This window comes from Euleptes europaea, chromosome 18 (genome assembly GCF_029931775.1).
Source record: "Euleptes europaea isolate rEulEur1 chromosome 18, rEulEur1.hap1, whole genome shotgun sequence".
NCBI lineage: Eukaryota > Metazoa > Chordata > Lepidosauria > Squamata > Sphaerodactylidae > Euleptes > Euleptes europaea.
In genome coordinates this window covers 1,544,659-1,819,229 of record NC_079329.1, presented here as the reverse complement: position 1 = coordinate 1,819,229, position 274,571 = coordinate 1,544,659, and the positions used below count along the sequence as shown (strand labels likewise).

Sequence of the window (274,571 nt, the reverse complement as noted above, 5' to 3'; positions counted from 1 at the left end):
GCACTTCCATCCCTCTCATCTGGAACACGCAAGCTGGTGACGCGGGTTTCCTCCCTCAAGCAGGCCGGGGCCTTTTCTCCTGGGTTCCCCCCACTTGAGAGCAGGAAGCTGGCTCGATGGGCCCCTCAGCTGCGTGGATCGGGCAGGCTGAAAGACGCCTGGCCTGCTCCCCAAATCTTTATAGTCACACCCACTTTTGAGGGCTCTGAACGCAGGGTGGCTCTCCAAATCTTTACAGTTTTCTGCACCGGAGGGCCAGCGTGGCTTCCAGCAAGCCGCACCAGCTTATCTTGGAAAGGTTGTCTTTTGAGAGGAGGCTGGATAAACCTGCCTTGGGGTGAGGCTGCCTGGCTCAGCCTCCTCTCCCAACGGTGCTGGGGCGTAGCAGCCCCTCCTTCTCTTGGCATCCACCAGAACCCCTTTCCCTTATTTCCTTGGGGCCAAGAGAGGACCTCCTTGACCCTCTCTGCTCGACACCAGCACGTCAGAAGAATGGTTCCTCTAAAGGCATGGGTCTTCCCGGGTGGAGGTGGGCAGATGTTTCAGGCTGAGGCCCACATCTGGGTCTCCATCTGCTTTTTAGGGCTCTGGGTTGGATGAAACCCAGATGTGGCCCTCTCTGAATGGTGCTTGCTGCCCCTTGACCTGTTCCACACATTTGTGGGAGCTTCTCCCCACTGGCCCATGCTGTAGTCTGGGAGACTGGTGCGCCAAGAAATCAAGCAGCTTGAAGGCTGGCTGGCTGTGGCCCCACAGGCTGTGAACGGCCCTCCTCTCTGGGCCAGAATCTGTGCCTTTTCCCCTGCTGGCCTGGAGGGATGCTTCAGACCTTGCCCTTTTGGGTAAGGTTGTTTTCTGCCTTCCAAGAACGGCAGAAGTCAGCAGGAGCTGAGCTGAGTAGGGGTCAAACTGGTCTTGTGAACGCTCCAACCGGCCCGTTTCATGATTCAGTGTGGCTTGAAAAATCCTTGAACAAGATCACGGGGGGGTGGGGTTGTCCTGGTACGGACCCCCTGGAGTTACACAAGCCCGGCCCAGCAGATGTCCAGATTGGCAGGAAAGAAAATCATGGTGCCGTTGCGTCTTTCCGCTGTGCAAAAACCTCTTGCGACTGGGTTCCTTTTGCTCTGTCGTCAGCGCGGGAGGATCCAGATCCTGCAATCGACTCGCAGGCCACTTCATGCACTGATTTAGGAATCGCAGCCTGCATTTCGGCCACCACCCCTCCCCTTCACGCGTTGGGGGATCCATTTCCTAACGTTCTAGGGAGAGTTTTCTCTGATGCCTGGCATCTGCTGCTACTAGAAGCCGGGTTTGGCTTAAGGAGGAGCGGGTGATGAATTGGCTCTGAAATGCTGAAGGTTTTTAATTTTTTTATTTGTATAACATTAAAAAAAAAAGTTTTCAAGCAGTTTTTAAGCCTCTGAGTTCTTTGAACATGTCTGTTACTCCTTTTTCTAATTTAGTAGACATTTAACATTATGAAATAAATTGACAAATGATCAACAGTAAAAATGTGCTGGGCTGAGTTTTGGGGCCTGGATTCCCAAATTCTCTCCTTAATCTTGAGAGGAAGATCAGGTATATCGGGGTACAAGAATGGGGAGAAGCCTCTGCTGCCAGGAAGAGGGTCTGCTTTGTGAAGGAGGGGGGGAAATGCTCTCTGCTGGGACTGGGGGTTCTGGTGTCGTTCCGATCACTTGAAAGAGCCAAAACTACACCTTGATCTATTGTTGATGGGGATCTACAAATTTCCGGGTTTCCCAGAACTCTTCCTTGGGCACTGTCATTGCAGATGCTTCAACTCAGGGGTCCCCAATATTTTGGAGCCTGTGGGCTTCTTTAGCATTCTGACACAGCGTGGTGGCGTCCGCCACAAAATGGCTGCCACAGGAGGTGGAACCAGCCACTAAATGGCTAGGGTTGCCAGATCCCCCTTCGACATTGATGGGAGGTTTTGGGGGCAGAGCCTGAGAAGGGCAGGGTTAGGGGAGGGGCTTCAATGCCATAGAGTCCAATGGCCAAAGTGGCCATTTTCTCCAGGTGAACTGATCTCTATAGGATGGAGATCAGCTGTAATAGCAGGAGATCTCCAGCTAGTACCTGGAGGTTGGCAACCCTATAAATGGCGGCCACAGCTTACCTGCAATCGCTCAGTGAAAATTCTTGTGTTGTGGTGGCAGCTGCTGGCAAAGCAGCATTTTAAAAAAATCTGCACAGCCAATCAGAAGCCTTGCTGGGCAAAAGCCCCGCCTGGCCTTATATCACTTTCTAAAAACACTTGGTGGGCACCAGGGACCCCCGGGCTTTGAAAACTGGATGTTTGTAAAACACGCGCTTTATTAACCTCACTTTTGGTCAAAACTCCTTAAGCAACAGTGTAAATATTGTGAGTTTGAAACAATGTGTTATTTTACTGTTTTCCCAGCCTGTTTGTAAAGTGTCGGTTCTATAAAAAACGTATCACTCCGTTACACAACAAAGACACACAACTGCTTTAAGAAAACATAACAAGGGGGGGAACCCCAAGAGAACAAATGCAAAACAAGCACAATGAAGAAGAGAAATGAAAGACATAATAAAATCTTTACAATTATTGCTCTATAGTTTGTTTTACAGTTTTAGCAAGAGGGTTTTGCAGCTTTATGGCCAAAGGGCACCTTAATATCTGGCTCTGCTGCTCTTGCGTGTTGCTGGGCCCAGCCCTACAAGCAGCGGCATTCTGCCTGGGCTCACATCAAATCCTGCTGTCCTATCCTGGGTATAATTAATTTAATGAGGCTCCTGGATTTACGTGGGGGGCAGTGAAGCCTTTTGTGTGTTTCTGGCCCCAAAGAGTACCCCGAAGCTTGCCAAATGCAGCAATGGAGGTTGGCGCTGCCCTCGCAGAAGGCCTGGCATGGTTGGTAAACAGCAGAGCTGGCGGTTGTGGGGTGGACTTTGCTCCCGAGGCCCCGGGTGCCACCTGCCTGGCCCCTCTCCCCATTTGGCCTGCCAGAGGTACCCTTTGGAACCTCTTTTCTCTGTAGTACAGAATTAACCGTCAGAAGGAAAGTCTGGGGCGAAGAGCTGAAAAGGTTTTACGTGCAAGGGGCCAAGTCAGAAAGAGGTCTTAAAGATGGCCATTAAACAAAACAACAACCCTGCTTTCAGGCACATGCCAAAGGCTTTAAGGCTGATATTCTACTCAGACTTGCTGCTGGCAGGGATGCCGGCTCTTGAGCTGGGAAATTCCTGGAGATTTGGGGGTGGAGCTTGGAGAGGGGAGGGAGCTGGGCAGAGGTGGGATGCCATAAAGTCCACACACCAAAGCAGTCATTTGTCTTCAGGGGAACTGTTCTTTGTAGTCTGGAGATCAGTTGTAATTGGGGTTGCCAATTCTCGGTTGGGAGATTCCTGGAGATTCGGGAGTGGCACGTGCCTTCCAAGCCACAGAGATCAGTGCCCCTGGAGAAAATGGCTGCTTAGGAGGGTGGAGCTCTATGGCACCACATCCCCTCTGAACTCCCTCCCCTCCCCAAACCCTGCCCTCCTCAGGCTCCGCCCCAAAAACATCCCGCCAGTGGCGAAGAGGGACCTGGCAACCCAAGTGGCATGCAAAAACATTTCCAGGCAGGTCTGAGCCCTTGCTGACCTGGAGGCAGGACCCAGATCGTTCCCCCAAATAATTCGCTCTGCCACAGACAAAGGCCTGCCCAAACCCTGCCCTCCCCAGGGGCCACCCCCAAATCTACAGGAATTTCCCAGCCTAGAGTTTGCAGCCCTAAACACCACCACCACACCACTACCACTACTGTTCTGGTAGCTGGCAAAATAAGTGAATTGTGCTGCTAGACAGCAGCGAGAAGAGTTCAGGGCACAGAGAGAGACTTTGGCCCTGGGCAGATTCCCTCCCTGTGCCGGATACAGCCTGAACCGCCGCTGGGAATTCTTAGCAACCTGAGGACACAACTCCGTCTGTCCAATTTCAGGTCCCAGTTAAGTGGTGTGGTGGTGGTGATTAGGGTTGCCAACTATAGGCTGGGAAATTCCTGGAGATTTGGGGGTAGCCCCTGGGGAGGGCAGGGTTTGGGGAGCCAGGAGACTTTAGTAGGGTCTAATGCCACAGGGGCCCCCCTTTCCAAGCAGCCCTTTTCTCCAGGGGAACTGATCTCTGTACTGTGGAGGTCAGTTGTCATTCTGGGAGATCTCCAGGCCCCACCTGGAGGTGGGCAACCCTATTTTGGTATCCCACCATTTTATCCTCACAGCAACCTGTTGAGGTGGGGTGGGCTGAGCTGAGAGGGACTGGCCGCAAGTCACCCAGGGAGCTTCATGGTGACCTCATATCTTTCTTATCTAGTCGGACAGATGGGTGTTTGGCAGGTGGGTGTATTCTGATGGGTGTTTTTCTGCTTTTCCCCAAAGGTCAGAGGGTCCCATGCCCCGCCACGTGCATGCCGTGGCCCCAGACGGTGGCTGGGGATGGATGGTTGTTCTGGCAGGCTTTGTGCAGACAGCCCTGGTCTTTGGGATGATCCGCTCTTTCGGGGTCTTCTTTGTGGAGTTTGTAGAATATTTCAGGGCGCCCTCTAGCACCGTCTCCTGGATCATGTCCCTTGGGGTCGCCGTCCTTCAGTTTGCAAGTAAGGAGGGGGGGGACTTTTAAACTGGGAGTTGTTTCATACCTGAAGGTCCCCCTGCTCCCTTAGGATCCTGCTTGACCACTCTGGTCATCTTTGAAGGCCCAGATTCAGGGCACCCCACCTTCTGTGGTTATGCAACCCAGGAGAGGGCCTTCTCAGTCATGGCTAGGGTTGCCAGGTACAGGTTGGGAAATAACTGGAGATTTTTGGGGCGGAGCCTGAGGAAGGTGGGGTTTGGAGAGGGGGGACTTCAATGCCATAGAGTCCAATTGCCAAACCGGCTATTTTCTCCAGGAGAACTGATCTTGGTCACCTGGAGATCTCCAGCCACCACCTGGAGGTTGGCAACCCTAGTTGTGGCACCGAAGCTCTGGAACTCTCTCCCAGGGAGATTCGTCTGTCCCCTTTTGTTGCTGTTTTCCTCCAGTGGGTGAAGACTTTTTTTTGTTTCTTTTGGTATTCCCTCAGTGATCCCTCCTCCCTAACCAATGTTTTCATTGCAGTTTTTACGTTTTCTGTATATTTCACTCTGTTTTTTAATTGTTTTACTGAAGTGTGTTTTGGGGAGTCTGATTTTAAGGGTTTTAAAATGTGATTTTATCACGTATGCTTAGCCACCTTGGTGGCCCTTGTAAGGGCAGAAAGGAAGGATACAAATCTTTTAAATACATAAAATACCTGCCAACACTAGAATAACTGAAGGATAAAGATTTGGTGCCAGCCTAAAAATCCTGTCTTCTGGCTCCATACACACCGATTCACGCAGAGAGTCAGTAAAACAGGACCTGGTTATTTCAAACAGAACTTTTAATGCACTGCAAGCTTAATAAAAATTAGGTAGTCATTCCTTTTTGTTTAGTTATACTGGAAAAAAGCATCTCTGATGACATTTCCTTCTGCCACATTTCAAAGTTAGCAGTTGATTCTGCAGGAAAACTAAAGGAACTTCTTTTTTGTTTCATCATGGTGCTAACCTGTATGAAAAGTCTCTTCCAATTAATGAGTGTTAATTGAGTGGCGGCGTTAAGATTGCAGAGCTACTGAGCTCTTCCAGGACAGCCGGTGTTAACCTAGCATCTCACCTCTTGCCACATGGACTGTGTGTTCCAGAAATTATGTAATTTCATAATTACACAGCATGATTTTACTTGTCAGGAGCGTTCCCTGCTCAGTTCCTCACAGCATGCTTATTCTAACACAGGGATGCCCAACGAGGTACCCATGGGCACCATAGCGCCCACCAACACCTTTCCTGATGCCTGGTGTTTTCAGGAAGTGGGCAGGGCCAAGTGGGGCTTTTGCCCAGCAAGGCTTCTGATTGGCCACTGGAGATTTGATTGGCTGTGCAGATTTTTTTTTGGCACAATGATTGTCACTGTGTGATTGACAGTAAGCTTCGGCAGGCATTTTGTGACTGGCTCCGCCTCCAGTGGCAGCCATTTTGGCAGAACTCCAAAGCTGCCCGCAGGCTCAAAAAGGTCAGGGACCCCATTCTAGCAGGCAAGTTATTGGAAGAATGCTTTGCATGTCAGACTGACCAGTCCCTCTTTGGTGTTCCCCACAGGTCCAGTGGGAAGTGCTCTCAGTACCTGCTATGGGGCACGGCCAGTAGTCATGATCGGTGGGCTCCTCTCCGGGCTGGGTTTGCTGCTGGCCTCCTTCTCCGTCCACCTGACTCACCTTTACCTGACCATCGGCCTGCTTGCAGGTGCCTGCCTTTCCCAGCCTTCTTCCAGCAGCACAAAGAGCCTAGGGTTGCCAACCTCCAGGTACTAGCTGGAGAGCTCCTGCTATTACAACTGATCTCCAGCTGATAGAGATCAGTTCACTTGGAGAAAATGGCCACTGTGGCAATTGGGCTCTATGGCATTGAAGTCCCTCCCCTCCCCAAACCCTGCCCTCCTCAGGCTCCGCCCCAAAAACCTCCCACCGGTGGCAAAGAGGGACCTGGCAACCCTAGACAGAGCCGGGCTCAGGCCTGCTACAAGGAGACCCTGAAACAAGGAGGTCATAAATGGGGGGAATCTGATCAAACCTGCCTTGACATGTAGACACACTTGCCAGGGAATTGCTTCCTAGATATTATTTTTAATATGCTAAAGCACCTCTGTTTTTGACAAGCCTCCCCAAACGTGTTTCAAATCCATGACCTCTCTGGCAATCTTGGGTGACACTGGAAGGCTATGGAGGTGTGTTAAAGGACCTTCCAAGCATCTAGCAAGGGCAGGACTTAAACTGAAATAGTGCTGAGCCCCATAGTCCATATTTGTCAACACCAGGACACTAAAAGTAGTGATGTCATGGCATTTCTGAGCATGCGCAGAGTACCTTTCCCTCGCCACGCCTTCCGGAAATTGGTTTTTCAGGGGAAATATATCTTGGCTTATTTGCAAAGTTGACCCCCCCCCCACACACACACACACACTAATTTTGAACTGCCAGGCAAGGGACAGGGACTGTGGCTCAGTGGTAGAGCATCTGCTTGGTATGCAGAAGGTCCGAGGTTCAATCCTTGGCACCTCTAGTTAAAGGACCAGGTAGAAGGGGATGTGAAAGACCTTTCTCTGCCTGAGACCCTGGGGAGCCACTGCCTTTCAGAGTACACAATACTGACCTTGATGGACCAAGGGGGGCCTGATTCAGTAGAAGGCAGCTTCATGTGCTCAACACGAGCCTTTAGCAAAATTGTGCTCCTTTCCAAATCTCAGCGCCTGCTTTTCTCCCCGCAGGGTTCGGCTGGGCCCTCGTCTTCACCCCTTCCATGGCCACCGTGTCTCATTATTTTGAGAAGCGCCGAACGCTGGCCATGGGCTTGACTGTTTCAGGGGCTGGTGTCTCGTCCCTGGCCTTTTCCCCACTCTTCCAGTTCCTGCTGGACTCATATGGCTGGCGAGGCGCGCTCATGGTGGTGGCAGGAATGTCTCTGAACTTGGTAGCATCCGGGGCTCTCCTGCGGCCCTTGGTCTTGGAAGGAGACCAAGTGCGCAAAGGCCAGGCGGCAGCTTCAAAATGGCCCGCGACTCTCGCCACGCTCTTCAGCCTGGAGCTCCTGTACCACGGACCTTTCATGTGTTACGTCTTGGCTTTCGTCCTGGTAGATGCGGGGTACTTCATCCCCTACGCGCATTTGGTGGCCCACGCAAGAGAGGTGGGATGTGACGAGTACCAAGCCGCCCTCATTATGTCGGTGGCTGCCGTCGCGGACATGTGTGGCCGAATCTTTGCTGGTTGGCTTGCTGATTCTGGGGTCTTTGGCCGCCCCCTCCACAACCTGACTCTTTGGACCATCTTAACTGGGGTGTCTCTTGCTCTGTTGCCCCTGGGGCACAGTTACATCTCACTCGTGTTTCTGGGCATCTGCTACGGGTTCTTTGCTGGGGCCCTTGTGCCTCTCCAGTTCTCTAGCCTGATAGAAATTGTGGGCACTGGACGCATGCTTGGGGCTATCGGGCTCATGCACATGCTGGAGAGCATGGGGGCTTTGCTGGGGACCCCGCTTTCAGGTACAGGGTTCCGTTGACTTCTCTCGCTAGAAGGTCCCATGGGGTTGGAAGATTATGAGTAGTGGGTGTCCTGGTTCAGAACAAATGTGGGTACTATCAGAGGAGGTGATGAAAGCCACAAAATATGGCAGATAGTTTCGGTGGGTGGCCGTGTTGGTCTGCATGCAGTGGGAGAGCTGGTTTCAGGTCCAGGAGCACCAACAAGAGACCAACAAGATTTGGGGGGGGGGAGGGTATGAGCTTTTGAGAGTCAACTGTGGTCTCTATGATGCTACAGGATTTGAATCTAACAAAACGTGGTGGCCATTTTAAAGGGAGGATAATTGACCCTACAAAGAGTGGCATACAAAAATCTCCCCTTTGTTGAGTAACATCAGCAGACACCTTTGGGATGCAAAATGCAAACACATGTGGTTACAGGCCATATATTATGACATACATCCATTGTTACAAATAGCACCATCAATAATAGTTCAAATTAGCTGATATAAAATTCTTATCCAGTTAGGGTTGCCAGGTCCCTCTTTGCCACCGGTGGGAGGTTTTTGGGGCTGTGCCTAAGGAGGGTGGGGTTTGGAGAGGGGAGAGACTTCAATACCATAGAGTCCAATTGCCAAAGTGGCCATTTTCTCCAGGTGAACTGATCTCTATTGGCTGGAGATCAGTTGTAATAGCAGGAGATCTCCAGCTAGTACCTAGAGGCTGGCAACCCTATATCCAGTGCTTGTTCTCTTATTTTAAACAGCAATCACTTTAAATGGCTCTGAGCCCAACCTTTGGGTTGGTTGGGGAGAGTGGGGTAGAAATGTAATAAATAAATAAATAAATGAAAGTCCAGGATGAAGTTGTGACTCTTGATTGAAAATGTAGCTGGAAGGAGTTCATGAGACCATGTATTAGTCTTGTAAGAAGGTTTTACGTATATTTGTGGAAGCTCTGGTGAAGGTTTGCACGAAACGGGACCAGGAGCCAGCAGCCCATCTGATTTACTGATTTACAGCGTCATTGTCTTCAATTAACAGTCACAGCTTCATTCTGGACCTTCACGTGGTTGCACTTTAAAAAAGAGAATAAGCACTGCATAATAAATTTATATTAACTATCTTGTAGGATCGATTGAATTATCGCTAGTTTGCCTGGCACTCCAGAGGAGAGGGGGAGTTCCCGAGAGGTCCTCTCCCAGCCCCGATTGATTCGGGGTCCCAGCGGGGGGGGGGCAATTTTGTGAGATAGCTTGGAAGGCCCTCCTTTCGGCTTGCCAGGTTCCACTGGAAGTCCCCAGTACTTTTAATCTTCAAGAACTTGAAGAGCTGTCATATAGAGGAGGGTGCCGAGTTGTTATCTGTTGTCCCAGAAGGTCGGACCAGAACCAACGGGTGGAAATTAAATCAAAAGAGTTTCCGTCTAGACATTAGGAAGAATTTTCTAACAGTTAGAGCGGTTCCTCAGTGGAACAGGCTTCCTCGGGAGGTGGTGAGCTCTCCTTCCCTGGAGGTTTTTAAGTAGAGGCTAGATGGCCATCTGTCAGCAATGCTGATTCTGTGACCTTAGGCAGCTCGTGAGAGGGAGGGCATCTTGGCCATCTTCTGGGCATGGAGTAGGGGTCACTGGGGGTGTGGGGGGGGAAAGGTAGTTTGGAATTTCCTGCATTGTGTAGGGGGTTGGACTAGATGACCCTGGTGGTCCCTTCCAACTTGTTGATTCTGTGTGTTTACAGCTTCATTATTTTCAACCAAGGGTCATATATTATATATGTCATAATATACGGCCTGTAGCCGCATGCTTTTGTAACCCTATAGACAACCCATCAATTGCTACCCTATGTTCTAGGTTTCTCTTGGTAGAAGAGTAGCCAGGTAGTAACTGCAGGTGGTGTTGCCAATGTGCTGAAAGCTAACCAGGGCCTTTTGTGTTCTAGGGTGGCTGAGGGACCTCACGGGGAACTATGCTGCCTCCTTCATCACGGCTGGCGCCTTCCTCTTGGCCAGTAGCTTGATCCTGGCCACGCTCCCAAACTATTTCTCCTGCTCTAGGCCGTCGGAAGCCAAGGAGGAGGGTGCACTAAGGCCTCAAGACCAGGATGCCTTGGAGTTAGGGGAGTTACCACAACAGGACAGAGAACTTTCACAGCTGGAGGCAAAGAGAGAGAAGTAACCGAGTGGCTGCCCAGTGCAGCGTCAATGGGGTTTGGGGAACACGGCCAGGTCTCCGTCCCGGTTTCTGGGAAACCGTTTTGTTCTTTGTCTGTACTTGTCAGAAAGAATCTGCTGGTGATCTTGCAAGCCAGGAGGAGGGAAAGTTGTGAAAAATCGGAGAGGTTTCCTCTTCCTTGGCAGGCTAAACCATTGGTAACCCACAAATATAGTCCATAATTTCTGCAGAAGTTTCAACAGACCTGATCCGGCACTGGTGTCTTAAGCATAGTGGAGAAGGAGCTACATTTGGGGTGGAAGGGGCCTGGTAATTCCATTCCTAGTTTGTGACGCTTCTCATAAACATCATTGGTGGAGAAATTTAATTTATGCCAAGGGTCTACTCCATTTCACTTCTAAAGGGAAAAAAATATGTTTGAGGTATGGGGGCACTGTTGAGTGAGGAAGGGTATGATGTCTTTCTTTATAAAAGAAAAGCTGAAATGTGCATATAGTGGGACAATCCCTTGTTCTTTCACGCACTCCGAAGTGACAGCTTTTTAAAAGTTCCAGGATTTCTCTGGTTCTGAGGCAGGTGGAAGTCAAATGTTATTAATCACAGGCACTGGGTAAGAGGTACTTCTGCCAGCTACACTGAAATACAAGCTCTTCTGTTGCTGGGCATATCAATGGAACCCGTTTCAGTATTTTCAAAGCGCTTGTAAAAAGAGGCAACGTGCTGTTAGGGTCACAGGATCAGGCTTGCCCGGGGGAGATCTGTGTTTAAGTCACCGGGACTCTGCCCTGAAGTTAACCGGGTGACCCCAGGATGCTCACGATCTTACCATCGAAGCTACCACAAGGTTCTCATGTGGATAAAGGAATAAAGGGAGCATGAAACAATGCATACCATACTTCCCCCTAAAAAAGATGGGATGAGAATCAAATAAATTAAAAATAAGTTAGAAAAGAATCAAAGAAGGAGAAGGAGAAGAGCTGGTTTTTATATGCTGACTTTCTCTACCACTTAAGGAAGAATCAAACCGGCTTACAATCGCTTTCCCTTCCCCTCCCCACAACTATCCCCCTGTGATGTAGGTGGGGCTGAGAGCTGCTAATAGAACTGTGACTAGCTCAAGGTCACCCAGCTGGCTTCAGGTGGAGGAATGGGGAAAACAACCTGGTTTTCCAGATCAGAGTCCACCACTCCAAACCACCGCTCTTAACCACTATACCATGTTGGCAAAAGGATGCAGATCTGTACAGCCAGGCCAGAGACTGGTGGTAGAGGGGTCTCTGGGCTGTGTTCTCATGAGCAAAACTGGTCTTCGGGTTGCCCCTGCTCCCTGCAAAGGTGTCATCTGGGTATAGCTCAGTGGGAAGTCCCCAAACCACACCCTCCCAAGGCTCCATCCCCAAATCTCCAGGAATTTACCAACCCAGAGTTGGCAACCCTAGTCAGAGCAGGCTGTGGGGAGCAACCTTGGAGGTTCTGCTCATTGACCTGGAAAATGTGACACACCTGTAGACTTTGCGCCAAGATTTTATGATAAGAGGCATTGGGAAGGTGGGCCAGCAAAGGACTGAACCTGTTTTCGCCTCTCTGGGGAAGAAAAAGCAGTTGGAAAGGGGGAGAATTTCTGGCCATTTGTGCATTTCTTGCTGTTCCTGCGGCCACTCCTTAAGTCTCCGTCTGTCTTCCGACGATGAGGAGGCAGCTGTGTCTGAGGCAGAGTCCAGCAGGCGCGTAAGCAACCCCACAGGACGGGGGGCTGCCCACTACCCAGAGGGGCTCTTTCATTGCACCGACATGAACCCCCCTGTACGCTCTGAGCCTCCTGATGGGGGCTGGGGGTGGATGATCGCCTTGGCAGCTTTCCTGCAGACGGCCCTGGTCTTCGGGGTGATCCGATCTTTCGGGGTCTTCTTTGTGGAGTTCACGGTTCATTTCGAGCAGCCGTCTACTGCCGTCTCCTGGATCTCCTCTGTCACGGTGGCCGTGTTGATGTTCACCAGTGAGTATCTGATTCAACAGCCTTTGGGTGCACAAATCCAAACTCTAATATGATAAATTTAACAATGCTCGAGAAATTACTGGATTGGGGGCTGAAACACACTCTGCACGTGCTTGAGACATTCTCGCTTTATTCTTATTTTGCATATTCCAGCAATGAGCTGGGTGGGGACTGAATAGTGGATATCAAACCAGGTCCCCTATAACCCTCTCCTCCGCACAGGTCTGAAAGGGGGAATAGCCCCCTGCACTCCTGATTGTGCCTCTGACTACCCTCCTGTGGCTCAGTGGTAGAGGCTCTGCTTGGCATGCAGAAGGTCCCAGGTTCAATCCCTGGCATCTCCAGTTAAAGGGAGTGGGCAAGTTGGTGATGTGAAAGGCCCCTGCCTGAGACCCTGGAGAGCCATGGAGTAGGGCTGTGCCTCAGTGGCAAAGCATCTGCTTGGCATGCAGAAGGTCCCAGGTTCAATCCTCGGCATCTCCAGTTAAAGGGTCTAGGCAAGTAGGTGATGTGAAAGACCCTGAGACCCTGGAGAGCCGCTGCCAGTCTGAGTAGACAAAACTGACTTTGATGGACCCAGGGGCTGATTCAGTAGAAGGCAGCTTCATGTGTTCTACACCATTCCACTTAATACAATACATCACACCATCAATGATAAACTGCCAAGTTCAACATTTTACACCTTATTCTTTTAAAAACACCTCTAAATCCAACTGTATTGCATGACTGAGATTGTTCCAAAACATTTCCAGTTTGCTTGTTTCCCAAGGCGTAATTTTGCTGAGATCGAGCTGCATTTTGTCAGGGGTGGGGGCATGTCTTTCTAGGGCAAGGGTCCCCAACCTTTTTAAGACTGTGGGACTGAAGGTGTTCGAAGGTTACCTAGAACCCTGTCCCATCAAGTTGATGTGTGGTCTAGAATATTGTTTAGGGCAGGGGTCCACAAACTTTAGGCTGTAGGCACAGTTGGAATTTAGGGTTGCCAACCTCCAGGGGAGGCCTTGGGATCTCCTGGAATTGTAACTGGTCTTCAGACATCAGAGATCAGTACCCCTGGAAAAAATGGCTGCGTTGAGAGGTGGACTCTATGGTATTATATCCTGCTGAGGTCTCTCTCCTGCCCAAACCCTGCCCTTCCCAGGCTCCACCCCCAAAACCTCCAGGAATTTCCCAACCCAGAGCTGCCAACCCTAGAATTCTGACTCTGTATGGGGGCAGCAGCCAAAAAATAGCCACTGTGGCTTACTAAAGCAACCTTATTACAAACTCTGCATAATCAATCCAATCTTCAACAGCCAAAGCCCCACCCAGCCTCGCTCACTTTCTAAAAACACTAGGTGGGCACCAGGAAAGATGCTGGCAGGCACCATGTTGCCCATGGGCATCACGTATGGGACCCCTGTTCTTGGGGGTTCTCCTTCCCTCCTAGTTCTCCTCTAGCCCCAGCCTGTGTCCACCGGAGGGGGGAAAGATTTTGATCGGCCCCTCTTTGGCGCTCCCTACAGGTCCTTTGTCCAGTGCCCTGGGCGCACAGTATGGTGAGCGGCCGGTGGGCGTCGTTGGCGGGCTCCTCTCGGGGCTGGGGCTCTTCCTGGCCTCCTTTGCCACGAGCCTGGCTCAGCTGTACCTCTTCATTGGCCTCTTCACAGGTAAGCCCAGTTCTGTTTCAGTAACCCCCCCCCCCCTTGTTTCCCCTCCTGGGACTCCTCTGACTTTCTGAGCAGCAAAACAAGGGCCTGTGCCCAAAGGCTGTAACTGGGCAATGGTGGCACCTTCTACTTGCCCGTAGGATTCAGAAGTGCCAGGGAAGAGAATCCGTTCCATGTAAACCCCCCCCCCCCCGTTTTTCTTTTGTGTCCTTCAGGCGTCGGTGGTGCCCTCATCTTCTCCCCTTCCTTGGCTTTGGTAGCTCAGTATTTCCAGCGCCGTCGTGCCCTGGCCAATGCTTTGGTCTTCTCCGGCACTGGCATTTCTGCGTTGGCTTTCTCCCCACTCTTCCAGTTTTTGGTGGATTCCTACGGTTGGCGTGGAGCCCTCCTGATCGTGTCCGGCATGGCCTTCCACCTGGTGGCCTGCGGGGCTCTCCTGCGGCCGCTGCCCTCGGCCAAAAACAATTCTTCGGTGGCTCCAGAGTGGGAGAGCCAGTGGAGCAGGCTGGCATCTCTCTTTGGGCTGAGTTTGCTCCACCACCGAGCCTTCATGACCTTCTGTGGGTCTGGAGTGCTGATTACAGCGGGGTACTTCATGCCTTTTGTCCACCTGGTGCCCTATGCCAGGGAGACGGGCTTCGATGAATACCAAGCGGCCTTCCTTCTGTCGGCAGTGGGCATCGCCGATATAGCCGGACGCCTGATAGCCGGCTGGCTGGCTGATTGCGCTCCTCTGCGTCTTGTCTACCACCTCACCCTCTGGACCCTCCTGACGGGCATCGTCTTGCTCATGATGCCCCTGGGACACACTTATACCCTGATGGTGGCCCTCAGCATCGGCTATGGGTTCCTGGCCAGTGCCATCATCCCACTGAAGTTCTCCACTCTGATGGACATTGTGGGCACAGAGCAAATAATGGGCGCTATTGGACTGATCCACCTGATGGAAAGCTTTGGAGCGCTGGCTGGGCCTCCGTTGTCAGGTAAGGAAGAGAAACAACTTGGAACCTGGGAAGGACGTGGTCTAGGCAGGCCTAACAAGGAGTCCAGCTCCGTGGCAGTCGGGGGGAGGCCATGGCACCCATTAGGGTTGCCAACCTCCGGGTGGTGGCTGGAGATCTCCCGCTATGACAACTGATCTCCAGCTGATAGAGACCAGTTCCCCTGGAGAAAATGGCCACTTTGGCAATTGGACTCTATAGCATTGAAGAAGAGGAGGAGTTGGTTTTTATACTCCGACTTTCTCTACCACTTAAGGGAGACTCAAACTGGCTTACAATCACTTTCCTTCCCCTTCCCCACAACAGACATCCTATGAGGTAGGTGGGGCTCAGAGAGCTCTTAATGGAACTGTAACTTGCCCAAGGTCACCCAGCTGGCTCCATGTGGAGGAGTGGGGAAACCAACCCGGTTCTCCAGATCAGAGTCCACCGCTTCCCTTTCCAAACCCTGCCCTCCTCAGGCTCCGCCCCCCAAAACCCAGGTATTTCCCAACCCTAGCACCCATAGAAGAGGGGAGGGCCCGGGGAAGAACCAGAGGGTCATCGTCCAGAATGGGCCACCTCAGTTTACTGCCATGGATGAAACCTTGATGTCATCCGTAGTCAAGCTTCATCTTAAACCGCCCTTTGCAGTCCAGCCTGGTCATTAAGGAGCTGATCCTGGTTACTTGATCTTGTGCCTACGATGGGAAGGACAAACTAGGCAGTGCTGGGGTGGTCCTGGGTAGGGTTGCCAGGTCCCTCTTTGCCACTGGTGGGAGGTTTTTGGGGCAGAGCCTGAGGAGGGCGGGGTTTGGGGAGGGGAAGGACTTCAATGCCATAGAATCCAATTGCCAAAGTGGCCATTTTCTCCAGGGGAACTGATCTCTATCGCTTGGAGATCAGCTGTAATAGTGGGAGATCTCCATTTAGTGGAGGTTGGCAACCCTAGTCCTGTGTGTGTGTGTGTGTGGGGGGGGGGTTCTGTAGACACAATGGGGACCTGGGGGGGGCTTTCAATGAAACGGAGAGGCCTGCGCTTGGCACATGCCTAAAGACTCCTCTGTCAGAAGCCCAAGGCTCAAAGGGTGGGTTGTGTCATCATTTTATGGCCAGGAATGGGGGAAGGATTTCCATCTTTCCAATTCAGGCCCCTTCCAACCTGGGCTCACCGTGGAGATGGAGCGATCACTCACACACAAGGTTTTCTTGTCTTCTCTCCCGCAGGCTGGATCCGGGATGCCACCGGCAGCTACAGAGCTTCGTTCCTGGCAGCTGGCGCCATCCTCATTGCGGGCGCCTTGGCACTTGTGGCCTTACCCAACTACCTGCCCTCCCTCCCCACAGCGTCTCTCAAACAATCCAAAGAACCCAATCCCTCTCCCACTGAAGACAGAGGCTGCAGGGCTGAGCAGAGTTGAGCTGCCCCACATTTAGTTTCTGAAATAGGCCACGGCCCCCAGAGCAGAGGCTTGGTTCCATGTTTACATTTGCAGGTCATACATTCAAAAAGTGAGGCAGGGGGAGGAAGGAGATGTAACAACCATAGGAGAGGCCTGACTCAGTGGTAGAGCCTCTGCTTGGCATGCAGAAGGTCCCAGGTTCAGTCCCCGGCATCTCCAGTTAAAGGGACCAGGCAGCAGGTGACGTGAAAGATTCTGGAGACCTGCTGCCAGTCTGTGTAGATGATACTGACCTTGATGGATCAAGGGTCTGGACTCAGGATACGGCAGCTTCACATCTTCGTGTAACTGTGCTGCTGCACAGATCGAGACACAGGGCCAAAAATACAAAGTTGATTGTGAGAAGCACCCTGGCGTGGGGCCCTCGTTTGGGGTCAGGATTGATAGTAAGTGACTCAAGATCAGAAGGGCAGAATTACTGTTACAGGAAGGATATTACAAAGAAAGACAGGTGCACACGCGTACACACACACACACATTGGAAATTAAACTTCTGGAAGACTTGCTGGGTTGTTCTTTATCACTTTATTGCGTCTCTCCCTTTCACACTCATGGCAGTCACCCCTCCCAGCGCAGGCCTGCTTGGCTTCAGCCAGACATTCAAGCCTAGCTGATAGAAAGTTGTAAGGTACAAGTCCTGGGTTCCTGGCTGAAGAAGTCCCATCGCCACCGCAGACCTGTGTTGGCACAAAACCCCATCACTGCCGTGATCACATCCTGGGGCGGGCGCAGGACATTTTCATATCTCAGGGCATTGGCTGGTGAGAGGAACCGATGCCGAAGGAGGTGCCAGCAGGGCGTGGGGTGCGCCTTGGGCCCTGGGAGGGGCCCCATCACCCCCACAGGCCCTGCAGCCGGCAAAGAACGACGGGAGGCCCAGGAAGACGAGGCTGGCCGAGAGGACAAAGGTTCCGCCCGCCAGGAACGAGACCGTGAAGGCGCCCGTTACGTCTCGCAGGAAGCCTAGGGAGAATCCATGGGGAGGAGAAGAAAATGTTAGGGGGTTGAGCGGCCAGCACCAGGGTGGCTTTAAAAGGGGAGACTGGGACAGCTTCGGGGAAGAGGAAAGGCCCATTGACAGCCGTGACGGCTAAATGGAACCTCCAGGATCAGAGGCAGTTGAGGTCTTGTAAGTACCTGGAAGTAAGTAGAGGGCCCTTACCGGACAGGGGGGGTCCCAGCAACCCCCCAACACTCATCACCATCAGGCACAGTCCAGTGGCGTTCATGACACGGGTGACACCAACAATCTCTGGCAAGACTCCAAAGGCCACTGTGGCAAAACTCCCTGCGCTGACGCCGTACAGCAGTGCCAGGATGAGGGCGTCTACGTAGGAGGAGGCAAGCGGGAGGAGGAGGAGGCTGCAGCCAGTGAGGGAGTTCAGCAGTACCAGCAGACGGGCCGGCACGATGAGGCGACGGTCAGCAAAGCAACCGGCCAGCAGGCGGGCCAGGGCATCAGACAGAGCCGCGACGGACACCAGCGTGGCAGCTTTGTAGGGGTCTAGGCCCAGTGCCCGCCCAAAAGGCTCCAGGTGCACGTAAGGGGTGAAGTACCCGGCCGCCAGCAGGGCAGTCCCGAAAGAAAAGGCCCCAAACCCTCGCTGGGTAAAAAGAGCCCAGTCAAACAAGGATCCCGATTCCAGCCGGTCCCCCTGCAAGACCAGGGGCCGGAGGAGGGCCCCGCAGACCACCAGGTGCAGGGACAAAGCGGAGGTCACCAGCAAGGCCCCGCGCCAGGCGAGGGACTCCGCCAAGAGCCGCAGGAGTGGGGAAAGGGCGAAGGAGGAAAGCCCGTTGCCCGTCAGGGCAAGGCCCATGGCCACGGAGCGCCTGGAGGAGAAATAGCGGGCGAGGGTGCCCATCACCGGGGCAAAGGCCAAGGCCCAGCCAAAACCTGCAGGGAGACAGAAGAGGGAGAGAGCTAGACCAGGGCTGCACGGGGAAGGGGGGACACAAAAGCCAAACCGGCACCAAAGAGGCTCCAGCGTTGTCTGGCATGAAGGAAGCTGCGGATATTTGAGCCTCGCTCAGACGAATAGCAACAGTCTTCGTGTGGAACCCCAGGATTTGGTAGATTTATCCCCCAAGGTGTTTGTGCATCTCCCGCTGGGCCTCCCTCCAATGGCACAAAAGCCTCCCAAGCCAGAGCAATGGAAAGTCGACCCCTCCCCCTACTGTGCCCTGGCCTGGATAGCCCAGGCTGGCTGACCTCATCGGATCTCAGAAACTCTTTCCCTGGAGGTTTTAAAGCAGAGGCGAGATGGCCATCACTTTGCCCCAAAGTGGCGCAGTGGTAAGCTGCAGTACTGCAGTCCAAGCTCTGCTCACGACCTGAGTTCGATCCCGACGGAAGTCGGTTTCAGGTAGCCGGCTCAAGGTCGACTCAGCCTTCCATCCTTTCGAGGTGGGTAAAATGAGTACCCAGCTTGCTGGGGGTAAAAGGAAGATGACTGGGGAAGGCACTGGCAAGCCACCCCGTAAACAAAGTCTGCGTAGGAAACATCGGGATGTGACATCACCCCATGGGTCAGGAATGACCCGGTGCTTGCGCAGAGGACCTTTACCTTAGATGGCCATCTGTCAGCAATGTTGATTCTATGACCTCAAGCAGATGATGAGAGGGAGGGCATCTTGGCCATCTTCTGGGCATGGAGTAGGGGTCACTGGGGGTGTTGGGGGGAGGTAGTTGTGAATTTCCTGCATTGTGCAGGGGGTTGGACTAGATGACCCTGGTGGTCCCTTCCAACTCTATGATTCTATTATTCTAAGCTAAGCAGGGTCAGCCCTAGTTACTACTTGGCTGGGAGACCCCCAAGGAAAACTAGGGTCACTACACAGAGGCAGGCATTCTGTTCAATATTTCAGCATTTTCTGGGAGCTGGCATCTAAACTCACCTGTCAGAAGCCCCAAGGTGAGGTATAACTGCAGCAAGCTGGTGCTAAAGGAGGCCCACAGAATGCCCAGAGAGGACAGCAAGCCGCCAGCCACCACCACCGGCTGGGCTCCATAGCGCATGCTGGCAGCCGTGCCAATGGGACCTGGGACAGACCAGGATGGAAGATAGTTGAGTAAGGGTTAACAGCACAGGCAAGCAGCAGTGGGACTAATTCCCGGGAAATAGGGGTAAAACCAGCAGCAGTGAAGACACAAAGGTGACCCCTGTCTTCATCCACAGAGATAGTCCACTGGATTCCAGCAGGTGGGCAAATGACAGCCCCCCCACCGGGCAGCCTCGGTGGTGCCCTCTGCAACACTCACTGGCAAACTGCTCCGTCGCCAGGGCAATGGCCGTTACCCAGGAAATCTGGGCAGCACTCGCGTCAAAGGCTTCCACGAGGTCTTCGAAGAGGATGCCGAGGGACCGCAAGACCCCGTAGGTGAGGGAATTGGCCAGGAAGCCAGACAGGACTATCAGCCAGCCCCAGCCGCCATCGGGGGGCTCTTCGAGGGGTAATGACATCACCAGGTGGGGAGGGGGGATTCCTGGACAAACTAGTGCACAGAAGAAGCAAGAGTTACAAAGGCGGATGCCAGAACCAAATCTGCTTTTATTACCATGTGGGACTTTTTGGATGCTTTCACACATACTGAATAATGCACTTTGAATCCACTTTCAATGCTCTTTAATGATAGTTTGCAAGGGGATTTTGCCATTTCACACAATAAAATCCAGCTGCAAAGTGCATTGAAAGTGGATTGAAAGTGCATTGTTAAGCTTGTGTGAAAGCGCCTTTTGAGTTCGTTGTACTCCCTTTTGGACTTGGGGAATTCATCCAAAGGTGAGCCAAAACAGCTTCTCGATGGCATACCTGGATGACGCCGCCATCTACAGTCTGACTGGGGAACAGCATCTGGAACATGTGAGCAGTGTATCGCAAGACCTCCTCAAGGCCGGGCTCCTGGCCAAAGCCCCCAAATGCCAGTTTGGACTGGGGGAGGCGCATTAAGCCTAACCTTCCAAAAGTAGAAGCTATTTCAAAAATGGCTCAGATTCACCACACAGAAGCCTGACACCCAGTCCTCGCGTGCCCAAGCTGGATTGGCCGTTCCAGACCTGCCCTGCAGGGAGCAGAAATGCATTGTGGATCACAAATGGATGCCCCCAAGCTGGAGGAAAGTAGGAAGGCAGGCAGATGCCCCCCAGGTGAACCATGAGCCCCCTTTCAAGGTTACCCCCCAAGGCACTCGTGCCCACCATTACCCTGCGAAACCCTGACCTTGATCGGGCTCCCTCCCCCCATCATGATGCACATTCTTTACCCAGCCCCCACCCAGGAATGCTGCTCAACACAGAAATTACTTAACTTAATCCTGAGTCAAAGGGGACAATTCAGAACCGGTTGGAGCAGTAGGTCCTCAGTCCTTGCAACCCAACCCACCTGGGAAATCTCAATTTTCTGGTGGTGGGGAGGAGAGGTAGGGAAATCCTGAGAAAATAGCAACCTTGAAGGCTAAAGAAATGGGGGGCAGAGGACAGGGGCTTCAGCATCCCACATCTGCAGCAAATGACAGTTTTTCAGGAGGGGGCAGAATTATAGTGAGAGCCAGCCAGGATCCGTGGCTTCACTGACTGGCAGGGAAGTCAGGTCCCATAGAGGAGCAGAGAGATGATGCAGAATTCAGGGATGGAGCAGGTGAAGAAGAAAGCAGGCCTCTGGGATCTCCCACCCCCACTTACATCAAGCCAAGACTCCTACTCTTTTAGGGCAGGGGGAATACAAGGAACCCCTTTGGCATGGGATGAGAGGCTACAAGGGGCTTCACATGTAAGCCATGCCATCTTCAAACAGTGTCCTCCCCATCATATCACAGACTGGGTATCAGATCTACTTGATTGCCCCCCCAGCACAGAGAACACAGAACTCCTGCAAACACCCCCCCGAGTCCCCTTTACCTGCCCCTTCAACCACGCAGGCCTTCAGGGATGCCGCTGGAGAGGGCTCTCAAATGCCAATGCTCCCCAGGGAAGAGCAGAACGGCACTTAAGGTGGCAGCAAATGGGCACGAGAGAAACCAGACCCGATCCCCGCCCAACTGGAAGGGCTGCCACCTTTTGTACCCAGGAGGAGGCTCTTTCCACACCAGGCAGAAATTCAGAAGGTGCCTCTCAGCCACCTGCACAACTGCATGCCAAAGGATGAACGCCGCCTCGGTCAGATCAGCACCTGCTTTACTATGAAAAGACCATTAAAAAATGTAGCAATGCTATAAGAAATTGTGTCTGCTTGGGGGGGGGATGCTGTTTCCTGAGCTGTGCTGTGTGTGGGGCAGCCACTGCCATCTGGGAAACAAGATATCAGCTCTCTTGGGCATGTGCAGAGTGACCACTTATCAGTAAGGCAACAGGAACAGGCGTAACTGATGAAAAATGTGAGATGTGACCAGCGAAGAGCTGCATTCGACTCCTGACTCAGTCATGGAGTTCACTAGGGCCCTCTGACCCAGTCACTCCCTATTTACTGCACTTATGCCCTGCCTCCCCCCCCCCTAAATTCTATTGTCCTGCTCTCCTCCGTTTTATCCTCACAAGAACCCTGTGAGGTAGGTTAGGCTAAGACAGCATTACTAGCCCGAGGTAAGCAAGGAAGCCTTCCATCTCAAAGTGGGGATTCGAACCTGGGTCTCCCAGATCCATCACAGTAACCGCTACTCCAAACTGATCTACAGTATCCAATCGTCTAACCTACCTCACAGGGGTGGTGTGACGATAATACAAGGAAAAGCATCCCATGTCCACCACTGTTAAGCTACTTGAAAAAAAGAGGCAGGGGTACCACCGCAATGGATAAATCTGAGCAAGCAGCCCCCCTCCACGTGGGTGTGGGGGCTTCCGCCCTAGAGGGAAGAACCTGGGCAATATCTGAATACAAGCAAACTTCTTTTAATAAAAGAAAATGCAATACTGGAGCTGACAGCAGCAGCCAGAAAGGACTTCAATTCATGGTCGGCTTCCTGTCTTTGAGGCAGCCATTTTGCTGGGGCTCCTCTGCGCTGGCCCCTCTGGGCTGCCGTGACCAGAGTGGGCTTGAAATCCAAAAGAACAAAAAGTGTGGAAAACTTTATTTATATCGCCTCAAAGATGAGAAATCCCTGCTGCTGCCCTTTGCGACGTCGGCCTCACATCTCTTCCAGGCCCTGTTTCTCCACATTTGTGCAGCCTCCTTTGGGTCGCAATCTGCACCCTGTTGCCACAGGACTGAAGTGTGCCCAGAGAGGATTATGGGCAGGAGAAGATGCACCGGTCAAGAAGTTCATCCGGGGATCGATCTCTCCACAGCCAGGCCAGAGCAGAGAGCAATAAATAAAACATGGGCAAAGGGGGGTAGGGGGACACAGAGTCCAAAGTGAGGTATTGGGAAAGGGCGGCCCTTCATTGGCACGTACCCCCCCCCCCAGTTCCTTCTTCACACTCCACAAAGTCACCAAGATGACGGCAAGGACAGAGTCATCCTTCGGGGAGTCTGGAGTCATGGACTCCTTTCCCCAGGACCGTACAGAGGATGGAGGCCGGTGGTTCCCAAACGGCCCTCCCTTCCGGAAGCCTGACGAGGGGTGTCTTCTCCCGTCACAACGTGGTGAGCTTCAGGTCGTAGCTACGGCGGGTCAGCTTGTCGGGGTCATTGGAGGCCATGAGGGAGAAGTCTTGGAAGATGTCGAGGTATGTTTCGTCACCTGGAGGAGAAGGAGCCCCAAAGAAGGTTACCGTCTCCATCCCAGTCCATTGATGCCCCCCCCAGAGTGTGAAGAGGGCCACGCAGCTCCAACCTGATCAACCACTGAAGGTCTTTGCACCCCCAAGCTGTCTGTCCCACTATTTCCAAATCATTTATATTAGAATTTATCTACACTACAGCCTTAAAAAGGTAAAGGTCCCCTGTGCAAGCACTGGGTCATTCCTGACCCATGGGGTGACGTCACATCCTGACGTTTACTAGGCAGACTTTGTTTGCGGGGTGGTTTGCCAGTGCCTTCCCCAGTCATCTTCCCTGTACCCCCAGCAAGCTGGGCACTCATTTGACTGACCTCGGAAGAGGGGGAGGCTGAGTCAACCTTGAGCCGGCTACCTGAAACCAACGTCCATCGGGATCGAACTCAGGTCATGAGCAGAGCTTGGACTGCAGTACTGCAGCTTACCACTCTGCGCCACGGGGCAGCCTTAAACTAGCTTCTCAATCACCCCACCCAGGGAACCAGAGCTCTGCATGGTGGGGTGGGGGGCTAGGAATTTCTAATTCTCAGTGCCAAGGCATAAAAACATTTTCAATAAAACAAACAGAACAAATCCCTCACAGAAAAGTACATTTTCACTGTTCCCATTTTATTGAAGGGGAAAACTGAGGCCCAGAGCTTTTCCAGGTTATGTCCCCCCTCACTCTGATAGCCCCCCTCCCCAAAGCAGGTAACACTCACCTGATTGGCCATGGGCCAGCTCAACCTCACGCATCTTGGCCAAACGGAGTCTTTGAGACACAGATACAGAATTGGGGGGGGGGGAGGAGAGAAAAGGAAACAGCCATGGGACAGAAGTTATGAACACCAAACTCCCACTTCCTATCCAACCACTTCTCTTCCCCCTCCCCAAAACCTCCTTCTTACCCACCCACCCATTCAGCCTCTTTTGCAGAAGAGGATTCAAGTCATGAGGGGCACAGATGTTTAGTAGTTCCTGCACTAGGGTCGGGGTAGACTGGATGACCTTTTCTCCTCCCCCCCCTCCAGTTTTATGATCCCATGCTCTTTATCATCTCCCCACCCTAAACTGGAGTCCAGCAGCACTGTAGAGACCAAACAGATTTTCAGGGTGTAAGCTTTTGAGATTCAAAGCTCCCTTCGTCAGATACAAGTAGGAATGGAGATCCCGGAGTCCTTATATCCCAGTCAGAAGGTGGGGGGGGTGTTGCAAAGAAAGGAGTCAGGATGCAGGGGGACAAGCCAGAATGCAGCCAGACTGATTTGAGTAGGGAAGAAATGCTCAGGGGCAGGACGTTAGCATCTGTCGTGAGATAAGAATCCTATGTCAAGTTGATTACATTCGGCGTGGAAGCTCTGCATCCCGAGTTCCTTCTTTGCAACACCCCTCCCTCATTCAGATTGGGACATAAGGACTCAATAAGGAGCCAGCGTGGCATAGTGGTTAAGCGCAGTGGTTTGGAGTGGTGGACTCTGATCTGGAGAACCGGGTTTGATTCCCCCACTCCTCCACATGAGCGGACTCTAATCTGGGGAACTGGATTTGTTTCCCCACTCCTCCACACGAAACCAGCTGGGTGACCTTGGGCTAGTCACAGCTCTCTTAGAGCTCTCTCACCCCCACCTGCCTCACAGGGTGTCCGTTGTGGGAGGGGAAGGTGACTGTAAGCCGGTTTGATTCTTCCTTACGGGGTAGAGAAAGTCGGCATATTAAAACCAGCTCCTCTTCCTCCTCTTCTTCTCAGGGTCTCCATTTCTGATTGCATCTGACAAAGGGAGCTCTGACTCTCAAAAGCTCATATTCCAAAAATCTGGTTGTTCTCTAAGGTGCTCCTGGACTCGAATCTGGCTCTCCTACTGCAGACCAACTCCCCTCAGGGCTGTCCAGCAGAGCCACGTAGATCTTTAGGTACCAGGATTGGATAGCAGGAATTGGGGGGGGGGGAGAGAAGGGAAATCTCTCTTACAAAGTCACAATGTCCGCATCGGCCAAATCTATGGCAATGGAGAGCGGATCTTTTCCTTCCTCGTCCACCGCATTCATATTGGCGCCCCGCTTGAGGAACAGGCAGGCCAGCCTAGCCAAGGGGAGAGAAACAGGCACTTGTTGGCTGCTTTCACAAAAACACACAACTGGCACCTGGAAAGCGCCTTGGCATTCCTTATTTGCGCAATGCTTCTAACAGTCCTGCAAGGTAGGATCAGTACTGCTGCCCTCGTATCGTCAATGAGGGGAGGGGGCTCGCAGAGGTGAGGTTCCTGGCACACAGCTCCATCCTGGGTGCTCTCAGGCCAAGTGGTAGATCTTGGCCTTGCCTGCCTCACAGGACTGTCATGAGGATAACACAGAGAAGGAGAGAGGCCAGTGGGAGCTTCTTCATTTTATTTTTCCATTTTCCTGGCTTTCCAGAAAGTGGCAACCCCATTCTCGCAAGAAGTGCAGGACAGGAAATTGAATTAAACCAGCTGTACTTGTAGATGAGTCACACCAATTTAAAATCTAACTCCAGAGTGAAATTTGCTTTCCACTCCTCCTAAAGCACAAAAGAAACCCCAGCTTTCTACCAGCCAGCTTGTTTAGGATACAGAAGAGCTCAGGTCTTCCTTCACTCTGGCAACTCAGGTTTTCCAAGGCTGCATCAAGGGCAGGCTATCTGTGAGCTGACCCAGCAAGGGAAAAGAAGCCCAGGCCAACAAACCAGAACCCAGCTCGACCGAGCCTTTATGCCATGATGCCCATCTGCACGTGCCCTGGCCTGGACGGTCCTGGCTAGCCTGATCTCATCAGATCTGGGAAGCTAAGCAGGATCGGCCCTGGTTGGTACTTGGATGGGGAGATGGCCAAGGAAGTCCAGAGGCAGGAAATGGCAAACCCCCTCTGTTCGTCTCTTGCCTTGAAAAGCCTACGGGGTCCCCATAAGCCTGCTGCAACTTGACAGCACTTCACTCCACCAGTTTTATCTGCCTCAACATAGAAACGTAGAGCTGGAACAATGAGAGCTAAAAATGTATCTACACCCAAGGACGTACGTACCCCGTGTGACCCAAGATGGTGGTGTGGTGGAGGGGCCCCCGGCCCCTGCTGTCCGCCTGGTTGACGCTGGCTCCATTCTGCAGCAAGAACTCACAGGCCAAAAGGGAATTCTGTGGGGAGGAGGAGGTTAAAAAAGCTGATGGATGTCTGAGAGAGTTCGAAGCAGCTGGTGGGTTCTGTCCCCCCCCCACAACGCCTGTCCCCTGCCCCCCGGTCACGTTAGAGCAACAGGCTCACCGCAGCCACTGCCTGGAGCAGAGGAGTGCGGCTCTCGTGAGCCATGTTGACCCAGTTGACGTCGGCGCCATGGGCCAGGGCATCTGCCATCGTGGGCAAGCTGGGGGGTGCGGCGGCTGCGCGGTACAGCAGGGGTCCTGGGTGCAAATGGTGGAGGTCTTCTCCAGGTGCTGCACTCTCTCGTAGCCCTTAAAGACAAGCAAGAGTCAAACCAGGTGGACTAAAGCCACAAAATAACTGCTACATTTTGGGCGACCAAGAACAGGTTCTGGGGCTCGCCCGTCCTACCAAGAAATCCGGCCTCTGATGAGGCAGCCCAGCCTCCACACACATCCCTGCACTCCAGGAGGAAAGGTACCCCAGCAAAATGCCATACCTGCTGAAGGAGATGCATTTCCTGGACCGGTGCCTGCAGGGAAGGGGCAAAGAAGAACGTAAGGAGAGCTCTGAAGGAGTGGGGAGGGGCCGCGGCACAAGAGAGCATCCACTCGGTACGCAGAAAGCTTGAACACATGAAGCTGCCTTCTACTGAATCAGCCCCTCAGTCCATCAAAGTCAGTATTGTCTACTCAGACCTGCAGCGGCTCTCCAGGGTCTCAGGCAGAGGTCTTTCCCATCACCTACTTGCTTAGTCCCTCAACTGGAGATGCTCCTGGGGATTGAACCTGGGACCTTCTGCATGCCAAGCAGATGCTCTGCCACTGAGCCAATGCCCCAAGCTCCAGGTTCAATCCCCGCCATCTCCAGTTAATAAGGACCAGGCAGTAGGTGATGTGAAAGACCTTTCCCTCCCTGAGACCCTGGAGAGCAGCTGCCTGTCTGAATAGGCAATACTGACCGTGCCGGACCAAAGACCTGACTCAGTATAAGGCAGCTTCATCTGTGCATCAGACTGAAGGTCTGCCTGCCTCCAGGAAGCCCACAGCCCTCTCCCACCTTGTTCTGTCCCTAGTATTTCGCATTCTGTGGTATACTGTCTCTGAACAGGGAGGCTCCATTCAGTTTTCACAGCTAATAGGCCAGTTACGGGATAGGGCTCTCCAACCCCATCGTCAAAACCACACGGTAGCAATTTCCTCCCTTTCTTCTGCTTCCCACTAATTCATCCCTCTACCCTCTCTGCCTTGAGAAAGAAGGAGGGGTTCTCACCATACCTGCTCTCCCCCGAGCCAGATGTGGAGGTTTCGGTTTGGGGAACGGTCTGGGGGGCTTCTCAGGCCCACGCCCGTCTCCACCCTGGCTCAGCCGCCCCCGAACTTCAGGGAACTTGGTGATGAACTTCTTTTCCACATACTTGGCACGGATCCAGGCCTCCTTCTCAGAACTGGGGGGGGGGGGCACAAAAGCAGCATAACTTTTAAAGAGATGAATTCTGCACATGCTCAGAGGCATTCTGCTGCAAGTTCATATGAATCAGGACTGAAGAAGAAGAAGAGTTGGTTTTTATATGCCGACTTTCTCTACCACTTAAGGGAGACTCAAACCGGCTTACAGTCACCTTCCCTTCCCCTCCCCACAACAGACACCCAGTGAGGTAGGTGGGGCTGAGAGAGCTGTGATTAGCCCAAGGTCACCCAGCTGGCTTCGTGTGTAGGAGTGAGGAAACAAATCCGGTTCACCAGATTAGCCTCCGCCACTCATGTGGAGGAGTGGGGAATCAAACCCAGTTCTCCAGATCAGAGTCCACCGCTCCAAACCACCGCTCTTAACCACTACACCACGTTGGCTCTCTACACCACGCTGAGCTCTGGCACTGGTAAAGAGAGGAGTGCTACTTGCAGAGACGCTCACCCCCCTGCAGAATAGCAGCACCTAACATTTCCTGGTGCATCCTGGGAGTGGCTGTTCCCTTGAAGGTAGCTAGATGGGGGGGGGTGCACAGGTGAAGTGGGTATGTCTCACAGAGGCCATCTAGAGGCTAGGACAGGCAACTGCAGCACAGCACCATCTACTGGACAGGTGTGAGAACTGCACCTACCTCATACATCTTAACAGAAGGAGAAGAAGAGTTGGTTTTTATATGCCGACTTTCTCTGCCTCTTAAGGGAGACTCAAACCGGCTTACAATCCCCTTCCCTTCCCCTCCCCACAACAGACACCCTGTGAGGTAGGTGGGGCCAAGAGAGCTCTAAGAGAACTGTGACTAACCCAAGGTCGCCCAGCTGGCTTCATGTGGAGGAGTGGGGAAACCAACCCGGTTCACCACATTAGTGTCTGCCGTTCATGTGGAGGAGTGGGGGAATCGAACCCGGTTCTCCAGATTAGACTCCACCGCTCTTAACTACTAAACTACGCTGGCGGCCTGCCAGGTGTGCAGGCACACAGAATTCTATTTCACTGGAAGGTGTGCAAAAGTTTCAGGTGCTTTCAGGGAAAGAGCTTCTCACCGGGAACAGCCAGAGTGGGGACGTTTCATGTTCATCTCTTCCACCCGCGCTTCATAGATTTGGTTGATGACGCGATTTCCCAATTCACACATCAGCTACAGTGGAGAAGATGAGGGAGAGAGTTTTGGCATTAACTTCCTCAAACTTCCACCCCTCCACACACAGCTGCATGAATCCAGAATTCCATGGGGGGGGGGGCTTATGAATCATAAGAGTTGAAAGGGATCACCAGGGTCATCTAGTCCAACCCCCTGCACAATGCAAGAAATGCACTACTACCTCCCCCCCACACCCCCAGTGACCCCTTCTCCATGCCCAGAAGATACCCAAGGTGCCCTCCCTCTCATGATCTGCCTAAGTTCACAGAACCAGCATTGCTGACAGGTGGCCATCTAGCCTCTGCTTAAAAACCTCCAGGGAAGGAGAGCTCACCACCTCCCGAAAAAGCCTGATCCGATGAGGAACCGCTCTAACTGTTAGAAATTTCTTCGTAATTCTTCCTCATTAAAGCATCTCTGGCCACCAGTGTTGGGAAGGATCTTTCTCTGCCCAGGTCCCTGGAAAGCTGCTGCTGCTGGGCAGAGGAGGAAGTTCTGGGCCATAGGTCTACTCCTTTCTATGCTCAGCTGGAGAACACCAATTTCATGCATGCCCACCCTATTGCAGAGAGTGTGCCGCCACCCTTCCATCTGCCTAGGTTACCTTCACAAGCTCAGGTTCCCAAGAGTCCAGTGTCAGCGATCGCACCTTGGAGAAATGCACACCGAGACTCCTGTGGAGAAAAGGGAAGGTGAGACAGGAGGAGGAGGAAGAAGAGGAAGAAGGAGAAGAAGAAGAGTTGGTTTTTATACGCCAACTTTCTCTACCACTTAAGGAAGAATCAAACTGGCTTACAATCCCCTTCCCTTCCCCTCCCCTCAACAGACACCCTGTGAGGTAGGTGGGGCTGAGAGAGCTCTAAGAGAGCTGTGACTAGCCCAAGGTCACCCAGCTGGCTTCATGTGGAGGAGTGGGGAAACCAACCTGGTTCACCAGATCAGAGTCCACCGCTCCAAACCACTGCTCTTAACCACTACACCACGTTGGTGTAGCAGGGAGAAAGAGAGGGAGGCCAGTAAGCCATGGAGGGAGGCATCCCACACCCCAGCTGACCTCACCCCAAACCCAGGTGCCAGCTCACCTGTGGATGCCTGAGCATTCGATGCAAAGGGTGATGCCCAGGTTGATGCTGGCCCATTCGGGCGCAGGCTCACGGCAGTCACAGCACTGGGCATTGCCCTCCAGCCGCTGTACCCGATCCACAACGTGCTTGTCCGAGCCCCCCCGCAGCCGCCGGCCCATGGGGGACTGCAGCTTGGCCGCAGAGAGAGATGCGGCTCGCTCCAGGGGCTGCCAGGGAGGGAGACAAGAGAGGCCTTGGTGGATTCTGCCATTGTAACAAACGTGCAAATGCCAAAATCTAGAGGAAGGCCCTGCAATTCCAGATCTGAGAATCCCTGTTTTCATTTTTTTACAATGACGTTCCTAGTCCTTTTGAGCCTTGGAAGACAGGTTCAGAAATTCTCACATGGACAGATGAAGCTGCCTTCTACTGACTCAGACCAATCAGCCATCAAGGTCGGTATTGTCTACTCTGACCGGCTGCGGCTCTCTGGGGTCCCAGGCTGGGGTTTTTCACATCACCTACTGCCTGGTCCTTTTAACTGGGGATGCTGCCAGGGATTGAACCTGGGACCTTCTGTGTGCAAAGCAGATGACAACCTCAGGATGAACAGCTTGCAGTTAGGCGCGAGGAGGACAGGTCTATCAGTGGCTACTAGCCACGGTGACTAAAGGGAACCTCCACATTCAGAGGCAGTCAACCTGTGGATCCAAGTGCCGGGAGACAGCATCAGGGGAAGGCCTCGGCCTCTATCCCCTGTTATTGGTCCTCCAGAGGAACTGGTTGGCCACTGTGTGAGAAGACAGGATGCTGGACTAGATGGACCGTCACTGGTCTGACCCAGCAGGGCTCTTCTGAGGTTCTCATGATCGCTCCCACAATATAAGCTCAAGGTGGGTCGATTCTGAAGAAGCAGATTTAACTCACAGAGGACGAGTCTATGCCAAGCGCCAACCGGCCCCACAACCTTATACCAGTCCAGACCTCCCCCACCCGCTTACCTGCCCTGGGGGCTCTGGGTGTTCCTCACTGTAAGCTGAGGCGATGCTGTTTTGAACGGCGCACACCCAGGCTTGCAGGTGGCGCTCCGAATCCGCTTGGAGGAGGCAGCTCCTGCCGGAGAGGGAGAGAGAGAGCGAAGGACCATTAAGTAAAGGTCCCCCTGCACAAGCACCGGGTCACTCCTGACCCACGGGGTGACGTCACATCCCAACGTTTACTAGGCAGACTTTGTTTACGGGGTGGTTTGCCAGTGCCTTCCCCAGTCATCTTCCCTTTATCCCCATTTTACCGACCTCGGAAAGATGGAAAGCTGAGTCAACCTTGAGCCGGCTACCTGAAACCAACTTCCATCGGGATCGAACTCAGGTTGTGAGCAGAGCTTGGACTACAGTATTGCAGCTTACCACTCTGCGCCATGGGGGTCTTTTGAAGCACCATTAGGAAGGTGGGAATGGGGTGCTGGGCTCGGACTGGGGAGACCCCTGGTTCAGATCTGCACTTGGCCTTGCACTTGGGCCGGTCGCTTGTGTCCTCAGCCTGACCTGATTCACAGGGCTGTTGTGAGCATAAAGGGAGAAGACGGGAGGAGCCATCCTTGACTCCTTGGAGGAGGAAGCAGACCCTCCCTAGAGATGGACCCAAATTCCCAGAATCCTCTATTTATTTATTGACCTCCCCTATACCCCACCTTTCTCCCCAATGGAGACCCAAGGTGGCTCACATAATTCTCCTCTTCTCCACTTTACCCTCACAACAACCCTGTGAGGTAGGTTAGGCTGAGAGTGTGTGACTGGCCCAAGGTTATCCAGCCAGCTTCCATGGAGCAAGTGGGGATTCGAACCTGGTTCTCCCAGATCCTGGTCTGGCACTCTATGGTCACATTTGGGCTCCCTGAGCCCTGGCGAGCCCAGGAGAAGACTCACTTGGAGGGCGAAACCACTTCGAAGCAGAAGCGGCGTTCGTGGTCCGGGCACGGTTTGACGGTACATAGCCGCAGATCCTCAACCACCACCGTCAAGGCATCCTGGGGGGGACGGGGACAGAAAGAGAGGGGGGGAGGCTAGTGTCAGAATACTGCCCCACCCACCCCAAATTGCAGCCTCATCTTTAATAACAACCCAGGGGAACTGCCACAAACACACATACACTCACAGGCCAGTGGCTCTATTGCCTCGGTCCATCAAAGTCAGTATTGTCTGCTCAGTCCGGCAGTGGCTCTCCAGGTCTCAGGCAAAGGTCTTTCCCATCACCTACTTGCCCAGTCCCTTTAACTGGAGGTGCTGAGGGTTGAACCTGGGACCTTCTGCATGCCAAGCAGATGCTCTACCACTGAGCCACGGCCCCTCCCCAGACCAGGGGTTCCGATGGATACGAAGCAAGGGACTTCTTGCCCCTTTCGAAAGTAATGTCCCCACCCCTTTCTCCACCCTTTCTTTCTCCTCCCCACCCAGTCTTCTCACCTTTGCCTTTTTCTGATATACCAGCTGGTTGCTTTGTATGGAAAACCAGCGCCTGCAAGAGAAAGAGAGAGACGGGTTGGAACGACAAGAGTCGAAACTGGGAGCTTGGGGAGGGGGCAAGAGGACAAGGAGTGCAGCAGATGGGGGGGGGTCACAGATTTTTTTTGGGTATGTATTTAGGAGATTTCCAGGCTGCCTCCCCAGAGATCTGCTTGAGGGGCTAAGAAAGACTAAAACATCAGATCGTAACAACCAGCAGACAGAGCCCTCGATGAAAGGGATCCCAAACCAGGCAGAGAAACATCCAGGTATGTGTGGGGGACATAATGAAAATCTAGACTCCGTCATAAAGAAGAGGTCTAGCAAGGCAATTAGCCAGAATAGCTAAATGGAGCTTCCACATCTAAAGGCAGTCTACCTTCAAGTATCAGAAACTGGGAACAAACAGGGCACATGCAGGCATTGGCTGGTAAGAGTGGGGGGCTGGATTGAGCCGGGCAGATTTTGGGTGCCGGACAGAATCGTAGTGCTATCTTGCTACTCCCAGCTGGAGAGAAAGAGCGCGTGGGGGGAGGGCAGCACCTCTCACCTGCTCCATGTCTTGAAGGCGTTGCTGGCCCTTTTATAGAGGTAGCCTTCCATCACCACCACCCCTGGCTCTGTACGGAGCTCGGGAACCGCATCTTCTTGCAACAGGTCCTAAAGGGGGGCAGAGGGGCGGTCCCTCGTTACAAGACAGAAAACTTCCCCACGCCAAGAACCAGGCCTGCCTCTTCTCACCCTCCAAAAGGCAAACATAGTAGCTGGCCCCTCCAATTCTGCCTAAACTCCGCCCCCTTGTGTGCTGTCTCCTCCCATCCTGCTTAAGCAACTCCCCATAATGCTTCCTCAACTTTTCTGGGTCCCGCAGGCACTCTAAGCCACGCCTCTGTGTTCACAAGCTCCTCCCACCAAGCGCCAGGCCCCCACCTCCTCCAACACTCATGTCCTAAGCTCGCTGTTATCCGATCTGCTTCTGTCTCTAAGACTCCTCCCACTTGCCTCAAGCTCCTCCTCTTTCTCAGAAATGGTCAGACTGTAAGCTCTGCCCCCAAACTCCAAGGGCACTTTCACACATGCCGAATACTGCACTTTCAACCCACTTTCAATGCACTTTAACGACCGTTTGCAAGTGGATTTTGCCATTTCACACAATAAAATCCAGTTGCAAAGTGGATTGAAAGTGGATTGAAAGTGCATTATTTGGCATGTGCGAAAGCGCACCAAGTCTCCTCCCAACTTGCTCAAGTGCCTCCCCTTCTTGGCTCCCCCATCTAAAATGTACCCCCTCTGACCCCTCCCACCCCACCCCTGCCCCCTTGAGCCCCCCTCACCTTCTGCTTGATGACGGTGTGCCGCTGCTCCATGTCCCGCTTTTCTCGGGCCGACTCCAAAACCAGCTGATGGAGCTGAAAAAGGGGAGAGAGGAAGGTCTGGGGCTGCTTTGCCAAAAGGGCGGCAGAATAGGGCAGCCCATGTCGGAAGCTGCCTGTGAGCCCAAACTCCTGCTAAATCCCCTCCCACCCAAAACATCTGCTTTGGTTTCTTCCAGCATCTGGGCTGAAGAGGCCAATTCCCTCCTCTTCCCCCAAGCCAAAACTCAAGGTCAGGGGTCATTTTGCAGGGAAGGACGTGGCTAGAAGCAGGAAGCAGCCGAGCGGGATTTGAAGCAGGCAGCTTCTGCAGAGACAACTCACAAACCCGGCATTAGCATGAGACACTGGGAAATTTCGGCTTCAAAAGAGTTTAAACACCAGTCTGGCTTCAACCAATTTGTTCAGATTCCTTTCATCTTTTGCAAAAGACAAGTCAAGAAAGTTCTTGTTTAAACGATCAACATTTGGAGAATAAGCGACCTTCTCTAACACAGAGCTAAAACGGTTTTTAAAAACAGGTGAACAAATACAAGACCCATCAGTATTACATAAGATCCAAGTTTTAAACAGCTCCTGATACGGATTTCAACTGCACACCCAGCAGCTTTTGTGGATGAGAGGAATTCACGGTGGCTAAAGCGTTGCTTTATTTATTTATCTGACGTGTCTGTATTCTAGAGGCAGCGTGGTATAGAGGTTAGAGCGTCAGACTAGGTTTCGGGAGACCCCACTTTGGAAGAGGTGAAAACAACGTAAACCGCCCTGGGGAGAAAGGTGGTTTGTGGAAACAAATGGGATGAAAAGGCCACCTCTGGCTGCTTCTCTTCCAATCTGGGTTTTTTCTTTCCCAAAGCAAACACTGAATAAATACTTTACAGGGATCTCCTCCAATCTGGGGCAGGAAGTGGGGAGGCGACGTAGCCCATTGACTGTGGGGGTCTAACGGCAGGACAGGGAGGGTTTTCTCAGCCATTCCAGCTCCGGCTTAATGCAGAACATGAGCCGAAGCCCTTAAAGCTCCCTGCCCTGATGAGAGGGGCCCGTCTCAACAGCATCTTTTCGGGGACTTCTCACAGTCTGCTGTCAGTTCCCTCGTACAAAAAAGTCCCCAGGGAAAAAATCCTCCTGGGTGCAGAATATCTTTAAGCCTGACAGACTGCCACTTCCCCATTGGGGCCACGATGCTCCAGCCTGCCTTACAGACACCATTGACATCCGTGGTGGTGGAAAATGCTGTCCAATTGCCACTGACCCCGTGGTTTTCCAGGCAAGAGACATTCTGAGGTGGTTTGCCATTGCCTGCCTCTGTGTAGCTGTCCTGGCCTTCCTTACTGGTCTCCCATCCCAGGACGAACCGGGACCAACTCTGCTTAGCTCCTCAGATCTGATGAGATGGGGCTAGCCTGGGCCATCCAGGTCAGGGCACCATTGACATTAGGGGCCCATAGCTTGTCCTCAAAACCCTCCCTTCTGAGATGAATGGGGATATCCAGGGACCAGAAGGGCAGCCTGGCTCCCACAGCCCCTCTGCCCCCCTCCCCAACACCTATATATGATTTCCCCAGACCAGACCCCTACCTGGGGAAGCCAGACGCAGGACCCGGGAGCGTAAGCGGTCTGGTGCGGCTGCATGCCCGCAGTCCATGCAGTGGAGAAGCTGCGCTCCTACATCCTGTTTGTCAAGCCCAACTCTTTCCTGACAGGCGCTGCTCTTCCTCTGCCTTCCACTCGCTTCCTCCCTCTTTCTCGGTTTTGCCAAGAGGAGAGGAGAGCTCAGTCCCACCCCTCTCCTCCCCCGGGGTGGGGGTCCTCTCACCTGCGCGGCCAAATCCTTGCGATACTGTGCCAGCTCTTTCGCCATATAAAACCCCTGCTCCAGGTAGGAGGACTGGGCTTCCATAGAGGTCAACATCTGGAAAGACAAGAAGTCCCGTCAACCTGGAAGTGCTGATGGGGACTTTTGCTTCCGAAGAGAGAGGATCCAGGTGTTCAAGCCTGTCCAGAAACCACAGATCCTGAGTGTAACGTCTAACCCCAGATAAACACTTTACTCTGCTCTGGTTAGACCCCACCTAGAGTACCGTGTTCAGTTTTGGGCACCGCAGTTTAAGAAAGATGTAGAGAAGCTGGATCGTGTCCAGAGGAGGGCAACAAAGATGGTGAGGGGTCTGGAGACCAAGTCCTATGAGGAAAGGTTGAAGGAGCTGGGTATGTTTAGCCTGAAGAGGAGAAGACTGAGAGGGGACATGATAACCATCTTCAAGTACTTGAGGGGCAGTCATATAGAGGATGGTGCCGAGTTGTTTTCTGTTGCCCCAGAAGGTCGGACCAGAACCAAAGGGTTGAAATTAAATCAAAAGAGTTTCCATCTAGACATTAAGAAGAACTTTCTAACAGTGAGAGCGGTTCCTCCTTCCCTGGAGGTTTTAAAAAAGAGGCTAGATGGCCATCTGTCAGCAATGCTGATTCTATGACCTTAGGCAGATCATGAGAGGGAGGGCATCTTGGCCATCTTCTGGGCATGGAGTAGGGGTCACAAGGGGTGTGTGGGGGGGAGGTAGTTGAGAATTTCCTGCATTCTGCAGGGGGTTGATCTAGATGACCCTGATGGTCCCTTCCAACTCTATGATTCTATGATTCTAAAGGAGGGTGGGCTGACCTCAGAGTGTCATTATTATACTAGGCTGCTGGGTTTGCGGACAGACTCTGGGCCTGGAGCTTCCATGCTCTGCAACAGAGGTTTTCTGCACCCTCTCCCCAGAATGTAAAATGAGAGCTAGTCAAAATGTTAATGGGACACTCCAAAACGAATCCCCTGATTTCCTACGGCAGTTCCAGAGATTCCAAATCTGGTGTTTATCACAAAAACAACAACAGTCGGGCATACGAATCCTGCACATACACATGTGAACCTTGTGAAGGGGAGGGGCCGTGGCTCAGTGGTAGAGCATCTGCTTGGCCTGCAGAAGGTCCCAGGTTCATTCCCCGGCATCTCCAGTTAAAGGAACTAGGCGAGTAGGGGATGTGAAAGACCTCTGCCTGAGACCCTGGAGAGCTGCTGCTGGTCTGAGTAGACAGACTTTGATGGACCGAGAGTCTGATTCAGTATAAGGCAGCTTCATGAATTCATGAGTACACCCTTTCAGTGATCCAAAGAGGTGGGGGCGCATAGCTATGCACAGAGAAGCAATGATAAGAAGAGCTCGATTCAAGTCCAGGAGTGCCTTAGAGACCGACCAGATTTTCGGGGTATGAACTTTTGAGAGATAAAGCTCCCTTTGTCAAATACATTAGTATCTGATGCCGGGAGCTTCAACTCTCAAAAGCCCCCACCCCCCAATATCTGGTTGGTCTCTAAGGTGCTCCTGGACTTGAATCAAGCTCTTCAACTGCAGACCAACATGGCTACTCTCTGAAACTACCAAGAATGTTACCAAGGAGACAATGACAGAAACAAAACAAGACAAAGTTACTCACAAACTTCAGGATCTCAGATTTCTTCTTCGACTGGATCACATTGATCTGGGAAGGCAGGGAAACTCGTTTGCCCCTGGAGGGATTCCGCTCCTTTCCACCCCGACTCTCAGCTGCCAGCCGCGGGGTCTCTCTAAGCTCCCTCCCGGATCAGAAGCAGGGGTCCCTGTGGCTCCCCTTCCCAGAGCCAGAAGAGGGCCTGGGGGTCGCGGCTGCCAGTCAGGTCCACCCCTACCTTGAGGATGTAGTCGAGGGCTCGAGCACGGAAGGCAGTGCGGGCAGCCGTCAGCGCGGACACGGCCTCTTCGGCCTCGTGGTGGCGCCGCCGGGGCACCTCGGCGTTATGGTGGAGGGCGCTGGAGAGGGTTTCGCTGTTGCGTTCAAAGTCCTTACGGGTCTCCTTGAACTGCTTAATGTCTCTATGGCATGGAAGTTACCAGGTAAGTGGGGGCGGGTGGGGGGACAGATGCAGCATCCTATAACCCCCAGCTGTTCCCACTGCAGCCATCCCACTCCCTCCTGGTCATGCTCTCCCCTCTCAGTCTCCCCCGACGCCACCACGCTAATCATAGGGTTGCCAACCTCCAGCTGGGGGCAGAAGATCTCCCTGAATTACAGCTGATCTCCAAAGGTCAGTTCCCCTGGAGAAAATGGTAGCTCTGGAGGGTGGACTCTATGACATTACACCCCACTGAGGTCCCTTCCCAAACCCCGCCGTGCCCAAATTGGCAACTCTAACTAATCACCACATTGGGGTATCTGGAAAACTCAGGGGGGGGGCATAGCCTCAAACAAATCCCTCAAGCCCCTGACAGAGCGCCCCCCCCCCACTCCATGGTGTGCTGTTAACCAAATCCCTCGGCCTCCATCAAGTCCAACCACCTGCTCAATGCAGGATCAGCCTAGAGCATCCCGGACAAGTGCTTGTCCAGCCACTGCTTGAAGATGGCCAGTGAGGGGAAGGCTCACCCACCTCCCTAGGCAGCCGATTCCACTGCTGAACAACTCTTACTGTAAAAACATTTTTACTAATATCCAGCCGGTACTTCTCCGCCTGCGATTTAAACCCACTGTTTCAATGCCTCTCCCCTGCTGCCAACAGGAACAGCTCCCTGCCCTACTCTAAGTGACAGCCCTTCAAATAAAGAGAGCAATCATGCCCCCTCTCAACCTCCTCTTCTCCAGACTGAACATTCCCATCTCCCTCAGCCTTTCCTCGCAGGGCTCGGTCTCCAGGCCCTGGATCATCCTCGTCGCTCTCCTCTGCAGCCGCTCGATTCTGTCCTCATCCCCAGTCCCTCTTCCCAAATTATCCTCTTCCTTTGCCAGACTCTCTGGGTGGCTTACTCTTTCACCAGGCTCTGCAGCTGTTGCTTGAAAGACTGTTGCGTCACATCCAGAAGTTCCTGCCACACAGAGAGGAAGCAAAGAGGGTTGGGGGGGGGTGTTTCCAAGACTGATTTTCTCACCCAGGCAAGATTAGGAACCGTACAAGAGTCTGGCAGCTCTGGCGATCATGTGGGAGATGGGACGCCCTTCCCTCTGGAGAAACACACAAGCCTTTGGGGGGATTTGGGGCGCAGTAGGAGAAAAGATGCACTTGGGGGAAGGAGAGGCAGAGACACCCAACCTGCCACGAACCCAACCCCTTGGGACAATCTCCCGCAGAAGCCCGCTTGATAGATCAGCTCTTGCGTAACACTCATTCAATTAAAGAAGGCTTGAGCGGGAGAATATCCTGCTGGACTGCGGCCACCCCCAGACAGGGAGCGGGAAGAAGGCTGGGCATGGGGGTATCAGAAGGATTCCCTTCTCCTGGCATCCTGCCCGTTCCGTCTGACCATCATCCAAGCCGAGCCCCTGCCTCGGAGGAGGCAACTGGCATTCAATGGGCTGCTCCAGGGTGGGGGCTGATCTGCAGCGTTCCCTCCCCAAGCCCCCGCCTGGAACCAGCTCTTTTCTCAGCAGAGCCCAGTTGAACTACAGCTGGCCGGCCGTTTCTGCTGCCCGAGGCAACCTCTGCACTTGCAAAGGGGTCAATTCTTTCGTCCCACCACCTCCAAGGCTTAAGGATGGAGGAGGGAGACATCTTTTCTTTAAAAACAAAAGCAGAACCAATTTAGATTTTTCTGCCTTGTTGGTGGCGGTCAGGTCCTCTCGTCACATCATCCAGAAAGCCCTGCAAGGTCACACTGGGGGCCCAGCGCCTGGTTTCCAGAGGGCCTTGGGGATGGCTCACAAGGAGGCCACTAAGGCAGGGCATTTGCCAGCATCTGGAAGCTGGAAGGGCCACCTCTGTTCATGGACGTTGTATGTAATAGCCAACAGCCACTGGTAGACCCCTCTCCCCCTCCACGAATTCCTCCAGCCCCTTTCTAAAGCCATCAGCGTATCTTGTAGCAGGGAGTTCCATTGGCTAAGTTACACACTGCGAGGAAGAACATTTTCTTTGGGCTGCACAGAACCGAGTGCCTTTCAAATTCATTGAGTGCTTATGAGCTCTAGCACCGTGGGGGAGAGGAAACTTTTCTCTCCTCCCCACGCTAATAAGCCTCTCTCATGTCTACACCCTCCACCCAGCTGTCCATTCTTTCTAAACTAAAAATGCTTCAGCCATTCCTCATACGGCAGGTGTCCTGTCCTCCATCCCCCCGGCTTTGACTGACTGACAATCTCCGATTCGATCTCCCAAGAGATGATACAGCCCCTGACCACCTCTGGAGAAAGGTGGGGGTGACAGTTGGGGGGGTGACCCAAGGAAAGGAGCTCTTTCTCACCTCGTGCCTGGTGATCATTTGGTTGAGGCTCTCCGAAAATTTTTCGAGGCATTCCTGGAAGGCGGCGCCCATAAAGACAGAGGGGGGGGGGGAAACCACTGTGAGGGGCTTGGGTGCAATTTAAACAAATGAAAAGCACACAGGCCTGTCCTGGTGGGGAAACCCCCTTTGCCATTCATCCAGCACAAGGGACGAGGATACATAGGTCACCCTCCCTAACCAGTTGGGATCTGCAAACATCTGGACTTCCTGCCCTCCAGCCCTGACACAAACCAGTCTTTCCAGCGCAGCCACCAGGGCTGGCCAGACCAGCTGAGGCACAGCAGGGGGCCAGAAGCTCTACCTGCTCCCCGCCCCCCCCCCCATGTCTGGCCTGCTCGTTCTTCCCCGCAATGCCGTGCAGGTAGCTCTTCCCCAGCACACTTACGTTCATCATGGGGTCCCCCTGGGAATTATGCGACAGCTCCTGGACACCGGACACAAAATTCTTGCTGTGGGCACAATACTGCCGCCCTGACTCGAGCATGGTGGTGCAGAGTTTCAGCAACTTGGGGGGGGGGGGAGGAGAGAGGGCAGAAGACTCAGAAGACCCACAAACCGCAGCCATACTGTCGTTCCCCCCCCCCCCGAAACCTCATCTCCTGATGCACCCCAGCTGCACCTTCCTGGAGTCCCCTCAAGCAAACCAGGGCTGAGCTTGCTGGATCAAAGCGACAAAGCTCAGGTTCCAGGCAAGACCCACCAGCCGCATGGCCAAGAGACTCTCGGCATGCTGGTTCACCCTGGGCGGCCGGCTTTTCTGGTCACCAGGTGACCGGTCCCCTCACCTTCTCCAGCTGGGTCTCCAGCACAGACACTTCCGTTTCCACCGTCTCGATGGCGGCCCTGAGGTTGGTGGAAGAGACGAGGGAGGGGAAACCGCATTAGAAGAAGAAGAGCTGGTTTTTATATGCTGACTTTCTCTACCATTTAAGGGAGACTCAAACTGGCTTCCAATCACCTTCCCTTTCCCTCCCTACAACAGACCCTGTGAGGTAGGTGGGGCTGAGAGAGCTGTGACTAGCCCAAGGTCACCCAGCTGGCCTTATGTGTAGTAGTGGGGAAACCAACCCAGTTCACCAGATTAACATATGTCGCTCATGTGGAGGAGTGGGGAATCGAACCCGGTTCCCCACTCCAGATCAGACTCCACCGCTCCAAACCACCACTCTTAACCACTATACCACTCTGGCGAGAGTGCAGATAGATCCAGTTAACCCACCAGGGGGCACCTGCAGGGCCTTGGAGAGGTCACTCGCTCTGCCTCAGTTCTTGACTTGCCAAAGGGAGGCGGTAGCGGCTAACCTCACAAGGCTGTTGTGCATGTCAGCCCTTTTGCAAAATGGCTTAAAAACGTTCTGTACATGATTAACAGCAGCAGGATCTGAGGAGAATTCCCTGGGGTCCCTGGCCAAAGCCAATCTACCGCCCCCAAATGGAAGGGTGTGTGTGCTCGGAGCTGTCTGTTTCACCAGCCGGCTCAATGAGAATGAGGGGCAGGCGTGGGTCTGATTGCCGGGGAAGGGGACCTGGAAGGAAGAAGGGGAGCCTTCAACAACAAGTGGGAAATGGAGCAGAGGAGGGAGAAGCGGCCAGTTCAGGGTCTCCGGAAGGGCCCCATGACCTCCGCATAGGGGCTGAATCTCCCTTGCTCTTCCCCTGTTCTCTTGCGGTCACCTCGCAAGTTTCCTGCCTCCGTCAGGTCTGTAACCACTTCCTATCCGTTGCCTGGAAACCTCCCCACGGTTTGGCTTGCTCTACTCTGCGCAGCAGCCAGTTTTTGCGATTCGCACAAACCCCAGGAGGGACACTGGGAAAACTGCAAGGGGCAGGCAGGTACCCCCCCTCACCCTCGCCCCCAGGTGCAAGACGAGACAGTCAGGAAGAGCCCCCGAAAGGGACAAGTCTTTCCTCTCCAGTTCTACCACCCTTACGCCAGCAACTGAGACTAAAGACAATTACAGGGGTAACTACCCCTGCTTGGGCGGAGGCGCAATATGCAGATGGAAGAAGGTCTATCTCCTGCCAGGTGCCCGGCCTCACTCTCCAGCGAGGCAATGCCGTCTTCTCTTGAGTTGCCCAAGATGGCTGCCACGCACACGTTCCCCACGATGCATTAGGGCTGTGGCTCGAGAGAGAAATAAGTTATTGAGGCAAGTGCTAAATGTGGCCAAACCGGAGGGTGGAAAGAAAAAGGGGCACGGGAGAAGAAGCCGGCCAAATATCGGGTTTAATAATACCAGGCCATGCAAAAAAGGGGAACTGTCCCACCCGCAGGGGAGAAGATGGTGCTGTTAACCCCTCCTCTGCTGGAGCCCCATTCTGAAATGAAGATCCTGGCTACCCCCCTTCAATGCTCCCCCGGAAAGACGCGGCCGAAACGTGGCAAGTGGAAATCGATGACTCTTGGAAACGGTTTGTCACACACATGAAGTGCACAGAGTGGAAAATACGTGTGACTTCTTTCTAGACCTCAAACCAAGAGGCTGTATATAATCAAAAGCATTTCTGCCTCACAACGTTTCAGCTAGAAGACAATTACATCTCTCTCAAAAAAGAGAGGTTTGGGGTTTGAGCCCTGCCGCAAGCCATCTGACCAGGACAGTTTGCCCCTCATGCCAGCTAGGGAGGCCTGGCACAGGTGTGGGTCTCCCGGAGGACTCAGCATTCGCACGGGGTTGAGGGAGACTGCTGGGTATGGGCTGAACTTGTGGGAATCCCTAATCCTGGCTGGGCCGACTAGAAGCGCCTCTCTAGACTCCTGTGGGCCCCTCATGCTCCAGGGCATTCCCCCTGCTCCAAAGCAGCAGGGACGCATGACCCAAGAGGCCCAGTGGCATGGAAATCAGAATTCAAACACAGCACCCTCTTTCATTTGGGAGACTGCATGCCCCAGGGGATTCGCTGGTAGGCGTAAAGCGCTCAGGGCCCGTCCTGACCACAACGCCCCCATGATTCATTTCCCGGAAGGTTGCCCCAGACTTGCGAAAGCAGGTACAAATCCATCCAAACACACCACAGTGATGCCCAGCGTGTGCCAGGCTGCCCAGAGCGCTTCCTCAGCTCTACCTGCTTTCTGAACACCTCCCAGCCCCTGGCCCCTCACCACTTCCTGCCCTCCCAGCTGGGCAACGTGAAAAAGCAACAGGGAGAGCTGCGTTCATCAGCACCAGAGTGGAAAAACCCCATTCCGGAAGCAACTTCAGAAAGGCTGGGTGTGCAGGGGGGGCACATGCCAGTGAAACAGGGTGCCTGGGCAGAAACTGGAGGGAAGGGCTCCCCACAGACCCCCTTCCTGGCCAGGTACCCCAGAAACCAGAGCCTGGCTTCCACTATGGAGCATGGGCACCCTAGTGCTTCTCCTTGCTAAGGGCCCTCCCTTGGAGACTGGCCAAGTGTCCAGAAAGCAGCCCTGGCCCTGGAACAAGGAGGAAGACCCCCCCCCCCGACTGCAGGGGGCAGCAGAGAGGGCAGAAGCAGCTGCTGTTCGAAGCACAAGAGCAGGGGCTGGGGAAGCCCTTGGCAACCTTCTCCACCCCCCCACCTGTGGGGTGATGCGATGAGCTCGAACATGGGAGCACCAAGGCGCCCTGCCAGGCCGGTCCCCATATCTGGGGCCTTCCCCATGGCTGTTCCCTGCAAGGAGGGCCAAGATAGCGGGCTGGGCGCCCCTTCCCTCCCCCGTCGCAGCGCTTCCTTCCCTCCGGAGGGGTCTCAGCTTTGACCACTAGCAGCCACTGCCCGTGGCTGGCAAAGCCCCCCCCCCCCGCCATCCATCCAAGAAGCGCCCGGCTTCCCTGGACGGCGCGGAGGGAAGGCTGCGCCGCGCGCGAGCGGGGAGTTGCGCGTCCGGAGAGCTCCCGCCGCCGCTCCGGACACGCCGCACGTCTGAACGCCGCCCGGGCAGTCCAGTGCAGAGCCAGCTGGCGGGGGCGGGCGGGCAGGCGGCACCAGCCCGGGCGAGCCGCCGCCTGCCGCCGCCTGGCACCGGCCGCGCGACCAGCCCGCCAGGCGAGGAGGGGCGGGCAGGCGGGGGAGCCCACCTGAAGCGGGGCGAGTCCTTCAGGCACTCCTCGAAGTCCAGCTTGACGGTCATGGCGGCGGGGGGGCGGCGGGGGGGCGTCGGGGCCCGGGACGAGCAGCAGCGGCGGCGGCGGCGGCGGCGGCGCAGGGAGAGGAGCCGCCAGGGCCGGCGGCGGCCGGGGGGAGGCGCCGCCGGCAGCCGCCCCCGCTCCGCCCCGGGGAGGAGGGCCGGCCAAGCGGCGCCGCCCGTCGGAGGAGCCATGCTCCCGCTGACCTGCAGGGGGCAGCCCCTTCCGACGGGCCGCCTCTCCCGGCACCGGCGGAACTCCCGGCGGCCGCTCCGGATTAGACGCGGCAGGCCGGGCTCGTTCCCCCCAAAGGGAGGAAGACACGAGGAAGCATTTTCTAACCGTGAGAGCGCTTCCTCGGCGGAACAGGCTTCCTCGGCAGGTGGGGAGCTCTCCTTCCCTGGAGGTTTTGAAGCAGAGGCTAGACGGCCATCTGTCAGCAATGCGGATTCTAGGACCTTAGGCAGGGCATCTTGGCCATCTGGCCATGGAGTAGGGGTCACTGGGGGTGTGTGGGAGAGGCAGTTGTGAAATTCCTGCATTGTGCAGGGGGTTGGACTAGATGACCCTGGTGGTCCCTTCCAACTCTATGGGCCTATGATTCTAAGACCTCGCGGGCGCTTCGGACGGCGGTGCGGGAGGGCCGGAGCAGATGGCCGGCAGGCAGGGACCGAGCACTGGCGGGCCGCGGACGCACCACCGAGGGAGGCTGCTTCGGAACAGATACAGGCAGCCTGCGCCTCGGCAGAGAGGCCACGGTCACACGTGCCACCCGCAACAACGCGTAAAACCTTGCTTGCGGGGATGAGCCGTCCATCGCGGATCGCACTTTTGCAATGTTTGGCAGCATCGCCTCGCGCACATGATCCCCCTTCCCCAGCCCGTCGGTTTGCACGTTAACCTGAGAAGGCGGAGCGACCCATAGATGAATCTCGGTGAGAAAGACGGACTACAAACATCGTAAATGCAGATAAAGTTGGGCCTGGCCTTTGTGGGGCAGCATTCATATGAACACATGAAGCTGCCCTATACTGAATCAGACCCTTGGCCCATCAAAGTCTGTATTGTCTACTCAGACCGGCAGCGGCTCTCCAGGGTCTCAGGCAGAGGACTTTCACATCACCTACCTGCCTAGTCCCTTTTTTAACTGGAGATGCCAGGGATTGAACCTGGGACCTTCTGCATGCCAAGCAGATGCTCTGCCACTGAGCCACAGCCCCTCCTGCTGCATTCGTGCTGCAACAGTGTGCACAATAGCCCTATATTAATTATTCATTTAGCTGTGGGCCACAGAATAAATGCTTCCTTCTACAAGAAGCGCCCAGAAGTAGCCAAGTTTGCAGATGACACCAAATTATTTAGGGTGGTTAAAACAAAATTGGACTGTGAAGAGCTCCAAAAGGATCTCTACAAACTGGAAGAATGGGCATTAAAATGGCAAATGAGATTCAATGTGAGCAAGTGTAAAGTGATGCATATTGGGGCAAAAAATCCCAACTTCACATATACACTGATGGGATCTGTGCTGGCAGCAAGAGACCAAGAAAGGGATCTTGGGGTGGTAGTGGATCGCTCGATGAAGATGTCGACCCAGTGTGCGGCTGCTGTAAAAAAGGCAAATTCCATGCTGACCATAATTAGACGAGGAATTGAGAATAAAACTGCTGCTATCATACTGCCCTTGTCCAAATCTATGGTGAAAACACACTTGGAACACTGTGTACCGTTCTGGTCACCACACCTAAAAAAGGATATTGCAGAGCTTGAGAACGTGCAAAAAAGAGCAACCAAAATGATTAGGGGACTAGAGCAACTGTCTTATGAGGAGCAGCTAAAACGCTTAGGGCTGTTTAGCTTGGAAAGAAGGCAGCTGAGGGGAGACATGATAGAGGTCTATAAAATGATGCATGGTTTGGAGAGAGTGGACAGGGAGAAGCTTTTCTCCCTCTCCCATAATACTAGAACGCGGGGTCATCTGCAGAAGCTGGAAAGTGAGAGATTCAAAACAGATAAAAGGAAGTATTTCTTCACACAACACAGTTAAATTGTGGAACTCCCTGCCCCAGGATGTGGTGATGGCTGCCAACTTGGAAGGCTTTAAGAGAGGAGTGGACATGTTCATGGAGGAGAGGGCTATCCATGGCTACTAGTTAAAATGGATACTAGTCATGATACATACTGATTCTCTCCAGGATCAGAGCAGCATGCCTTTTATATGAGGTGCTGTGAAACACGGGCAGGACGGTGCTGCTGCAGCCGTCTTGTTTGTGGGCTTCCTAGAGGCACCTGGTTGGCCACTGTGTGGACAGACTGCTGGACTTGATGGGCCTGAGTCTGATCCAGCAGGGCTTTTCTTATGTGCTTATGATTGTTTTCAGACACGTTAGAACTCTGTACAGGTGGAAACACCATGTGCTTCCTTGACTGGGCGCCAGGTGGTGCCGTTATTCCAGCAGGGCAAAGACCTGCGTTGGCGAATCTGGACATTGGACGGCACTGCGATTCTCTAGATTCTCTGGTCGCCATTTTACTGAGGACTACTAATGAAAAATATCCTGAGCGAACCTCCTCCCTTTTCTTCAGACCTAGAAACAGAACAGGATTAGGAAGAGTGGGAGAAATGAAGCTGTTAGCGAAGAAGCACAGAGGAAAATGTTATGAAATAAACTTTTTTAAAAAGCCTTAGCCAAGAGCAGATTTTTTTTTTTGGCAGTCTTTTCCAAAGCCTTCACACCATGCTCGGCTAGAATACACTTGGAAAGATATTGACCAGAAGCCCAGCAGGGGGCCCAAATGATTTCCAGGCTATAGCCATCAGTTCCCCCCTGGGAGAAAAATGGATGGTGGACTCTGTGTAATTGTGGAAGTAGGTTTGTAATTCTGGGAGGTTTCCAGGCCCCACCTGGAAGTAGAGTTCCCTGCCTCTAGGTGGAACCCAGAGATCTCCCAGAATTACCACTGATCTCCGGATGGTAGGGATCATTTCCCCTGAAGAAAATGATTGCTTAGGGGGGGTTGGCTGTATGCCATTATACCCTACTGAGGTCCCTCCCCAGGCTCTACCCCAAATCCCCAGGAATTTCCCAAACTGGAATTGATAACCCTACCCCAAGTCTGTGACCCCAGTGCCTCTTCCCTCCCTCCCAGCCAGCCCCACACAGCTAGAAAATATCCACCCTCTGTATATTCACACACAAAGCAGAGGGGCAACAGACAATGACAACGTTCTCAAAAACGGTCTATTTATTATGTACAAAAAATCAGTTGCTAGCATCACAGAGACAATAACAGACACACACACACACAGCCCTAATGAGCCACAGCGCTTTAAAATAAGGCAACATTTTTGCTTTACGTGCACAGCTCTTCTCGGCCCTACCTGCAAAGGTGAACTATTAACCCTTTCCTACCTCCTCTTCCCTAAGCAACGAAAAAGGTACTTAAATTCAGGAAGGCAGATATTTCGGAACATAGAGAAAGGTCTCAGAACACCTTGGCAGAGGCTTGGGTGTTTGTAGTCTACATTCAGAGATAAAGCAAGGAGATTGTCTGTTCTATTAAAAAATCTGTTTTTGAATTAATGGTCAATTGGAGGAAGATTTTAAGTAGAACCTCTGCGAGCCCCTCTCCATAACAATCTCTTTTGACCATGCAAACCCTCAACATCGGTGCTCAAACAAGGTATCTAATGCCACAGAAAATTTAACTGCGTGTAAGCTCTTCTCCTGCTCCCCTCAAATGGTATGGATTTCCGCCCAAAATGAATGTAAGCGTCCCTTCATTGATACCAAACTTTTATCTGCCCCCCTCCTCTCTCAGATTAATGCCCCATGGGGAAACATGTCATTTTCGGATTCTACAGTAGGGCTATATGCATTTCCCCCCAAATAAATGCCCTGCGATGGATCATTCTGTAAACATTCAGGGGGCCCTAACTCCTCGCTTTGGGGTTCGGCTTGCTGGTAGTAAATGGCCCTTTGCCATTTGCAAATGCCACATTCTCCAGTATGCCCACCCCTCAAGATTTGTATCCATTAAAACCCCTGCCAAAAGAAATTGATCCGTTATCCTTTCTTAATCCAGTCTTTCGTGATTCCACATACTCCTGAGTAAATTATTTGAATCTCACATCAATTCTACTTTCTTGCATGGGGATACCTCCTAAACTGAAAACAGCACACTATAACACAGAACATCTCCCCCCTTAACAAAATTAAGCCCCCTCCCCAATATCAGCAGACCCCACACATTGCTGAACAGCGATTTGCTCCGTAGAGGCACAACCCCTTGGTAAAAATTACATTGGTATCTTCTAAAAAAATTACAGAAGGTTTAAAAAAAGTTGCTAGGTAAAAACTGGGTGTAAAATGAAGGCTATTAAAAATGTCTCTGGTGGGGCCAAAGCCGCTGCCGAGTCCAGAACTCCTTGGACAGGAAGGAGGGTCGGGGGAGACCAGTAGCATCCCAGCGTGGGCAGGGGGTGATTTGCAGGACTGGTGCCCGCAGCTGCTCCAGAGCAGGGTTAGACATATTCTCGGTTGCTGGGAGGCTTGGAGATTGGCTTGCCCTGAGGATACGAACGGCCATAGCTCGAGCCCGCCGACTTTCTGGGACAGGAGCATGAGAGGAGAGCGCCTCCAAATATGACCAGTGCCGCGCCAGCCCAGCCGATGAAAATCCCGGCTCCAAACTCATACCTGAAAGAGAAAAAAGGGAGAAACTGAGATGCTGCTGCACCGTCAAAAAGTTCTGGTTGGCCACTGTGGGAACAGACAGCTGGACTTGATGGGCCTTGGTCTGATCCAGCAGGGCTTTTCTGATGTTCTTAGGTCAACATGTACATAAAAAATGTACCTAAATTTATTCTGCGGCCTGCTTTCGGGTACCAAGTGCAATCATGGTGGATTTGGTGTTGGAAAATCTGCCCTCAGATATTCTAACATTTGGTACAGACTGTGGCCTCTAGGCTGGCAAAGTGGGTAGATTAAGGTCTCCTAGGGTGGAGGAAAAATGGCCCCTCCACCCCCGACGAAGGAAGAATTTGGGCTCTAGCGTGAAGGCGGAACCCTGAACACGGTCAGACGCCACTCTCTATCTCCAAAGAGATAACAAAATAAGGCTAAGGCCAATTGTGAAAGTAACATAAAATAAAAACATAGTTTTGTTTACAGAATGTTAATTAAATAAGCATAACTATATAAGTATGACAACTCGGTATTATGTTTGCCTGTCATATTATAGATTGCCCTGAAGAAGCCTGTTGGCGAAACCTGTAGGGAATTTTTAGCTCTCTCTTTTTTTTTTTTTTACTTTACTTACATCATCGGCTTTAACCTTTTTTTAAAAAAAAATCTCTTGGTGACTGGCGGGGGCCCTTTTGTTTTCTCCACTCTTCCAAAGAAACACAAAATCTATGAGGCGACTGAGAAAACAGATAATCTTTGCCAAAGACGCGCCCACGTCCAGCCCTGGATTGGTATTCCAAGTGTAAACCAGTTGCTAAAGAATTAGCTATGTCATCTTACTCCTGTGCCTCAAAATCAGATTCTCAGGGATCGGCCATCCATCACAACAAATAACACAATTAGGCAATCTTGAAAAATCGCAGACAAAACAGTGGTTGATGCTTAAAATTAAAGCCATAAAAATCAGAGCAGAGGTTTTTTTTTTAAAAATACCAACAGATAAAAGTTTAAGAACAGCAACGAATAAAATCACACCACGGGCATAAAACCTGGGAGAGGATCAGACACATAAAACAAAACACTCAACGCCTGGCAGCTAAAATTCATTTTTAGCTGCCCTGCTGAAGAACCCAGGATAATTTGGTGTGAGAGATCTGGCACAGACCAAGAACGCGGCAACAGAACTATCATTGCCAAGAGTTACGAGGGCTTAGCTATGCTGAAACTGTTTCTGCTTTGCAGCATCGGTGGGCCCCAGAATAATAATTATTATTTCAACTGTGCCAGCAGCACCCACAGTGCCTTAAAAAACTATCTTCCAAGCGAGCTTCGATTGATGGGACAGTCAAGAAGAGAACCTCGTTCCTGGGATCTTATTTCCTGGGCAGGAACATAGGCCCTGACCTGGATGGCCCGGGCTAACTTGATCTCAGAAGCTAAGCAGGGCCAGCCCTGGTTGGTACTTGGACGAGAGACACCAAGGAAGTCCAGGGTCAGTATACAGTGCCAGGCAATGACAACCCACTTCTGTTCGTCTCTTGCCTTGAAGACCCAACGGGGTCGCCATAAGTTGGCTGCGATGCTTTCGTCCACCACCACCACTGGGAACATATGGGGAAAGACGGTCCTTCCAGCACAGGGCATTATTTTTCCAGGCCTGTTGGCAACTCTAGGAGCAATGCTCCTGCAAAGTCACCAGGCCAGTAGACTGCAGTTCAAAGGAAGGAGTGAGAGGGAGAGCCCAGGAAGAACTGCAAAGTGACACAGACACTGGGTATGGCCAGGGAAAGGGCTTCCCCAGTGGAAAGACCCCCACCCTGAGTCATCTGGAGTCCTGGCAAAGAGCAGGCAGGAGGCAGCCGGGCACAGCTGGAGCAGGAAGAAGCGGAGCCAGGCATGGAGGGACGCAGCACAGACCTGAACACTGGGGAAGGGTGAGGGGCAGGAGCCAGCAGCAGGCCAGGGGGTGGGAGGAGAAGCCTGAGCATGGGGGGGCAGCGGCAGGCAAAGTTCCAGAGCAGATCACCAGGTTGCAGAGAAGGCAAGGAGGGGGTTGTGCAGAAGAGGGAGGGAGGGCATGCGGAGCCAGGCTGCTTCTGGATGGGGGAGCAAAGGGGGAGGGGCTCAGAAAGAGAGCAGGTGATGCCCACTGGTGGAAGCGAGCCCCAAAAGACAGACGAAGGGGCCGGAGGGTGGGTTGGCTGGGAAACAGGTACAGAAACTGGACAGAAGGGATGACGTTTGGCCAGATTCACTGCAGGAAAGGGATTCCGAAGGTGTCTCAAGCGAATAGGATTTGGCTCCCACCAGGGGTAGAAAGAGAGTCATCGTCCCCCGTTCACTCCTCCTCCACTCCACAACTCTCCTCATGTCCCTCCGCCTCCCCTTGGGAAACTCACTTGGAATTGACAGGTGTGTAGGGGTTGTAGAAGTCCGTCACGATCTGGTGTCCGTACCACGAGCACGCAATGAGAGACGCCAGCCCTGCAAAGAGAGAGAGGGAGACTTGTGTCTGCTCCACACCCCCATTTTACTGCACCTCCTTCACTGCAGTGAGATTCTGGGTTCTCTCCTCCCTGGGATCAAAGGCAGAACTGATTCACGGGTGCCGTGAATTTAACTGTCAGTCTTCAGTTTAGAACTCAGGGTCCCCAAAAGGGAGCGCTTTTGTTTTGCGATATATAAATTGTGAAATATGTGCCCTGACCCGGATGGCCCAGGCTAGCCTGATATGGCCAGATCTCGGAAGCTAAGCAGAGTCGGCCCTGGTTAGGACTTAGAAGGGAGACCACCGAGGAATCCAGGATTGCTATGCAGAGCCAGGCTATGGCAAACCGCCTCTGTTTGTCTCTGCCCTGGCCTGGATAGCCCAGACTAGCCCGATGCAGTGAGATCTTAGAAGTTAAGCAGGGTCGGCCCTGGTTAGTCCTTGGATGGGAGACCACCAAGGAAGTCCAAGGCTGCTACGCAGAGGCTGGGATGTGAAGTCACTCTAGGACTCCCATTTCTCCAAGACTCTATAGTATACCATAGATTCCACCCTCCAAAGCTGCCATTTCCTCCAGAGGAACCGACCTGTGTAGTCTGGAGATCAGTAGTAATCCCAGGAGAACCCCAGGAGTCACCTGGAGGTCGGCAACCCTACGGTTCCCAGGCTGCCCAACTGAAGCGGACTTCCCCTCCCCACAACAGACACCCTGTGAGGTAGGTGAGGCTGAGAGAGCTCTAAGAGAGCTGTGACTAGCCCAAGGTCACCCAGCTGGCTTCATGTGGAGGAGCGGGGAAACCAAGGCTTCTCCCAGCCAACCCTTGCTGCTCACCTGCAACGAGAAAGACGATGCCCCCTGTCATGGCAATCCGGGCCTTTGTAACCATGTTTTCGCCCCCACAGCGGGTGCACTTCATGCCCATGATGGCTACCCCCATGGCGACCACACCCAGGACAATGGAGAGCACCATGAGAGCCCGGGTGGCTTGCAGGGCGGCTGGAAGAGAAGAGGAGAAGGAAGGTCAGGCAAAACAGAGGCCGTGGAACAGTGGCGGACTGGGTCTAAAAATATTGGTTGCCTGGAGACAAAGGGGGGCCCACCCACAACTATAAGGCTATCATTTAATTTTTATAAGAAATAAACAAAAAAAATTAAAAATACATAAGTGGGGGAAAGGTACAATTAAAATTTTTGCGAAATAAATGTATTTTTTTAGTAATTACAGTGTCCATATATTGTACATATTACTGGCAGTATACAGTAGATATTAAGTGTAAATACAGATTGTTATAATTGAATCTTTAATTTTTTTAAAATGTTTAAATAAACAATTTTAAATAAATCTATTATATTTTCAAGCTACTAAAAGGTCAATAACATTTTAAACATACTGTCCAATGTTTAAGGGGGGCCACTTGCCATCAGGCAAGCTGACCCCCTGGCCAGTCCGCCACTGACGTGGAACATCGCCAGTCCTGGCCCCCAGCATGCCCTGCGTCACACACCACAGCCACCCCCCTTCAAGAGAACCCAGGAGTCCTGGATCCCAGCCCACTGGTGGCAAAAGCCTCTTCCAAGTCTATTTTACTGGTGGTGGTGGGAAGTGCCGACTTCTAGTGACCCCGTAGGGTTTCCAAGGCAAGAGACCTACGGCGTTGGTTTGCTGTTGCCCACCTCTGTGTGGTTGTTGTGTGGATAAAATGGGGCAGGGCACATAAGGGGCAGGATAATGCCCACGGTGGAGCCCATACCAGAATCAGAGATGGGGCCCAAACATGCTCCAGACTGGCAACCGAACACCCCCTCCAGGGGGAGAGGGGAAATTTGCCTCACTCGAATCCTTCTCAGCATCAGTAACGTCGCTGCCTTCTCTTCCTCCTCCACCCCAAGCCCCTTCCAGCACCAGCCAGCACACAGCAGGATATGTGCCCCCCCATATGTGCCCCCCATGGCCTAGCCCTTTCAGTCAGTAGGCGAGCCAGTGTGGTGCAGAGGTTTGGGTGTCGGACTAGGAACTGGGAGACCTGGGTTAAAATCCCCGCTCTGCCAGGGAAGCTTGCTGGGTGACCGTGGGCTAGCAGCACCCTCTCAGTCTAGTCTGCCTCACAGGATTATTTTTGTGAGGATAAAAGAAGAAGAAAGAGTTGGTTTTTACATGCCGACTTTCTCTCCCACTTAAGGGAGAATCATCACCTTCTCCTCCCCGCAACAGATGCCCTATGAGGTAGGTGGGGCTGCAAGAGCTCTAAGTGAGCTGTGACTAGCCCAAGGTCACCCAGCTGGCTTCATGTGGAGGAGTGGGGAAACAAATCCAGCTCTCCTGATCAGAGTCCAAAACAGGAGGACAATGTAAACCAATTTGGGTTCCCAACTGGAGAGAAAAGCGGGGTGAAAATAAATGAAGTAAATAAATAATGTGGGGCCTTGTGGGTCATGCCTCTGTCACCCCCCATCCAAACACTAGATTATGTTTCCTGTCAAGATACTGATGACTACTGGGGGGGGAGAAGATATAGTCACCAGGACTCCTGGGTTCTCTTGATCCTTTAGGAAAAGGACGGCACCTTGCATAAGTGGGGCAGGGTGGGAGGGCACCTTATTTGAGGGGGGGGGGAAGCAATGCTTCGCGTGTTTCCGTGGCCAAGCTGCAGCACTCTGGGGACTGACGTTGCTGGAGATCATCGGTCAATTACCTCCTTTGGCTCCCTGCCAAGGACAACCTGGCCAAGTAGGGGAGGATGCAAAGTCTACAGGGAGCCATAAAGCCACACCCCAGTTCACTCTTCACAGAGTGGGGGGGGGGAAGGCTCCAGAGGTCACTCCTGGGAAGAGGAGGGTGGGGATCGGGGCATGTAAAAGCGGCAGCGGGTGCTGGGAGGCAGGACTCCTGGGTTCTGCGGGGACCACAGCCCGTGAGCCATTCGGGAGTCTATCCTGCCCCCATTTTTGCCTCTCACCATTTGGCCTACAGTCCTGTCCAATTCTGTGACTCTGGGGCAAGTCGCCTCTCGCAGTGGCAAAATTTTATCTATGGTTTTTAATGATACTTCCTTTGAACTGTACTCAGATATTGTATTTCTGAATGTTTGGTTATTTCTGTATTATTGGATTTACTGAATTTGTTTTGCTCATGACCTGTTGGTCCACAAGCATAAAAAACAGAATAAAGGAATACCTGCTCCCACACCTGTCATTCTCCAAACTCTGTAAAACAGAATTATTCAGGAGGGTATATTTATAAAGGTAACAGGCTATAGTTCAACAGGGTGGTTCAGGAAGGAGCACCCAAAGGTCATGTGCCTCAGTTGGGGGGTGCACCGAAAGCCAAAGCAAGATTGGGTTTCAACTGTGCCCCCAAATCCCCCCCCCAAAAAAACAGGGGAGGGTTTTCCCATCAGCAGCTCTTCATCTGACGCAAGAGGGAGGACAGAGGCTGCGTTTTGTGCCAGCTAGTACCCTCCGCAGAATTTCCTGGGGAGAAACGGAAGACTTGGCAACCTCAGGGTTTGGAAAGGGAGGCTCTCAGCCTGGGTGGATCCGGTGACTGATCAGGACTGAATCCTGCTTGGCCCCTCCCTTTCCCCTCCCTCCCCATAGAAACAGAGGTGACATCACCCCTCCCCACGGACAGGTGTATGCCCCAAGTGTGTGTGTCGAAGCACAACAGACACCGCCAAAGCCAAAGCAGCGGAACAAAGAGCCACTGAGCTGGTTTCGCTGAAACCAGTACTGGGTGGACAGAGGGAGGGAGGGAGGGAGGGAGGGGAAGCGGAATCTAGTGGCTAGAACAGGAAGAGGAGGTTGGGAGCTGGAGTCTATGCAGGAGAAATGCAGATGGCTCGGACCGACAACTCCTGGGGGCTCTTGGAAGAGGAAGAAGTTGGTTTCTATATGCCAACTTTCTCTACCACTTAAGGAAGAATCAAACCAGCTTACAATCGCTTTCCCTTTCCCTCCCCACAACAGACATCCTGTGAGGCAGGTGGGGCTGAGAGAGCTCTAAGAGAGCTGTGACTAGCCCACAGTCACCCAGCAGGCTTCATGTGGAGGAGAGGGGAAACCAACCCAGTTCACCAGGATTAGCCTCTGCTGCTTGTGTGGAGGAGTGGGGAATTAAACCCAGTTCTTCAGATCAGAGTCCCCAGCTCCAAACCACCACTTTTAACCACTACACCATGCCCATTGTCTGCCCACAGGTGACAGCTGCAAGCACCCCAATCGAACGCCTCAGAGTTCCCTTCCTTCAGAGGGCATCCTGGCCTACAAGGTGATATTCTGTGCAATGGGTACCAAAAAAATCACCCCCACATTGGAATTAAAAGACACCCAATGGCCAAGGTTATTAACCCTACATGCTCCTCCGCCACCCTTCCAGAGGCCCTGTGACCCCTGCGGTTGCTCTCCCGCCTCTGGCAAACCAAGTTTGTTTTCTCACATAATGAAAACGCGATAGGCTATCAGGGACTGCACCTCGGCTTTATAAACAGAGCTGGGTGCCGTTCCGGAGAGAGGCACCGGCTCACAGCTCGCTCTTCCCCGCAGCCCACAGGCCCCAGCCACCAGGGACTCTGCTCCCCGCCCCTCCAATTCGCCAGCTCAGGCCCCTTTTCCAAAGATGGCTCTCAGCGGCCCTGGGTGCTCACTTCCTCCCACGGTGTCAAGCCCTGGATCCCATCCTTGAAGAACCCAGGAGTCCTGATTTGCAGACTTTCTTCCTCTAAGTCTCTGGACTTCCCTCCGGGCCTCGTCCCTCTCCCTCTTCCCCACTTCCTCCTCAGGGAGACGTGGTGCTTCGGCAACCACTTCTCCAATGCAGGGAGACTCCAATCTTCAGGTGTGGCGCTGTGTGCATTTTCTTGCCTTTTAAAAAAAATGCAAAGCCCAAAGTCGGCGTGGGCTGTTTCCCCCCCCTTTTTTTCAGGCTGCAGCCATTCTGGGCAAGGCCTCCCTTTCAAAGCAAAGAGGGGCCCCACCCAGCTATTTCAAGTGACAAGCTTTCAGCCTTAGAAAAATAACACAAGGCAACTCACACCCTGGTCTCAAGCAACAGAGCAGCCACCTCGCGCCCCCGCAATCAGCACTCAGGGGGAAGGCATCCTGAACGACCAGCGTGGGTTCTGTGCCCCACTGAAAGGAAAATAGGGCTGGGTATGCATGGGGAGCCCTGCACCTGTTGTGAGCTGGACTCCTGGGTTCTCTGGCCAGAACAAAGTGTGTAAGAGAAGCCTTATCTCAGAGAGGAGGAGGAGGAGAATTGGTTTTTAGATGCTGACTTTCTCTATCACTTAAGGAAGAATCAAACCAGCTTACAATCACTTTCCCTTCCCCTCCCCACAACAGACACCCTGTGAGGTAGGTGGGGCTGAGAGAGCTGTGACTAGCCCAAGGTCACCCAGCTGGCCTTATGTGTAGGAGCGGGAAAACCAGTTCACTAGATTAACTGAGGTGCTGTGGGCTCAGTCCTGTGCTCCGGCTTCCTTAGGGACAAAACTCAGCTCGGAGAAGTTTTCCAGGCCGGCACCTGCTCCTGACTCGTAGGGCCGAGGAGCGCCGGATCACTTCACCCACTCAGTGAGGGCACAACCAAGCCTCTTGCACACCTGGCACGTGGGCACAGCGGCTTCACATCACAAGATGCAAGCCCCAGGCAGGCCTGAACCCCAAAACCGCTCATTTGAGGCATTGAGCCCTGGAGGAAGCATTTTGCTCCCTCATCCAAGGGGCGGAGGGAGCAGGCTATTGTGCTAAGGGTGGCGCACTAAAGTGCTGAGCAGCACACAGCCTGAACATGAATGCCTGTGGTTCTCAAACTGAGCAGGGACCCCAAAGTGGACGAGGATTCTCATGGGTGGGCTGTGTGGCCAGGAAGTAGGAGGGGGAAGAGGGTGAGCTGGAGAAAGGCTTTGCCTCTGGGCAAGGGGAGACAGGGCCAAGAAATCCAGTACGTTACTCAGCAAGGCTAGATATTTATAAATACTAAACCAGAAAAATAAATTATGCACTTGTTTGGCGTTAACTGATGTGAGGTGTCTGTGTTTTTGACTGGGGAGGGGGTGGAGCCTGGGGAGGGACCTCAGCAGGGCATAATGCCGTAGAGTCCACCCTCCTGAGCAGCCATTTTCTCCAGCAGATCTCTCATCTGGAGATCAATTTCAATAGAAGGGGATCTCCAGGCCCCATCGGGAGGCTGGCCACCCTTGTCATACGTTCAGAACCCCCTGTAAAAGCCCAGTTTGCAAAGGGCTTCTTCATCCTGGTCAATTGGACTTTCCCACACTCTCCCTTCCCTGCTGTGTCTTCCTGGGATCTAGCGAAATCTTTTATTTGTTATTTCCTTCTTTCACCTCTCCCCCATGGGAACCTGAAGAGGCTTCCATCCCTCTCCTTTGTTTTATCTTCACAACAACCCTGTGAGGTGGGCTAGGCCGAAAGTGTGTGACTGGCCCAAGGGCAGGCAGGAAGCCGCGGTGGGATTCTAGCTTGGTTCTCCCAGATCCTAGGCCCGCCCTCTAACCACTACACCACACTGCCTCTCATGCATACAGCACAGACGGTGGGAATCTCCCGGGGGGATGGCTTTCCCCTGCCGCAGGGGAGGTTTTCGCCTTGGATTTGCCGCTCTTTAGATGCACATTTCCCCCAGCCAAATTCTCAAAACTCTGCATGGGGGCTTATCGTTGAGTTTTGAGAACCTGGATGGGAAAAATGGGCATCGAGAGAGCGGCAAATCCAAGGCCAAAGCCTCCCCTGCATACATGGCCCCAGCCCCTTGCAAGCTTCGCGGGAGCAGAGACCACCCCCCCCGGGAGGGCGCCGGAGGCATCCATGAGTCAGTCAGTTTCCCTCTCGCTCCGGACCAGCGCCCCCCCCCCCTGCAAGGCCGGCCTTCGTCAGGCTTCGCCTGCAGGTGTGGCGGGGGGGGGGGAGGAAGAGCCGGCGGCGAGTGACCCAACCGGCCCAGGCGGTTGCTGCTGCGAGGGGGCGAAAGGCAGCGGTGGGGGGGGGAGGAGGCGGAAGAGGCGAGGGGAGGGTTTGTTGGCTTTGGGGGGGTGGGGGCGAGCGGGCTCCGGCTCTTTGCAAGCCCGGGCGGCTTTTTTGCAAAACAGCGGGGGGGAGGGGGGGGAGATTTATGGCCGCCTCTGTTTGGCGAAGGAGGGGCTGGCCGTTGTCTCAACAGAGCCGAGGGCCAAGCCCCGCGGGCTCCACCGGGCTCCGGGCCGCCTTGCCAGCCGCCCTGGCCCGAGGGGAGCGGGGGAGCGGCTCCCGGGCGCGCTGCAGGAAGCCCAAGGCGCTCGGCGCGGGAGCTTCAGACGTGCGCGGGCGGTTCCGTGTCCGCAGGGGATCTGCGCGCTTTTGCAAAGCCCCCAACCCAGAAGTCGCGGCGCACGTCTGCCCCGATGCCGTTACGGAACCAGGAAACGGGCGTGGGCGGGTTTTGCCGTCGAACAGCCGCCGCCGGGCTTCGTCCGACCCGGAGCGCGCCTCTCCGCCCTTTCCCTTCCCGCCCCCGGGCCCGCCACGAAGGCCTGGCGAAGGACACGGGAAGCCGCGGGGAAAAGCCGGGCGTCGTGGGGCCGGAGCAAGATTCTCCGCCCCCCGCCCCAGGACGGAATTCCTGCGTGGGGCCGCGGCCGGGGATCGCAAGCCGGGAAGCCGGGCCGGGGAGGGGGCTCCGGCCAGGGTCCTGGAAAGACCCCCCCCCATGCTAGGGAAAGGGGGGTCCCGCAGGGGCGCTTCCGGGGCGCCTGCTGCCGGCCCGGGGCAGGTGCGGCGGGCGGGGCTGGCCCCAGCGCGGGTCGGAGTGAATCAGTCCCCCGGGGGCCAAGGGGCAGCCCGCCGCCCTCCCGGCGCCTGGGCCGCGGCTCCTGCCCTCCAAGCGCCGCCGGGGGGGGCGGGGCTGAAAAGGGACTGTCCCCCCCACCCCCAGCCCAGCTCGCGTCCTGCGCCAGCCGGCCCCCTTTCCCGCTGAGGTCTCCTCCAAACCTACCCGGGACCGAACCCTAGAGACCCCCCCCCTACGTCCGCCTTCCGATCCTCCGGTGGTCCAGAACAGTGGCGGACCCCCACAACTATAAGGCCATCCTTTAACTTTTTTTATAAGAAATAAATAAACGTTTCAAAAAATACATAAGTGGGAAAAAGGTACAAAATTTTAGTTGCACACAGTTCATGGTCTCGCAATATATTTTCGAGCTACTAAAAGGCCATATTCACATTTTAACCCTATCGTCTAATGTTGAAGGGGGGGGTCCTTCGTCAGGGGCCCACAGGGCAAGATGACCCGCTGGCCGGTCCGCCCCTGCCCCCAAACGTCTCCCGGTGGCTCATGCCCCCCTCCCTTAAGACACCCCCCTCCCCCCCAGGCGGCGCGGGACTCACGCTTGAGGCTGAGCACCGAGTCGTAGACTTTGCACTGGATCTGGCCGGTGCTCTGCGAGGCGCACGACATCCAGAGGCCCTGGTAGATGGCCACCGCCGTGATGATGTTTTCCCCGGCGTAGGAAGACATCTGCCACTGGGGCATGACGGTGGCGGCCAGGGTGGCGATCCAGCCCAGCAGGGCCAGCGCGAAGCCCAGCAGCTGCAAGCCCGAGTTGGCCATGGGGGCACAGGGGGAGGCGGGCGGGCGAACGGGAGGAGCGTCCTTCGAACAGAGCCGGCCGGCGGCGGTTACCTGCGCGCCAGGTGAGCGCACCTGTATTTATGGCCTAGCCCGCAGGGAGGCAGGGCGGGCGGGAGCGTGACATCAGGGCCCCGGGGAGGGGGCGGGGAGGGAAGGGAAAGCGACACCCCCGGCCTGGGCTCCTTCCTGCCGCGCCTGGGCAGCCCCAGGTCGTACTGGGAGGGTATGCGCGGGGGGGGGGGGGGCTCGGGCTCCGCTCGCTGAAGACCTGAAAGGCTCAGGGGCGCCCCCAAAGAGGGCTGGACCCAAAGTCGTGCCAGACCGGAACAGACTGAACCGGCCCTGATTTGCTTATCGGTTTATCTGCTTACTTCCTTTCCAGACCCCCTTTCTCTCAAGGAGGGGGGGGAGGTCACGCAATTAAAAGCAATCCAAGAAGATGCTGATTCTGTGACCTTAGGCAGATGATGAGAGGGAGGGCACCTGGGCCATCTTCTGGGCAAAGAGTAGGGGTCACTGGGGGTGTGGAGGGAAAGGTAGTGTGAAATTCCTGCATTGTGCAGGGGGTTGGACTAGATGACCCTGGTGGTCCCTTCCAACTCTATGATTCGATGATTCTAAGAGCCATTTCAAACGCCCCAGCAACAAGTGCACGACAAACTTAGTAATGCGCAAAAGCAGGGTATCCATGCAAATAGTGCAACAGGGGTTGGTTGTCTACTTATGTATTTATGACAACATTGGTACTGGCTGTCACAGAGGAAGTCCCTCCTCTCTGCAGGGCCACCTCTCCCCCTATGCAACCCCCTCCCTCAGGTCGATCATCTGAACGAGGTCTTCTGCAGGTGCCAACATGAGAAACTGCTCCCACACCTGCTCTCCCCATTGTGCTCCCCACCTTGTGGAATAGCCTGCGATGGGGTGGCGCTGTGCTAAATGTTTTGCAAAGTTCCTTGGATAAATTATTAGGGACCATGGTCTGTGCTACTGTGTTTAGCTTGCTGGAACTCGGACCCCTCTGTGGAATTTTTGCATCATTTAATGTGTCAAGTTAAGACTTAACACTTTGTTTCACTTCTGTTTTTAGATTTCTGGTTGGTTCTACAACCCTAATTCTGTTGTGTTGTTTATTGGCTACCCCATCCTGTCAATTGTATCGATTTGCTCTGTGTAATCTGCCTTGAGTCCAAGTGAGAAAGGCGAACTATCAATAACGTCACATTATATCTTAAACATAGATCAATCAATCAGCATACCCCAAATCTCCCCCCCTTAAAAAATGCCCACCATTCAACCCCCCTCAAATGCCCCCCCCACAGCGCCTCCTGAAGATCTCCAAGGAGGGGTCCCCCACCTCTCCAGGGAGCCCATTCCACAGAGCTGGAGCCACGATGGAAAAGGCCCCATCGATGCCAGACCGGCCACTGTAAGTGGTGGGAGAGTCAACAGAGGTCCTGCAGTTGTCCTACAGGGTCCTTCAAATTGAGCTGCAACATTGGAGATCAATACAATGCAAGTCACAGTTCTCTCCGAACTCTCTCAGCCCACGCAGAGGCAGGCCATGGCAAAGCACCTCTGAAGGTCTCTTGCCTTGAAAATCCTACAAGGTCACCATAAATCAGGTGCGACTTGACGGCACTTTACACACAACATATATATATGAGGAGTTTGTGAAGCTCAGTTTCTGCTTGTGGGTGGCTTTCTGGAACACTGGAGCAAAAGGGGGAAAGAAGCATCGGAACATGGGCAGAGTGTTTTTCTGCCTCCCCTGAGAAGCATCCTTGAAGCCTAGCTGGCTCCTCACTGTTTACATCTTAAGCTCTACTCAGAATTGTTCTTCGGCACCAGGTTTCGATACTGGAATACATAAAACAGTGGTAACAGATTAGAATATCTGAGCATGCTCAGAAAGCCTTTCCCCACAGCTACTTCCTTTGGAGTTTTGCTTAGGAACATTCAGAGTCAACATCTGGGACATCCCCCACTTCACGAGAAGGCTGTGAGTAATTTATACAGGTTTCACACAAGACAGTGAGTCACTTGCTCTGAGGTACCGTGTCCCCATGATAGGCAGGATCTGAACTCGGCTGTCCCCAAGCCAGGCCAGCTTCTCAGTTCTTTGTTACTTTATGTGTTCCAGGTTTGAGTGCAGACACTGAGAAACAGTCCTGGAACTGGGTGCTCCTGAATCCTACCTGAAACCTCCACCCTTGGCCCCCACAAGGCACTCAGAGAGCCAGCGTGATGTAGTGGTTAAGAGCGGTGGTTTGGAGTGGTGGACTCTTGATCTGGACGGGAGAACCGGGTTTGATTCCCCTCTCCTCCACATGAGTGGCAGAGGCTAATCTGGTGAACTAATCTGGTAATCCCCACTCCTACACACAAAGCCAGCTGGGTGACCTTGGGCTAGTCACAGCTCTGTTAGAACTCTCTCAGCCCCACCTACCTCACAGGGTGTCTGTTGTGGGGAGGGGAAGGGAAGGTGATTGTAAGCCGGTTTGATTCTGCCTTAAGTGGTAGAGAAAGTCGGCATATAAAAACCAACTCTTCTTCTTCCTCTCAACTCAGGCATGTTGGTACTGAACAGTGGTGAGCGAGCAAAGCACTCAGCACATGCTCAGGGTTACTCTCTTTGACTGTTTACATGAACACACAAACCTGCCTTATACTGAATCAGACCCTCGGTCCATCAAAGTCAGTATTGTCCACTCAGACTGGCAGCAGCTCTCCAGGGACTCAGGCTGAGGTCTTTCACATCACCTACTGCCTGGTCCTTTTAACTGGAGATGCTGCCAGGGATTGAACCTGGGACAATAAGCACGCTGAGCAGATGCTCTGCCCCTGAGCCATTTTTTCCAGTAAGATTGGAAAGGAGGTTGAACAAGGTGAAGCTGTACCTCAGATTACCTCCAGTGTGCCAGACACCACAATGCCTTCTGTCAAAAGAAAGCATTGGGACGCACACCTGTGCACTCACAAACCCTCCATAACCACACCCCAATATCTGCATAGCCTCAACAGGGACACTGGAGTTCCAGGAAATCTCTGCCTCTGAGCCAGGCATAAGGAAGGCCCTGCTAGTGCAGTGCCCAGCTGTGCCCGTATATGGGTAAAAGGTTCCTGCCCCGCCCTGTGGCATGCATCCAGTCAGGAGAGATGCTGGGAGCGTCACTTTCTGTCCTGAGCAGCCTGCACAGCAAAGACTCTTCCTCCCAGTCATCAAAACTCAGGGTCCAGGTTTTTATGGGTTTACTCCACAGGTGAAACTGACCGAGGGCATGCAGGGAGTGTGCCACCTTGGCTGGTTTTATGGGGGAAGGTGGCAGGAAAAGGCCATCAATGAAAAACCAGCCAACCAACCACGACCTTCCTGGGGGTGAATTTCAGCCGCCGTCCTCATCAAGCATGTTTTCCCGTGCCCTGTGAGAGATGCTTCCGTATAGATTTTAATCTCGCCCAAGAGTTTCAGGTAGCATGCGTGGCTGTCTCCTCTTCTGTTTTATTATCACAACAACCCTGTGAGGTGGGGCTAGGCAGAGAGAGGGTGGCCGGCCCAGTGGTACTTGGCCAAGTGAGGCTGTTCCTCTGGGCCCTGGCCACGTTACCACACTGGCTCTCACGGTGTCTAATATTTTTGCATTTAGAAACATGCAATTCCTACCACCGATAATCCGTCTATTGCTAAAACAACAGTTTTCCAGTATGGTGGACTGGTCAGAGTGTCCAGCCACAATCAGGACTGGCTGGACTGGTTCACATCCTTACTCTACCATGACCTCACTGGGTAGAGTTCACCTGTCACTCTTAGGGTTGCCAACAGGCCTGGAGAAAATTGTCCTTTCACTTTAATAGATGTTTAATTTGTGAAAAGGGTGAGCTGGATTTTTTTCCTGGCCTGGAGACAATCAGCCCCACCTGGTAAATAACATGCCGTTGAGCTTCTATTAAAGGGGAAGGATATATTTTTCCCTCCAGGCAGTTGGCATCCCTACTCACTCTGTCTGACAGTACCCTCCCACACAGAGTTGTTGTGAGGATAAAGCTGGGGGAAGGGCATATATGTTGTTCTGAGCTCCTTGCAGAAAAGGAAGTGATTAAAAAATAAAATAAACCTATGGATAAATATCTTCTCCCCCACCTTACTAAACTCCCCAACTAATTTCAGTGGTCTATTCCAAATATAGGAGGAGAGAGTGAATCCAGTCCAGGATTTCTTGCTGATCCATTCACCTGTGCTTGGGGCTTTCTTTATGCACAGGTGTAGGAGCATCAGAAGAAACCCGGCATGGATTTCCCTTGTCTCGTTGTTGCAGTGGGTTCTGTCCCAAGGGTGCCTGCGGAGTGCAATTCCCCAACTGGCCTCAGGATGCCGCTCTTGCCACAGTCAAGCCCAGAGTTGGAGAAACAGGCCGAGTTTATATGGCCTTTAACCATCCTATTTAGCATTTAGGGTTGTGCATTAGATACATTCAATTATATTTTCATGTTGTTGTGCTAGAATGGTTTTCACCAGCCTAAGGGACCGGACAAGGAAAAATAAAAATATATTCACACTGTGTGTGTGTGTGTGTGTTAAGTGCTGTCAAGTCGCTTCCGACTCATGGCGACCCTATGAATCAATGTCCTCCAAAACGTCCTATCTTTAACAGCCTTGCTCAGGCCTTGCAAACTGAAGTGTCACAGTAGCAATGATTTCATCCTCGGTCCAAGGAGACACCTGTTAGTTAAGTCATCCTTTGCTTGCAGTTTTAGTTTTTAGCTGATGTAATCGAGGAAAGTTTGAAAAGGTTATTTTGATGAGATAGCTTCTGGTCTTCTATCTAGCTATTTCAGATATGTATTGATCATGTGATAAAGTGAACAGATGTGTTTATGCTGACTTGCTGAACACACGAAGCTGCCTTATACTGAATCAGACCCTCGGTCCATCAAAGTTAGTATTGTCTACTCAGACTGGCAGCGGCTCTCCGGAGTCTCAGGCAGAAGTCTTTCACATCACCTACCTGCCTAGGCCCTTGAACTGGAGATGCCGGGGATTTAACCTGGGACCTTTTGCATGCCAAGCAGAGGCTCTACCACTGAGCCCCAGCCAGAACCAACTACCAAAGACGTTTTCAGTTCCCGATTTGCCCTTCTGGATCAGCGCTCCGGACAAAAGCCTCGATTCCTTTCCCTGCCAAAATAAATAAATAAACGCAGTATGGACGTGAGAACAGCTGCTCTTCTGAGAGCTCCTCTGAGTCCAGATTCAGAGAGAGAAAGAGAGATAGAGATCACACAGGAGCAAATCAAGCGATGGTTTTAATCAGCCCGCCGCCAAACCTTCAAATTAGCAGCGCTCACTTTGAGCGCCACATCCCTGGGCGTCTCTTAAACCCTTCATCCCATCAAACGGCTACCTGCAGCTTCCCGAGGGCAGCAGACCTCCCCGCCTTTCCCCCCACCAAAGTGGCATGCACGCCAACCGGCAGCTGTTCGACAGCTGAAGGCGCAGATCCGCCGCCCGCCTGCCCAGCAGCCGCCCCGCTTCAACTTGACTCATGGATGGCGGCGAAAAGAGAAAAGGAAAAGGATTGCTTATTATGATAGCCAGCCAGGTACTTAGCAATAGTCACATGATTGTGATGACTTCAGAGATTGATCAGATAGATAAGTTTACTCTATAACTACGCATGAGTCTGACCAAATCAGATTTCCTTGGACTGAAGCTCAGAGATTGAAGGACCCTTGCTTGGTAATGTATTAGGATACTTCTGGCTTAATTGATATTCCTTAAGAGCAATGAATAAGAGACTGAATTCTGATTTATTCTAACAGACAACTAGTTTTAATATGCATTAAAATAATGTTGCCCTGACCTGGATGGCCCAGGCTAGCCTGATCTTGTCAGATCTCAGAAGCTAAGCAGGGTCAGCTCTGGTTAGTATTTGGAGACCACCAAGGAATACCAGGGTTGCTGTGCAGAGGAAGGCACTGGCAAACCACCTCTGTTAGTCTCTTGCCATGAAAACCCCCCAAAAGGGGCCGCTATAAGTCAGCTGTGACTTGACGGCACTTTACACACACAAAAAATAATGTTAGGAGAATTGATTAAACTTGCCTGCTTAATTACATTCTGTATAAGTTCAATAATATTAGTACTATATTTTATACTGTCTTGTTTATTAAAAAGAACTTTTCCTTTTATCAATAAAAGTTAGAAAGATTCAAACAGGTGTCAATTCATTTGCTGGTTACCTGAATAGAGAACCAAGGACCTATGTCCTGAGAAAAATATTGTATTATCGAAAAGGTTGGATGAGGTGTAAGCCTTTTCTAATTTGATAAAACAGGGAGAATTGTGATACTGTGAATAGCAGCCAAGAGCAAAGCCTTGAGTTATTTTCAGTTCACAGCTCTCTGAAGTTGCGAGCAAAAACCTTGATCGCTACAGAAGGCTGCGGCTTCCTTTATAGAGTCAACCCATCTCTTGTTGGGTCTTCCTCTTTTTCTTGCAGCCTTCAGTTTTTCCTAGCATGATTGTCTTTTCCAGTGACTCTTGTCTTCTCTTAATGTGACCAAAGTACAATAGCCTCAGTTTAGTCATTTTAGCTTCTAGGGTCAGTTCAGGCTTGATTTGATCTAGAACCCACTGATTTTGGGGGGGCAGTCCACGGTCTTCGTAACACTCTCCTCCAAAACTATTCACACTAGGGTTGGAAAAATCCAAGCTTTTTTGAAAGCAAGGGGGTGGAAATTTAGAGGGAAACTTAAGCTTGTTTCCTTGACTGTCAACAACTGAGGCCTGAACCAAGATTTGTGTGTGCAAGCCCCCTTTTAATTGGCTGAAGCTTACTCATGCGCACATCTCACTTATTTCAGTGGGGTCAAGAAGGAGACTTTCTCACTGGATTGGGTCCCTGAAGGGTCAGTCTGGCTTGCCTCTGTCCCTCCCCCCCCCACTCTTTTCACCTAAGAGTTAGTGGACCAGATCAAGCCCTTGGTATTCTCCTCTATCCCTTTAACAGAGGCTTAATGTGTGCAAATGGGCAGCTGAAGCTTTTGGGGGGCATGGGGGAAAGTCACATCACCTGGCAAATAACAACCCATGAAGTCTCTGTTAAAGAGAGACTGCATTGATTCTCCAGGCTTGTTGGCGACCCTCGGTTAGTTGTTAGGAGGGAAACTAATTGCACATGCTCAGAGGCATGAACACTGGTGATTGATCTTAAATTATTTTTGTAATGTGTTTCTAGGCATCTCTGAGTGGAATGACGGGAGGAAAAAGATCCTCTGGGGAGGCCCTCTTGAGATAGGGATGCTGTTTGAGGTTTGACAGGTGGCAATCTACCATAGGGTCTTCCTGGTAGTGGCTCCATCAGAACGGTGGAATTTCCCATAAGGTCGTGCAGGCTCTATCCCTCCTACAGTTTAGAAGGATGATAGGAAAGAAACAGTTATTCTCCAGAGGGATTTTGATTTAGATTAATTGTGAATTTAGCAAGGTTGATTGTTGTGTTTTAGATTCTGGGGTTTTTTGGCATATGGATCGACTTTTATGTGGGGTTGATGTTCCTTTTTGCTCTAACGGGGTGTTGGGTTCCCTCTTTGGAATTTCCTCTATTGGTTTGTGATTCCCCTCTGTGCAGAGCTTTAGTCATATATACTGAACACGTGAACATGTGAAGCTGCCTTCTACTGAATCAGACCCATGGTCCATCAAAGTCAGTATTGTCTACTCAGACCGGCAGCGGCTCTCCAGGGTCTCAGGCAGGGGTCTTTCACATCACCTATTTGCCTAACCCTTTAACTGGAGCTGCCGGGGATTGACCCTGGGACCTTCGGCATGCTGAGCAGATGCTCTACCACTGAGCCATGGCTGCTACTATTTGCAGGTTCTATTTATTTTAATGGTTCAAGCATACTTTGCCATTAAATATCTGGTTTAACACAAACTGCCTGCTGAGATTCCTCATACTGCAAAAAGCAGAATAGAAATATTTTAATGAAATAAATTAAACAGGCCATCAGAATAAGGAATGCTAGCATCTTCCTCTGTTGAGATTTTTTTGGGGGTGCAGTCTGGGTCACCTGGGAGCTGGAGGTTTCACCTCACCCCCATCCCACATGGATTGCTGTGGTCATCTGTTGTAAGGGAGAAAGCACTCTGCACATGCTTGGGGGCTTTATATTGCTTAGTACCTTTCCTGGCTGTGAAGTGGCATTTTAAATAGGGCCATCTTTGTGTCCCAGAATGACCCTCCCAGTGTGTACAGTCATGCTTTCACAAGAGGTTGTTTGCCAGGTCTCATCACTGGATGCTGAAAGATTTGGAACAGGTGCTTCTCTCATCACACACACACAGTGCCAGAAGGATGTGGGCATGATGCCCTCCCAAGGGGATGGGATACCACAACACTCCTGTGGCCTCTATGGCACACTCTTCGCTCAAGCGCCTTCCACAAAGCCCCTGTCATATGGAAGAGGTTTCAAAATCCACCTCCCTGGTTTGATTCCTGTACCATTCAAAGGGTGCGTAAAAGCATGACTGATGATGCCCAAATCAGTCCACCCCCCTGCCAGGTAGGGCTGCCAACAGACCTGGAGAAAAAAGTCCTGCCCCTTTAACAGAGGCCGATTGTGTGGAAATGGGCAGATGAAGTTTTAAATGACATGGAGATAAATTGCATCACCTGGTTAACAATGTCCCATTAAGCCTCTATGAAAGGGACCAAACATAGGGTTGCCAGCCTCCAGGTACTAGCTGGAGATCTTCTGCTATTACAACTGATAGAGATCAGTTCCCCTGGAGAAAATGTCCGCTTTGGCAATTGGACTCTATGGCATTTAAGTCCCTCCCCTCCCCAAACCCCGACCTCCCCAGTCTCTGCCCCAAAAACCTCCCGCTGGTGGCAAAGAGGGACCTGGCAACCCTAGTTCCACTTGGTACGCAAGGCCACAGTCTAGGCAAGGAGGGTAGAAAGGTGGGAAGCAACTTGGATTGTGTGATCTTGAATCTCTGCCCCTTTTGCAAAAACCCTGCAGCCCTTCCTCACAACTTTAGAAATCTCCTCCCCCCTTTCCCCATCTTGTAGGAACTGCCCTGTCTTCGGGACTCTGGCTCTGAAACCTGAGCCTCTGACTTTCCAGCCTCCACAGTTCTGTCTCCCCTTTTAGAAAAGGTGAGAGTCATATGAGCAGAGGCCGTTGTCCTCTGCTCAGTCCAGCTCAGCTCCGCCTCCTCTCCACTATTGGGTCCCAGGCAGAGAAAGACAGCATGGTGCAGTGGGCAGATTTGGACCAGGAGGAATGTGGGACCCTTTATCAGGAGCTACCAGGGATCTTCTGCATGGAAATGCAAGTTCTCTGCCTAGGGTTGCCAACCTCCAGGTGGTGGCTGGAGATTTCCTGCTATTGCAACTGATCTCCAGCCGGATAAAATGGCCGCTTTGGCAATAGGACTCTATGGCATTGAAGTCCCTCCCCTCTCCAAACCCTGCCCTCCTCAGGCCCCAAAAACCTCCTGCCGGTGGTGAGGAGGGTCCTGGCAACCCCAGCTCTGCCCCTGGAAACAGGCTTCTGCGGATAGGGACCCTTAGCCTCTATCACCCAGAATTGCCTGCTTTGCATTGACTGGCTGAGGGGTCTCCCATGGAGAAGGGCTTTCCCCAGCCCTTGCTGACAGAGATGCTGCTAAGGGCAGAACTTAGAACCCCTGAGTACTGATCTTCAGCCTCTCCTGGCCATTTTCTTTGCCCTTGCCCACAAGAGTCAACCATGATGGGCCTTCCCAGCAGGGAGGGTGTTGGGGCTAATCCCTGCCTTGACATCATTGCTTCTGTGCAGTGCAAGAAAGCTCTTTTCTCTAAACCCAGGTCTGTGCAGAAATCTCTCTCTACACATGCTCAGAGTCACACTGTCCTCCTTCCATAGTTCCAGTGCTGACACTGGCGAAAACCAATATTCTGCGTCTCCAGTGAAACCTCCGTCTCCCCCGGCACCCTATTTTCCCACCCATTAGGGATAGGACCCAGGCATCCGAGTTGCCAAGACTGGACCAGCCGATTCCGCAGCCGGCCTTTCTCAGGGGCTTGGTCCAAGGGAAGGATCGGCGTGTTCCCAGAGGAAGGGAATGACAGGCGTACCCTTTAAAGACACTCCAAGACCAGGAGAGCCCAAATGTCTCGCTCTAAGCCCCTGACATTTGACGGCTTGGGTGAAGGATCATGTTCTAAAAATATGGCCCTGGGCAGCTGGGCAGCCCCATGCCACTAGGATCCCCCCCTGCTCTCTCCAATGACCCCCTCTCTTTGCTCCAGAGACCCAGAGACACTGCCGGGGCTCCTCGACTCAGACCTAGCCTGCAACACCCAAAAAAGCAGTGGTCTCATCCGTTGCCCCCTCCCACACCACTCCCAACCAGCAGTGAGGCAGGAGGCGGCCATGAGGGGCTGGCATCCTTCCCGGCCCCCGTTGGCCTGGGGTCTGAGCTGAATGGCCCAGGTGGTGGCAGTTCCAGGGCTCAGCTCGGCTTCCACCTGACCACCAGCGGTCATCCCGGGCTGCGGGCTGCCAACAACTTTCTTTGTGTCTTACATGGCCGGTCCACCTGACATGGTTCGTGCTGTTGAAATGACTAGACTCTTAGAAAGGACCACTTCCTGAGAAATGATATGTTATCTTATTCAGCCAGTCAATAATTTATGAAAAGTGGGTATCTTTAATAAAAACGCATTTATTCACAACATATAATATATGCTTGTAGGTACACAGTCTTATAATATTATATAAGGTTAGACATCATCAGTCTATGTTTCTATTGCAAGTAATCATTCACAATCTCTATGCCTCTATAAAAGAGCATCTTGTCTTACTACTATAATGGTATTTCATTTTAGAATATATTTCAGTTACAGAAATCTTGTAAAATATGGTTAGTGCAATGCACATTCATTCAGCATATAAAGTTACAGAAATCCTGTCAAAATTGGTTATTACTTTGGAAAAAGACTTGATCAGAAGTATCTTAACTTAACATTCGAAACTTCATAATATTTCAGTACAGAAGATACACTATACCTTGCTGTGTCATCTGTAAACCTTTAAGAATCTAACTTCTATGAGGTTAGATGAAGTTGTTCCAAAGCATGTACACTTTCTATGCCTGGACTAAGTCTTAACACCTTAAAGACTTCTTTCAGTACTCTCTGAAAAGACCTCTGATCATCATTAAGATCAGGGATATCTATATGCATGCTATACATGTTTTTTTTTTATATCAGATAGCAACGCAAAGCTTATGTAAAAGCCAATCAATACTATGTGTTAGCTTTAAGCTGTTTAAATTGTCCTTTTTAGGACTTTTATGAAGTCTCTCTGGCTGTGTCAATCTTAGAGAGTTCTGTGTGTTAACCTGTGGTTCAATATAATCTGTGTATGCGCTATGTATTGTATCAGCATTGTGCATGTATCACAGAGTACAGAGATTCACCTTTCTCGTCAGGAACATCTCTGGCTTCTGCTCTGAGGAGGTTCAGAATGTCCTCTGTTAATTAGAGGAACTAATCTGACTCTATCCCAGAGATCTATATTTTAGTTCAGGAGGTTTTACAATCTTCATGCTTGCCAGCATTGAGAAGCCAAACAGGTAAATAGATCTTTGTGAAACTCCATTAATCCCTATTAGGTTGTTGCCCCTCCAACGGTGGGTTACAATTCCACTGTTGACATGTGTATTACAAGTACACCATTGTAATAGCCAAGGTAAGCACTTTGTACCGCCATTTTCTCCAGGTGATCTGATCTCTATCGGCTGGAGATCAGTTGTAATAGCAGGAGATCTCCAGCTAGTACCTGGAAGTTGAGATACAATCAAATAAGGGCGTGTTGAATTATTATTTAGTAAATTTCCGATAGGAAAATCAGTTTATCACTAGTATATCACTAGTGGCTGCGTGTTGATATACTGATTTTCCTATCATAAATTTACTAAGTACCTGGAAGTTGGCAACCCTAGGGGGAGAGGGAGGTTCCAACAAACAGTAGTACACTTACATATACTTCATTTATACCCCACGTTTCTCCCCAATGGGGACCCGAAGTGGCACACATTGTTCTCCTCTCCTCCCTTTTATCTTCACAACAGCTTGCAAGGTAGGTTAGGCTGAGTGTGTGTGAGTGGCCCAAGGTGGCTCGGCAGGCTTCCATGGCAAAGCAGAGATCCAGACCTGGGTCTCCCAGATCCTAGTCCAACACTCTAACCGCTACACCATGCTGGCTTATCTTGGAGCCCGGGGAGGGTATAATGCCTTCGAACCCTCCCTGTCAGTGGGGTATGATGCCATCGAACCCACCCTAAGATGAGATTTCCTCCCGCATCCTGTTAGAGGGTCTGCACTAAACCATTTTAAAGGCTTTGCCTGTGGAAAACTGATTGGCGGCAGAGTTCTTCAGGATTTATCTTATTAAAGGTGATTTACAACCTTTAATTCTGATAATACGAAAGAGTAAGGGGTAGGGTTCCGTTCTCTGAACTATTAACCAAGCAAACCAGACAGAACGCCTATCAAAACTTTTTATCTTTTATTGAGATAACAAAATATTCTCTTTATTGAGCAAGACAGAAAAAAAATACAGGCGTGAGAAAGTTAGCCCTGCAATTACTGTGAAGATAAATGCTGAAATTATCAACGTCCCTAGTGTTGCTTAACCATATCATAGCAAATAATAGTTTTGAAAAGCAAATCAGGTTTTGGCTTTTGTCTCACTGTTTTTATGGATTATCAAAAAGCCCAAGTTATCGCACCGAGTCTTCTTCTGAGACTTCCATCCAGATAAATTTGATTGGCTTGTCACGGGAGTGCATATTTATAGAAACATATCAATTTCTTCTTTCTCTAAATCTGATCTATTATAATCATGTGATAATAGCTAGATAACTGATTGGTTCATACCTAAATATGAGATAATCAACATAAGGCAGCCAATCAGCAGGTGTGTGTGAGCTACCTCTGATATAGCAAGATAAGAAGGCCCAGTCTCAACAGGGCAGCCTCTATTAAGAAGCAATTAATCTAACTTTTCTGAAACTGTTTCAATTAACTGTCCAAAATGAAGATAGCTCTAAGCAACAGAGAGTTCATTGACAGTTGAAAAGTGTGCAAACTCTGTTTAATTTGCAAATTCAGCAGGAAAAGATCAATTATACCATTGCTACCGCTATTCTCTGAGCCACCATTTTCTCCAGGGGAACTGATCTCTGTAAGCTGGAGATCAGCTATAGTTCTAGGAGGTCTCCAGGCTCCACCCAGAGGCTGGCAACCCTAGTGCTCACCCCAGCCTGGAGTCTCCCTTCTCTGATCTCTGGTTGGATGGGATCTCCTGGTGAGGAGGACCGAGAGTAAGAGAGGCACCACAATTACTGGTGACTTTAAGGCCTTTTATGCATGGCTGTTTCCCTCGCGGTCACCCCTCCGAAGGCTTTGGGTCTTTGTTTTGATTCTGCATGTCCTTTCTGACTGTCAGAGGTCGCCTCACCCGTCGGAAAGGGCATGCGTAACCACAACAAAGATCCGCCGGAGGGAAACAGCCATGAACAAAAGGCCTAAGTATCCTGAATGCACATTCAGGCCCTGCGAAAGAGACTCAATTTCTGTGCCCTTGTTGTAGAGAGGCTTGGCTCAGAGGGTAGAGCCTCTGCTTGGCACACAGAAGGTCCTAGGTTCAATCCCTGGCAGCATCTCCAGTAAAAAGGACCCGGCACAAAAGACAGGACTCTGTCGGAGGGCCACTGCCAGGCTGAGGAGACAAGACACCTCGAGAATGCAAGAGGAGGTTTGACTTGTTTGTGTTTATGCGCAGCCATCCAGAAGGGAGATGGCCTTTGGCATATTACTGAGTAGTGCCTGGCATCTGGTCAGAGGAGAAGAGGAAGGAAAGGAAATTGAAGGGAAAGGAGAATGCCTTGAGTTCCTTGAAGGAAGGGGACAAGGATTCAGACAGAAGTGCATGCCACAAAGTAAAAACAAACGTGTCCCAGGAAGATGCCAGCATGGCTGAGCTGCGGCGCCAAGAAAGCCATCGCAGATAAGAAGGTGAAGTCTTGCCCAATCCAGGGAAAGTTCTAAGAAGGATTTTTTGTTTGTTTTACGTATAGCCTGATGTTCCGGCTCAGGAGGGATTACAAAATATAGAAAACAATTCTGCCAGCTAGCACAAAACATCCGATAGACAATGCAATAAAACCAGGATTGCAGAATTAGAAAACAAACCAGGATTGCAGAATTAGAAAACAAAGCAAACGAAAAACTGCCTAAGGCACAAGCAGAAAGGGAATTATAAAGGTAGACGGCAAGGCGCTAGAAGCCCAGGATGCAGGCAATAATCAACGCGGTAAGACTACCATCCTCTTGTCAAAGAGCCTTTCCTGGGTGCTTCCATTCCGCTGCGATTGCGATCCCTCGATGAAGATGCCCTCTTGAACACCTTCTGTTTTGCACATCCTGCAGAGGCAGAAGCAAACTCGGGCTGAGCAGAAGACTGGAGGAGCCGGTTGCTAACAAACATTTCTTCAAATACATTGGAAGCAGAAAGCCAGGCAGGGAGGGGGCACAACCCTGCGGGCCTCCCTGCCGCAAGACTCGCCGCTGCTCGGCGGCTTCCCTGACTTTCAGAGGGGATGGGACCCGTTTAGGGAGGAGAAATCCCGCGGTGGCTGTTAGCCAAGGTGGCTGAGCAGAGCCTCCACGTCCAGAGGCAGCCTATCTCTGAAGAGCAGTTGCTGGGGAGTTGCCTGGTCAGGGGACCGGAGGGCGATTCCACCGAGCGGCCGGGAGTCCACATTCGGGGCTGAGGGTCCGAAAGCCCCCTCCCGATGATCTCGAGGACCCAGGCGTGGAGTGGGGGCTCTCCGAGGGGCTGCCTCTCCGCCCCTCGCCCTCCCGGGAGGACCCAGGAGTCCGGGGGTAGGCAGAGAGCCGACAGGTGAAGAGCAGCCAATGGGAGGCGGCGGGGCGGGGCTCGGCCCCTGTCCAGCCCGGCCCCGGCGCGGGTCAACCGGCTCGCCTCGTCCGCCGCCGGCCAGAGGCGCCCTCGCTGCAAGCCCCGCTCCGGCGCTAGCTGGTGGAGAGGGACCCGAAGCCCCCGGGCAGCCAGCCTTCTCGCTCTTTCTTTCTTTCTTTCTTTCTTTCTTTCTTTCTTTCTTTCTTTCTTTCTTTCTTTCTTTCTTTCTCTCCCTCCTTTGCCCCCCTCTCTTCTTTTCCGAGCTGCTTTCTTTTCTTCTCCCCCCTCCTTCCCCCCTTCTGCCTCCCTCACCCCTTCCTCCCTTCAGCCTTCTTTCTTCCTGTCCCCGTCCCCCTTCCAAGCCAGAGGTGTCTATCCTTCCAAGGAGCTTATTTGCACCCAATTTGGGATTTCTACTCCCTAGAAGAAGGCTGGGGGATCTGTCCCTCCAGCACAGTCTTTGTCATTGCAACCAGGATTCGAATTCGCCACCCACCCACCAGAGATGCCGTCTGGGTTCCAGCAAATAAGTGGAGAGGAGGTAACGTGGGGCTGGAGGTGGGGGGGGTGTGGGGGGGATGGTGCATGGGGGCCAAAGGTCAATGGGGTCAGCCGCATTGGGGGATGCCGTGAGCACTCCTCCCCCTCACAACTCTCGGTAGCCAACAGGCCTGATCTTTAAACACCCTGCAGGCCCTTAACTGGGAATTCAGGCTTGGCTTTTCCAGCGGGTCACGCAAGCACCTATTAATACTCAGCGGTGCAGCATGTTCCTTCTGTTGTGTCATGTGGCTGGGGGGGGACCATGTGACCCAGCAGACACACCTGTGCAGAGAAGACCTCTCCCACCAGACTGGCCCTCTGTGCCCACAGGCTCTGCTAGCCACAGCTGTGCGCATCTTGCGCGGGGAACATGGAGATCACACATGGAACCCAGGGGGTGTCCCATTGCCGTGGGAGTTTCCTTTTTGTGCTGCACTGTTTACATTAGCAAAACCCATATCCACACATCAAACCCCCACTGAGCTGGGTCTCTCTGCTCCTGGTGAAGAGACTCAGGGCTCTGCTTGAAACCGGAGGCCTTACCTGAGATCTTCCTTTTGTGTGTGGGGGCTGCTATTTTCCCCCATGACCAGCATTTGTGGGAATCTCCCCCTCCATACTGGCAGATGCACATGGCCTCAGAGAAGCATGCTAACGGTTCCCCCTCCCGCATTCCATGGTGTGCCAGAGCAATGCACGCATGTTGGGTTGACATGAGGGCTTACCTCCAGGCACATCAATGGTGTGAGCGCCAGGAGCCAAAGGGTAGCTAGGGATCTTATCTTTCACGTGTTCAACGTAGAATGTTTCTAGATCACATGGAGGTTCGGGGAAAACCCAAGATCTCAGACTAGGGTTTTTTGGAAGGCCCAGCTCTCCAGGAATCATTTCAAGTAATTGCTGGGGAAATTATATCCTGATATGAGAAAGGATCTCATGAATCCTTTTGCTTGTAGAACATCACTTCCAACCCACTGAAATCAGGAGGGGATCTCCCCCCTCCCCCAGAGATCTTGGCCAGGACCCTCTTTGTCTGAGGAATCGCATAACTGGGGACAGGAGGTTTGACCAAATTAAAACAATGTTTTGGAATGATGCTTAGTTTATGGGGCTGGGACATTTCTCTGACGTGGTACATTTCCCTCACCTGGATGGCCCAGGCTAAAGCTGAGCAGGGTTGGCCCTAGTCAGTATTTGGATGGGAGACCACCAAGGAAGACCAGGGTCAATGGCAAACCATCTCTGTATATCTTTTGCCCTGACCTGGATGGCCCAGACTAGCCAACTCTTGTTTGATCTTGGAAGCTAAGAAGGGTCGGTGGTTAGTGTTTGGATGGGAGACCACCAAGGAAGTCCAGGGTCTCTGTGCAGAGGCAGGCAATGGCGAGCCATCTCTGAATGTCCCTTGCCTTGAAAACCCTACAGGATCACTATAAGTCGGCTGTGACTCGATGACAGTTTTCACCACCACATTTCTCCCTGATGAACAAATAACAGCCAGGGATGGGTAGAGCGAGACAGGGAAAATCATACAGGGGATGGGTGATATCCTCCAGCATCAGCCCCCCCCCCCATCTGCTTTTATCTTTCAATGAAACTTGGGAGACCCTAACCCATTTTGGAAGACCTCAGGCACTAGTTTGGTCCTTCTGTTCAAGGTCTGCGTAAGAATGTTTTGGGGTCAACCGCTGAGGTGGGCCAGATTTCTAATTTGCCAAAAATGGAAGAGAGGTGTCCCTTCCATGAAAGTGTTTGGTTTGGCATCTGAAGCACGGGGTTACCACACTTGTATTCCCAGCGATGTATTAAGAGTTTGAAAATGTTATAAAAAAATACTGTTTGCACTTTCTATGTATTCCCTGCGATGTATTAAGATTTGAAAACGTTATAAAAAATACTGTTCGCACTTTGTTTGGCCCCTTTAGCTGTGAAGACGTCTTCCAACCATTTATAAGCCATGGTATCCAAAAACCCTTTTAAAGCGATGTTTTTTTACAACATTTTCAAACTCTTAATACATCCCTGGGAATAAAAAGTGCGTTAACCGCTGCAGTTTCATTTCCCCCCTTGGATCCAGAAGTGGGGCTCCACTGGCAGATTTGCTGGGGGAGAAGAGGGGTAAGGATAGTCCCCACAACCAGCCCCATACACCCGAGGTTTGGGGGCAAATTTGCCAATGAACGTGAGCCTGGAGACCTGCCTCTATATGCAAATAAAGTGCCAATGCAAAAACGTGCTTTATTTGCATAATTAAATCCATTTGTAAAATGTCAGCTCCCCCCACCAAAGTCCTGTGCATGAGCCCCTGGGGAGAGACCGGGCACAAGGAGCGTTGCAAGCATCTGGAGATTTGGGGATGGAGTCACAACACTGAGCCGTCTCCAAAGTGGCTCCTGAGTCTGTGGGAGTCCCTTGTTTTGCTTCGTTTATTTTGACAGTTCTTTTTCCAGAAGGTTTTTTTTTTTGGGAGGGGGGGGCAATATGACTACATGTTCTGTGGTTATTTCTGCTAGTTTGGAAGTACTTCTTCCCCGGGAATCACACCGTCTGATCTGGAAAGCCGGAGTGTTGAGGGGCGGGGGAGGGGGGGACTTTGGTGAGGGAAATGCCCACTGTGCGTGCTCAGAGACGATTTTTTTCATTTAATGACAACCTCAATACATTCCAGTGATAGTCCGGTGAGACCTTGTGTGCGGACGGGGTAACTTGACATCATTTCCCTCTTCGTAGGGATGTTTTAAAAAGTGAAAATAAGGCTGTGAGCTCATGGGGAACCCTTGAGATATCTGCCTGGAATGCCCCAGCCCACCCACAGGGATGGCCAACCCAGGTGTTTGGACTCCTGGATCTCCCATGCTGCAGCTGGGTGCTTTTCGTTCAATGTGGAAGGCAGTCTGAGATCTCCTGGGGCAGAAGCAGATCCCTTGGCAAAGCCTTTTCTCCCTCTGCCTGCCCTTATTGGGTTGCTTTTCTCAATGTCCTTTCTCATGATGGAGGATTTCCCCCCCCCCATGTTTGCAACTGGCCCTTTAAAAAAAGATTTGGAAAACTTTGCTCTCCCCCTGCTCAGCCCGCTGCCGCCACTGTGCCCCAAGAACAGGTGCCGGGTGCCAGACCTCATGCTGACTGACAGATGTTGGAGGGGGGTGCCGTTGCCAAGGCAACTGCAGAAACCCCTCCCACGTTTAGCTGGGATAGTTTCAGAATCTGGTTACACAACTTCTGACCATTCAAAGTGGCTGGCGTCATGGGGGGTGGGCAGGGGACTGGCCGGGCAGCCAAGGGCACAGGGATGGAGCTGCATGCAAGCGCTTCTGCCCCTCCTTGCCCCTCCTCCCCAGGACAGGACCTCAGCAGTCGTTTTCTGGCAATTGAGTGCTCCCCCCGCCCCGCCCGCCGCTTCTTCATTGCCCCAAGAATGAAATCTCAGCTGCCTTGGAAATCTGCCTGACTTGTCCCGGACTCTCCAGCCAATTTCTTTGCTTCTCCAGAGACTTGGGAAATAGATATCACAGAGAGGCACAATAGCAGGGGACCCGGAATCAGGAGCTGGACTTTTCCTGGGGGGAGTTAAAGTAGGGTTTGCCAACCTCCAGGAGATCTCCTGCTATTACAACTGATCTCCAGTCGATAGAGGTCAGTTCACCTGAAGAAAATGGCCACTTTGGCAATTGGACTCTATGGCACTGAAGTTCCTCCCCTCCCCAAACCTGCCCTTCTCAGGCTCCGCCCCAAAAACCTTCAGCCAGACTAGAATTCTAAAAACCTCCCGCCTCCCGCCGGACTGTCTCCCCTCCCTCCCCCCACTGTCAGGAAAAGAGAGGGTGTCTAGTTTCCCTTTGGGGGCGAAAAGTAAAGCGTTGGTCAGTTTTGATCTGGAGAAAAGCAGGGGGCATTCTCCCCTGGAGAAAATGGCTGCTTTGGCAATTGGACTCTATAGCATTGAAGTCCCTCCCCTCTCCAAACCCCGCCCTCTTCAGGCTCCTCCCCAAAATTCTCCAGGTATTTCCCAACCTGGAGCTGGCAACACTAGGGCTGGGGTGGGGAGACCCAAGGTCTCCATTTCTTGGTAACTGGCCAAAAGTCAGGCGCCAGCGTGGCATAGTGGTTAGGGTGTCATCACAGCTCCTGGGAGACCCAAGTTCGAATCCCAGCTCTACCAAGGAAACTTGCCTTGGTGACCTTGGGCCAGTCACACACACTCTGGGCCTAACCTACCTTGCAAGGTTGTTTGGAGGATAAAATGGAGGAGAGGAGAAGGATGTGAGCTGCTCTGGGTCCCCACTGGCGAGAAAGGTGGGCTATAAATAAAGCGGATAAATAAATAAAGTTAAACTGACACGCACACACAAAACCCTGCTACTGTTTAAAGTATTCTTCTTCGCACGGAGGGATACGATCCCGGCTCCTCCATGTGAGTTGTTCCTCTGCTTTTCGGAAAACTTCCTTCACCATTTCCTTTGCTTTTCTTCTCACAAGGGATTTGGTTGTATTTATAGAGTAGCTTCAACTCAGTTCTGTAACGCTTGCTAGCTGGAGAGGCAGTCATGGGGGGGGGCACATTGATGTGGATGGGGGGACGCATCTCCCTCCACCACAAAAAAAAACCAAACAGATTTCTAGGGTGTTGAAGCCCAAGAACTCTGCTATGCGTGTGAACGAGGGAGACGTACCTTGAAAGAATCACACTCCCAAAGGCAAAAAAGGGGAGGGGACTGAGCAGGGACCAGAGAAGGAGAGGTGCTGAAGTGACTCCCCCCCCCACCCGCCCAGTTAATTTCTAAAATTCTAAAAAGAGCAGTGCAGGAGCTCTGACTTTGGTTGAAGCGTCACACCGTCTGATCCCCATCCCACGCTTCTGATTCCAGTCCTTCGAATAGTATAGCAAAAACACTCTGCACGTGCTCAGAGACACACTGTGGTTCCATTGCAATTTTCTGTCCCTGGGGGTTGAGTTTTGCAAAGCAACTCTGGATCAGAGCTGTGTCGCAAATTAGCCCCTTTTGACCACTTCTCTCTCCCCCCCTCCCATGTCTCCCCCATTTGGCAAAGTGCCCCAGGACGGCTTCCACATGCCTTCCTGTCCCACAGCGTGGGACTGGGGAAGGCAGCCTGGGAGGTCAAACCTTCTCCCTATTTACATTCCTGAGGCTTCTCCACTCCAGAATCATCCCCTAATATGGTCCGTTTCTGCTCCCTGCGTGTCACGCCAAGCAGCCCTCCCCTGGCCCGGGGTGGGGTGGGGGATCCAGCCATGCTGCTGGAAACAAAGATGCCCCCTCATTCCCGAGCTGTGGCCATTTGGCAGGCAGGCTCCCATTTGCAGCAGAGAGAGCAGGTCCCGCAGCACCCCCCCCCCCAGTGGAGCCATCTCCTGGGCCCCGATCCCTGCCAGGAGCGGTGGCTGCTGCAGCCACAGGTGCCTTCCAAAGAACCCAGGCGTCCACGCCCTCTGGTCTGCAGCCTACTTTAGACTCCCCAAGTGGCACAGTGCCCAAGGCCCCGATCCTGGTCAAACCCACGGGTACAGATCCAGCAGGGCTCTCCTGTCTTCAGTTGCTTCCTGTTCACCTTGGAATTGTCATGCTGGCAGAGAGCTCCACCTGGTGAATTTCTGCCTGGCAAATGGTTGCAGGCTAGAGCGAGGCCCACTAGGCGGCACAGCCTCGGCTCCCGTGGCTCTCCCTTCCTGCGGCATCATTCCCTTCTGGCTGCCCCTCCCTGCCAGGCCTTCCTAGGAAACGGGACCTCACCCAACATACCAGCCCTAAAGGAAGAGGGAGGGACCGGCCCGCCTGCGTCACTCACTCAGAGCGGCCGTTTGTTGCTAGCCAGCTCAGGATGGTACCTGGCCGAAAGGTAGGTGGCATTTCCCACACCTCTCCTGCCTGGCTCTGGGTTCTAATCCTGGGATGGGCAAAAGAGACCCTTGCAGGCTCTTTGGGCAAGGAAAGGATGCCTGGTATAAGCCCCCCCCCCCCAGATGCAGCTGACTCTGGGGTGGGGAGAGCAGAAATGCAGGGATGCTGTGCTACCCGCTGAGGTAGCCAGTAGCAGGGGGAGGGGGTGGGCTGCTGAGACAGGGATCCCCCCCTTCATTTAGAAAGGCAAGAAGGAAGAAGCCGGGCGATGGCATACTTCTGCCGATCCCTGGTCAGGCCAGTGCTTGTCTGGCGTGCCGAAGATTGCACCGGAAGTCTGGGCAGAGTTACAGGGAAACCACCAAACAATGTTCTTAGCAGAGACGCAGAAGCTGATGGTCAAAGATAAGCAAAGAGCTTTTCACGGGCAGGAAGAAGGGGCAACGTTTGGGGAGATCTGTGGGGGGGCCCAGCCGAAGCCAGACCGCTTGAACATTGCGCTGGGTGCTTATGTAAGCGCGGGAAGAACCCCGAAAGCCGCCATGACTGTGCTATATCAACCATAATAATTTGGACAGAGGTTTCTCACGTTTTGCACAACTGTATCAAGCCCTTCCTTGACCTCCAAATGTCCTTTGCACAACGGTCCTGAGAGGGCCGACAGCCCCAAGTTCCCTTTCTGCTTTGCGCGGTCTTTGGCAGCCTTTCCCTCCATCACCTCCTGCCAGGCCCACGAACCTAGTGTTACGTGCAAGCAGGGCGTTTCACGAGAGGTCCGTGGCGCAAGAAACATGGGCGTGAGGCTGCTGCCGTGGCTGCCTCTTGCCCCATCTCTTGCTTCTCCTGTGGCCCCGGATGACATTCGACCTTGAGGGTTCCTTCCAGGGCGATGCTTCCAAGGTTGTGCATGAGAAGTGGGTTGGACGCAAGGCCCGTGTGAGGCGTGCGCATGGTGGTGCGTGTCTCTGAGCAAGAAAAGCCTCTGTGTCATAGCTTTTCTTGCTGTCCTGGGAGTTTGGATGGTGTTTGACCTTCACCCGAGGCCTCCATCCAGGCCTCCGTAGCCTTACACTCGGGTTGATCCAGCTGAAACGCTTTGCGCTTTTGTGCGTGGCCGAGACAAACCGAGGGCCTGTTTCCCCTGCCCCTAAATTAGATCTCTTTCCTGATAAAGGCGGGCTAGAACTGAAGTCAGATATCGAATATTGGCTCACCTCCTGGGCCACCCATCCCGGCTTGCATCTAGCTGGCTTGTTGTGTGTCCCGGTGGAGTAGGTAGGGGCCTGGGGGCGAAGTGTGGCCATGCCTTTGAAAATGCCATCCTTCAATATTGACACTTCTCTTGCCTGCCTGGGCATTGGCAAGGCTGGCCAATGTGCCCCACCCTAGATGCTGCACAGGGGTCAGAAGAAGGCTGGTGATTTGCATTCCCTCTGCCCAAACCCCAGCTGCTGCTTACCCAGCTTGGCTTCCAAAGCTCACCTTCCATCCCCCTTCCTCCTGTTTCCCTGTCACGTTCAGAAAAGGAAGCTGCAAAGAAAATGGGCAGAAGGCTTCTGCCAAGGAGGGTTGCCACCTCTCCAGGAAGTTCCTGGAGAGAGGGTAGTGGTGTGGAGCCTGGGGAGAGAGAGTCCTCCCCCTAATGAACATCAGGCATATTTATTGACTCAGTTTATTATCAGGCAGTTTGTTTTATTGACTCATTTTATTGCCTTGCTCGCTGGGTTTTGTTTTATTGGTTCAGTTTGCAGCCGTCTTGAGCCAGGCCTGGAGAGGTGGCTGGCAAATTTCTGGAATAAATCAATCTGCCCGGAGGTTTTCCCATGCGAGCCCCACATAAACAAACCAGATCCGTCCCATAGTGCCAGTCATAGCAGCACCTACACACACTGTGCAAAACAGCTTCTGTGTGGTGTAGTGGTAAAGAGTGTGGGACTGATATCTGGAAGACCCAGGTCTGAATGCCCATGCGTCCTCTGGGAGCTTGCTGGGTGACCTTGGGCCAGTCGCATTCTTTTGGCCTAGCCTACCTCTCAGGGTTGTTGGGAGGATAAAATCTAGGAGAAGAGAATGACATAAGCCACTTGGATCCCCCATTGGGGAGAAAGATGGGGTATATATGAATTAAATAAACAAATAATTAAATACTGCATGGTCACTTACACGTGGGATCTTTGTCCTGTCTTGGATGCGAGTCCCCCTCCCCATAGCTTTGTGGTGTTTCCCTGTATCTCAATGGCCTTTTATGCAGATTCTTTGTTTCCAGCATATGGAAAACACGGGCAAAATGTGTGGGGAGTGCGAGGTGACCTCTGATGGGTGGAAAAAGCATGCATAATCTAAAGAAAGCCCCGAAGCAGTTGGCGGGGGTGACCACAGGGAAACATCCCTGCATAAAGGGCCATGTTTCCCTTGTTTTTCCTGTGATTTCCCCCCAAGTTGCTTTCCTGCGATTTTGAGAAAGGGCACAGCTAAAACCAGGCTGGCACCTATGTGATGGCAGAGTCATGCCCACATCGCTGCCATTTGTCCTGCCCCACTCCCCTGTCGTGGCCGTTTCCCCCAACCCACTGGATGGCTTAATTTTTTTCTGAATCAGCAATTGAAATATATTTACAATGTGACAATCTATCAGGTTCTGCAAACTTCCAGCTTTCGTTTTTAAAAGGGAAGCCTCTAACTCCTCTAATTATATCTCCACAATGAAAGGGGCAAAAGATTGACTTAAAAACAAATGAAAGCTGAGAATTTACAGAAGTGGAGAGACAGATGGTTATAACTTTATAATGATATGTCAATTGCCAATTTTTAAAGACCCCCCCTCCTCAAAGCCCTGCCCCATGGGGCAGGGGGAATGGCCACCACAAGCAAATGGAGCAGGGTAATTGTGGTGAAACATGCCCCATGGAAGCCCCATTGCTGCTGGTCCCTATCGGCAGCTGCAGCATCAATGAAGAAACTATGCAAGAAACCACAACTGTCGCTGTATGCACAACACCCACACTGGAGCTTTACAGCATCTTTGCGGCATTGTGGTTTAGCAAGCTACGTGCTACTTCTAGACAGTTGCTGCTTTCATCTAAAGGACACAGGAGGAACTCAGCTAAAAATGAAAACGGGAACAAGAGAACTGGTTTTGTTATTTCCTTCTCTCCATTTGGTGCTGGATCTCTCGGAAGGATTTTGTAAATATAGCTCCTGGCCAGCCCTGAAGCATCTTGTGTTCTTCACACTGTTCTCACAACACAGGAGACATGCGCGTGCACACACACACATACATGGAGTTCATGTGCCAGCAGTAAGGGACAGTGTACTTTTCATGCGTGTGTCTGGACTTTTTCAGGAGGAATTTGCGGGTACCGGGAGCAGGTTAACCCCCACCTTGATCTTGTCGGTGTTCACAGCAGTCTTGGGATCCTTGCAGTTTGGATACAACATCGGAGTCATCAATGCACCGCAAAAGGTATGGGAATGCCCCGAAAGGAGAGAGAGAGCAAAGTCCCCAGGCCAGGTGGTCACAGGCTTAAAAATCCACACGAGAGGAGAGATCCATTGATGGCGATTAGCCATGATAGCTAAATAGAACCTCCACATTCAGAGGAGGTATACCTCTCAATACCAGTTCCTGGAGGTGAGTAATGCCCTGCTTAAAGACCTTTCCGGGTGGGTCTGGAGGCAGCACCCAGTGGATAATAATTAACTTGTGGGATTCATAGCTACAGGATGTCATGACAATTTCCAACTTTAATGTCTTTCAAAAGGGATTAGGCAGTTCCTGGAGGAGAGGGTCCCTCAGTAGCCGGCCACGGTGACTAAATGGAGTCCCCGTGTTCAGAGGCATCCCGGAATACTAGTCTGCAGGCATCTGGCCGGCCAAAGAAGATGCTGGACTAGATGGACTGCTGGGTACCCAAGGTTGGGTGAAAAGAAAATATATAAGTCTATGTATAAATACTGAAAGTATAATTTATTAGAAGCGCTATGTAAAATTTAAAATTATTTAAAAGCATTAAAATAGCACAATGGCATATCCTGAGGTTGATAACTGTAACCACATACCAAACGCGTTTCGGCCTAGGGGGCCTTCATCAGTGGTTAATTAAAACCCTTTCTTAAGCCCGCACACATTTACAGAAATACATTAGTTATGAATACAAATACAAACAGTTCAAACCCAACCAGGCATGTGTATATGTTGTAAATTCTATTCCCAATTACTCAAACATCTGGTATAATAGGTTCTTGATGTAATACTGGTTAGTATAAGTCTCTCATATACTATGTGTGCAGGTATCAACCTAGTAAAGCAGTAAAAAAAAAAACCTATTAAAAAAAATCCCCTCCTTTTTTTCTTCCACTAGATGGACTGCTGGCCTGATCCAGTGCCCAGTTTCTGTGGGCATCTGGTTGGCCACTGTGAGAAAGAGGAATCTGGTCTAGATGGGCTACTGGTCTGATCCGGCAGGGCTCTTCTGTTCTTAACTCTGAGGGCTCTTGGCAGATGAGGGGTGCCTCTGAACACGTGCAGATATTTTTTTGCTGAGTTTTCCGGGAGGAGTGGAGGTCCTCGCTTGGGACTGCCCAAGTGGACTTCCTGCTGAGACTGTTTTCTTGCTGTCCTCCCCCTCAGATCATCGAACAGAGCTACAATGCCACGTGGATGGCACGCCAGGGCAAGGAGGAGCCGATGCCCATTGACCCCGGCACCCTCACCACACTCTGGTCCTTGTCCGTCGCCATCTTCTCCATCGGGGGCATGATCTCCTCCTGTATGGTGGGCGTTGTCTCAGAATGGCTGGGCAGGTGAGTCCCTTGATATGCCTCGTCAAGAGAAGAGTGCCACTGAACACATGCAGAGTGCTTTGGGATGCATCACTACCAGCCACCTGCTTCAGATTGGCAAAGCATCTTCTCTGGGAAGGAGTGGACAATATTTTTCCTGCCCCTTTTAATTTTCTTATATTTCCCCACCCACAAAATCTTTTCTTTATCTGTACCTCTCTTAACCATTGCTGTTGGTACATATATAAACTGAATTGCTTCCTTATAAAATATATATTGTTGATAGATAGATAGATAGATAGATAGATAGATAGATAGATAGATAGATAGATAGATAGATAGATAGATAGATAGATAGATAGATATAGATATTTCCTGCCCCTTTAATAATTGAGTACCCAGCTTGCTGGGGGCAAAGTGTAGACGACTGGGGAAGGCAATGGCAAACCACCCCGTAAACATAGTCTGCCTAGCAAAGGTCAGGATGTGAACACACACATGAACACATGAAGCTGCCTTCTACTGAATCAGACCCTTGGTCCATCAGAGTCAGTATTGTCTGCTCAGACAGGCAGCGGCTCTCCAGGATCTTAGGCAGAGGTCTTTCACATCACCTACTTGCCTAGTCCCTTTAACTGGAGATGCCGGGGATTGAACCTGGGACCTTCTGCATGCCGAGCAGATGCTCTATCACTGAGCCACGGCCCCTCCCCATTGGTCAGTATTGACCCATACTTGCACCTTTACTTTTTCAATAATTGCAGGCAGGAATTCAATAGGTGATGCTGTCCTAGATGGAACGCTTCCTGTTCTCACCTGCTGGGTTTTCTAAAACCCAGGGCTCTGCAGGCACTGGGCAGGGGATTTAGAAAACTGATCTGCCAACTCATGTGGCCGTGCTAGGAAAGTGGGGTTCTTGACTCTTCCCTTCCATTTTCAGAGGGTCTGCAGTGCAACAGTAGCCTGATTCGAACCCAGGAGCATCTTAGAGATCAACCAGAAAGTCAAAGATATCTGATGAAGGGATCTTTGAGTCTCAAAAGCTCTTACCCTGAAAATCCAGTGGGTCGCTACGGTGCTCCTGGACTCGAGCTGTTCTTCCCTTCCTGATGAGCTTTCCCGATGGAAGGTCTTTTTTGCTGGAAGGCTTGAAGGGAACAGGCACAAAATGAGGACCTTTCTTTTTCCCTACCTGGGTCTAAAGCAGCCTTAGCCAGGGTGGGGGGAATGCTCCCTTCCTCCTTCAGCACCAAGTCATGACTGGCAACCCCTTCCCCCCACCCCCCCGGGCGCTGAGAGCAAGGGCTTCCGGGGCAGGTGGTCCTTGGCTGTGCTGGATTGAAAAACCTGCCACGAAGCCCTTCCCACTGATGAAGTTAGTTTACAAAACAAGAACAACCAAAGGAACTTGTCTACACCTGATGATTTCTCTACCTGATATTCCTAGTCGATTTCAACTTGATAAGAGAACATTAAGAAACCTAAGCAAAATGGACACTAAACAAAGAATTTAATACCTTTGTCCTTTTTCAAAACCTTTACCTTATGAATTACTACCTGTATTCCTGTTTTTTTCATATATATAATTGACTAAAGACTATGACAAATTTGTAGAAATATACTTTGTATTTATATCAGTTTAAACTATGTTATACATTGCTGCTAAAATTAACAACTATTTGTTATTTGTAAATTTTTTTTTTATATATATATATATATATATATATATATATATATATATATATATATATATAATTTACAAATAACAAATATATATATATAAAAATTGCATTAAAAATTGGAATTCATATACAGTATGATGGGTACCACATTTTGTTGCTTATCTTTGCAATTTCTGGTACCCATATTCCCCATTCTTTTTACGTGTGGATTGAAAACCCTACCATGAAGCCCTTCCCACTGAGCGTAACTGCCCTCCCTGTGGTTTCTCGCCACTTTTAGGAAGAGGGCTATGATTGTAAACAACGGCCTGGCCTTCGTGGGCGGTGCTCTGATGGGCCTGGCGCAGGTCGGGAAGTCCTACGAGATGATGATCCTGGGACGCTTCTTCATCGGGGTGTTCTCAGGTAACAGTAAGATGGCTGATGTTGTGGGTGGGGAGAAGGAGGGAGGGGCGAGGCCCCCCCACCCCCGGCACAGCGGCAGAAGAGAGGGGGGGATCGGAGGGCTTAGACCCAACGCCTCTGGCGGCTCCTGGACACAGGCAAAATGTGTCATTGAGAGTCGCTGAGAATGTGCCTGTTGCCCCTCTCTCAACTCAACCAGCCCCTTCCACATCTCAGGTCTGGGGTGACGTCCCCCCGAGGGGTGGATCTCCACAGCTGGGGTGAACTCTCAAAATAATGTCTTTATTTATATACTTTGTATGCCACCATTCTCCCCAGTGGGGACCCAAAACAGCTTACATTGATATCCTTCCCTGCAATTTATTCTCACAACAATCCTGTGAGGTAGATTAGGCTGAGAGGGTGTGACTGGCCCAAGGTCACCCAGCAAGCCTCCACAGCATGAGTGGGGATTTGAACCCAGGTCTCCCAGGTCCAAGTCAAGCACTTTCACCACTATACCACGCTGGCTCTCTTGCTGAGTCCTTTCTCAATCATACTGAAGGGGACCATGCAAATGATCTAACAAGGTAATTCACAATCGAGAGGCAGTGTGGTGTAGTGGTTAGACAGTCAGACCAAGATCTGGGGGACCCAGGTTCAGATCCCCATGTTCTGCCAAGGAAGCTCGCAAAATGATCGTGGTGCAGTCACATACATTCAGCATAACCTACCTCACAGGGTTGTTGCTAAAAGGATAAAATGGAGGAGGGGAGACCGATGTTGTCAGCCACTTTATCAATGAAACGAACAAAAAATAAATATCCTTACAAAAGGTTTTCTTTGCAAGAGGTCTGAGCAGGCACCACCTTTCCAAGGAGATTTCTAGGGTAGTCCCGGGTTCGGGTCAGGATAAGAACATCAGGAGAGAACTGCTGGATCAGACCAGTGAGGGTCCATCTAGTCCAGCATCCCATCTCACACAGTTCCTGTGGAGGTCCAACGATAAGGCGCTGAGGCCGAGGCCTTCCCCTGATGCTGCCTCCTGGTACTGGGATTCAGAGGCTGACTGCCTCTGCATGTGGAGGTTCCCTTTAATCACCGTGGCTCGTAGCTGCTGATAGACCTATACTCTGTGCCAGGAGGAGTTCTCGTCCCTCGGCCCCCTAGACTCGCAGCCTTGAAGTCGAGGCCAGGACGCGGCCCTTGGCCTGAAAAGAGCGTCAGTCCTCCAAGAGAAGGCCGGAAACGGCTGGACGAATCCGACAAACATCCCGGTTATCACCTTTCCTTCCCTCCCAGGTTTCGCTTCAGGCCTCGTCCCCATGTACGTGGGAGAAATCTCCCCCACCAACCTGCGGGGGGCGCTGGGCACACTCCATCAACTGGCCATCGTCACCGGGATCCTGATTGCCCAGGTAAAGACAACTCCCCCCCCCCACCACCACACACCTGCTGCTTCCCAAAGCCATGCTGTGCTTCCGGGGCAGGCTTAGGCTTGCCAACCTCCAGGTGGGGCCTGGAGATCTCCTGGAATAACTACTAATCTCCAGATGAGAGAGATCAGTTCCCATGGAGGAAATGGCTGCTTTGGAGGGTGGACAATGTGGCATTTCACCCTGGAGTTGGCAACCCTAGCGGTTGCTACAAACTTTGTATGTTGGGAGTCTCAAGTGGGAAGTGCTCTGAAATAGGATAGGAGGGAGGGAACTCCCCCCCCCCAGGGCAGGCCTGTTGCTAGGGTTGCCAGGTCCCCCTGGCCACTGGCGGGGGATGGGGGGTAGGGTTGCCAGATTCAGGTTGGGAAACTGCTGGAGATCTGGGGGTGGAGCTTGGGGAGGACAGGGACCTTAGTGGGGTACTATGCCATAAAGAGTCCACCCTCCAAAACAGCTGTTTTCTCCAATGGAACTGATCTCTGTAGCCTGGAAATGAGCTGAAACTCCAGGGGGTCCCCAGGCCCCCCCTGGAGGCTGGCATCCCTACCTGTTGTTGAGGCTGGTTTTTGAGACAGTGGGTACATTTTTATTTCTTAGGTATACACCGTTCAATATGGATGTGGGCACTGATTTCATTTGGGTGGCTTTCCTGGGATTGCGCTCTGCCCAGAGCCATCCGCCCAGGGCTCAATTCACTCACCTCTCTCTCTTGCCACAGGTGTTCGGCCTGAGCTCCATCCTGGGCACCGAAGTCTTGTGGCCCCTCCTGATGGGCCTGACCGTGGTGCCCTCTGCCCTCCAGCTGCTGCTCTTCCCCTTCTGCCCGGAGAGCCCGCGCTTCCTCTACATCATCCGCAACAAGGAGTCTAAGGCCAAAGAAAGTGAGCGCCCCCCACCCTGGCTGGTGCCCTGCCCCCCATCTGCCTCCCTCCCATCTCCCTTTTCTTGATTTCCCTCATCTGCCTCCATCCCTTTGCCAACCTCCAGGTATTAGCGGGAGATCTCCTGCTATTACAACTGGTCTCCAGCTGATAGAGATCAGCTCACCTGGAGAAAACGGCCGCTTTGTACGGCTGCCAGGTCCGTCTTCACTACTGGTGGGAGATTTTGGGGGTGGAGCCTGAGGAGGGAGGGGTTTTGGGAGGGGAGGGACTTCAATGCCATAGAGTCTAATGGCCAAAGCGGCCATTTTCTCCAGGTGAACTGATCTCTATTGGCTGGAGATCAGTTGTAATAGCAGGAGATCTCCAGCTACTGCCTGGCGGTTGACAATCCTATCTGGACTAGACAGCTCAGTCAGTCCAGATAAAATGGCCTACAGTTTTGCTCTGTTCTGCTCCTGTCTGGGCAACTCCACAGCCGCTTTAGTGCCCGCTTGGGGGGGGTGGTTGTTTTTTAAAAGAAGGCTGTTCTTCTGGCTGGCTTTGTGATCCAGCTAATGGGGTCATTTAGCCAGCGTGGTACCAATTAAGCCCTCAGACCTGAGGACACACACACACACCCCACCAGGCACTGGCGAAGTTTCCTGCCTTCCTGCTGAAAAGGAGAACTGGCTCGCCCGGTTTTACGGGCTCCCAAAAGATTGATGAAACAAGGGTTGCAAACTCTTTTATAGGGCTGCAAACTCTGGGTTGGGAAATTCCTGGAGATTTTAGAGTAAAGCCTGGGGAGGGCGGAGACTGGAGAGGGGAAAGACCTGAATGGCATATGACGCCATTCAGACCACCCTCCCAACCATTTTCTCCAGGGGAACTGATCTCTGTTGTCTGCTGATCAGTTATAATTCTGGGAGGTTTCCAGGCCCCACCTGGAGGTTGGCAACCCTGGTATTTTGATCTGTTTATTTGCAAAACTGGCCCCTCTTATTTTGGCTCAGCCCTCACTGCTCCTCAGAGATTTCCCCCTTTCCTGAGCGCGCCAACCCCCATGCTGAGCAGCTCCTCTCTGTCCTGCCCCGCATCCCAGGTCTCAAGAGGCTGACGGGCTGCGCAGACGTGAGCGCCGCACTGAACGAGATGAAGGAAGAGAAGCGGCGCATGGACATGGAGCGCAAAGTCTCCATCCTGGAGCTCTTCCGCTCCCGCATGTACCGCCAGCCCCTGCTGATTGCCGTGGTCCTACAGCTCTCCCAACAGCTGTCCGGCGTCAACGCCGTGAGTTGGGGCCGTTAACAGCTGAGGGGTGCAGGAGAGTGGGGGGTGGATGGTGACCGAGGAACCCCTCCCTAACTACTTCTGTCCTGCCCTCTGCACGTAGATATTCTACTACTCAACCGACATCTTCACAAAGGCGGGGGTGGAGAGTCCCATCTACGCCACCATCGGAGCCGGGGCGATCAACACCGCTTTCACGGTCATTTCTGTAAGTGCGGCTGCCCCCAACGTGCTCACCCCTGCCACATGGATGGGGACTGCTCCTTCAGTTTCACAAACCATGCATGCCCTCCGGTGCCCGTGTTGAGGCCCGCTTCACAGATCCCACTTCAAAGATCTCCCTTTTGTTCCCGTGAACATGATTAGGATTAAGCCCTTTCCACTGCTTGAGCACTCATGAAGGGCCTCATACTGAATCAGACCATTGGTCCATCAAGGTCAGTATTGTCTACTCTGACTGGCAGCTGCTCTCCAGGGTCTCAGGCTGAGGAAGGTCTTTCCCATCACCTACGTGCCTCGTCCCTTTAACTGGAGATGCCGGGGATTGAACCTGGGACCTCCTGCATGCTCATATGCTCTACTATTCAGTCACAGCCCATCCATAGACACGAAGCTGCCTTATACTGAATCAAGGTCAATATTGTCTACTCAGACTGGCAGCAGCTCTCCAGGGTCTCAGGCAGGGGTCTTTCCCATCACCTATCTGCCTAGTCCCTTTAACTGGAGATGCCGGAGATTGAACCAGGGACCTTCTGCATGCCGAGCAGATGCTCTGCCACTGAGCCACAGTCCCTCCCCTCCCTTTGAGTAAACTCTTTCCAAAGAGTAGAGGTTTGTTCCTGAGCAATACTGATCTTATCCAATGCCATCACCATATCTGTGTGTCTAAAATATGCACCCTGGCAGCTTCATAATTTTATCCAGAACATGGATTCTGGAAATGCCTGAAAATGCTGAGTGGTAGTTCCTTTTCTTCCCCGCCGTTTGGGTCACTTTCTGCCGAGGATCCCATGCAAAAACAAACCAACAAAAACACCTTGCTGCCAGCAAGAGGAGATGCTGCAGAGGGAAGCAGGTGGTAGTCTGATGGTAGTCTGAGTTCCTGTGTTGGTTTCTTTCTCTGACACTGTGTCCCTCTTTCTTCCTCTTCAGCTGTTCTTGGTGGAGCGGGCAGGGAGGCGCACGCTGCATATGCTGGGCCTGGCTGGAATGTGCATATGCGCCTTCCTGATGACCGCGGCCCTCGCCTTGCAGGTGAGTACCTGGGCAAAGAACCAGGGATTATTGACCAGAGCTACACAGCCCCCACCCCGGGCAACCTACAAATCTGGAGGGGGACATTCAGAACTTTGGGGGCCAGATGGGGGACAATTGGGACTTCAGGCTGCCCTTTCTCTCCCTCCCCGCAGCTGCACTGGTTTCTGACAGCCAGGTGCGGAAATGTGTTTTGTGTACTGCCCTCCCCATCCAAATGATAGACTCCCAGATCCTAGATTTCTCTCCCAGTCCCTGGATGTCCCAGGATAGCCTGATCTCATTAGATCTCAGAAGCTAAGCAGGGTCGGCTCTGGTTAGTATCTGGACGGGAGACCACCAAGGAAGTCCAGGGTTGCTGTGAAGGGGCAGGCAATGGCAAACCACCCCAGAGGGGTCCAGAAGTAGGCGATGGTGCTTTCCTTAAGCCTGTGCCACTCTAATCAGACACCTGGGCAGGAGACCACAGGGAGCCCCCGCAGAAGGGCAGAAAGAAGCAGAACACTAAATATGCAAGAAACTGCTTTGGTCGCGCATTAGGGTTGCCAGCCTCTGTGTCGGGCACGGAGAGCTCCCCAAATTGCCACCTCTCCCCCTGTGAACTCACAAGTCTGCATCGCTCCGCTTAATGGGTTCTTCTGGGTCTCTCAGCCAGTGACTTGCCCATTCGTAGCAGTAGCAGCCCATTCGTTGTGGAACAGTTTCCCGACCATGGCAAGCCAAGCTCCTACTCTCCTGGTTTATGGAAAACTCTGCAAAATCAAACTATTTCATAGGGACTTTGCAAACATTTCGCATTTTGCTGAGTTGTTACTGGTTCACTATGGAAAAGTTGAATGGGGAGAGCGTTGTTGGGTAGCAATGCTTACGCACGGCTTTTGCACTGGCCTTTGGCTTGATGTGTCTGAGTATGTTCAGAGCTTATGCATTTGGATATGGGTTGCCAACTCCAGGTTGAGAAACTCCTGGAGACCTAGGGGGTGGAGCTTGGGGAGGGAGCCCAGTAGGGTATAATGCTGTAGATTCCACCCTCCAAAGCAGCCATTTTCTCCAGGAAAGCGGTCTTTGGAGATGAGCTGTAATCCTGGGAGATCTCCATACCCCACTTGGAGGATGGCAACCCTAATTTGGATGCAGAACGTGGTTTTAGCCTTCTGTGTCAGCTGGCTTGGATCTCTAGTAGCAAAAAGGCAGGCAAACAGTTTCCCAGCGCCAGGTCTCCGCAGGGCCTTCAAGCTGTTATTTCTGCTGCCGCGTAATTAACCACCGCATTCCTCCCCCCGCCCCAAACAGGAGAAAGTGCCGTCCATCAGCTATCTCAGCATGGTGGCCGTCTTTGGCTTTGTGGCGTTCTTCGAGATCGGGCCGGGGCCCATCCCGTGGTTCATCGTGGCCGAGCTGTTCAGCCAGGGGCCCCGCCCGGCCGCGATGGCCGTGGCCGGATTCGCCAACTGGACTTGCAACTTCATCATCGGCATGAGTTTTCAGTCGATTGCTGTACGTATCCCTCACTGGCACGGGAGGGGGGAGGCCGGGTGTGCGTGCAGGAATGCGCACGGACTCCCTGAAGCAGGACTGCCTGTGGGCCTCCTGGAACGGAATGCCCGACCCAACATGGAAGTGGGAGAGAAACCCTCTCTACGTTTGTTTTTTTTTAAGCAAGTTGTTGGTTTTGTCCTTTAAAGCCCTACATGTATTGGGACCAGGGTATCTGAAGGACCAACTTCTCCCATACCTTCCTGCCTGGGGATTGAGGCTGCACAGAGAGTCCCTTCTGACTGTCCCACCGAATAAGGCACTTGTTTAGTGGGTATGCGAGAGAGGGCCTTTCCTGTGGCAGCCCCAGGATTATGGCCCACCCCAGGGAGGTGCAGCTGTCTCCCTCACTGTCTCAGCTCTCAGCTAACCTACCTCACAGGGTTGTTTTGAGGATAAAATGGAGGCACGGAGATTGATGTAAGCTGCTTTGGGTCCTGATTGGGGAGAAAGGCAAGGTATAGGTGAAGGAAGTAAACCTGCTTTAGGAGGAGGCCGCTTCTGGGGCTCTGGGGCCTCCGCAGTGGCTCACCCTTTCCCTCCTTCCTGCAGGACGCGTGCGGCCCCTACGTCTTCCTCATCTTTGGAGTCCTCCTCCTGATCTTCTTGGGCTTCACCTACCTCAAGGTCCCCGAGACCCGAGGGCGCACCTTCGATCAGATCGCCACTGCATTCCGACGCACCCCGTCCTTGTTGGACCACGAGATCAAGCCATACACAGAGTTGGACGAACTAAGCCCAGAGAACCACGAATGAGCTACAGGAGTGGGGGGAAGCCGCCCACCAAGGGACGCAGGAGGGAAAGCGGGGCGCCATTGAGCACTTTATGGTATCACAAGACTTAGAGTCCGACACACAGGCAGAGCTGAACCGCTCTTTCTCTTTAGGCTATTTTTTTAGACTTGATGCATTTTAATGTCTTGCATTTTTTTTTAAAGAAATTAATTTAATAAAACAGGGCTGCTGAGTTTATTATTTTTTGGGTGTGGATAGAAACATCCGGCCCTTCCTACCTTTGGCAGTTGAGAGGTTTTTGGCTTTGAGGAATCCTAAGACGACACACATTTATTGCTGCAAAGAATTCTGGGGGGCTCGCAGGGTACGCACGTCTTCAGACGCCATCTTCCCATCAAGGAACGGGACTACATTTGCCTTGGGAACAAAGATTGAAGATGCAGAGAAATACGGGATGTGGAGATCTTCCGTTATTTATATGTGAATGAATGTGAGTTTAATTGAACCAGGGTTGATCCCTTCCACCTTGTAACCAGGAGCAGGGCTCAGCCCTAGAAGATGGGAAGTCATCAAGCAAAAAGGGCTTTGGAGCATGTGCTGAGTGCCGCCTCTTCACTGCTGAGAAAACACAGCCCCACCCAGACCTGGGCTTTGGCGCCAGAGTTCCCGGGCTCGGTCTCTCTTGTTCTAAAAAGGAAGCGCTGAAAGAATAATCCAGAGGAGCCATGAGAACTTCTTACTATGGCAAGCTCTGGAGCCTGAAGGATGACAAACTGTTCTGGACATCAGTGGCGTGCAGCCATGTGGTCTCTGCTACAGTTGGCATGGTTTCCACACAAGCAATAAACGGTCGCCTTCCAGAGCACGGTGGCATTGCTACCAGTTGTGGGTCACTCTCGGCCTAGTGCCTCACGCCCGGTCAGTCTGGGAATCACACTGCGGCTCCCTAGCAACACTCAGCCTGACCACCCTCCCTGGGTTCTCTGGGGCATAAAAGGGAAGAGCAGAGACTTCTGCACGCCTCCCTAGGCGGGCCGGGTGAAACACCGCCGCGATGGGTCAGAGTTTAAACAACACCGAAAGTTCAGCAGCATAGACTAACAACATTTGCTCCAGTGACACAGAGGCTCACTTCTTCAAATGCAATGGGAGAAATAAACCACACAACCTCGGTTTACAGGAAAAGGGGGGATTGGAGTAGAGAGGAGGAGTAAGATAATAAATCAAATTAAATTTTCCTGTGTGGAGACTTTCACTGCCTAGATAGTTTAATGGATTACCTCTGGGCTCTCTCTCTCCCCCAGCTATTAAACTACTCAAGGAATTCAAGTTAGATAATCGAACGTCTCTCTCTGCTGTCCCTTTCCTTTCTGTAAAATTGAGGTTAAAGGGTTTATTTCTCCCATTGTGTCTGACGTAGTAAGCTCCGCCTGATGACCTTAAGCAGATTATGAGAGGGAGGGCACCTTGGCCATCTTCTAGGTATGGAGTATGGGTCACTGGGGGTGTGGGTGGGAGGTAGTTGTGAATTTCCTGCATTGTGCAGGTGGTTGGACTAGATGACCCTGGTGGCCCCTTCCAACTCTATGATTCTATGATGGAAGTTTTTATTTACAAAAATGGTATTGCCATCCTGACCTTACACCAAGGGCCACCAAGACAGCTAAGGGGCCAGTGGATTTTTGTTTTTGCTACAATAGACTAATACCACTACCCCACTGGAGTTATAGGAGGCACAAAGTTTCAGTGCCTTTGAAAGTCCAACTTGTAGCTTAATGTTGTTGAGAAGGCTCAGGGCACCACCACCCCGGTAGAAGCCACCATGGTTGAAGTGTGTGATAGGAGGGTCTGTTGTCTGCCATTCTGTACGTTCCAAAAACTTCAGTGACACATCCCAACCCCTCATCCTTTGCTGATTCTCATAACTCTTTTAGGGCTTATGGCTGCCATTAGGTCATTTTATTCCACATTGTGCTCTGGTCTTCTAGTCGCTAAAGAGCCTCGGCAGTTTCGCTTACCAGAATCCTACCCTAACGTTTGAGTGCTCCAGTATACATTTCTAATGCAATTCATCCTTATTACTTCACAGTTATATCCCCCTTACCTGCATTTTAATACTTTTGCCAGGATAGGCATTGCTTCTTTCCCAATAACCTTTTAAAGCAGAACTATAAAGCCAAAAAACGAGGGTGCACTTATGCCCCCCCCCCCTAGACAAAACACTGGAAGAACTGCAACTGGAACACATGTAGAAGCTACTTTTCAAAAGTTTTTCTCCCGACGTCTCCCTACAGCCCAGCGGGGGCCTACTGAAGGTGCCAACTCCAAGTTGGGTAATTCCTAGAGATTTGGGGAGGGATCTCAGTGGGGTATAATGCTACAGAGTTCACCCTCCAAAAGCAGCCATTTCCTCTAGGGGAACAGATCTGGGTCTGGAGATCAGGGAGATTTTGGAAACCACTTGGAGCTGAAACATGACCTCATTTGTAACTGGAAGCAGATACCTGTTTAAGATTAAGGGCATGTTTATGTTTGTATTTCCAGCAGAAAAACTTATTTGTATGTAAAGAACAGGGTACTTATGAATGTTTTCAAAACACACTGTAGCAACCCTTAACAATGGAGACAAAAAATAAGCTCAAGAGATCAGAGAAAAGGGCATAGCTAAATGCTTCAGCAGAGGAGAGACCCGTGTTGGTCTGCAGTAGAACAGCTAGACGGGAGTCCAGGAGCACCATAGCTTAGAGCTGGTTACAAGGGGCTTTGTACCTCCGCACCCTGAGTTCCTTTGCCGCACCCCTCCCACCTTCTGACTGGGATATAAGGACTCAGATCTCCATTCCTACTTGCATCTGATGGAGGGAGCTTTGACTCTTGAAAGCTTTTACCCTGAAAACCCTATTGGTCTCTAAGACACTGCTGGACTCTAAAATTACTGAGTCGCAAGCTCCTTTCCTGAAGTTCTTGCAGCACACAGAAATCGGGACAGCTGTCAAATACTGCAGCAGAGGAGCCTGAGTCAAAGTTTCAACGACACAGAGTCTTCCAAATGCTTGTGAAGGAACAGACTTGTAAGCCCTCATTCCCTCAAGTCATCAGGGAGGCTGGAAAATTCCATGGTAGCCCCACGTCTCCGCCTGGTGTCTTTGATACTTCTTACTCGCAAATAGGGCGCTTCATCCTTCCCGAACTGCCACCACCAGCTATGCTCTAGAGCACACCCTGCTGACAGATTAACACATCAGCGCAATTCCACCGCACTGCCGCTTTAAGACGTTGCCACTTTATGGCTCGAGGAGCAACTCTTTATGAGCAGGAGCCTGGGCTGCCTGTGTTTTCCTGGCTGAGGTCCAGCTGCATTTTGATAGCATTGGCTTGCTTTTTGTGATTCATATCTCCACCTGCATTTCATTGGTAGACCTGTTTTCAAACTGCGAAAGGAGGCTTTGTCTCTAGCCCTGAGATGAACGCTGCCCCAAATTAACAGAACACAAATTCTGGGAAGAAAGGCGTTTCATCACACCCCTCAGAGCTGAGGTATTCTCCTCCTCCAGGGAGGACCAACCTTCCTTTTAGCTCAAGCCCATGTGGCAGAAGAGTTAGCTGTCCTACTTGTTTGCAGAAGAAATAGCTGTTCTGCTAGCTTATAGCAGAAGGCTGCTCCTCTTGTTCAACACTAATTGTGTTTTCCCCCCCTGCATAGTGAAAGAACAGGAGGCCGCAAAGGCCCAGGAGGCAGGGGATCCCACTGCCCTCTCCAATGCCATACACTTCCCCAATCACCTAGCAGCTTCTTTCAAATACAAGTATACAAACTGTACAAGCCTTGCCCTCCCAGTCCATCTAAGGTCAGTTTGGACACACACCCTCCGCCACAGGTCTGCATCACTATCATGGCATTTAACAAGACTGGTTTCAAGTCTTCAACAGGAACTCCTAACCACATACCCCTTACAAAATATTCAAGTCTCAATCAAGTCTGTGCAAATTTTTTTTACTGACGCCCAAACTGCACACAATGGTTCACACAGGGTGGTCTTCAAAAATGGGGGGGAAGAAAAAAATTAACTGAAGATTCAACAGCCAGTTTCTTCTCAAACAGGCAAAGCTGTGGGAGGGGGAAGACAAACCCCTCGGAAGGTTTTTAAATGAAAGCAAGTTTTCTTTTTGGTCAAGGTTCCCCCTCATGTTCCATAGGTTTAACTTTTTTTCTTTTTTTCTTTTTTACATTCAGGGCTTCAACAGCAGCAATGGGGGACTGGTGAAGTTTGGGGTCTCTTCATGTGCAGGATGAGGTAACATGGGCCGCAGGTACATTGTGGACACCTGTGAGGGGGAAACAGTCAGATGCCAACAGTGAGGCCGGAAGCCACAACCACCTGTGAGGTACAGAGCATGGAAGAGGGAAGGCTGTCTCAGGAGAGTGAGATAGGGCACAGTGACGCCACACGGAAAATGCATTTTAAATGTTCAGAGGTCTCCACGCATGGTCCTTTAGGGTGACAGAAGTCCGAACTTTAAGGGAGAACCAAGGTTGCATTTGTGTCCTTGACCATAAATGACAAATTAAACCTGTGTCCTTGCCAAGATTCAAAGGCTCCTCCCTGCCTTTAGCTACTCCCTAACAGGCCTGGCTTCTCATGCCCCTCTGCAGCATTTCATAGGTGCTTTGCAAACCTCCCCCCCACCCAGAGGTTGATCTCCCAAGGTAAGACCCAAAAGATCTTCCAAGTGATCTTTTCTTGTTTCACTTTGGATCACCTTGTTAATGAAGCAGCCACAAAGGAAGAGAAAGTGTGTGTGTTTGTGTGTGTGTGTGTGGGGGGGGGGGGAACAGACATCTCTGAACTGCAAAGCTGAACATTGCTTGAAAAACATCATGAAAACTTCAGATACTTCTGATCAAAGAGAACTCTTCCAAGGTGCACTGGTTGACTGCCCATCCTCTGTTCCTTTTAGGAAACCCCCCCCCCCCCCGATGCTACACAACTTCTCCCTGCCTTCCCAGATGCAGCATTCCTGGCACAGGCATTCCTTACCAGATCACAGCTCTTGGCATCCCCTCACCGTGTGCAGATTCATCATGCCAGTAGGGCTGGGGCAAGCTCTCCCCCAGGCTCAGGTGTTGAAGTCTGCAAAAAGTTTTTTTAAATTTTTTTTCCTGCCATGTCCAGAAAAGCCACCTCCCCACCCGTCCGTCTTTGCCAGGCTGTTCTCCTCACTGCCTCTCAGAGCTAAACTCCAGAGGCCCCCCTTGTGGCCAACAGAGATACAACAGAGCCCTAGGAAATTCATGCAAGATCCTCGCCACACCCACGGTTCAAGAACAGTCGCGCATGACCCCTGCAATAAATGCGATCCTGCCACTTGAGCAAGGATCCTCACCAAGACGCTTCCTCCACTCCCACCAATTAACAAGCGCACAGGAAGCCCCACTGCACAGCCCCAACCCAGTGGGAGAGATGTTGAGTTACCAGTAGGCCCTCACTTACATCCACAAGCTGTTGCTGTATCTCCGGCAGAGGCTGGGAGGGACTCTCCTGGGCCGGGGAAGCAGGCTTGCTGTCTTCCACCACTGCTTCCTGAGCCATAGTGGGGGTGCTGGTGGCAGGGGTGTCTCCGCCAGCAGCAGCGGAGCTGGGAGCAGGTTGCTCTTTAAGAGTCGAGGTAGCCTAGGACACAACAGAAGAGGATCACGTTTCCAGATAGGTGTCTTCATTGAGCGCGCCTTTTCATGCTCAGTGTGAGAGTACGCACGAGGACACATGGCATGTATGGCAGTAAGCCTATCCCTTGGAAAGTCTTCCTTCTCTGTAGCCAAGACTGAGAACACATTTCACATTTAAGGCCACCCAGGAGATGCCCAGGACACCCTGCTGACCTCGGACACATGGTTAAAAATCCACATAAGTAGACACAGTAACACGCCCCCCCAACAGCTCTAAGTGAGAGAGCCACCCAGCATACCCCTTTTCCACAATTCACTCCAATGTACTTTAGATCACTCTTAACACCTCCAGTACCTTAAATTAAACAAGGATGCTGATTTGGTATCCAGGCAGTTATCAGGGTGCTGTTATTCAGTGGGAATCTGTAGCAAAGCATTGTTGGCATTGGGGATTTCTCATACAGACTGATCATAGGAGGAAGGGATATAACAAATCCAACAGACGAGGTGGGCAGATCCCCCTCTGGAAAACCTCAAGACTGTCTCCTTTATTTCTAAACTTTAGCAGAGCTTCAGAATCACGACAGCAGTTTTTAAAATAATGTTACTTAAGATGGAAAAATCAGAGCTGGTAACCAGCCATGTTTATTTCCAGTCTAGACTTCTAAATCTTATTTCAAGACTAGGAGTGTTGATGGAGTTTTGCGGCCACGCTTCCTCCTGCTGAGATGCAGCTTCTGCTGAACGTTTCAGAAGACTGAGGTGTGCATCTGGTTCTCCTTCTTTAGCTTAGCTGGATTACACTGAGAGGGGCTGCTGTACCCCAAATCTTCTGACAAGCAGTGAGCACACCAATGCTTAAAGTTTTCAGAACCAGAAATGCACTGTTTTAGAAGAGCGCAAAACTAAACAGGAAGTTTCATGCTTGCACGGGCAGGGAGATCTCCTGTCCCGGAGGTTGTCTGAAGCTGCCCTCTTTCAATCTCACCTCAGTTGCCGCCTGGCGAGTTGCAACCGTTTGCTGGCGTCTGCGCTGGAAGTAAGGCCGATTGCGCTGACGCTGGGGCTCAGGACGGATGCCATCTGCCGGGGCTTGCGCCGCTTTGGTCTCACCATCTCCCCCCTCAGTGGTGGGCTGCTGTGGTGGGCGCGGGCGGAAAGGCCTGGACAACCAAGAGGCCAGAGAAAAAGGGTGAGGGCTGGACCCTCTTGAAAACCCAACACATGCTGCAAAAGAGGGCAAGTTTCACTGGTGTCCTGGGTGGCTACGCTCCAGCTCCGCAGCTCCTTCCAGCAATTTCCTACTGTCTTCCAGCATGGCGAGCTTGTTGGAGATCTCAACTAACTATATGCATTTTTCTGGCAAGGCCGTAATAAAGTATTGTCGAAGGCTTTCACTGTCAGAGTTCATTGGTTCTCGTAGGTTATCCGGGCTGTGTAACCGTGGTCTTGGTATTTTCTTTCCTGACGTTTCGCCAGCAGCTGTGGCCGGCATCTTCAGAGGAAGATGCCGGCCACAGCTGCTGGCGAAACGTCAGGAAAGAAAATACCAAGACCACGGTTACACAGCCCGGATAACCTACGAGAACCGTAATAAAGTGTTTGTTGTTGTTGTAGATCTCTTCGCTGGAGAGGAGCGAAGCTCAGTTTAAACACTTTGATCCAGAACAGAGGATGCTGCCACCCAGAGCTCATTCTGCTGCCCAAGACTGCCAGGAAGCAAGCGGCTCAACTCCTCAACATCTAAGCCAACTCTGCCGGAAGCACTTGAAGGGGAGGAGAGAGACTGAGCATGGCTTCCTTGCCTCACCTACTCTTCAGGATACTACAGGTTCAGGAGGGTAACCACATTGGTCTGCAATAGAAGAGCGAGATTTGAGTCCAGCAGCATCTTAAAGACCAGTCAGATTCCCAGGGTGCATCAAAGTTCCCTCCATCAGGTATCTGAAAAAGGGAGCTTTGGAAAGCTTATACCTTGGGAATCTTCATGGCCTTTAAGGTGCTACAGGACTCCAACCTGTCTCAGAACAATGCTCTCTCCATTATCTTCCAGGAAGCTGCCATTAAGAGAAAGACCGCTTCTTTAGTGGAAAGCAGAGTGGCCATACTGACACACAAACCCTTTCCACATACTTCTCCTTACCGAAAATATACTTCTGAACATAAAAAGGGCCAGCACCCAGAGTCAGACTAGGACTGGGGAGATGAACATTCAAATCCCACTCAACCATCAAGCTCACTGGGTGACCTGAAGCCAGTCATTTTCTTGGCCCATCCTAACTTACAGGGCTGTTATGAGCATTAAATGGGAGAGGAGAGTACCATGCGCAGAACACAAGTGTCAAGAAAGAAGTGTGCAAGCCACGTGTTCACCTGCAACTTTACCTGCGGTATCTAGGACGGAAGCGAGGGGCCGGGGCTCTCTCCCCAGCCTGGATCTGCTGTTGGGGGTCACCCTCAGGCTGGGTGGCATCTCTAGGCTCTGTGCTTTCAGCACCCTGAGAAAGAAAAGCACAGCGCTTAAGATGACCCACATTTAAGTCAGATGAGAAATATTCAAAGTTGTGATGAATCCAGAATACAGGACACAACCCACCTCATTTTTAATTTTTTTTTTTTTTGCCCTCACATTGCAGCTGACTGATGGCGACCCCATAATGTTTTCAAGGCAAGAGATATAAACAGAGGAGGTTTGCCATTGCCTGGCACTGCACAGCCACCCTAAACTTCCTTGGTGGTCTCCCATCCAAGCATTAACCAGGGCCAACTCTGCTTAGCATTTCAGAGCTGACGAGGTCAGGCTAGCCCGGGCCATCCAGGTCAGGGCTATCTCATACCAAAGGCCATTCCACACACAAAACTGACTTCCAGCCAGCAGCTCGTGTAAGCCCTGTGCCCCAGTCGCCATCTGCCAACCTCACCGAAGGATGCAAACCTCACCAAGGGCTTGAAGCTAACCTGCCCCCGCCCCACCCGATCCCTCACTGAGGACTCACTTCGGCAGACTGAGCCTGCTGCTGCTGGGCCTGAGCCCGAGGTCCCCGCACAAATCTCCGGCGGAAGAAAAAAGGTGGGGGGCGCCTCCTTCGGGGACGCTGCTGCACCACGTCATCCATTCTCTCCCCCTCACTGACCGTCTCAGCGGCCCCGTCTGTCCGGGAGCCATCCTGGGGCTGCTGGGCCTGCCGGGGCCTGGGGATGAACCGGCGAAAGCGGCGGCGGTTGGGAGCATAGCGGCTGCCCTTCACGGGAACCCCGCCGGGGCCGGTGACGTTGGCTGCCTCGGCACCCTGTGGAAGACCGGGAGGAGCGTGTCAGCGGGTTGGGGGGAAGACTCCAGGTGCAGCCCTTCGAGGGCAAGGCCAACGTCACCTCCTCCCCCACTCTACCTTTTCTCCTTCCACAACATCAAACTCCACTGTTTCTCCATCGCCGACACTGCGGAGAAATTTCCGGGGGTTGTTTCGCTTGATAGCCGTCTAGGAGAGAGCACAGAGAAGGCCCGGTGAGCTCCGCAGGACCAAAATCAAACTCCTGCTGCATCCCAACTGCCAACAAAGTACCCTCGGTGTAGCTATCAAAAATTGCCTGCAGGTGCTACGCAAGAGTCACCTGGTGCAGGCAAAATGGGTCACGAGGTTTCACTGGACTCTGAATCCGCACGCCTTGGGAAGAGCAGGGTGGCAACAGCCGAGTCTCATCTTCACGGGCCAGGCGCTTACGGGCAACAGAATCGCCAGTTCAGTTAACTGGCCAAGAAAACTTGTTGAATGGCCTTGAGAATGGTTTCTTGGAGTGGCCACCCTCTGGGACAGGTGCTCATTTGGCTATTAAATGGGGCCCCGTGCATGCAGGAGGAATCACTGCTTGGAGTTTATAGCTGAGTGCAAAGGGGTGGCTGCATTAGTCTGCCTAGAAAGTAAAACAAAAATCTGGGGGCACCTTAAAGTCTAACAACATTTATTTGAGCTCTCGTGAGCCTTCATAAGACGCAAGGTGTGACTCGCAGAAGTTTATATTAAAACAGGTGTTAGCCTTGAAGGTGCCGGCGAATTTTTGTTGTATCAGAGCTTACATTAAACACAGTGACAGGTGCTACTGGACTCAAACCTAACTGCAAAGACTGAAATGTCTCATAAGCTTTTCTAGGGATACCCAACTACACTGTGCCTTGAAAAGCTTTCTCTGGGGCATCTAATCCAGGGAACTGTCCAGAAAGAGTTTGCACATCTCTTGGTTGAGTTAAGCAGTGCTGATTCACTTCCTCAAGCTAACCAGATAACTTTGTGGATGTCTGTTCTCCTTGCCACCCCAAGAGCCTTAAGGTACTACATGCCTCACATTGGACAGTATTGGTTGTACTATCACAGGACAAAAAACCAGATTCCAGCATCAATGCATCCAAGAACTCCAACATGCAAGAGAACAAGCCAAGTTTCTGGTTCCCAGGTGGCTGAGGCCATGAGAAGTAAGCTAGCCAGAGTCATGGTCCTTACCTGGTGTACAAACACATCCTCCTTGGTATCATTCCTGCAGGAGAGAAACAGAAAGATTAGGGTGCTTTTGGGTTGAGGAACCAGAATACCAGGCATGCAGATTCATCACCCTGAAATCTGGTTGCACATTTTTATGCCAATAGCAATAGGCCCAGGGAACTCCATCCCTTGGCGTGTTGTGCATCTAACTGGGACAGCGATCCAGGAAGTCTATGCTACAGGGCTATTTCTTACACCCCAATCCTCAACACAGGCATATTTTACACACACCCAAACCTTGGCGAAGTTAGCAACCTCCTATATCTGCTTCTTTACCCCGATGGCACTGGAGGCCACTGCTTGTGTCACACGGAAAAGTTTACTTTAGCCAATTCAGAAACTCTAGCACTGGTAGTCACGTGACTGAAAAGACAGGTCAATATGTTGAAGAGATGCCAGTCCGGGCCTTGTTTCAACGGAGAACCGCTGACCCACAGCCCTGCCTATGACATCACCTTCCACCAAAAACACACCTCCACACACACACAAATGAGCCGTGGCTTCCTACTAGCCTATCGTATGCCTCTTAAGGACAAACACCCTGAGCTGGCATCACAGCACAAATAAAAAGGACGGATAAGGAGTCCCAAGTCCGTCACTCACTTGCTGGGAGAGTGCCAGTCGGGCCCTTTGGCTGTTTGTGTTCTCAACAGCGCCAATCTGCCCAGAAGTCAGAGATAGACAACACTGAGTTGTACTTGTTAGGGGCCCTGGTCAAGACACCTTAGAGAGACATTTACATGACCACTTGGGCATACACCAAGAAGTACAGGAAGCCCACGAAAGTTCTCTTGAGGCTCATACGGGTATTATCTTGGGCAGGGTTCACAGAATAAGTCTGTACAAAAGAGCTCAGTCAGGTGACCAGCAGCCACAGTTTCCAGGTAACCTTTGTGCTTATGACTTAATCACTTCTTTTTAGAAGAAGCTGGCCACAGAGAAGGTGGTCGGGCTTATGGAATCCAGCACCACTTGAGGCTCAGGAAAATCCATTATAGCTGAACATGTGCCGAGTGACTTCCCTGCACAACTGGGTAACTTCAGCCAATGCTCACATCCGGGACTGAAGGTACAGCTAAGAGCCCCTTAGTGCCTCTCGATTTATACATTTGCCACTTACCTCCAAGTGGGGATTTGCAGAAGGGAGTCTTCTCAAGAGCAGGTCCCCTCATATCCCTGAAACCAAGACTTTTCAACGGATTAAATGGGCGAGAGGGGCCAGCCTGAAATCACTCAAGAAGGGTCAGCACCCAGCTGGCTCTCAGACACCTCAACTGAATCAGGTGCCATCACCCAAGATTACCGAAAACTGAAAGGACTCCACATGCACCAAGCCTTTGAGGAAGACAATCGGGAGATGCTCACCTGTTTATAAATCCATAGCCGTTACGGACGTTGAACCATTTCACCGTGCCCTGCACCTGGGTGGCTGCAGCGTGATGCCAAGGAAGAAGGAAAACTGATGACATGTTGACAGGCACGCATGTGCCACCCGTAGGGTTTTACGCATTCTCAGCACACCTCCAAGAGCCCCACCATTACCCCGCGAGGCTCGAGCATTTTGGTCCAGGTCCCCAAGGCAGCTGCCCTCTGCTTCAGCCCAGGGCCCAACTGACAAACTGCTGTCTCCCTTCCACAGCATCCACCCGGCACCTAGCTGGGTATATCCCCTACTAGCTGCCTCTCAACTGGCTCTCACTAAGCCAGCACAAAGCTGTTATCCCACCAGTTCTTCTCACCCAAGGACTTGAGAGGAGTATGGGTAATGTTTCTTTCATTGGAGAAATGTCCTGCATGGTGTCAATTCCCCTCTTTGGACCCGGGCCAGTCCAAGGTATTTGGTTACCCCAAACAAGGCAGACTCCCCTCCTCTGGACGTGGGTTGGCCCCCACCAGATCCAAGCCAACCCCCTTGCAGCACTGCCGCAGGGGCTTGGTTCACCCCAGTCAGTGGCAGCGGGGGCCCAGAATGGAACCCCACTTCCCTTCTGTCCTGCTGACAGCTGAGCCTCACCTCCTTAAGCCACCCCAAGCAACCACTAGGATCTCTAGGATACGGTCAGAGACTTCCCACCAAAGTGGCCTCCCACTCCACTATCCCCAGCAAGGCCTTCCAAACCACCCCAGGTGCCCCTCTCCTGCCTCCTTGGCTGCTAACCAAAGCCTTCGGTAGGGTGACAGAAGAAAAGCTAGGCCTGGCAGAAGCCATGCACCATTCCCCACAGTTAGGCTTGCCAGGCAGGGCCTGGAGAGCTCCTAGAATTACAACTGCCCTCCAGACTACACAGGTCAGTTCCCCTGGAGAAAACGGCTGCTTTGGGAGGTGGACTCTTTGGCATTACATTGAGCTGAGGTCCCTCCCCAACCCCCCCCATCCACACACCCCCAAATTTCCAAGTATTTCTCAAACAAGAGTTGGCAGCCCTACCAAGAGCTCTTCCTCCACATTAACTGGCCGCACCCTCTTGAGGCATCTTATGGTGCTTTCACACATGCTGAATAATGCACTTTCAAGGCACTTTAAGGATAGTTTGCAAGTGGATTTTGCCCTTTCACACAGTAGAATCCAGCTTCAAAGTGCGCTTGAAAGTGCATCATTTGGCATGTGTGAAAGTGCCCTAAAAGTTGTCTGCCTGGCCTCCCCCCACCAAGTGCAGCATTCAAAAGGAGAAAGAGCATCCTTTCCCCAGATATTCAACGCCCCATTCAAACATAACCCCACCCATCCTGTGACAACATCAGGCAAGTAAAGCGTTTTTTAAAAGGCTGAAAAAAACTTAGCAACTAGGGTTGCCATCCTCCAGGTGGGACCTGGAGCTCTCCCGGAATTACAGTTGATCACCCCCCCCCGGAGAAAACAGCTGCTTTGGAGGGTGGGCTGGACAGCATGACGCCCCACCGAGGTCCCTCCCCTCCCCAGGCTCCACCCCGAACACCTCCAGGAATTTCCCAGCCCAGAGTTGGCAACTCCGCCCTTCCCCCCCTTAGGCCACTCCCCCAAAGGTAGGCAGGTTCTCCCGACAGGCCCCACCCCCTCGCCCCAGAACCACGCCCACCCGAGGGGCCCCCGGCAGGCCCCGCCCCCTCCCGGCAGGCCCCGCCCCCCGGCCCGCCCGGCTCCCTGGAAGCGCCCCCCCCCTCACCGAGGACGCGCTTGGCCGCCTGGCTCCGAGCCACCGCGCTGGCCGCGGGCGCCGCCGGAGGGGCCGGCTTGACCACCCCGGCCGCCGGCTCTCCCCCGGGGCTCTCCGCCGCGCCGCTGGCCGCCCCGCCGCCGTTCTCCGCTTCGCTCAGCATCCCAGCGCAGCGCTCCCCTCCGTCCGCCCGTCCGCCCGCCCGTCCGTCCGCCGGGCCGCCCGTCGGTTGGTGCCTCGCGCCCCGGGACACACCCTCGCTCCTCGCGCCGCCAACGCCCAATCAGCAACGGCCGACGCCCCCGCCTCTGCCGCTCGCGCCCCCGCCCGCCAATCAGCGCCCGCCCTGCCCTACCGGCCGACGCCCTCGCTTATATGGCCCCGCCACACCCACGCGCCCCGCGCCCCGCGCCCCCATTGGCCGCCCGACACGCTCAGGTGCGCTCGGAGGGCCGCGCGCCCCACGTGGGGCCAGGAGGCGGGGGGGGGGGCCGCCGTTGCAGAACGCGGCGGCGGCAGCGGCAGCATTATTACCATCATCATCATCATCATCATCTTACTTTACTTTTACTTATCGTTTGCTTGACTTTTGTATCCGGGGAAGAGGCGGGCCGCGCTTTGGCTTCTCGGGCCGTGTGCGCACGGGGGGGTTGAACCGGCCTTGGGTTCGCCGCTCTTGGGAGGCCCGTTTGCCCCGTCCCAGTCCTCAAAACCCAACAGCGAGCCCCCGGGCAGAGAATTCGGGCGAGGCAAACGGGCCTCCCAAGAGCGGCGAACCCAAGGCCGGTTCAACCTCCCGTGCGCGAATGGCCCTTGGCTGAAGGGGCAACTGCTGGTAAGTCTTGCGCGGGATTCCTGCAAGCCCGAAGGGGAGCGCCGCCGCCCGAGCGCACGCCGGCAACTGGGAAGGTGCCGCGTTGGGAGGAGCGGCGCTTGCATCCGAGGAAACCCAGGCAAGGCTCGCGCCGCTCTCCAGCACTTTGGAGACTCCGCTCAGCCCGCCGCGATTCTTTTTCGTCTTCCTCCCTAGGAAAAACAAGGGAGGAGGGTTTTAATGCGCCGGGACAAGGAGCAATCCCCGAGAGGTGCGCATGAGCTTCCGACGGCCCTGTAGCTGCACCCTTCTCTAGGAGAAGTGACAGAAACCCCATCCTTGGGGCACCTTAAAGACGACCGAAATTGCATTCCAGCAGAACCTTTGAAGGACTCGAGGCTACTTCTGCATAAAACTGTATAAAACTACAGGAAGCAAAGGCTCTGGAAGCCCTATCTGGACCAAAGCCCACCCCGTAAAAGTGGGACTTACTTGTGACTAGAAGTGCTGGAGTTGTGTAGCATATTGCAGATCTATTCTGCTCCTTGCATTTGCAGTGTGGTTATTATAATATAGTAATACAGAGGGTTGTTGTAAGAGATACCAGAAGAAAATGTATGTAAAGCATTTTGCAAGTGCTACACCAATGCCTGTTATTTATGAATTTATTCATTATTTAGATTGTGAATGCATAAACACATTTTGTGGCCAGTACCAAACATGTACGCATTTGCTTTTAGTGTAAAAATCTGGCTTTTAGCTGTGTTTGTACAATTTGCTTTGCATTTGCACTGTTATAATGTTATTGTTTTGACAGTAGTACTTATACCTTGCTTTTCAACTGGATTGGATTACAATCCCATCAGGAAATACAACACTACTAGTATATCTACTGCACTTTTGTGGGTTTCACACATCATGCAGATCCAGTACGGAAGCATTATTGTCAACAGGTTGCAGATCTGGCGGGGAGTGCCGGCTCCCTACCTCCCCTGTGTGAGATTTAGGTATTCCTGATCACAACTGCAACACCTCTCTGTGCTCTCTGTACATGAAGAGCCTCACTGAAGCAATTTGCAAGACCTTGTCAGTGCTGGAGAGAGAGAAGGCATCCTTCCACCCCCAAGAAGGTGGGAACAGAAGAGTAGAGATTCCACCCCAGCCTTCTGCTGACTTGGGGTAAGGGTTGTTTCTTTTGTAGTACAGTCCCACTTCAATCACTTGCACTGCATTGGGAGATTTATTTATTCATTTATACCCTGCTTTTCTCCCCAATGGGGGACCCAAAGCTGCTTGCATCTGTCTCCTTTCCTCCACTTTATCCTTGCAACAACCCTGTGGGGTAGGTCAGGCTGAGCGTTTGTGGCTGGCCTAAGGTGACGCAGCAGGCTTCTAGGGCAGAGCAAGGATTCAACCCTGGGTCTCCCAGTTCCTAGTCCAACACTCGAACCACGACGCTATGCGGGCTCTCAGAGATACGAACGTTCTTGTGGATATGCTGGGCACCCAGATCGACATCTTCCTTGAATCCCTGGATGTTCACTCTGTTCCCTGGCTTTGCACGTGCTCTGGCTTTCTTCCTCTGGCTCCGTGGAGTAGGTTTGGTGGCTGTGTGATTTCTCTGTGTCCGCAGCCCCCTTGGGCTGTTTGCATCCTTGTCCTGTGGCTATGATCCCCCACACACACTTACTTGGGAGCAAATGATTGAACTTAGTGGGATGACTTCTGCGACGGCTTGCTTATGATCAGGCATTGTGGCTGATGCGTATGAATCAAAGATGATGTTCAAGCCCCTCTGAAGCAGGAGCACCCCTTTCTTCAGGAATCTGAGATTGCAGCTGTTTCCTGCTGTTGCCTCTGGGGTGAAGCAGCAGACTCCAAGGGGAACGGCTATACCAGGTGTTTTATGGCAGGACAGAAGAAATCGCAGGTGGGGCACTTAACTGGTCTCTGCCCCATTCAGAGGAGATTTTTCCCCAAAACAGGGCTATGTAGAGTCATGGCAGACTGTCCCCCCCTGAGATTCCTCTGGCCCCTGCTCACACCACCCAGACCCCACTCGAACCACTGATAAAAGCAAATTGCATGAATTGCCTTGCTCCAGCTGGGGCTGTGGAATTTTGTTTCTCTCCCACCCTCCCCGTCCTGCTTCAATTACAGAACAAGGACTTAATTTTTCTTCTAAATCAGTGCATTCTAATCTCCTTTTTGGTTATCCAAAGGTAAAAGTCCAGCGTTCTTGCTTCCTGTATAATAATTAACAAGAGAGGGAATATTATTGGCTCTTGGATCGCTGGGAACCCTGGAAACTTTTTTGGGGGGTGCTGAAGTCACAACCAGCCTACGGCAACTCTGGACGAACTTATGGTAACCCTGTAGGGTTTTCAAGGCAAGAGACATTCGGAGATGGTTTGCCATTGCCTGCCTCTGCGCAGCGACCCTGGGCTTCCTTGCTGGTCTCCCATGGAAATGCTGACCAGGGCCGACCCTGCTTAGCTTCCAAGATCTGACAAGATCAGGCTATCCTGGGCATCCAGGTCAGGGTCTTGGAAATTTAACCTGGAATTTAAAAAGGTAAAGGTCCCCTGTGCAAACACAGGGTCATTCCTGACCCATGGGGTGACGTCGCATCCCAACATTTACTAGGCAAACTTTTGTTTACGGGGTGGTTTGCCAGTGCCTTCCCCAGTCATCTTTCCTTTACCCCCAGCAAGCTGGGTCCTCATTTTACCCACCTCAGAAGGATGGAAAGCTGAGTCGACCTTGAGCCGGCTGCCTGAAATCGACTTCCGTCGGGATTGAACTCAGGTTGTGAGCAGAGCTTAGACTGCAGTACTGCAGCTGACCACTCTGTGCCGCCACCACGGGGTTCATTTAAACCTGGAATTTTGCGTGGAATAAAACAGGCACTTGTAGATTGGAGACGGGGAGAGAATGTAACTAAATGCTACTTCCTGATTTTCACTTTCCTCTCTTTTTTTTTATGGGAAGAAGTCAAGTGTAACTTGGAACTTTGTATCCTGCAAGTTAGAACTGCAGCCCTATGTGTAGCTTACTTGGGAGTAAGCACCACTGAACACAAAGGTTTTTACTTGTGGGGAAACATGCACAGAATTGGGGTGTGTCCATACGGGCTTGTCTGTTATTTCTATTTTTCTTCCTAGCGATTTCTCGTTGGATTTGGGAGTTTGCTTTCAGCCTTCAGTGAGAGGGACATGACTAACCCATTAACATGTTGTAGCTGCTTAGCCTCAGTTCCCCAATCGGTAAAATGGGAACGATAGCCAACTTCCTTGCTGACTTCATTTAGGCCTCTCCTTTCCCCCCAAATAGGGACTTAAAGCTGCTTATGTCATTCTCCTCTCCTCCATTTCATCCTCAACACAACCCTGTGAGGTGGGTTAGCCTGAGAGCGTGTGACCGGCCCAAGGTCACACAGCAAGCTTCCGTGTGGGGATTCGAACCTGGGTCTCTCAGATCCTAGTTAGCACCTTAACCACTACACCACACTGGGAGGGCACTACACTACTTCCCCACGGTGGCTCAGCCTGCAGGGCAAACCATCCTTACTTGCAAATAAGCTATCTGAAATTATATGTTGCATTTTAAAAACATATATTGAAGAACAAAAAGGACACACAAAATGTTAAAAGTTGCGAGACATCCCTGGCAGAGATAACCAAAGGGTAAATATCCTTTAGTGATTTTTGCAAAACAGCCTTGTGTTTTGTGTATCTAGAGGGTACAACCCAGCCCCTTTCTGACTATATATTATTCTTCCTACACACTTGACACTGAGAGACACTGTCCTTCAGTGTTACTCCTCTGAAGATGCCTGCCACAGCTGCTGGCGAAACGTCAGGAAAGAAAATACCAAGACCACGGTCACACAGCCCGGATAACCTACAAGAACCAATGAACTCTGACCGTGAAAGCCTTCGACAATATTTTGAAAGCCTCGTGTCTTTTTAAAACCTTTGGATGACCAAGCAGCAATCAGAATAAAAGGCAAGACTAGAGGAAGGAGGTGTGTGCGGACACTTGGACGCTGTATCCCAGGACGACCCCCTTTGGTCTACCGACTACTAAGACCAGCTGTTGTTGTTGCTTGCTTGTGAGCATACAGGATGCGGAATCGTGATGTAAATAAAAGAAAAATAAAGACACCCACCTGCTTCTCAGTTCTCTCGGTCCCTGAAATATAAGTTGCCATAAGGGGTTTAGAGGGGAAGGGGCAGGTAGACCTCGTGGCGGCAGCAAATGCTAATAAGAGCAGAGCTGCAGTCCCCAGCATAGAGCAAGGGCAGGTAGCAGCAAAGGAAAAGTGGGGGGCCAAGGGCAGAGTTACTCTGGACAACTGCCAGTGTGGGGCTCGCTGCATACGAGAACGGGCCTCTCGTGCCTTTAGCAATTGCACAGAAGCGAGAGTCTGAAAGAGTGGGAGAGCTTCTTTTTCCGCTAACACCCCTTTTGCCCCTGGCCTATCGTGCATTTACCATTAGCCCTCAGCTTGCTGCGACTGCCCCCTGGTGTCTATACTTAGCAGTTTTCGCTATTAATTTAATTACATACTTTTTATTATTCAGGAGTAATGAGACATTTATTTATTTACTTCATTTATACCCACTTTTCTCCTTATTAGGGACCATTTTATCCTCACAACAACCCTGCAAGGTAGGTTAGTCTGACTGGCCCAAGGTAGGGTTGCCAACCTCCAGGTACTAGCTGGAGATCTCTTGCTATTGCTACATGTAGTGTGTATTTATTGGTCTTTGACCGCAAATAAAATTCATTCATTCATATCTCCTGCTATTACAACTCATCTCCAGCCGATGGAGATCAGTTCACCTGGAGAAAATGGCTGCTTTGGCCATTGGGCTCTATGGCAGGGATGGGGAACCTCAGGCCCGGGGGCCGTATGCGGCCCCCGAGGACATTTTTTGTGGCCCTCGGAAGCTCTGGGGCCTGGCCGCGGAGGCCTGTCAGCTGTTGAGCAGCGAGAGGGAGCGGGGGAAAGAGGCCGGCGGCTCCCGGCGGCAGAGCATGCATGCGGGAGCCGATCGGGCTTCGGGAGGGGGCCCTTTGTGGACTCTGGGGTGGGGAGGGCATGGAGACTGGGGCCCAGTCGCGTGGGGCTCCATGAGCTGCCGTGTGGGGGGGGGGCGGGGGAGGCGAGGAGGCTGGGGCCCAGTTGCGCGGGGCTGGCATGCGTGTGTATGTGTGTGTGTGGGGGGGGAAAGGCTTTTCTCTCTTTTCTTTCTCTTTTTCTGTCACTCTCCTTTCTCTCCCTCTTTTTCTCCCTCTTTTTCTGTCTCGTTCTTTGTCTCCCTCCATCCTTTTCTTTCTTTTTCCACCTCTCGCCATTTCTTTCTCCCTTTCTCTTTCTCCCTCCCTCCTTTTCCTTTTTCTCTGTTTTCCTTCCTCCCTTGCCAATTGACTGTGGGCTGCGCCCCCCTGGCGCCTCATTTGCTCGGGCCCACCGCTGGCTGCCCTCCCACCTGGGAGGGGGGGGCGCCCTGCAGGCCTTCTCTGTGTGGCCTCCCCTGGGGTTGCCAACCTCCAGGTGGTGGCTGGAGACCTGGCAACCCTAGCCTCTCCCCCCAACACCGAGAGATCTACACCTGGTATGGCCCTTGAATGATGTTATAAATGTGCAAATGGCCCTTGGCAGGAAAAAGGTTCCCCACCCCTGCTCTATGGCATTGAAGTCCCTCCCCTCCCCAAACCCCGCCCTCCTCAGGCTCCGCCCCCAAAACATCCCTCTGGTGGTGAAGAGGGACCTGGCAACCCTGGCCCAAGGTCACCCAGCAAGCTTCCATGGCAGAATGGGGATTTGAACTTGGGTCTCCCAGACCCTATAGGCTGACTCTCTTACCACGACATCATACTGGACCAAGGCTATAGTTATCAACTAAAGTAAGTGTTGTTATTAGTTATAACATCAAGAGTTAAAAGCCCAGCACACTATGATGGGTGCGAAAAGCTCCTAAATCCCTGAGATGAATATCTGATTTTTGGCCAAAGGGATTGCATGCCCGTGCAGGTGTTTCGCTGGACAAGGAGCCAGCCAAGGAGACATTTGTCCGGGATCTCAGCCTAGATTTGCCACTGGCTTTAGTCAGGTTGGAATGGAGAATGCCCTCCTGGCCCTGGGCAGCTTATGCTTTGGCCTCCCAGTCTACGGCAGTATGGAAAATGCACAAATCCCCAGAAAGAGCCAGGGTGGTGTAGTGGTTAAGAGCGGTGGTTTGGAGCGGTGGACTCTAATCTGGAGAACCGGGTTTGATTCCCCCACTCCTCCACATGAGCGGTGGAGGCTAATCTGGTGAACTGGGTTGGTTTCCCCACTTCTGCACATGAATCTAGCTGGGTGACCTTGGGCTAGTCACAGTTCTCTTAGAGCTCTCTCAGCCCCACCTGGCTCACAGGGTGTCTGTTGTGAGGAGGGGAAGGGAAGATGATTGCAAGCCGGTTTGAGTCTCCCTTAAGTCGTAGAGAAAGTCGGCATATAAAAATCAACTCTTCTTCTCTGAATGAGGCCTTCTCTCAGATGCCAATATAACTGCCAACCTCTAGGCATTGGCTGGAGTTCCGAGATCAGTGTCTCCACAGAAACCGCAGCTTCAGAGGGCAGATTTTGTGGCATGACTTCCACACTCAACTCTCTGTCCTCCCCCAAGCACTGCCCTGCAATCTCCAGGAATTTCCCAAGCTGGAATTGGCAACCCCGGGTCTGTCTGCCTGACCCTAACTCCAGCCTATGAAAACTTCTGCTAGAATAAAAACCGGTTCACATTTAAGGTGCCGCCAGACTCTGGCTTCTTCCCACCTGCAGTTTCCCCCCATCTGTGTCAATTGTTCAGGGCAGGGCCAGTGATGGGGTAAGGAGACGGGTGACCCCCAACATTCCCAGGTGACGGAGGACGTATGTATCGACAGCATGATGGGGCACAAATTGCCAGGGCTCTCCGTGGGGTTATTGTAGGGTTGCCAACCTCCAGGTGGTGGCTGGCGATCTCCCGTTATTACAACTGGTCCCCAGCCAATAGAGATCAGTTCACCTGGAGAAAATGGCTGCCTTGGCAATTGGGCTCTAAGCAATGAAGTCCCTCCCCAAACCCCGCCCTCCCCAGGCTCTGCACCAAAAACATCCCGCCAGTGGCGAAGAGGGGCCTGGCAATGCTAGCTTATTGCCTTGCCCAGCTCTGAGCTTCAGTTGCCAGCTCCAGCCGGGGAAATTGCTGAAAATTTAATGCAAGTTTTAAATAAATAAACTGAGTTGGGAGGCCGTGCCTGTGGGGGGTTCCACCTAGAATCTACGGTATGCCATTGAGCCTTCCCTCTGGCGATGCCAATCGCTCCCGGGGGAATTGATCTCTGTAACCTGGGCATCGGTTATTTTTCTGTGAGAATGCCAAGCCCCACCTGGAGGTCGGCAGCCCCAGGGTCAGAACCGCAAAGGTTCAGAGGCAATGCAAGTCAACTGCAAGGGGTGCATCATATAGAGGAGGGTGCCAAGTTTTTTTCTGCTGCCCCAGGTCGGACCAGAACCAACAGGTTGAAATTAAATCAGAAGAGTTTCGGTCTAGACATCAGGAAGAACTTCCTGACAGTTAGAGTTGTTCCTCAGTGGAACAGGCTTCCTCGGGAGGTGGTAAGTGCTCCTTCCCTGGAGGTTTTGAAGCAGAGGCTAGGTGGCCATCTGTCAGCAATGCTGAATCTATGACCTTAGGCAGATGATGAGAGAGGGAGGGCACCTTGGCCATCTTCTGGGCATTGCTAGGGGTCACTGGGGTGTGTGTGTGGGGGGGAGGTAGTTGTGAATGTCCTGCATTGTGCAGGGGGTTGGACTAGATGACCCCGGGGCCTGCTGGTGGATCACTCGATTTCTGCTTTTTCAGAACTGCACGGGTTGGAGTTCAACTGGTCGCACCACTCCACCGTTGCCATGGTAAACATGGCGGCCACCCTCGCGCAAAATGGCCGGAGAAGGCCGCGTGGGTGTACGCGAGGAGTGAAACAGAGGGGTCCCGCGCAAAGACGCTCTGCGCCGCCCGCTCTATGGTAAGCGACGAGAGTTCCGAAGGCGGACTTGAAAGGGCTAGAGCGGAGTTTTCGCAGAGCGCATGCGCTCTTGCCTCAACCCGCCGGGCTCGCTCAGCGCGCAAATGGCTGCAGTCCCAGGCGCCTGCGCGCTGCGATAGGTGTGGCCCCTCCAGTGACGAAGCGGGAACCTTCTTACGTACGCACGCGCACAAAAAGCGGCGACCCCGCCTTTCCGGCCCAGAGCATGCGCGCCGCGGTAAGGCGTCTCGCTCTGCCCGTTGCCCTTTCTCCCCCTCGGCGAGCAACGCGCACGCTCAGACCCGGCCCGGGGAGGAGCGCGACGCTCTCCCTGCTCCGTCACCCGCCGTGTGCGCAGGCGCGGGAGGGCGGTGCCTCCCTGGCTGCGGCCGCTTCGCTCAGTGCTGGGCGCGCGTCAGTGCGCGTGCGGGTGGGGGAAAAAGGTAGCGGAGGGGGGGGAAGGGCGAGGGGAGGCGATAAGTGCGCGTGCGCACTGCGGGCTGGGTTGCAGCAGGCAGCGGCGGTTGAGCTCGCGGCGGGTGAGTGAGGGGGGGAGGGGCGCGCGCCGGGGCCGGCGGGGGAGGGGCGGGCAGGCCCCCCCCTCACGAGGGGCGGAGGGCGCGGGCAGGGAGGCGGCGGCGGCGGCACCAGGCCGGCTTCCGTGCCTCGCCCCCCCCCCCGCCTGGCTCTCGCGTGGTCGGGAGGAGGCGGGCGGGCGGGCCCAGGCCGCGGTATCCGCCCTTGGCCGTGTGGGTGGGGGGCGGACGACGAGGGGATCTGGCTGTGGAGAGTGGGGGAGGCCCTTGTGGCTGCTCCCCCAGCGAGGCGTTGCAGCGGCCCGGGGAGGGAGGCCTCGAGGTTCTCAGTGGGGGGAGGGGGGCTGGCTGGGGAGGGGCAGCAGGGCCAGGGCTGGTGGCCTGCCTTGTGCTTTTTTTGGGGGGGAGGGGGCGACTAGTCTTCCACTCTTCCCGTGGTCCACCAGAGTAGGGTCAGTTCTCAGGGGCGCTTTGGATACTTTTGGGCAGGGGGAGGGGCTGCCTTGTGGGTGGGGGGGTTACTGTGCGTTTCAGAGCCTGGAGGGGGGATGCAACATGGGGAAGGCTCTTAAGGGTACAACACGGGGAAGGTAATCTTATTGGGGGGTCACTCTGTTCCTCCCCCAAGTCTGAGAGGGTTTGTTTTTTTGCAGTTAGGGGGCCTGGAGGGCTGTGATGAGAAAAGCCCCATAGATTTCAGGAGGCCTTTTGTCTGCGTTCCTGGAGGCCACTCTGGAGCTGGGGTGGGGTGCTTTAATTTTGCAGGAAAGATCCCGCAGACTTGGAGGGCTGGCTTCTAGGGGTTGTATGGGGGGGTTCTGCAAAGCCAGGAATCCATGGTGCATTGTGAAGGGTCTTCTTGGGCCCCTGTTCAAAGGGTCTCTGCTTATCGGGGGCCTGCAGAATGGTAACCCCGGGTTGCCAGAAAGTCTGGCAGCCTTCCTGGACCCAGAGGTGAGCTCATCCCACCCTGAACTTCAGAAAGTGGGAATGGGAGGCAGTGCGGTGAGAGCTCCAGTTTGGGGCGGGGTCTGTAGTTCAGGGGTGGGTTTCTCCAAGGAGAGATGCTTAAGGATCGGGCTGGGGGTAACAGCCTTTCCCCATGAAGAGTGGGCACCAGCGTATCACTGGTGCCTGTCTAAAGTATGCTGTGGTGGAGTAAAGAAGTTGTCAATTCTGGCCTCCCTCCCTCAATCTCCATGTAGGGCTGAGGGCACCCTGAGAAGGGGGGTTCCTCTAGGGCAGTGGTGAGTCCAGGGGGTAGGAGGAGGGAGGCAGCAGGGGTGCTGGAAGAAAGGCGAAGGTATTATTTATTCGCATCTTTGATATCCTGCCTTTCTCTCCAATGGGGACCGAAGGTGGCTTACATCATTCTCTTCCCCTTCATTACATCTTCACAACAGTCCTGTGAAGGAGGACAGGCTGTGCATGTGTGACCGGCCCAAGCTCACCCAGCAAGGCTCCCTGGCCAAGCAGGGATTTGAACCTGGTTCTCCCTAAACCCCTACATCACATGGTTGTCATGAGCATGTGTGGGGAGGGAGATGGTGCCCCGTTAGTGGGAGCAGCTCTTCCTCTGCTTGGAGTACCGATCCCCTTCGGAAGGGCAGGTGTTGATTGGATGGAAGGAGGACGGGGGGCCACTGGGTTGGTGGCAAGATGGGTGGGGTGAAGCAAGAATGTCTCAATCTGGAATTGGGGAGCTGGGGGCTTCGGAAGGACCTGTAGCAGATCCAGCTGGTGCAGTACGGGAAGGGTGCCCCTTGTCCATGTGACTGAGGTGAGGGATTTGGGTGGAAGGGGAAAGAGGCTCGGCTGCTGGAGGGTGGCTGGGCAGGTGAGCAGGTGATTTTAACTCCCCATGGGACAGCCACCATGCAGAGCCCCCAGGTTATCTGTTCATTAAAACATTTATATCTTGCCTTTTCTCTTGGTTCAAGGCAGCTGACAGTAACAAGGGCGGATTGTTTCCGTTGGTAGCCGTGTTGGTCTGCAGTAGAACTGTTAGATCTGAGTCCGGGAGCACCTTGGCCCTTGTTCCTTAAGATGGGAGGGGACGCTGAGAAAAGCTGAGGCTGGGAATTCCTCCCTGAATAGCAGCAGCTGCTGCATGTTGGTGGCTTCTCACCTGGGCTCAGGGGGATACCCCCTCAGGACAGCTGCCCTTCGCCTCCCACCCTGTGCACATGGCCTCTGAACCAGCAGGGGGGGGGCATAGACAGTGAATGGTGGCTGGGCTGGCATTGCATAATGGACGCCCTGGGGTGGGCGTGAGCTTGGACGGGTGCGCTACTGATGGCTGGGGCTTGGGAATGCGGGGCGTTTTGAGCATATGGCGAAGAGTAAGATCCAGCGACTGAGAGCCCGACATTTGGAGAGGGGTCGGGTTTGAGCAGTAGAACCTGAGAGACCAACAAGATTTTCAGGGTATGAGTTTTCGAAAGTCAAAACTCCCTTTGTCGGATACCTTTGGCTCTTCAAAATCTTGTTGCTCTCTACGGTGGTATTAGACTTGAATTTAGTTCTTCTGCTGCAGCAGAAACCCTCTGAAACCATTTGGAGGAGGGGTGTTTTTCCCCACCCCTCACATAGTTCTGGGTGTGGGGTGGCTGTGCTGGGGTGCTGCCCTCCATGTTGTGTAAGAGGGCTCCGAGCTCCGTCCTGTCTTCCCTGGGCCATGTGGTCGGGGCTAGCTCTCTGCAGTGGCGGCTTAGCTGAATCATGCTTGGTGTTGGCAGGAAGCGAGGGAGTCTCTCCAAACATGTGGCACGGAGGGCCGCTACTTCTCTCTCTGGGGCCGCTTGCGGAGTGGGTTAAAACTTCCTGCCGGGCTCCGCAGCTCCCTCCCCCTTTCCCTCGGCAAAATCGGAAGCACGTGGTCATGCTCCAGGGTTATGGGCGGTGATACGGGGTCCGCCTCCTCAGAAGGAACTGTCATTCCATTCTGCGCGAGCTATTATGGTTGACAGTTGTCCTAATCAATTATCGGTGCCCAGGGCAGGTTAGGAGTGGCTTGGAGTGAGCCGGCTGCCGCAGCACTAAAAGGAGCTCTGGAGCTCTCTGGAGAGGGGAAATGGATCTCCTCTCCAGAGCCGAAGCTGCCTGCCTGGAGTGGCAGAGAGCGGTGCCTGCAGAGTAACCAGCAGCTGCAGCCGCCTCGTGTGTCTGCTTTGTCTTAATGGCAGGGCCAGTCCGCATGACCTTCTCGGGAGGGCCGTCTGCTTTTCCTCTGCCCTGTTGGAAGATGGGCAGGGTCCTGGCCATGTCTAGAGCCACATGCCTGCAAGAGACAGCAAGACCCAGACTTTGTACCGGCTGTATCTCAGCCTCCTAAGAAGCCTTGCATGCAAGGGACAGTGGCAGAAGGATTGGGGGGGGGGGGCTTGATCCCATTCCTGATTTTTGGTGAGAAGGCAGAGGACTACTTGAGCAGGGATTCAGCACAGGGCATGGGGGAACCGGGGCACCCACTGGGCTTCATTGCTGTCCGCCTGGATTCATACTCTGACCCAGTGCAGGGGGGAGGGAGAGACAAGGGTGTGGCTTTCCTGGCTGCCTTGATGGTGCAGCAAGAGCTTAAGATGAGACACAACACGGGAGTAAGAGCTGTGCTTGACAGCAGAAGGCCCGGTGTGGCAAATCAAGGTGCTCCAAGCAGGAGGGTGTGTGGGGCTTCACGGTCTCAATTGCTCACCCCTTCAGGGCCCTGTTTGAGGTGGCTCTGGGGGCGCTCTACTACTTTAGGACTTCTATCGCTCATCACAGCTCCTGGGGCATAAAGCCTTATTCTTTAATCTTCCCAGGATTTGGACATTTCCTTTATATAGAGTGAAAGCTGAAATTTTTCTGGTTTGTTTGTATTGCCTTGCAAGCTCCAGTTTTGGGGATGGGAGTTAAGGGAAAAATTATATTCTGAATGAAGAACGTTTCAGACTGTAGCTGTGTCGGTCTGCAGCAGAAAGAGCTAGATTTGAGTCCAGGAGCACTTTAGAGGGCCAACAAGATTTTTGGTCTCTCTCTCTCTCTCTCTCTCTCTCTCTCTCTCTCTCTCGAGAGAGAGAGAGAGAGAGAGAGAGAGAGAGAGAGAGAGTGAGTGAGTGTGTGTGTGTGAGAGTGAGTGTGTCAAAGCTCCCTTCATCAGATTCAGGTTTCATTGAACTTGTGAATGAAGTTGGCTTTGGTGCCGGAAGCATCTTGTCCACAAAAATGCATAAATCGTTTAAGTTAGGATGAGTCTGGCAAGGGGTATGTGTAAATATGTCTGCATTTGCTGCCTCAGGCCCCATCTTCGTTGCTCTTTCTGGCTTCAACACTGCAATAGTTCACTTGGGTGGGGGGCGCAGACATTGGCGATGCAGGCTCCCTGGGGAGGGGAGGGCCCAGTCACATAGAGGGCTCTTCTTTGCTTCTTCGGGCGTCAAGATTCCTTGCTGCAGGTCTTCCGTCGCACTCTTTAGTGGCAGCATCTGGTTCCATGAAAAAGCTTGTTCAACACGAAGGGTGGGGCGTTGCTGACCAAGCAGGCATCCAGGGGAGGGGTTAGCTAGCATCTAGCCCTCAGGCACTTTGTTGGGCAAGGGCCTGTGCACGACAAGAGATGGACAGTTTGACCTGCTTCTCTAAATGCTTGGAGCCGGGGTTGGTAAATGGCGGCATCCCGATGGAAGGGCCCATTAAAGTCCATTAGGGGCTGGTGGAGGATTGTGGGTCATCATTTAGGATGCCACCATTATGAGGCGCGTGTACCAGTGCCACTGTTGAGGCCTCGCTTCAGTCCTGATTAACACAGGAAAACATCAAATCCCCAGTCTGGGCATCAGAGTTTCCAGGTGCTCGGCTTGCCCAGCCCTGGCGCACACCTCCTGTTGAGGGAGAAATGGCCCAATTTGCAGGCAGAGTAGAGGCTTCTTTGAGAGCACCTTTCCCTCTGCCTGGAGACAGTATGCTGGTACTGGGATTCTCTTGACTGATAGTTCTACCTCCTGCAGAGGCATCATGGGACGGGTGCTGAAGGTCGCGTGCAAGCTCTGCCCCCTCCCTGTGGCAGGTTGCTGTTTAAGGGGTCTTGGGGCCACGAGGCAAGGGATGCCCACGGGCGTTTCCCCGGTTGTCTCCTGAAGAGCTGCATGGGCCAAGTGAAGGACTTGCCTCCAAGAGCACTGAGAGCCCCTGGGTGCCCTTCCTATATTTGCCCCAGACTTTGCCGGGCAGAGATGGGGGGTGTCCGTCTCTGCAGTCATGGCCTCTAGGAACTGGTGCATTTTATTTTTTAGACATTAAAGCTGAATTTCTGAAAATGCTGGGTAAGATGCAGAAAAATTTCCACGCATCTGGAGGTCACGCAAAACGTGCCAAGTTGTTTGTGCCTACTTCTTGGCACTTTTCCTTTTTCTGCTGACACCTAACTTTGGGGAAGCGCAGCCCCTTCCCTCAGAGGCTGGTATCCAGAGGTTCCGCTCCTTTGATTCATCACAGTTCTCTCCCCCCTGCCCCGCCTTGTCCCAGCAGTTTCCATAACATCTGATCCACCATGGCTGATGACCTAGACTTTGAGACCGGCGATGCCGGTGCCTCCGCCACCTTCCCCATGCAGTGCTCCGCTCTCCGCAAAAACGGCTTTGTGGTGCTCAAAGGGCGCCCCTGCAAGATTGTGGAGATGTCCACTTCCAAGACCGGCAAGCACGGGCATGCCAAAGTAAGTGTGCCTCGTTCATGTTGTCTCCGTTTCCCCGGGCCTCCAGTGGCTCCTTGTCATGGTCCTTTTTGCTGTGGTGGTGCGCCCCGGCAGGTGTTGGTTGTGCATGAGTGCCTATAGGGGGGTATATGTTGTTGCCTTGGTTATTTATTCATTTATTTGCTTAAATTAAACCCCACCTTTCTCCCCAGCGGGGCCCTAAAGCAGCTTACAACAAGAGGGTACTTGAGGCTGAGAGGGGTGTGACTGACCCAAGGTCACCCAGCAAGTTTCCATGGCAGAGTGGAGATTCGAACCTGGGTCTTCCAGAGCCTAGTCTGGCGCTAACCACTATGCCACACTGGTTATCCCCCAGTGTGTGTCTCATCTTTATCAGCCCACTTCATGCCCTGACAGGCTGGGCTCATATGTACAGAAGCGCACAGCATGCGGTGAGGGCAAACTTTAAACCATGTTACCCAAAGAAGGCAAATACATCATGTGCAAGCACCAGCATTTGTCTGTGCTTCATATCCCTCATTTAGACCTTCTAACACGTTTGATTTACAGCCCTGGCAACTATAAATAAGCGGACTATATTTACATTTGCAGGGCAGAATATTTGCCTTGGAAAAATATAGCATTGGAAAATTTTCTGCTTCGGAAAGTTTTCCGCCCCGCATAAGTGATGCCATCTTAAACTGGCTTGTTTCGCAGGAGAGGGCCTTTTGCCTGGGTGCAGGCATGCAAGTGGTGATTCTGCCTGCTGCTTCAGGCCAGGTCCCTCAAGGGGGTAAGTTAAGGGGGGTGCTTAATGCAGGCTAGAATGCTGCAGCCTAAAAAATGGCCTGTCAATCAGATGAAAAAATGAGCTTCAGCTCCTCCCCCTCCCCTTACACCCATTGCTCCTTTCGAATTGCCAGGTAATAAAGACCAAAGCCATCAGTGGCAGATTTCTTCCCCCCCCCCCCATCGCTTTATGGAGCTCCTCCTTGCCTCGGCACGGTCAAGATTTTGGTGTTTCCAGAAGCATTGGCATCCAAGGGAGGGAAAGGGCCTGTGGTTCAGTGGTCCTGCAGCTGCTTGACAGGCAGAAGGTCCCAGGTTTGATTCCAAGCCACGCCAGTGAAAAGGATCTGGTGGCAGGGGACGCGAAAGAGGCCTGCATAAAACCCCGGAGAGCTGCTGCCAGTCTCTTGAGTAGACAAGACTGACCTTGATGGACCAAGGGGCTGAGTTTTGTGTGTAATTTGATTTTCGGGGGGGGGGGGCTGGCAGCTTGGCTAAGAGGCTTGGGTGCGAGTCACAAAGACAAGGCAGACGGAGTGTAGCCAGGCCACAGAGGGGGGGGGGCTGGAGGTCCAGAGCGGACGTGACTCACCTGGAGAGGGGTTGGACTCCAGTTCCGAACTGGTTTGTGAAGTAGCCTTCCCACGGGGGGTGGGGGCTGTAGGAAGAATACCGTCCATTAGTCCCACCTCTTCACCGAAGAGCTCGGTCCAGCTTCCGTGGTCCTTCCCTTCTCCGTTTTTGCCCCAGAGCCCGCCCAGTGAGGAAGGCTTGTCTTATGGTACGGTGACTGGCCCAGGGCACCCGGTAAAGTTGGTGGCCGAGCGGAGATTTGAACCCGGGTCTCCCCGGCCCTCTTTCCGTGAGTTTCTGCTTGTGAGCTGTGCATCCGGTGGGTGCCCTTGTCAAGACGCCAGGTTGATGCTTCCTCTCCCCTCCCACTAGGTGCATCTTGTTGGCATAGACATCTTCACCGGGAAGAAATATGAAGATATCTGCCCTTCAACCCACAACATGGATGTGCCCAATATTAAGAGAAATGACTTCCAGGTGGGTGGGCAGAGGTGGGGACTGGCTGTGGCACTGCAGATGCGAGGCCGGCATGGGTGGCGGGCGTGGCTGTGGGTAAGGGTCCAGGGGCTATTTGGAGGGGTCCTGAGCTGGCAGCAGTTGCCGGCCTTCGGTGCAGAGGTGGCCCACCTAAGAGTCCTTCAGGGCTGCAGGGCTGTGGTGGGGTGGAATCTGCCAGGGGGAGGGGCTTCAAAGCATGCAGAAAGCCAAGATCACAAGGACCACCCTGTGTTTCTCTGCCTTGGGAGAGAGATCACAGTAGTAGGTATGAACTGCCCCGAAGTACTCCTGGGTCTGCCAGCATAGCCCGGTTTGTGAGTGCTTTTTTTGGAGGGGAGGCATCTGCTGATTAGTATTGCTTTTCCAGAATGACATGCGTAGCTCATTGGAGATGCCTGGTGCAACAGCACTGGAAGAAGCAGTTTGCTTATGTTTCTTCTCCCCCTATCCATTCCCCCCACCCCGCAGCTTATTGGGATCCAGGATGGGTACCTCTCCCTGCTCCAGGACAGTGGAGAAGTGCGGGAGGACCTGCGTCTTCCCGAGGGAGACCTGGGCAAGGAGATTGAACAGAAGTATGACTGTGGCGAAGAGATTCTGGTAAGAAACAGCGCTGCTTTTCTCAGGGGGATCTTCATGGCCCAAGGAGGGAAGATTAGGGTTGCCAACTTCCAGGTGCTGTCTGAAGATCTCCTGCCATTGCAGCGGATCCCCAGATCACTGATCAGTTCCCCTAGAGAAAACCGCTGCTTTGTACGGTGGACTCTATGGTGCTAGATACCAATGTGGTCCCTCCCCAAACCCCACCTTCCTCAGGCTCCATGCCCCCCCAAATCTCCAGGTATTTCCTAGCCCGAAGTTGGCAGCCATAGGGAAGATGACCCTTCTCTTCCTTTCAGATCACCGTGCTGTCCGCAATGACTGAGGAAGCTGCTGTTGCTATTAAGGCCATGGCTAAATAAAGGAACCACAGGTGAGCCCCGGAGAGCCAGCTGGGCAGGGCGAGGGTGGGCGGGCCCAGAGGGAGAGCCTTGGGCAAGCACCCGGCTCAAGCCCTCCTGAGGAGGGCATGGGCCTGACTGCTGCCTCTGCTTCCTCCCCTCCTGTTCTAGGGCAGCAGCAGCTCCACCTTGTTATGAACCAGAGAGGATCGCAACCCGCAGACTGGCTCGATTTGGCTCCAAACCACCCAAATCTTTTTTTTTCTCTCCCCTTCCTTTAAAAAGCAAAATCTCCCCCACCCCTTTTGAATTAAACAAGAGAAAACAAACTTTTTATTTTGTGGTCTTTTAAAAGATAAAGCTGGATGCTGATGTATTCCTTTTAATTTTTTTTTTGGTTTTGTTTTTCTCCCCCCCCCTGCCCCTCAAATCCCAGTTCCTTCCCTCTCTCCGGTGCTAGTAACACTACATTCAGCTGTTTTCTGGCAAGAGATGTCGAGAATTTGCACTTAAAGGAAACATATTTAAACTGCTAGGAGGAAAAAACCTTGCAAGACGCGTTTGAATTGTTCTTTTCTTTTTTTAAGCTTAACGCTTCTGTGCTGAGGTGGTGGGGGTGGGAGAGAAGTTGCCCCCCCTTTGCAGGAACAACGGAAACGGAGCTAAAGATCAGTGAGCGCGGCAGACGGAGCCCTTCTTTCCCCTGTCAAGTGTGTTTGTTCTTGTGAGCCTTTCTGTTGAGGGGAGGTGGGAGGGGAGGGGCAGCCCTCCCCCCTCATGCTTTTGAAGCTTTTTTCTCAGTGGTGGTTGCAGCAATTTGGTCAATCCTCTTGGATGGCGTCCTTTCTCACAATACGGAGGTTACCCATTCAGTGTGGTTTTTTTTTTTTTTTTGGTTTTTTTTTTGGGATCACTGCTCTAGTTGCTGAGCTTGCTTAAACCCCCTCCCTTAATTCCTTCTAGAGCACACAAGCCCCCCTCCCCCATCTGGTGGAACTTGGGGGGGGCAGGTCCCTGTCAGGATGGGAGTGCAGCACCCACCCCAAAGCAGGAGCAGACTCATTCTTGCAGCTTACCTGGTAAAGATGCACATTTTGCCCGAATCCCACCTGGGCGCTGGCCCCTGTCAATCATGTTCTATTTTCTGGCAGTTCTCTAGCACGATCCCCTGTCCCCCAGCCCTTTGTATCGGGTAACCAAGAGCTGTCCAAGGTAGGGATCTTCTGGGGGAGCCGACTGGCACCCCAACTGTTTCCCTGGTTCATATCCCCCTCCCCACTGTTGACAGGTCAGCGATGTGGCCTCCTCCCCTTCCCCCCTCCCCTGTTAATCCAACACATTTGTTAATCAACCTCAATAAAAAAAACAAGTTTAATATGAAAAGCTGGCTCTGGGTGTGTCATTTGTGAGGGTCCGGCAGACAGCTGCAGGGGCCATGAAGGGCCCTCCTGGAAAGGCTGCGGGGGCGAACAGCAAATTTGGTTGTTGGTCTGGGCTATCACTGTTTCGAAGGAGCCAGGTGTTTGATGGGAGCCCCAAGCACCTGGAAGAATGGGTGCTCCAGGCCCTGCCTGCCTAGTCTGGGACTGATGCAGGCAAAGAGGATCTTCTGCTCCCACAAGAGTGAAATCTGAGTGGCTGCCTGGAACTGAGGGCAAGAGACCAGCTTGTCTAGGACTGAGAGCTGCTGCCAGTCTGGGCAATACTGATGGTCCGAATCAGTATAAGGCAGCTTCACGTGTTCCATGATGAATCTATTCTGCCATCCAAGTCTTATCAGTGCGTGACACACCTTCTCACAGGGGAGTTAAGCCAGGAAGAACCCAGTACTCTTTCCACTGTCCCAAAAGACTTGTCCTGTTCAAGGGTGGATTGAACGAGAGCTTGTGCAACCAGAAAGGAGGCGGGTGGGGGCAGGCTGTAAACCTGAAGCTCATCAACGTGGCTTCTGTGCAGTCCGGCCTGCGCATGCAGTCCCAATGTGGGACTGCACAGAAGACCACTCGGTTAACAAGTTACAGGTAGGTGCAACTTTGTTTTCATCAACGTGGCTTCTGTGCAGTCCCAAGGTGTCCTGCACAGAAGACCATCAGATGAACAACAGTTACAGGTAAGTGTGACTCTGTTGTCTCTAGAAACCCTCGGCTACAGGCGGGCACCAGCTCAGCAGCTGCGGCGGCTCACTCCACTTGATGCCTTCTATATACCCCACTGCCCTTTCTCTCTAAGCCTCTCCAGCAATTTGTGGCCAAGGAAAAGACAAGCGCTGTGTGAATGAACAGTGGATGTGCGGTCCCATGTGAGCTTAAATTCGGAACTGCTGGGAAGGGTGAAAGTGCTGTCAGGAAGTCTGAACCATACCCCCACTCCCAAATACTCCAGACAAACCCTGCTGAAAAGGAATTAGGCCAAGTGTATTTGGACAGTAATTTCTGGTCACAAAATATTGATAATTCAGACGGGGTGGTGGTCAAGGCTGACCCTGCCTTGGTGCAGTAACGTCACCCAGCTTTACCTGGGTTTGGTCTCAGTAACTCCCTGAACAACACATACCATAAAGCAAAAGAAGATATTTGTTTTATGCTCTGGAACTATTTGCTTTAAGAACCAACTATCCTGTGTTAGGGCTCCAGTAGTTCCTTACAAGGTTCACAACTGAGCTGTGTGAGCTAATTAACAGGCCGGAGCAGAAGAGGGCCTTGGTGAGGAACTGCCCCTGCGGAGAATCAGAGCGGTGAACTTCGCAGGAACTCGCTGGAGCATTCCTCCAAGATGGCTTCTCTCTTGACAGACGGTAAAGAAAGGAACAAACGCATTCAGTCTTGCACAGAGAGATAAAGGCTTTCTTCGCATAGGGAGTTGGGGAAGCCGGAAGCATCCGAAGCAACGCTGCTGGTGGGCTCACTTGTGGTAGAAACGCTGGCCTTGAGGGTGCTGGATGAAGGGGTGGCGGGGGGCCGGCTGCGGGGAGGCCTGGAACCCGGACTGCAAGGCAAAAGAGATGGGGAGGACGTCAGGAAGAGAACTGTTTCTAACCCTCTTAACGGGCTAGGCTGGGAGTTGTGGGGCTGTGAGCCCAGAAGGGCAAGGCAAAGCCGCAGTGGGTCGGAGGAGTTGGAGCGACAGACTCCAGGTGCAGGATGGCCCACTCTCTTCCTCTAGCCATTTCACAGACTTGTTGGGATCAAACAAAGGAAGAGACTCCTGTTAACCCACCCCCTTTGAGGAAAGGGGGGATAAATATATACTAGGAAATAGTCCAGCATGGATCCTGAGCAGTTTATCATTGGTGTGCGCTAAATGCAGCCAAGTAATGTGCTACGGAGAAGGATTCTTGGCCTCCGCACCTGCTCTTGTGCCAAAGGCCTGGCACAAAACTTCCTTACAGACTTTGAGGGACACCAAATTACGCTTTGCTCAAAGGCTATTTTGCTTCTGCTCCAAGAGTTAGATTTGCCTTTTTTGAAATGGGGAAAACTGAAGGGTGCAGGCATGGTGGACAAAGCACATTTTTAAATGTAATTTATTCATTTCAACTTCAGAACAACCCTGTGAAATAGGTTAAGGCTGAGTATGTGTGACTGGCCAAAGACCAGGGGTGAGTGGGGATCTGAACCTGGGTCTCAAGATCCAACTCTACCCATTGGCTTCAGGCCCCCATAGCCTGGAGTGAAGAAAGCAATGCTGCATCCTCCAAGGAACCATCACAGGGGCCAGGGCTGACATACATGTGCACATGCCCACTAAGACCCAGCCCTGCTCCCCTCTTACCCCCCCCCCAGGGGTGCTTACCGTGTGCGGCTGTTGGGGGGCGGTTCCATGGGAGAAGCTGCCGGGGGAAGCTGGGCGGGCTGGGTGGGTGTAAGCCAGAGTGGGCTGTGGTGGAGATGCAAAGGAAGAACCACAAAAGCTAGTCAGTCAACCAGAGAGGGACAGAAACACCTAGGCCCCAACATGGTGTCCATGGTCACTAACACCCACTGTTTTCAGAAAGGGTCTCATGGAATCATAGAGCTGGAAGGTACCACCAGGGTCATCTAGTCCAACCCCCTGCACAATGCAGGAAACTCACAACTACCTCCCCCCCACACCTCCAGTGACCTCTACTCCATGCCCAGAAGATGGCTAAGATGCCCTCCCTCTCATCGTCTGCCTAAGTTCACAGAATCAGCATTGCTGACAGATGGCCATCTAGCCTCTGCTTACAAACCTCCAGGGAAAGAGAGCTCACCACCTCCCGAGGAAGCCTGTTCCACTGAGGAGCTGCTCTAACTGTCAGGAAGTTCTTTCTAATGTCTAGATGGAAACTCTTTTGATTTTATTTCTGCCTGTTGGTTCTGGTCCGACCTTCTGGGGCAACAGAAAACAACTCGGCACCCTCCTCTGTATGACAGCCCTTCAAGTACTTGAAGATGGTTCTCATGTCCCCCTCTCAGTCTTTTCCATGTTTTGACCAGAGGGCAGAAAACACCATGGCCTGGACCGCAGTGGGAAACTTACCTTTGCAGCTGTCTGCATTTGGACAGGGATCTGTGGGGCTGGCAGGAGCCCCTGATTGGGGTGTAGGGCCTGTGGATGCATCGGGCGGAGGGTTGACTGCGGAGGCAAGACCATAAAAGAGATTTACGCTCCACCTTCCCACTGTTTAAAACAGTAGCAAAGGGAGCTCACCAGAGAAAAGAACAACAAAATTCAGTAAAATTATAAACGCATAAGCAAATCTAAGCCAGTAGCAATCTAAACACAGAGAAAGCTGCAGTAAAAACTGTGCAATCCTAACCTTAAAAAAAAAATTGTAGCCAGAAATAAACAGGCAAGAGGGCCTCAGAAAAAAAAACCACGCTGGGAGAAGAAACACGAAAACGCACTCAAGGCTGAGGTCGTTTCAGCAAATCTCTGGGCAGTCAGGGGCCAGATGGCACCCCAGGGGCAGAGAGTTCCACAGTCTGGGGCCAGGCTGAAAAAAGCCCCCCCACCCATGAATGCTGCCGCATACAAGAGGGCAGGCCTTATGGGCAGAGGTGTCCCATTCCCAAGCTCTAAAGGGGAGATCCAGCGCGGACACAAAGATGACCACAGAGTGGGCCGAGAGGACAGCCTCCAGGACAAGCGCCAGCTCGGAAGCCAGCAGCTGCATTTCGGGGCCAGGGTCCCTTCTGGACCTTCGGCCCAAGGTGGCTGGCACAGCCAGACAGTGCGGGCGTTACCAAGGTGGGCCTGACCTGCTTTTGCCAGGAGGGTGTTGCAGCCGCTGAACACTTGCCAGGGGGTGTCTCTGACTCCTGCTTCTCCAGTACCAGGCTGGGCCTGGACCACGGGCAGAATCCTGCCACTCCGCTCAGCTCACAGCAGCACCTCCTTCCGGAGCCAGACCAAAGGGCCGTGGTTAGCTGAGCAGAGGGGGAGGATCTAGCGCAACTCTGGTCCTTTGAGGGGCGTGGGACCCCATCCAGGATCGCCTTTACCTCCAGTCCAGCTGTGCTTCCCTCTCCTGTCTGCATGAAGGTTCAGTTTGTTTGTCCCTTACGGATGATACTCAAGGGTTTCCGCTGCCTCCCGGAAATCTGACAGGGAGGAGAAACTTGTGCCATTGACGTGCTGGTAATGGGCAGGACTGCTGGGATCTCCCAAGAGGGCCTCTGCCAGCAGGTTGGTTGGCACAGCTGTTCAGCAGCGAGGAAGGGGGTGGAACGCTGCAGCACCCCACAGGGCTGCAGCACCCCACAGGCCCACAGCTGAACAGCGGTTCCCTGAAACCAGAGATGCCCAGAGCAGCAGGGTGCCCATCCTGGAGAGGCAGTCCAGAAGAACTGATGGGAATGTGCTCCTTGCCCATCAGCCAGCAGGATGGCTGCCATGATTCCTGCCAGACTGAAAAGGATCCTGATGAGCCCCCGCATCTAAGAACCCCTGCATGCTTGGAAAGCGCCCTGTCTGCGTCCCCTTCTTCCTTGAGAGGGAAATGCTTTTGGCACATGACTGTGAACACTGCTACTAAGCACATGCTGGGACTGTGCCCCAATGTTCAAAAAACTCTTCCTGGCTCAACATGGTCAAAGTGTTCCCCAAGGAACCTCCGTGTCAGTCCCTGGACAGAGTCTGGCCCCATCCCTTCTTGCGCAGACACCTAGTGGGGACTCACTGAATCCGTGAAACCGGACTGCTGGTTGGCATGTTCCAGCTGCTTTTGGAGAGGGATGGTGGTACTCGAAGGGATGAAACCTACACAGATGCAAGAAAGAACGAACCCAGTAAGAAAAGAGGCGGCAAAAGTTTGCTTCTCAGAAGCCGGCTGCTCCCAAATCTGCCTGCCCTGCTTGTCTGAGGTCCCTCTTGCTCTCCCTCCAGCTATCTGTTTTCAGCCAATGCCTACTAAGTATAAAAGTATTTTATTGTAACTTATTCTACATGGTTAAATCACCCTGAGAACCATTCTACTAGGAGTTTGGGGTAAAAAGGAATGTCAAATGCTTTTAGAGGAGCCACTAAAATAAAAAACTTAGAAGAAATGCTAGATTCTCCAAACTGTGGTACATGGAAAATAAGGCCCAAAACAAAAATCCTTGCTTTTCCTACACCCCTATTGGGGTCTGAATGCGCAGGAACAAAGCAGAAAGAGATCTGGCCATCATGGCGAATAGTTCTTCAAAAGGCCAACTCAGTGTGTGGCAAAAAAGTCAAATTCCAGGCATGTGTCTATTAGGAAAAGGATGCATACTAACTCTGGCCAGGATTGCAATGCCCATGTAGAGCGTTCTGTTGTGGCCACATCTGAAGCACTGTGCACAGAAATGCACCCTAACTCCAAAGGGGTACCCTAGAGCTGGAAGAGATGCCAGCAATCAGGTGAGTGTGTGTGTGTGTGGAGAAGAGTCTGGGACTTTTCAGATTAGAGAAAAGACAACTCAAGGGGCGCACACAGAGGTTTCTAATGTGATGCACGGGGCAGAGACCTTTCTTTCCCTCTCCCACAACATGTGGATGCATCAGGGCCCCACAAAGCTGATGGGCAGCAGATTCAGACAAAAGGAATGACCACTTCATACAGGTGAATGATTATTGCAGCTACCACCTGCTCTTACTGCCTTGCCTTTACCAAATAATCCACCTTCAGCATTGTTGATAGTATAGTTTGCCTTAGATAATGTTTCTCGCCTTGCTCTTTAATTCAGTAATCCTAGTCCTGGTGCATAGTTCACTGGTTTTCTCATGTCGTCTGACTGCTCTGCTTTATAGCTAGATTCGAGTCCAGTAGCACCACAGAGACTGATTTTGGGGGTACAACCTTTGCCGAGTTAAAGCTCCCTTCGTTGGGAGCCCTTTCGAAAGCTCACAACCCAAAAAACCTGGCTGGCCTCTACGGTGCTCCTGGACTCTGATCTAGCTGTTCTACTGCAGACCAACACAGTCGCCCTCCGCACTGCTTTACATCCTGCAACCCACCTTGAGCCTCAGCAAGGAAGGCGGACTGTAAATAAAGAACATAAATAAATCATGCTAAGCTTGCAGGCTGCCTGGAAGTTTCTGGCCGGCTACTGAATGCTGGGGTGATGCTTATTTTGTCCAAGGACAACTCTTTCCACGGTATGTGCAAGGAGCTTAAGCACCCTCAGGTTCTTAGCCATAGCCATAAGGACTCGGAACTGGAAGAAGAATTGGTTTTTATATGCCGACTTTTCTACCACTTGAGGAAGAATCAAACTGGCTTACAATCACCTTCCCTTCCCCTCCCCACAACAGACAGACACCCTGTGAGGTAGGTGGGGCTGAGAGAGCTGTGCCTTGCCCAAGGTCACCCAGCTGGCTTCATGTGCAGGAGTGGGGAAACAAATCCAGTTCACCAGATTAGCTTCCGCCACTCATGTGAAGGAGGGGGGAATCAAACCCGGTTCTCCAGATCAGACTCCACAGCTCCAAACCAGTGCTCTTAACCCCTACGCCACGCTGGCTCTCTCTAAATAGTGGGTGGTTGTTGTTATTAAATGAAAACCCAGTACGTGGAATTCAACAGCACATATCAAGCCTGGGCCCAGTCCCAGACTCGGGGCCTGCATTGGGTTGCCCAGTAGCCTGAGTGCCAGGGGTTGCCCCCAGCAGGACTTACCTGGCTGGGCGGTGGGGTAGTGGCTATGGATGGTATAGCTGGGCTGCTGTTGAGACAAGTACTGCATGGTCGGGAATGCAGAAGGACCTGGAAGGAGACCAAGGGGCAGCTGAGGATGGACGCACGTGTGGCACTGCCCAAGCAGGGCTTTACCTGTGCGGCAGCCCACTACCAAAGACAACGTGCCGGTGCCAACCCCTGCTGGAAAGTGCCTTTTTCCTTGCAGGCACCGCGGGCAAGCCAAGCCCTTCACTGTGACACCCTGCTCTCACCTCTGATAGACTGGCTGCTGGCATAGCTGACTGGTACGGTGTGTTGACTCTGACCCACCGCGTAGGGGCTGTGACCGGACTGGCTGCTCTGGTACTGCCCGTGCTCAGGAGTGCCAGTAGGGAACGCTGGCTGGGGGGCGAAGTGCCGCGTCTGAGGGAGAGAAAAAGGAGCTGTTGCCAGGGGGGGTGGGGCAGGAGCACACCCTTGCCTCTCTTTCTCTTTGCATTTCACTCCCCAAGCATGAAGTCCACCAAGAACAAACAGCATCTTTCACTACACTTTTTGAGTGTTTGGGATCTCCTTGTGAAAATCTGCCTCCCCGGTGTCCTGCTTAACTCCAAACCAATCGCTACCCTCCCAGGGCAGTGCCTGCCATTTTGAAGCAGCAGTCAGAACCGGGCGAAGTTTTGCAGGAGAAGAAAGCCAGCGGGCATAAAGAGAGGCTCTGCCCCGCAGCAACACCTTACGCAGAAGACTGTACTCTCTTCCCCATGGATAAAGCACCGAACAAACAATTCCTAGCCCGCACCCTGTTCTTCTCCCATAGCATGAATTCTCAAATCCTTTCTCTTATTTTCTCAGCTGAGGTCTAGACCTCTGTGGAATGGCAATTTTTACAACTGCAACATCGTTGGTATCTAAATATGACCCTGCAGCACTCAGTGTTTCAGAACCTCCCTTACTCTTGGAAACTCTCTTTGAATCGATGCCGTCAATGAAACTCCCTTTCTCCAAGGAGTTAGGAGAGCGAACGTGGGTCTGCTCTGCAAAGTCAAGTGACTGGCCCCAGGTCAATGATACCAAAAGGCTTCTTTCTAAGAACTGTCTTGGAGTTGACTGAAGATTTGAACCCGGGCCCCTGGTGACAAACCCAGTACCCAGTTTCTTGAGCAACTGTTTCTGTATTTGGCAGAATTGCATAGTAGCCATTTTGCAGGTATCCTTGAAGAATGGGTTGTTGTTTTTTTAAAGAGTTGGTTTTTATATGCCGACTTTCTCTACCGCTTAAAGAAGACTCAAACTGGCTTATAGTCCCCTTTCCTTCCCCACAACGACACCCTGTGAGGTAGGTGGGGCTGAGAGAGCTCTAAGGGAACTGTGACTAGCCGAAAGCCACCCAGCTGGCTTCGTGTGTAGGAGTTGGGAATCAACCCCGGTTCTCCAGATCAGAGTCCACCACTCCAAACCACTGCTCTTAACTACTACACCATGCAGGCTCTCCGAGGATTTATAGGTTCTGTATTGACTTGCTAGTATTTGGCATGCCCTTATGTGTTAAAAGCCAGCCTAAACCCTCCTCAGCAGGACTGGAAAGAAAAACGAAACCAGACAATCATGTGGGGCCCTTCTCCGTCTTTTGCACTGTGATTGGCAACACTCACTGTGATCACAGGGGGTCCAAACATCTGCTTGGCTCTGTCAGCTGATATCAGGGTACCAGCCCGGTTATGCCCCCCTGGGCTCCCTATGGCAAAAGGGAAATTGCACCAGACAGTGACAAGGAAAATATGGGTGAACGCCCAATCTCTCCTTCCCTTTCTCCCCAGCCATAGGAACAAGGTCACTCTTAGTGGACGGATGCATGCGGTCCAACCCTGTAGCTCAGTGGCAGAGGACATATAATGTATGCAGATGGCCCGAAGTCCAATCCTCAGAGCCTTGGAAGGCAAGGCTAGGAAAGCAGCCTCCGCCTGACACTCAGAGGACTAAAGCCACCACCCAAGATGGTCTGACTCAAAAAGGCAGTTTCTTTGGTGGAAATATGGGTACCTGTCACAGTGGCTGCCTTAAGAACAACAAGGTTCTCCGTTTCCACTGTAGACAAAACAAATGTGCTTTCACTGAAACCCCAAAAGATTGTGCAAACAGTTTTAAGTGATAAGAATGGTGGAGCATCCAACAAATAGTTTAGGGCAGGGACCCAGGTAGCAGCATCGCTCCCGAAAGTCTGCAGGAACTGCTCAAATTCACATTGGTTTTAAGTGGACATCATCCACAAGGTGCCTCGACCTGGATGGCCCAGGCTAGCCTAACCTGGTCAGATCTCGGAAGCTAAGCAGGGTCGGCCCTGGATAGAACATGGATGCGAGACCACCAGGGAAGTACAGGGTTGCTATGCAGAGGCAGGCAATGGTCAACCATCTCTGTTTGTCTCCTACCTAGAAAACCTTACAGGGTCACCATAAGTCAGTTGTGACTTCACGACGCTTTCCACCACCGCCAACCTACAAGGTGTCCTTCAGGGGGCTGAACTAAAGAACACGAAATGTGTGACATCGCCCATCTTTTCCCTCGACTTCTCCCACCTGCAAACACCTTCCCTCTTGTCTTTTGCCATGGTGATTCCGAGGACAGAGAGACAGCAACTGGGAAGAGCTCTTTGTTAATTCTGAACCCGGCATCGCAGCCCCTACCCTGAGACGTCTCCTCCACTCCAGCTTCCGCCTTGTTTACCTTTCCCATGTCTGTCCCACCCCAGGTGGACTCCTTCACCCCCACGTACCTTGCATGTTGAGGATGTGGGTCCCCGCGTGGACAGCCATGCCCTGCTGGTAGGCTGCTGCAGTCAGGGTCGTCATGTCGCTGTGGCGAGGAGCAAGGAGATGAGAAGAAGGAGAAGAGTTGGTTTTTTATCTGCCGACTTTCTCTACCACTTATGGGAGACTCAAACCGGTTTACAATCCCCTTCCCTTCCCCTCCCCACAACAGACACCCTGTGAGGCAGGTGGGGCTGAGAGAGCCCTTAATAGAGCTGTGACTAGCCCAAGGTCACCCAGCTGGCTTCATGTGAGGGCGTGGGGAATCAAACCCGGTTCTCCAGATTAGAGTCCGCCACTCCAAACCACTGCTCTTAACCACTACACCATGCTGGCTCTCAGAGGCACCCAGGAAGCCACCAGCAGCCCCAATGGTCAACATGATGCCTGTCTGGCCTGGCATTGGGTCTCCCTTCCCGTTGCGTCCCTATCATGCCATTCTACACTTTCTGGCACTTGTGACGGAAATGACCTAAGCAACCCCCCCAGCTCTTTGACCTTCCTCTTTGGAGGGAGAGTCCAGCCAAATGACCAATTTCAGAAGCCTTCTGTAGAGGAAACCGCCACAACTCCACAGCAGAAGGGGTCGTGGCTCGGTAGTAGAGCCTCTGCTTGGCATACAGAAGGTCCCAGGTCCAATCCTCGGCAGCATCTCCGCTTAAAAGGACCAGGCAGTAGGTGATGGGAAAGGCCTCTGCCTGAGACCTGGAGAGCCGCTGCAGATGATATGGACATCAATGGACCGATGATCTGATTCAGTATAAGGCAGTTTTTCAAAACGCACACAGCAGCTTAAATGGGGAAGTAGCCAGGTTGGACAGAACAACATCCGGAGGCTCATTTTGGTCCCCACCTTTTCCCTAATCCCTGCTTCTTCTAAGGTTGGCTAGAACTCAGCACAGTTATGACCCCAAGATCTCCTGGCCCAGGGCAGTGACAACCAGCCTGACCTCCTGCTAACTCTCCCTCTGAGCAGGGCAGAGACCGGCACCATACCAACCCCCGGGCATTCCTCCCCCAGCCTCACCCACCTCTGCTCTTTACGGCGGCGCTTCTCTTCCTCGTGAAGCACCTTTTTCAGCTGGAGGAAGAGCTGGTGCTTCTCCTCCTGGAGGGCCAGAAGCTTCTCCTGCAGCTTCAGGATCTGAGGGGACACAGGGACAAAAAGTGAGCATCCGGAGAGGCATCCCAGAATGAGGGGTTTTGTCCCGGACACCACGCACCTGCTCTTTGGTCTCCTCCAGGGACATGCGCTCCTCCATCTCCTTCTTCCGCCGCCTCTCTTGCTCCTCCTTCATCTTCTGCTCCATCATTTTGTCCACCTCTTCTTCCTCTGTGGAACAGAAAGTGGTGGATGGAAGTGACTTTCCAGAAAAGGGAAGGGGATGCAGAAAGTCCCAGGTTGGCATGCAGAACATCCCAGGTTCAATCCCAGGCATCTCCAGGTAAAAGGACCAGGCAGAAGGTGATGGGAAGGATCTCCGCCTGAGACCCTGGAGAGCTGCTGCCAGTCTGAGCAGACAATACTGGCCTTGATGAGCTAATGGTCTGGTCCAATGTAAGGCAGTTTCACGTGTGTTCATGTGTGTGGTGGACAGGAGCCCTTCCTGACTTTAAGTCAGAAGAGCCAAACTCTCCAAGTCTAGGATAAGAGGGATGTGCACAAAAGGTCCCAGGTTCAGTCCCCAGCAACTCTGCTTAAAGAGTCTCTGGAAGCAAGACTTAGAAAAAGCCTCCCTTTGCCCGAGTCTCTTGTGGGGCTGCCACCAGTGAAGAGAACGCAACGGGCTTGGCAGGGCAAGGGTTTGACTCAGGAAAAGGCACCCATAGGTCTGGACGTGGACGTTGTGACACCAAAAATGAAACCAGTCCTCCTGAAGTGCGGTGGGATGGAAAGGCAAGCCCCCCCCCCCCCCGCAATGTTTGGGGGCTCTCTAGCACAGGCCAGACCTTCCTGGAGAACCCTAAATGGTCAATGAGAGGGTTAATAGGGATCTGCACTAGTTTATGAAAATTTACACTTGAACGTTGGTGAAATGGGATTGCATGGCATCTCAGCATAGAAGACACCGTGCATATGGAAGGAATGGGGACCTTATGAGTCTGGGTGCAAGAGATATTTGGAGTTATGTACCACAACATTTATTCCCAGGGAAGGGAGAGTTTTTAGAAACTGGTGGGCCATCGTACTCAATCGATGAGGGGAGATCTATGGGGAGAAGAGTGATCATGGGGGATTGGGGATCATCTCCAATAATATCCCATGCTGTTGAGGGCAATCATACTGGTGTATGGGCTGGGCTGCAACTGACACTCCTTGGGAGGAGAAAGAGGACTTCCAGTCCACAAAATATGGGGAGCCACAGGCTAACATTTTCAGATAACAGCAGCACAGGAAACCTGCCAGGCTGGGAAAGGATGGGTTGTCTGTGTACACAGGCACACAGAGAACTTCCGCAGGGTTGCCCCTCACTTTGCTATCCACTCATAAGAACATTTCTGACATTTGCTGCCAAGAGATGGGGCAACGGCTTTAAAAAATGTACACAAAAGCTTAAGAGTAACCCAGCTACCTGAAACCAGTGGTCCCCATAGTCCATCTGTGGCCTGCAGGGAAGCATAGGAAGGGCAACAGCCCCCCACCCCAGCTGACGGCTTCCCCAAGGGGGCATTCTGCCTCTGGACCCCTGGCGTAGAGGCCTTATTAAGAGGACCCCAAGCAAACCTCTGCAGAATAGGTCTAGGAACAGCTGCCAGACGTGATGGTTGTTCAGGAGCAGTCTACCAATTAATACCTGTTTTTCTGGGGGGTTGGGGAGGAGCTGTTTTTTTTAATTTCAACATTTATATCTTTCCTTTCCTTGTGTTTTAAGGCAACTTACGATATCAGTTAAAAACATTCTCAGATAAACAAACTGCAACCCCCAGTCTCTCGCCTGTTGCCCCTTCATGCCCTGCTGGGGGGGGCTCCCCCACAGGCGGGCCGCTGTAAGGACATCTGTCAGCAGTGCTGATTCTATGACCTTAAGCAGAGGGTGAGAGGGAGGACATCTTGGACATCTTCTGGGCATGGAGTAGGGGGTCACTGGGGGTGTGGAGGGGGAAAGATAGTTTGGAATTTCCTGTATTGTGCAGAGGGTTGGACTAGATGACCCTGGGGGTCCCTTCCAACTATGACTTGGAGGCTGGCCTCATCTGCGGCCTGACCCACAAGAAGTTCTTCTTATAGGTCTTCCTGTGAGGAGGAGAACAGTTTGCTCGAGGAGATATGTGCATGCCTCCTTTGAGGTCCCGGGAAGAATCTGTATTGAGAGAGAGAGAAAGAGGGGTGGGTGGGGTGTGTGTATTGGGGGGGGGGGGCTGGTGTGTTTGCAATTTCTGCTCCCTGCCAAGCACGGTTGCCAACTCCGGTTTGGGGAAACTCCTGGAGGTTTTGGGGGTGGAGCCAGGGGAGGGTGGGGTTTGGGGAGGGGCCTCAACCGAGGATAGCGCCCTAGAGTCCACCGTCCAAGGCAGCCCCTTTTCTGTGGGGCTCGACCTGAGATTCTGGGGGGAGGAGGAGGGCATCCCTACAGGAGTTGGCAACCCAACTCGGTTCGGGGGTGGGGGTGGGCGAGGAGAGGCCCCTTCCCCCGCCCGGGCAGAGCGCGCCCCTTCCCGCCCCGCGCGGCCTCCCTGGCAGGGCTGTCGTGCCGCTCACCCTGCCGCTTCCGCTCGCGCTCGACCATGACGTGGCGGTGCAAGGCGCGGGCCATGGCCGAGCTCAGCTTCGGCCGCTCCAGCAGCGCCGGCATCGCCCCCCAGCCGCCCCCGCGGAGACCCCCGAGAACGAACGAACGAACGAACGAGAAGGCCGGGCCGCCCAGGCCCAGCTCCCTCCCACGACGCGGCCCTCCGCCCGCCGGGAGCACGCTTCCGCTTCCGGGTCACGCGGCCCCGCCCCCTTCTCCTCTCCTCTCCTCTCCCGGGACTCGGAGCTCCTTCGCCGCCGGGAGGGGCTTAAGCGTGGGGGGGAGGGGGGTCTAGTAGGGGAGGGGGGACAAAAGCCCCCCCGCATCTCTTTCCTTGGGGGAGGGGTTCGAGATGCGGGGGGGGGGGCTTCTTGTGGGGAGGGGGGACAAAAGCCCCCCCGCATCTATTTCCTTGGGGGAGGGGTTTGAGATGCCGGGGGGGGCTTCTTGTGGGGAGGGGAGACAAAAAGCCCCCCCGCATCTCTTTCCTTGGGGGAGGGGTTCGAGATGCCGGTGGGGCTTCTTGTGGGGAGGGGGGACAAGAAGCCCCCCCCGCATCTATTTCCTTGGGGGAGGGGTTTGAGATGCCGGGGGGGGGCTTCTTGTGGGGAGGGGGGACAAAAAGCCCCCCCGCATCTCTTTCCTTGGGGGAGGGGTTCAAGATGCGGGGGGGGGCTTCTTGTGGGGAGGGGGGACAAAAAGCCCCCCCGCATCTCTTTCCTTGGGGGAGGGGTTCAAGATGCGGGGGGGGCTTCTTGTGGGGAGGGGGGACAAAAAGCCCCCCCCCGCATCTATTTCCTTGGGGGAGGGGTTTGAGATGCGGGGGGGGGCTTCTTGTGGGGAGGGGAGGGGAGACAAAAAGCCCCCCGCATCTATTTACTTGGGGGAGGGGGCTTCTTTGTCTTGACGAACAACCCCATTGTGGAGCGACTGGCGGTCTCCCCCCCAGCCCTTAGTAGGGTTGCCAACTCCTGGAGGTTGTGGGGTGGCACCTAGGGAGGGACCGCAGTGGGTTGTGCTGCCATAAAGTCCCCCCTCCAAAGCCATCCTTTCCTCCCAGGGGAGGGATGCCTGGTTTTATTTCGTTTATGCTACTTTATAGTCCGCCTTTATAGGCAGGGTGGTGTAGTGGTTAAGAGTGGTGGACTCTGATCTGGAGAAACGCGTTCAATTGCCCGCTCCTCCACATGAGCGGCGGAGGCTAATCTGGTGAACTGGGTTGGTTTCCCTTCTCCTTCACGTGAAGCCAGCTGGACGTCCTTGGGCGAGTCACAGCTCACTTAGAGCTCTCAGCCCCACCTACCTCGCAAGGTACCAGCATGGTGTGGGAGCTAGCATGGCGTAGTGGTTAGGAGCAGAGGGTTCTAATCAGAGTTTGATTCCCCACTCCTCCATATGAGCAGTGGACTCTAATCTGGTTTGATTCTCCCTTAAGTGGTAGAGAAAGTCAGCATATAAAAACCAACTCTTCTTCTCAGGGCCTCAAGGCAGACTAGAGTGAGTCCTTCCAATCAACAAAACAGGGTGTTCAATGACAGATCGCATGCAGTCTGGAGAACTGTCAGAATTACCAGAGATCTCCCCCCCCCCGGAGTTGGCAAGCCCTAGTCATGGAATGAGGGGCAGGCAAATTCCTGGACGGAGAAAGGGTCCGTCCTTGGCTACTAGCCCTGGGGACTGAAGGGAACCTCTGAGCCCCAGGGCTAGGAGGCAGCATAGTGGAGCTGGCTGCTGCGTGAAAGAGGATGCTGAACCACGGGTCTGATCCTGCAGGGCTCCGCCTGTCCTTGTACCTGCAGAACAGCCCCTCCCCACCAGTGAAAAATAGGATTGCCAATTCCAGGTTGGGAAATTCCTGGAGATTTGGTGTGGATCCTGGGGAGGGCAGGATTTGTGGGAGAGGAAGGACCTTAGTGGGTTATAATGCCATAGAGTCCACCCTCCTAAGGAGCCATTTTCTCCAGGGGGATTGATCTCTGTAGGCTGGAGATCAGTTGTAATTTCAGCAGAGCTCCAGGCCCCACCTGGTCATAGGCACCCTTAGAAAGGGGACCCAGAAGGACTAGAGAAAGCCTGGGGGGCCCTATTTCATAAGTTCCATCCAGCATCCACTTTCATACAGGCCTCCCACCCGCGTCCACAACAACCTTCCCAAGGCAAGTCCTCATGTGGTTGCCCTGGCTCCCATAATCGCCCACAGTGGCAGAGGCTTTTGCCTACTCAGATAGAAAACTGCCTGCCTATTCCTGCCCAGGCAGAGGCGGGCAAAAGGGATCCAGCGCTCAGCCCTCGCCCGGGGGGGAGTGGTACACTCTGCATCTCTCCTTAGGCAGCTGTGCTTAATGGTTCCTGGGACCGATCAAATCCTACCCAACATCCAATTCATACGCTGCTCGTCTTCAGTTAAAAGTCCATACAAACATGGACGCCCCTTCTCCCCCCCCCCCTATAAGGGAAAGCTATCCGCAGTCCTGCCGTTGAGGAGGGCTCTCTTGCTAGCATGGAAGTCCAAGGCAGTGACTCCTCATTACACTGGAGTAAGCCATGTGTTGAATGGGGGAAAGGAGACAGACCGACACGCAGAATCAGTCGGATTTTGGTTTATAAACCTTTGCTAGGGCAAAACACGCTGTACAACCTTTTAACTTCAAAGAAACAAAGCTTCAGACTTATGTAAAAAAAAAAAAAGATTAATGCATGTCATTTTTCAACAAATAAAGTGAAAAAAGCAGCATAAATACAATTTAAAATATCTATAAATCAAAGAGAAAAGGGGGCGGTTTAAACCTTACACCCTCTTTGCCTCTTAAAAAAAGTTCACATTTTTTTTGACAACTGATGCAGACATAAATAAATAAGGGAAAGGGGGGGGGAGACAAAATATTCTGGGGAAGAGGAAATTGTCAAAGTGTGTCCAAGTGGGGGGAAAGTCCAGGCTCCAGTGAGGAGGAGAAGCTATGACATTAGGTGGAGGTTTGTATGAATGGAGGGAGGTGTGCTTTGTTATGTGGGTAAAGTGTGTGTGGGAGGGGACAGGTTGATTATCAGAGCCTGGCCTTGGAAACAGAGATCCAATTCTGGCTCTGCTTACTCGCACATCTAGTTACTTTCCAGGAACGCACCCCCCTCCAATTCCTCCACATCATGGACTGTATTACGCACATACCAAACAGCTCTGGATTGTCCAAGACCTTCTTGGGATGCGCATAAATGGTGCCAAAAGCCAGCGGAGAGGAGGGGAGGAAGTTCACCTGCGCCGAGAATCCCAAACACAAACAGGTTTCGAAAAACAAACCGGACGGACGGACAAGAAAGGCAGGGTCGCCCAGACATCCTGAGTCCCCAAACTTGCTCCTGTGCTCTCTTCCAGGAAGGTGGCTGGAACAACCCCCCACTCCTTGGAACTGTTGATGGGTTCAGCCCAAAGGCCCCAAATTCTGAAATGTCCCCCCCCCCTTCATCCAAATGCACTCCCAACGGATACAGGCAATTAGGCAAGTGGAAAAGGAAGTCAAGTGGACTGTGGAGGGGGGGGGAGGTCATCTTTATAGAAACCCCCAGGTGTTCCAGAAAGAGTTCCATAGTTCACAGTTCTGTCAAGTCTTTTTGTGGCACCTAAATTCCCCTCCCTTCGACCCACCCCCCAAATCCCCCCTCCCAACCTTCATGCTCAAACACAGGGCTCATCTCAACACCGCCCCCCGCCCCCCCCAAAACCTTTAGCTTTTCTTGTTTCTGTGCAAAATAAAAAAAAGGGGGCAAAGCCACTGCTGGCCCCCGGAAGGAGCTGGCCCATTCTCGGAGGGGTCTCTTGTGCCCGTCGATCTCAGCAGTAAAACCTTGGCAGCTCGCAAGCTCTGCCCCAGTCTGTGCGTAGGAAGGCAAGTGTGGGGGGGCCATTTGGCAAGAGCCACCCCTCCCTGCGTGTTGTGGCATCACATCCGCCGTGGACGGGGGGGGAGATGAGGCAGTCTCACTCCACACGGATTAGCAGCCCGTTCAAGACGGTCGCCCCCTTCTCCTTGGTGACCCATTCGATCTCCGCACTGCTGAAGCGTGGGTCCAGCGGCTCCGAGACAGCCAGGGACTGGGGGCACACTTTGTAGGAGCCGGGGCGCACGCAGACCTGGAAGGCCACCTGTGCCGTGTGTTGTCGGTGGGACTTTGGGTCTTTAAATCTGGAGAGAAGGGGAAGGAGAAGGGGGTCAGGAGAGGGCGGGGGCATGAAGGGGGGCAACACAGAATAGTGGTTGGGGGGCAAAATCTTGGGGGTTCCCTGCCTCGCGAGAAAATACAGAACCTCCAAAGATGGAAGACTCTTCTCCCCCCCCCCAACCCGAAAGCTGCTGACTCTTGGCAGCAGTCAGAGCCCCCGTGGCTCGGGTGCACTCCTCATTGTGCCAGCTCAGTCACCCTCAAATCAGCTTGCCAACTGGCCTGTAGAATAGATGTCCTGTCCCTTTCACAGCGGTTTCATGGGACATTATTTTGCAGGTGACCTTATTTTAACTCCAAACCATAAAAAACTTCCCCTGCCCATTTCCACACCTATTTACCTCCAGGCCTGCTGGCAACCTTCCCCCCCCCCCTCAAGTGCAAGAGAAACACCCACTCCTTTCCCCCCCCCTCCAGCTTTCCATCTTCCACCAGTTTTGGAAGAAGGCCCAGCTACAAGACACCTACTGCACTTTGGTGGCAAACGGCTCCAGCCCAGCGTAGCGCAGGGTGGGAGACAGCAGGACGCGCAGGAGGTCCTCACGGCTGTGGGAGCTGTTCTCCTCGGCCTCGCGGTATCCTCCGCTGCTGCACCCCCCGCCTCCGCCGCTCTGCGGGTCTGCCTTGACCGGGCGGCAGCTCAAGATGGACGTGCTCCCTGCAGAGCCAAGGAAGAGACACTGCCATGCAAGAAGGTAAAAGAGAGTCGAGCCCACCATGCTTCCCCCGCACAGCAGGTCAAGGCTTGCAGGGGACTTGCCCCTTGGGCAACCTGAATTTGCCCTGCAAAGTGATGCCAAGTCCCATCAGCTTGGCTGGTGCTGGGATGTGTGTGCTGTGCCTGTCTGTCTTCTTGGAATTCAAATTGTCTTGGCACAAAATGTGGGCCTTCAGTCAAGGAGAGGCACTTCTCCCAGAGGGACCGGTGATGAATGACATTACAGGTAAGAAGGTCCCAACCCCTTACCTGGCACCAACTCTCCTTGATCCAACGTGCGGCGCACTGCCCCAATGCTCGTTCCGTGATAGGCCATGTGCCACTTCTTCGAGGTATTGGCTACCTCCAGCCGGGGATTGATTCTGCAGTGGTCAGGGGAAAGAAGGGAGAAAGAGTCAGGTGGAAGGTGCATATGAAATCCTGTGCAATCAAGTCACCAAACTTGTTCAAGCCCTTAAGACAAAAATTCTTAGTAGACCAAACACTGAACATGAGTCAGCAGTGTGATGTGGTTGCTAAAAAGGCAAATGGGATCTTGGGCTGCATCAACAGAAGTATAGTGTCCAGATCACGTGAAGTGATGGTATCGCTTTGCTTTGTTAGACCTCACCTAGAGTATTGTGTTCAGTTTTGGGCACCGCAGTTTAAGAAAGATGTAGAGAAGCTGGATCGTGTCCAGAGGAGGGCAACAAAGATGGTGAGGGGTCTGGAGACCAAGTCCTATAAGGAAAGGTTGAAGGAGCTGGGTATGTTTAGCCTGAAGAGGAGAAGACTGAGGGGATATGATAACCATCTTCAAGTACTTGAAGAGCTGTCATATAGAGGATGGTGCCGAGTTGTTTTCTGTTGCCCCAGAAGGTCGGACCAGAACCAACAGGTTGAAATTAAATCTAAAGAGTTTCCATCTAGACATTAGAAAGAATTTTCTAACAGTCAGAGCGGTTCCTCAGTGGAACAGGCTTCCTCGGGAGGTGGTAAGTGCTCCTTCCCTGGAGGTTTTTAAGCAAAGGCTAGATGGCCATCTGTCAACAATGCTGATTCTATGGCCTTAGGCAGTTCATGAGAGAGAGGGCATCTTGGCCATCTTCTGTAGGGGATCACTGGGTGTGTGCGGGGAGGTAGTTGTGAATTTCCTGAATTGTGCAGGGGGTTGGACTAGATGACCCTGGTGATCCCTTCCAACTCTACGATTCTATGATTCTTCCACCTGGGACAGAAAGCACTTGGGTTCATTTTGGCCTCTGGTGACAAGAAGGCCTCAAACTCTCTGGTTTCAGCTTTCAAGTGACATTCCAACATCCCCCTCAAAACACACACACACACACACACATATACAGGTTGAGTATCCCTTATCCGGACATCCAATATCTGGATTGATCCGAAAACTGGACCTTTTAAGCTGGCATGCAGGCATTACAGGCCCTCAGCAGTGCCACTGACGGTTCAAAATACTCACAATTATTAATGATGCTGTTTAAAATTGCATTCAAGCTTTGTGTAAAAAGTATATATAAAACAAATGAATTTCGTGTTTAGACTTGGGTCCCATCTCCAAGATATCTCATTATGTACATGCAAAAATTCCAAAATATTCCAAAATATGGAAAAATCCAAAATATGCACCACTTCTGGTCCCAAGCAGTCTGGATAAGGGATACTCAACCTGTATACACACGTACACATACCTGAGACTGAAGCGGCACCACCCGAAGGGCAGGGCGTAATCCCGCGGAGGCTCCCCACGCTTGTAATAAGCTTCGTCGCCCCGGAGTTTGTGGCAGGACTCACAATAGCAAAGGCTGAACTTTGGGTCTTCCACAAAATAATCGTCTGGGAAGAGGGAGAAAGAAGGGCATCCCCATCGAGATGAGCCCAGAGACGGGGCAGGACGTCAGGCCTTTGGCATCAAGTGCAAAAATTCAATTTTCCCCTTTCAACGATCGGGACCCCATGGTCCCCGTTCTGCTAGGGATGGAACTAAGAAGTGAGGGAACTACCCCCCACCTGGCCCATCCTGGCTAGCAAAGTGCACAATGTCTGGACTTGTTTCTGCTCACTCATCTGCAGACACAGGCATGCGGCCTAGTAGACAGTCACCCTCCCACCAAGCAGAAGAAGAACAGTTGGTTTTTATATGCCAACTTTCTCCACCACTAAAGAAAAAATCAAACCGGCTTACAATCACCTTCCCTTCCCCTCCCCGCAACAGACACCTTGTGAGGTGGGTGGGGCTGAGAGAGTGTAACTAGCCCAAGGTCACCCAGCTGGCTTTATGTGGAGGAGCGGGGAAACCAACTCATTTCACCAGACTAGTGTCCGCTGCTCATGTGGAGGAGGGGTGGGGAATCAAACCCAGTTCTCCAGATTAGAGTCCACCACTACAAACCACAGCTCTTAACCAACACCCTTCGGTCTACACCTCACAGTCCAAAGCTGCCATCTGAGCCCCACCCCACCCCCAAGTCGAAAGACAGGCATGTAGAGGCTGATGAGGGGCTTGCTGGCCAGAGGGACATGGTGCTCACCTGGAAGGAGAAGGAGGTCCTTGAAGCGAGCACAAAGGGCATGGTATTCACAGGTATTCATGGTATTCAGGTCCACGGGGGGCGTCCAACACACGCTTTCCTTGATACCTGGAGCACAGGAGGGGAGGTTTTAGGGTGGGGACAGAGACGCCCGCAGCAAGAGCTGAGATTTACTGGAGGGAGATGGAAGGGACGTATACCCAAGCTGGCCCATGGTGAGATGTGCCTTGGCTTCTGAATGGATGAGAAAAAATAAGCCCACCCATCCAAAAAGGTTATTTTGTTACATTTGTTAGGGAAGGGGTCCCCAACATGATGCTCACTAACATCTTTTTTGGTGCCCGCCAATTGTATTTAGAGAGTGGGTGGGGCCAGGTGAGGCTTTTGCCCAGAAAGGTTTCTGATTGGCTGTGCCATTTTTTTAAAAAAATATTGCTTTGGCAGAAGCTGCCACCACAGCACAAGAATCTTCACCGTGTCGCTGAAGGTCAGCTGCAGCAGCCAATGTGGGGATGCGCCCGTCACGCAGTGTCAGAATTCCAAAGGTGCCCATAGGCTAAGAAAGGCAGGGGACCCCTACACTAGAGCAAAAGAGGAGAATGGGAATCTCAAATGCGACCATGCGCTCCTGGCTTGGCGGGCAGGTGGGGGGGGGAGTGATCAGGATGACACTGAAAACAATGGAAAAGCCAAACATGTTATAAATGAAAGTATCCAGTGGTTCAAGTTGCCCCAATTCTGTGTTGCCAGGAATGGGGCCAGCAGGCTGCACATTTGGCACTGCGGGATTATGGCAAGTTGAGCCACCAGCGGCTGATTTACCTATTTATTTGTTTCAGAAGCCAGCCCCTAGCCAAGCTGACCGTTAGAACCTGCACAGGCCAAATGTGAGAGCGTGGGCGGGGAGCGGAATCGCAGAAATAAGGCACCGCGCATGTCCACTCACCGTCCACCACGTCTGCTTTCTCCATGTCCCCCTGGATATGGGGGTCGGCGCCTTCTACTCCCACAGCAGGAGTGTCGTTCGTGACAATGGTGACCTGGGAAAGAAAGAAGAGTTAACAGTCTTTCTCCATTTAACGTTCCAGGGACCCAGCGGTCTTGGTAGAGAATGAGTCTTACACGTACCCTCCTCTGTTTCCATCCTCACCTAGAAGCCGCCGCTGCCAGAAATTTAGCCACAGTATCAGTGGGCAGGAAAGGCACAGAAACAAGGGAAACAATGGAGACTGTATCACCGGTTGTATCCCATGATCTCCCAGAGGGGCGGTCAACACACAGTCAAAGAGAATACAGGACAAAGATTCCTCTGCCCCAGACCCACACTGTGGTTAACAATCAAATGTTTGGGGGAAGGGGGACAAAGATCTTTAGCTCAGCAATGGAATGAGCAATTCACAGAGTCTCCCCAACCTCCTCCTCAAGAAAAGCCTCAACAGACTCCCACCCAGCCCGGTTGCCTGACCCCAGCCTGTGGCCCACTGCGGCCCTTGCTTTCTGGGCAGGTAAGGCTCACCTGTTCACACTGCCCATAGAGGTCAATGAAGACGTAGCAGGGGCTGGGGATGTCTTGCGCGGCCACTCCCCGGTCCATCCCGTTGACGTAGAGGTGGAGGCAGCTGCTGGCATCCACCAGAAGGCCCAGGACCGTCCCTTCGGGGCAGGTGTCCAAGTTGGGACTGTAGTTCTCAGCGATCTGCAGCCAGGAGAGAAACGGCTTTGTTCAGTGCTACGGCAGAAGAGGCGCTATCTGCGTGGGGTCTAGAAAGCCCACCCTCTGACCGCAAAGGCTGCTTTGGCAGTTCTTTCCCGGTCGTAAACCTGCACACTCATTACAGCTCTGAACTTGTTGAGAAGTTAGGGCAAGGAGGAGACAGCAGCACCCAGGCTCCTCTGCGAGGAGGAAAAGCGTGCTGGGAACCTGGAGACACCACCAAGCTCTCCTTCACTCCAGAGGAAGGAGGAGCCCTGGCTCAGTAGCAGAGCACCTGCTCTGTATGCGAAGCCATCCTGGGCAGAGTTCCCAGTGCCTCCTGTTCATGGCTCTCAGGCAGCAAAGGCACTGGGAAAGATCCCTTTCTCTGCCTGAAACCCTGGAGAGACCCTGTGCTGGAGGAGACTGGGGGTGTGTGTGGAAAGGGCAGTGGCTCAATGGTAGAGTATCTACTTGGAATGCAGAAGGTCCCAGATTCAATCCCCGGCATCTCCAGTTAAAGAATCTGGCAGTGAGTAATAAGAAAGACCTCATCCTAAGACCCTGGAGAATGGCTGCCAGTCTGTGTAGACAATACGGACCTTGATGGACCAACGGTCTGACTCAGTATAAGGCAGCTTCATGTGTGAAGCAGGACAGAGCTCAACGGAGCCAGGCTCTGACCATGGAGAAAGCACCTCCCCTCTATGGGTGACCTGTCCCTCTCGTGTGGCCTAGCCTACCTGACACGGCTGTTGTGAGGATAAGATGGGGGAAGAGGGGATGCCACCATGAGCTCATTTAAGGTAGGACAGGATAAAAATGCACTCAACTATTCACACATTCTCCGCCTCTCCCTGACAGAGAAGGGGCACCATGGGAAAAAAATGGAGAAATCAATAAGCAAAATAAGGAGAAAAGAAAATGGGCAACAGGGAAAGGCAACCAGAGGTTGCGAGTGCAGCCCCAGCTGCCCTTGCTGGCTTCACCTTGAGGGAGTTGTGGAACACCGAGTCACGCTGCAGCAGCCACGTGGAGCGCTTCAGGGAGCAGGCAGTGGCGGGGAAATTGAGCCGCTCAGGAGAGCTGCCGATGACCCCCAGAGAGAGCGAAGAAGTCCATTGAGGATTCAGGGAATCGATCTGAAACTAACACACAAAAACAGACAGGGCATCAGCAGTGAGTTCTTCTTGCCCCGTAGGAATAAACATAGCATGTCCCCCCCCCCCCCATGCACACCAGCCCGGGACAGAGTTAAAGGCTCCCTTGAATGCGGTACTAGCTGTCGCAGGCCCTACACGAAACCACGTCTGACCATTTGGCTCTGCAGTGACATCACTTCCTTTCTAGAGGAGCGGCACACAGATCTCCCATGAAAAATTGGTCATTCTAAGAGGTCACCTGAGCAGGTGAGCATACAGGTCTGATTACTAACCTGGATGAGAGACTGCATAAGTCCCATGCAAGACCACAATATAATGTGAGACACAGAGATAGACACAGGGAAAGAGAGAGAGAGACAAGAGTAGCACCTTGCGGACCAACAAGCTTTCAAGAGTCAAAGCTCCCTTCATCAGATACAAATAGGAATGGAGATCTGACTCCTGATATCCTAGGTGGGATGGGTGTTGCAAAGGAAGGAGTCTGGATGCACAAGGTATAAGGCACACTGCAATCAGCTTGATTAGAGCAGAGGGGAAATGCTTAGGGGCAGAAAATCTGCAGCAAGATAAGAATCCTATGTCCCTGTTCAGTCTGGGAGGGTGTGTGTGTCCTTTTTTTGAATTTGTGAATGAACTCAAGTTCAGCCATCTCCCATTGTAATCTTCCCCTGAAGCATCTGTTTGAGGACTGCCACTCAAAGAGACTGAGACGAAGAGACAGCACCCACCTTGCTCATGGGATCATAACCTCCTACAAAGGAGCAGAGGAAACTGTATGCTGTATCTCCCCCACCCCGCACAAACAAAGAGAAAGGAACGAAATTGATCCCAGATCTCCAATTCCTGTTTTGAGTAGAGCACCAGCTATATGTTAATGACATAATTTCACTCCCTCTCCCAAGGATGGAAGTAGAAAGAGGTGCCGGCCCTCCCACCTCAAACTGGAAGTATCCGTCTCCCCAACCTTATCTGATCGCAAAAAGCAACCAGCAGATCCAGGCCAAGAGTTTTATTCTCATCCAGTGTGATGTAGTGGTTAAGGGTGTGAGGATCTTCCAGATTCGAATCCCCACTCTCCCATGAAAGCTCACTGGGTGACCTGGGCCAGTCACACACTCTCAGTCTAGTCTACCTCACAGGGTTGTTGTGAGGATAAAATGGAGGCGATGAGGATGTAACTTGCTTTGGGTTTCTATCGGGGAGAAAAGTGGGGTATAAATCAATTAAATAAATGCATCAAGTAATCCCCTGGAGGAGAAGAGCGGCAGGACGCCCCTTCAGGGTAGGAAGAGTGGGGGGAAGGACACTGACGGATGCTTGCCCCCCAAAAGGGACGATGCCCCACCCCTGCCAGCCCCACCTGGAAGAGCTGCTGCGGAGGGAGGGGCTGAGCGACCACCACGATGCCCTGGTTGTAGCTGGAGACGCGGGTGGCCGTCAGGTTGCTGTTGGAGAGCAGGATGTTCTTGCCATGGTTCTCCAGGAACTGCATAGAGGACGTCACTGCTGGGACTTCATTCTCACACTGCCAGAGAGAGGGAGGGAGGACAAGGAGGGTGGCTGGAGCTTTCGGGTGGAGAAACAGGCGTCCATCCAGCCCCTTCTCCTGCCCCTCCCATCTTCCCAGCCTTGCTCCAGCTCCGCCTGGCTTCATTGTTTCTCCAGACCTTCCCAACACACCTTCTCAGCTTTAAGGGCAAGTTTTTACATCCTTATTTACTGAAAATGTTTCCCATTCAACCCTTCCCTCCTGTAAGGACCCACAAGACAGCACATAGTCCCTTTCAAAGCCTTGGTGGGGGAAAGCGCCATCAAGTTGCAGCCAATCTATGGCGACCCCTCGCGGGTTTTTCAAGGTGAGAGACCTTCAGAGGTGGTTTTGCCATTGCCTGCTTCTGTGTTGCAACCCTGGACTTCCCTGTTGGTCTCCCATCCAAGAACTAACCAGGGCCACCCCTCCTTAGCTTCTGAGATCCGATGATATCAGGCTAGCCTGCGCCATTCAGGTCAGGGCTATTTAGAAGCTCACCCATCTGGAAACGCCAGCAATGGAATTTGCTGATCAAGGTGACCAAAACCACCACCAGCACAGAATCAAAATTTAAGCTCCCCTAAAGTCCTCCAGGACAGGAATCAATCAATGACAGAACACAAACGGGGGAAAGAGGACCTTCCTGGGGACTGCAGAGCTGTGGCACCTCTAGAAGGCCTTGTCTCGGCAGCACCCACATGGGCTTGCAGGCAAAGAACCTCTTCTGAAGAGGACCTCAGGGTTCAGCTAAGAGGAGGTGGTCCTTGCTAGACACCAGACCGCCAGCTCCTCCCCATCCCATCTGCACACTGTAAAGGGGGAGGGGACAGGACTCATGACCCAGAACGTCACCACTGCCCCTTCGCACAGAAGCAACTTATTTGAAACGCTTACCGGAATGGCCTCCTCCTCCTCCTCCTCCTCTTCGCTAAAGGGCTCTGAACTGACCGAGGGGGGTTTGGTGCCATCTGCCTCTTCCAGCGTGCTGGAGCTGACGATGGAGACCGACGTGACCCGGCCGTAGAGATCCAGCACCACGTAGACGTTCTGGAGGCAGAGAGACAGAAGGGAAGATCTCCCGCAACCAGACACACCTCCCCACCCCCAACCTTTTCCTTGCTATTCACTACGCCTTGACCTCCTGCCCAAACACTAGCACAGTGACCCCTCCCTCTCCCCTGAGGCTACATGCCAGCTGGGGTCAAGGGCTACAGACTCTCCCTGCCATTGCTTCCCTCGCACCCCAGCCTCCGCCCGGAGCTCTCAGGAGGAAGCAGGGAAGATACGAAAACCAACAGGACCCACAGCACCGTGAACACTAGATCAGGGGTCTCCAACGTCCATGCCGCCCACCGACTCCTTTCTTGGCGCTGACCAAGTGTTTTTAGAAAGTGGGCAGGGCCAGGTGAGGCTTGTGCCCAGTAAGGCTTCTGATTGGCCACTGGAGATTTGTTTAAAATGTTGCTTCGGCAACAGCACAAGGATCTTCACTGTGTGACTGAAAGCAAGCTGGCGCAGCCATTTTGTGGCTGACTTTGTCTCCTACAACAGCAATTTCGCAAGGGCCATTTTGCGGCTGCACCCAACACACTGTATCAAAATCCCAAAGATGCCCACAGGCTCAAAAAAGGGTTGGGGACCCTTGAACTATATGTCCAAAGTCTCCGCAAGTCAAGAGAAAGACCCCACCCTACTGGGGTATAGTAGCAGATCTCTGGCCTGGGCGGGGACCGGCCCCTCACCTTAGCTATCCCGGTCGCAGCAGGCCCCATGTCCTCTCCGTCGATCAAGATGTGCATGGTGTCATCGGTGCAGCGCTTCACGCCTACGCGGCTCCCCACCTGCAGGCAGAACGAGGGTCACAGCAGCCCATGACGTCCCTAGCCCTTGTTGTTGGGTCAGAGCAGACCCCAGTGGGGTCTGTGCCTGCTGCACCGGGGGGGCCCAGAGGGCACAGTGACCTGGTCAGCAACCTGGTTAAGAGCGGTGGTTTGGAGCGGTGGACTCTGATCTGGAGAACCGGGTTTGATTCCCTACTCCTCCACATGAGTGGCGGAGGCTAATCTGGTGAATTGGATTTGTTTCCCCACTCCTACGAATGAAGACAGCTGGGTGACCTTGGGCTAGTCACAGCTCTCTCAACCCCACCTACCTCGCAGGGTGTCTGTTGTGGGGAGGGGAAGGGAAGGGAAGGGGATTGTAAGCTGGTTTGAGTCTCCCTTAAGTGGTAGAGAAAGTCGGCATATAAAAACCAACTCTTCTTTGTGGCCTCTCTGATGCTCTCCTCCGAGCTCCGAATGCTTCCTTAATTCATAACCCAAAGATTGTTTCAAAGGGCAGTCACGTTGGTCTGAAGTGGAACAGCTGGAGTCAAGTCCAGGAGCACCTCAGAGGCCAACAAGATTTCCGTGGTATGAGCTTTTGAGAGTCAAAGCTGCCTTCATCAGATATCTGGTATGTGAAGAAGGGACCTTTGCCTCTCGAAAGCTTACACCTTGAAAATCTTGTTGGTCTCTAAGGTGCTCCTGGACTCGAATCTAGCTCATCACCAAAGTCTCCCCAGTTTCCTCCAGACCGCACTCCTATCCAAACAGCAACACCCCGGCACCTTGAAGCCAGGTGAGTGCCGTTCAGAACTTGCATTGCATTTATGTATTTACATCCCGCTCCCCCCCCCACACAACTGGGATTCAAAGTGGCATAGAACATTCTTCTCCTCCCTCTCCATTTTATCCTCACAACAACCAAGCGAGGTAGGCCAGGCTGAGAGTTTGTGATGGGCCCAGTCACCCGGTGAGCTTCCGTGGCATAAGTGGGGATTCGAACCCAGGTCGCCCAGGGTCCTAAGGCCATCACTCCCTCCACAACACCACACCCGTTCTTTCCACCCTCAGCAGGCAGAGCTACTGCAGTGCTAACTTTGCTGCACGCAAATCTCTCTTGCTAAAAGAGGAGCGGTGTTTCAGACGGCGCCACCTGGTCAGCTCAGGATATGCTGTGTGACTGGCCTGGCCAGGATTCGGAGCCAGGGGCTTCACAACCTCTCCCCCCCTCCCTCTTGCAAACCTACAAAGGTCCGTCTCTCCAAACAAGCATGGGTGGCCTTCGCCAACACACTCACCCCGAGGCGCTCCAGTGAACACCCGTAGTTCTGCTTTTGCAAGATGCCGTTGCGCCGCACCTCGGCGCCCGTCACCAGCCAGGTCACCTTGGAACGGAGCTCGAGGACGGTGGAGGGCAGCCCAGTGACGGCATAAGGGGCGTCCAAGGGCAGGAAGGTGGTCAGCCCCACGTGGACTGAGCCAGACCACTTCTCGTCCAGTTCGTCAATTTTCACCTAGAGAAAGGCGGGAGGAAGGGTTCGTGCTTACCGGGAAGAGTCAATAATGCTCACAGGGTGGGGGACTTTTTCAGTGGTGGCACCCTATATATTGGATGCCCTCCCCCTTGAAAATTATAAGGCGCCTACTTCACTATCATTTCTGTACCAGACTAGGACATTTCTATTCATCCAAGCTTTTAACTATGCCATCTTCTTGGCATGGAGTTGGGGTTGCTGGGGGTGTGGGGGGGAGGTAGTTGTAATCCTGCATTGTGCAGGGGGTTGGACTAGATGACCCTGGTCTATGATTCCAACTCTATGATTCTAGAACCTAGATCCCATTGCTGCTAAGATTAAATCCAAGCCTATTTTCTCACTAACTGGTACTTTTATAGATTAAAAAAAAGTTTAGGACTGTTTCACGCTATTGATTTTATTGCTTCCATTTATACATTTTTCCATTTATACAGAACATCTTTATTGGTGGAGAAAGAAGTGTTAGAGAATTGTGCTGTATTTATGTATTGCCCTGGCCTGGATGGTTGAGGCTAGTCTGACCTCACCAGTTAGAATCATAGAATCATAGAGTTGGAAGGGACCACCAGGGCCATCAAGTCCAACCCCCTGCACAATGCAGGAAATTCACAACTACCTCCCCCCTCCACACCCCTAGTGACCAGAAGATGGCCAAGATGCCCTCCCTCTCATCATCTGCCTAAGTTCTTGGAAGCTGAGCAGGGTAGGCCCTGGTTGGTACTTGGATGGGAGACTGCCAAGGAAGTCCAGGGTTTCTACACAGAGGCAGGCAATAGCACACCATCTCTGCTCCAATCTTTCCTTGAAAACCCTACGGGGTTGCTATAAGTCAGCTGTGACTTGACAGTACTTCCCACCACCCTTTAGGCATTTCTCTAAGCTTCAGTTGTTAGTCCCCACCCCCCCTTTTTTTAGCGGCTTCATGAAGCTTCTGGATAGGTGGGGGACAAACACCCTTGATATACATCAGCCAATCCCATAATGCCTATCTAAGTGGGTACCCCATCGCTTCTCCCTTGTGCCCTGCACAGCCCCTCTTTTCCAATGCACGTGACCTCACCTCAAAGACCTCGTCTGCCTTCAGCTCTTTCATGCTGAAGACGATGCCATGACAGTACCCGGCCACGCGCATGGCCCGACACCCGTCATCCTGGAAGGCCATGTTCTTGCCGCAGCTGCCATGGAATCGGTGGGCCACCCCAGGCACTAGGACAGAACCAAGAGTTCGCAAGTCAGCACCCAACTCCACGCTTGGAAGCCGGGAAGGAAGGCTTGACCCATTGTTTCTCCTAGGAAAGCGGGGGGTGGGGGCACAGCAGCGGGGAGGCAGATGCACTGGGAATGCACAGGACCTCCTGGCAAACGTGCCCCCGGCTCAGGGTTTCCCACCTGGCGAATGGATGGGGAAGGATTTCTCGGTGATGTTGCTGGTAGACAGGCTGTTGTCCATAGGCCCCGTAGCGCTGGTGATGGACACCTGGACACACTGGCCGTACAAATCTACCACAGCATAGACCTCTGCATTGTACAGGGGTGGGGGGAAAGGGGATACGTCTATGTTAGGACAAGATGCAGGAGATCGGCAGCCGAGCCCCAGGGGGGAGGGGGCCCTGAGCTCTCCCTCCCCTCCCTTAGAATCAACCCAGCAGCCAACTCTGAAGCTCTTCAGTCTTGAACCCACCCCATGGCAAGCATCTCTCAAGAAATAACTTATTTATTTCCATTATTTATAGCCTGACTTTCTCACAGGGACTCAAGGCAGATTGCACGGTCTGTACAATCCACAAAACACAGACGTTCCAATAAACAATGAAATAGGGTTGCAAAAGTCTGGAACCAACCAGAAACCCAAAAGATAGGAGCCGAAGCATAGCGTAAGTATTAACATGACATATTGAGCGGTGCAAAAATTACATCATAGGATCCTACTACAGTAAGCTATACACAGCAGTATAGATCCTGGTCCTTAATAGTTTATCCACACACGTTTGCAAACCATTTTGTGCAGTGCAACCCTATTACCTGTGCAGAATGCCATCAGCTAGCAGGCTGTCTATCCCCCAGAAGCAGACCACCCAATTCCTCACGGGACCTCAAACACGGAGCACAGTGAGAACGCCCTGGCCAGTGCCGACAGCTCCAGGCATCCCACATTCACAAAGTCTCCGAATACAGAGGTTGCATCTCCTGCTGCCCTTATTGTACCCTGCTTCAGGGTCCATCTCATCCTCTGATGAGCCCATTTACCCTGGGGGTGGTTGCCACACCCGAGAACATCTCTTTGGCTTGCTTAGGGACTGTGTGAACAGGTCACTCCTGACCGAGGGCCTGTCCCCCACGTGCTGTCCAGTTCCGAACTCTGGGAGGGAAATCCCTTTCTGTTTTTCTAGCAACTGATATTTTAAGTAAAGAGATTCTTTTACCCGTGTATTGTATGCTGGAATCTCAATCGTGTCTCTCTCTTTATATTTGTCTATTTATTTAAAATATCCATAGCCTCCATTTCTCCTGAGCATCTCAGGACCCAAGGTAGGTTTTGTTCTCACTGCACGCTAAAAACAAAAAGGTCCTTGCGGTACACAGCCTCTCCGCACAGCCATTTCAGTCTCCCCTTTCCTGCACATAAGAAGAACCCTGCTTCATCAGACCACCACACCAATGGTCCATCTAGTCCAGCATCCCGTCTCACACAGGGGCCAAACAGTTCCTCCAGAACTGCACAATAGGGCAGAGAGGCCGAGGCCTTCACCTGATGTTGCCTCCTGGCCCAGGTATTCATAGGTTGACATAGAGGTTCCCGTCACAATGGCTAGCAGCCACTGACAGACCTCTCCTTCATGAATCTGCCCAATTCCCTTTTAAGCCCATCTACGTCTGTGACCATCACTACATCCTCTGGCAGCAAATTTCACATTTTAATCACTCATCATGTGAAGAGTATATCCTTTTGTCCATCCTGAATCTACTGCCCATCGGCTAAACTGGATGCCCTCAAGTTCTAGTAGAAAGCTCTCTTTGCCCACCTCCGTGCATGCTTTTATAAACCGTCTGAACCTCTGAACTCATAGGACAGTTTTTAGGTCCTTCAATGCTGCTCTTTCCCAACACGTTGCTGCTTATGTGCTAGGCGCTGTACGATACACAGAAGGGACGTTCCAGCCCACAGGCTCTGCTAGTAGAAGCACCTCCCCCCACACACACACACGCTTGCTTGCTCGTACGCACGCCACGGTTCTCACCCTTCCCTGGAGGCAGCCCCGAGCAGGCCACGCCCTGGTCGACACCATTGATGAAGTAGTGCAAGTCACCCTTGGCCGTGCGCATCATGCCGATGCGCGAGCCCGTGGTCAGCGAATCCAAGTCGCAGCCATAATTGTTGCGCATGGTGTTGCCGTCCTGCATGATGGCCGTGCCACTGGGAGGGGAGAAGGAAAGGCGAGTTTCAGCACCTCCCCTTTGAGCACAGAGGGGCGCCTTGACGTCCCACAGCCGTCTCCTGACTCCACTGCAAGCTGACGACAACGCAGCCACGCCCAGAGGCTCCCCAACTGTATTCTGAACCCTCGACTCCACCTTGGAGGGCATGAGCAGCCACAGCTGTGACCTGCCACCCAGCTGGCTTCGACTCCTCACGAGCACCCTCTGCCCCAAGCGAGTCCTCCTCCCAGCAAACCCCTTTCAGTGCAGGGAACGGATTCCTCTGAGGCGCCAGGCCTTTTCAAGCCACCCTGTAAATGAGGTAGATTTGCTTTCTCTGCAATATGCTCGTTTTCTACAGGCAGGGGATTCTTTATGGGCGTATGAACGAGCCCGAGCTGCGAGACCATCATCAGGGCCCCCTCTCTGTGACACGCCCCCCACCCCAGCATTCACTGACCTGGTCCCTGCATGGTAGCATTTCAATACTGAGATGACTTCGGGTTGCATACTGTGGCTCTGTTAGGCTAACAGAGGCTCTCTGGGCCAGTGGAAGGATTATCCCTCCACATACGTCTTGCCAAAAGAAACAGCCTTAGCTGGTGGGACAGATCCCACAGATCCAAGGGATCCACCCACTTGAGGTTTCCCCAAAGCAGTCCTACTGCTTTGAAGCCTGGTTACTGTGATCAGTTCTGTTTTTTGGTTCATGTTTTTCCTTATTTTTAAAATGGTGTTTTGAGGCTTATGGGGCATTAAAAAAAAGAATCTTGGTGGCAAGAGCAAGGCCAAAACATTTTAAAACAAAACAAATACATCTGTGGGGGGTGGGGGGAGGACAATGCGGGCTAAAGTGGTAGATCCCCGGGGGGGGGGGGTTGGGGCTGTACCATAAGCTCTCCTCTGAGTTTATAACCCAGGTTCTTTTCTGTCTGATGCCCAGCTAATGAGCTTCACTTGCCCTTTAACCCCCCTCCTTGCCTTTACCTCAGCATCCATGTGTCATAGTCAATGTCCGTCATGGTGTTGGGGAACTCCAGGTCCTCTGGACGGATGGCAGTGACTCCTAAGGGGGAAAAAGAAAGGGGATGAGGAAGAAGAAACGAAGCCCCATTTCAAAGAAACAAGCCCTCTTTTCGGGGAGGGCTTCAGGATCTGGGACTCCTCTTCAGTGGCCAGAACACCCTTCTATCAAGGCAAATGCTTCTTAGAGTCCAACCCACTGAGATCTAGTAGCAATAGTTGCTGGCAATGACTAACTACCATGAACCTTGTGGCCACAGCCAGGAGGGCTTTTCCCACCACTGTCCCAAGGCTGTGGGAATCCTCTGCCATCCACCAGGCCCGGGCACTTGGTCCACCTCACTGGCCATAAAAGCCCTTTAAGATCGCCTTTCAAGTAGGCCACTGAAAGCTGAATGGAGTGTCAGCAGGTCTATTTTGAGGGTTCTTTTGGCAATTAGGAGGCTGTTCCTGCAATGGCAATATTGCTTCCCAAAGTGTTTTACCTGGCAACAGGTTGTGGGTGCCAAGGATAAACCTCTTTTGTGCTTTTTAGTGCTTTGCTGACTTGATGGGTTATTAAAAAAACTTTTATATTTGCCTCTGGGTTCTCTGTGGCAAAGGAACGGGTTTTGATATTTCCCTGCTCTGTTTCCTAACAACATATGACAGCTTTAGCATGTGTTGCTTTAAAAATATATATTATTATTATTTACTTTATTCAATTTATACCCGGAGTGGCTACATAGCAGAGATACACAGCAAAGCATGAAGATCATTTCAGAGGGCAGGCCATGTCAGTCTGCAGTAGAACAGCTACATTCGAGTCCAGGAGAACCTGAGAGACAGACAAGATTTTTGGGATATAAGCTGTTGAGAGTCAAAGCTTCGTATCTGATGGAGGGAGCTCTGACTCTCGAAAGCTTATACCCCACCCAAATCTTGTTCGTCTCTATGGTGCTCCTTGAATCTAGCATATCAAACCATGGTGCCGTTTTGAAAACACTCTAGGTTGGATCCCATGGACCTGATCTGCTAACAGAGGCAATTTTTGCTGGAGGAAAAGACCTGCTCTTAGCAAGACCAATCGATCCCTTGGCTCCAGCCATTAAAAAAAAATTCAAGATTTTATATTTCCAGACTGAAGCCACCTCAGGTACCCTATACAGAGAATCTGTTACAAGCACTTCAATTAAATACATGATCAAACAAAAGTATTCTAAACAAATAACCCCTGAGTCCCTTTTGTCTCTGCCACAACTCACCTGCTTCAATGGAGCCTGACCAGCGATCTACCATCTTCTGAATTGCGATTTCAAACAATTCTCCATCTCGGAGAGGCCTGCAGGGGTGTCAGGAAAAAGGCAGAGGGGGTGGGGGGGGGGAGAGAAGGTGAATACCTGGACTGCTTTGCTGAATTAAACCAAGAAAAATTCTGCTGCCAACAGTGGCCAGCCAGAGGCCTTCGGGAAAGTCACAACTACAGGACAGCAGAGGTGACCATTTCTGGCTGTCCCCAGCATCTGACTCTCACAGACACGTGCCTTCTGAGCACACACACAGATTTCCATTCTTATTGCTGTCAGGCACTGACAGATACCAAAGTGACTCCGTCAGTCCCACGAGACTTGTACCTCTCCAGATGACCATGGGGTGTGTGTGGCTTCCACGCCCTTTCTGACCACTTGGAAATGCTACCCAGTTTGACTTCTCCAGAGTAATGGTTGGACACACATGAACAAAGCCCAACCAAACATTTTGTCGGCTCTCTGCCTGATAAAGGGGCCTGATTAATGCTGATTGTTGCTGATGGTGTTTCATTCAGTGCCAGGAAAGGACCTAATTAATAGCGGCTTCCATATTTTCAAAGGGAAGGGCTGAGGCTCAGTGTTAGAGCATCTGCTCGGCATGCAGAAGGTCCCAAATTCAATCCCCGGGAGATCCATTTAGAAGGACCTGGCAGTAGGTGATGGGAAAGACCTCCCCCTGAGACCCTGGAGAGCTGCTGCCAGTCTGAAGAGTCAGTACTGACCTTGATGGTCCAACAATCTAATTCAGCGTAAGGCACCTTCGCGTGTTTTATGGCAGTTTTTGCATCTCTGTCCCAGCACCCTTTGGGTGCATCTTGAACTGTGTTTTCACTCAGGACCATCTAATTTAATTGAGTTGCTTATAGCTCTTGGCCTCTGCTGGAACTTCCTTTCCCTTCTGCCCGCCCCCACCCTTTTTCCTGTACTGAACGTTCAGCCTCACAGTGAAGAGTCCTGCAGCTCGCGAGAGCCAGCTCACTACAAAAAGTGGTCCTGAATAAAAGTTTTACTTCATTCCTGGCTGCCTGCAATCTTCAACAACACAAGACTGTTTTCCCACGCTCCAAACTGTCTGGCTACACATGAACACATGAAGTTGCCTTATACTGAATCAGACCCTTGGTCCATCAGAGTCAGCATTGTCTACGCAGACCAGCAGCGGCTCTCCAGGGTCTCAGGAAGAGGTCTTTCCCATCACCTACTTGCCTAGTCCCTTTAACTGGAGATGCAGGGGATTGAACCTCGGACCTTCTGCATGCCAAGCAGATGCTCTTCCACTGAGCCATGGCCCCTCTCCTAAATGAGTGGGGATGCTGGGGATTGAACCCAGGACCTCATACATGTAAAGCATGTAGTCTACGACTGAGCTACATCCCCTTGCTACCATACTGCTTTGCAGAGAAGACAGACAAATTTTAGGACTAGCAACCCAGGAAGCAGAGGGGGAGTGGGGGGCACAGCTGGGCCTGGGACTGCTCACTGACCGGTTGGAGATGACAATGGCGTCGTTGAACTCGCTACGGCAGTTCTGGCGCAGTGCTGTGCGCCCCCCGTTGGTGATGACTGCGTTGTTGCCGTGGAGGTGGTGGAATCGCAGGTCACTCCCAGAAGCGACAGAGGACGGACTACTGGGAGACAGCTGGTTGTTCCCCTCCGAAAGGTCGTCTGGAAGAGGGAGGAGCTCTGTGGAGGAAGCGGCACACGTCATCCCCACGCAACACAGTTCCAAAAACCTTGGCCCACCTGCCCACCCATGCACCCTGTGAAGACCCCTCCAAGATTGGCTTTTACTGCCAGAACTCATATTAAAATAGGGTGGGCGCACCGCCATTCATAGAGCGCATCTGTGGAACCCAACCCAACATTTCAGCAGACTGAGAAGAAACCATTGAAAGGACTCAGAGCCACCCCTCCCCACAAGTTCTGTTCATCTCTCTGCCCCTCTTTGTTTTCTGAGATTTCAGCAAATGCTCTCTACACATGTTTGGGCATCTCTCTACAGTCCTAAGGACAAGGAACTCAGTTTTAAAAATCTAAAAACGACAGCAACAGCTGCCCCAAGCTGTCTAGCCTTCAGCACAGAATTCTCCACTTGTGCAGGAAGAAGAAAGAAGCACAGGCACACACCAAAGCTCCCATGGCTTTTGATGTCAGGACCGGAGTTAAAAAGGGACAGAAAAAGAAAAAGGCAGAGTCAACATGGGTGCGTAAAAAGCCAGGATGGACAGCGCAGTACTGGAAGGAGCACAGTCAGACTTGCAAGCAGATACAGTACCTGAACACATGAGCACATGAAGCTGCCTTATACTGAATGAGACCCTTGATCCATCGAAGTCAGTATTGTCTACTCAGACCAGCAGCGGCTCTCCAGGGTCTCAGGCAGGGGTCTTTCCCATCACCTACTTGCCTGGTCTCTTTAGCTGGAGATGCTGGGGATTGAACCTGAGACCTTCTGCATGCCTAGCAGAGGCTCTATCACTGAGCCATGGCCCCTCCTCATACTTGCTCAACACCCCACATAAGGACCCAACCCTAGCAAACAACACCCTGATCCGGCCAGCCCCCTGATGGAGCTGAATGCTACTGAGTCAGACCCTCTGTCCATCAAGGTCAGCCCTGTCTACTCCGACTGGCCGCCCCTAGTCACCTGTGTCGTCAGCTATGGTCGCCTGGGCTGCTTGGCCGTACAGGTCCACGACTGCATAGATGTTTGGCGGGACGTTCCACGCCGCAGGGCCCTGTGCCACCCCGTTGACGAAGAAGTGCAGCGTCCCGTCCTCTTTGCGCACCACACCCACTGTGTCACCTGCCTGAGGAAGGGAAGAGGCATCCGTGAGGAGAGACGGGGAGAAGCACAAATCCCGCGCCCAGGCAGAGAGCGAGACTGCATCCTAGGCCTGCTCCAAGAGCATCTCCTGAAGCTCCCGCCTTAATTGAGCAAGCCATTCCGCTGCAGTTGCCGCCTGTGTACCACACCCCCAGCCCAACCAACAGGATCCTAGTTGTTTTACAAAATCATGGCTGCCGCCTCTTGCACTGGCCTTCAGGCGGTCCAGGTTGTGGCCGTATTCGTCCAAGATGGTCGTTCCGTTGTGCATCACCCCGTTCCCCGTCATCATCCAGGTGCCTGCAGAAGATAAGTCGAAAGGCAGGGCAAGAGTCAGGCATGAAGGGCCAGGAGTTGGCCTCTTCCACACATGAGCACCAAGGAGAGGGGAAGGCCTGGTCAGAGGGGTGGCAGAGACAAGCAAGGGCCTTGAAGGCGAAAGGGGAAGGGGGGGACGGAGAGCATTCTAGAGGGGACAGCGACAGAGGAAGAGAGAGAATGGGAGGTTTCAAACTGGTCAAAGAAAAGACATTTCTCTCTCTCTTTTCCACACATCCACCCCTTGCCAGGAGAGACAGTAAAGGCAAAAGTCTGCTAATTCCACACAAGGTTGTTAAGCACAAGTGCAGAATCTCACAGTTATATATTTTTTAAATTTGATTGTCTTTGTGTTTCTGACGATTGAGATGATACTGAGAATTTGCAGGTTCCTAAGCCCTTCTGGATAGCCCAGACTAGCCTCATTTCATCAGATCTCGGAAGCTAAGCAAGGTTGGCTCTGGTTAGTGTCTGCATGGGAGACTGCCAAGGAAGTCCAGGGCTGCTATGCAGAGGCAGGCAATGGAAACCACCTCTGAATGTCTCTTGCCTCAAAAACCCTGTGAGGTGTCGCCGTAAGTCCATTGTGACTTGCTAGCAAAAAAAAGAAGCCCATTTGGAGTGTTCTAACACCGGACAGACAACCAGAACTTAAACCACACGACGAAGACCTTCCATCGCTTTTGCTCCCCTTCTCTCCCCCTCCCTTCCTCCCCACCTTCTAAACCTCACTCTGGTCATCTCCGGTGCCAGTCTGCTTTGGCTGCCCCTGCCGGCTATAGCTAGACTGCCAGCAACCTGAGTAAGGGCCTTCTGCATCGTGGCAACCAAAACTTTGGAACTCCCTCCCCAGGGAGATTTGTTTTTTCCCCTCTATGGGTGTCTTTTGCCAGCACATGAGAACTTTTTTTTTGTTCCATCCGGCATACACCCACTAACATTCATTGGCCCTCCTTCTTAGTGCTATTTGTTTACACGTTTTTAGTTGAATTTCATAATTTTACTGTATTTTTAGTTGTTTAAATGTTTTGATGTTTCTTATTTTCACTGCCTTGTGGGCCCTATTTGGGTGGAAAGGCAGCATTAAAACATCAATACGTTAAAAGAAATAAATAAACCTTGGTAAGGAGAGTGGTGTTGGAGGAGTTACTGATACCGTGGACCGCCAAAAAAACAAATCAGTGGGTTATAGATCAAATCAAGCCTGAACTGACCCTGGAAGCTAAAATGACTAAACTGAGGCTATCGCATTTTGGTCACATTATGAGAAGACAAGAGTCACTATAAAAGACCGTAATGCTAGGAAAAGTTGAGGGCAGCAGGAAAAGAGGAAGACCCAACAAGAGATGGATGGACTCAATAAAGGAACCCACAGCCCTCAGTTTGCAAGATCTGAGCAAGGCTGTCAAAGATAGTACATTTTGGAGGACTTTGATTCATAGGGTCGCCATGAGTTGGAAGCGACTCGACGGCACTTCACACACACACACACACACACACACACACACACACACACGGAGAGTGGTAAGTAAATAACTCCATTAAAAAATTCCTGTTGGTTCATAACGACAGCACTGAAAGAGGCCCCTGTTCCCACCATCGCCTCCCACCAGCAGAAAAGGTCTCACCTGACCGCAGGTTGGTCATGGTGGAAGGCAGCTGCAGGTAAGTGGGGTTGTGGGTGGTAACACCGATTTCAATGGAGCCTGCCCATTTGTCCACCATCTTGTCGATGCGCACCTGGAAGACCTCACTGTTGCGCAGCGGCCGGTTGCTCAGGACCACGCCATGGTTGAAATCATCTGTGGCACTGCTCAGCGAGGAGAGACAGGAGGGAACCATTATTGTAAGAAGGTGGGGAGCTGTCTGCGCGTGCTGTTACCAAAGCAGGACTGCCCTAGCGCTGAAGCATGCAGGTATGGGCTGCAAAGGCACACAGACCCATCCAATAGTAAGTATCGTACAGATGAGGATAAAAATCTGAGGGTAAACACCCCCCACTAGCCTTCCCATATCATTGACAAAACTGCTGTGTTGTCACAGAATTTTCACAAACATTCCAACTAGACTGAAGGTAAAACTGCTGTGTTGTTACGGGATGCTCACAAACATTCTAATTAAAGGGAAGGTATGCGCAAAAGAGCAGGGAGGTGTCGTGGCTCAGTGGTAGGGCATCTGCTTGGCAAGCAGGTCTCAGGTTCAATCTCTGGCATCTGCAGTTAAAGGGACTAGGCAAGTAGGTGATGGGAAAGACCTCTGCCTGAGACCCTGGAGAGCCGCTGCCCGTCTGAGTAGACAATACTGACTTTGATGGACCAAGGGTCTGATTCAGTAGAAGGCAGCTTCATGTGTTCAAAAACACAACATTTCTCTTAGCTGGAGGCCTCAAAGGTATCGATTGCACATACTGGGGTCGTAAAGCGGTTCGTCCCTCGTTGATGATGGCGGCTTTCTGCCCACAATTGGGATGGAAAAGCAGGCGCTCCGGCTCTGGTTCATTCCCAGCATCGATGGCACGGCGTCCCACATCTGGTGACAGGGCCCTCATGATGGCATTGTTACGGCGGAGACGGTCACTGTGGTTATGGTTGTGCACAATGGTGACCTTCACAGCCATTCCATAAAGGTCTACCACACCATACACCACCAGGGGTGTCAGATTGGTGGCCACACCTGGAAGAAAGGGGAAGTGAGCAGGAGGTTACTCCTCTCCACCAATGGGCACAGTAACACCTGCATGGCACACAGATACCACTCATGGCACAGGCAGTCTATAGATTCCTGTCTTCTTCCAAGTGTTGTTACGCCTTCTAGCTTACATCCGTGTCCATCTTTCGTCATGAGGATTACAACTTAGTCTTCCGTTCATAAGACCATCAGAAGAGCCCTGCTGGATCAGACCAGTGGTCCCTCTAGTCCAGCATCCTGTCTCACACATTGGCCAGCCTAGTCCTCTGGAGGGCATAGAGGCCGAGGCCTTACTCCTGGCACTGATTTTCAGAGTTTTACTGGCTCTGAACGAGGAGGTTCCAATTAGTCACCATGGCTAGTAGCCAGTGAAAGATCTATCCTCCGTGGATCTGTCTAACCCCCTTTTAAAGCCATCTGTGCCTATAACCATCGCTGCAATCCTCTGGCAGCGAATTCCACATTTTAATCACTCATCATGTAACGAGTTGTCTGCAGTGGGTTCATTCCAAGTGCCACGTCGTTGCATGAGTTGTTGATCTGGAACCCAGGGCCCGTGCCAGTCATTTCTGCACCCTGGGCAAGGCTAACTACTTGTGCCCCCCTCCCCAATTGCTAACCAATTTTCAAAAACAGATGTCGTGTAAAAAAATAAAAGCACAAAACTTTTTATAAGACATTATAATCATTTATTTTTCATAGCACTGTTGTGGTACTTATCTTAAAATAAAATATATATAAATTGTCAGTTGCATTTTCCCCCAAGAAACTAATCTGTATAAAACAGTGCCCCTCAGGCCAGTTCTGCACCCCTCTGAGGTCTGCGCCCTAGGCGACCGCCTAGTTCGCCTCATGGTAGCACTGGCCCTACTGGAACCAACTCTTACGAGGCCACTCACCTATTAATGATACAGCCTCCTGGTCCGTCCCCCCGCCCATCCACCCACCAGTCCTTCTTAGGGGCCGGCAGCATTGCTAGAGTTCCGCAAATCCCAGCTCACAATAAAATCCACGTTTCTCAAACCCACTGACCTTGATCAATACCATTGATGTAAAAATGAAGAGCATTGTTGGACTTCCGGGTCAAGCCGATGTGGTCTCCTTCCTGAGGAAGCAGAGAGGAAGTGTGAGCAGAATTCTGGGGAAACAAGAAAGGGAGAAGGACCCCGTTCTGGGGTGGATGGTGGTCGGGGTGGAGAAGCACACACAAACGTGAAAGGTGTACACACCTGCAGCTCATCCAAACTGAACTCGCAGTATTCCCTCCGCGTCCCCTTGCCGTTAGTCAGGATGCCGCAGCCACTCATCATGATGGTTCCTTGGGGAGAGACAAGAAACAGGACTGAGGAGGCTGACTGGCTGCCAGGAAAGGGGAGCTTGCCGCGAGCTGCAAACGCCCAGCTGAGGTTCTACCCCTTCTGTGCTCTGCGGCTCCTGACCAAAGCTGCCGACTTCTCCCTGTTCTCTCCCCACAGGCAGGTACACTACCTGAACGCAAGTTAGTCATGGTGGCTGGGTACTCCAGGTTGTTGGGATTGTGTGTGGTGACGCCAATTTCTATGGATCCTGACCATTTATCCACCAACTTGTCGATGCGGATCTGGAAGAAGAGGACAAGAATTTGCCTCCTGCCGCTTCAAACGCAAGACACAACCCCCTCCACCCCCTACATGCAACATATGAAATTGGCGTTGTCTCTTTTTTGTTTTAACATGCTAGCCCATCTCTCCTCTGCCCTCCAGGTGCACAAGAGGATGTGGTACCCCTCCTTGAATAACTCTGTCTAGGATGCAAGAAAACCTAGAAAACAACCTGGAAGGAAACCCGGAAACTGGTAGCGAATGTGGCAGCCCGACTGCTGCTGGGGCCAGCCGCCTTGAACAGATGCTGCCCATTTTGTAATGGCTTCATTGGCTGCCAATCTGTTTCCAAGTTCTGGTCAAGGTGCCGGTAATGACCTTTAAAGCCTTTCCCGGCCTGGGACCCACAAATTTGAAGGCCCCTCTCTTTCCGTATGTCCCTGCGTGCCAACTGTGGTCACCAGGCAGCCCTCTGTTGGCTGTCTGACGACTCAGGGTGGGCCGTATGGCATCGACCAGAGCCCAGGCCTTTTCTGTCCTTGCTGAGTCTCTGTGCAATGGGCTTCCTGAAGAGGTGAGGGCGGGGCCCCTCGGAGATTTTCAGGAGGCGCTTTAAGGTCAACCTGTTTGCCAGGACATTTGAGGGGGTTTGAAAGGGCAGGCATCTTTTAAGGGTGGGGGGAGGTGGAAAAGATTTGGGGTTTGTTATTGTATTTTTGTTTTTTAGCTGGGGATGTTTTAGTTGTTATTGCAAGCCACCTTGAACTACGAGAAAAGGTGTGATATAACTGTTTTAATAAACAACAAGTTACGGTTGCCAGAGATATGTCCTGCCCTGTTATGGGCTGGGGGGGGTAGAAACAGGGGAGGGCTGCTGACCTTGTGTCCTGCTGTCATCTTTCTCAGGGCATCTGGTGGACCCCTCTAAGAAACAGGATGCTGGACAAAGCAAACCTTTGTTCCGGATGTACAAGCTCTCGCCACCCAAGGGAACTTTCGACCAATATGCTCAACATAAGAAAACCAACTTGGTAAAATGGTCTTGCGAGGTTACCCAGAGAGAGTTAACTTCAGGAAAGGGGGGGATCATTTGTGCATTTCTTGCTCACCTCAAACATCTCATTGTCACGTAGCGGACGATTGGTCATGACGACACCGTTGTTGAACTCGTCCAAGGGGCGTCGCCGCTCCGCCGTCTTGTTGTTGTTGCTGAGCTTGATGAGGGTCCCGCACTTCTCGTGGAAGAGGAGGGCGTCGTTGGAGGTCATGGGCGGGACCCCGCAGGGGGCGGAGTCCGAGGGTGGGCTGCCCAGGCTGACGTTCAACAGGTTCCCATTGTAGGCCGACAAGATGGCGTTGCTCACCACCTCGGACAGCTCCATGCTGGAAAATCCTGTGGAGAGGAGAAGGAAGAAGAGTTGGTTTTTATATGCCAACTTTATCACTTAAGGGAGACTCAAACCGGCTTACAATCACCTTCCCTTCCCCTCCCAACAACAGATACCCTGTAAGGTAGGTGGAGCTGAGAGAACTCTAAAAAGAACTGCCCAAGGTCACCCAGCTGGCTTCGTGTGTAAGGGTAGGGGAAGGCCAGAGGGAATGACTGATGGAAAGGCACAGCAAGAAGCCCGGCCACCTGCCTTGCATCCCACATCCATGGTGGCTTCTACACCAACAGTATTGTAAGTTTCGGCCACCTTTTGTCCTGTCACATGATGTGATCTTGTGTGGAACGAATAAGCCAAAATGAGCCCTGCCAGCAGTCTCACATAGCTACACCACCACACTGGTCTTGCCATTCAGATGCCCTGGTTGTTCTCTGGAGGAAAAGGACAAGAGGGAACACTTACCATTTTCTGACTCCAGACTGTTGGGAAATTTATCAGGCCGGTTCTGATTGCAAGGGAGGTCCAGAGCTGCAGAGCAAAAGCAGGGGAGGAAGAAGCAAACATACTGTCAGACTGCCCAGCAGGTTCACCAATCCCCAGGCCCAGGACAACAAGCCCCTCCTCCACAACGGCGAATGAAGGCCACATGCCCCGCCTGCCCCATCCCACAGCAGATCAACCACACACACCCCAGACCCACGGCTTTCACAAACAGAAGGTGCCCACACACACTCGAGAACACAAGGTGACACGAGCCACAGGCTCCCAGAGGAGGCAACACCCAGAACCCCGCCCCCGCCCCTAGCATCACTAGCCAATCCAACCTGATCCCAGATCTGGCGATCAGGCTGACTCGGCAAAAGCCTCCCGATGAGTCATCCCAAAATATCATGGTATAGGGAGGCTCAACTGCATCCCTCAACCCCCCCATGATAGGTGCTGAGAAAAGGGGGAGACACTCCCCAATACTTCAAGGTCAAACAGAGGAAGGGGAAGGCCTCCTGCCCCAAACTAGAGATGGAACATTTCTGGAAGTTTTGATGCCACGGGGAATTTTCCACATGCAACTCCACACAATTCTCTTGCCGCTTACAACAAGTACCTTCATCATTAGCAGCCCCTTCCTCTGCCTCTTCCACGTTGCTTGGCACCACAGTGATTTGGGTGCACTTTCCGTACAGGTCGACCACAGCCCAGACCCGGAGGGGGATGCCGGTCGCCGCCACGCCACAGTCCTGCCCGTTGACCCAGAGCCGCAGCTCTCCGTTGGCCGTGCGCTGGATGCCCACCCGGTCGCTCTCGCCCAGCTGGTCTAGGTCTTGCCCGTACTCTTCCAAGATGGAGCGCCCATCCCGCAGCACCGAGCAGCCGGAGATGATCCAGGAGCCGCCCTTCAGGCCTGTGGCGCTGCTGGGGAAGTCCAGGAGGTTGGGGTCCAAGGCCGTTACCCCAATCTCAATGGAGCCACTCCAGGAATTTACCTGCAGGGAAAGGGGTCGGGTAACTCAGCGGAGATGCAGAAACGGTGCCTCCAGCTACAGGGAAAAGTCAAAATATTCTTGAACACACACACACACAAGATTTCTAGTTCATTATTAAGAGGCACCAGGGCTCAAACCAGCTTCAAAGCATCAGACCTGGAAACCCTTCCTCCTGACCCCAAAATATGTTGGAACTGGTGATAGTTACTTATTGGAGGGTACTCTCCACGTTCACGGAGGTATTTATTACTTCCCATCTTCTTGGGCTGACTTCTGCACCAGTCGCTATCCTTCAGCTTAGCCTACCTTACAGGACTGTTGCGAGGATTAAGGGCAGCGATCCCCTTAGAGAAAGAATAGGGTGAAAATACTGAATAGGGTGAAAATACGCACAGACATGCTGCCTTCTCCCATACCGTCCAGCCCACCAGTTAAGACCTGCCTCATGAGCCCTGTTCTCTATGCTCCCCTCCCTGCCTTCAAAGGTGATGTGGGTGGCAACCAGAGATGGAAACTTTTCAGTGGTGGTCCCTCACTTACAGAATACCCTTCCCTGTGAGGCTCACCAGGCACCTACATTGCTCTCCTTAAGATGCCCGGCCAAAACATTTCTGTTCACCCAGGCCTTTGATTAAGGGGTTGATCTTTTAACACTATTGTAGTCCATAATCTTATTTTTAACTGTCGGCAGTCTATTTTTATGGTGTACATTTTTATGCTGGACAGACTTTTCAAAATAAGTTTTAATTATTTTTTATTTTGTAAGCTGCCTCAGACAGGTTTTTAGAAGAGGCGGCACAAAAATTTCCTAACAATACAAAACCTCAAAAATCTTTACTCACCCCTCCCCACACCCCAGCTGATCCCCACTTCTTCCCCCTCACAAATCCTCTTTTCTGACCTATACCTCACCTACTCCCTGCCACATGGTCACCTCCTGCATATCCCAACTGTTCCTCCTCTTGTTACCCCACACGTACTGCAGCTAACCCTTCCACCCGCAGCCGCCACATATTTATTTCTATTTATTTACACGCTATATATCCTGCCTTTCCTGCTGGGACTCAAGGCAGATTATATAGTGTAAGTCAAATAGTGGGAGGGACCATGGCTCAGTGGCAGAGCTGCTGCTTGGTGTGCAGAAGTTCCCAGGTTCAATCCCTGGCACCTCCAGTTAAAAGGATAAGGCAGGAGGTGATGATAAAGAAGAAGAGTTGACTTTTATATGCCTACTTTCTCTACCACTTAAGGAAGAATCAATCTGGATTACAGTCATCTTCCCTCCCCCTCCCCACAACAGACACCCTGAGAGGCAGGTGGGGCTGAGTGTGACTAGCCCAAGGTCACCCAGCTGGCTTCGTGTGGAGGAGCGGGGAAACAAATCCAGTTCACCAGATTAGCCTCCACAGCTCATGTGGAGAAGCGGGGAATCAAACCCAGTTCTCCAGATCAGAGTCCACTGCTCCAAATCACAGCTCTTAACCACTACACCATGCTGCAGAAGTTCCCAGGTTGAGTCCCCAGCACCTCCGGTTAAAAGGATCAGGCAGGAGGTGACGGGCAAGCCCTCTCTGCCTGAGACCCTGGAGAGCGGTTGCCGGTCTGAGCGGGCAATAGCGCGACTGATGGACTAAGGCTTTGATTCATTAGCAGGCAGCTAATGTCTTCAAATACAATCCACAGGGCGGGACGCCCAAGAGAGAGTGCAACAGGGTTTGGATTGCAGGAATCTAATAAGCATTTAAATAAGACATGGAAAACGTATGGAAATTACTCGAATAATGCCTTTTAAAGACTGAACAACAGTATAACGCCTCTTTCCCTGGCGCTGTAAACATTTAAGCGAATCCCCAAAGGGACGAAGACTGTTGACACTCTTCTATTAAAATTAAATCAGAAGAGTTTCCATCTAGACATTAGGAAGAACTTTCTGACAGTTAAGAGCGGTTCCTCAGTGGAACAGGCTTCCTCGGGAGGTGTCGGGCTCTCCTTCCCTGGAGGTTTTTTAGCAGAGGCTAGATGGCCATCTGTCAGCAATGCTGATTCTGTGACCTTAAGCAGATGATGGGAGGGAGGGCATCTTGGCCATCTTCTGGGCATGGAGTAGGGGTCACTGGGTGTGTGTGGGGGAGAGGTAGTGCAGGGGGTTGGACTAGATGACCCTGGTGTTCCCTTCCAACTCTATGACTGCATGAAATACAATCCACAGGATGGGACGCCCAAGGGAGAGAGTGCGACAGGGTTTGGATTGCAGGAATCTGATAAGCATTTAAATAAGACATGGAAAACGTATGGAAATTACTAGCATAATGCCTTTTAAAGACTGAGCAACAGTATAACGCCTCTTTCCCTGAAGCTGTAAACTGTTGACCCTCTCCTCCTCCTCCCCCCCCCCCAACTTCTTACCCCAGGTATATTATTCTGGCTGGCCCTTCTTCCTCCTCCTCCTCCTCCGCCCGCCCCCCGCGCTCACCTTCCTGTCGATCCTGACGGTGAAGACGGCCCCGGGGCTGAGGGGCTCGCGGCTGAGGACCAGCCCGTGGTTGAACTCCTGGCCCGGCTGCGACCGAGCCGCGCTCCGCCCGCCCCGCGACAGCGTCACCAGCCGCCCCGTCCGCGGGTGCAGCAGCGGCGGCGGCGCCGGCGGCGGAGACGAGGCGGGCCCCGAGCCGCCGGAGCCCGGCTGCCCGCACAGCATCCCGCGCCCCCGAGCCGAGGCGCCGGCCTTCCCCTGCCCCACGGAGCGGCGCACGACCGGGCGCGACGGCAGGCTGCGCTTGACGGCAGAGGGGCATGCCTCCGCCGCCGCGCTTTACGGCGGAAGGGCTCCCCGCGCGCACGACCCGCGCTGCTTGACGGCTGGCTGGCGGCTGGCTGGCGAGCGGGCGGGGGAGCGCTTTGCGGGAGAGTGGCCCCTGCGCGCCGCCTCGCTTTACGGCGCGACGGTGGCCCACCGGGCACACGCTGCCCCTGGGATGAAGAAGAAGACGCGATCCACGAGCGAGAGTGCATCAGCAGCCCTTTCGCGATTATGATTACATACAATAACACTTGAGGGTAGCTTATAATATAATAATGCATTATTATATGAAGGCTATGATTATTACTGCATTATATAATACGCTGTAATTAATGATTATAGTATAATAGTGGCTCAGTGCTAGAGCATCTGCTTGGCATGCAGAAGGTCCCAGGTTCAATCCCTGGCATCTCCAGTTAAAGGGACTAGGCAAGTAGTTGATGTGAAAGACCCCTGCCTGAGACCCTGGAGAGCCATGGAGAGGGGCCGTGGCTCAGTGCTAGAGCATCTGCTTGGCATGCAGAAGGTCCCACGTTCAGTCCCCAGTGGCATCTCCAGTTAAAGGGACCAGGCAGGTAGGTGATGTGAAAGACCTCTGACTGAGACCCTGGAGAGCCATGGAGAGGGGCTGTGGCTCTGTGATAGAGCATCTGCTCGGCAGGCAGAAGGTCCCACGTTCAATCCCCAGTGGCATCTCCAGTTAAAGGGACCAGGCAGGTAGGTGACGTGAAACACCTTCGCCTGAGACCCTGGAGAGCCGCTGCCAGTCTGAGTGGAGAATACTGACTTTGATGGACCAAGGGTCTGATTCAGGATAAGGCAGCTTCATGTGTTCATGTGATATACCATTGTTATAAATGTAGTATGGTGGAACTGTAGTATAATGGAACAGCCCAACTTTGCGTTTTCTTTCTGAGCATTCCGGGCCTCTTTCGTCCGAGTCCGGTGGCGCCCCGCCTGGAAAGTTTGCCGGCTCCTGCCGGGCCGTCAGTAGTTCAACAGGGGCAGCTTCGCTACCCCTGCAGGCCATGGCTTTGCCCTCCTCGCCCTGCAATGCGCAGCAGCTCTGGGCGAGGGACACCACCACCCCTCCCCGGCGGTCACGGGAATGAAAGGGCCGCCAGCCCTTTCGCGCGCGCCCCCCCCCCGCCTGCCTGCCTGCCTGCCTGCCTGCCTGCCTGCCCCTGAACTCCTACGAACGGCGCCTCCGGACTTCACCAACGTGCGTCGCCCAGGACGCTTCCACACAGGAGGCGGCGTCTGTACAGTGACGTCATCCATGCGCGCCGAGGGGTGGGAACGAGCGGCATGCTGGAGGAGCTGGCGACGGGGGGAGCAGAGGGGCTCCTCCTCATTCAGGGTGAGGGAAGGGAGAGGGGCTGCAGCGATGGGGAGGGGAGGGGAGGAGAGGAGGGCAGGGGAGGGGCCGTGGCTCTGTGGTCGAGCATCTGCCTGGCATACAGAAGGCCCCAGGTTCAAGCCCCAGTGGCAGCTCCAGTTAAAGGGACCAGGAAAGTAGGTGATGGGAAAGACCCCTGCTTGAGACCCTGGAGAGCCATGGAGAGGGTCCGTAGATCAGTGGTAGCGCATCTGCTGGGCATGCAGAAGGTCCCAGGTTCAATCCCCAGTGGCATCTCCAGTTAAAGGAGCCAGGCAAGTAGGGGATGTGAAAGACCCCTGCCTGAGACCCTGGAGAGCTGCTGCGGCCGGTCTGAGTAGACAATACTGACTTTGATGGACCAAGGGTCTGATTCAGTAGAAGGCAGCTTTGTGTGTTCAATATTATTTGGGGAGAGGCCGTGGCTCAGTGGGAGAGCATCTGCTTAGCATGCGGAAGGTCCCAGGTTCAATCCCCAGTGGCATCTCCAGTTAAAGGGACTAGGCGAGTAGGTGACATGAAAGACCTCTTCCTCAGACCCCGGAGAGCCGCTGCCGGTCTGAGTAGACAAGACTAACTTTGATGGACCAAGGGTCTGATTCAGAAGAAGGCAGCTTCATGCTTTCTTGTGTTGGGGTGCAGTCGAGTAGGGGGAGTGGCTGGTTGGAGTCACGGGATGGAGACTGGGGAGGGCAAGGACCTTAGCAGGGGGGCATAATGCTGCAAAACCCATCCTCTGAAGCTGCCACTTTCCCCCTGGGGAACGGATCTCTGTAGTCCGGAGCTGCAGTTCCAGGAGATCTCCAGACCTCAGCTGGAGGTTGGCGGCCCTAGCAGAGGCAACAATGGCCATGAGCGTAAATGGCTATCAAGGGCAGATTTGATTCCTGGAGGAGAGGTTCCATCAATGCCTTCTAGCCATGGTGACTCAAGGGAGCCTCCATATTCAGAGGTAGTCAACCTCTGGATCCCAGTGCTAGAAGGGAACATCAGAGGCTTGGCATCTATGCCCTATTTGTTTGGCTCTGTGTGAACCAGGATGCTAGATCTGATGAAACACTGGTTGAATCCAGGTGTGCTTTTCTGAAGCTCTTATTGTTGCATTTTAAAATTGAACTTATGGATCCCTGTTATGCTAGCTGCCTTGCGCTGCAAGTGTGAGAGAGGCATGTAAAATACAATAAAGGGAACCAGGAGACCAGAGTCATTGGGGTACTGAAGAAGATCAGCAGCGGCAGGGGGGGGGGGGTCAGGGAAAAGACTGCAATTCTAAGAGCACTTTCCTGGGAGTAAGGCTCATTGAATAAAATGAGGTGTATATCTGACTAGACCTGCTTAGGTGTGCTTCTATAGTGGAGGTGGCGGTGTAAGAGGCTGAAAGATGCAGGGGAACATTTAAGGGGAGGGAGATGGAAGAACCTGGGGCTTGGAGAGGGGGAGGCCTGTGGAAGATCACATAGAGGAGGAGGGGAAGATATATTAGATGCTCAAAGAAAGGCAGAATGTGTGAGTGTGTGTGGGGGGCGGGCTCACTTGGTGGCTCATCTCTTCTCCCTCCCTGGCAGACTCAGTCAGCTGCGAAGGCCGGACTTTGCTCAAGAGCTTTGTGGCTGCCTCAACGCAAAGGTGGGTGGGAGCTGCGAGCTCCAGATGCCTTTGGGCAATCCTGCACAGAATTAGGCCTGTCGCCTGATCAGCCCACGAGCCCAGCCCAGACCCCGTTGATGTTGATCGTTTGGCCTTGTGAGTCCTCTAGATCACACGAGGAATAAATCTTCCTCCTGGCCCTCCTGGTGATGGTTGAGGGGACAGAAAGGGAGTGGATTTAGCCACTGTTAATGGTTATTGATGATGCGATGTGATAAAGTTTATTGTTTGTGGCCAAAGGCCATCACAATCTATCATACAAATCATTAAAATAACATAAAATAACATTGGAATAATTTAAACAGTCCGATCCCTAAGAAGCTAGTAATTAAGTTTGTTAAGTTCCCTGATTAGAAAACAGCTTTAGCTCAGATTTTCTTGGCTGCTAAAGCAAACAGTGAAATTTTGTAGGAAACATCAGGATTGGCATATGATAGGAGAAAGAACAGCTTCTCTGGATCTGGAAAATGATTTAGTCACTTTAGGAATGCTCCAAGAAATTTAGAGTTAGGCTCTGTGTAAAGAGGACAGAATAAGGTGTAATGAATTAGGTCCTCTGGAGTGGCTCCACAAATACATAGGCAAGAAGCCCATGGTGTTTGGGAGTAACGTCCAGCTATCCAAGCCGTTGGCATGGTTTGAAACCAGAGGGAGGTAAAAGCTATTCTGAGGTTATGGAAGGGGATACTGACTAGGTATGAAGCTCTGACATTTTAAACTGACCTTTTAAACTGTTTAAACCATGGTGAGAATTTGGACTATTAGTGGTTATTATTCAAGCTTTTCTGTTGTGTACTCTACTTGGTTACTCCAAACCTGGCTTTCACAATCCCATTGTTTTCCAGTTCGGGATACCTGGTTCTCCCCTTTTCCTGTAAGCAAGGCTGGGTTGAGGCAACTTTGCCACTGCAGGCATCCTCCCCCTGCGTCCCCCCCAAGTCCAAAACAGCCCCATATGCGCTGACACACTTTCTGCCTCCCTGTGTCAGTGCCCTTAATTGCTTTCTGCCCCGCCACATTGGGCTGCCCCACATATCCTTTCTCTTGTCTGTATGTACAATCAGCTCCCGCCTACCTTCATTTCTTTTAGGGGGGAATCTGTTCATGTTCTCGGCTTTGACCTCCCGGAGGAAGAATTCAAGGCAGGATTCTCCACCACAGTGACCTCCCAGTGAGTTTCTATCCCTCTTTCCCAATGAATGTTTCAAGCTTTCTGCACACTTAGAATGCAATTGAGAAAAGCCCTGCTGGCTCAGGCAGATGCTCTCCGGGCCAAACAGTGCAGGAGTTTTGAAAACATCCGTATCAATCCTTTGACCACCAGCAGTTAAATTCAATTCCACTAGCACCTGAGAGACCAGCAAAGTTTTCAGGGTATAGCTTTTCAAGAGTCAAAGTTCTATTCATGAGATACAAGTAGGAATGGAGATCTCTGAACTCTTATATCCCAGTCAGAAGGTGGGAGGGGTGTTGCAAAGAAGGGAGTCAGGATGCAAAGGTACAAAGCACATTGTAATCAGCTTGATTAGAAAAAGGGAGAAATGCTTAGGGGTAGAAAACACAGAACATTAGTAGTTTCTGTAGTATGACCAGTGGGGGAGCATTTTAATTTTCCAGGACGTTCCATTGCTAACCTAAGAATGACAGTCCTCAAACAGAGAAGCTTCAAGGGGAGATTACAACGTGAGATTGCTGAATTTAAGTTAATTCACAGGTTCAGAACAATGGATCCTCCAGGACTTAATGGGGACACAGGATTCTTATCTCTCTGCAGATGCTAATTTTCTGCCCCTAAGCATTTCTCCCCTGCTCTGATCAAGTATGAGTACATTCTGCCTTGTGCCTCTGCATCCCGACTCCCTTCTTTCCACCCCTCTTCCGCCTGGAATATCAGGCCTCATTGTTCATAGTAATAAACAATTATTATCTCAGGCTGTTGTACTACGATGGGTTTCGGGATCCCCTTGGCTGGACCGGGCAGGGCTGCGGCTTGACCCTGGACGACTTTGCAAGCTCAGTGCTGGTGGCACGGCTGACCGCCGCGACTCAGGGATCCTCCACGGTGGTGCTGGACTCGCTCAGCTGGCTGCTCCTTCGCTTGCCGTTTCCTCACGTCTGCCAGGTTCTCGCGCAGCTGCCCAGGAGGGCAGAGGTTGCTGGTGAGATCCAAAGGGGGAAAAGAGCAAGACTCCAGCGGGCTGGGAAAGGTGGAGACTTCATCAGGCTCCCCCCACCAAAGATCACCCTCTTAATGGGGGGCTATCACCTAATTAGCTCTCTACAGCAGGATTCCCCAATGTGTGGCCTGCTCACACCTTTCATGGTGCCTGTCAAATGTTTTTAGAAAGTGGTCGGGGCCAGGTGGGGCTTGTGCCCATCAAGGCTTCTGATTGGCTGTGCAGGTTTTTAAAAATGTAGCTTGGGCAGCAGTGGCTGCCTCAGCACAAGACTCTTCACTGGGAGACGGAAGTAAACTGTGGCAGCCATTTTATTATTTATTTATTTATTTATTTTATTGAACTTCTACCGAAGGCTGGGCTCAGGGCAGCTCACAAACAGAATTACACTAAAAACAATAAAATATTAAAACACACGTTAAAATACTTTTTAAAATAGCCCGAACCATTTCAATAATAGGGCAATAATGCCCCCGATGGCGCTAGAATAAAAAATAACCATCTACAGTTGGGCAATTAGATGTAATCACCCCCAAGATGGCATGGGGGGGGGAACTCAGCAGTGGGGGAGGAGAAGAGGTTAGGGAGGCCAGTATTTATAGGGAGAGACCTTCGCTGGCCTTAACCATAAGCCCACCTTTTGTGGCTGTGCCCACCAACCGGTGTCAGGATTCCAAAGTTAGCCACAAGATCAAAAAGTAGCAGTGGGGGGTGGGAGTTTTGGCTCTTTGCCTTTGGGGGTTGGCCTTCTGGGGCAACCGTCTAGCCCGTCTAGCCTAGATGGGCCACTGGTTTGACCCAGGAGGGCTGCTCTTAGGTTTCCTGGCCCACCCGATTTGCGTTGGGCTTGTGGAGGGGAAGCTGCAGCCAAGGAGGAGGGCTGATGGGGTTGTGCCTAACGCTTCTCTCCTCGGCAGGTCTGAAAATCCGTTGGATTGTGGCCCTCCTCCATGGGGACCTGCACCAGCCTGGCCAGCTAGAAGCCCTCCATGCCTTGGCCCATGTCGTGGTGAAAGTGGGGCCAGTACCGGAGTCCATGCCAGGAGGGGACGGAGCTGCCCACATAGCAGTTACGCTGCACAGAAAACGGGGAGGCAAAGTGCTGCAGAAAGTGAGGGCTGCGGTGTGGCCAGGAGTCAGCGTTTCCCCAGTTTATATAGATGGGAGGGAGCAACCTGGGTGTGTCACCCACCAACAGCACCCAAGACACTGCTGCTTGCTGGAACCCAGCGAGATCTCAGTCCTTATATCCCCCAAACATTAGATTCAAAACTATGCTGCTCAAGATCAATGGATCAAGGAGCTTCTAAGGGATAAAGGAAAGGAACCCAGTGAGGAAGATGCTGATTCAACGACTGAGTGCACTCCTGGCTGTCAGTGACATAGGAGGGGATCGGCGCCCCCTCCCGGCCCACACCGTTGCCAATCAATCCAAGCCAGAGGTTCTGCCTGGACCCAGTTGATGATGGTGCAGGACCAAGAGAAGACACCCATACCTTGCTTGGGTTAACAGGCTACCTCAAAGCAGCCTCCCTCAAAGCTGCCCGGAAAGTCTTCCATGGCAAGGCTGGGTTTCAGCCCTGGACTGGTTTCCTGCTTGACAGACCTGCTGCTATGGGGCTGGCTCTTCAATGCAGGCCATTCGTGGCCGTTCATCTGTGTTTCATTCCCGGCTCTTCCTGTAGCAACATCAGTCATGACGCAACAGGTTGTTCAGGAGTAGCAGGCAACTTCCAAACTCCTGGGCACAGTGGCTTCCTCAGAGGCACCTCTGCTCCTGAGTTAGAGCAAGGAAATTAGAGAGCTTTTCCTAAATTGCTGGATGTAGAGGACAGCAAAAAAGAGCAGTAGGTTAACACCTCTCAGCATAAGAACATCAGAAGAGGCCTGCTGGATCAGACCAGTGAGGGTCCATCTAGTCCAGCATCCTGTCTCACACAGTGGCCAGCCACATCCTCTGGAGGGCTAACAACAGGGCACAGAGGCCGAGGCCTTCTCCTGATGTTGCCTTCTGGCACTAGGAGACAGAGGTTGACTGTCTCGGAACTTGGAGGTTCCCTTTAGTCACCGTGGCTAGTAGCTGCTGATAGACCTCTGCTCCATGAATCTGACTAATCCCCCTTTAAAATAGTCTGTGCCTGTGCCCATTGCTAAATCCTCTAGCAGCAAAATCCATATTTTCATCACTCTCAAATGGGCATTATGTGAACTGTACAAAAGGGGTGTTCTTTACTGCTGAACTTGGATTTGGAGAGGTAGAAAAGAGCAGGTGAGAGGCACGTGGTTCTGTCTCCTTATCCTCTTTGTACCTTCCTCTTTCAGAAAGAATACTTCACGGTGCTCCCAAATTTGGTCCTCAAATGCCTCGGGGAGGTGCCAGAGGACGGTGTTGCTAGAGAGGAGGATGCCCAAGTCCCGGCGACGGTAACACACCCTTCCCCTCTCTAATGGGCTCCACCTCAGCTCTGTAAGCATGTGGGTGCTTCGATTTGCAGTGAGGGCTCTGCTCTGGGGAAGCCATGTTGGGTGGGTGGGTTAGAGTTAGGGCCCATGGAGAGGCTGAAGAGGTCTTTGGGGCTAACAAGACCCTTTGCTAGGAATCGCCCCCCCCCACACACAATTGCTTTGTTTGCATAGCTGAGGGGCATCAGGGTCAAGCCCAATCAGAAATTTCCTAGATGGGGGGGGGCAGGCAGCTTGGCTGCCCCCTCCCCGAGCCGAGGCCTGACTCAGCCTCATTGCCATCTCCTGCTCTCTACTAACCGTCTTCTCTCTGGACTCCTTCAGGTGGATCCAGCTGCCAACTTGACCTTTAACCTGCGTTTGTCAGAGGCTGAGCGCCGGGCAAAGGAGGCGGTACCTCTCCCATATCAGTTCAGCGAGGAGAAGTAAGTACCTTGGCCCGCTCTGCCCTTGCTGGGGTTCCCTCTGGAGCCCTTCGTCTTTCTCCTCCTGATTTTCCTTCTGGATTTCCATGCTAAGCTGTGCTGAAACCTGAGCAGGATCCCTAAGTGTCCTTCCCTTCCTCTCCAGACCTCTCTTTTTACTAGCTTCCAGTTTCAGCAGTCCCTGGTTCAGGTTCCCCCCCCGCCCCATGACTGTGTTTAAATGGCCTCAGCCCCAGCGTGTCCCAGCTGTAGTCTGGGGGTGGAAAGGTGACTTTCCTTTCCCTAAATGGCTGCTGTACAGCTTATGTATAGATTTGTGTGAGTGTGAATGTTGCCTCCCAGGTCTGTTATTCAGAGCTTTACTGCCTCTGAATGTGGAGGTTCCCTTTAGTCACCATGGCTAGTAGCCGTTGATAGGCCTATCCTCCACGAATCTGTCTAGTCCCCTTTTAAAGCTGTCTATGCTCCTGGCTGTCACTACATCCTCTGGCAGCAAATTCCATATGATAATCACTCATTTTATAAAGAAGTATTTCCTTTTGTACATCCTCAATCTACGCCCACCAGCTTTATTGGATGCCCCTGAGTTCTAGTATTTTGGTAGAGGGAGAAAGAAATTCTCGTTGTCAGCTCTCTCAATCCTGTGCATACTTTAAAAAACTTCTGTCATGTCCCACCTTAGGGCAATATTCAGATTCCCTGATGCAGGCCAGGCCGAGTTTGAGTTCCCTGCCATATTCTTCAGCACCACGTCCCTGTACAGCTTCCCTTCCTGCTCTTCCAGTCTACTACACCACTGCTTCATGGCTTGCAGTGTAGCCCATAACTTCTGTTTCTCCCTATTCAGGAAATCGTCTCTGCTACAGACGACAACTAGCCTGGGAAAGATCTACTATGAGCCAGATGCTGCTGATGACATTGATGAAGAAGATCCCGACGATGACCTGGACGTCTGAGAGTGTTCAGCCGGGCTGAGGGGGGCGGGGCTCCTAGCTGGCCTCCCTTTTGCTGTCGGATGTACCCTAGAGAAGCCATTGTAGAGCAGTTGGGAACGAACTGGGCGCCTTCTTGGTGCTGCCTTCCGGGCCTCATCACCAGCACATCAACCTTGTGTGGAGACTCTCAGAGAGCAAAGAACCAGCCAATTGTCTGGGAGTAGATCTCCGTAGGGAGCTGGAGGGGATGCTTCCTTGAGATGAAAGGCCCTGACATCAGTTAGAAGACCTTGAATGGCCTGTAAGAATGGCCCTACAGATCCGTTCACCCCAACGGACAATTGAGCAGCATTAATTTTGTTCGAAGAGAGGAAAAGAACTTCTGCAACTCAGAGAGCGGAACATGCAGCTGTGCCTTTCCCCCCATAGTTGTTCCCTTTTTTTGGTATGGCATTCATTCTAATATTTTCATGCTGAGTCAACTTTTGACTCCCATTATGAAAGAGAAAGTGTGGGAGTGCCTTTGGCTCACATTTGTGATGTTTAAACTCTATAATTAGAAAAAAAATGAATAAATCCTTCTTTTGTGGTTCTCAGACTTCATGAAACTGGCTGTTTTGAAATGCTCTTCCTTGCCGAAGGCCCCTGTGGGGATCTCTACTGAATTCCTTATGCTTCCCCCCAAGCAAGCACTTGTTTTGCTTGGCCAGATAACTGGCCCTGGTCAGGTGCATTCCTTCCTGCGAAGGCATGACTACTGGTGGGTAAGAGGAAGAAAGACTTTCCTCTTATCAGTTTTCCTTTATTAAATCCCACTTGTTGGTAGGGATTGTGTTTTGGCCAAATGTATGAGGTTGATTAATTTCCTTGCATTCCACCTTGTTTGTCTGTCCTTAATAAACCCCATTTGATGTATTCCTGTATCATCCCACTACCACCATGGCAGAAAGATAATATTGGGTACCTAGTGGTATTCAGAAAACTTGGAAGACTAGATGGAAACTAGCATCAATCCTCTAGTTTTAATAAAAGTGCATTTTAGAAAATGGCCCAAAGATAAGGTTTCTTGCCTAGGAAGGACAGCTATTAATAAAGACATTTATTTTACTGGTGATACCTCTAACTGCAGAACATGCTATTTTTATAAGAATTCAATCAGTTTTTAACAGATTCATTTGGAATGATAAGAAACTCCAAATTCAATGGTCTATTAAGCATCAATCGTGGCCCCGTGGGGGTTTAATGGTTCCAAATACTGAGGTGTACTAATATGCTGCTAGGTTAATAACCCCCTTCCCCTCATTAAAATATACCTACTATTCAACACCCCCCCCTGCAAAGGTCCTGGCAAACAGGCAGGCCTTGCAGCACCCCCTGAAGATCTCCAAGAAGCCCCCCACCCCAACAGAATTGGATAAAGATATCAGTTCCACAAGTTGACATGGCTGTGTAAGGTCTGGTCCAAATAAGGTGATGGTATTAAAACATCTTTGGGAGAAGAGAATATTAATGCACAAATCTTTTATTAATGTATGGCAACTTTTTGTCCTGTATTTGAATACTGTTAAATCTGATGAGTGTGTAAGAACAGAGATTTTACACTGTGTATTAATAAATAGCTACCACAGACAAAATGATGGTAGAACAACTATTGTGCATAGTATCAGCATAACGATATCTATACTATTTATTTATAGTTCTGCACATTATTATTTGTGTCGTCTCTATATATTTCTAATAACTTTTTTAAAAGCCCTAATCAAACTAATACCACAATTCCTATTGCCATGTAAGCCCCACCCCATTCCATGGCTCCTCCCCATTTCTTTCCTAAAAGGCTGCTAGCCCCGCCCCTATGCAAACGTTCTGCACCCGCTCCCGCTTTCTGGTGTCTTTAATTAGCCCCACCAGCTGTCAATCTGGCCACGCCCCTTGTCCTCCCGCTTCTTTCCCAACCTTCACACTGGCCCCTCCTACACTTCTGTCGTCATAGCCCGGCCCCTTTGTGGAATCTCCGCTGAGCTTCTATTTCGCTTCCTCGGCGCTTGAACGCATGCGCCTTTTCACCCCTCGCCTCTTTCGGCATGCGTGGTCACTCGCCTTTCTGTTGTGGCAGTCGTCGAGCGTGAAACGCATGCGTAAAAATGCAAGCCCAAACCGGGAACGCGGCGCATGCGCACCTCCTTCTTCTGCCTCGCGTCGGTTTACCTTCTCCCAGCCGGCTCCAATAGCCCGCGCATGCGCACCACCCCGCGCTGTTTTCCCTCCCTCCTCCCACTCCAGAGCCGCCGTGGCCGCGCCGTCCTCGGCTTCTCATTGGACGTCCCTTTTACCGCTCCGGAAGCAGTCCCCGCCGCCCTGGTCGGTTGTCCCGGAAGTGGCTTCAAGAAGAGCCCAGAGTCGGCAGGTGGGGGGGGGGAGCGGTTCCTCCGGGGCCGGTAGCGACCGACAGCGGCCGTCGCAGGCAGCGCGCATGGCGGAGCCCGCAGGCACGGGCTGAGGCCGGCCGGAGGGCGGCCGGTGGGTCTGCGGCGCCCCTCGCCCGCCTCGGCGCCCCCTCCTCCTCCCCCCCTCCCCGCGTCCTCCTCCCCCCCTCCGCCCTGGCGGAGCTGGGCCGGGCCGGGGGCGCGGCGGGGCCCGCCGGCGGGATGATGCGCTCCCAGTGCCTGCTCGGCCTCCGCGCCTTCCTCGCCTTCGCCGCCAAGCTCTGGGGCTTCCTGCTTTACCTCCTGCGCCGCCAGGCCCGCACCGTGAGTACCTGCCCGCGGGGCGGGGGGCGGAGGGGGGCTGCGCCTGCTGCCGCTCAGCTCCGTGGCGGAAACCCGTGGTCGGGAAAGGGGGGCGGCGGCGAGGCGGCAGACAGGGGCGACCCCCAAGGCCGCGGACTCCCCCTCCCCTCCGGGCGGAAGCGGGACGGCGGGCTTCGTTGCCAGCTCCCCTGCAGCTCCGGAGAAAGCTCGCTTCGCCTTTCCTGCAGCATCTCTAAGAGGGAAGTGGACACGTTCATGGAGGAGAGGGCTACTAGTAAAAATGGATACTAGTCACGATGCACACCTATTTTCTCCAGTCTCAGAGGAGCATGCCTGTTATATTAGGTGCTGTGGAGCACAGGCAGGACGGGGCTGCTGCCGTCGTCTTGTTTGGGGGCTTCCTAGAGGCACCTGGTTGGCCACTGTGTGTGAACAGACTGCTGGACTTGATGGGCCTGGGTCTGGTCCAGCCGGGCCTTTCTTAGGTTCTAAGGGAGCAGCCGGGGCTGCCCTGCAGTATTACCTCCTGCGCCTCCCCCGACAAGGCGGTGGCCTTTCATGGGCTCTTTTCCCGCAACAACTTCTCTGATCTTGCCTTGGGGTTTGTGTTCCTGCCTCGGGTCGCCCTTGTCCTCTCTTCGAAAGGAGTGGTGGACCGGTTAACTCTGGATGCGCTTCCAACCCTGCTCCTTTTGCTGGCCAAGTAGCCAACTTTCGCACAGTCTGGCATGAGCAACCTCTTGGGCATCCGCTGTGGCCCAGCGTGCCAACTTGTGGCTCCCACTTGAGAGACTGAAGGGTGACAGATGGGCCTTTAGCCCGAGGAGGGAAAGATCTTCATTAAAAACCTAAGCCAGGGAAGAGGAGGGTAACTTCCCTTTAGGTTGTGGCTTGAGCACCTTCCAGTTAATATTGTGCAATTCAGGAAAACACCAGAGATTCTGCACAGTCTCTTCCTCTCAAATGCACTTAGCTGAGGTGGAGGGAGGGAGAGATTGGCAATGGTACATCTCAATGAAAATGTGTCTGTTAAGCTTGAGAGGATGTTAAATTAAATCACCTATTTTATGTAAGCCTCCACTTCCTCCTCTTCTACACTCCAGGCAGTTTCTGTTTCACCTTTCTACTTCATGTGAATTGGAAGCCAAAGGAAGGGAAATCCATTGGAGACCTACACTGTGGTGCAGCAGGAGTACAAAAGGGCCTGTTTGTTGGTCCTGGTTTAAGCTGTCTCATTTAACTTATTGGCACAAATTGCTGGATTTAATGTGATTTAAACCGACAGCATCTCCTCAAAGCACAAGAGCTGCTCTTTGTCTCTTTACTTTCGTTGCAGTGGTATTTCAGTGGTGCAAGAGGCAAGATGTTTTCCCCTGGCATGGGGGAGGTGGGGTTTGAGAGAGGCAGCCAGGATGCCTGGGTTTCCTTGGAGATCCAAAGTGCGAGTGGGCCTGGGATTGTTGGTCATTCTTTTGCCTGTACAACAGTGTGAGACAGACAGTCCGTATAGAATGGTGAAAATGTGTTTGAAGCTCTTCAGTAGTGCTTGGTTTACTTTCCAAAGGTGCTGGAGAAAGTGACCCCAGGGTTGTTTCTCCTCATGTTAGAGCAGGAAGTGCAGTTATGGGATCAGGCAGGATTTCGATGGCCGGTGTTTCCAAGCCTTCCTTCCTCTGCTGTTGTCTTGACCGTCCTAGCCACATGCCTGAGTTTCCTTCTCTGTAAAATGGGACTAGTAGAGACTGGCTGTGCTGTGCATGGCGGGGGGCGGGGCGGTAATAAAGCTCTTGGTAGAAGACCTGCTGTGTGGTGTGAGGTAGGGGTGCTTGCTAAAAGTGCCTCCTGGAAAGGCACCACTGTCAGGAAAATATGATCCAAGCCCCACTGACGAGTGAACTTCTTTTCTGGTCATTGGGCTCAACCGTTAACTTACTGCACAGTGTCTTGTTCTGTCTCCTTCCCCCACCCCAAATTCTCTACCTTGCGCTTCATGGAGATCAGAAATGTGTGTGGGGCATGCAACTGAGTGGTTTCTTTGCTTTGGGGACCACTGGTCTCATGAATCAGTGGAGCAAATTAGCTTCCAAGCCGAGAGCCAAAGCCACCTTTGGTCCCTTTCCGGTCCTGAGACAGCTGCCCTAGGAGAGATTGTAGAAGCGCTTAAAATACTTGCTGTTGAGATAACAGCAGCAGCACTGAGGCCAGCGATGTGAGCCCAGAGATGTCAAAGTGCCCTTGCTGGTGTGCATTTCTCACTTGCTGACTTCCAGCTCTAGCAGAGCCCTGGCTCCTCGCTCAGGCTGCAGCGTCTTCTTCACCCTGAGGCTACTGACAGGGGAAGTTTTGGAGGAAGTTGGGCAAGCAGTGGGTTGCGTTATGCTGCAGCGTTCCCAGTTGCTTCCTGGGGCAAAAGAGCTGCAGTTTGATAGACTGGAGGCTGTTAAGTGTCCCCTCTTTGTGGGGCCCTTGTGTGATGACCATGGATTTCCCCACTTCCCAAGCTGCCCTGCCAAAGCTTGCATTGGGCGTCCTGAGGAATCTTGGGTGAGCTGGGAGTCTTTGTCTGGCCTGCACTGCTTGGCTCCTTGTATAGGCTCAGTCCAGAGGTGTCCAAGGGGCTCATGGCTGAGCTTCTCCCTTGACCAGGCAAAGAAGGGAGGGGGTGTGTGTCATGCGCTGTTTGCCTGGGGGCAGTGGTAGAAAGGCAGTCATCCTTGAAGTGAATTCTTCTGAGGTTTCCCAGCTATTTACAAATGAGACCCTCTTCGGGAATACAGGGCTGCTGGGTTGCTCAGTTTCTTTATTATATATTTTATTATGTCTTTTGTGAATGATTTATAAACATGACCGTAGGCTACATGATGTCCATAAAGTGCAGCACATACCGGTACTTAGCCAAAGAATTTCCAAAGAAAGCAAGTCACGTGAATCTCTTGTCAGAAAAATACTAGATTTGGACTTTAAAAAAATAATCCTCTCCTAGGCCCAGGCTAGACAAATCTCGTTAGATGTTGGAAGCAAAGGAGGGTTGGCCCTGGTTTGTATTTGGATAGGAGACCACCCAGGAAGGCTGGGGTCGCTATGCAGAGGCAGGCAAGGGCACATCACTTCTGTTCATCTCTCACCTTGAAGACTCTACAGGGTTTTCATAGGTCGGCTGCTACTTAATGGCGCTTTCCACCACATATAGCAAAAGGTGCTTAGGAAAAAAGTAGCCATATACCACATAAACACGCCTAAAACACGCCTGTGTATCCAATCACAAAACTCCAATGACATCAAGCCCCATTAGCTAACTACTAGCCATATATTTTGGTTTTATTCATGTCCCCTAAGGAAAAGCTTGCTGGAAAAAAACAATAGTCCTTGCAGGCCTTGTGAAAAGGCCATATTGTTGATGCTTTGTGGACCATCTCTGGGTGGACCAGGGGGTGCCGGATGCCAATATCTAGAAATGACTATATAAATAGGTGTACTGATATAAAATTGTGCAATCCTAAGAAAAAAATCTCAGTACACTGCCACAACTTTCCTTTCAAAAATATATATTTGAAAGGAAAGTATATATTTGAAAGGAAAGTTGTGGCAGTGTACTGAGATTTTTTTCTTAGGATTGCACAATATCTAGAAATGGGCAGGGGCAGAACAAGTGCCCTGGGTGAGGAAGGGGTGTTGGTGCGTAGCTGGCACAGAAGTTGCTATGGGGAGGGCCTGTCCCAGTTCATGAAGGGCTTTAAAGATGGGGACCAGCACCTTGTCGTGAACTCTGAAGCTAGTGTAAACTCATACATAGCAGCTCAGCCTTCTGAGTAAAGCAACTGCGCTCCACACTCCTTGAAGCTTCTGGGTCACCTTTAAGGGCAGCCCCGTGTAGAATGTGCCCCAGTAGTCCAGGCCAGAGGTCACAAAGCATAGGGCCAGGTGTCTAGGCCAGCAGTGGCTGAAGCATCCAAACCAAGCACAGGTGAAAGAGACTCTGCCTGGCCATGGTCCTGCGAGTCCATTGGTAAGGCTGGTTCCGAGAATAAGAACATAAGAAAGGCCCTGCTGGATCAGACCAAGGCCCATCAAGTCAAGAGTCTGTTCTCACAGTGGCCAACCAGGTGCCTTTAGGAAGCCACAAGCAAGACGACTGCAGCAGCACCATCCTGCCTGTGTTCCACCGCACCCAAATAACAGTGCTTTCACCTAGGAGTAGGAGGGTCATGGCAGGGAAGCCATTTGAAACATCTGCATTTCGACCCCAGACTGTCTCAGGCTTGTCTCCCATTTCCCCCATAGACTGAAAGCGCCCTGCAATGTATAAAATGTTGGCTTTTCACCTATCCCTTCAGACTTTTCACTTTCATGGTCCATGTTATAGAATTTCTAGGGGTCTCAGCAGCTGGGTTGAGTACTTGGGTGGAGAAAACCCTGCAATAGGATAGCTTGAGAAGGTAGCTGTGTTGGTCTACTGTAGAAGAGCTACATTGAAGTCCGGTAGCACCTTAGAGGTTTTTGGGGTATAAGCTTTCAAGAGTCAAAGCACCCTTTGTCAGATATCTGATTTTTGAATGCTCATACCCCCAAAATCTTGTTTGTCTCTTAAGTTCCTCCTAAGTAGAAGTGTGTCCTTCCCTCCACGTGCCTCAGGCAAGGTGTCCTTGGGCATGCAGGCCCTAAAGAAGTACTCCTGAGGGCATGCAGCAGCGTGGCCTTGCTGAAATTTAAGCAGGTCTGTGTCTGTTCAGGGTTTAGACAGAATGGGAGACCACCTGGGAATTCATTGCAAGCTGGCTTGAATTCTACCCTTGGGCGGGATGGCCCTGGCTAGCCTGATCTTGTCGAATTTTGGAAGCTAAGCAAGGTGGGCCCTGGTTAGTGTTTGGATGGGAGACCACCAAGGAATACCAGGGTCGCTGCACAGAGGCAGGCAATGGCAAACCACCTGCATAAGTAATTTTGATTGACTGATTGATTTACTTCATTTATCTCCCGCCTTTCTCCCCAATGGAGACCCAGAGTGGCTTACATCCTTCTCCTCTCCTCTGTTTTTATCCTCACGGCAACCACAGTGTGAGGTAGGACAAGCGGAGAGTGTGTGACTGGCCCACGGTCAGCGGTGAAGTCACTGTACGTCAGCTGTGGCTGGACAGCAAAAAAAGAGGAGGGGGGCTGTGAAGTCAAGGTATCTTGATGGGTCTGTGCAGGCTCATGAGAAATACTTTCCATGAGATATACTTATGCTCTGGGTTCAAATCCCCACTATGACCCTACCATGTCCTAACACTCAAGAGAGTTAAAGGTACAGAAGCCTCCTTCCATCTGCAGATTGGCCTCAGCACTTTGCGCTCAGAATATGGGCTGGCCGCCAGAGACCGGAAGCCGATCCCAGGATCAGGGAGGATGGGCTGGCTAAATTTGGAAGAGTGGTGAGAGGTGTCGACCGTGCAGGTGCATGCCGGGGGCACTTGAGGGGCCGCTGCTGCACAGTCACCGGATCCATACCCACTCTGCTGCCCTTGCTGCCAAGGGGCAGGGCTGTTTGAAGAAAGGCAGCAGGTGGAGGTCAGGAATAGCTTTGGGGCGGAGGATAAAGGAGAGATAAGGAGCTGCCTCCTGCAGAGGTGCCCCATTGGTCCCTTCTGCCCAATGGGAGCTGCTGACTTCCAGGCTCTTGGCAAAGGGCTGTGGCCAGCAGGTGCCCTGGCTCCTTCCCAGGTGTTTGGAGGGTCTCACAAGCTCTTTTCCGGCAGGGGCTCTGTGCATCCTAGAGTTCAAAAATGCTGTACTCTAGGGTAGTTCCTGCCTTGCCCCTTCAAACTCTGTAAATTCAGTGGTCAAGTATTTAATTGGTTTATTTATTTAGAAAATGTGTGTGCTTCCTTAGGAGAGAGCCTGCATGGTGGTGTGGTTAAAAGCGGTGGTTTGGAGTGGTGGACCCTAATCTGGAGAACTGGGTTTGATTCCCCACTCCTCCATGTGAGCGGCGGATGCTAATCTGGTGAACTGGATTTGTTTCCCCACTCTTACACACGAAGCCAGCTGGGTGACCTTGGGCTAGTCACGCTCTCAGTCCCACCTGCCTCGCAGGGTGTCTGTTGTTGGGAGGGGAAGGTGATTGTGAGCCGGTTTGATTCTTCCTTAAATGGTAGAGAAAGTCGGCATATAAAAACCAACTCTTTTTCTTCTTCATTTTCTTCCCTCCTGTGTGCTTTTCACACCCACTTTGACGGTGGTGGAACTGTGATGCCTCTTTGGTTTTTGCCCCAGTGCTCAGAAGGCCTGATCCCCGGTCCCTTACTTCGAGCGGTGGTGGAAAGCGCTGTCAAGTTGCGGCTGATTTATGGTGGCCCCTTAGGGTTTTCAAGGCAAGAGACGTTGGCAGGTGGTTTGCCATTGCCTGCCTCTGCGTAGCAACCCTGGACTTCCTTGGTGGCCTCCCATCAAAGCACAAACCAGGGCCCACCCTGCTTAGCTTCTGAGATCTGACGAGGCCAGGTTAACCAGAACCATCAAGGTAGGCAAGCCTCTAATAGTGTGGAAAGTGCTGTCAAGTTGCAGCTCATTTATGGCGGCTCCGTAGGATTTTCAAGGGAAGAGATGTTTGGAAGTGGTTTGCCGTTGCCTGCCTCTGCGTAGCAATGCTGAACTCCCTTGGGGGTTTGAGTACCAGCCAGGGCCGACCCTGCTTAGCTTCCGAGATCTGACGAGAACAGTCTAGCCTGGGCCTTCCAGGTCAGGGTAAAGGCAGGGTAACGGGTGCTGCTTGACAGAAGGGCCATGGAGGGAACTCCGTGCACACTGTGCAGGCGGGACACAGGAGTGGCTGTGACCTGTCCCAATGAGAGCTGTCTCTCCTCCACCCCATTTTCTGTATCACTTGGTTCACAGGCTCTTTTTCTTCCTTAAAAGTGTGTGACTTCAGGGCTTTGGGGTGCCCTAAAGTCTCACAAGTGAGCCCCAAAGTGGCGCAGAGTGGTAAGCTGCAGTACTGCAGTCAAAAGTTCTGCTCGCGACCTGAGTTCGATCCCGACAGAAGTCGGGTTCAGCTAGCTGGCTGAAGGTTGACTCAGCCTTCCATCCGCCCGAGGTCAGTAAAATGAGTACCCAGCTTGCCTGGGGGTAAAGTGTAGAGGACTGGGGAAGGCACTGGCAAACCACCCTGTAAACACAGCCTGCCTAGTAAATGTCGGGATGTGACGTCACCCCATGGGTCAGTAATGACCGGGTCCACCTTTACCTTTAAAGTCTCACAGTCCTGACTTGGATGCACCAGGCTAGCCCTGTCTCATCAGACCTTGGAAGCTAAACAGGGTTGGCTCTGGTTAGTACTTGGATGAGAGACCACTAAGGAAGACCAGGGTTTGCTTGCAGAGGCAGGCAATGGCAAACCACCTCTGAACATCTCTTCCCTTGAAAACCCTATGAGGTCACCATAAGTCGGCTGCGACTTGACAGCACTTTTAACCACCAAAGTCTCACTCTTCCTCTGCCACTGATCCTATATATATTTGTGTTTCCTGTTATTCCATGTATGAATTGTCGGGCGGGGGTGGGGGAGCACTCTGCATGCAAACATTCATAGCTGTGTTATCTTGCGTTGCCACATTTAGCAAACACTTAGAATACTTTCTTTTCCTTCTGGCAGGTGATCCAGTATCAGACAGTGCGCTACGATATCCTTCCCCTTTCCAAAGTCTCGCGGGAACGGCTCAGTAAGTGTGGTCCTTACCAAGATGGGGGTGGTTTTTTTTTTTTCCATTTCCTCCTGGGATTGTGTAGAATATTATGAGGGCCCTACAGAGAGGACGGCAAACAGGTGGGAGCATCTGGGCTGACTCTGACCCTGTCTGCTTCCGTTTTCTCCCTCCTTCCTTGGTAGATCAGGTGAAGAGAAAGATTCTCGTCCTAGACCTGGATGAGACGCTCATCCACTCGCATCACGACGGGGTCCTGAGGCCCACAGTGAGGCCCGGCACGCCCCCCGACTTCATCCTTAAGGTGAGACACACCCCACACCACAAAAGGCAAGCAGCAGTGGGGCAAGAGGGCATATCTGGACAGCGGAGGCCCAACTGGTATGTGGAGGCGGGTGGGAATGGCCTGGGATAGAGCAGCAGGGAGGGGCCGTGGCTCAGTGGTAGAGCCTCTGCTTGGCATGCAGAAGGTCCCAGGTTCAATCCCCGGTATCTCCAGTTAAAGGGACTAGGCAGGTAGGTGATGTGAAAGACCTCTGCCTGAGACCCTGGAGAGCCACTGCCAGTCTGAGTAGACAATACTGACTTTGATGGACTAATGGCCCAATTCAGTAGAAAGCAGCTTCATGTGTTTCGAGGCTCTATTTGATAAACCATTTTTCTGTCACATCTGTCTGTGCAGTATTAAAAAACCTTCTGAATCTGTAACAGTCAGAGTTTGTCCCTTTGACCAAGCGTGCTTCAAGATTGCACTTATATGGGGCGGGTTAGATTGGCCCATTGCAATGTCAGGGAAGTGGGGGGAGAGGCACTGCTTGGGATTCCAGGCTCTTCAAAGAAGGAAAAGCACGTAGCCTACCCCTGGTATAATGGGGCTGCAGAATCTCGGCAGAGGTGCCCCTGATTTTCCTGTCAAGCCTTCCACTGAAGGTACCTCTCAGCCCAACAATCTCTTGCCGCCACCAGGCATCAGAGGACACTCCTGAATCCTGGGGCTTCTCTATACCCTGTATGTGGGTGCTCTTGGCCACTCCTGTTCTGGCTCAGAAGAGGATGGCTTGTAGCCCGGGGGCAAACATGCTCTTGTCAAGACACGACATGTGGTTCAAGGTCTGGCCAGGCTTCTGCTAAACGTGTCTCCCCCTTGCCTCTCTTTTCTAGGTTGTCATAGACAAGCACCCGGTCCGCTTTTTTGTACATAAGAGGCCACATGTGGACTTTTTTCTAGAAGTGGTAAGCCAACAGTACCTTCTTAGGGTATGTGTGTGTATATTTGAGGGGGAATGGAGGGTCTGTCTCCCATGATCCAGGATTCAGAGTTGGGTTGCTTGCCTCACATGGTACCCATGACATGTAAAAGAGGTGTGACGGCATCTGCTCAGTGCCTTCTCGGCCAACTTCCCCCCTCGGGGGCGATGATGGTTGGAAGTCTGGAAAAGAAGTCATATGACTGGAGCTTGAAGGAGCTGATATGTTTTGCCTGAGAAGAGAAAGCTTTCGGGGAGACGTGGACGTGCTCTTCAGATACAGCATGTCACATGGAAGAGGGCTGAGCCCCGTTCTCTGGCTAGATCCAGTGGGCTTGAGTTGCAGGAGGGAGGATTGCAGCAAAACATTAGGAGAAACTTCCTAAGGGCAAGAGCAGTTTAACTAAGGAACCAGTTAGGGGCTGTCCCTTGCTGGAACTCTGCACGTTGAGTGTGGACACCGATCTGCCAGGGATAGTCAAGCTTTGGGCTCCCTGTATCGAGCAGCAGGTTGGGCTAGATGGTCTCGAGGACTCCTTTTATAAGTGCCTCAGGCCATTCATTCACACCTCACCAAGGAGAAACCCACCAGGGACCACAACCTGGCTGTTGCTAGCATTGCCGGGGCAGGGGTGGCTGATTCTCCTGCTTCAGCTTTGGAAGCCAGCCTTGAATACAAGAAAGTTGATGTGGGCTCAGAAGGAAGTATGGGAAATGGGGAAGACAGGTCTGCCTCTGTTTCTTGCCCTATCTGTTCCCAGCATGGTATATTGGTTAATAGCAGTGGACACTAATCTGGAGAACCAGGTTTGATTTCCCTCTCCTCCACATGAGCAGCGAGCAGACCAATCTGGTGAACCGGGTTAGTTTCCCCACTCCTACACATGAAGACAGTTGGGTGACCTTGGGCTAGTCACAGTTATCTCGGAGCTCTCTCAGCCTCACCTACCTCACAGGGTGTCTGTTGTGGGGAGGGGAGGGGAAGGCGATTGTAAGCCGGTTTGATTCTCTTTGAAAGGTAGAGAAAATAGGCATATAAAAACCAACTCTTCTCCTTACAAGCAACCAGCTTTCAACCAGCCCCAACAAAGCCAAGGAGGTCTTTGGTGCTTGGGATGCTTAGAATAAGCTCTTAAGTTTGTGGGCAGAGTAGGGCTGAGTCTTTGGGTAGGTGTCCGGGAGGAGAGTGAGAATGATGGCCCAACCACCTCTGCCACAGCCATGAGCCCGAGATCCCTTTCAGGTGATGCAAACGCCTAGAACCAGCTCGTCTGGTCTCTGAGGCAAGGATGAGGCTTGGCCCTGCCTGGGTCGAGGGTAAAGAGCGGCACTTAAGCCCTCGCCCGGCTGGATCTGCCAGTCTGCGGGGTCTCCTTGGTGTCTGCCGGCCCTCCTATGTGCAGTACAGTCTTAACCCTTCAGCTCCTGCTAAGTTTGTTTACCCTCTTCTCCCCACCCCCCGACCCCACTTAGAAGAAGAGTTGGTTTTTATATGACGCCTTTCTCTACCACTTAAGGGAAACTCAAACTGGCTTACAATCACCTTCCCTTCCCCTCCCAACAGACACCCTGGGAGGTAGGTGGGGCTGAGAGAGCTGTGACTAGCCTAGGGTCACCCAGCTGGCTTTATGTGGAGGAGCGGGGAAACAAACCCAGTTCACCAGATTAGCCTCTGCTGCTCATGTGGAGGAGTGGGGAATCAAACCAGGTTCTCCAGCTTAGAGTCCACCGCTCTCGACCACTACACCACGCTGGATTGATTTTGTCAAGCCCTGAGCTGAAATGTGTTTCTGGAGCCTGCAGTGGTCATGAGTACAAGATTTATTACATATGGCATCTGTCACTCTCCAGCCAGAAGGGGAGCCAAAATAGACCAGTTCCTTTCACCTACTCGCACACTTCTTACCTGGCAGCAGTTCTAGCTCAGCCTCCGTCCTGCCCTTTCGAACCTTGAGGTTAGCGTGGTGTCACGTGGCCTCTCTGTGGGCTGCCCAAAAGCTGCCGTTGGTGCAGGATGTGGGGAGCTTGCGGCCGGGGGAGCGAGTGGGTGGGCCAGAGCACACGGCATTCAGAGGCATGACTTATCCCCGGGGCTGTGCCCTGGCACTCGTGACATCAGAAGGACCTCTGAACATATGCAGAGTCCACATTCCTTACCAGTGAGTAGTCACAGCTTCCCCACCTGTTGGGCACACCTCGGATTAGCAGGAAAAGAGCTCCCAGCACAGAGGGTATGGACTTCCCTAGAGATGCTAGTGCCGTCTCTTCTTGTTGTTTTAATAGAAGAAAATAAGCAATGGGCCCTGGCTTGCTCAGTCTCGCTCTCAGATTCTTGGGGGAAGCTCGAAGGATGTGGCTTCAAGCCTGCCTGGGTATGAGGACCCCTTTTTAACATTAAAAAAAGTTTTGCAGACTCCTCCCCCCCACGTGATAGAAGAAGAGTTGGTTTTTATATGCCAACTTTCTCTACCACTTAAGGGAGACTCAAACCGGCTTACAATCCCCTTCCCTTCCCCACAATAGACACCCTGTGAGGTAGGTGGGGCTGAGAGAGCTCTAAGAGAGCTGTGGCTAGCCCAAGGTCACCCAGCTGGCTTCATGTGTAGGAGTGGGGAAACCAGTACACCAGATTAGAGTCCACCACTCATGTGGAGGGTGGGGAATCAAACCCGGTTCTCCAGATCAGAGTCCACCACTCCAAACCACTGCTCTTAACCACTACACCATGCTGGTTATACTATAGTTATACTAGTATCCATTGAATGAGAAAATACATAATGATAACAAAAGATCAAAATGTCAGTGAATTCCCAGAACCCCTTGCGATAGCTCTACGCCCCCGCCCCCAGGTTGGTAACCTCTGGCTTAAACCGTTGACGGGGCCTGGGGGAGGGTGAAGTGTTGCTGATGGGAGTGTGTTGGGGGATCTTAACAAACAGAACTGTTTTTCGAGGCATCGAACAAGGATGTGGGGCTGGGGCCTGATCTGAGCCTTCTATTTTGGCTCGTTGGGCTGTGCCCGTAGCCGTAGCTGCTGCTGACTCGTCTGCTCTCTCGCTCTGCTTCCTTCCCCTTTCCCAGGTAAGCCAGTGGTATGAGCTAGTGGTCTTCACAGCCAGCATGGAAATCTATGGCTCGGCTGTGTCCGACAAGCTAGACAATAATAAGAGCATCTTAAAGAGGAGATACTACAGACAGGTAGGTCTTGTGCCCCCCACCCCACCCCGTGACTGGGAGTCAGAGAGGGGGGAGAAAGGATTCCTTGTCATCCCAGATGACTGGAGGGAAGGTTCTGTCATGATCCTTGCCTGCTTTCTTTGCTTTCTTTGGGGAGCCGAGCAGCAGCTGGGCCCTCTTCAGTGGCTGTTCCTGGTCAGGCTGCACAGGTTGCTTCCCATGGGCGAGGCCCTCCTGCTGCAGCCCATGACGCTTGCCACCCCTGGTCCCTTTTTCCTTGGGGTCCTGGGAGGTGTCGCCCTAGGGCACTGGTTCCCAACCGGGGGTCCGGGGACCCCAGGGGTCCGCGAGAACTAAATTAAGGTCCGCGAAACAAAGTTATAAACCCATAATAAATTAATATTTTCAATTAAAAGTTCTCTATTATAAAAAATATATTCAAATATTATTCTTAGTTTAATGTTTAACTAACAGTTATGATTAAAGTTTATTTTCAAATTCTTGGAATTTTTATTTGGAACCTTGTGGTCCCTGCACCAAACAAAAAAGTCCTAGTGGTCCCTGGTCAAAAAAAGGTTGGGAACCACTGCCCTAGGGTAAGGATAGCCGGGGTGGGGAGAGAGGGGTCCGTTTAATAGAGGGCTGACCCATGACTGCTTCTCTCCTCTCTCCAGCACTGCACTTTGGAGCTGGGCAGTTATATCAAAGACCTATCGGTCGTACATAATGACCTGTCCAGCATAGTCATCTTGGACAACTCACCGGGAGCGTATAGGAGCCATCCAGGTAGGGCTGAACTTCTCTCTTTCTCTTTCATCCATCCATCTCTGCTAATACAGCTATAGCCTTGAACAGAACTTGTCATGGCAGCCTCCAGTGTGGTGTAGTGGTTAAGAGTGGTTATTTGGAGCAATGGACCCTACTCTGGAGAACCAGGTTTGATTCCCCACTCCTCCACATGAATAGTGGACGCTAATCTGGTGAACCGGGTTGGTTTCCCCACTCCTGCACATGAGGCCAGCTGGGTGACCTTGGGCTAGTCACACTCTCTCAGCCCCACCTACCTCACATGGTGTCTGTTGTGGGGAGGGGAAGGGAAGGCAATTGTAAGCGAGGTTGATTCTTTTTTAAGTGGTAGAGAAAGTTGGCATATAAAAAACAACTCTTCTTGATCACACATCAAGCTGCCTTATACTGAATCTGACCTTTGGTCCATCAGTCAGTATTGTCTACTCAGACTGGCAGCTGCTCTCCAGGGGCTCTTTCACATCACCTACTTGCCTACTCCCTTTAAGTGGAGATGCCGGGGATTGAACCTGGGACCTTCTGCAAGCCAAGTAGATGCTCTTCCACTGAGCCACAGCCCCTCTTCTTCCCTGAAGGGGTGTGAGGGAGCCGGATCAGCACGTTTCCCTCATCCCTGCGCTGCAAGGCCTGCCTGTAGCCTCCTTACCTAAGCCACATCTCCCTCCTGCGTTTGCATTGCAACCTTCCTACAAAGAGGCTGGCGCATATCCCATTTTTATCTTTACACCGGCCCTGTGAAGGTGGGGTAGGCTGAGTGAATTTGCTCAAGGGAAATGTATAACTGAGTGTAGATTTGTACCAGAATCTCTTCTGAAACCCTAATGCCTCCCCATGTCACATGAATACATGAAGCTGCCTTGTACTGAATCAGACCACCTGTCTACCGAAGGCAGAATTGCCTACACAGACTGCCAGTGGCTCTCCCGGGTCTGTAGCAGAGATCATTCACATCATGTACTGCCAGACCCTCGTTTGAACTGGAGCTGCCAGGGATTGAACCCGGGGCCTTCTGCATGCCAAGCAGATGCTCTGCCACGGAGCCACGGCCCCCTCCACAAAGGAAGCCTTGAGTCTGTCAAGGTCAGTCATGTCTATTCAGACTGTCAGTGGGTCTCAGGCAGAGGTCTTCTGCATCATCTCCTAGTCGGCAGGAGCAGCTCCCCTGCTTTGCCCATGGGCTTGGCTCCAGGGTTGAGAGTCAGTCCTTGCTTCATTTGTGCTATGCTGTTTTCTGGGGACAGGGACATTCTCTGTGCTGCGAGTAAATGTGCTGTGTGGTGGAGCATCCGGGGGTGGGGAGCTCCCCCTAAAGTGGTGCATCCCTCAGTGAGAACAAGGCCAGGTTTTTTTTAAAAAAAACCAAAGCGACGGTTGACTCCAGTGTGTTCTTCGGCAGATAATGCGATCCCCATCAAGTCCTGGTTCAGCGACCCCAGCGACACGGCCCTCCTCAATCTGCTCCCGATGCTTGATGCCTTGAGGTAAATCTCCCTGGGGCTTGGGAGGAAGAGGGCTGGCCTGGAGGGGATGGTGCCACTGGGGCAGGCTTGTCTGTGCACGGTGCCGGGAGAAGAAGCGAGAGCGCATGCCACTGACCTGTTTGCCACCTCTCTTTTTGTCCCGCCCTTCTGGCAAGGGGCTCACAGTCATGTATGCATTCCTCCCTTCTTTCGTCCTCCCAACAACCCTGTGAGGCGGCTTACTCTGAGGAAGAGAATGACTAGTCCAGTCATCTTCAGAGGCCGAGCTGCCATTGCTCCGCCCTCTGAAGCTAGACAGGTGGCGATCCAACAAAGGGCCTTTCTCCATCATGGCACCTAAATTTTGGAACTCCCTCCCCAGGGAGATTTGTCTGCCTCCCTTTGTCGGCATCTTTTGCCAGCAGGTGAAGACTTTTTTGTTTCATCTGCTATACCCCCCCAGTAGCAGTAATTGGCCCTCCTTCTAGTGTTGTTTATTCTTTTATTTAATTATTCTATCATTTTACAGTATATTTTAATTGTGCACATGTTTTTATGTGCTCCACCTTGTGCACCCTGATCAGGCGGAATTTTTTTAAAATAATAATTTAAAAGGTCACAGCTTCATGGCTGTGTGGGGATTTCAGTCTTGCTCTCCCAGATCCGTGTGCCCTCTCGTTGCTCCCCCACGCATCTTTTCTATTGGATATCAAATTTCACAACTGGATTTTTATTCTAGGGGGTTACCGCACTTTGTATTCCCAGCGATGTATTAAGAGTTTGAAAATGTTATAAAAAACACCGCTTTAAAACGGTTTTTGGATACTACGGCTTATAAATGGTTGGAAATAGTCTTCACAGCTAAAGGGGCCAAACAAAGTGCGAACAGTATTTTTATAACGTTTTCAAACTCTTAATACATCGGTGGGAATACATAGAAAGTGCGAACAGTATTTTTTAAAACGTTTTCAAACCCTTAATACATCGCTGGGAATACAAGTGCGGTAACAGCCCTAGTCTGGTATTCCCTTTTGCATTTAGGATTGTACGGTTAAACAAAAATCATTTTCAGTCTCCAGGGGCAAAGACACTCTTGTACAGAGACTTGCTTGCCCCTCTTGTTCACCAGAAGGAAGCTGATAAGGTGCAGTTTCAGGACTTCAAGACATAAAATCCATCAGTCTTCTGTTGTCCTGCTGAGCTTTTGCCCATGGCTTCTTGTTTGGTATTTATTTGAGACACTTTAATTCCACCTTTCCGCCTGATCAGGCGAGAGCCATTATAAATACAATTAAAATTATACAAGAATTAAATTAAAATCACAAACAAACAAAAACACCAGGAGGAGGGCCGGTAACCATTCTTGGGGGTGTGCCAGATGAAACAGAATTAAAATGTTCACCTGCTGGCGAAAGACACCAGTAGAGGGGAGACAAATGACTCTCCCTGCTGAGGGAGTTCCACAGTTTTGTGCCTCTCCTTTTTGGTACCAGGTGGTTAGCAAACTGGAGCCCTATGAAGGGGGAGAGAGGAGGGTTATATGAGGATGGTCACGTGAGAGCGTCGCTCACTCTTTCTCCCTTGCTGTAGGTTCACAGCGGATGTCCGGTCAGTGCTTAGTCGGAACCTCCACCAGCATCGCCTTTGGTGACAGCGGCTCCTCCTTTCTTCAGGGTTTGGCCCACGACCTCTGCCTTATCCCGCCAACGTGCCCGCCCCCCCATCCTCACCACTTGGACTCTGGCGACCGTATTTGGACTCAGCGCAGCGGCTGGGACCGGGTCTTGGCGCAAGCTGACCTCCCCTCGCGTGAGCCTGCGGGCGCCTGCTTCCACCTCCGCCTGTGCCCTCCCCTGGCACACCTGCTGGTTCTTGACCGGCAGGGTGGAGACTGACAGAGATATTGGGGGGAGGGGGGCACCAGCACCGTTGGCCTGACTCCAACTGCTTTGGGGGCAGATGGGCAAGAAAGGGGGTGAAACAAGCCAGACGCACCCCGGAGTGCGACGGACACTTTGAGACGAGGCTGCGTTTCTCATTTTAAAGACCGAGCTCCCTGTACAAAAGAGCTTCCTTCTCTGGTTTTTTTCCCCTCTTTTTGACCTTACTTTCTGGATAAACAGAGATCCCCCCCTTGTCTGATAAGGGCTTCTTAGATAGTCTGGTTTAACTTTTCATGAGTTGGCAGATGAAGCTTGTCCTGTTCCCCTGGACTGGGCTAAGGATTTGACTCCTTGTGGGGGACAGACCAAATACTGAGAGGTTACAGCCTTGAACTGGGTGTGGGGAAAAGGGGGGGCATTGAAAGCTAATATCCAGGAGTGCATGTATTAAACGCCCAGGGTGCTGCACACAGGGGTCCTTTATTCCCTAGCTTCCCTTGGGAGTCGTTGGGGAGATAAGAGTTGAGCCAGCTGTACAGTTTGGGGTGGTGTCATTACCCTGGGGGGGGGAGCAGAGGGGTGGAACGGTTGGTGTTCAGGGAAGCAGGGGAATGACTTCAAGGGGTTGGAACTGGGCAGCAAGGGTAGCCCGGTCTCTATCTCTACCTCCTCCCCAGCTGAGGTGCTGTGGGTGCAGTGGCGGCTGAGAATCGAGGGCCGAAGGGGAAAGCTGCTCTGGAGCCCCAGTGCACGTTGGTTACTGTGGTCAACGTGCTGACCTTGGGCTCAGCTTCTTTCGTTGGCACTTGGAGCCAAACCAGGGGTTGTGTGGGTGCACACTTCATGGGCTTGAACTGAGGGGAAGGCAGGACAGTGATCTAGTCTTGGGCGAAGCAGTTACGGACACCCGGAAACTTGATGGGTTCCAACCCCTTCCCCTACATGGGTTTAGCCTGCCCTCAATGCTTGATGGTTGCATTCATGGTCCATGGGGTTGCTGAAAGGGCACTGAGGCCTCCCAATCCATCTTTCTTGTTGATGGTTTCCCCTTCCATTTTACTGAGCCTAACCCTAGCAGATGCAGGGGGAGGGGGATGATTGGCCCAGCATCCCCCAGCAGAGGGGGGAGGGAGTTGGAAGCAGGTCCCAGCCTCATGCTCGAATGACTCTGCCTCATCATCACCCTGTGACAGCAGTGCTGCCTCTTCTTGTTGCCTTCCAGGTAGCAGCAAGTCTTTACACAGAGAAGCGGGGCCGCGGCTCAATTTGTAGAGCATCTGCTTGGCACGCAGAAGGTACCCAGGTTCAATCACCAGTGGCATCTCCAGGGACTAGGCAGATAGATGATGTGAAAGACCCCTGCATGAGACCCTGGAGAGCCGCTGCCGGTCAAGGGTAGGGGTCTAAGGCAGCTTCAGGCGTTCAATTTTGTTCTCTTTCTCTCCATATTTCTGCTGAGGGAAGATGCAGCTGGAAGAGCAGAAAGTTATTGGGGGGAGGGGGCAGCCTCCCGCTTCAGCTTGGGCCCTGGTCCTTCCAGTCCTGGCTGTGTGCTTTCTTATGTGTTCCTATCCGGGGCTGAGGCTGTTTCTTTCCCCGCGACCAGTTTTCTCCCCTCCGAGCTGCCTGCATCCCCTTAAGTAAAGCGATTTCACCATTGGCACACAACTGGCCCACCTTACAGGCCTGTTGTGCGGTCTGCAGCAAGGAGCGCGCAGGACGCGCCACGCCCACCTGCTCACTTCTTGGGACCCCTCCCCTCCCGGAACTGCGGCCGAGGCGCCCCCTGACGCTCAACAGCAGGGCCCCTCCCCTCCTTTCATTGGTCCGTTTGCCACGTGACCACCCTCCCTCTTGCTGGATCTACTCGTCCAGGCAGGCGCACGTGATCATTCCTCTCGGTTGACGTCAGGCACATGACCCGTCACTTTACTGCCCCGCCTCCTCCTAGGCCGATCCTTCCGCGCCCTGGTGTCTTTCCACCTTGCCTTCCCTCCCTCTATTGCGGGCTGGATTTCCTCCGCCCCTCGGCTGTCCCGTTTCCCAAGATCCCCCAACGACATGTTCCCCTTCCCCTGCCTCCAAGTTCGACAGACGGCGACAAAGCGCCTTCCGCGAACTACTTTGTTTTGGTGTCAACGGGTCAACGCAAGCGGCGCAGCGCTTGCGCAAAGCGCGGCTTCGTGAATTGCCCCCCCTTGCGTAGTGCCTTATTGTGGCCTGTATTACGGGAACGGAACTCCGGGGAGGGCTGAGGGGCAGGGCCGGACACGAGGCTCAAAGCGCGGCCGAAAGTTGCAAAGCGCCCGCGTCGGGTTCCGAGCAGACGCTGCCTTTTACGCAGCTGACGCAACACGCCTCATCAGCGCCGGGGACGTCTGCCTCCGCCATCGCCTCAGACAGCGGCGTTGTGGCGACCAATACGCAAACAGCGTACCCTCGCCCCTCCCTCACCGCAGCTGTACGTAAACAAAACGTTCAACCTGCGTTCAGTGACGGCAACGGCATTACGTTTTCGGCGTAAAGCCGTCGGGCACGCTGCGGCGTTTCCGCCCGCCGTTTTGCGCAACCAGCGGAGCTGCGGGTGGGCGAGTGTCGTAACAACGCCAGCGGCGGCGGATCACTGCGCGCGCGGGGGAGTGTGCTGTGAGGCGGCCCGGCCTGGCCCGTTCCCGTCGCTCCTTCGTCCCCCTTCGCCGCCGCTCTCCGCCCGCCGCCATGAAGTTCGTCTACAAGGAGGAGCACCCCTTCGAGAAGCGCCGCTCCGAGGGCGAAAAGATCCGCAAGAAGTACCCGGATCGAGTCCCGGTGAGTCCGCCCGAGGGGGGGGAGCGGCGGCGGCGGCCCCAGCGCCTGTCGAAGGGGGGTGTCCGTCCGCCCACGACAAAGAGTCCCCCCTTCATCGCTCCCCTCCAGGAAATAAGGGAGGGTCGCCTCCAGGACGCCCCCCCTTCCCCCGGCCCCGCAAAGGGGGGCACCTCGGTCCTCCTTCCCGAGCGAGGCGGCCCTCAGCTGTCAGGCAGTTTCAAGCTCCCGTATCCCTCCGCCGGCCTTGTTTTTTACAGCCCCCCCCCCACGAATATCTTTGGCCCTTGACCCCCCCCCCCAAAGAAACTGTCAGAAAAGCGGTTTGCGACGCTGCATCTCGGGACGAGCAACTCTCTCTTCCGCCTCCTCCCCTCCCAAGGAAAATGGAAGCCCTCTTGTGCCGACCCCCTCCTTTTTTGGCTGGGGGCTTCTGCCCCCTCCTGCAGTCCTGCCCCCTCCCTCCTCAACGCCCCCTCCCAGATGCCCCAAGAACATAACCAAAGCTTCTCCCTCTTGATAGTCTCCCCCCTAATTCCCCCCCTCCGCAATTCCCCCCTTGACATTCTTCCCCCCTCCCATTTCCCTCCTCTTGATACTCTTCCTCGCCCCCCCCCCAATTTTCCCCCTTTCTCCCATCTCTGCCCCCCTTTCCTTCAGTCTTCGGTTTCTCCCTTGCTTGGGCAGGGTGGGTTTTGCATGGGGGCATCCTTTCCTTCATTCAACACTTCCCCCCCCCCCATTTTATTTTTGGAAAAGGTGCTCTTTCCCCCCTTTTAATGTTTTTCTTCCGCAGTCCCCCCCCTTGACATTCTCCCCTGCCATTTCCCTCCTCTTCATACTCTTCCTTGCCCCCCCCCCAATTTCACCTTTCTTCCATCTCTGCCCCCATTTCCTTCGGTCTTCGGTTTCTCCCTTGCTTGGGCAGGGTGGGTTTTGCATGGGGGCATCCTTTCCTTCATTCAACGCTCCCCCCCCCCCAGATTTTATTTTCGGAAAAGGTGCAGAGAAAAAATGTGGGGCTGTTCAGTGACCCCAAGGCGTGGGGGAGGGTGCCTTAAGGTTCCTTGCAGGAAGTGAAACAAAGCGAAGCCGTCAGCCTGAATCTGGCCAGGCAGCAGAGGCCTGCCGGGAAGCAAGGCCGTGGCCAGGAGCGGACTGGCTCTCAAACGCCCCTGGAAAGTTCTCGGTGGGTCTCCGCTCTAGAGGGGCAGAGGAGCCCCTGTGGTGGAGGTAGTAGCGCCAGGCGCAGAGAACAGGGGGTGTGGGTACACCAGTGCCCCATCTGTGGAGGGGCGGGGATTAATATCACAATTTCGACCTCGCAGAAAAACGCAGGAAACCACCTTCCCTGCTTTCTCCAGGTTCCTCTTCCGTCTCCCAGGGAAACAGGAGTTGCCCTCCTGGGTGAGGTTCCTGCAGCTAGGAGCCTCAGCGGAGTTGCTCACTGAAGTCCACACACTGAGAAGAGTGTAACTTTGCTTAGGGTGGCGCTGTTGGCCTCTGGCTGCCCAGCCTTCCCAGACTGGTGACACGATCATCATAATGTTTATTTTTTTTACTGAAGGACTTGCCCTGGCCTGGATGGCCCAGGCTCTTAGCCCAGCCCCTTCAGCTCTGGGAAGCTAACCTGGGTCGGCCCTGGTTAGTAGTACTTGGGTGGAAGACCCCCCAAGGAAAACCAGCGTTGCTGTGCAAACCACCTCTGAACATCTCTTGCCTTGAAATCCCTATGAGGTCGCAATAAGTTGGCTGTAACTTTATGGAACTTTTCACGAAACAAATTAAAATCCAACTTTTCACAAATGCTTTGCAAGCAATGATAAGTAACTCAGTGTCGGCGTGTCTGCAGAATTGCTGAGACATTCTGAGAACTTTACCAGCGTTTCTTTGCTGTACTGCAACCAGCAATCCTGAGAGGAAGTTCAGCGTGATAACTGGGCGGGCTGACTGAGAGGGGCTGTGGCAGGCCAGGACAGAGGAGAGAGACCAGTGGGTTGTCATTGGGGCAGGTGGGGCTGGCCCAACGATGGCCCACTGGTCTCTCCCCTCTGTTTGCCCGTTTGCTGAAATGAGTTTGGGGCATTGTAGATCCTGGGAGTTCCCAGTCCATTTCCTCCCCTTTCATCTTTGTTGACCTACCAAATCTTGTAGCACAAACTAAAGCGCTCACCCTGGGGGGAGGGGTCTCACCGTTATAGTTTTGACTTGGAAGCTGGGTTCCTATATTTTTGAATCTTCGGTAGCTACGTAACTGCATAAGAGGAATGTAACAGCAAATTGTTCTTCCAAATGGGGGTTCCAGTGGTTGGTAGTGGGTGGGAAGACATGTACCTGTTTGTTTTCTGCCTGTGCAGCCTCTGCTTGAAAAATAGTTGGGAATCTTAGGTTAAGGTTAAATGGTTTTGCAGCAGGGCGCTACAGCTTGAGGTGTTTTTACCTAAAATCTCCATTTGAGTCGGTGCCTCTAGTAATCTCTGTGCACATGTTTAATGTTTTTTTCTCTGTTATGGTGAGAGTCACAGAAGGGATTTAAAATGTGCAGGTCGTGCTAGCCCCAGGGCCCCTCTCTCCTCTCCAGCCCTGGTTGCACCTGAGCCCCTTAAAGTCAACAAAGTGTAGGGAAAATGCCAGGCAAAGCATTGGGTTAACCTCCAGCTCAAGGCAAGCAGAAAAATCCTCCCTTAAAGCAAAGCTGTGATCTGCAGGGAGGCTTGTAGTGGCTCTGGGGGTGTGAAGTGGCTCTGCCTCGTATGTGGCTTCAGAAGAAGAAACTGAGGGCTTGTTGCCACTTTGCAAATCCTCCCTTCTTGGCCACCAGTGCCTGAAGGTCCAGGGGAGGCTTTCCCTTTTCTTTAACTAGCTTCTGTGTTCCAGGGTTGTGTTCTGTACTGGAAGCAGGTTTCTGATGCTCTGTTTTGCTCGTCTTTGACAGACTTCTGTGAGTTGTGCTGCCTCACCAGGATGTCCCGCTTTAACTGCCCCCAACCCAAGCCCCTCCCGGGGAAGGTGATCCCTTGGGTGGATTCCGAAATCTGCGAGTCTGATTGCTCAACCATTGCTATAATAAGCCTGTTTAGCTGTTGGTTCTTGAACTCTCTGCTGCTTCATGCCCTTCCCTAATGCCACCTGTGTCTGCCAACCCCTGCAGGTCATCGTGGAAAAGGCTCCAAAGGCCCGGATAGGTGATCTGGACAAGAAGAAGTACCTTGTCCCTTCAGACCTCACAGGTACTTGCCTGGGGACAAGGAATGGGGCTGAGGGCGGGCAGTTGGCTGAACCAGGAATCTCATAGTCTGACCAGCTTCCTGGGTGGGAGGGGAGGGGTTTTGTGTGTCTGTGTGTTGGCTGTGCAGATATTGACATCAGGGCCATTTGGATCACCTACACCCCATTAGGCGAGCAGAACGTTTGTTGTATGAGGCCCACTTTGTTTCACACGGGTGCTGGATCGACACTGGCTAAAGAGGAAGGCTGCGAAGCCTAGGGGCAATGAGGCAGGGGTCCCAGCGCAATGTCTTTCTTCCTCCTGCCTCAAAACTTTCTCTCCCTTCTCTTCCCCAGTCGGGCAGTTCTACTTCCTGATTCGGAAAAGGATCCACCTCAGAGCCGAGGATGCGCTTTTCTTCTTCGTGAACAACGTCATCCCCCCGACCAGCGCCACCATGGGGCAGTTGTACCAGGTACGTGTGTTCCTTTGACACTGTGTGGAAGCCCCCACCCCCAGTGTGGCTGCCTTGGAAAAATCCCCAGCACCCTGAAGTGCTAAGCAGGAAATAGTAGAATTCTCCGTGGGGGGTGGAGTAACTTGCCACGGCCAGTGGGAGTTGACTGGTGAATCTCTGTTCTTGGACTGCAGCATCTTTCTCTTCTCTCCCTCCCCCCAGGAACATCACGAGGAGGATTTCTTCCTGTACATTGCCTACAGTGACGAAAGCGTCTACGGCAGCATGTAAGGCTTGCCTCCTCCACCTGCCGCCACCACCGGGGGGGCGGCACGTGCTCCTGAAGGGACCTGCACTTTTTTGTTGTTGTTTGTTGTTGATTTTATGTTCAAGAGCCTTTTGACCCAGGACTGGGGAGGATTGTGTTTTTTTTTCCTTTTTCCTTTTTTTTTTTTTACTTTCTGGATTGCCCCTCTCCCCCATCCTTTCTAAACCTGCCTCCCTTCTGTAATGACTACTCACACTTTACTTTCCCTTAACCCCCTGCCCTGGGCTTTCTTTTGAAGTGGTTGTGGGATTGCGGCTACAAGAAAATATACCTCTCTTCTCTTGCGTTCTTTTTTTTTGTCTTCCCACCCCATTTTTCATTTTTTTTTTCTTGGAAGGGGTTAGGGGGTCAAATTTTCAACAACACACAAAAAATCCTCCCCTGTTTCAAACTTTTCAGCTCCACTACCATGCCCTGAATTTGCTCTTATCTGGGGGTTGTACTACTCTGCCTGGCACTTTCTGTAACCAGAGCAGGGGATGGAGAATGCTAATAATTAAAAACAAAAAAAACCTTAAGAAGAAACTTGAGCCTCTAGGGAAGTTCTTTTCATTGCTCGACAAGGGAGGCATCCTAATATTACCTGCAAATTATCTATATTTCTTGCCATGTAGGGAAAAGACCCCTAGCATCTGGGGGTTAGGTTGTTGGATTAGGTTGGGGGTCAGTTTGGGAAGGGGGGCTGTCAAAAAGGGTAGGAAGAAAAGGTCCTTGGGTGTACGGGGTGGGAACCAAAAAGAGGTCTGGGTATTCTGTGCAGATTCAACATCGAAGGCAAAGGTTGGAGTAGTGTGCACAGGAGCAGTGAACTGGAAGTGTGGAAGAATGATGGCCAAGTGATACCACGGGGCTGGGCGGTGCTTCGAGTTCCTATGCTGGGAACGAGCCATTGTGGACAAGGATGGTCACAGCTGCTGGGCTGGGGGTAGAATTGAGTTCTTCAAGGCCTGCAAGAACCTCTCAGCAGCCCTTTCACTGGGTTTGGGGAGAATGGCATTGCTGCTGATTGGAGGGAGGCCATCTTTGGGGTCACACAGGAGCCTCAAGTGCATGAAAAGGCATTACTGGCAGGCTTCGGCAGATGAAGACCAGCCTGGGCTCAGCTGGTTGTTCCTTCCCCTCGCTTCATGGCAGCTTTTCTCTTGGGTGTGAGTTAGGAGGTCAAGCCCTAGTTGCCATCGATCTGAAAGGCTAGCTGTTTCCTGCTGCGCGGGCATCTGTGGTTGGGGACTTTCTAGCCTTTCGCCATACTTAGACCTGTGAACAGAAGCTGGTGTTTACATGGGACATCGTGCATGAAGAAGTGGGAGAATGGGGAGGTGCCACTTTTCAGGGAGGAAGGGTGGGCTTCAGGCAGGCCCCAGCCCGCGGGCAGAGTGGGAGTTTTGCAAGTGACTCAGGGCTGCTTCAACCCTCTGCCAGGCTTACAGCCACGCACTTTACATTAGCGCTACAGCCAGAGGCCTTTCGCAAGCCCTCTTAAATGCCCTGAACCTAGGGTTGCCAACCTCCAGGTACTCAGCAAACTAGAAACAGCACTTCACAAAGCTAGACACAATGATTATAAATTAGTGGTATTTAATAACATATCCACCACTGATAGTATGTAGGCAAAAACATGTGTTGTTAATTATTGCCTGAAAAGTAATGCCAAAGAGAGGTCTATGCCTTGTTACAAACAAATAACAGTATTATAGGTAAGTCCATGAAAGGGGGTGCCAACCTCCCTTTCTTCCACAGATATGCTTCTTGAGAGTAGCAATTCAGTAGTGCAGTTGTTCTCAACAGAAGCCCGGTGATCTTTCTGTTTCAGTGATTAACGCCTTCTTCAGGGTCCAATGCTGGCTGTTACTAACATTCTCTGCGTTGGCCTGAGAACAACTGCACTACCTCTCATTGGCGTTACTTTTAAGGCAATAATTAACAACACATGTTTTTGCCTACATACTATCAGTGGTGGATATGTTATTATATACCACTACTTTATAATCATTGTGTCTAGCTTTGTGAAGTGCTGTTTCTAGTTTGCTAACCTTTGTTTACCACACACACACACAAACCTCCAGGTACTAGCTGGAGATCTCCTGCTGTTACAACTGATCTCCAGATGATAAAGATCAGTTTACCTGGCGAAAATAGCCACTTTGACAATTGGACTCTATGGTATTGAAGTCCCTCCCCAAACCCCGCCCTCCTCAGGCTCCGCCCCCAAAAACCTCTCGCCGGTGGCGAAGAGGGACCTGGCCACCCTACTTTTAAAAGACTACGACTCCCGCGATCCTCGGGGCTCAGCCCTTTTTCATTCCTCCCGGCGAAAACTACAGTACCCAGCGTGCCGTCCTCTCGATTGCCCTGAAAAGCGGAAGTGAGGGAGCGTGCGGGGCGGGGTTGTCCGCCTCCGCGCGCTGCCCGACGGGATTCGTAGTGCGGCCCGCGACGTCCCCTCGGAGGGCTGGGCGGCGAGGACTGCATGTCCCGAGATACCCCGCGGCGGGGCGGGGCCAGGCGCTCGGAGCGAGCCGGGAGGGAGGGAGTCGAGGGGAGGGGGGAGCGAGCGAGCGAGCTCGGGCTGGACTCGAGTCGGCTCGGGCGGCACCGGACGGAGCGACGGGAGGGGAGGGGAGCCGAGGGGAGCGGGCGGGCGAGCGAGCGGCCGAGAAACGCGGGCGGCCGGCCGGGCGAGGAAGGGGAGGGGGCGACCAGGCCAGCGGGGGGGGGAGAGGTCCCCGAGCCCCGCCGTCGCAGGCGAGGAGGGGGCGGCTGGCTGGCTGGGGGGGGCCGGTCATGGCGGAGCCCAGCCCCGAAGGTAAGGGGGGAGAGAGAGGGCGGCAGACCCAATTAGGGGGGGGGGCTTCGCCTCCGCGGGCGAGGGAGAAAGTGGGGCGGGGGGAGCCGCCACATGGAGAAGGGCGGAGGGGGGGGGGGAGCATGCGGCGGGGTGGGGGCGGCCTCCGTCGGAGGGGCTGGGAGGAGACCTCCGGGGGGCGGTTGCGGGGGGGGGGGGTCGAGCCCGCCGACGGTTCCTTCTCGGGAGCTCAGCTAAAGTTCCTGGGGGGCGGGGGGAGGAAGACGGGACCGGATCGGGCAGGAAACCCCCCCCCTCTTAGGCTCTTTCGCGTGCCTGTGCGTGGAGGGAAGATGCGGGGGTCTCCCCGGCCTCCCCCCCTCATCCCACCCCCCCAACTTCTTTTCCAGATCCGCCTCCGAACCTGAAGCCGGAGACGCAGGTAAAAAAAAGAAAGAAAGAAAGGGAAAGTCTTGATAAAGGTCGGCGGCGGGGGGTGGGGGCTGGCTGGCTCCTTCTCCCCCTCCCCCCCGTGCGTGGGGGAAGCGACCCTCCTCACCCCTCCCCTTCCTCTCCGCGACTCTCGGTGTCCCCCCCCCCCAATTCTCCGGTCTCCGCCGCCGCCCGGCAAAATGGCCCCCCCAGCACGGCCGCGCCTCCTGGCTCGGGGGTTGCAACATCCCCGCGTGCGCCTCGGGAGAGCCAGGAAAAAGCCCGGCTCTCCCCCCACCCCCTTCCCTCGTCTCGCCCCCCCCCCGACGTGCCTTTTTCTCGCCCCGGGGCCTGTGGGGGGGGCCCTGCTTGCCGAGGGGGGAGCGGAGCTCGGCGGGTTCCCTCCCCGGCCCCTTTCCGGCTCGCGCCTCCCTCCCTCCCCCCGTTTGCACACCCGGCCGTTATCTGGGGTCCTCGCCCTGGGGAGGGGGCGGGGGTACCCCGGCCGGAGTTAACGCACCCCCCCTCCCCCCCCGCAGCCTCCCGAGCAGCGGCGACGGACCATCGAGGATTTCAACAAATTCTGCAGCTTCGTCCTGGCCTACGCCGGCTACATCCCTTCCAAGGAGGTGAGTGGGGGGCTCCGGAGGACCCCTCTCCCCCGACCCCTTTGCCTTCCAGATTCTCGCTAAGCTCACGGATAGGGGTCTGCAATTCCGCTGCATCGGGGAACTGTCCGCAATTTCCGTTGGAGAGCTGGGGGGGGGATGTGGGGCGGTGGGGGGGTGCCCTTCCTTCCCAGGAGCTTTGGGGGAGGGCTGCCTGTCTGGTGGGCGGCCGGTGCTGCTTCCGCCGCTGGGGAGGCGCCTCCCCGTCTCCCGCGCGCCCGGAGCCAGCCTGCCCGCCCGCCTCTTAGCTGTCCGCCTTTGGTGTTTTTATTCCTCTGCCTTTTGCTTTTGAGCGCCCCGAGTCCTTGGAAAAACTACAAATCCCAGATGGCTCTGGGGCGTGGCCATTTTGCTCAGACTCGGGCTCGTTGCATGCTGGGAAGTGTAGGCAGCCACCCTGGGAGCAAGGGGGCAGACATGTCCTTGCTCGTGCGGTAGGGCTCGGAGGCTCCCAAGTGCATTTTGGGAGTCGTAGTTCGCTCTTTACTCCTGCAGTGCTGGCTTCCCATGGGCTCTGGCAATTCTTTCCCATGCTGGGCTTGGAATATGCTCAATTGCAAAAAAAGTGCCTCTGAGAATGTGCAGATTTTGTTTAAACTACTGTGCGTAGGGTTGCCATCTTCCACATGGGGCGTGCAGAAATGGCAGAATTACCACTGCTCTCCAGACTGCAGATATCAGTTCCCCTGGAGAAAGGGCCGCTTGCGAGGGTGGGCTCTATGGCATAATACTCCATTGAAGCTCCCTCGCCTCCCCAAACCCCACCCTCTCCAGGTTCCACCCCCAAATCTCCAGGAATCAGCAACCCCAGGTGGGCACCCCTTAAGCTGTTGAGGCTCCCAGGTGAGGTAGAACCCCCCTTCCAAGGTTTTCCTTGCTTTAGGAATCAGGTTCTGCTCTTCATTGGGTGGCTTCCTTTGAGCTCTGTGTTGCCTCGGCGTTTGGAACGCTGCTCCTTCTCCTTTAATTCTTTGTCCCAGAGTGGATCTCGGTCAGTCTATGACCATTCTTTGTGTGCGCATGTGTGCCAATTGTCTTCCTTGATGGGATTACAGCCCCTGGTGGTTGATGTGTGAAAACTTAAGCCGTAAGGCAGGGCTTGGTTGCTCTTAAAAGAGTCTGGAGAGCCATCTCTTGCGTCCCATCGCAGGACACTTTTTTCTGAGCAGACGGGGAATGTCATTGACATACTTGCTCTGTAAGTAGGCAGAGCGACTCTCTCGCAGGCTACTCTTACAGCCAGGGAACTGACTTTTGTTTGCCTCGCAGGAGAATGACTGGACGCCCTCCGGCTCAAACTCGCCCATCCGCCCAGAGAGCGTGGTGGACAGTGATGGCTGGGAGTCGACCCACTCGGACCTGCACACCATTGAGACCTTTGTGAAGAAGGCCAAGTCTTCAAAGAAGAAGGCAGCTTTCCGCCGGCTCAAATCGGACAGCTCGCTGCTGGAGAAAATGAAGCTCAAGGACTCCCTTTTTGACTTGGACCCTGTGGGCAAGCAGCCACCCCCACTGGCAGGGCCCAAAGCGGGCGCTGAGAGAAAGAAGGACAAGAGGAACCGCAAAGCCGCCCTGGAGGCCGGGGGCCCCAAGCGCAGCCGGGGGGACCCGGGGGGGGAGAAGCGCTCGCGCATCAAAAAGAGCAAGAAGCGGAAGTTGAAAAAGGCGGAGCGCTCTGAGAAGAAGCACAAAGCTTCGCTGAGCGAGACGGACTCGGAGGAGGAGGAGACGGCGGTGGCGCCTCTGGCAGGGGTAGCCCTGCGGCCGGGCAGGGAGGAGGGGGCGGCCACGGCACTGGTCAGCGTGCCGGCGCCCCCGGAGCTCCTGGCAGCTGGCTTCCCCATTAAGGGTGAGGACATGGAAGGGAAGGAGGGCATCAGCACGGAGACCAGCCAAGACGGGGACGGCAGCTCCAGCGAAGGCGAGATGCGGGTGATGGACGAGGACATCATGGTGGAATCAGGTGAGGAGTTGAGGGGTGTCCCAGGCCAGGGCTCTGTTTTGGCCCCGAAGTTGTTCATGTCCTTCATGTGTTTGGGTGAACTATATTCAAAGAACCCGAGTCACCTGAATTTGCTTTACCTTTTATGTTAAATGGGGTTGGACAAGGCTTTGTAAGACTGCTTATGAGACATGCCCCATCCCGGGTCTCCAGTTCCATGGCTCAGTGACATGCGCTGGATGTCCATGCTCAACATCTACAGGAGTAGGCTGACCGGAATGTGGTGTGGTCTAATTAAAACTGGAATCCCTGTGAAGTATTTCAGATCTCTTAAAAGTGAAATAAATGTACCATCAGTTAATGTCTGACCTCCTTAAGAAAATAATAAGTGGATTTCTGGAGTCAGAGCATGAATCTCAGCAACCAGAAGGCCTGAGGAGGCCCCCAAGGACATTTGCCGTTTCTGCCTGCCTGCCTTGGAGTAATGCATGGGTCCCCAACATGGTGCCTATGAGTGCCATGGCACCTACTGACACCTTTCCTGCACCCACCTAGTGCTTTTAGAAAGTGGGCGGGGCCATGTGGAACTTTTGCCTAGCAAGGCCTCTGATTGGCCATTGGAGATCTGTTTGGTTGCATGGATTTTTAAATCGCAGCCGCCACTGCAGCACAAGAATCTTTACCGTGTGACTGAAGGTAAGCCGCGGCACCATTTTGGGGCTGGCTCCACCGTACTGTGTCTGAATTCCGAAGATTCCCACAGGGCCCAAAAAGGTTGGGGACCCCTGGTCTGACGGACAGTGTGGATTGACAGGGACTGGGCATGCCAGAATCCCAGACCAAGTTTGCATCTCCCTCTGTCGGGGCCCCACTTCTTTTTTTTTTTCCTTCTTCTTTTTTTATAGCCACACAACTAGTTTTAGACATTGAACTGCTGGATTTTTTTATGGTCTCCTTCTCTCAGCCCCAGAAAAGAAGCTTTGCCACGTTTAACTCTGCAGCATACGCTGAGTAAAATCCAAATTATGCAAAAATTTCTTTGCTCATAGTTTATGTTCTTCCTAGTCGCAGAGCAAATCCAAGGACAACTGTGTGTGTGGGGGGGTGTCCCAACCTCAAAGTGCCTCCCTCAAGGCTGTGTGAGTGTGTTAAGTGCCCTCAAGTCGTTTCCAACTCATGGCGACCCTATGAATCATTGTCCTCCAAAGTGTCCTATCCTTAACAGCCTTGCTCAGATCTTATGGGCTCAGGGCTAGGGACTTAAAAATGACTGGAAAGACATAACAAAAGCTGACATTCTAGTGCTGATCAATTTGTGCCAGATACCAAAATGTTGACTCCCTTCAGTGAGGGAATGGCCTGGTTACAAGCTTGCTTCTGACCTTGCCTCTCTCTCCTCCTTCTCTCCCTTCTGGTCGCTGCTTCTTCAGGGGATGATTCGTGGGACCTCATCACATGTTACTGCCAGAAGCCATTCGCCGGTCGGCCCATGATTGAGTGTAACCAGTGTGGCACCTGGATCCACCTCTCGTGCGCCAAGATCAAAAAGACCAACGTTCCCGACATCTTCTATTGCCAGAAGTGTAAAGAAGGCTCTCGAAAACAGCTGCCCCCCTTGCTCCCACCGGCGGCTCCCGGGGCCGCAGCTGCCATTGCATCCAGGGGAGGAGGGGAGCCCTAGCCGGTCAGGGGATGATGGCTTTGGGCCAGACTTCTGCCGCAGAGGGACAAAAGACTGGGCAGGGTGGGGAGTCTGTTCTGGATTGGTATCCAAATGAGCCTCGGTTCCTCTGGGTATTTGGGCTGGTAACAGAACCAGCATTGAAGGGGGGGTGGTCCCACCCTCACAAAATCAGCAGATGCTGTCTGGCAGTTACATACCCCTCACCTCCCCCTTGTGGGGTTGATCCTGGCCCACTTCGTGTTCTGGGAAGGCGTTGCCACGCTGAAACCATTGAGGAGAGTGAAACTGGACAGCAAAGAGGTTCCTGTTCTGTACCTTGAGAGTGCGCATAACGTTGCGATGGGAGAAGGCAGTAGAAGTGTCTTCATTTTTCTTCTAGCTCTTCCCCAGCAAAGTTCACTTGTAAATAAACAGAAAGCAAAGGTTAGGTTCTCCCCCACCCCACACTGGGATTTTTGTGTTTCCCTGTTGGAAAGCTTTTTGTACACCCCTTGAAACTCTTTAAAGTATTTGTCGCATTCCTCCAGAGGCAGTACAGGATGAGCCTCCTGAAAGACACTTAGGATTACTAGTTGTGAAAGGAGGGGGGATCCAGGTGGAAATGTCACTTATTTTTATTAATCCTTAGAGGTTTTTTTTTTTTTTGCTTGATGCTATGGAAATGGATTTTTTAAATGCTCCTGGGAAAGGTTGGGGAAGGAGACAGAAAAGGGGAAGACGCTGATTGCCAACAACAAACTCCTGCACAAAAAATGGGGGGGGGGGAGAGGAATAATCCAAGGCCCCCAGTGTGATTTTGCTGTTCTCAAAATAAGAAGGGACAGTTTTAATTGTTTTCTGACTAGCTGATCCGGAAGAGCAGAGAGGCTAAGTACTTGTGTTCAGACGTGGAGCTAGACGGCTTTGCAGCAAATGAAGTCTGCAGAGATACCACTCTAAAGCTACAAACTCCCCATACCAGGATATCCCTGGCCAACCGAGCTCTGCTTCTGTTGCCCTCCCCTTCCAGCCTCTGCCCCACTTGAGGTTAGTCTTTTGATCAGTGGGGGGGGTTGTTTTTGAGGCCCCCTTCCCCGATTCCCTTTTTGCTCTAATATTCGCAGAGCTTTTGAATGTAAATAAAAGATGTGGACCCTTTTGGCGCTTGTACAGACGGCTGTGATGTTCGTTCGTATTCCGTGTGCTGTCTGCGGAGGGGGAGGGGGGACCCTTCGGCCTCACGGGCGGGCGAGGGTGGCTCAGACGAGGAAAGGAGGCCTGCCTCTCTCCATGGGCTTCCTTCTCCGCGTGGCAACTGGGTTGCAGCCAGCATTGATCCCCAGGGGTTGTCAACATCACGGAGACTTGGGGTGCGTGGAGCCTGGGGAGGGGAGGGACCTCAGCGGGGCATAACGCCCACGTTTTCTCTCCGGAGCAGCCATTTTCCCCCCAGGGGAACTGATTTGTGACTCCTGGAGACCAGCTGCAGTGATGGGAGATCCCCAGGCCCCACCCCAGAGCCCTTCCAATCCATAGCGGTGTCCTGTGGCGGTGAGTTCCGTGGGCAAGGCCGCCACGACGTTCAAGGGCTGAAGAGGACTCTGAGCGCGCGCAGAATCCCGCCCGCCTCCGTCTCACGCTCTTTCTGTTTGTCTCTCGTCACATTTCCGGTGATCGGTGGGCGGGACTTCTGCTTCTCACGTGACAGGAGGCCGTTCCCGTCAGGACAAAGGAAGGGGCTTTTCCCCCGCCCCCTGCTGCGCTCCGCCCCCAGCCGTCGGGACGTCATTATTTTCTTTCCCCCCCCACGCGACGGGCGTCACGTGACACACCCATCCTGTCGCCAGAGCGGGGAGGTGGAAGCCTTTCCCTCCGTCACGTGATGCGGCTCACGCCTCGCTCCTCCTCCGCGGCTGTTTACGTTACTACGGGATGACGTAAGGACGCGCCGGGAAGGCGCCGTCGCCGCCGTTCTTGCGCCACCAGAGAGTCGCCCGCGGCGCGCTCCCCCCCCCCGCGAAGGTCTCCCTCGCGTCCGCACGGTCGGTGCGCGGTTGCCATGGCGCTGGCGGCGGCCCCCTCCGGGCCTGGCGCGGCCCCCGCGGCGGCGGGCGAGACGAAGGTGATTTACCACCTGGACGAGGAGGAGACGCCCTACCTGGTCAAGATCCCGGTGCCCGCCGAGCGCATCACCCTCGGCCACGTCAAGGCCGCCCTGGCCCGCCCCGGCGCCAAGTACTTCTTCAAGAGCATGGACCAGGACTTCGGGTAGGGCGGCGGGCCACCCTGCAGGGCCTGGGAGGGATGATGGGGGGAGGCGGGGCCCTCCTAGGGTAGTGGCTGAAGATCTCCTGCTGATACAACTCGTCTCCAGGTGACAGAGATCAGTTCCCCTGGAGAGAATGGCTGCTTTCACAATTGGACTCTATGGCATCACATCCCACTGAAGGTCCTCCCCTCCTCAGGCTTTACCTTCAAAATCTCCAGGTATTTCCCAACCCGGAGCTGGCAACCCTAGGCCCTCCCCATCCGGGCCCCCCGGAGCCATGCCCAGCCCTCCCCATAGTGGGTGCTGGGGTGGCCCCTTCCAGGTGGGGGAAATCCTGGAGGTCTTGAGGATGGAACCCAGGGAGGGGTTTTGGGAGGAGAGGGACCCGAGCAAGGTCTAACGTCACAGAGTCCACCCTTCAAAGCAGCCATTTTCTCCAAGGGAACAAATCTCTGATGTTCTGAGCTGTCATTGTGAGAGATCGCCCAGCCCCACCTGGAGATTGGCAACCCTAGTAGGTGCTCTCCTCTGGGGTGGTGCACTTGTGGCTCACCTGGCCTGGCTCAAGCTGGTTTCCTCCCACAGCTGAGATGACATTCCAACAAGCACAGGGTGGTGGTTTGTTATGTCAAAATTCCTTGTTTCTTTTTGTTGTAGGGTCGTAAAGGAGGAAATCTCAGATGACAACGCGAAGCTGCCCTGCTTCAACGGCAGAGTTGTTTCCTGGGTACAAAACTGGGGTCATCCCATGGGCGAGGGTTGTAATAATCCTGCAGCTGCGTTGCTTAGTGCTAAATCCAGTAGTTCGTAAACTAGAGGGGATGTGGTACGGGGCTTGAAAGATCTGACTATGTTCTGGGAGGTTCCTGGTTCAAAGGTGGCCTAACACCAGCTCCTCTCCCCCCCCCCCCCGGCACAGCCTTGCATCTGAAATAGGAAGATAGCTATACTGGCCTACTTCATAGGGCTGTTGCAACAAGATCATGTGCTTGTTCACAGAAAGTGCTGCAAGAATGCCAGCAGTTACTATGCCAGTGCCTTGGATGCAAGCTTGGCTTGGGCACTGCTCCTTAATGCCATTGAGCAAGTTACTTTCACAAACCCACACCCTTTTTGCAAAAAAGGAATAACTGGCTTTTGGGTCCAGAAAATGAGAAATAGCGATACTTTCTTGTGTATTGTTTTATCTGCATGCAATTGATGTAACTTTTCTCTTAAAATACCTCTGCGTTTAAACTAACCTAAAGTGGCAAGCATTATAAAGCTTCATTTCCAAGGGTTTTTTTTTTTTTTTGCTCTTGGCATTAGGACAGCTTTGTGTCTGACAGCTATATTCAGCTAGCCGGGTGAGGACGGGGAGATTTGAGTCCAGTGGCACCTTAGAGACCCCTAGAATTCAAAAAAGTCAAAGCTCCCTGCATCACATACAAGTTGGAATGGAGATCTCTGAGTGCTTGTAACCCAGTCAGAAGGTGGGAGAGGTGTTGCAAACAAAGAATTCAGAATGCAGAGGTACGAAGCACATTGTAATCAGCTAGATTAGAGTGGAAGAGAAATGCTAGGGGCAGAGAATTCGCATTTTGTTTGTCCGTAAGGTGCTACTGGACTTGAATCTAGCTGTTCTGCAGCAGACCGCTACTAGATCTTTTCAGTTATGTTGGAGAAACAAAGTTGTGTTGCCTGCATGTTGCTTGTTTCTGGTCTCTTACGTTTAGCCCTGTGTTACATTTTTGTAATCTAGAAAGAAAGGAAGGAGAAAAGTCAGTGATTATATAGCATTTGTTTCAGTTGCTGCTCTTGTGATACTGTGTGAAATTTCCAGCTACCAGTTTCCTTATGTTTCCAGGCGTTGGTGTAAGTGCTTTGCCGTGGAGTATTTGGGGGTCCATTTGTTTCTGTGCCAATTGAGCTGAGGAAGGCAGACTGGAAAAGTCATATCCAGCTCATGTATCTTCTCCTTATTTGCCCTCCACAGCTTGTGTCTTCAGAGACTCCTCAGCCTGAACCTCTGCCTCCACCCCCTCCCATAGAGGTACGACCAGAGCCATCACCACCCCCACCTCCTCTTCCGCCGTTGCCCGTGGAGAGGACAAGTGGCATTGGGGATTCCCGACCCCCTTCTTTCCAGTGAGTAAAGGGAGATGGAATGTGGATCATCACTCCCTGCTGGTCATGAATCCCAGGGATGTCAGGAGGGAAGGCGATTTAGCCACAGAAAGCTGCCGTGTATATTTCCACATGTTTGTGGGGGAATATTTCAGGGCCCCAGAGACAACTGCATGTAGTAGTTCTGGGAAGGGCCTCCTTGCAAAGCTTGAGCCAGGAATTGCTGCAAAGAGTTAATCAACAGCCTGTTCCCTCGTTTTGCAGTCCGAACATCACAGGCAGCAGAGAGAACCTAGACCACGAAACTGAGCCGGAATCCGTTGTGTCGCTCAGAAGAGAGAGGCCACGCCGCAGGGAGAGCATGGAGCAGGGAGGTGAGTTGATATGGATCGGCATTCATCCTCCCATTAATAGTTATTAATTTTTATTTAATTTTACGTGTAGTCCACTTTTCTTACTGAGACTGAAGGCAGACTATGCAGTGTAAGCCAATGCTATTGATAGGATGATGTTACAGCCAGCCTTTCCAGGCCTAAAAAATGTTCCAGATCGACCACTACGGCCTTCAGTTTGATTCAATCTGGTATATTAGGCCTGCATTTCAGAGGAACAGATTCCTGCGTAAAGTGTAGGGTCACTCTGAAACGATGCCAAACAGACTTCTTTGACAACATAACCATGTTTGTTCTTGCTTGATCCTTCTTGCCATTTTTTTTGTTTAAATTTTTAAAATAAAGCCTTTAAAAGAACCCATTTGATCCCTCTTTATTTTTCGGTTAGAAGAATAATCCAGTCCGAGGATTCTCCCCTTTTTGGTTGGACAAAAGACTTGGCCAGCTCTTGTAAAGGGGGGGGGGGCAGCTACCAATGCATAGTGGCTCTAAGTTGAGAGTTGCCAGAGCTCCCCAAATGAGGTGCCTGTGGCAGTGAGACAACGGATAAGCAATGTGACGGGATTAGGATTTCAGCAATCTGAAACAAAGCTGGAGAGGTGGGGGGTTGCGGTCATTTGAGTATTCCCCCTGACTCTCCCCCTCCCCGTGCCAGGTGGGCACCGACTAAACGGGCAGTCACGGCTGGAGCGGCACTTGGCTGGCTATGAGAGCTCGTCCACTCTGCTCACCAGCGAACTGGAAACCACGAGCTTGTGTGACTCTGACGATGATGATACCATGAGCAGGTAATGGGAGTGGGCCCTGAACTGAACCGGCACCTCTGCGGCCAAAGTAATGAGGACTGAGAGTAACGCTTCCTTTGGGATATCACGAGCTGTACAGGGCAGGGTTTTGCCTGGCCGTGGGTGAGCATGAGCAAGAAATGGGTGGGATTGTCTCTCAGGCTGCTGGTGGAATGATTGGAATCAAGGACTGGCTCCCTCTCTTCCCCGTTTTGACGGAGCGAAGCAAACTGGTCTCCCTTGAGATATCAGAGGAACCCACCAACAAAAGGCATTCATTGCTCTTATCTTACCACACCTGGTGTGAATTGGCAAGAGGGATATTGGCCATTGGAGAAGAGGGGATGGCATTTAGGAATGACTCAGGGTCGGGGGGGAGGGAGTAATGTTGAGGTGCCCTGTGTAGCAGATGCTCCTTCTAGTACAGTATGGCTAGATGTTATGGCTGGGTACCCAAGGTTGGGTGGAAAGAAAGTCCTGAGGCTGATAACTGTAACCACATACCAAACGCATTGTAATTGTAATTCTAGTGGTATTATTTATGTTATACAATGTCCTTGTAAACTTATGTATGTTGGCATGTCAACAAGACCAATCAAGATGCGCATATGTGAGCACAGGAGCTGCATCAGAACAAGGAAGTTGACAGCACCGTTAGTGCAGCACTTTCTGACCTTCGCTCACACAGAAAAGGACCTCCACTTCTGGATTGTTGAAAAAGTGCCAGCAACGTCTCATCTTCAGCAGAGGTTTCTTTGGGAACTTTGGCTCCAAAAAGCTTAAATGAAGACATTGACTGGTTTTGTCTCTAAGGGACGTTTTCAAACTTTACAACATTGTGATCTACTTGAAAAATCCCTTGGCCTGAGTGCACAACTGAGGATCAGTTGTAACTATACTTCTCACAGAGACACAGGGTGATTGCATGACCCAAGTACAGATGTGCTGAGTCATAGAACTTGCTGTAACTAGACTTCTCATAGAGATAGAGGGTGATTGCATCACCCAATTACAGATGTTCTGAGTCATAGAGCCTGCATCACCCTCTTAACACTATTTAGAGTGGAATAGGATCACCAGTTTGACACTGCTTTACTAGGTTGATACCTGCACACATAGTATATGAGAGACATATACTAACCAGGTATGTGTTTATACATTGGTATATTTAATATACGTAGCAAAGTAATTACTCAAGTTAGATTAATAGTGAACTGAGGATTCCAATCTGTATAATTATGTTTTACAGTATTACAACTAGAACCTATCTGACCAGATGTTTGAGTAATTGGGAATAGATTTTGTAAGTATTTTTCAAACATCTCTTTCAAGACTTATATAATGGTCTCTTAAATAGAGTAATAATGGGTTAGTTTCTATCTATCTTTTCAGACAACCTATGCACATGCCTGGTTGGGTTTGAACTGTTTGTATATGTATTTATTAATTTATTTCTGTAAATGTGTGCAGTCTTAACAAGGGTTTTAATTAACCACTGATGAAGGCCCTATAGGCCGAAATGTGTTTGGTATGTGTACAGTTATCAGCCGCAGGAAATGCCATTGTGCTATTTTAATGCTTTTAAATAATTTTACCTTTAGCGCTTCTAATAAGTTATATTTTCAGTATTTATACCCAACCTTGGGTACCCAGCTTCTGTTTTTAGGTTGGGTTTTATTCCCCTCTTCTTTCTTCCACATAGATGTTATGGCTCCCACCATCATCCAGACGAGGAAGGAGGGGTTGCGTTTCCACATCTGTTTTGCTGTGTAACTAAAGCCCTTTGCGCAAGATTGCATTGCTCTTTCTTGGGCAAGCTCCTTTAGTTCGTGATTAATGGACTGGAAGTATTTTGGGGAGGGGCCATGGCTCAATGGTAGAGCATCTGCTTGGCATGCAGAAGGTCCCAGGTTCATTCCCCAGCATCTCCAGTTAAAGGGACTAGGCAGGTAGGTGATGTGAAAGACTTCTGCCTGAGACCCCTGAGAGCCATTGCCGGTCTGAGTAGACAATACTGACTTTAATGGACCGAGGGTCTGATTCAGTAGAAGGCAGCTTCATGTGGAATTTAAAGGTGAAGAAATGAGGTGAGCGGGCCAATTTATGGCGCTTCCTGTTTTCTCCCTGCCGGTGGCATTCCTGATGTAGTTCTTTTTGTGCCTCCTGGCTCTCTTCCTGTTCAGGGCAGACAGTGCTGTGGGCTCCTCAGGGCATAGAAGCAACTCTGACTGACGCTGCCTTGGGGTTGGAGGTGTCCATGGCCCAGAGTGGGATTTGCGGGTGTTTGTTTTCAGGTGGGGAGTGGAGGAGCTTGCCTGGGCCCAGGCTGCCAAACATTCTGTCGGGGGGCAGCTGTCCTGTGCCTCCCTGCCTGTCCATCCAAGCATCCCTGATCTTTATGCCAAGAGATTTGCTACCAGCACCTGGATATTTATTTTTTGGTTAAAATACGTGTAGACAATTCTTCCTCTTGGCTCTAAGTGGCTCATAGGTGGTAAGCAAAACATAACAGATTAAAACCAGATAAAAATTTAAAACCTCAAATACCTCCCCTCCCACCTCTGTTGACACCCCAGCAAAAGCTGAGCAAACGAAGAAGCCTGGCAGGGCCTCTGGAAGACCTCCAGCGAGGGGGCTCCCCTCAACTCTCTGTAGAGCCCAGGCCACAGAGCGAGGGTTGCGATGGAAAAGGCTGGGACTCTGGTCAGTGCTGAGCAGGCCACCCTCAATAGGGGAAGAGCCAGCAGGTTGTGCAGGCCCACTGAAGCAAACCGTCTCTGAGGTCAGAAGTAGTGTTTTTGAGGGGGTTGCTAGACAAGACAAAAGCACGCCCCTTGGTTTTTCAGTGAGGCTTTGGTTGAGGAGCCTGTATTTCTTGTGGCAGGTTCAGCAGTTCCACCGAGCAGAGTAGCGCCTCCCGCCTCCTGAAGCGCCACCGCAGGCGGCGGAAGCAACGCCCTCCACGCCTCGAGAGGGTAGGTCTGGGCGAAAGGGGCGCCAGGCGATGGGGTTGCCCAGGCAGCGGGGGATGGCCACCTTCTGTGCCCAAAGGGAATCTCGTGCCAAATTGACCTTCCCTGCCTCCCCCCACCCACCCGCTCGTTTCAGACTTCCTCTTTCAGCAGCGTCACCGACTCCACCATGTCGCTCAACATCATAACAGTGACCCTGAACATGGGTAAGGGAATAACCGCTCTGGGGAGAGGGCGGTGCGGAAGGCGTGGAACGGTTGGGAGTTGGACGTGGAGGATTCCAAACATAGAGCAGGGCAGAAGCGGGCAAGAGTCCCAGTCTGAGCCTTGCCTTCTTTCCCTGGCCAGAGAAGTACAACTTCTTGGGCATCTCTATCGTGGGGCAGAGCAACGAGCGAGGGGACGGCGGAATCTACATTGGCTCCATCATGAAGGGAGGCGCGGTGGCAGCAGATGGCAGGATTGAGCCGGGTGACATGCTGCTGCAGGTGAGGATGGCGGGAGAAAGAGGCGACCCAGTCCCGGTGGGATTTCCACTCTGAAAGCGCGGGTATCGGGAAGCCGCTGGGTGAGGGTCCTTGCGAGAATGGACTTGGGTGGGAGTGAAACGGCTATGGAGCACGAGCGTGATGTGTTTGCCTTCCTCTATTTCTCCCAGGTCAACGACATTAATTTTGAGAACATGAGTAATGACGACGCTGTGAGAGTGTTGCGAGAAATCGTCCACAAACCGGGGTGGGTCCTGTTCCGTGAGCGGCCACTGTGTTTGCCGGGGGGGGGGCGTGGTGGCACTCGCTCCCACCGGCTTGCTCACTTCCTCTTCTTTTTGGCAGTCCGATAGTGCTGACGGTGGCCAAGTGCTGGGATCCCTCCCCACAAGGATATTTCACCCTACCAAGAAGTAAGTGACAAGCCCCGAGTCCTTGACTGCTCCACTTAGGGGCTCATGTGGTTCTCCCCTCCTTTGTGACAACCCTTTGAGAAAGTGACCGCCTCCCCCACCCCTCCGGTCACCCAGTGAGCTTTAAGATAGAACAAGGATTTGAGGCCAGGTCTCCTTCATTGCCCCACACCGGCTTGGTCAAGAAGGGGTGATGGAGCAGTTGTGGTCCAGGATGCTCAGAGGATGAGGCAGATTCTGACTCAACCAGACCTGGATAACAGTCTGTAGCTCCAAGCCTGCTGAGGCCGGCGCATCAGGCAGGGCCTATGAGGTTTTGCCTGATCAGGCAGTGAGTTCACCGCCGCCTCAAGACTGGCCCCCTAGTTCATGCCCCAGGTCTCCAAACCTGCTTCTCTTCAGCTGCTTCTCAGTCGGTGGAGGCTGGATTGCAGGCAGGAATCTATGCAAACGAGACGAGCCTGATATCGCAGCCAGGGGGAGGAGGGATCTCCCTGCTTTGGCCCCATCTGCTCTGCAGGTAGGGTCTCTTGGTCTTTTGTGTTGCCTGAGGACCTTCCGCGTCTGCCTTTTCTCTCTCTCGACTCGGACTGTTTCTTTCCTCCTCCTCCAGATGAACCGATCCAGCCAATCGACCCGGCAGCTTGGGTGTCCCACTCTGCTGCCCTGACGGGGGCCTTTGCTGCCTACCCAGGGAGTAGCTCTATGAGTACCATCACCTCGGGGACCTCCGTCACGGAGACAGAGCGTGAGTGCCCATTTTGGCCAACGGGGGGGGGGGGGACACAGCAGCGTCGAGGAGGCTGTCTTCGGAGAGAGGCTCTCTTCTGTTTGGCTCTTTCTGCCCCAAAGGGTTATTGGAGTGAGGCCGGGCACCAGAAATGCCCTCTTGTGCCTTTCAGGGAGACACAGCAGCAAGTGAAGGTGGTCAGGGGGCTGCAGGGATGCATTCCAGGCCCAGCACGTCTGTGGGCAAAGCTGGGTGGAGAGCTGCCTCTTGGAAACCCAGCAGTTTACTGTAGCAAGCTGGCAGTTCTGTCCACTTAGAAAGCGTTTTTTAGCATTTCGTTCTTCAGGCGAGCTGACTTCAGTGGACAGGGGCTGCTATGGGTGTTCGCAGTCTTCCTGCAAGCAGGGGTTTCTTTAGCCTGTCTATTCGCAACCACATTCCTGCAGAGAGGCTTCTGCAGAGCCCTGGAAAATCTACCCGGGAGCCTTCCTTCTAGCTTGCTTTCTCTGTTGGCGCCTCTTTGCGCATTCATGGGAGATGAATGAGCTCTGAGCTGCTTGAATGTTTCCAGCCTGGTTCTTGTAGGTTATCCGGGCTGTGTAACCGTGGTCTTGGTATTTTCTTTCCAGACGTTTCGCCAGCAGCTGTGGCAGGCATCTTCAGAGGAGTAACACTGAAGGACTGTCCTTCAGTGTTACTCCTCTGAAGATGCCTGCCACAGCTGCTGGCGAAACGTCAGGAAAGAAAATACCAAGACCACGGTTACACAGCCCGGATAACCTACAAGAACCAATGAACTCTGACCGTGAAAGCCTTCAACAATGTTTCCAGCCTGGTCACCAGACTCTTCCAGCCGCTCCCAGAGTTCAGCTCCTTTTCGATGAGGAGCTGGTTTTGTAGCTCTCTTTGGCATCTGTGAGTCCGCTCACTTCCCTCCACCTGTCTCTAGGCTTCGATGACTTCAGTCTGTCCATCCACACGGACATGGCCTCGGTCACTAAGGCGATGGCCTCTCCCGAGTCTGGCCTGGAGGTGCGCGACCGCATGTGGCTGAAGATCACCATCCCCAATGCCTTCCTAGGTACCAGCAGAGGAAGAAGATCAGAATCCCGCGTTTGGGAGGGGGGAGAGAGTGTTTGAACCCTCTGCCAAAACGAGGCAGCCGGTAGCAGCGGGGACAGGACTGGGATGTTCCTTCTCGAGGTTCTGGCTGTCCGTGACCAGGGAGGGGGCACGCCCCCCATGGTGACCTGACGTGTGGGCCTTCCCTCCTCCCCCCCCAGGTTCCGATGTGGTGGACTGGCTGTACCACCACGTGGAAGGGTTCCAGGACCGCCGCGAGGCCCGCAAGTACGCCAGCAACCTGCTGAAGGCCGGCTTCATCCGGCACACGGTCAACAAGATCACCTTCTCGGAGCAGTGCTACTATATCTTTGGAGACTTCAGTGGCTGCGAGAACTGTAAGTTGCAGTCTCTGCCTTTTGACTGGCTGAAAGAAATGGGGGAGGGTGGGCTGTGTGTGGGACTCCGGATCTTGTCTCCAGGGCCACCGGGGCATGTTTGGTTTGCCTGGCTGATTATGACCGGGCCTCTCCTCCTTCCAGGGCTGGTGAAGTCTTCCATGTTCCCTGTGTTTTAAGGCTACGCCAGCCCAAGGTCTCTGGGTGCCCTTAGCCCTAACATGACTTCCAGCCTCCAGGTTTGGGTGGGAGCTGTTCAGCCATTTAAATGCCAACCCAGATGAGACGGTTCCGTGCTGCTTTAGCTCCAGAGAGCGGCCTGAGGATAGGAGCCGCCCCCACCCCCAAGTGTTGTTGGGATTTGCTCGTTGCCGCCCCCTTCCCCGCCCCTGTCCCTTTGCTCCTCCGGCTCCATTGGCTGTGGCACGAACTCTGCATTTCCCCTCCGTCCGCCTCCCTCGTTGCCAGATACTTTGGAACGTCTTGAATGCCAGGCGCAGAACCGTGTTTCCTTCCCACAGCACCCCTCCAGCGCCGGAGAGACCCGGCCGTGGTCAGAATCTAACGCTGAGGCCCCTGCTCTCCGGCCACACTGCCGCTTGGTTTCATGCCTGGTTTTCTGTTTTCCTTCCCCAGATATGGCCAACCTCTCCCTGAACGACAACGATGGCTCCAGCGGGGCCTCTGACCAGGACACGCTGGCCCCCTTGCCCCTGCCAGGCACCACCCCGTGGCCCCTGATGCCCACCTTCTCCTACCCGTATCCAGCCCCTCACCCGTACAGCACCCAACCCCCACCTTACCACGAGCTGTCCTCCTACAGCTATGGCATCGGGAGCGCCGGCAGTCAGCACAGCGAAGGTAGGGCAGGGGGGTGCGTGAGTCGTGGGGGTCCCTCGTCTCTGGCCTCAGCAATGGGTTGCTTGGCAAACCGGGCAGAGCCCTCTGAGGTCCCTGGGCCTGGTGTGGAGCCAGTGTGGTGCTGCTGTTGAAGTGTCAGACTAGGATCTGGGAGACACAGGTTCAAATCCCGACTCTGCCACGGAAGCTTGCTGGGAAGCCTTGGGCCAGCCACACACACTCTCCGCCGAGCCTACCTCACAGGGTGGTGGCTGTGAGGATAAAACGGAGAAGAAGAAAAATTATTTAAGCTGACTTGGGGCAAAAGGCAGGGTATAAATGAAGAAGTAGATAAATAAATGCTGGGGCTGAGAGGAATGAGGACTCGGGTTTGCTGGGAAGAGCAGGAAGTTGGCTGGCAGATCCTGAACAAGCTAGGGAGGCTGGGGTTTTTGGGGCAACAAGGTTGCTGAGAGAAAGTGTGGTTTTGCGGGCCGGGCGTCTTCCTCCTCTTGTGTTCCAGTTGTCTTCGTGAGCTGGAGGAGAAAGGCGGAGAGTCACCGTCCGGGCTTCTCCGTGGCTAACCCCCCTTTTTCTTCTCGCTTGCAGGCAGCCGGAGCAGTGGCTCGAACCGCAGCGATGGGGGCGGGGGTGGCAGCCGAGGGGCCGGCAAGCAACAGGAGGAGAAGGCCGGGGCGGATTCCAAGTCCGGCAGCGGGAGCGAGTCAGAGTATTCGACCCGCAGTGGCGGCGGCCAGCGTGGGGGGGCCCTGGCGGGTCCCAGTGGAGAGGCGGCTTCGCAGCGCAGCCAGCACTCCCTGCACTCCCACCACTCCCTGCACGCGGCTTATGCGGCCCCCGGGGGCGTGCCTCTGGCCTACAACCCCATGGTGGTGATGATGGTCCCGCCCCCTGGCCCCCCTGCTGCTGCAGCCGTGCAGCCTCCCGGGGCCCCCCCTGTGCGCGACTTGGGCTCCGTGCCCCCGGAGCTGACGGCCAGCCGCCAGTCATTCCACATGGCCATGGGCAACCCCAGCGAGTTCTTTGTTGACGTAATGTAACACACAGGTCAGCGGCTGACCCCCCACCCGCCACTCCTCACCCCCGGAGCTGACGGCCAGCCGCCAGTCATTCCACATGGCCATGGGCAACCCCAGCGAGTTCTTTGTTGATGTGATGTGACACACAGGTCAGCGGCTGACCCCCCACCTGCCACTCCTCACCTGACGATTCCTGCCTGCGTTTTGTGGGCTCCGGCCATGGAGGTTTTCAGCCCCCAGGCTGACCAAAAACTTGCTCTCTCGTGTCCAGTGGACACGCCCCTGAGGTTACCTGACCATCCACCCAGCGCCCCATCTGGTGGCCGGACTCTCCCTGCCCCCGTGTCTCTGCCCGGCTCCTGAGAGCCCCTGCCCACCCGTCCTTGGCCAGCAGAGCCGGTTGCCTCTGGGCTCCTGTTGCCTTCCAGATGGCTCGGCAGATTGTCCTCAGTTAATCGCCTTTGACTGGCTCAGCACGTCACCTGGTGACTTCTGTATCTTGAGCCTCTTTTTCTAATATCCAGAGGCTGGCTTGGCCACTCTTTAATCATGTGACTCAGGTCTCTAGAATCATGTGACCTCTGCCTTCCTGTTTCCTGTCTGCCTTGACTTCAAATGACCTCAGCGGCCTCCGAATTCTGGCCTCTCGAGCCACCGGGGCCCCGCACCCCCCTTCCAGTACCAGGTTCTTTTGGCTTTCGGATGCTGGACGCACACCACGGCTGCCTGTCTTTCCTTCCCCTGTCACGCGGCCAGGTCTTTTTTGGGTTTTGTGATCAGCACCCCTCCGTGCCTTACCTAGTTACCTGTCGCAGGACTTCCACCGAAACTGTCCTTTTCCTCGTCTCGAGAAAACTGAGAAGCTGGGGGGGAGGTGAGGAGTTGACCTTTGACAGTTCTGACTCCCCCACCCCTTTCCTGTTCTCGATGATCACAAAATCGGTATCAATGAAGGTAGGAATTCTGTTTGTTTTTTCTAACAGTTTTTTTTAAGAATACTTTTTTAAAATTCACGATGTTTTTGGAGTTAAGTTGGTTCGAGCTTTTTTTTTTTACTTCCTTTTGTATAAAAGCCTCCCCTCAGTAGCTCCCTTTTAACACTACATTCCCTCTCCCCCAACCCCTCCGGCAACTTTAGTCTGCCTCTTTGCCTTTGAAGGGTCCAGAACCAAAGCCTCACTTGAAAAGGTTGACTCCCAGGTCACCCTTTTGGCTGGACGTCTCCTCCCGGTTCTTCTCCGGTGCTGCTGCTGGCTGCTCCCTCAGCCATTCTCCACGGAGGCCGAGGTCAGTCGAGGCAAAGTTCCAGCATCACCAGCTCTGACCAATGACGTGAGGACATTGATGTGGTTATAGGTACGAGTCTCGGGAGTGGAATTCGGTGTCTGCAAGAACTGTGGGGTTGGGACCATCTCATGCCTCATCTTGGGAAGGGGCCAAAGCCGAGGGACAGAGTGTGTGCCCAGAAGGTCTTGAGGGGGTTCCCAGCATTGCATGGAGCAGCTGTAAGGAAAGCTTCCCCTTCAGCCACTGCAAGTTAGAGAAGGCAGTATTAAGTGGGGTGGACCAATGATGGAAGGAAACTTCAGGTGAGCCTACGAGAGCCATCCTACCAGCCGGCCTCTGGGGAATGTGTTTGGCTTCCCCATGGACCTCACCCCATCTTCCACGGGAGGGGCTGTGGCCTCTGCTTGGCATGCAGAAGGTCCCAGGTTCAATCCCCAGCATCTCCAGTTAAAGGGACAAGGCAAGTAGGTGATGTGAAAGACCCCTGCCTGAGACCCTGGAGAGCTGCTGCCAGTCTGAGTAGACAAGATTGACCTTGATGGACCAAGAGTCTGATTCAGTATCAGGCAGCTTCATGTGTTCAACTGACGATCTGATCTAGAAACATTGCTGGGGGAGGGAGTGGAAAAAGGTGTAGGTGAGTGCACTCATTTCCCCCTCAAACCTTATTCTTTTCTTTAAAACAAAAGAAACCTTATTCAGAGGGTTGTCACCGTTAGCAAGTCCCCTTTTGAAGGAACTCGTGTTGCCTTTGCATAGCAATTTTAAGAATACTTGAACCTCTTATAGGACACCAGCTCATCTGTCCATCTCACTCAGTTTTGCAGATTCTGCCTGGCAGCAGCTTTCCAGAATCTCAGACAGAGAAAAGGTTTTTTCCCATTCCCTTAAACTGGAGAAGTCAGGGAATGATCCCAAGAGGGCAGCAGCTTCACCAGTCAGCCGTGTCCCCCTCCCCTGGGCAAGAAGAATTTGAACTTCTTGCCCAGATTTGATGATGGGAATTTCTGTTAAGTCACAGCTGACTTACGGCAACCCTGTAGGGTTTTCAAGGCAGGAGATAAGCAGAGGTGGTTTTGCCAATGCCTGCCTCTGCATAGAGACCTTGAACTTCCTTCCGAGAACTAACAAGATCGAGCTAGTCTGGGCCATCCAAATTTACTCTCATAAATGTATAAACATGAAGCAGGAGGAAAGGGTCAGCTTCCTACTTTGCGAGGGTTGTTAGGCGAGAGGAAAATTCCATACAGCATTGAGAGACCACAGGGGCTGTGAGGAATATTTTGTGTGTGTGTAAAGTGCCTTCAAGTCGCAGCCGACTTATGGCGACCCCTTTTGCGGTTTTCATGGCAAGAGACTAACAGAGGTGGTTTGCCAGTGCCTTCCTCTGCACAGCAACCCTGGTATTCCTTGGTGGTCTCCCATCCAAATACTAACCAGGGCTGACCCTGCTTAGCTTCTGAGATCTGATGAGATCAGGCTAGCCTGGGCCATCCAGGTCAGGACGAGGAATATTTTAGAGAGTATTAAAAACCCAAAGGGGTTATTTCTAGCAAGGTTATCCAGAGAGGGTAGAGTTTGGAGCATTGGGATTGCTTTGCAGGTCTCTATGAAGCCCAGTGGGAAGCGGAATTGCTCCCACTCTTAATGGGCGTGTTCGGAAGACTTGCAATACTTAGAGTCTCCACTCCTGTTCCACATCAATGCCAAATAATATAAAAGGCAGAGCAGATGTTGCTGTTCACAAATTGCCTCTTGGTCAGCTCTGGGGTTTTGGTCTTGAGTACCTTAAAACAGTGTCAGAGGCGGTCCGTTTGGTCCTGCTTGTTCTCTTGGACCTCTGCCCTCTTGCCCCACAAACAACAGCAGCCACCCCCTGCAATGGGGGGGAGGGAGTGTGCATTTTCCTCCCTCCAACAGGGTACGATCTCCCCGCTCTCTTCCAAGGTGCTATATGTTTCCTACCCAACACACCATCCCAAGGGCAGTGGAGCTGCAGGGGGGCATCCCCTCAGGATTGAGCCCCCCCCCCCAGTATTTAGCGCTCTCTCTTGCCTCCGGGGAGGGGATGTGTGTGAGTGAATGTGTGTGACCAGTAGCAGATAACTATTTTGTAATAACATATTTATTTTTTAGCTCTTTTTGTGTACAAAACATTCAATAAAAACAATCTAATAAAATCCTAAATGGGTGATTGTGAATTACTAGGAGATTATGGTTAAGAATGGGAGGGGACCAAGAATTTGGAGGTGGGGGAGACAGGAGATCATGGGAGCAGCCTGGCCAAACAAAAAAGTTCCTCTTTAACACTTTCCCTTCTCTGCAATATGGGAGTGATGTTGGTCTGCATCACAGGTCTGCTGTTTGTAAGGACTGGGCACCAATGATGTGGGTGAAGCAACTTAAAGGTACTCAGAATGAGATTCCTCAGTGTGCCAAGGGAGTGGCGCCGTAATTACGGTGCCTCTGCCAAAAATGGGTTCTGGAGGTCCAGTCGGGTTCATTTCAGGGCAAGCTGCAGTCCCGCGGCAACGATGGTTGTGCATATTGATTATGTGTCACGTGTGTGTCCAACAGGGAGGGGCCTCCATTTCCAGAGGAGGCCGTTCAAGCTGGCAACCGGGCTGCTCCAGCCAGGGCTAATCTCCAGCTGGTGGGGGGGGGGGGACTCTCAGTGTGTTCTCAGTGACTGGCATCTAGGGCTGCCAACTCCAGCTTTGGAAATTCCTGGAGTTTGGGGGCAGTCTGGAGCTCAACTGGATGGGACAGCCAAGGCATGGTGCAAGAGAGTTTGGACGACAGAAATCTGACAACAGAGTTGAAAATAGACCGTGAGCCTTTAAACACGATGTGTTAAGTGGTGTAGGACTACCTAGTCTGAAGCATACCAGTGGCAATAGGCAGCAATATGCTAGGGCTAGGCTGAACAACAGTCCCTATACCTTTGTCAATGCAGCTTTCTGAACCGTTTCTTTACAGCACAGTCTTAGAGAGAGAGGTGGTTTGCCATTGCCTGTCTCTGCATATCAACCCCGGCCTTCCTTGGAGGTCACCCCTCCAAAGACTAACCAGGGCCAACCCTGCTTCGCATCTGAGATCTGAGGAGATCAGACAGAGGCTTAGCTCTATTTACCTGTGCAAACAACGCAGTGTGGTTAAGAGCAGTGGTTTGGAGCAGTGGACTCTAATCTGGAGAACCGGGTTTGATTCCCCCACTCCTCCACCGGAAGGCAGTTGGGTGACCTCGGGCTGGTCACAGTTCTCTCTGAATTCTCTCAGCCTCACCTACCTCACAGGGTGCCCGTTGTGGGGAAGGGAAGGCGATCGTAAGCCGGCTAGATTCTTCCTTAAGCAGTAGAGAAAGCCGGCATCTAAAAACCAACTCTTCTTCACTTGGAGGTGGTGGTAGCCTCCCCTTGTCGGGAAAGCCATTCCACAAGGGGTGTCTTGCTAGCCCCGTGCACCATTTCGCGGAGCCATTTCGCTTGCCGGAGTCTCCCCTTTTTCCTGGATCTCCGAAGCTGAACTCTCCTCCAGCGCAAAGAGCAAACAAAGCCAACCCTCGTTAGCCCTCCCTCCCATCCATCTGAGCCGTGGCATCTGCTTGGCATGCAGAAGGTCCCAGGTTCAGTCCCCGGCACCTCCAGTTAAAGGGACTAGGCAAGTAGGTGATGGGAAAGACCTCTGCCTGAGACCCTGGAGAGCAGCTGTGGCTCAGTGGTAGAGCCTCTGCTTGGCATGCAGAAGGTCCCAGGTTCAGTCCCCGGCATCTCCAGTTAAAGGGACCAGGCAAGCAGGTGATGCGAAAGACCCCTGCCTGAGACCCTGCAGAGCCGCTGCCGGTCTGTGTAGACAATACTGAGTTTTTTTATATATAAATTTTTATTATTATTTTCTCATTTAATATATCAACATATAAATCAACATCTATTACTAAAAATTGATAAAAGTAATAAAAAACAAGCAATAATAGTAATTTAAACTTAAAATGACTTCCCTCTCACTCTCTTCCATCTAAAAAAAAATTACTAAAAATTGATAAAAGTAATAATAGTAATTTAAACTTAAAATAACTTCCCTCTCACTCTCTTCCATCTAAAAACAAAATGTATATACTTTTGCTAACAAAATTAATCCCCATATTATTTAATTAATATATACCTTGTTAAAATTTGTTAATTTAGTACCTTAACGTAACCTTAATACAAAATAGATATGAGGGATTAAATCAAAGAATATCCTTTAAATGGTCCCTTAAAAAATTGATTGTCACAATAAATTCTCCACGCCTCCCATTCCCCCGCAAAAAATTGTACATTATCATTCTGATTTATCAAAAGCTGTAAGTTTCGCCCTCTCTTGTCAATTCCAGCATCTTGTTTATCCAGTCTAGGCCATACTGAGTTTGATGGACCCAGGGTCTGGTTTAGTGTAAGGCAGCTTCATGTGCCATCCATCTACCCATCCACCCACCCACCCATCTACCCACCCATCCACCCATTCACCCACCCATCCACCCACCCATCCACCCACTCACCCACCCACCCACTCATCCACCCATCCACCCACCCATCCATCTACTCATCCACCCACCCACCCACCCACTCATCCACCCACCCACCCACCCGCTCATCCGCCCACCCACTCATCCACCCACCCATCCACCCACCCATCCACCCACCCATCCACCCACCCATCCATCCACCCATCCACCCACCCACTTATCCACCCACTCATCCACCCACCCACTCATCCACCCACCCACCCACCCATCCACCCACTCATCCATCCACCCACCCACCCACCCACCCACTCATCCACCCATCCATCCACCCATCCACCCACTTATCCACCCACCCACCCACCCATCCACCCACTTATCCATCCACCCATTCACCCACCCATCCACCCACCCATCCACCCACTCATCCACCCACCCACCCATCCACCCACCCACTCATCCACCCATCCACCCACCCATCCATCCACTCATCCATCCACCCACCCACCCACTCATCCACCCACCCATCCATCCACCCACCCATCCGCCCACCCACCCATCCACCCACCCACTCATCCACCCACCCATCCACCCACCCATCCACCCACACCATCCACCCATCCACCCACCCATCCACCCACCCACTTATCCACCCATCCATCCACCCATCCACCCACCCACCCACTTATCCACCCACTCATCCACCCACTCATCCATCCATCCACCCACCCATCCACCCACCCACTCATCCACCCACCCACCCACTCACCCATCCACCCACTCATCCATCCACCCACCCACTCATCCACCCACCCACCCACTCACCCACCCATCCACCCATCCACCCACCCACCCACTTATCCACCCATCCATCCACCCATCCACCCACTTATCCACCCACTCATCCACCCACTCATCCATCCATCCACCCACCCACCCACTCACCCACCCACCCATCCACCCACCCACCCACTCACCCACCCACCCACCCACCCATTCATCCACTCATCCACCCACCCATCCACCCACCCACTCATCCACCCACCCATCCACCCACCCACTCATCCACCCACCCACCCACTCATCCATCCACCCATCCATCCACCCACCCACTCATCCATCCACCCATCCATCCACCCACCCACCCATCCATCCATCCATCCATCCCGCGGACTAGCGCCTTGGGCAGGGCGGGGGCGCGAGGGCGCGTCTTCGGCTCGCCACGTGTGCGCCCGAAGAAACTACAATTCCCAGGATGCTCCGGGGCTGGGGAGGGGACGGGAGGGAGGGAGAAGGACTTCGCCCCGCCCACCCTTCCTTCCCCTCTCGGGCCGTTGCTGGAAGAGGAAGGGAAGCCGGGCAGGAGAAGCCGCCGAGCTCGCCCCCCCCCCCCCGCCATGCAGGCTCTCCGGCTCCCCCCGCACGCCTGCTGGCGCCTGCTGCGCCTGCGCCCCGCCCCAGGGTGAGTAGCGGGGGGTGGGGTGGAGGGGGGCGCAGACGGGGGGCACAGCTTCCAGGGCGAAAGGTTGCCTCGGGTCCCCCCCACCCCGCACCCCTCCGTCCTCGGGCAATGACCGTGCCGGGCTTGAAGGGAAAGAGCCCCCCCCTTTAAAAGGGAAGTGCCTGGGGTGGGGTGGGGTGGGGTGGGGGGCTGAGCAGGGGAATTAAACCTGTGGGGCGGGGGGAGGGGGTTTCCTTTGCGCCCCTGGGCTTGCCCGCCGTTGCGCCCGGGGCCGGGGCCGGTCGTTTTTGCGGCCTGCTGGGCCAGGCGCACCACTTGTGCACCCCCACCAGTATCACCAATTCAAATGCACCAGTAGAAAAGGGCCAGAGTCCAGGAGCACCTTCAAGACTCACCCAAATAAGCCCCTACCCTGCCAGAAAATATTTGGGTGAGTCTTGAAGGTGCTCCTGGACTCTGGCCCTTTTCTACCACTGCAGACAGACTAACCCGGCGACCCACTGCGAATCAGAAAAACAGATGTCTTGTCGGAAAAACATTTCATGAGACCTTATAATGAGTTCTGCCCCTTCGCGCTTCTTGCTGTACTTATCTTAAACTGAAAAAAATATATAAATTGCCAGCTGCATTATTTCCCCAAGAAACTAATTCTTTTACAGACTGCGCCCCTTGGGCCAGCCCTGCGCCCCTCTGGGGTCTGCGCCCTCCTAGATCGCCTTGGTGGTGGCGCCGGTCCCGCCCCGGCGGCTGGGATGCAGGAGATCGCGCCTCACCTGTCCTTCTGTCTCCCTCAGGCCTGGGGGGGTCTGTGCTTTGGGGCGCCCCCCTCTGCACCCTCTGGGGACGAGGCTCTACGCTGCGCAGGCTGCTGAGGTCAAGGTGGGTTGCTTCTCTCGGAGGGAGGTGTTTTGCAGGCCTGGTGGGTTGCGGCCCTGGGCTTTGGCCGTGTGGAAGGGGGCACCTGCGGGCCGCGGGCAGGACCACCCCATCATCGCCTGCCAGGGGACAACAGCCAATTGCCTTGTAGTAAGGGCTGCAGGATCTTTCATGGGGGGGTGAAGTGGGGGGGATCTGTACCCTCTCAGAGGTCACCCTGCGTCTCCAGGGAAGGGGGGCTCCACACTTCAGACCTGGGAAGCAAAACAGTCTGTCTCTCCTGGTAGTTTCTGCCTCTAGCGAGGTGCTCTTAAAGGAGATTAGGGCTGTTTAGCTTGGAAAGCAGGCGGTGAATGGGAGACATGGCAGAGGTCTGTAAAATTATGCATGGTGTGGAGATAGTGGAGAAGGAGAAGCTTTTCTCCCTCTCTCATAATACCAGAATGCTGGTGGGGGGGTCAGTTGCTGAAGCTGGAGGGTGAGAGATTCAAAACAGAAAAGGAAGTATTTTGTCACACAGCGCTTAGTTAAATCTTCAGGATCAGAGGAGCATGTCTATTGTATTAGGTGCTGTGGAACACAGGCAGGATGGTGCTGCTGCAGTCATCTTGTTTGGGGGCTTCCTAGAGGCACCTGGTTGGCCACTGTGTGAACAGACTGTTGGACTTGATGGACCTTGGTCTGATCCAGCAGGGCCTGTCTTATGTTCTTATGAGATCACTCCCTGGAGATCCTGCCACCCCCCCCCCCCCAATTTTAAACCCACATTCCCTCCTTCAATATTTATTTATTTCCTTCGTTTATATCCTGTCCTTCTCCCCTACAGGGACCCAAAGTGACATACAACATTCTCTTCTCCTTCATTTCATCCTCACAAGAGCCCTGTGGGGTAGGTTAGGCTGAGAGTTTGTGTCTGGCCCCAGGGCACCTAGCAAGCTTCTGAGGTGGAGTGGGGATTCGAACCTGGGCCTCCCAGATCCTTGTCTGACACTCAAATACCTACTCTACACCGCCTCTCAATATATATTCTCTCAATTCCCATCCTGTGTGTAGGTGTGGAAAGCGCCATCAAGTCGCAACCTATTTGTGGACGCCCCATAGGGTTTTCAAGGCAAGAGATGTGCAGAGGTGGTTGGCCATTGCTTGCCTCTGCGTAGCAACCTGGGACTTCCTTGGGGGTCTCCCACCCAAGTCCTAACCAGGGCCAACCCTGCTTAGCCTCCAAAGTAGGGCTAGCCCCAGCCATCCAGGCCAGGCCCCCATTTTGTGTAGTCGTCATTAAAAATAGAAGAACCAGAGGTGATTTTCTTTTTTTAATTATTATTATTTTATAAAAGGAGATGTGTGTGTGTGAGAAGTGCCGTCAAGTCGCAGCCGACTCATGGCGACCCCTTTTTGGGGTTTTCATGGCAAGAGACTAACAGTACAGAAGGAAAAAAAGGAAAAATAAGAGTATCCACAGTGCAATTAAAAGGACTAAAATGCGGAAATAAATCAGATTGCATTGCCATGCTTTTCAACGTCATTGTACAATCAAATAGTAACCCAAGTTATAGAAAAAATGTTTAAACATTGCTAATCATATAATATGATCAAAAAATAATCGCCTTGTCATGTCTATCAAACGTATCTAATATCTCTGCAATCAAAATAGTTATCTAAATATAAAATTGAATTAAATATCGCTACAGTTGGTTAAAACCACAGAGGTGATTTTCTTTGTTCTAGGATGATGCCACGGTGTGGGGGGGGGAGGATCTAAATGCCCCCCCCCAAATGACGGCTGCGCTTGAGCTTGCCTGCTCTTTATGTGCAACAGCCTCTGCCCCCTCCCCAGAGGCGGCTTCACCTGAGCCACAGCCCCCCCCCCCGCATCACATGCCGCTGCCACCCATGGGGCCGGGCTCTTGCATGAGCCTGCAGGGCTCCCAGGCCCTCTCTAGGGGAAAGTTCATGTTATTCCAGGAGTAAGTAGGGCAAAGGTAGTGGCAGGAAGCTTCGGCAGGCTTTTCCAGGGAACAATGACAGCCCACAGCTTCAAATATCCCAGTTCTGGGATCTTTGCCAGGATCTCCAAATACCTTTTGGAGAGAGCCAGCATGGCGTAGTGGTTAAGAGCGGTGGACTCTGATCTAGAGGACCAGGTTTGATTCCCCTCTCCTCCACGTGAACGGCGGAGGCTAATCTGGTGAACTGGATTTGTTTCCCCACTCCTCCACATGAAGCCAGCTGGGTGACCTTGGGCTAGTCGCAGCTCTCTTAGAGCTCTCTCAGCCCCACCCACTTCACAGGGTGTCTGTTGTGGGGAGGGGGAGGGGAAGGTGATTGTAAGCCAATCTGAGTCTCCCTTAAGTAGTAGAGAAAGTCGGCATATAAAAACCTACTATTCGTCGTTTTCAGTGATGCAACCCCCAATCCCCACCCCGGCTGCTGCAGCCTGCCAGAAATTTGGATTACAGACAGACTTCTGGATGCTGCAGAATGGGTCTCTGTGCCAGGCAGTTGCTAGATAGGTCCTGCTGGATCAGTATTGCGCGGTAGACAGCATTTGGCCCTGGAGGATCCATTTAGCTATCATGGTTGGGGATGTCCATTTTCCATCATCAGTTTAAGGTCACTGACTGTCATCACATCATGTGATAATGAGTTCCATAAGCTGATTATGAGAGCCAGTGGTTGAGTGTCGCACTAATACCTGGAAGACCCGGGTTCAAATCTCCCCCTGCGCCATGGAAGCTTGCTGAGTGATCTTGGAACTGTCACACCCTCCCCGCCTCACCTACTAAGAAATGTTTTGGTCAGGGACGTACAGGGAAGTCAAGTAAGTTCCAGGTGAGCCTCAAGGGGGTGTTGTAAAGCAGTGGTGCCACCACAGAAAATGCCCTGTTTCTAGTTATCACCCACCCCACCTCTAAAGGTGTGGGGGGACAGAGAGCAGGGCCTGAGAGGCAGGTCTTAACTGGTGGGCTAGATGATGCAGGAGGAGGAAGCAGTCTTTCAAGTTTCCTGCCCCCTGAGCTATTTCAGGCTGTACAGATAAGAACCAGCCCTTTGAGCTCCACAAACCCTCCCAACTCGGCTGGAGAGAAGGAGAGTCAATGTCATCCACATGGGGGTGGAACCCCACTCCAGGTCCCTAGATGAGCTGTCCTAGCAGTTTCATATACATGTTGAACAGCAAAGGGCCCAAGATGGAACCTTACAGGACCCTATGGCATGCATTCCATGGGGCCCAGTAGCACCTTCTGGAATCTGCCAGACAAGCAAGGGCAGGACCACCCAAGCATGGTGTCTCCCTGCCCACCCCCAGACATGACTAGCCTATCCAGAAGGGTCTCATGGTTGATGGCCCTGGAAGCCACCAAGAGGTCCCGGAGAATCAACAGGGAGTCTCTCTCCCAGTGCCCAAAGCCGTTTCCATCCCAAACCTGCCCCTGAATCTGGATTGAAATGGGTCTGGGTGCTCCTTCTCTTCCAAACAGCGAAACCACCACCGCCCTTTTGAGTACGTTGCCCAAGAGTGGCGAGTTGGCCACTGCGGGGTAATTACACAGGTGACTGGGATCCAGGAACACGTTCTTCAGGATCTGCCTCTTGACTATCTCTTTGCAAGCAGTTGGAACTGCGCCTTACCACAGAGAGAACTGCGCCTTCCCTTTGATCTTTTGCTAGATGCCATCAGCCACATTCTTGAATCAGTGGCCGGCACACGTCTCACCAGCTTACCGGTTACATCAGACCTCGCCAACTGGAAGTCATCCAGACTGCTAGGACGGCACTGTTGTGCAAAGGACACCAAATCTCTTTGCGTGGAGTAGTTTCGAACACTTGAAGCTGCGTTATATTGAATCAAACCTTTTCGGTCCAGCGATGCCCATATCGTCTACTCGGACTGGCAGCATCTCTCCTGAGTCTTAGGCAAAGGTCTTCCATGTCACCTGCTGCCAGATCCTTTAGCTGGAGATGCCGGGGATTGAACCTGGGACCTTCTGCATGCCGAGCAGGTGCTCTACCACTGAGCCCCAGCCAAGGAGAGCACATTGCAGTAGCCCAGTCTAGATGTAACTAAGGCGTTGGTCACGGGTCCTGACTGATCCAGGAACAGACGCAGGTGTTCATCAATGACCTGGAGTTTGGGTTAAACAGTGTAGCCAAGTTTGCAGATGACACCAAATTATTTAGGGTGGTTAAAACAAAATTGGACTGTGAAGAGCTCCAGAAGGATCTCTGCATACTGGAAGAATGGGCATTAAAATGGCAAATGAGATTCAATGTGAGTAAGTGTAAAGTGATGCATATTGGGACCAAAAATCCCAACTTCACATGTACACTGATAGGATCTGGGCTGGCAGCGACAGACCAAGAAAGGGATCTCGGGGTGGTAGTGGATAGCTCGATGAAGATGTCAACCCAGTGTGCGGCTGCTGTAAAAAAGGCAAATTCCATCCTGGCCATAATTAGACGAGGAATTGAGAATAAAACTGCTGATGTCATACTGCCCTTGTACAAATCTATGGTGAGACCACACTTGGAACACTGTGTACAGTTCTGGTCACCACACCTAAAAAAGGATATTACAGAGCTTGAGAAGGTGCAGAAAAGAGCAACCAAAATGATTAGGGGACTAGAGCAACTGTCCTATGGGGAGCGGTTAAGATGCTTAGGGCTGTTTAGCTTGGAAAGAAGGCGGCTGAGGGGAGACGTGATAGAGGTTTATAAAATTATGCATGGTTTGGAGAGAGTGGACAGGGAGAAGTTTTTCTCCCTCTCCCATAATACTAGAACACGGGTCATCTGCTAAAGCTGGAGGGTGAGAGATTCAAAACAGATAAAAGGAAGTATTTTTTCACACAAGGCATAGTTAAATTGTGGAACTCCCTGCCCCAGGATGTGGTGATGGCAGCCAGCTTGGAGGGCTTTAAGAGGGGAGTGGACGTATTCATGGCTGTTAGTTAGAATGGATACTAGTCATGCTGCATACCTATTCTCTCTAGTATCAGAGGAGCATGCCTATTATTTTGGGTACGGTGGAATACAGGCAGGATGACGCTGCTGCACTCGTCTTGTTAGTGGATTCCTTGAGGCACCTAGTTGGCCACTGTGTGAACAGACTGCTGGACTTGATGGGCCTTGGTCTGATCCAGCAGGGCCTTTCTTATGTGACGCGCTGGGCGAAGGCTCTCTGGAGCTTTTACCGCTGCCACCTGGCTGTCTAAGGTGACCACAGTGTCAAGTAGCATTCCCAAGCTGTGAATCTGGCTTTTCCTTTCTTTCTCCATTTCCACAAGTCCACACACATTTTTTAGAAGCTCCACAGTATTGTCCCCTCAAGCCTTGGCCGTTGTTTTCTCTGAACGAGACACCCCACAAATGCCTCTCCTCGTGCAGTTACACCTGGATAGTTTGAGCTGCTCTATTTCCCCCCCCCCCCCGGCTTTCCCATCCCCCCTTTTAGCACTTGGTGACGGGAAGAAAATTTCCTCCTGTATCCTGAGTGGCATTGATCGCTCCAAGGGCTTGTGGGATCCTGTCCATCTTGTGTTCGGCCCCTGTCTTGGTCATTCCTAGCAGGAGCTCCCGAGATGCGCCTACATGGTTTGATAACCCGGCCTCTGGTTTCCCTTTACAGGCCGTGCTGGATAAATCAGGCACCCGGGTGGCTTCCTCTTCTCAAGCAGCATCGGAGAATAAATCATTAGCGGCAGTAAGTGCTTTTTGGAGCATGCTGGGTGGAAACGGATGGTACCCCTATCAAAATATGGACGCCCCACCTTTCCTTAGAAAGGAAGCTTCCGATGAGCCATACGATACAGAACTCTCAGCCCCTTTCCTTAAAATCAAGATCATCTCAGTAAAGCCCAGCCTGGCCCCCAGGGTTGCCAGTCTCCAGGTAGGGCCTGGAGACTGCAACCGATTTCCAGGCTGCCCGAAGCAGTTCCCCTGGACAATATGGCTGCCCTGAGGGGGGGCTCTGTCGAATTAAACCCTCCCATCCCAAAGCCCCGCTGTTTCCAGGCTCCACCCCCAAATTACCAGGAATTCCCCACCCAGGAAATGGCAACCCTATTGGCACCTTTTTTCTAACTGGCTGTGAAGAGAGCGCCTATCCCACAAGGGTGGGTGCAGCAGCAATAAAAGGGGGTCCTCTGCCCGGGTGGGGAGGAGACTGGTGAAACGTCAGTGTTAAACCTGACTGGCAAATGATATAAGACGATCCCAAGATCTGAAAGGCTGTGTGCCCTTGTAGGACAGGTAACATAGAAACTATCGAACATGTACTGTTCAGCTGTCCATTTTATCATGGGGCTCGTATTAGACTTATTGATCCCCTGATCAGTGGATATCTTATTGATACCAGATTTTTATCAATTTTTGTAATTTGTAATAGTTTTTATAGTTTTATCAAGTTGGACAATATGATATACTAACTTCTGGCTGGTCAAATAGACCGTGTTAATAAACTTGACTTGACTGGCAAATGAGCTCATATAGGGGGAGTTCGTATGAGGTGGATCTGTGGGTCCTGATTTGCATAGGGCCTCCAGGATAAGAACCAGCCTGTCGAACTGAGCTTGGAGTCAAACAAGCAGCCAGTATAATTCCATTGATCGTCCCCGATAACGGGTGGGGCCTCGTGTTTGGTACCCCCTGCCGTGTCCAAGTTGTCTTTCACGGCTTCCTCTTGCAAAGCAAGTTACAGAAATGAGAGGTCACAGAAACAGTCCTTCCTGTTTCCCGTTGGTATGAATTGGTCTTTGATCTAGGAGTTGGCCTGGTGGGAATGGCAGGTGTGGGTCAGGTGATGAGTTGCATGCTTCTTTGTTGGCGGCTGGGCCGAGCTGAGCTGATGCAGCGTTGTGGAATGTTCACCAACATTCTAGCTGCTCAGGGGCAGCGAGGGTGACTGGAGCAAGTGTCAGTAACTGCTAGCCAGCTAATTATTTACAGGCCAGGTGTAATTCCAAAATGCCCGTCTGTGTTTTCGCATGGAACAAAGTTAGCTCAACACCTGAACCAGCCTTCTCCTCAGACCCCTGTGCTCTACCAAGGCCTGCCTTGTCTCCTCTGACTGGCAGCAGCTCTCCTGGGTCTCAGGCAGAGGTCTTTCCCATCAGCTACAGCCTGATCCTTTTAACTGGAGTTGCTGGGGATTGAACCAGGGACCTCTGCCGCTGAGCCACAGCCCCATTAATCAGTAACTAATACTGCTATGTGCCTTTTATTTCTTGTTTTAAAAAGCACGTTTTCTTTTAGATCATGTTTTGGAAAACATATGTTATTAGTTGCTATTAAAACAGACATAAGTAACCGTCATAAATACATAAATCAGATTAATCACGAATAAAGGTATACACAAACAATACAAGCAAGTATGATGTGTCTGGAGAATGGTTTCTGAGTAATCTGGAGTCCTGCCTTCTTCAGCATCAAGAAAGCGTGGTTCAGGAGGGTTAAGTGCCGACTGGTCTCTTCTTCCTTCCCACCCAGGAGTCCAAGTCGTTTGCTGTGGGAATGTTCAAGGGCCAAATCAACACTGAGCAAGTTTTCCCTTACCCCTCGGGTAAGTTGGGGGGGGGGGCACGGGTGTTGGGGTGTGGGATTTCTGCAACCGCCAGATGTCTTAATGTGTTTTCTGAGACTTCCGTTAGGCTCTTTGCCTCTGAGTTTCCTGGATAGTCCTCATGAGGACGAGTTGCTTAAACCTGAAGGCTTTGTGTGACCTCGACCCAAATGTTGTAATCCTCTGTTTTGTAGGGAGGCATATATTTATATTCCAAACAGAATCAAAATGAGGGTTTTAGTGAAAAAGACAAGCAAAACCCTTGTGTGTAAAACAGCTAGATTTGAGTTCTGGAGGCCTCACTTCAAAAAGGATGTGGACAGAATGGAGCGGGTGCAGAGGAGAGCGGCGAGGAGGATCAGGGGCCTGGAGGCCGAGCCCTGCGAGGAAAGATGAGGGAGTTGGGAATGTTCAGTCTGGAGAAGAGGCGGTTGAGAGGGGGCATGATTGCTCTCTTTAAGTATTGGAAGGGCCGTCACTTAGAGGAGGGCAGGGAGCTGTTCCCATTGGCAGCAGAGGAGAGGACTCGCAATAATGGGTTTAAATTGCAGGCAGAGAGGTACCAGCTGGATATTAGGAGAATATTTTTTTAAGAGTTGTTCGACAGTGGAATTGGCTACCTAGGGAGGTGGTGAGCTCCCCCTCGCTGGCAGTCTTTAAGCAGAGGCTTATTATCTGGAGGTTGGCAACCCTACCACTGCACCATCTCCTAAACCAGGCCGCACCGTCAGTCAGTCCAGGAGCATTGCTGTATTGGAGTGGGGTGGGGAGGGGGACAAACACCAGGGCTGATCTTTGCCTTCTGTTGCAGCCCTCAGTAAAGAACAAGCCCAGACTCTGCAAGAGCTCGTGGGGCCTGTCTCCCGCTTCTTTGAGGTAAGGAGTTGGAGGCCAGGGCAGTGCCAACCTCTTCTGGGAGGGGCACAATGAGAGTGCAGGGGATGGGTGTGGCTGGGGTGGGACACTTGGTGGGACAGGTGGGGGGGGCAGAGCTGGTTCCCCACAGTGACTCTTTGTTCTCTCCCTCCTGCAGGAGGTGAATGACCCAGCCCAGAATGACGTGCTGGAGCAAGTGGAAGTGAAGACGATGCAGGGCCTGAAAGAGTTGGGCGCATTCGGCTTGCAGATCCCGGTTCACCTGGGGGGGCTGGGCCTCAGCAACACCCAGGTGAGACTCAGGTCTCCTCTATAGTTAGTGGAGGGGCAGAGCTGGTTCCCCACCTCTCTGTGCCCCCCTCCCCAAAAGCCTTAGGAGACTGAAAAAGGAGTCCGCAAATCCAAAGACAGCTAATTTGAAGGGGCCTCCGTTTCTGCCAGACCAGGCTTTGGCTGCTGTTGTGGGGACACAGAACGCTCACAAACATTCCAGTTTCTCGGGAGGGAGAGACTTGGTGTCTTTCCCACCCCCGTTGAGAAAGGCATCGTCAGGCTGGTCCTGATCAGTGTTGAGGGAAACCTGCCTGGGGGATTATAGACGCTCATTGCCCCACCGCCTTTCTTCTTTCCGCGCTGCAGTATGCCCGGCTGGTGGAAATCGTGGGCATGCACGACCTGGGGGTGGGCATCACCCTGGGGGCGCACCAGTCGATTGGGTTCAAGGGGATCCTCCTCTATGGCACCCCGGAGCAGAAGGAAAAGTATCTTCCCAAACTGGCTACTGGTATGTAGATGTGACCCCATGGAGTGTCTTAAGAAGGGGGTGAAGAGGAAGGGGAAGCACTGGGGGGGGGACCTGAGTCCTAGCCCTGGGGCCAACTGACTCTCATCACAGAGGGTCCCCCTGCCCTGCCCCACCCCCAGCAAGGGCTTTTTCACAGCTGCCCCTTCTCCCCCCCACCCAGGCGAGACCATCGCCGCTTTCTGCCTCACGGAGCCTGCAAGCGGTTCGGACGCTGCCTCGATCCGCACAACGGCTGAGCTGAGCCCCTGTGGCACCTACTACACTCTGAATGGGGGCAAGATTTGGATCAGGTGAGTTTACTTAGTTACTTACTTTGTTTCTACCCCGCCTTTCTCTCCAAATGGGGACCCAAAGCGGCATACATCGTTCTCCTCTCCTCTGTTTTATCTTGACCACAACCCTGTGAGATAGGTCACACTGTAAATGCTCAAGTGGCCCAAGGTCCCCCAGCGAGCTTCCAGGGCAAGGTGAAGATTCGAACCTGGGTTTCCCAGGTCCTAATCTGACACTTCAAGCACTATGTCACATTGGTTCTCGGCTCTTTGGAAACTCCCTCCCAACAAACACCTCATTTTGGGAGGGCCAAGGACCTGGTTGGAGAAAGTGGACAGGATTGCTCCCCCCCCCGCCCCTTTCTTTCTCGTAATGCTAGAATTCACAGTCAGTTTGATGGTTGATAAATTGGACAGACCAAAGGAAATGTACAAATGCATCGTAAGAATCAGCTTATGGAACTCACTGCCGCAAGAAGACCACTGGCTTAGGAGGCTGACGTAGGGAATGAGTCGAATCCATGGCTCTCTGTTTTTATCCTCCTGTTCCTCCAAAGGCCGCGTGCACAGTTCTTCTCCACCACCGCCCATGTTGCCCTCACAACGGCCTTGTGAGGTAGGTTAGGCCTTGAGCATGTGACTGACTCAAGGCTGCCTAGTAAGCATCACGGGTTGAATGGAGATTTCAACCCGGCCTTCAGGGTCCTCGACTGACGCTCTATCTGCCACTTCGTGCAGGTGGGTCAGTCTACCTGTGAAGGTGTGCCTCTGAATGCCAGGGGCTGACATTAAATAGAAAATGAAGGCAGGGGCATGTGGTGGGCTTCATACCTCTGGCAGGGGGGGGGGCTTCCAAGAAAGCAGGCTCCTGTGGAAAGCCTGATCCAGATTTGTCTGTATGTGCTCATGTGGGGGGTGGGCAAAGGTTTCTCTGCCCATGTCCAAATACTCTGACCGTGAAAACTCTGACCGTGAAAGCCTTCAACAATATCATGTCCAAATAGTTTTTCAGCCCTCTAGGAAGACTTGGTCCATCCAAACTTCTCTTGCCTAAGCTCATTTTTAGCTATATTCAGTGATGCCAAAGGTGTTTCTGACGCCCACAGTCCGGCTCTAAGGACTCAGTTCAGAGGGCTTGGCTCTCTGAGCATGCTCAGAACCACTCTGAGTTCTGCATCTTCCAGAGCTGAATCCTAGCAATGGGAAAAGGCCCAGGGCTCCACTTGAGCCTGGGGACGGGCGGGGGCAACTGGAGGAGGGGCTTGAACTCTGGGGGGTTGGGGCCTCCCAGACTGACTCAGCGGTCCCTCGCAGCAACGGCGGCATTGCTGAGATCTTCACGGTTTTTGCGAAAACGCCCCTAAAGGACAAGGTGACCGGCGAGGTGAAGGACAAGATAACCGCGTTCATCGTGGAACGAGCTTTCGGGGGCGTCACACAGTGAGTACCCACATGAACACACATGAAGCTGCCTTATGCTGATCTGGACCCTTGGTCCATCAAAGCCAGTATTGTCTACTCAGACCGGCAGCGGCTCTCCAGGGCCTCAGGCAGGGGTCTTTCACATCACCTACTTGCCTGGTCCCTTTAACTGGAGATGCCGGAGATTGAACCTGGGACCTTCTGCATGCCAAGCAGATGCTCTACCACTGAGCCACAGCCGCTCTCCGAGGCTCTCCAGGGTCTCCGGCAGAGGTCTTTCCCATCACCTACTTGCCTAGTCCCTTTAACTGGAGATGCTGGGGATTGAACCTGGGATCTTCTGCCAAGCAGATGCTCTACCACTGAGCCACGGCCCCTCCCCAGGGAGGGGGAATGGAAAGAGGTTTTTTTTTTTTGCTGTAGCCCAAGGGCAGGGCGGATCCTTTAGCAAGAGGGGAATCCCATGCTCAGATTGCTCCCCTCCAGCGGTGGCATGGCAGGGGACCTGCATCCCCATGTGGGCCCGCCCTGCCAACGGGGGCTGGGCTGACTGGGCGCCAGCCCAGGAAGGGGGCGGCCTTACCTTGCTTGGGGTTGACCCAAGAGGCCCTGGTCGAGACCCACTCATGGCCGAGGGTACTTAAGGCCTCCCTCTGACCCCCACCCCAGTGGCCCCCCGGAGAAGAAGATGGGCATCAAGGCATCCAACACCGCGGAGGTCCACTTCGATGCCGTCCGTGTCCCAGTGGAGAACGTCTTGGGAGGCCCCGGTGCCGGCTTCAAGGTTGCCATGAATATCCTCAACAACGGGCGTTTCGGCATGGCTGCCGCGCTGGCAGGCACTATGCGCGGGGTCATCAGCAAAGCGGTGAGTCACTCCCGGGGTGGAGGACCTCGACAACAGCTCTTGCTTCACGCAGACTTCTCAGCCCGATCCCCTCCTCTCCTCGGTGTGACGGCTGCCTTCCCTCCCCATCTCAAAGGTGGCTCATGCTGCGAACCGGACCCAATTTGGAGACAAGATCTATAACTTTGGAGCCATCCAGGAGAAGCTGGCCCGCATGGCTCTCCTGCAGTACGTCACAGAGGTGAGTGGTCCTCGTATATGGAGTCACGTACGCCACTGCGGTGGTGAGGGGGTAGAATCCTGGCTTTCCAAACACAGTGTCCAGTGTCTCAACTGCGCCTATCTCGCAGAATTGTTGTAAGGACAACTGTGTCCCGCCCCCTGAACTACTTGGAGAAAGGGGGAGATAAAAATGGGTTGTGGAAGGCTTACCGAGCACAGCCTGACCTGCCTGGAGAGCCAGCGGGGTGTAGTGGTTAAGAGCGGTGGTTTGGAGTGGTGGACTCTGACCTGGAGAACCAGGTTTGATTCCCCTCTCCTCCACATGAAGCCAGCTGGGTGACCTTGGGCTAGTCACGGCTCTCTTAAGAGCTCTCTCAGTCCCACCTCCCTCACAGGGTGTCTGTTGTGGGGAGGGGAAGGGAAGGTGATTGTAAGCTAGTTTGATTCTTCGTTAAGTGGTAGCAAAGGTCGGCATATAAAACCTAAATCTTTTTCTTCTTCTTTCCGCAGTCCATGGCCTACATGATCAGTGCGAACATGGATCAGGGCGCGTCAGACTTCCAGATTGAAGCGGCCATCAGCAAAATCTTTGGCTCGGTGAGAAGGGGCCGGGGGGGGGGGGAGACAGAAGGGTGGCCCCAGTTAGAGCAACCCCTTACTCACCACCCCATTGTCTTCAGAAGGAGCTTATTCATATGCCCATTTTACTGACCAGCTCTTTTCCCTTCTGCATTTCCCAGGAAGCTGCGTGGACCGTGACCGATGAGTGTATCCAGCTCATGGGTGGAATGGGCTTCATGAAGGTAAGGGGGGGCTGTGTGACAGACGGGCAAAACATGGTGTCCAGTGGCACCCTGGCACCCACCAACACTTCCCTTGGCGCCTCCCAAACTTTTCAGAAAGTGGGCAGTGCCATCGTAAGGCAGGGCTTGCTATTCAAACGAAAGGGTTTCCCATAGCTGCGAAGTGAGGAGGGAAGTATTGTATTTGGCTCCGCCTCCTGGGGCAACCATTTTAGTATTTGGTTCCGACTCCTGCGGCAGCCATTTGGGGGGTGGCGCTCTGCACTCCCTCTCAAAATTCCATCATAGAATCATAGAGTTGGAAGGGACCACCAGGGTCATGTAGTCCAACCCCCTGCACAATGCAGGAAATTTACAACTACCGTGTTTCCCCGAAAATAAGACATACCCATAAAATAAGCCGTAGCAGCATTTCTAAGCATTTGCTTAATATAAGCCATACCCCCAAAATAAGACACCCTGGGGCTGGTGTGGAGAAGACCAGGAAGAGCCCAGCTGAGCAGATGCAGTCTCCCGCGGCTGCTTCAAAGGCCCGGCAACCAGCGCGCCCGGGGCTGGGGTGGAAAAGACCAGGAGGAGCCCAGCTCAGCAGAGGCGGTCTCCCGCAGCCGCTTCAAAGGCTCTGCAACCAGCGCGCCCGGGCCTCTGGGGGCGGGGAAGACAGGAGGAGCCCAGCTGAGCAGATGCAGTCTCCCGCGGCCACTTCAAAGGCCTGGCAACCAGCGCGCCTGGGCCTCTGGGGGCGGGACCGGAAGGGGGTGGTAAGGGGAGAACGGGAGCCGAGAGGGAGGACAGTTCTGATTCCCTCGGAATAAGACATACCCTGAAAATAAGCCATAGTGTGTCTTCTTGAGGAAAAATAAATATAAGACAGTGTCTTATTTTCGGGGAAACACGGTACCTCCCCCCACATCCCCAGTGACCCCAACCCTCCCCCCACCATGCAGGATCCCACAATCAAAGCACTCCCAACAGATGGCCATCTAGCCTCTGCTTAAAGACCTCCAAAGACGGGGACCCCACCACCCTCTGAGGCAGCACATTCCACCGTCGAACAGCCCTCACCGTCAGGAAGTTCTTCCTAATGTTTAGGTGGAATCGCTTTTCTATTAGTTTAAATCCATTACTCCGTGTCCTAGTCTCTGGAGCAACAGAGAACAAGCTAGTTCCCTCATCAACATGACATCCCTTCAAATATTTAAACATGGCTATCATGTCTCCCCTCAACCTTCTCCAAACTAAACAAACCCAACTCCCTAAGTCTCTCCTCATAGGGCATGGATTCCAGACCTTTGTCTGGTCGCCCTCTTCTGGACACGCTCCAACTTGTCAACATCCTTCTTAAATTGTGGAGCCCAAAACTGGACACAGTATTCCAAGTGAGGTCTGACCAATGCAGAATACTGTGGTAGTATTACTTCCCTTGATCTAGACACAATACTCCTATTGTTGCAGCCCAGAATTCCATTGGCCTTCTTAGCCGCCATATCACACTGTTGATTCATGTTCAGTTTGTGGTCCACTAAGACTCCCAGATCTCTTTCACATGTACTGTTGTCAAGCCAACTCTCTCCCATCCTGTACCTGTGCCTTATGTTGTTTCTGCCTAGGTGAAGTACTTTACACTTCTTCCTATTGAAATCCATTTTATTGCTTATGGCCCAGCTCTTCAGTCTATCGAGTCATTCTGAACTCTGACCCTACCCTCCGGGGTATTAACTACCCCTCCTAACTTGGTGTCATCTGCAAGTTAGGTGCCTGCAGGTTGAGAAAGGCGGTGGCTCCCTGTGGTAGAGACCAAACATCGCATCATGTCGCCTCTATTCAAGCATCATTTTAAACCCTGACCTCCCACATGAACACATGAAGCTGCCTTCTACTGAATCAGCCCCTTGGTTCATCCAAGTCAGTATTTTCCACTCAGACCAGCAGCGGCTCTCCAGGTTCTCAGGCAGAGGTCTTTCACATCACCTACCTGCCTAGTCCCTTTAACTGGAGATGCCAGGGACTGAACCTGGGACCTTCTGCCTGCTAAGGAGATGCTCTACCACTGAGCCAAGGCCCTTCCCCCAGGCGTCCCCTCCCACACAGATCTTGATTCCTTAAGAACAATTCCTCAGGTCTGCCTTGGCTGTCCAGAATCATTCTCTCTGCCCAAAAATCTCAGGTCTGCCAGGGTTTAGATTACTCTTTGGTGTCAGGAGGCACTTTGCATGTGCTCAGAAGGAATCTTGCCAAAGACTCACCCTCCCAGTAGATTTTGGGGCTAAGCTACTAGTTGCCCAGACTCCAGCCGGCTTAACCCCCTTAACAAGTGGTCTTGCTTGTGGGCTTCCTAGAGGTACCTGGTTGGCCCCTGTGTGAACAGGCTGCTGGACTGAATGGGTCTGATCCAGCAGGGCTTTTCTTATGTGTTTTCTTCCTGTCCTCCGGCAGGACGCCGGGGTAGAGCGGGTGATGCGAGATCTGCGCATCTTCCGGATCTTCGAGGGGACCAACGACATCTTGCGCCTGTTTGTCGCACTGAATGGTTTCCAGGTGGGTTGATCAGGGGAGTGGGGAGATATGGGCCAGGTGGGGAAGGGCGTCTGGGGCTCCAAGGCAGAGAGGATCCATGTTAGAAACTGTGGGGTGGGAGAAAGGGGCTCGGGGCAGCCATCGGGACAGCACAGAGGGGCGGGTTCAATCCATAGAAGCAGGAGGGGCCTTTGCAGTCAAGCCCTCCCTCCCCTCGCAAAGGCCTGCTTAGGATCAGCTGGGGGGCAGGTGGCTTCAGAAGGGACAAGAGTTGCACGTGGAAAGCTGGCCAGGGCCTTTGGGGATGGGGTTCAGCTGGTTTTCCTGACTCACTGCTGAATTATCGACTGTCAGCTGCCTGGAGCCGCAAAAAGAAAGGCAGGACCTCGATATTTCAATGAATCTGTGGGTCGCTTGGGGCTCAGGCTGCGCTTGAAACCCTTCCGCCGAGTTTTCAGGTCACTGTCAGAGCAGGGAGGGGCAGCGCAGTGGTCTTTCGGAGCAGCTGCACCTTCTTTGTGACTCCTCCCGCTCCTCTCCCTCCTAGAACGCCGGGAGCCAGCTGCGGGGGTTGCAGCAGGCCGCCAAGAATCCCCTGGCGAACGCCGGCCTCTTGGTCACCGAGGTTGGCAAGCGAATGCGCAGGTAAGGGGGGGGGTCTCCTGCCCCTGGAGGGTTTGTGTTGAATGGGCGTTTGCTGCAAACGGCTGGGAAATTATACATCTCTGGTCCTAGGAGGCCGCAGCATTTTCTTCCTTGGATTTTGGTGTGTTAAAAACTCTCTGTGTGTGTGCTCAGTGCCATCAAGTCTCTTCCATCTCATGGCAACCCTATGAATCAATGTCCTCCAAAGCGTCCTATCTTTGACAGCCTTCCTCAGGTCTTGCAAACTGAGGGCCGTGGCTTCCTTTACAGAGTCATTCCATCCCTTGTTGGGTCTTCCTCTTTTCCTGCTGCCTTCAACTTTTCCTAGATTGTCTTTTCCAGGGACTGTTGTCTTCTCATAATGTGACCAAAGTATGATAGCTAAGCATTCTGATTGTTGTGGTGGCGTGGAGCCTGGGATGTATGGAGCCCCCTCTTGCCTGTACAGGAAGGCCAAAATCTCACTCACTTCTTTCATTCTAAGTCGCTGTCGATCTAGATCAGACCGAATGCCCGTCCAGGCTGGTCACTTCACATCCGCCAGATGCCCCTTGGAGGGGGTGGGGGGATATAAGCAAGCAGGGTCCAACCGAGCTAGCTAACTCCTCTTGTCCATCTCTGGCATCTGATACTTGGAGAGAGACTGCCCTTGAACATGAACAGGGTCTGTGTTCAGCTGCCATGGCCGGTAGCTGTTGAGCATCCAGTCCTCCTCAAAGAATGGGTCTAATCCTCTTTCCAAGCCATCCTGACCAGTGACCATCGCCACATCTTGTGTCGGGCAGTTCCAAAAGCTAATTATGTATTGCTGGGCAAAAATGCTTTTTATTGTTGTCCTTGTGGGGTCACTTTTTCTGGACAATTCTGGCAGCATAACAGAGAGAATAAGTTCATTCTTCGTGTGCCGTTCATAATTTTGTGCAAAAGGAAAATAAGCCTGGCTGTTCCCGGTTGAGTCCTTCTTTTTTATCTTCCTAAATACGCCCAGTTCCAAGCATCCCCTTAATGGTCCGCCTCTCCCCCGCCTGTTTGAAATGTCCTTTTCTCTGTATATTGTCTGGCTGCTGCAGTTACAGCTGGCAGGGGAGGGGGGTACTCAAAAGCCAGGTTATAGTGGGAGGAGCCTCACGTCTTCTCTCTGCTCTCCCCCCCCACACACACACCATTGCTAGGAGAGCCGGTTTGGGAACAGGGATTACGCTGAATGCTGTTGTGCACCCAAGCCTGAATTCAAGTGCTGAACAGGTGAGTGTGTTCAACAGCCTCTCAGTGGCTGGCATGGGGGGGCATCCTTCCCCAGAAACTCTCCCTGCCACACACACAGTCTTGCTTCCATCCTGCATGAACACATGAAGCTGCCTTATACTGAATCAGACCCTTGGTCCATCAAGGTCAGTATTGCCTACTCAGACTGGCAGCGGCTCTCCAGGGTCTCAGGCTGAGGTCTTTCACATCACCTACCTGTCTTGTCCCAGTTGGAGATGCCAGGGATTGAACCTGGGACCTTCTACATGCCAAGCAGAGGCTCTACCACTGAGCCATGGCCCATGCATTTATCCTAGAGTCTTCTCTCAGTAGCAAAGGCTGTGTCCTCTCGCTAGAATCATTTCTAGCAGGGAGCTGGGGAGCTGTGTGGGTAGTTTTTCTCTGGGAGGGGTCTGCTCAGGGTGTTACATGCTTGTTCTGACCACACAGCAGGGGTGGGGGCCACCACTGGGGCTGAGCAATCCACAGGGGTCCAGGGAAGGACCTTTCTCTGCAAGCAAACCCTCGGCCAAGACGAGATGGGGAAGAGAGGCCAGAGGTTCGACTCAAGCAGCTTCTCAGGAGGGTGTGGCCCAGGGGGTCCCCAACCTTTTTGAGACCACGGGCCCCATTTGAATTCTGACACAGGGTGGTGGGCACGGCCAGAGAATGGCTGCTGCGGGAGGCGGAGCCCAGCCCCCAAATGGCAGCTGCAGCTGACCTCCAGTCGCACAGTGGAGACCTTGGTGCTGTGGTGGCAGCGTGACCCCCCCCCCCTTTACCCTCCCTGTCCCCATTTTTCCTTTCTCCTCAGACTGTCCGGGCAATCGATCTCTTCGCAGGGGCAGTGGAAGAGAAGCTTCTGAAGCACGGCAAAAAGATAATCGGTGAGAGGCTCTGTTTGTTCTTGAACCCGTTCCCCACCCCCCACCTGAGGCTTTGGGAAGGTGGCCAGAGGGGAGGGGGGGTTCACTTCTCCCTTCTGCTCCCTCAGCTGAAATGCCAAGGGCTGTTTCCTGGCTGGATCCTGGGCACGGGATGCCAGCCTGAATGGGAAAAGCCTCACACAAGATTCTCAGGAGGGGAGGGGGAGGGGAGATGTGTCGGGGAGCTTCAGCCAGAAAAGTTATTCCGCTGGGTGGGCTCAGACCGGAGCTGGCTTTGGCCCCTGCTTAGGGTTGCTCACCTCCAGGTGGTGCCTGGAGGTCTCTCCTCATTGCAACTGATCTCCAGAGATCAGTTCCCCTGGAGAAAATGGCAGCTCTGAAGGGTGGACTCTATGACATTGTACCCGGCGAGGCCCCTGTCCCTCCCCAAACTCTGCCCTCCCCAGGAATTTCTCAACCCGGAGTACGTAACCCTATCCCTGCTGGAAATGGGGTGTTGGACTGGGCTGTGATCCTCGTCTTCTTCTGGGCCAGACTTCTCCTGTCTGTCTGTTCGTTCGTTCATTCATTCATTCTCTTCCGCCCCCAGATGAACAATTTGTGCTGAAGCGCATTGCCGACAGCGCCATTGATCTCTACGCCATGGTGGTGGTTCTGTCCAGGTGAGCCCGGCCCCTGGCTCTGTGGCAGTCAGAAAAGGGCGTGGGGAGGGGAGAGTTCCCTCAGCAGGGAATACGTGGCCCCTCTTCCCCTGGGGAGGGACTCTACTAGCCCACTGAATGAATCCTGAGTTCCTGTTCCCGTGTATGTGTGTGTCTCTCTCTCTTTGGAACAGAGCGTCCCGGTCCCTGGAGCAGGGTCACCCCACAGCCCAGCACGAGAAAGTGCTTTGTGACACATGGTGTGCAGAGGTGAGCCCCCCCCCCCATTGCAAGGGGTTGTGGGAAATTGGGGGGCTTCCATCGGCTGCTGCAGAGTTGCTTGTGCCGGCGCCCCCCCCCCCCCCGTGGTAGGGAAGCGCAGAGATTTGTGGGGCTTTTAATGTGTTCGGCAAGCTGCATCCCCGTTCATGGGGGCAATTCTGCTTTGCTTAGAGGCACTGTGCGAGTGGGGGAGTTTGTTTCTCCTTTCATGTAAAGAGAGGGGACATTTCTAGTACCCAGGGATGCGAGAACAAGCTCGGAAGCATTGCTGCTGGCCCTTATCAGGGATGAGCAGGACTTGAACACATGGAGCTGCCTTCTACTGAATCAGACCCCTGGTCCATCAAAGTCAGTATTGTCTACTCAGACCGGCAGCCGCTCTCCAGGGTCTCAGCCAGAGAAAAGTCTTTCCCATCACCTACTTTCCTAGTCCCTTTAACTGGAGATGCTGGGGATTGAACCTGGGACCTTCTGCATGCCAGGCAGAGGCTCTACCACTGAGCCACGTTCTTGGGGGAGCGGGCTAGGGGCTTCTGTGCTCTGCACAACTCCTTTAACCACCACCCCAGGCAGAAAGGCAAGGGAGGGGCCAAGTGAAGCAGAAGCAGCCCAGTTGCCTAACATCTGTTCGTGCCATTTGGGGGGGGGAGCACCAGTCTTCCTCCTCTTCCTTCTGGAGTTTTCTTCCTTGTTTGGCTCTCCTGGTTTTCCCTGGTTTGGTGACTCTTTCTGGAGTACAGTTAGTCTGTAAGGTGCTACTGGACTCAAACCTATCAAGATTTTGGGGGTATAATTTTATTTACTTCATTTATACCCTGCCTTTCTCCCCAGTGGGGAGAAAGTTCGCCTGTTCTCCGTTGTACCCTCACAACAACAACCCTGCGAGGTAGGCTAGGCTGAGAGAGGGTGTGACTGGCCCAAGATCCCGCAGCAAGCTTCCATGGCAGAGTGGGGATTCAAACCTAAAACCTTTTGCGAGCCAAAGCTCTCTCCATCAGATACCTTTGGCTCTCGAAAGCTCATTCCCCGAAAATCTGGTTGGTCCCTAAGGTGCTGCTGGACTCAAACAATGCTCTTCTAAGGCATACCGGTGCGGCTGCCCTCTGTGACTCCCTCAGGAGTGTCGCCATAGCTGCTGCTGTGACTTGGGACCCATTTTTCGCCCTTCTCTTCCACAGGCTGCCGACCGGGTCACTCAGAACCTGACGTCCCTGCGGGCCGACTCCACGAAGCAGATCTTCAAGAACCTCCGGAGCATCTCCAAGGCAGTGGTGGAGAACGAAGGGGTGGTCTCCCCCAACCCCCTGGGCATCTGACCCGTGCCTGGGCTGCTCTCAAGCAGCCTTTGAAACCGGCCTGCTGCTACACTTGCTGCAAGACTATTAGGGGCCTGTTAATTTGGTGGGAGGAGGGCCCGTTCTTCCCTTTCTTTCCCCCCCCCCCCACATCTGAAGAGGGCTAGCAGCACCTTTGGAGAATATACCTCTTTGCTCTGTAAATGCCTTAATGCGCCTTGGCTGGGGAGGAATACTGCAAGCCATAGTTGCCGGTACCCCACTAGCCGGTTGCCCCGGGGGGATGTCTTCCTTTCATCTCTCGGTCCGGCACAACTTGAACTTGGCATTTGGCATCCGTCAATGGCCAAGACTTTTCTGTCACCTCAAATTGGGGCAGAATTCTTCCAGCAGGGATAACTGCAGGCGGCTCCTGAGCCCCACCCCTCGCTTGGCTCTGGGACACCCCACAGCCTGTTGGGTTGCAATGTTTAGCCACTTGATCAGCAGCATGCACTCCGGTACTGACAACGGTGTTTTCTGTGAATAATTAAATTAAATTACATTGATGAACGTCTGGAGTGATAGAGTGCCATTAAATGGGGTGGCGGGAGTGTCTGAAAAGTGTGGATTAGAACTCGCCACAGCCTCCACATGCAGCACCGTGTGTGGCACCACACACTTAAGGTTGTGTAACGAGATTTTGATTTGTGCAATCTGTAGACCAGTCCAGCCTCATTAGATCTGGGAAACTAAGCAGGGTCAGCCCTGGGAGACCACCAAAGAAGTCCAGGGTCGCTATGCAGAAGCAGGCAATCGCAAACCATTTCTATTTATCTCTTGCCGTTACCTGGGTGGCCTAGGCTAGGGTGATCTCATGCGATCTCTTAAGCTAATCAGGGTCGGCCCTGGTTAGTACTTGGATGGGAGACCCCCCAAGGAAGTCTGCAGATGCTACAAAAATTTCTGTGGCACGCTGAGGGACTTGCATGAGAGAAGGACGTGCCATAGAACCCCTCCCAGTAGGTACCAGTCCCACAGCAGACGTCTCCCTGGTCATCCCAGGTTTCTCTCACCTTCTATTTTATTCATTTCTAGCCCACCTTTCTTGCAGAACTCAAGGCAGGTGACAAACGTTGCAGTAGAGGCAGTTTGATACATACAGCCCAACAATTTATTCCATAGTGATCGTAACCAAAATGAGAGAACATTGCACCAATACCACAAGTATGCTAAAGCAGAAGTTATAAGACTGGCGTAACGTGTTAGATGCAACAAACTGGTGTAACATAGATTACAGAATTAGAAAGTGATGTAATACCAGCATAAGATACAGTAGACTGCCTTAAATTCCGCTGACCATTTCTACAACCTATGCAAAAATTTAGGCAGCAATTTCTCAGACACTCCAATCTGAAATTATTTATGCATATGTTTTTTAAAGAAATAAGAATACCGTTGGAACACTCTTGGGGTGGGGGGAGAAGCAAGTTCTCCACATCCATCATTCTCTTAAACAGCTTATTTTCAATGTTCCCAGTTACAGATACTGTGAGACTGAAGAGGGATTTTTAAAAAAATTAAAAACTAGGTGTGAGAGTGTGGAATTTAGCAAGCTGCTGCTTAATTCATTAACCAGATTCAAGGTTTCAGTTTTCTAAAAGCCCTCCTGGAAGCTGAATCTTTCAAAAGTGCAGAAATTTAAAAAAGACATTTTGAAATGTGAACTTTTGTCAGCACTTCAAATTGGCGTGGAACCCTTGGCTCTGTTTTCAGAGTGGCCTGCGACACTACATTTCCCACAATGCTGGGCGGAGGAAAGGTTTTCAATCTGTCCAGCAAATCTTTTAAGCTGGCAGCTGTTTGGGAGGGAGATTAAGAGATTAAGGTTGTCCGAATTGTTTGCGAGATGCCCGTAAAAAGGCAAGGTAAGCGGGCTCCCTGTTTTTCCCTTCCGGCTGCTGGACCTTTCTCCAAGTTAGGCACTTTGGGGGTACTAACCTAAGTGGAGGGCTTCTGCCCCTTCCCTGGGGACGGCCTGGCTTCTATGAGCCCAGAGGGTCGGGGGCAGACCCGTTTTTTCAGCCACAGGGACTAGGAAGGTCTACACAAAATAAGACGGGTGGGCAACCCCTGAACACTCTTTTCCTTATAGGGGTGGCTTAAAGCCTGTGTGGTGGTGTGGTTAAGAGTGGTGGTTTGGAACAGTGGACCCTAATCTGGAGAACTGGGTTTGATTCCCCACTCCATATGAGTGACGGAGGCTAATCTAGTGAACTGGATTGGTTTCCCCACTCCTACACATGAAGCCAGCTGGGAAACCTTGGGCTAGTCACTCTCTCTGCCCCACCTCCCTCACAGGGTGTCTGTTGTGGGGAGGGGAAGGGAAGGCGATTGTAAGCCGGTTTGTTTCTTCCTTAAGTGGTAGAGAAAGTCGGCATATCAAAACCAGCACTGCTTCTTTCCCTTCCCCCCTCTGTTGAGTTGTTCCAAATTTGCTGATATTGTGGGGGGTTTGAATGCTTTTAGTCCCAGTGGGTCGCCGTGTTGGCCTGCAGTAGAACAGCTCAATTCGAGTCTAGGGGCACCTGAGAGACCAGCAAGATTTTCGGGGTTTGAGCTGTACTTTTGTTGAGAGAATGAGGGTGTGTGTGACTGGATGGAGCAGATCTCGCTTGTGCGTAGGTCACACTTGGACCGGTGTTTACTGGTGGGGAGGGGAGTCTGTCTTTTGTGAGAGTGAACCATTTGGGAAATGAGCGGTACCCGGAAAAGAGGGCCTGGCCCACTGTCTGTGCATGTGTGCATGCTGATCACATGTGCCTGAGGTCCTTTGGGGTGGTGGTGATTGCGACCTGAGTCACTCATTACATGAACACATGAAGCTGCCTTATACTGAATCAGACCGTTGGTCCATCAAGGTCAGTATTGTCTACCCAGACCAGCAGCAACTCACCAGGGCCTCGGGCAGAGGTCTTTCACATCACCTACTTGCCCCGGTCCCTTTAACTGGAGATGCCACTGGGGATTGAACCTGGGACCTTCTGCATGCAAAGCAGATGCTCAACAAACTGAGCCACAGCCCCTCCCAGCCTGCATTCAGCTGTGCCCCTGCCGTCGGAAGCTAGACAGGTGGTGACCCAAGAAAGGGCCCTCTCCGTGGCTCCAAAACTTCGGAACACCCTCCTGAAGATGACCAGAATGGAATTTGCTACCTCTCCCTAGAAATAAGCATGCCAGAACCCACTTATTTTTCTTTTTGGCTGGCCATGGTATCAGTAAACCTCTCCTCCAACCCTACATTTCAAATGAATCCACTTTCTTCCAGTCAGCTTTCTTCATTGTCCAACTTTCACACCTGTACCTGGTAATGGGGAATATGATGGCATGAATTAACCTGATCTTGGTGGCCAGAAACACATGCTTACGCTGAAGAATCTTTTCTAGCTCCTTCATGGCTGCCCTTCCCAGTCTCAATTGCCTTCTTATTTCTTGGCTGTGGTCTCCCTTTTGGTTGATGACGGAGCCAAGGAAAAGAAAATCTTGAACAATTTCAGTTTCTTCATCATCATCCTCAAAGTTGTGTAATTGCTTAGAGTTTACGGGGCTGAAAAGCATGGAAGAGCTTGTGTTCAGCAGCAAGGAAAAGGGGCCTGTCGCCGGGGAGGGGGGGCGTTTGGATGAGCAAAGGGATGGGGGTACGTGGAGGCATCTGTGGGACAAGTGGCCAGCTGCTCTGCGCAACAAGGGCTGGCTGAATGTGTGAGCATCCTCTCCTGAAAGACTTCCAGCATTCTGTGGCGATGTGAAATTTCTACCTGTGAAGATCTGCATGAGCGCATGAGTTGTGGGATTCTACAGCCATTATGCTCCTGAGTGTGTGTGTGGGAGAGACAGACAGACAGGCATCTGTCTGTACGAAAGGCAAGCTGTGCATCTGCCAGGTAATGCGCTCCATCTTGCATGGCAGTGAGGGACTGGTTTTTGCAGTCTGTGTGGTTGAAAAAAAGCTGTTGGGCAAATATACTCTGTGTGCAATTATTAGGGTTGCCAGCCCCCAGGTGGGGCCTGGAGATCTCTGGAATTACATGTGCAGAGAAGAGCAACCAAAGTGATCAGGGGGCTAGAGCAACTGCCCTAGGAGGAGTGGTTGAAATGCTTAGGGCTGTTTAGCTTGGAAAGAAGGCGGTTAAGGGGAGACATGATAGAGGTCTATAAAATGATGCATGGTTTGGAGAGAGTGGACAGGGAGAAGCTTTTCTCCCTCTCTCATAATACTAGAACGGGGGGTCACCTGCTGAAGCTGGAGGGAGAGATTCAAAACTGATAAAAGGAAGTATTTCTTCACGCAACGCATAGTTAAATTGTGGAACTCCCTGCCCCAGGATGTGGTGATGGCTGCCAACTTGGAAGGCTTGAAGAGGGGAGTTGACATGTTCATGGAGGAAAGGGGTATTCATGGCTACTAGTTAAAATAGATACTAGTCACAGTGCATCCCTATTCTCTCCAGGATCAGAGGAGCATGCATATTATATGAGGTCCTGTGGAACGCAGGCAGGATGACGCTGCTGCAGTCGTTTTGTTTGTGGGCTTCCTAGAGGCACCTGGTTGGTCACTGTGTGAACAGACTGCTGGAGTTGATGGCCCTGGGTCTGATCCAGCAGGGCTTTTCTTATGTTCTTATGATCTCCAGGCTACAGAGATCTGTTCCCCTGGAGAAAGTGGCTGCTTCATTGGGCAAGCTCTATGGCATACCATAGATTTTAGGTGAAATCCCTCCCCAAATCTCCAGGAATTTCCCAGGCTGGAGTTGGCAGCCCTATTATATACACTGTTATGTGTGGCAGTTCTTCACATGTAGTTCACAGAGGTGGGCCTTGGCTCATGAGGGTGTTTTTTCATGTGTCAAGATTTCTTGGGTTTCATCTCTGTATATTTAAGTATTAAAATATTAATGCCCCGCCTTTCCCACTGTCAGACTTGAGGTAGGTATCCACCATGCAGAAAAAAACATATTAAAGCTACTAGGGGGAAAAAACCAGTGATTGGACAAACACTTGTCTAGGCTGGTCCTGCACTGGGCAGGGGGTGGGACTAGATGGCCTGTGTGTAGGGTTGCCAACCTCCAGGTACTAGCTGGAGATCTGCTATTACAAGTGATCTCCAGCTGATAGTTCATCTGGAGAAAATGTCCACTCTGGCAATTGGACTCTATGGCACTGAAGTCCCTCCCCTCCCCAAACCCCGCCCTCCTCAAGCTCTGCCCCAAAAACCTCCCACGGGTGGTGAAGAGGGACCAGGCAACCTTACCTGTGTGGCCCCTTCCAACTCTATGATTCTGTGATTCTAGCACCCACCACCAAGACTATTTATCACGAGTCTGCCTGCCAACGCTTCCTCGGATGAGGAAGAGATGGAGGAAGCCAGCCCCAGAGCTCGGAGGCCTCAGGAAGGCCCACCAGACAAGGTAGAGCCTCCGCCTGGTGCAGAAGGGGAGTCTCAGGCCAAAGTCAGCGCGCCACGCCCTCCCTCTCACAGCCCGGGTCCCGAGGCTGAGTCAGAAGCCCAGCAGCCGCCAGCCTCGCCTCCAGCATTACCAGAGCCTTTGGAGCACTGGAGAAGGCGGGCTCGGAGGGAGGCGCAGGAGCGGTGCCATAGTGTGCAGTTGGCAGCCTAGCACCGGCCAGCCTCTGCCTGTCAGCTGGAGTCACCACGGGGTCAGGGCCGAGGCCACAGAGGCTGCTCAGCCAGCCATGGGTGGCACCTGTCTGGGGCTGACTCAGCAGGCTGAGGAGTCGCACCTGAGGAGTCGCACCTGCTCCTAATCAGGGTTTCCCTGATAAAAGCAGCCAGAGACGGGTGGACCAGCATGGAAGTAACCTGCCCACAACCTTTGTGTACCTGCCTGCATTTTGACTTTGGACTGGAGTTGGACTTTTTCTCTTGGATTTACCCCTGATCTTGGATTGTGACCTGGCTGGTGCGTTCTGGATTTGCCCTCCTGTTTGGGTGCTTGGACTCCTAACTGCTTGTGTGCTGACCCAGGACTGGGCCTTGGATTGCCTGCTCCAGGTTGGGAAATACTGGAGATTTTGGGGGTGGAGTCTGAGGAGGGCGGGGTTTGGAGAGGGGAGGGACTTCAATGCCATAGAGTCCAATTGCCAAAGCGGCTATTTTCTCCAGGGAGATAGATCATGATGGGTGTTAAGTCTGTTTGTAGCAGTAGAAAATAACAAAGGTCCAGTAGCACCTTAAAGACTAACAAAATTTCTGGCAGGGGATGAGATTTTGTGAGCCTCCAGGTGCCTCCATCCCACATGTTTCTTTCTGGCATTGGGGTTGGCGCTGAATGGTTGGCCAGAAACCTGACACGTGGGAGCCCTCTGGTCTCCAAAAGGGGGGGCTGGTTCAGGTAGGGTTGCAGGTCCCTCTTCGCCACCGGTGGGAGATATTTGGGGTGGAGCCTGAGGAGGGCGGGGGTTGGGGAGGGGAGGGACTTCAATGCCACAGAATCCAATGGCCAAAGCGGCCATTTTCTCCAGGTGAATTGATCTCTATCAGCTGGAGATCACTTGTAACAGCAGGAGATCTCCAGCTAGTACCTAGAGGTTCAGCAAACTAGAAACAGCACTTCACAAAGCTAGACACAATGATTATAAAGTAGTGGTATTTAATAACATATCCACCACTGATAGTATGTAGGCAAAAACATGTGTTGTTAATTATTGCCTGAAAAGTAATGCCAAAGAGAGGACTATGCCTTGTTACAAACAAATAACAGTATTATAGGTAAGTCCATGAAAGGGGGTGCCAACCTCCCTTTCTTCCACAGATATGCTTCTTGAGAGTAGCAATTCAGTAGTGCAGTTGTTCTCAACAGAAGCCCGGTGATCTTTCTGTTTCAGCGATTAACGCCTTCTTCAGGGACCACTATATCATAAATTAGTACATAATACTAATTAACAAATGATAATTAACATGAATATGCTAGCAATTGGCTTAAACAAGGGAGAAAATAGAAGATAGAGCATCATACTCACACGCTGCACTACCGAATTGCTAGCTTTGTGAAGTGCTTTTTCTAGTTTGCTGAGTATCCTACAGCATGCTAACCTTTGTTTACCACAGTACCTAGAGGTTGGCAACCCTATTTATTGGACAAATGGTGTAATAATATTAAATCACTTGTAACAAAGGGCAAGAGTAGGTTGCCAGCTAGGGTTGCCAGCTCCGAGTAGGGTTGCCAGGTCCCTCTTCGCCACCGGCAGGAGGTTTTTGGGGCGGAGCCTGAGAGGGGGGGTTGGGGAGGGGGGACTTCAATGCCATGGAGTCCAATGGCCAAAGTAGCCATTTTCTCCAGGGGAACTGATCTCTATCGGCTGGAGATCAGTTGAAACAGCAGGAGATCTCCAGCTAGTACCTGGAGGTTGGCAACCCTAGGTTCAGGGCATTTGGGTGAACCAAGGTAGGGGTGCACGTTAAGGGGCCAAGGGGGCCTTCTGCCACATGGTTGGCCCCTCCCCTAATTCTCCCTCTGCCTTCCCTTCGGTCCCAGATACGGCAGCCGCTCTGCGCCTGATGGAGGAATCTCTGCTGCTGGACCAAAATTTTCGGCACAAGGCGGAGAAGCTGCTCGGAATCTTCCAAAGCGAACTCTTCCAGGCGCTTCTGGGTGTGTATGGGCGGAGCCTGGGGCGATGGGGACCAGAGGGGGAGGGGCTTGTAAGCAGAGCATGACTTCATGGGAGTCTCTGGCCTGAAGAGACACCAAAGGCTGCCGTGCCTAGGGGAGCGCTGTGCCTGTTTATAGCGTTGCCAGGTCGGGAAATTCCTGGAGATTTAGGGGAAGAGCAAGGCAATGGTGGGGTGCAGAGATGGAAGGGACCTCAGTGAGGTATGATGTCATAGAGCCCCACCCTCCAGAGCAGCCATTTTTCTCTAGGGGGACCCGATCTCTGTAGTCTGGAGACCAATTGTTATTCCAGGAGAGCTCCAGGCCCCACCTGGGGGCTGGCAACCTTTGGATGTCTGTTTACCAGAGGCTTTTTAAAAACTGCTTTTCAACTATTTGAAAGCAGTTTACAAAACATGAACAAATGCAAATAATTTTTAAAAAGTGAAAGCAAAAATAGATCCAGCGTAGGATAGAGGTTGGCGCCTCAAACTATAATCGGGGAGACCTGGATTCAGTCCCCAGTGACTGGCTGACCTTGGTCTGCTCTCTTAGCTGACCTACCTCGCAGGGTTTTTGGGAGGATGAAATAGGAGAGGAGAGAACCTCTGTCTTCCAGAGCTACACAGAAGAGGGGATTTCTCCATCGCTGCAAGGGAGACTTTTTTCCCCCCTCCTCGCCCGCCCAGTTGAGCTGTCTGGATTGGCCCGAGATTGGTCACTTGACTGGGCCCCAATCCCAACCTTGCTTCCCCTGGGCACCTTGCCTCCTGGAGGCATGGCTCTTCTCTCCGGCCAGCTGGCTCTGCACCTGCAGTGGGTGGGGCAGGCAGGCAGGAGTCTGGCTCAGCTGGTGGTGGCTCTAAATATAGGGCTTTATCTGAGTTTCGTAATTACCTCTGAGCCGAGCCCAGGAGCCGCCACCCGATTCACTCGCCTCTAAAGCGATTGATGGGAGCTTCCCATGCCAGGGCCAGGGGGAGGTTTAAAACTGCACCCCGGGAGGCCCGCCTGCTTCAGGCCGATGGGCCCAGATTGGCCTACCCTGCAGGGTGAGGTGGAAGGGGCTCCTTTCAGGCCTCTTCTGTTGGGACAGATTCAGTTTTATTGATACAGCATAAGCCAGTAAAATACATGAATCGTTTATACAAAAGGTAAAAAACTATAGCAGTTCAACCAAAAACATTCCTAATTAAAACTTCCAACTAATTTATGAAAGACTAAAATTGACTAAATTATGATTTAATCTAATTGCAATGGCCCAACATTAGGCGTCGAACTTTATATGCAATTGTACAAAATGTGGCTACCTGATTTGCCATCCGGGCACTTCTGTTGTGACAAACCATGCTCCAGAGGAACTGCGAGAAACTCCCCTACGGCCAGCAGCTGACTCTCTCGTTTTCTCTTCTTCCTCCGGTCTAGACATCCAGGAGTTCTATGAAACAACAGTTTCAGAGACCCCGCCCACCACCAGCTCATGTTCACGGAGGTCTCGGCCTAAGGTACGCCCCCCTCTTTCTCTCTTTTGGCTTTTTTCTGGGTCCTCTCTGTAGGCTCAGCCTTGGGAATTGTATTCTTTCAATGCCTCATGTCTCAACCTGAGAATGGATAGTTGCATCTGAGCTTGTACGAAGTGCATTTCTTTCATCGATGAGAAACTATAACCTATTTCCATGTATCTGGGATGAGCGTCCAGGCCTTCAGTGTGTGAACCTACTTTCTTAGAAGAGAGCCAGCTTGGTGTAGTGTAGGGGTTAGAATGTTGGACTAGGATGTGGGAGACCTGGGTTCGAATCCTCACTGCCATGGAAGCTTGCTGGGTGACCTTGGGCCAGTCACACACTCTCAGCCTAGCCTACCCCACGGGGTCATTGTGAGGATAAAATGAAGGACAGGATAAAGATGTGAGGTCTAACCAGAGCAGACTAAAGTGATACCATCACTTCGCGTGATCTGGACACTATACTTCTGTTGATACAGCCCAAGATCACATTTGCCTTTTTAGCTACCGCATCACGCTGCTGACTCATGTTCAGTGTTTGGTCTACTAAGACCCCAAGATCCTTTTCACACACACTACTGCTAAGACAAGTCTCCCCCATCCTATAATTATGCATTTGATTTTTTCTACCTAAATGCGGAAGTTTAAATTTATCTTTGTTGAAGTGCATTTTATTAGTTTTAGCCCAATTCTCCAGCCTGTCAAGATCATCCTGTATCCTGGCTCTGTCTTGTACCGTATTTGCTACCCTTCCAATTTTTTATACCATGTAATCTACCTGAGACTCGATGAGAAAGGCGGACTGTAAATAAATCCTGCTGTTCTTCAATTGCATAATCCAGTTTTATTGAAATGGATGAAATGGAGAAAAGTAGAATGTTGTCAGCCACTTTGAGGGTCCCCATTGGGGAGAAAGTTGGGATATAAATGGCATAAATAAAATAAATAACATCTGTGTGGGAAAATGGATGACTGAGAAATCGCTGCAGTTATTTCTCTGGAGTGCCTCTCTTCCGCTGCTGTCTAGGGCTGGTCCCAGTGTACAAGCAGGGTTAGTTTGGTGGCACAAAGAGTTGGGACTAATGCACCAATTCTGCCTCGGTGGCAGAATTGCAACTGCTTCTGGAGTGAGGCTGGTACTGAAGCATGATTGTAAAAGATAGAACTGGACTGTCCACGTGGGGTCTCCGAATGGACCAGAGAGGATCTTTTGAGGCCAAGCCCTTAAGCTTCTGACCAGCTGTTCTCATTGGAGGCCAGTAGGGTTGCCAATCTTCAGGTGGTGGCTGGAGATCTCCTGGAATTACATCTGATCTCCAAATGACAGAGATCAGTTCCCCTGGAGGAAATGGCTGCTTGGAAAGGTGGACTCTGTAACATTATACTTGCTGAGGTCTCTCCCCTCCCTAAACCCTGCCCTTTCCAAGCTCTTACCCCCCCCCCCAAAAAAAAAACTCCAGGAATTTTCCAACCAGAGTTGGCATCCCTGCCCAGCCCAGTCTCTCTCTAGCCAAAGCAGCAGCAATGCCACCCCCCCCCCCCCGCCAAAGTGCAGCCTGGCAGTGTGGTAACATGTTAAGGAAACAGCCCTGTGACAGAACAATGCAAAAATAACACTGAAGGCCCTGGGTGAAGGGGGAGGGGGAGCAGGGAGGGACCGCCGGGGGAGCTGCTCTCTAATTGAGTGCACTTCTGGTTAATTAATTTTTAGCACTTCTGCACTGGCAGAACGGAAGGAGGGGAGGGGGACAGGAGCAGCAACTTTCCCATCCCTGGGGGGCGCTCCAGCTCTGATCCCAAAGGGGCCGTCTGGTGTGATGTTCTTGGCCCCAGATAGTCAGCAGCCCCAGGAACATTTCCGGTGGAAGGGGTGAGGCCAGGATCTGTCCCCGGCCAGTTGGCTCTCTTTATATGCGAATTTGCACCTCTGGCAGCTGCAGCCATGACTCATAGAATCATAGAGTTGGAAGGGACCGCCAGGGTCATCTAGTCCAACCCCCTGCACAATGCAGGAAATTCACAACTACCTCCCCCCCACACCCCCAGTGACCCCTACTCCATGCCCAGAAGATTGTCAAGATGCCCTCCCTCACATCATCTGTCTAACCGTGTAGCCATCGGATGCTTGTGCCTGTTTTAATTCCAGTATCTTGCAGCAGAGTGTTCCAAAGAGTAATCACCGGTTGTGGGGAGAAGGTTTTCCTTTTGCCTCTCCCCCGTCATCCATCTGTTGTTGGATATTGGAGGTGTCCCAAGTGCCTTTTCCCATCTCCCCACCACATAGGGTTGCCATCTCTGGGTTGAGAAATTCCTGGAGATTTGGAGGTGGAGCCTGGGGTGGTGGGATTTGGGGAGGGGAGGGACCTCAGTGGGGTATAATGCCATAAAGTCCACCTTCCAAAGCAGCCATTTACTCCCGGAGAGCTGATCTCTGTAGTCCAGAGATCAGTTGTAATTCTGGGAGATCTCCAGGCCACACCTGGAAGTTGGCAGCCATACTGCCCCTGATAGCACCCCCTCCCCTTAAGCAGGAGAGGGAGAGGATTTGTGCTATTGCTAGTTGGGCTGAAGCCAAACCCTCTCTGAGGGAGAGACAAGTGCTGGCTAAAAATATTGTCGAAGGCTTTCACGGTCAGAGTTCATCGGTTCTTGTAGGTTATCCGGGCTGTGTAACCGTGGTCTTGGTATTTTCTTTCCTGACATTTTGCCAGCAGCTGTGGTCGGCATCTTCAGAGGAGTAACACTGAGATGCCTGCCACAGCTGCTGGCGTAACGTCAGGAAAGAAATTACCAAGACCACGGTCACACAGCCCGGATAACCTACAAGAACCGAAGTGCTGGTTAGTTTATGCAAAAGGAAATCTGGAAAGGACTGGGGGGAACTGAGGCCCCACGCTGAGCAGGTCTGTAAGTGGCAGAGCCCTTGAGCCCCACACTTATGGGAGCTACTCCAGGGTAGTGCAAACAATTTGGTTAGCCTGTTGCAGAAAAAACATAGGGAGAAGGAAAAGGGGAAAGGAAAACATCTAAAAGGTGTTTTGTGGCAGGAGTTTAAAGAGTGACAGATTTATTGTGGCAGAACCTTTCATGAGCCGTGGCCAACTGTGTCCGATGCATGAAGGGTGCCCTCAGTTCACTGACAGAGAGATAATTTATGGGTGTTAGAGGAAAAAACACAGAGGCCTGTGATGTTTCTTTAGGCACACCTGTGCCGCTCAATGACCTTCTCAAGCAGCTGCAAAATTAGCTGGCTTTACTGGTTTGGCTAAGTTTACACTAGCAGGAGAGGAAGCCCCTCCATCAGGACAGTGGTTTCTTCTCCCCTCGCAAGCAGAGGCCTCTCTTCCTGGCTTCACTCGGTTTAAGCACCTCCATCACCTCCTCTTGCTTTGCAAATGGTCTCTGCGCTTACGTGGATTGGAGCTCTATGCAGAAATGTAGAACGATCTTGTGAAACTCCCTACTACACTGTGTGGTGGTGGTTACTTGTTCAGATGGATTTAAAAAGGGGACTAGAGAGTTATAGAGAGGAAAGATCCTCTGGCATGTGTGAGCCACGATGGCCATGTTGAACCTCCATGTTCAGAGGCAGTCTACCTCTGACTGCCAGTTGCTGTCGGGCAGCAGCAGAGGTGGTGGTTGGCCTTCTCTGGGCACCTGGGCAGCCACTGTGGGAAGCAGGATGGTGGACCGCCGGTCTGATCCTCCAGGGCTGTGCTTTAGGCCACAAACTGGATCTCTGGCACTTCCTTGTCTTTTGATCCCACTGGGGACTCTCCCTGCAATGCTTTGATGTGTGCACAGGTACATAGGTGCATTTGTGTGTCTGCTAACTTCATGCATCTGATGCAATTGAAAGAATCTGCTAGTTTTCAACGTGCTGCGAGGCTCTTCTTTTTAACACGTCTCTGTAGCGCTGTGCCTAAAAGACTGAGCCATGTATCAGCGAGCATCCAGTTCGAATCTAGCCTCTGCCACAATGAGCTTGGGCACATCGGCCTTGCATGCATACACGGCTCCTGACCCCTTCCTTACAATATGAGGGCAAACCACCTCTGTTAGTCTCTTGCCTTGAAAACCCCATAAGGGGTCGCCATAAGTCGGCTGTGACTTGATGGCACTCTACACACACTCAAGAGTGACATACATTGTAGGGGAGGGGCCATGGCTCACAGGTAGAGCCTCTGCTTGGCTATGATATCACTAACCTTTTCTTGCTGAGTTGGAAGCTAACAGAGTTCAAGCACTTTTCAACTGTCAGTGAACTCCGTTTGCTTAGAGTTACTTTCATCTTGAACAGTTAATTGAAACAGTTAAAGAAGAGTTAGATTAATAGCTTTTTAACAGAGGTTCAGAGTTGAGACTGGCCTTCTTATCTTGCTATGTCAGATGTAACTCATATGCACCCGTGGACTGGCTTATTTTAACTTATGTTGATCTCATATTTAGTTATGAACCAATCAGATGCAGATAATAATCACATGGTTATGATAGAACAAATTTAGAGAAAGATAAGACTTATATCTTTTATAAATATGCACTAGTAAGCAAATCAGATTTATCTGGATGGAAGTCTCAAAAGAAGACTCGGTGAGATTTCTATGGTTCAGTGGGAAAACACCTGCTTGGCATGCAGAAGGGTCCCAGGTTCAATCCCTAGCATCTCCAGTGAATAGGATCAGGCAGTAGATTATGGGGATGTCCTCTGTCTGAGACCCTGGAGATAAGCTACCTGTTTGAGTAGGAAATACTGACCTTGATGGACCAAAGGTTTCAGCATCAGGCAGCTTCATTTGTTAATTGACTGGGGTTCCATTTAAGAGGTACACCTGAAAAAAAAGCACAGACTGAAATGCTGATGGGGGAGACATATTTTGAAGCCTAGCGAATGGTCCGAGAGCAGCCGATAAGTGGGCTGTGGCCTCTCATCAGTGTGGGGGACCCCATGGAAGGAGCTCTGAGCTTAGCCCAAAGGGAAGGGGGCATAACTTTAAGGGGCTTTGGCCCCATTCGAGAAGAGAACTTGATTGGGACGCAGAAGGGCCTACTTCACCCTTTGGCATCTCCAATCAAAGGACCTCAGAAAGCCAGTCTTGAAAAATAGCTTTCTCCTCCTGAGACCCTGGAGAACTGCTGGCTGCCAGAGGAGTCAGTGCTGAACTATATGGTAGAAGTCAGCTGCTTATGTCTCTCTATATATATTTTAAATATATATATATATATCTTTGTCAAAGGCACAGAGCTGGTAGTCTGCCTGTTGGGCTGAGGGATACAGGCATAAGTACATCTACTGGCATGTGCGCCCTCTCTCTTTTTCTCTTTCTTTCCAGCAGATCTTGCTTGCCTCCCCCTCACTCCTATGATCCAGGCATTTTAACTGCAATTTAAAACCCTCCTCCCACCCCAACATCCGTCTGACCATATATTTCTGTCTGTCTCTCTGAGACATGCATGCATTTTCCTGGCAGTCGGTCCATTCTCCTTCTTCTTTCTCATCCCACACCCCAGCTCCAAATTTAACCCTGTTTCAGCTTACTGGGAAAATAGGGAGTGCGGGGGTGGGGGGAGAGAGAGAGTAAATCCAGGGAGATTTTGTGTGCAGAGAGGGTGTGGTGTCCCTTTCCTGGTTCTCAAACAAACTTTGCTTTCTGATTAATGTAGTGCAGGCAGGTGGAAAGTTCAGGGTACTTGCCATATTCTCCCCCCTCTCCCCCCTTTTCTTCCCCCCCCCCACACACATTTGTGATGTTGGTGTGTTTTCCAACCTTTCCACAAAGCAGAAATTTCTACACATTCTCTTTTGCATGCTGGATGGACTCCCCCTCCAAGTGGCAGTGTCTATGCGCCCAATGTGGCATGTGCTTATATGAGAAGAACCAGACATGTGCCATCCCCCCGCCCACTGTACTACACACACTTACCTTGAACTTCCTGAACTTTCCAGCTCTGATCCCTTGGTGAGTTAATACTTGGGGCTGGAAGATGAGTG

General features: G+C 52.5%; 16 protein-coding genes and 1 non-coding gene across 19 annotated transcripts; 10 read left to right on the top strand and 7 right to left on the bottom strand.

Annotated features, from left to right (window-relative positions):
• The first annotated feature begins 4,420 nt into the window (after positions 1 to 4,420).
• On the top strand, positions 4,421 to 10,282 carry LOC130489826 (monocarboxylate transporter 13-like). The gene is made up of 4 exons (XM_056863621.1): positions 4,421 to 4,625; positions 6,190 to 6,333; positions 7,355 to 8,128; positions 10,047 to 10,282. Exons 1-4 carry the CDS (start codon positions 4,421 to 4,423, stop codon positions 10,280 to 10,282), a joined length of 1,359 nt encoding a protein of 452 aa, XP_056719599.1.
• Positions 10,283 to 12,070: 1,788 nt separating this feature from the next.
• LOC130489825 (monocarboxylate transporter 13-like) lies at positions 12,071 to 16,325 on the top strand. The gene is made up of 4 exons (XM_056863620.1): positions 12,071 to 12,275; positions 13,781 to 13,924; positions 14,140 to 14,907; positions 16,132 to 16,325. Exons 1-4 carry the CDS (start codon positions 12,071 to 12,073, stop codon positions 16,323 to 16,325), a joined length of 1,311 nt encoding a protein of 436 aa, XP_056719598.1.
• Positions 16,326 to 17,106: 781 nt separating this feature from the next.
• Positions 17,107 to 20,315, bottom strand: SLC16A11 (solute carrier family 16 member 11). The gene is made up of 5 exons (XM_056863618.1): positions 20,210 to 20,315; positions 19,630 to 19,863; positions 19,266 to 19,409; positions 17,530 to 18,264; positions 17,107 to 17,330 (listed from the first exon to the last, which is right to left on the bottom strand). The coding sequence occupies exons 1-5, from the start codon at positions 20,313 to 20,315 to the stop codon at positions 17,107 to 17,109; spliced, it is 1,443 nt and encodes a 480-aa protein (XP_056719596.1).
• A 2,621-nt stretch (positions 20,316 to 22,936) lies between these two features.
• ACAP1 (ArfGAP with coiled-coil, ankyrin repeat and PH domains 1) lies at positions 22,937 to 44,161 on the bottom strand. The gene is made up of 22 exons (XM_056863541.1): positions 44,092 to 44,161; positions 40,837 to 40,894; positions 40,437 to 40,556; positions 40,010 to 40,063; positions 38,580 to 38,638; positions 37,468 to 37,651; positions 37,236 to 37,280; positions 35,575 to 35,670; positions 33,717 to 33,791; positions 32,933 to 33,042; positions 32,344 to 32,395; positions 31,807 to 31,907; positions 30,883 to 30,994; positions 29,900 to 30,108; positions 29,422 to 29,491; positions 28,720 to 28,814; positions 27,491 to 27,656; positions 26,333 to 26,509; positions 26,096 to 26,205; positions 25,029 to 25,139; positions 23,782 to 23,831; positions 22,937 to 23,043 (listed from the first exon to the last, which is right to left on the bottom strand). The coding sequence occupies exons 1-22, from the start codon at positions 44,142 to 44,144 to the stop codon at positions 22,937 to 22,939; spliced, it is 2,214 nt and encodes a 737-aa protein (XP_056719519.1). The 5' UTR covers positions 44,145 to 44,161.
• Positions 44,162 to 48,661: 4,500 nt separating this feature from the next.
• CLDN7 (claudin 7) lies at positions 48,662 to 59,915 on the bottom strand. Its single transcript, XM_056863531.1, has 4 exons — positions 59,693 to 59,915; positions 52,145 to 52,309; positions 51,224 to 51,308; positions 48,662 to 48,836 (listed from the first exon to the last, which is right to left on the bottom strand). Exons 1-4 carry the CDS (start codon positions 59,913 to 59,915, stop codon positions 48,662 to 48,664), a joined length of 648 nt encoding a protein of 215 aa, XP_056719509.1.
• Positions 59,916 to 84,683: 24,768 nt separating this feature from the next.
• On the top strand, positions 84,684 to 95,305 carry SLC2A4 (solute carrier family 2 member 4). The gene is made up of 10 exons (XM_056863526.1): positions 84,684 to 84,782; positions 85,950 to 86,122; positions 88,064 to 88,188; positions 89,470 to 89,585; positions 90,325 to 90,487; positions 91,572 to 91,759; positions 91,863 to 91,967; positions 92,912 to 93,013; positions 94,307 to 94,510; positions 95,102 to 95,305. Exons 2-10 carry the CDS (start codon positions 85,980 to 85,982, stop codon positions 95,303 to 95,305), a joined length of 1,350 nt encoding a protein of 449 aa, XP_056719504.1. The 5' UTR covers positions 84,684 to 84,782; positions 85,950 to 85,979.
• A 4,194-nt stretch (positions 95,306 to 99,499) lies between these two features.
• Positions 99,500 to 108,784, bottom strand: YBX2 (Y-box binding protein 2). Its single transcript, XM_056863522.1, has 10 exons — positions 108,631 to 108,784; positions 106,853 to 106,916; positions 105,449 to 105,482; positions 104,342 to 104,431; positions 103,949 to 104,242; positions 103,338 to 103,450; positions 101,941 to 102,115; positions 100,777 to 100,956; positions 100,324 to 100,416; positions 99,500 to 99,610 (listed from the first exon to the last, which is right to left on the bottom strand). Exons 1-9 carry the CDS (start codon positions 108,782 to 108,784, stop codon positions 100,366 to 100,368), a joined length of 1,155 nt encoding a protein of 384 aa, XP_056719500.1. The 3' UTR covers positions 99,500 to 99,610; positions 100,324 to 100,365.
• Positions 108,785 to 117,960: 9,176 nt separating this feature from the next.
• Positions 117,961 to 126,558, top strand: EIF5A (eukaryotic translation initiation factor 5A). Of its 3 annotated transcripts, none has more exons than XM_056863536.1 (5): positions 117,961 to 118,042; positions 123,544 to 123,730; positions 125,444 to 125,548; positions 126,038 to 126,169; positions 126,469 to 126,558. In XM_056863536.1, the coding sequence occupies exons 2-5, from the start codon at positions 123,566 to 123,568 to the stop codon at positions 126,529 to 126,531; spliced, it is 465 nt and encodes a 154-aa protein (XP_056719514.1). In that variant the 5' UTR covers positions 117,961 to 118,042; positions 123,544 to 123,565; the 3' UTR covers positions 126,532 to 126,558. The 3 variants fall into 3 exon arrangements, with proteins under 3 accessions (XP_056719514.1, XP_056719515.1, XP_056719513.1); XM_056863537.1 differs by having other exon boundaries at positions 117,962 to 118,042; positions 123,541 to 123,730; XM_056863535.1 differs by having other exon boundaries at positions 117,983 to 118,038.
• Positions 126,559 to 129,364: 2,806 nt separating this feature from the next.
• GPS2 (G protein pathway suppressor 2) lies at positions 129,365 to 267,984 on the bottom strand. The gene is made up of 12 exons (XM_056863544.1): positions 267,980 to 267,984; positions 141,125 to 141,226; positions 138,648 to 138,757; positions 138,456 to 138,568; positions 137,391 to 137,470; positions 136,270 to 136,352; positions 134,887 to 135,037; positions 134,615 to 134,701; positions 132,653 to 132,732; positions 131,011 to 131,106; positions 130,303 to 130,386; positions 129,365 to 129,495 (listed from the first exon to the last, which is right to left on the bottom strand). Exons 2-12 carry the CDS (start codon positions 141,216 to 141,218, stop codon positions 129,412 to 129,414), a joined length of 1,062 nt encoding a protein of 353 aa, XP_056719522.1. The 5' UTR covers positions 141,219 to 141,226; positions 267,980 to 267,984; the 3' UTR covers positions 129,365 to 129,411.
• On the bottom strand, positions 145,116 to 175,067 carry NEURL4 (neuralized E3 ubiquitin protein ligase 4). The gene is made up of 29 exons (XM_056863616.1): positions 174,843 to 175,067; positions 171,991 to 172,369; positions 171,351 to 171,416; positions 170,610 to 170,893; positions 169,409 to 169,520; positions 169,150 to 169,238; positions 168,953 to 169,025; positions 167,641 to 167,905; positions 166,861 to 167,042; positions 165,125 to 165,214; positions 164,735 to 164,893; positions 163,572 to 163,770; positions 162,043 to 162,119; positions 160,763 to 160,841; positions 159,598 to 159,773; positions 157,748 to 157,876; positions 157,419 to 157,564; positions 156,122 to 156,337; positions 154,743 to 154,841; positions 153,895 to 154,047; positions 152,830 to 152,994; positions 151,296 to 151,454; positions 150,130 to 150,309; positions 149,560 to 149,653; positions 148,614 to 148,721; positions 147,774 to 147,918; positions 146,338 to 146,450; positions 145,839 to 146,028; positions 145,116 to 145,333 (listed from the first exon to the last, which is right to left on the bottom strand). Exons 1-29 carry the CDS (start codon positions 175,065 to 175,067, stop codon positions 145,129 to 145,131), a joined length of 4,557 nt encoding a protein of 1,518 aa, XP_056719594.1. The 3' UTR covers positions 145,116 to 145,128.
• TRNAV-UAC (transfer RNA valine (anticodon UAC)) lies at positions 163,393 to 163,464 on the bottom strand. Its single transcript has one exon. It is a non-coding gene; the product is annotated as a tRNA-Val (tRNA).
• ELP5 (elongator acetyltransferase complex subunit 5) lies at positions 176,475 to 184,240 on the top strand. The gene is made up of 8 exons (XM_056863525.1): positions 176,475 to 176,529; positions 178,113 to 178,173; positions 179,285 to 179,365; positions 180,127 to 180,353; positions 181,289 to 181,482; positions 182,694 to 182,795; positions 183,159 to 183,259; positions 184,107 to 184,240. Exons 1-8 carry the CDS (start codon positions 176,478 to 176,480, stop codon positions 184,213 to 184,215), a joined length of 927 nt encoding a protein of 308 aa, XP_056719503.1. The 5' UTR covers positions 176,475 to 176,477; the 3' UTR covers positions 184,216 to 184,240.
• Positions 186,785 to 203,084, top strand: CTDNEP1 (CTD nuclear envelope phosphatase 1). Its single transcript, XM_056863529.1, has 8 exons — positions 186,785 to 186,944; positions 194,575 to 194,641; positions 194,809 to 194,927; positions 195,785 to 195,856; positions 198,952 to 199,068; positions 199,722 to 199,833; positions 201,251 to 201,335; positions 202,905 to 203,084. Exons 1-8 carry the CDS (start codon positions 186,843 to 186,845, stop codon positions 202,963 to 202,965), a joined length of 735 nt encoding a protein of 244 aa, XP_056719507.1. The 5' UTR covers positions 186,785 to 186,842; the 3' UTR covers positions 202,966 to 203,084.
• GABARAP (GABA type A receptor-associated protein) lies at positions 205,901 to 210,097 on the top strand. The gene is made up of 4 exons (XM_056863538.1): positions 205,901 to 206,005; positions 209,154 to 209,232; positions 209,567 to 209,685; positions 209,890 to 210,097. Exons 1-4 carry the CDS (start codon positions 205,916 to 205,918, stop codon positions 209,956 to 209,958), a joined length of 357 nt encoding a protein of 118 aa, XP_056719516.1. The 5' UTR covers positions 205,901 to 205,915; the 3' UTR covers positions 209,959 to 210,097.
• Positions 212,704 to 217,519, top strand: PHF23 (PHD finger protein 23). Its single transcript, XM_056863543.1, has 5 exons — positions 212,704 to 212,801; positions 213,191 to 213,222; positions 213,752 to 213,841; positions 215,150 to 215,843; positions 217,253 to 217,519. Exons 1-5 carry the CDS (start codon positions 212,780 to 212,782, stop codon positions 217,501 to 217,503), a joined length of 1,089 nt encoding a protein of 362 aa, XP_056719521.1. The 5' UTR covers positions 212,704 to 212,779; the 3' UTR covers positions 217,504 to 217,519.
• DVL2 (dishevelled segment polarity protein 2) lies at positions 219,593 to 231,019 on the top strand. Its single transcript, XM_056863516.1, is given in 16 exon segments — positions 219,593 to 219,753; positions 220,412 to 220,481; positions 221,730 to 221,881; positions 222,125 to 222,234; positions 222,908 to 223,040; positions 225,922 to 226,012; positions 226,146 to 226,215; positions 226,358 to 226,497; positions 226,668 to 226,744; positions 226,843 to 226,910; positions 227,524 to 227,658; positions 228,590 to 228,721; positions 228,924 to 229,100; positions 229,737 to 229,961; positions 230,550 to 230,906; positions 230,909 to 231,019. Coding segments are annotated over 16 exon segments (2,037 nt in total). The 5' UTR covers positions 219,593 to 219,736; the 3' UTR covers positions 230,992 to 231,019.
• On the top strand, positions 239,030 to 259,455 carry ACADVL (acyl-CoA dehydrogenase very long chain). Its single transcript, XM_056863518.1, has 19 exons — positions 239,030 to 239,103; positions 244,736 to 244,810; positions 246,595 to 246,667; positions 247,479 to 247,543; positions 247,701 to 247,835; positions 248,183 to 248,327; positions 248,509 to 248,638; positions 249,935 to 250,060; positions 250,712 to 250,910; positions 251,026 to 251,130; positions 251,622 to 251,708; positions 251,852 to 251,914; positions 254,351 to 254,452; positions 254,979 to 255,076; positions 256,249 to 256,321; positions 257,136 to 257,208; positions 257,798 to 257,870; positions 258,044 to 258,119; positions 259,310 to 259,455. The coding sequence occupies exons 3-19, from the start codon at positions 246,619 to 246,621 to the stop codon at positions 259,445 to 259,447; spliced, it is 1,737 nt and encodes a 578-aa protein (XP_056719496.1). The 5' UTR covers positions 239,030 to 239,103; positions 244,736 to 244,810; positions 246,595 to 246,618; the 3' UTR covers positions 259,448 to 259,455.
• Positions 267,985 to 274,571: the final 6,587 nt, after the last annotated feature.

What these genes read in the sequence shown, in the direction of transcription:
- ELP5 (XM_056863525.1), top strand. Translation starts at nt 176,478, where the DNA reads ATGCTGGAGGAGCTGGCGACGGGGGGAGCAGAGGGGCTCCTCCTCATT. An exon ending in GGGGCTCCTCCTCATTCAGG is followed by an intron (nt 176,530 to 178,112) that starts GTGAGGGAAGGG and finishes CCTCCCTGGCAG; the next exon opens with ACTCAGTCAGCTGCGAAGGC. An exon ending in CAGGAGGGCAGAGGTTGCTG is followed by an intron (nt 180,354 to 181,288) that starts GTGAGATCCAAA and finishes TCTCCTCGGCAG; the next exon opens with GTCTGAAAATCCGTTGGATT.
- LOC130489825 (XM_056863620.1), top strand. Translation starts at nt 12,071, where the DNA reads ATGAACCCCCCTGTACGCTCTGAGCCTCCTGATGGGGGCTGGGGGTGG. An exon ending in GGCCGTGTTGATGTTCACCA is followed by an intron (nt 12,276 to 13,780) that starts GTGAGTATCTGA and finishes CGCTCCCTACAG; the next exon opens with GTCCTTTGTCCAGTGCCCTG. An exon ending in GGCTGGGCCTCCGTTGTCAG is followed by an intron (nt 14,908 to 16,131) that starts GTAAGGAAGAGA and finishes TCTCTCCCGCAG; the next exon opens with GCTGGATCCGGGATGCCACC.
- EIF5A (XM_056863536.1), top strand. Translation starts at nt 123,566, where the DNA reads ATGGCTGATGACCTAGACTTTGAGACCGGCGATGCCGGTGCCTCCGCC. An exon ending in TTAAGAGAAATGACTTCCAG is followed by an intron (nt 125,549 to 126,037) that starts GTGGGTGGGCAG and finishes CCCACCCCGCAG; the next exon opens with CTTATTGGGATCCAGGATGG. An exon ending in ACTGTGGCGAAGAGATTCTG is followed by an intron (nt 126,170 to 126,468) that starts GTAAGAAACAGC and finishes TCTTCCTTTCAG; the next exon opens with ATCACCGTGCTGTCCGCAAT.
- GPS2 (XM_056863544.1), bottom strand. Translation starts at nt 141,218, where the DNA reads ATGCCGGCGCTGCTGGAGCGGCCGAAGCTGAGCTCGGCCATGGCCCGC. An exon ending in CAGCAGCCAGTCTATCAGAG is followed by an intron (nt 134,702 to 134,886) that starts GTGAGAGCAGGG and finishes GTCTCCTTCCAG; the next exon opens with GTCCTTCTGCATTCCCGACC. An exon ending in CCCCCCAACAGCCGCACACG is followed by an intron (nt 129,496 to 130,302) that starts GTAAGCACCCCT and finishes TTTGCCTTGCAG; the next exon opens with TCCGGGTTCCAGGCCTCCCC.
- NEURL4 (XM_056863616.1), bottom strand. Translation starts at nt 175,067, where the DNA reads ATGCTGTGCGGGCAGCCGGGCTCCGGCGGCTCGGGGCCCGCCTCGTCT. An exon ending in GTCAGGCTCCATTGAAGCAG is followed by an intron (nt 160,842 to 162,042) that starts GTGAGTTGTGGC and finishes TTTCCCCCTTAG; the next exon opens with GAGTCACTGCCATCCGTCCA. An exon ending in AGGCAGACGAGGTCTTTGAG is followed by an intron (nt 156,338 to 157,418) that starts GTGAGGTCACGT and finishes GCCTTTCTCTAG; the next exon opens with GTGAAAATTGACGAACTGGA.
- LOC130489826 (XM_056863621.1), top strand. Translation starts at nt 4,421, where the DNA reads ATGCCCCGCCACGTGCATGCCGTGGCCCCAGACGGTGGCTGGGGATGG. An exon ending in GACCATCGGCCTGCTTGCAG is followed by an intron (nt 6,334 to 7,354) that starts GTGCCTGCCTTT and finishes TTCTCCCCGCAG; the next exon opens with GGTTCGGCTGGGCCCTCGTC. An exon ending in GCTGGGGACCCCGCTTTCAG is followed by an intron (nt 8,129 to 10,046) that starts GTACAGGGTTCC and finishes TTTGTGTTCTAG; the next exon opens with GGTGGCTGAGGGACCTCACG.
- GABARAP (XM_056863538.1), top strand. Translation starts at nt 205,916, where the DNA reads ATGAAGTTCGTCTACAAGGAGGAGCACCCCTTCGAGAAGCGCCGCTCC. An exon ending in AGTACCCGGATCGAGTCCCG is followed by an intron (nt 206,006 to 209,153) that starts GTGAGTCCGCCC and finishes CAACCCCTGCAG; the next exon opens with GTCATCGTGGAAAAGGCTCC. An exon ending in TGTCCCTTCAGACCTCACAG is followed by an intron (nt 209,233 to 209,566) that starts GTACTTGCCTGG and finishes TCTCTTCCCCAG; the next exon opens with TCGGGCAGTTCTACTTCCTG.
- CTDNEP1 (XM_056863529.1), top strand. Translation starts at nt 186,843, where the DNA reads ATGATGCGCTCCCAGTGCCTGCTCGGCCTCCGCGCCTTCCTCGCCTTC. An exon ending in CCCCCGACTTCATCCTTAAG is followed by an intron (nt 194,928 to 195,784) that starts GTGAGACACACC and finishes TCTCTTTTCTAG; the next exon opens with GTTGTCATAGACAAGCACCC. An exon ending in TGGACTTTTTTCTAGAAGTG is followed by an intron (nt 195,857 to 198,951) that starts GTAAGCCAACAG and finishes CCCCTTTCCCAG; the next exon opens with GTAAGCCAGTGGTATGAGCT.
- ACAP1 (XM_056863541.1), bottom strand. Translation starts at nt 44,144, where the DNA reads ATGACCGTCAAGCTGGACTTCGAGGAGTGCCTGAAGGACTCGCCCCGC. An exon ending in CCCCACTCTGGCTGTTCCCG is followed by an intron (nt 27,657 to 28,719) that starts GTGAGAAGCTCT and finishes CCCCCCCCCCAG; the next exon opens with TTCTGAGAAGGAGGCCTGGA. An exon ending in CACATCTGGCTCGGGGGAGA is followed by an intron (nt 26,510 to 27,490) that starts GCAGGTATGGTG and finishes GGGCTACGAGAG; the next exon opens with AGTGCAGCACCTGGAGAAGA.
- SLC2A4 (XM_056863526.1), top strand. Translation starts at nt 85,980, where the DNA reads ATGGCACGCCAGGGCAAGGAGGAGCCGATGCCCATTGACCCCGGCACC. An exon ending in CTTCATCGGGGTGTTCTCAG is followed by an intron (nt 88,189 to 89,469) that starts GTAACAGTAAGA and finishes CTTCCCTCCCAG; the next exon opens with GTTTCGCTTCAGGCCTCGTC. An exon ending in TGAGTTTTCAGTCGATTGCT is followed by an intron (nt 94,511 to 95,101) that starts GTACGTATCCCT and finishes TCCTTCCTGCAG; the next exon opens with GACGCGTGCGGCCCCTACGT.
- PHF23 (XM_056863543.1), top strand. Translation starts at nt 212,780, where the DNA reads ATGGCGGAGCCCAGCCCCGAAG. An exon ending in GCTACATCCCTTCCAAGGAG is followed by an intron (nt 213,842 to 215,149) that starts GTGAGTGGGGGG and finishes TTTGCCTCGCAG; the next exon opens with GAGAATGACTGGACGCCCTC. An exon ending in GGACATCATGGTGGAATCAG is followed by an intron (nt 215,844 to 217,252) that starts GTGAGGAGTTGA and finishes CTGCTTCTTCAG; the next exon opens with GGGATGATTCGTGGGACCTC.
- ACADVL (XM_056863518.1), top strand. Translation starts at nt 246,619, where the DNA reads ATGTTCAAGGGCCAAATCAACACTGAGCAAGTTTTCCCTTACCCCTCG. An exon ending in GTGGAATGGGCTTCATGAAG is followed by an intron (nt 251,915 to 254,350) that starts GTAAGGGGGGGC and finishes GTCCTCCGGCAG; the next exon opens with GACGCCGGGGTAGAGCGGGT. An exon ending in TGAATTCAAGTGCTGAACAG is followed by an intron (nt 256,322 to 257,135) that starts GTGAGTGTGTTC and finishes CTTTCTCCTCAG; the next exon opens with ACTGTCCGGGCAATCGATCT.
- CLDN7 (XM_056863531.1), bottom strand. Translation starts at nt 59,915, where the DNA reads ATGGCCAACTCGGGCTTGCAGCTGCTGGGCTTCGCGCTGGCCCTGCTG. An exon ending in CTCGGTGCTCAGCCTCAAGC is followed by an intron (nt 52,310 to 59,692) that starts GTGAGTCCCGCG and finishes CTTCTCTTCCAG; the next exon opens with CCGCCCTGCAAGCCACCCGG. An exon ending in TACACACCTGTCAATTCCAA is followed by an intron (nt 48,837 to 51,223) that starts GTGAGTTTCCCA and finishes TTTCTCTTTCAG; the next exon opens with GTATGAGTTTGGAGCCGGGA.
- YBX2 (XM_056863522.1), bottom strand. Translation starts at nt 108,784, where the DNA reads ATGCTGAGCGAAGCGGAGAACGGCGGCGGGGCGGCCAGCGGCGCGGCG. An exon ending in GGCTATGGATTTATAAACAG is followed by an intron (nt 105,483 to 106,852) that starts GTGAGCATCTCC and finishes TCTCTCCTGCAG; the next exon opens with GAATGATACCAAGGAGGATG. An exon ending in ATGTTGTGGAAGGAGAAAAG is followed by an intron (nt 104,243 to 104,341) that starts GTAGAGTGGGGG and finishes GGTCTTCCACAG; the next exon opens with GGTGCCGAGGCAGCCAACGT.
- SLC16A11 (XM_056863618.1), bottom strand. Translation starts at nt 20,315, where the DNA reads ATGCGCCTCCCCCAGTCCAAACTGGCATTTGGGGGCTTTGGCCAGGAG. An exon ending in GTTCCAGATGCTGTTCCCCA is followed by an intron (nt 19,864 to 20,209) that starts GTCAGACTGTAG and finishes TCTGTGCACTAG; the next exon opens with TTTGTCCAGGAATCCCCCCT. An exon ending in GCTGGGACCCCCCCTGTCCG is followed by an intron (nt 17,331 to 17,529) that starts GTAAGGGCCCTC and finishes GATTCTCCCTAG; the next exon opens with GCTTCCTGCGAGACGTAACG.